Source organism: Diplodia seriata (genome assembly GCF_021436955.1).
Source record: "Diplodia seriata strain FDS-637 chromosome Unknown scaffold_10, whole genome shotgun sequence".
In the NCBI taxonomy this organism is placed as follows: domain Eukaryota; kingdom Fungi; phylum Ascomycota; class Dothideomycetes; order Botryosphaeriales; family Botryosphaeriaceae; genus Diplodia; species Diplodia seriata.
Genome location: NW_027117317.1, coordinates 1,553,191 through 1,769,990, shown reverse-complemented (window position 1 = coordinate 1,769,990; position 216,800 = coordinate 1,553,191). Strand labels below are relative to the sequence as shown.

Here is a 216,800-nt window from a genome sequence, read left to right as displayed (position 1 = left end):
TAACCCTAACCCTAACCCTAACCCTAACCCTAACCCTAACCCTAACCCTAACCCTAACCCTAATAACCCTAACCCTAACCCTAACCCTAACCCTAACCCTAACCCTAACCCTAACCCTAACCCTAACCCTAACCCTAACCCTAATAACCCTAAAACTAACCCCCTAAGAAAAGCCTCTAATGCTACCAGCCGGCTACTGGCGCGCGCATCGAATCCTTAGATGTAGCTAAGAGTGTAGTAAATGTAAGAACGCCTAACCCTAACTAAGATATTTTACGTAGATAATAATATATAATAAGAGAAACTAATCGCTAGATAAAAACTTTAAAGTTTATTAAACTAAGTTATTAATTTATCGGCTCTTTTTAATTAAAGTAATAGTTTAAACTATAAATAAAATATATATAAAGTATTTTATAGTACGTTACACGGTATAATAATTAAAGCTTAACGCTAAAATAGATTATCGCCGCTATTACTACTTATTACCGCCGCTTATTACTACTAAACTTTTAAATAGAGATTATATTATTATTTTTAATTAGTTTCGCGTAATTCTTAAACTATTTTATAGCGTTAGATAAGCTTTATAAACTTTATATATAAAGTTAATTTATTACTAGTAGTATTAGTAGTATATCGCGATATAAAAAAGTTTAACGACTAAAAAAGAATACTAATATAACTAGTATAACTACTACTAAGATTTTAAGTAAAGATTATACTATTATTCTTAATTAAATTCGCGCGATTCTTAGATCGTTTTATAATACTAGATGAGCTCTATAACTTTTATATATAAAGCTAGTTAGTATTTCCGTATGTTATAATTAAAGTATACGCGCGAAGATTTTACTAAAGTAATTTCGCTTTAGCGTACGAGCCTATTATAAAATTAATTAAAGTATATATCGCTTTAATTAATTCTATTGGTTAGAGGCCCCTTTAATAGATTTCGCCTAGCTAATATATTATTAGCACATGTTCGCCAGCAGCAGTAGCGCCAGCGGCGAGTATCACCACCAGCGGCGGCGAGCATCGCCAGTAGCAAGCGGTAAATACTACTAGTAGTAAGCACCGCCTACGCTTCGCTTCGCTAAGTGGCGGCCGGGGGATCTGCATAGATGACATCAGACCTGTTGGTTTCAATCCATGCGACGATATCATGAGGCGATATCGGCCTCTGTAGCGAAGCTTACTTACTCTCCGGGCTCCCCGCATTCCTTGTATTCACGCATCAACCCAATCAACCATCCATACTACATCGCATCATGACGCTCAAGGAAACTCTCAAATGTATCTTCAAAGGCCGCAACGACCAACCTCTCTTCGCCCACGGCCTCAGCCAGGCCGCCGTGACGACCGGATCCGGCGCCGCGCCGCCGACCCACAACGAGCGCGAGGACGTGCCGGCGTACGTCGCGAAGCATTCGTCTACTGCCGGCAGCGGCTCTGCAGCGGTTGCGGCAGACTCGAGCGGGACGCCCGAGATGAAGCGTCACGGGGCGTAGCGTGATTGGAATCTGTGGGATTGGACCGTAGTGGCTGTACAGGGAGGCTGCTGCGGTTTGCTTACGGGCGGGTCAAGCAGGAAAGCGTGGGGCGTGGAGGCTGGGCGGTGTTTCGCTTTTCACTACACTGAGGAAGCGTTTTGCGACCGAGAAACCCTGTTGACAGATACCCCAGCTTTGTTGAAACTATCAGTCCATCGTATCAATCACAAAACAAACACAGTATTGCTCCGACCAGCAACGGAAGACGACATCCGTGCAATGGCACGCCTCGCAACCACGGCGTTCATTGATGACCCCATCGAGGCGTACCTGTACTCCGGCCGCCACGATTACCCGGACAAGTTCGTCGACGCTTAAGAATCTCCATTGAGGCAGAGCTTCGACAGACCTTGTGTATCGGCCATCCTCGTCACCTTGGAAGCCAGTGACGAGGACTAGCAAGATGGCCTCAGAGCAATCTGGTTTGTCCGCGTTGTTAGGCATGTGTTCATGTTCGCGATAGAAAACGAAGGAGGTCCTATGAATGCGAGGAAGGCCGCCACCAAGTTCCATCCTGTGCCGTCGATCATAGACGTCGACCAGCCGATGGTGGATGCTGCCAACTCGAAGGCAATGATTGAGGCCTGCGAAAGGGCCGATTCATATGTCTGGATCGAAGAAGGCTTCAAGAAGCCAAGAGAGCGGTACGAACTCTGTGATCTGGGCGTCCATCCCGACTTCCGAAGGAGGGGGGTTGGCAAGATAATGGTGTACTTAGTTTGGGCCAAGGCCTTGCACGAAGGTGTGCCGTAGACAGCACGATGAGTCCCGCAGGCAGAGAGTTGTATCAGAGCATAGGTTCTCGTGTGGTCATGCGATGGAGATGTTGCCCGTTGCCGGGCAGCGAGTGCGACAGTATTCACTGGAATCCACCTGATGCTCAGAGACAAGAGTTGGTGAAGGATCGTGGGCAGAGTGATGGGCCGGAGCTCCACTCTGTCGTGAGAGGGCATTGTCTTTCAACAAAGAAAGAAACCCGTTTCTCCAAGAAAACCACCACCATGCGTTTCGACTTCATTGCCATTATCCTCGCCCTTGGAGCTGGTCTCGCCACCACGCCTGCCGAAGCTCGTTCGAAGAGAAGGATGTTGGCTTAAGTGGTCTTCCAGCAGAGAAACAGGCGCGAGCTGATCAGCATGCGAGGAACAGAAATGCAACGGTACCAGTTGCTACTGGAGGATGGAGAACCGGCCGTGCCAAGGGAACTTCTGTAAGTAGAATTGGCCTAATCATTTCCAGTGCGTCGGACCAGGTGGTGGAGACGGCGCAGCTTGCCACCGGCCCGATGACAAAGCTGGTAGCCCAAGTTACCTATGCCCGGTCATAGTTTAAGTCAGTGGTGAAGGTGGCTTGGGGTGAATGTATAGAGATAGGAAATATATGCCGTTGTCGGAACGGAACGATGTGCCATTTTAGGCAGACCAGTACACGAATCAGGTAGGCGTAACCATGAGTAAGGCAGCGCTTCAACCCCTGCTTTCTCCAGATCAACCATCTCCCTGAAATTTAGGCAGCGCTCGGGCCGCCGCCACTTGAGGAGTTCCGGGAATTAGAGATCCGAGCCCCATGCGGTAGCTGCTTCATCGACTAAGAAATTAAGGTTGCCGCTGGCTTCCGCCGCGCATCGGTAAACAAATAGACGGCTTGGCTGAGACTATGGTGAGAGGGCTATTTAATATATCGAGTGGCTACTTGTGCCTTTCGATAATTTAGACATAAAGTCGCCCAACCCCGCTGTTTAGTTGCATCCAACAACGCAGCCCGAAATCCAAAAATACCCCCACGCTCCTTTCCGCAGTGCGGCTTTTGTCATTCTTTCGCCTTGAGTACCCTTCCCTTTTGTTTGGGAGTGTCGTGGTTTTAAGCTTTGATCCTTCCAGAAACATGCGGACCACTTTGATTGCTTTACTTGCCGCTGCTGGCACAGCCGTGCAGGCTGTCGGTCCTCTTGTCACGCTCAAGAGTGCCACGTATAACGGTGTCGATCAGGGCGACGGCGTAACCAAGTGGCTTGGAATCCGCTACGGCGCCGCGCCTGTGGGCGACCTGCGCTTCCGCGCTCCTCAGGATCCCGAGCCCAGCTCAGATGTGGTCGAGGCCAACAAGGTGAGTCGACCGCAGTAACAACACCATGTCTGGCTGACAGTAGCAGTTTGGGCCCATCTGCCCCCCGCAGCAGCCGACAGACTACACTGTGAGCCCCGAAGCGCCGGACCGCTTCACCGTCGACGAAGACTGTCTTTTCCTCTCCATCTTCGCGCCCACCGATGCGACACCGGAGACAAAGGTGCCGGTGCTCTTCTGGATCCAGGGCGGTGGCTTCTCCTCGAACTCCAACTCCAACTACGATGCCACCGACCTGGTCAAGGACGGTGGCGTCATTGTGGTGCAGATTGTATGACCAGCACAGCCACCACGCACTCACCCATGCTAACCATGTAACCAGAACTACCGTGTCGGCATGTACGGCTTCCTCCAGAGCGAGGAGGTGGTGGCCAACGGAAGCCTGAACAACGGAATCAAGGACATGATCAAGGCTCTCGAATGGGTTCAGGCCAACATCGAGCAGGTATGCAGTTGATCGCACTCTCCCCGGCCCCCAGGCTAACAAAGCAACGTAGTTCGGCGGCGACAAGGACCAGGTTGTCATCGATGGCATCAGCGCCGGCGGCAGCGCGGTTGCCCTCCTGCTGGCAGCCAACAAGGGCCAGCTCAACCTCTTCGCCGGCGGCATCCTCGAGTCGGGCGGGTGGGCCACGATGCGCGACCTGCAGCAAGGCCAGAAGGAGTACGACTGCCTGGCCGCCGAAAAGGGCTGCGACGGCGGAGCTGACAGCCTCTCCTGCCTGCGCGCCCTCAACGCCTCGGCCATCCGCTCGTCCAAGTGCTGGTTCGGCCCGCACATTGACGACGACCTCTTCACCGGCTCCCTCCTCGACATGTACGCCTCGGGCGACGTCGCGGCCGTGCCCACCATCATGGGCGCCTGCGCCAACGAAGGCACCAAGTACTCGGCGCCCGAGGACACAAACTCCACGGCGGCCGCCAACGCCTACTTCCTCGGCCAGGACCCGACCCTCACCAACTCCTCCCTCGCCATCCTCGACGCCCTCTACATCGACCAGCCCGCCCCCGTCTTCCCCGGCAAGGGCGCCAAGTTCCGCCAGGCCGCCAACGCCATCGCCGACGTCGGCACCCACTGCATCATCCGGGCGCTCCAGAACGCCCTCGCCGCCAAGGGGCTCCCGACGTACACGTACAAGTACGCCGCGCGCGACCCCGAAGACGAGCAGGAAGGGTACGGCGCGTGGCACGTGGTCAACATGTACGCGGTCTGGGGCCCCAACCGCACCGACGGCGACGCGCCCGCCAGCTACGTCGGCGCCGACGCGCCCAACGCGCGTGCAATTGCCGTCACGCGCTCGTACTGGACCAGCTTCGTGAAGAGCCTCGATCCGAACACCGATCGGGCCGAGGGCGCACCCGAGTGGCAGCCGTGGACGGGAGCTGCGGGGCGCGAGAGGCTGCTGATCCAGACGAACGGCACCGCTATGGAGCGCATGACGGATGCTCAGAGCTTGCGGTGCGATGCCGTGCATGAGTTCAGCGTGGCGCTGGGAAGCCCGCGGTCCGGCACCGATAAGACGGAGCTGGATCGCGCGGCTGCGGTGAGTGCGCTGGCGGCGAAGGACTGTGGGTTTGACAACGGATGCACCGCGGCGCAGATCAAGATGCAGAGGAGGTTCAGCGCATGAGATGGGCATTTATATGGCTTGTCTCGTGTTGCAATATAGGGGATGTCTACCGCGCACTACAGTAAGTTCAGCGGCTGTGCTTTTTGCTTTGCAACATCTCGTCAAGGCATTTGGTCAATTGGCTACGTATAGTTCTTCGATGATGCACATGGACTGAAGGATTTTGGTGTGATTATTGTGGATTGATGGTGATTTGCATTGCTGGCGGTAGTAAGGGACTATGGGCGATGATGTGGTCCGATCGAGATGTCAGCATCCTCCACCGCCACCGCCACCTCCTCCTCCCCCGTCACAGCCCCCTCCGCCTCCGCCCCCGCCTCCGTCTCCACCTCCAAACACTCCAAAGCTATATCCTCCACCTGAATAGTGATTTCGAGAGCGCTTCTTCCGTTGCCGGGAGGTGTATTGCAAGCCGGTGTCTGCCGCGGGGTTCGACAGGTAATAGTCGTATTTCGATGATGTGTATTGGGGCGCGCCGTTGATGGGTCGAGGATGCTGCCCTGGCCGCGCCGAGGCTTGTCGAGATGATCCGCAGCCCATTTTGAAAAGAGTGTGATGTTGAACGATTAATATTTGGTGAGTTTGCTACGAAAAGTGGGACGTAGCAGAGGATGGAAAACCTTATACTTATAACAGATTGAGCTTCTCATTCCTACGATAGCGGCGCTGGCATCACCCTTGTTTGCATGGTATTCTGGCTGACGGCTGCCTGAAGGGAAGCCCCATCGCGTTGCTAAATATAGAGTTTTTCCCCATACACGTCATGATCATCCGCTTCGTCTACTTCTCCCGCCTTGGAATACACAGCACACAGTAAGAGAACGGCATCAGCCAAGCCTTGGAGGCTGGCTGCGGCATTGGGCATTGCCTCGAAGGAGCTGTCGCTCTTTGACTCCGCCCCCACGTCTCTCCTGCACTGCCTCATCGCTACCTTCACAGCCACAATCACTTGCCACAACAGATTCTTGCTGACAACTACGTTCCTTCGATTTCCAACGTCGACGTCGACTCTGCAGTTGTACGGTACGGACCTTTCGCGTGCCTTTGTGCAATCCGGGCGAGTTCCAGAATATAAGAACGCAGCATCCTAGCTTGTTCATAGCAGAGGGTACCGCGTCGTCGGCCAAGGCGGGTGGTGGGACAATGGCTGGCCCGAGATGCGAGTGAGGTGTCTACACGGGCTAGCAGGCCGAAAGACTGGATTTGACTGCCTTAGGCAATGCAGAAAGCGTTGCGACAGTAGGCGAAACAAATCTGCGGCCGAATGCAGAACTCTTCTGAGAGAGATTGCAATTTTCGGTGAACCAATCAGATATGTCTCCAACCTTCCCCGCAGGTAAGTATCACATGGCGGTTTTCCAGAGCCCCGCAACTCTTTCCTCACGTTTTCGCAACACTACTCTAACTCGATCGCCGAGCGAGCCTGCACTTCCCTCGCGAATTAACAAATCAAGGTTTTATATCAGTCATTTACACAGCAATGCTCGCCGTACTTGTTACCTTGCTCTATGCGGCGGTTCACAGCTACATAATAGCCCCACTGATACAATTCTTACGTCGTTCTCCTCCGTTGGACGCTTCGACGGACAGTCGCATGGTCCTATACAGGACTATCAGTGCAACAGAAAGGCTTGAGATTCGACTGATGCAATTAGAACCTGGTGGCGAAGAGGATGAGATCCGGATCGATTTGTTTACGGTGAGCCTTGCCGACGCCCCCGTTTACGAGGCTATATCGTACACATGGGCCACCTCAGAGGGGGACATGAGCTTGTCTGAATCCATCATATGCCGGTGCGACGGCCGCGACCTACGTATTCCAGTAACCGCCAACTGTAAGACAGCGCTACGCCACATCCGACGTCCCAACCAGCGTCGAACGGTCTGGATTGACACGATATGCATCAACCAAGAAGACGTCCTAGAACGGAATGCTCAAGTGGCACTGATGTCGCAAATCTATAGTCTTGCAACCGGCGTTGTCGCCTTTCTTGGGGAGAGCACGAACAACAGCGATATGTGCTTTGACTTCCTGAAAGCTTGCGCTGAGGATGAATTCGCCCACCAAAATCGATGCGTGACACTGCAACTACGAACAGCGCTACTAGAACTCCTCTCAAGAGCTTGGTTTCGACGGGTTTGGGTGCTGCAGGAGGTGGCGCTGGCTCGGCGGGTCACCGTGGTCTGCGGACGAAGGACAGTTCCGTATGAGTATTTGACTTCGAAAAGGCTGAGCCACCTGGGATTTGACCCGCACATGTATGATGGATCCATTCCTCCAGTCCTCAAGCTTTCGAGGATGGGCACTCTCCCAGTTGACATGTTCCACACATTACTTCACATGGCGCGCCCGTGCCACTCAACAGACAGCCGGGATAAGATATTTGCATTGTTTGGCATGCTCGCCATCAACTCATGGAAACATGATCTGAGGGCAGATTACTCGGTCTCCGTACAGAGGGTATACACGGAAATTGCTGTTTACTTCATCCGGCGCTACAACACGCTCGACATCTTGTCATTCGTCGAGCATCCTGTGACCGTCGATGGCCTCCCGTCGTGGGTACCCGACTGGAGCAAGAGCCCGCGCCTGTCGCCGCTGGACGCCCCTCAGAGATTTCCCAGGCTGAACCACCACGTCCCCGATGTCGTGGATCTCCCCCCTCCGCAGACCAAATGGGACCTGGCCAAACTAGCCGTCAAAGGTCGTGTCATCGACGTCGTGCGCATCATATTACCAGTTGATAGCCTGGCACTGGCCCAAGCAGCCGAACAAACCCGTTTGCTCGGGTCCCACTCAGACATGGGGTCGTTTTGCCATGTGTTCGGCCTTGGGCACGCCTACGGCCACCTCGAATTCGCCGTCTCCTACAACATCGCCGTGAGCACAACCGGCTGGGACCCGCTCCAGCTCGGCCAGTACCCGTTTGGCACCGAAGTCCACGGCGTCGGCTCTCTTTACCGCGGCTTTTCGTCCGACTCGCGCCTCTGCACACGCGAGCTCCGCAGCCTGTTGCGAGAAACCGAAGTCGTCGGCCGCAGACGTTCGTTCCTGTTCGGCACGACATCCATCGGCATTGGGCCGCCGCAGACACGGGCCCATGACTTGGTCGTCCTGCTCGAAGGCAGTCGCCGGCCCGTTGTCCTGCGGAGGCAGCAGTCCGGGCTCGAGCTAGTGGGCGAGTGCCACTTTCCGTCTGTCGCGCCGACGAAAAAGAAGCACCGCCACGACTGCTGCTGGCACTTGGTAGAGGGTCGTAAGAAGTGCCACAGGTGTGAGTTGTTGGCCTACCAGAGCCGGATTCCGGTGCAAGATATGACTCTGGTATGATGACCTTGTCGAGCTGTGATGGGTTCAACTATACCTTCGCCCAACAGATCAGCACAGCCGAAGCTGCGTAGTTGGGGCACTTTCGCAGAAGAGGTGAGAGGCACTAAGTTATATCTATAGCAGCCGAGTCTCGTGCGCCTATCAGCTGGCTGTGCTAAATTTGGCATGGACGGGAAGTGACGGCGCGGCAACTTTCATCAAGATTTCATTGATTCTCCATTTTGATGGATGGTTCCGGGTGCTTGGTGGAAAAGTTTTGCGTGTAGCATGCGGTGAGACAGGGTCCCTCTGGCGCCCTTCTAGAAGACGGTATCGGCCTTTGACGGATGAGACGACATAGCTGATTGGTCCAAGATAGCGCCAACGCTTGCCCGATGCCGTCAGCTTACCGGGGCTTTCTCTCCTACAGGGAACGGGGCATGCCCATTCAAGGCACAGTGGATGCTTTTTGCTGACGTGTACCCTGCGGGAGAGACTATCGAATTTGCTTCCCACGCCGTTCCGGCAGCCACACAGCAGCAGCATACACGGCCCCCAAAACCCGACGAGCAAGATCGCTTATCTCGAAAATATCTGCATCCGGGCCCACTTCCTCAATCCAGTTATGCCAGGCCCACATACAGCTTACCGTCCCTCGATTCAATTCTCCCGCATGAGAGCTGAAACCTCAGTTTAGGCTAACGCTCTCAGCCGCACTGCCGTTTGTGTCCACATGGAGGGGCCACGATAGTATTGTTTGAGCCGTTCCTGGCACGGTTAAAGGCATGGGAGGCCATAGCCAAGGGCTGTAGTCTTATGGTATCGCAGTTCCCTTTCAAACCTTAATGGCGCCTTTATTCGATTTCGCGGGGTGGAAGGACCGAGTGGGCGATAACGTGTTCGCTACTGCGTCTCCAAAACCCTTCGAATTCATCTCCAGTCTCGCTGACAAGATATCCCCACCTGCGGATGTCTCCAAGCCGAAGCCGGCGTTTCCAGAAAAAGCCAATCACGATGCACCCAACGCCTGCTCGGCCAAAGCCAGCTTTCCCCGGCTGGGCAGATCTGTCCATGTTATGCGGCAAGAGTACGATGTCGTTGTCATCGGATCTGGTTACGGCGGGGGTGTTGCAGCGAGTCGAATGGCAAGAGCAGGGAAGAGTGTTGCTGTGCTCGAGATGGGAAAAGAGAAGTGGCGTGCGTATTTTGGTCATAGAGTCTGTCTAGCAGCGCTAACCCCTTTCTGAACCGCAGCGGGGGAGTACCCAAATAGCCTGACGGAGGTTTTACCCGAGTTTCATGTTTCGGGAGACACGGGCAAGCCAACAGGAATGTTCAAGACTGTGGCCACGGGATCCTCCACGAGCATGTACAACTTGATATTGGGTCAAGGGCAGAACGCTTTTGTTGGAAAAGGTGAGAGCTGTACGCACCACTCGAAGCTGGTTTTGATGCTGATGTGCCAAGGGCTTGGTGGAACGTCCCTTATCAACGCAAATGTGTTCCTGGAGTGCGACAAACGCACATTGACACTCGGCGCATGGCCACCAGAGATCCGTAATAACCCCAGTGCTCTCAATCCATGTAAGTATACGTGATTCTCCGAGAGGACTCGCATTGAGCCGTAGCAGACTACGCCCGCGCCAAAGAAATGCTGCAACCAACGCCGTACCCAGAAGACTTCCCGCTTCCAAGAAAACTCTCGGTTCTTGAAAAGCAGGCCGAAGCTTTGGGACTAAAACAGAACTTCTATCGCGTACCACAAACCACCTTCTTCCGAGAAGGCTTGAATAATGCTGGGGTCCAGATGAAGGCCTCGACTGGCAGCGGGCAAGATTGCACCGGGGTAAATGACGGATCAAAAAACTCGGTCCTGATGAACTACATTCCCGATGCTTGGAATTGGGGAGCAGAGATATTCTGCGAGTGCGAGGCACGTTACACCCGTCGAGACCCAACGGGCCAGGGCTACATCATCCTCTTTGCCTGGCACGGAGTCGGGAGGGAGAAGTTTGGTGAAGCCTTTGATACGCACTTAATGTGGGTGCGAGCCGTAAGTGTGGATCACACATCAGTCTTGTTCAATCGGCTAATATCTGGGGTAGAAGGAGTTTTGCTTCCTTGCGGCTGGCTCTCTCGGTACCACGGAGATTCTCCTCCGCTCCCGCGCTCATGGCTTAGAGCTGTCTCCTACGGTTGGGCAGAGATTGTCAGGAAATGGGGATATCTTGTCATTTGGTGAGTGATTGAACCAAAGTAAACTCGGATGGATTCGAACTGATGCTCTGAAGGCTACAACTGTGATGAATTTGTTAACGGTATTGGCCGCGTGAAGCCCACAGCTGACCAACCCCCTGGCCCGACAATAACCGGCGTCATCGACAACCGTGACGCCGCCACCTCCCCCAATGTGCTGGATGCGTACGTCATACAGGAAGGCGCCATCCCGGAAGCACTTGCTCCGCTGATCCAATCCATTCTCGAGTTGATGCCAGGGAAGCAGGAGCCAAAGACATCGAGTGCCAAAGACCAGCTTCAACGGTTGATGTCTCAGGCTGATGCAAGATTTCTCGGCCCATATTCTAAGAACGGATCTGTGGGCAGGACCCAGACGTACCTGGTCATGTCGCATGACACCAACGAAGCCGTTCTTTCTCTCGAGAACGACAAGCCTCGTCTGCAATTCCGGGGTGTCGGCCGCACAGAACACGTTCAAAGACTCAACTCCGTTCTCGCAGAAGCAACTCATGCTATCGGGGGCACATTGATCAATTCACCTTTTCATGCCGGTATGAAACACAACGCTCCCCCAGAATGCCTGAGTTAATAGAGTCCAGCATTCAAGCAGCAGGAACAGATCACAGTCCATCCCCTGGGAGGTGCGGTGATGAGCTCAGACGGCACCGGCAAGTGTGGCGCCACCAACCACCTCGGTCAGCTTTTCAGCGGCGATGGGTCAGAAGTTCATGATGGCCTCGCTTGCGTTGACGGCGCCATGATCCCAACGTCCCTTGGTAAGAACTGCTCCTGATATTGCATGTTGCAAGCTGACACTTCAGGCGTCAATCCATTCGCCACAATCACTGCGCTCGCAGAGCGTGCGGTGCACCTTATCTCACAGCAGAGAGGTCTTCGCATTGACTGGAAACGTAACAATAGGCTTTATCTCTTTGGCCAGCCCGCCGTATCGCGTTTGCCTCATCATGATCTAGCTGAGGCTCACAAGGTCGTGCGAACGGCGGCAGCCATGGGCGGTGTGCAATTCACCGAGATCATGGAGGGCCACATACACGTTGGTAGTGATATCAACAATTTCGCCATTGCAGAAGAGACTGCCAAAGCCTCATCCAGCTCGGGCTTGCTGTATCTGAGTGTCTCAGCTCTCAGCATGAAGGGCGCCTCCATCGCTACCGGAACGTTTTCCTGTAGAGCGTTGTCGAAAGATCCGCTTCTTGCCAAAGGCAAAGTAGACTTCTTCTCTGCCGATGAAACCATTTCCGAAGGCAGCAATCTTGTGTACCGTCTCGCTCTCGAGAGCACCGATGGCACCACATACCACATGCACGGCAAAAAGGCCCTCACCATGAACATGGCTTTCTCCATCACGTCGACGTGGAAAGCCACAACGACGTTGCACACCACCCTCACCCATTCCGACGGCACCCTAGCCGGCCGAGGCGTCCTGCGTGTGTCGTGGCGAAACTTCACTTCCGAACTGAAGACACTGTCAGCGCTCCCCACCGGCAACATCCTCGACCGCGCCTCAACCCTCAGCAGCTTCGTCGGCAGCTTCGCCCAAAAGACGGCGCCCTTCTACCTCGGTCCGCTCGCCGCCCTCAAGACGTCGCAACCGCAACAGCACACGAGCAGCTCCGCCACGAGCTCCTCAACCCCCAGCCCCAAAGCCCCACCCACCAGCACGACCACGCTCACCGCGCGCGACGGCGTCACCAGCACGCTTCGGACCTGGTGTTCCACCGCCCCCGCCCCCGCCACCGCCACCGCCCATCCTCCCAACAAGCCCCCCATCCTCATGATCCCCGGCGCGTCCGTCTCCCACGCCATCTTCGCGCTGCCGACCGTCCGCACCAACGCAGTCGAGTACCTCACATCCTGCGGGCACACCGTGTCCGTGCTGTCTCACCGGTTCAGCGCGACGCCGGTATGCGCAGCCGGCGGGACGGCCTACGAAGCGCGGCTAGACGTGCTCGCGGCGCTGCAGCACCTACGCCATGACGGACAGGAGCAAAAAATCTACGTGGTCGCGCACTGCATGGGGGCAGTGGCGACGGCGATCGGGCTGCTGGACGGGACGGTGCCGAGCGCCTGGCTGGGCGGGCTGGCGTGCACGCAGGTGTTTGCGCACCTGGTCTTCGGGCGGTGGAACGCGCTGAAAGCCGGGAACGCGTGCCTGCCGGGGGCGTACGCCTCCATCGCGGGGAGTCCGTGGTTTCCGATGACAGCAGACGAGGAGAAAGAAGGCGGGAAAGGGGCGGCGGTCCAGCGCGCCATCGACCAGGCGCTGCGGTTCTATCCGGTCGAGGGCAGCGCCGAGGTGTGCCGGAGCGACGTGTGCCGCCGGTTCAGCCTGACGTACGGGCGGTGCTGGCAGCACGCGAACCTGAACCGGGCGACGCACGAGCGGCTGGGCGAGGACGGCGTGCTGGGGGGCGTGCACATGCGGATGCTGGCGGCGACGATGGGCATGGGGCGGGCGGGGAGGGTGTTGGACGGCGAGGGCGCGGACACGGTGGTGACGGACGAGGGGCTGGAGCGGTTGAGGGGCCTGCCGATTCTGTTTGTGAGTGGCGGCGCCAACGTGGTGTTTGATCCCGAGAGCACCTTCATCACGTATGATCTGCTGAGGCGCCGGTTCGGGCCGGATCTGTACCGCAGGAGGGTCGTTCAGGGCTATGGGCATTTGGATACGTGGATGGGGAAGGATTCGGCGAGAGATGTGTTTCCTATCATAGAGGAGCATATTCGTGGGCTGTGAAGTACGTCTTTTTATTGTGCTATCTAGTTTCAAGTCTATCTTGTTTGCCTCAGGTCCCCTTGATTAGGTCGTTAAAGAAATTCAACCGTAGTGCTATCCCAGTAGAAGACGTCTATTATCATACTTTCTCCGCAGTCCCTGCATCGGTTTTCTCTCTCCGATTCTCTTCCGCCTTCTTCAGAACGCTCCTCCACTCCAGCGCCGCAGTACCAAGGACAGTAAGACATGCCAGGATCAAGCCAATCCGAAAGACGTTCCGCAACGCCTCGTTGTATGCCACGAGACCCTCCTCTCTTAGGTGAGCGGGCAACCCGGCGAGGAGCGAGGTAGCGCCACCTTCCGTGACGAGCTTCGCATCAAAGCCGGGCAAGAGACCGGAAAGCCGGCTTACAAGCTGGTTGTCGAGGACGTTCTGGCCGACGGACACGAAGATGGCGGCGCCCAGCAGCTGGCTGAAGAACATCAGCGACGTCCCGACGGGCACGTCGGCGGTCGGGAGGACGGTCTGGGCAGCGAGGTTCGGCGCCTGGAAGCACAGGCCCATGCCGAAGCCATACAGGATCTGGTAGCCGATCCACTTGCCCTCGCTGGTGCCGACCTGAAGCGTGGTGAGGAGCCCGGCGCCGACGGCCATGATGCACGTGCCGACGATGGCGAGCGGGGTGTAGTAGCCGATCTTGGTGGTCGTGAGGCCGCCGAGGATGGATGCGAGCACCATTGACAGCAGGAGAGGCAGGAGTTGGATTCCCGATTCCACGGCGGAAGAGCCTTTGATGGACTGGAACCAGACCGGGAGGAAGTAGACTGTGGACAGGGTCAGCGGGGAGGTAATGCCGCGTGGGTGTGTGGTTGACATACCGCATATGTATTGTGAAGAGCCGATGCAGACAGTGGCCCAGCAGCCAGCGACGATGCTGCGTTGCTTGAAGATGCGCGGGGGAATCGTTGCTGTCTTGGGCAGGCACACCTGCACAGCAGCGAAAGCAACGAGCAAGATTACGCCGAGAGTCAACAATGCCACGATGCGTCCATTGCTCCACTAGAGACTATTAGTAAAGTTGAGACCTCATTTGTGGAAGCAAAACTCACCGCGTATGTATTACCGCCCCACTGAAGTGCTAGAAGTAGACAAACGACACCTGGGATTAGGACTGCGGTGCCAAGGACATCGAGCTGTGATAACTTTTGTGTCCAGGGGAGCTTGGTTGAGTCTCTGTCGGGGACCTTGAGGCAGAGGGCAATGACGACCATGGACACGGCGCCGAAGGGCAGGTTGATGTAAAAGCACCATCGCCATGTCGCACTGGAGGATGTGAAGGCGCCACCAATCAGCGGTCCTATGATTGAAGCGATGCCAAAGAGGGCGCCGAACATGCCTTGCAGTTTCGGCCGTTTCTCCAGCGGAACGGCATACACCATACTGACAATCTGCCATGTGTTAGAGGGTGGTGAGCGCGGAAGATGGAAACGGCCAACTTACGCATCCAGCAAAGATTCCGGCGGCGCCGACACCGGCTATTGCTCTTCCAACGATGAAGGCAGCCGACGACGGAGCGGCGCCGCAGACGACGGAGCCGAGCTCGAACAGCAGGACGCTCGTGAGCATGACGGCTTTGACGGAATAGAAGGTGTAGAGTTTTCCGAACAGCAGCTGGAACGAGCAGCACGTCAATGTGTACGCGCTTCCGTACCAGCCGACATCGGGGAGGGAGTGGAATTCGTCCGTGATCTGGGGGATGGCCTGGCCGGAATGGTCAGCACGTGGGTTTGCAGCTCGGTGGAAAGGGGCGTCATGCCGTTGAGATGATGAGTCTGTCCAGCGCAACGAGAAAGATGCTCAGGAAGACGGAGACGAGAAGTAGGAAAATCTTGATGGCAGACTGCTGCTGATACGTGTCGTCGTTGTGGGAGCTTCCTCCCGTGTGCGCTGCATCCGCATCTGATTTGGCGCTTTGTTGGGAGGTGGAATTCCGTCGAGACTCCATGTCGTTGCTCTTGCGAATGGAACAATGGCTTGTTCGAAAATGAGCCTGGTGAGATTGGTACCTTTGACAGCCAAACACAGACGAGGAAGCTCTTGCTTTTATGTGTATGGGGAGCAATTCGCGGACTGTTGTGTGTCGGGGTTTAGTAGAGCCCGAGGGGGTTGGTGGGGGCGGATTCCTGCCCCGGGCTTTTCAACCCCCCGAGCCACACTCAGCTCTCCCCGAGAGGCGCGGCCCAGCCATGAGGACCTTGGTTGAACGCAATATCTTGTTTTAATCGTACATTCTGTTGCTTTGCTAACCCGATCATACCTTGGACCATATGTAGCGGCATCTTGTCACTCCTGCGAGTCTTTAATCCTGCAGCTCGTCCCAGTACAGTCCGTCGGGATCCATACCTGGGTCAACGGCCCAGACAAAATCTGGAAGCGCCTCCAACCGTCGCGGTGCTAAAGGGACTACTTATCCCTTCAAAAATTTCGGCACCATCCCATCAAATACCGCTACATGATGGAAAGCCAGACACGAGATCATGATACGTGGACTGTGCGGAGGACAGTGTGCAGAGAGGCGACGAGCAGTTGAGATTAAGAAAGTAGATTACTTTTTGAACTAACTATGGGATATGTGATGATATAGAGACAGCAATGCCGCTCGAACACGCGATATAAACAGGAGGCTTCATTAAGAACCGCCCAGCATCAAGTAACGTCAGCAGCGATGATTGTAGCAAAAAAAACCAGCAGCTCAAACACTGTGGAATTTAAGATAGGAACTCAATACGTAAACCCATTAGTAAAGTTAAACAAGTTACTCGGGTCCCACGTGCTCTTGATCGACTCCAGCTTGGACAGCTTCTCCGCCGTGTACCACGCCTCGCGGCCCTCGTCGCCATGAGCGTAGTTGACGTAGACCTCCAGGCCCTTGGCACCATTCAGCTCCACGAACGCCGCACGCCTCTCCAGCGCAAAATCGGAGATGGCGGACACCTGCTCGTCCGTCGTGAAGCCGCTGAAACTCATAAAGCTGCGCCACGCAACCACTGTTAGCATCGCCACAGGAGGTCGTGGAAAATGGAGGCAAGTCCACTCACAGGTAAGCCAGCGTGTCTCTGTACGGATACGCGGCCGCGTCGTCGGCCGTCTGCAAGGTGACTTTGGTCGGAAACATCTCGGCCACCATGTACGACGTCGTCAGGCCGGTGGCGGCGTAGAAGCCGATGTACGCATCCAAGGCCGCCTGGTGGGTCGCGACGTCGTACTCGTACAGGTTCAGCCCGTACGCGGCTTGGTTGAGCCCGGCGATGCAGCCCAGCGCGTCCGCCCCGAAGCGGTTCTCGTGGATCAGCCGGTTCCACGGGATCGTGGTGACGTTGGACTGCAGCGATGTCGCGTCGAGCAGCGGCGCGAGGACTTGCCTGCCCTCGGCTTCCGCGCCGGCGTAGACGGTATTGACCATTATCACGGTCTGGAGAGTGCGTTAGCGGCGCGTGGGGGATGGGTTAGGGGATGATGGGCTGACTGAGTTGAAGGTGCTGGAGTATTGGATGGCGGTGGTGAGGGCCAGGGCGTCCGGCTGGTTGCCGGCAAAGTCAGCGAGGATCTGGAAGATGGTGGCGTTTTCGCTGGCGGCGAAGAGGAAGTCGCCGTTCAGGGCCGATCCGCCGTTGGTCTGGTCATGCAGCGTGTACGTGGCCGAGGTGATGATGCCAAAGTTCTGGCCGGCGCCCCTGATGCCCCAGAAGAGATCACTGTTCTCGGACGCAGAGGCGTTGACAATGTCGCCGGTTCCGGTGACGATGGTGACGGAGTCGAGGGCGTCGATGATTAAGCCGTGGACGCCTTGGTACGGGCCAATGCCGCCGCCCAAGGTAGCACCAACCATGCCCACACAGGAACACGAGCCCGTCTCTAGAGAACATGTTAGCCAATGCTCGGTCGTGGGGAATGTACAAGGGCTGCAGACGGATTTCCTTTCCAGCTGCGAAGACGGGATCGAGAATGTCACCAAACGTGACTGCGCCGCCGATGGTCATTGTGCTTGCCGACTCGTCAACAGAGACAGAATCGAAAGCACTAAGATCAACATTGATGCCATTCTGCAGAGCGCTGGTCGTTGTCGTGTAGCCATGCCCACCGCCGGTGCCCAGGAAAGGGATGCTATTATTCGACGCATACTTGATCTGTGCCACTGCAATCAGCGTTTTCCTCTCGTCGAAGAAACGGGAAGACGTACGATGATCGAGACATCCTCCGCAGTGGCAGGCTTTACGCCTACGACGTAACCTGGCGCGTCGTATGCATTCCATCTCTCGGTCAAATCACTAGCATAGGCCGCGTCACTGGGAAGGAGCACTTCGGAGCCAGAAGAAAGGTTGTCGGTGAGATAGGCTTGGATGGTGGCGGCGTCAATGGCCGAAGCCAAGTCGACGACGCAGAGTAAAGAGAGGATGAGTGCAGCAGCCATGTTCAAAAACGCCCAGCTTGTAGAGCCATCCGGGCGAGATGGCGCTTTATGAGCTTATTGTGACCATAAGCGAAATTGCTGCAGAAGGATGACGGCGGAACGCGAGCGGAGAGAGCCGAATGCTTGTCTCCAGATCCGAGTCAGCTCACGAGCCGTGCGAGGATTGCCGCGTGTTGGCCAGGATTGGGATCGGGCTAATACGCGATGTTCGGCGTCGAGATGCAGCCACGCCGAATCCGAACACAACATATGATGATCAGGCCGTGGCCCCCAGCTGAAACCTGGTACAAGCCACTTGGTCGCAAATTGGAAATGGGGAAAATTGACGTGCACCATCACATGCTGCCTCCCGGCTATGTGAAGAGTAAGCGCCTAAGCATCTGTCCGTTCCGGAGGCTGACCTGACGGTAGAATGGAACGAATCATCCGGCATCCCCAAAGGCTTGACACTCCCAGCATGGAGCACTGAGATAGACCTGGAGTTCATGGACCGGAACGGCATAGAGGCTTCCATCCTGTCGCTCAGCGCCCCCGGGCTGGCCTTTGTCAAGTCTCCCGACGAGGCCTTGCAGCTCTGTCGATGGGTCAACGAATACGCGGCAGAGATCAAAGCGGCGAACCCTTCCCGATTCGGCTTTTTCGCGACCCTACCGCCGCCCGAGCCGGTTGGACCTTGCATAGAGGAGCTGCGCCACGCCCTCGACGTGCTCGAAGCCGACGGCGTCACTCTGCTGTCCAGCTACAACGACAAGTACCTGGGCCACCCCGCCTTCCGTCCGCTCTGGCAGGAGCTGGACCGGCGCAACGCCGTAGTCTTCGTGCACCCAACCTTTGCCCAGACGTGGGGCGCGTCATCCGACCCGACCATCCCGCGGCCCATTGTCGACTTCCCCCACGAGACGACGCGCACGGCAGTCAACCTCGTCACGTCCAACACGGTCCGGGACTTCCCCAACTGCAAGATCATCCTGTCGCACGGCGGCGGCACGCTCCCGTACGTGGCTACAAGGATCGCGAACCAAACGGCCGATCTGGGGTTGAAGGAGAAATCGGCCGACGACTTTCTTCGGGACGCGAAACGCTTCTACTATGACCTCGCCTTGACCGGCTACGAGGGCCCTGTCGAGGCAGTCGTCAAGTTTGCTGACGAAGGCCATGTTCTGTATGGCAGCGACTTCCCCTTTGCTCGCGAACGGACGATTGTCCCGCAGATTGCGAACATCCAGGCGGCGTCCATGGATGAGGAGACGCGCCTGTCGATTGACCATGGCGCTGCAAGGCAACTGTTTCCTCGTTTTTCAAAGTAGTGTTTGAATTCATCTCATGCTTCAGCATACTGTATTCGTGATAGCAACACGAGCCACCGAGTGATGTATCAAAACCACCGACATACGGACCATCCCTTGGAAAGAAGACAAAAGGAAGAAATCCCGTGAAGCTCGTCGCACCATGCTGTACGCGCGCCGCGTCAATGTCACCATCGTGCTGCAGATCTCCCTCACGCGACGGTGGAAATAGCCAGTTGGTCCTAAAGCCAGTTAGCCAAGACAACAGCGCCGCGGGTGCCAGAACCCAACTCACCGGTCCGCCAAACGGCAGAACAAAGTCAGCCGTCTCCGTCACATACTTATAGCCCTCAGGCGACTCCTCCGCCCTGCCCCTCTGCACGTACGCCAGGTACTCAGGCGCGCCAGGAAACACAATGTTATCGGCCAAAACCACCGACCCGGGGCGGAGCAGCGACTCGCGCTCGCACACCTGCAGGTCCGCGATGTAGAAGTCCTTCCAGTGGTCCAGCAGCACGAAGTCGACGGACTTCGGCTCCACCGCGCCCGCCCGCACCAGCCGCAGGAGCGACTCCCCCGCGCTGCCCACGTGGATAGAGACTACGTCCCGCAGCCCCGCCAGGTCGCACAGGCTCGCCGCCACGGCTGCGATGATCGGGTTCTTCTCGAACGACACGTAGCGCACCCGCCCGCTGCCGGCGCGCTTCGCCATGGCGCTCGCCAGGCAGATGGCCGAGTAGCCGACGTAGGACCCGAACTCGAGGAACGTCGTCGGGACGGAGGAGGAGGAGGTGGTGGTCGTGGTGGTCGTGGTGGTGTCCAGCAGGCGGGTGATGAAGGCGCGCTTCTCGGCGCCGATGGTCATCAGCCCGCGCGGGATCGTGGCCGCGAAGTCGTCGATGGCGTCGCACACGGCGTCCGGGTCGCCGCGGAGCTGGGCGAGGTCCGGCCGCGCGTAGATGTACTTGAGCAGCGCGAGCTCCTCGGCGCCTTCTTTCTGTGAAGAACGGGGGTGTGTCAGTGGCTTGTTTTTTTTTCTGCTCGGGGCTGGCGTGGCATAGGGGTAGGTACGTGGTTTGCGGCTACGGTGGCGTTGAAGAAGTTGGAGCTGTTGGCGACGGCGGGCGCTGAACCGTCGCCGACGGCGGCCGTGTCGAAGTATGTCGATGTGCCGCCAGCGGGCATTGCCGGGGCTTGGGTCGTTACGGCTGCCATTTCTTGTTTCTGTTGATATTCGTTTTGCAATTGATTATAATTGGATATATTGCAAGTGGTTACAATTGCATATAAAGCAAGTGTCGACCGGTCCATTTCGGGCAGATTCGGCAGCGAATCAGGCCCCTCACCTCCCCCACCACACGCTCTCCGCATCTTAACTCCACCACCGCGGCTGTTAGCCCCGGGCATAAGGCTATCCCCGATGTAAATATCGAGAGCAGCGTGCAAGTTCGTCAGTCCATTCTCGCCGCAGCCATGGGTTTCGCCACCACCATCCTCCACTCGCAATTCTTCGTCACCCCGCCGTTGCCTGACTCCGACTTCACCGGCCAGACCGCCATCGTCACCGGCGCCACCTCCGGCCTCGGCTTCGAGGCGGCAAAGCACCTCCTGCGCCTCGGCGCCTCGCGCGTCATCCTCGCCGTGCGGAATGTCGCCAAAGGGGAGCAGGCAGCGAAAGAGCTCGCGCCCGCGAAGGCCGCCCCATCCAGCACCGTCGACGTGTGGCAGCTGGACCTCGGCAGCTTTTCGTCCGTCAAAGACTTTGGAGCGCGCGTCGCGACGCTGGACCGTCTGGATGCCGTCGTGCAGAACGCCGGCATCATGACCAGCCAGTTTGCGCTGGTCGAAGGCTGCGAGAGCCAGATTGCCGTCAACGTCGTCAGCCCTGTGCTGCTCGGCTACCTGGCTCTGCCCAAGCTGCAGGAGTCCGCCGCCAAGCACGGTGCCAAAGGCAGGCTGGCGTTCGTGGGCAGCGATCTCCAGTTCATCGCGCCGCTGAAGGAGAAGTCGGTGCCCGGGAGCTTGCTCGACGCTCTCAACTCGGAGAAGACGGCCAGCATGGGCGACAGGTGGGTTTTATTGGAACTATCCTCGGTTTAGCTGCTGATTGAGCTCAGATACGGCGTTTCCAAGCTGCTGCTGCTGTGGGCTGTACGGGACATGGCGCAGCGATTCCCCTTCTCCTCCGGCCAGTCCGACGTCGTCATCGCCTGCCTGACGCCCGGCCTGTGCAAGAGCAACCTCGTCCGCGACGACGAGAGCTGGATCGCTGGCGTCATCAGGCGCATGCTGATCGGAATCGTTGCCCGCTCCACCGAAGTGGGCAGCCGCTGCCTCGTGAATGCGGTGAAACCGGAGCTCGGCGAAGAGTGCCACGGCGCATTTCTCATGGACTGCAAGCCTTGTGCAGAGTAAGCTTCTCTTAAAGCCGGCCAGGATGATTGTTTAAACTAACCGGTGCCTGACGCAGCCTGACGGGCAACTCGGAAAAGCCTGAGATGAAGGAAGCCCGGAGCAAGTTCTTGGACGAGTTGTCTACACGCCTGCAGGGCATCAGTCCAGGCATCTTCTAACTGGGATTGGTGTGGAGGGGTGCTGAGTATGGACACGGATAGATAGTCTACAAATTGACCGATTCCGACGTGCATACAAGAGTTATGTTCGCCCATTACCTACGTATCGTGGCCGCCATACCTTCCTACCATGAACTGGCCTTCTCAAGTTCCTTTAGGCGCGGCCGCCGCCCTCCTGGTATGCATCGACCCGCCGCTCTCACGCCAGCCTTCTAACGTCTCCAGCTCGTCCTCTTCCTCTCTCTCCGTGCATTCTATCGCCTCCTTCTCCACCCCCTTCGCCCATTCCCCGGCCCCGCCAGCCGAGCGGTATCTCACATCCCACACGCGCGCTCCATACTCCACGGCCACTTGCCACAAGACCTCACGTCCCTACACGCCAAATATGGAGACGTCGTGCGCATATCCCCAGACATGCTCTCCTTCACCGCTCCGGAGGCGTGGAACGACATCTACGGGCACGGCACGAAGCAGCGGTTCCAGAAATGGGGCATGACGCGGAGCCACGCAGGCGTCGACCACATCCTGTCGGCCAACGACGCCGACCACGCGCGGCAGCGGCGCAGCATCAACCACGCCTTCAGCGAAAAGGCGCTGCGGGCGCAGGAAGGGCTGGTCATGGCGTACATCAACGCGCTGACGCGGGCGCTGGAGACGCAGCCGGCGGGGGCCGTGGTCGACGTCAAGTCGTGGCTGGAGTGGACCGCGTTCGACATCATCGGCGAGCTGGCCTTCGGCGAGCCGTTCGGGTGCCTGGCCGACGCCCAGTACCACCCGTGGGTGGCGCTGCTGTTCCCCTTCATCAAGGCGCTGTCCTTCTTCGGCGTCGCCCGCCTGTACAAGCCGTTCACGCCGCTCCTCATCGCGCTCATGCCCAAGGCCGCCATCCGGCAGCGCGCGCAGCACATCGCCCTCTCCGCGGCCAAAGTGCACGCGCGGATCGCGGCGGGCGAGCGGCCGGACCGCTCCGACTTCTGGACGTACATCCTGCGGCACAACGGCGACGAGAAGAAGGGCATGAGCGTCGCCGAGATGGAGTCCAACGCCAGCATCTTCATCACCGGCGGCAGCGAGACCGTCGCCACCGCCCTGTGCGGCATCCTGTACCTGCTGGCGAAGAACCCCGGCGCGATGCGCGCGCTGCGGGACGAAGTGACAGCAGCCTTCGCCAGCAAGGACGACATCGACATGATCGGCGTGGCCGGGCTAAAGGTCCTGCACGCCAGCATCTGCGAGGGCATGCGCATCTACCCGCCCGTGCCCGCCGGCCTGCAGCGCGTCGCTCCCGCAGGCGGCGCCGTCGTGGCGGGACGTTTCGTCCCCGAAGGAGTGCGTCCATTGTCCCGTCCGTCTTTGCGATTATCACTCCCCCCGACTAACCACCTCCAAACAGACCATCGTCAACGTCTCCCAGCAGCCCGCCTACCACTCCGCCGCCAACTTCTTCCGCCCCGACGCCTTCCTGCCCGAGCGCTGGCTCCCCTCGCCCCCGCCCGCCTTCGCCAACGACCGCAGGGACGCCTTCCAGCCGTTCAGCACCGGCCCGCGCAACTGCGTCGGCAAGAACCTCGCCCTCGCCGAGATGAAGCTCGTCCTGGCGCGCCTCGTGTGGCAGTTCGGATGGGAGCTGGCCGACGACGGCTTCGCGCTCGCGAAGCAGAAGGTCTTCATCATGCGCGAGAAGCCAGCGCTGAATCTCAGGCTGTGGTCATTGGCGGAAAGAGCTGCTGTAGAATAGGAACGCCAGGAATATACCTCTATCTGCATACTAGCCTTTTTGTCGACGTGACGCCGCTGTCCATGACGTTTGATGCTCGATGCCACCACCGCAAATGAATACGTTCCGGCAGAAGATGGAAAGTTGGCTTCGCTTGATTGCAACACCATTGCTTCGAACTCGCTCGCTCGCTCCATGACCGTGGAAATGATCTGGCCCTCCCACCGACTCGCCGGGTATTCGGTGTGCGGAAAGCCCGAACCCGCCGAATTGGTCCGATGTAAAGACGCCGACCGAGCGCCCGATCATCCAATCATTTTTGGCGAAATTGACCGATGGCCGCCGTTCGGCTGCCGAACGATTCGGGCCGGCCGACCCCCGAAATTCCCGAACTGGACGACGTGCCATGGTGGGTAGTCGAAGGAGACATCCAAATGTTAGTCGAAGCGAAGATGCAGTGCATCCAGATGTAAGCTTCTACTACCTGCATGAGATGGATGTATGTGGGTTCATGGAAATGACCGGCGTCAAATCCTCGATGTTGATGCAAAATCCGGTAATCCCCACACTGAATCGATTGCCGAATGTCACATCATGCAGGGCACGGCAACGGCCGCCATTCACCTAGTGAGTTTCAGACTTCGATCGCTCCTCAAGGTTACTGATTCTGCAACGGGCCAATTGGTGTTCTATAGCGGGACATATAGCTACTTCTATAAGAGCATAGTAGAAATAGATTTAGTAGTTTATGAGAAGCTTATGATAATAGTGACAGTAACGAAAACAAGTTGTAAAAACACTCCACCAGCTCTAAACGCCTTAAAACAATATGGTATCCCCCAACCGTCACACCCCCAAATGCTCCAAAAGAAACTCATACCCCGGCGCAACCGTCTCCTCCCACCTCTCGCTACCCGGCCTCAACGCCACATCATGAATATGCCTCGCGCCCTGCACCGTCAACAGCCGGCCCTCGACCCCCTCCCTCCTCAACGCGTCGACAAACGCGCGCGCACTCGCATACGGCACGATCTCATCCCTCGTCCCATGAATAACGAACGTCGGCACGCGGTACCGGCTGCGCCGCACCTGCGCGAGCGGGCTGATGGCCGCAACGCGTTCCGCGTCGGGCCACCGCGTCCAGTCGTCGCCGTCTTCGCCGTCAGGCAGGCCGTTCAGCAGCAGCGGCAGCCCGTTGCCCTCCTTGAACAGCGACAAGACGAGTTCGGAGCGCGGGTCGCCGGGGCGCACCCAGCCGAGGCCGGTGGAGTCCGTAGTACCGTCGCCATCGTAGCCGGTGATCTACAGCAAGAAACGCGGTTCGTCAGCAAATTGTCTTCTGCACAGCAGCGAAGAAGTAGGTAGTCTTTCTCCCTTACCGGCGTCTTCGGCAGCGCCTTCACAATACCCCGCATCTCCATGCTCCGCTCCGGATACTCCTCCGCCCTTCGCCTGTCCAAGTCGCCCGACTCGAAGTCCGTCGGCGCGTAGAACGCCAGCACCGCGCGCGGCGGCGCCACGTCGCCCGTCATCCACGCCGTGGTCATGGCGAGGTGGCCGCCCGACGACCAGCCGACGACGACGACCCTTTCGCTATCGACGAGCACGCCGCGCCGGCGCGCGAGGAGGGGCAGGGCGGTCTTGACCCACTTGTACGCGTCGAGCGTGTCGGCGATGGGCCCCGCGACGAGGTCGACTTCGGGGCAGAGGCGGTAGTCGATGCTGACGGGCAGGATGCCGTGGGCGAGGAGGAAGGCGGTTTGGTGCGGGCGGACGGATTTGCGGGAGAGCGTCATGTGGCCGCCGCCGTGGATCATCAAGGCTGTGTGAGAGGAAGGGAATGTGTCAGTGCATGTGCGGTAGGGAGGGAGGCACCACGGCGGGTTCTGGGGGGCAATTTGAGTCTGGGTACCCGCACCTGCATGCCTCGCGGGAACACTGCACATACTTGTGTACGTGGGGGGCTGAATACGATAGCTGGACGTAGATGTGGATTTGAAATGCGGACGACTGCGTCCAGATATCGGATTCAGCTCCCTACGTGAGTATGTGCAGTGTCTCTGTGAGACAGGTGCGGGTAGACAGACCCATTACGCTTGGAACCCGCCATGGCAGGGCGAGAAAAACGGGGAGGATCACGCACCGACTCCCATGGCGCTGGCGGGAGGGTTCTGCGGCCAGAACACATCCGCCTCGATGTCCACGCCGTCGACGCTTTTGTATACTATTGTCTCGGCCACGGGCCGCGGGAGCGCGCGCTGCGGCACCGCGTCCGTCCCCATGCTGGCGATCAGCAGCCGCTGCGTGTTGAGCGCGGCCGTCGGGCCCTGCGAGTACGTGACTTGGGGGAAGCCGGCGCGCTTGAAGCACCGCACCCACGCCTCGGGCGGCTGCAGCGCGTACGCGCCGCCCGCGTCCAGCCACCAGCTGTCGAGCAGCCCGTACACGATGTCGTACCAGTCGACGACGTCGGTGACTTCGGACAGCACGACGAAGCCGGAGGACGGGTGCAAGAGCTGCTTGAGCCGGGCGAGCGTCGCGGTGCGGTCCGCCGTGGCGTGCACGCAGTTGGTGCCGATGACGATGTCGAAGGGCCCCGCGGCGGAGAGGGCGGGCGGCGGCGCGTGCTCCATGTTCCACGTCTGGAAGCGCAGCCATGGGTACTGGTCTGCGAATTTCTTGAGAGCGTGGTTGACGAGCGTGGGTGAGATATCGGTGAAGGTGTAGGATACGGGGCGACCCAGCTTCTGGAGCGTTTGGACGAGTTTTCTGGTGGTTCCGCCGACTGTGTAGCAGCGTTAGTGAGCGAACAAAGTTGTCTTCATGTACACTTACAGCCTGCTCCAACCTCGAGAATCCTGACCGTGCTGGTGGCCTTGCTACTAGAGACGGCATTGGCGACCGTGTCCACCAGCATACCGGTTGCGGTGGCCAACATGGGAGAATTGAGATAGAAGTCTTCCAAAATAGCCTGCGACTGCCGCGTCTTGAACAGCAGGCCTACCGGGTCCTGCTTCCCGGCCAAGCACCGTGCCAGCTGCGATCCCGTCAAGTCCATCAGCGTGAAGTCACAGCGGTACGCGGGGAAATCCCTCTGCAGCCGCGCCAGAAGCTCCGCCGAACCGCTCTTCGGACACTCGGCGTCTCCCCTCACGCGCTCCGCCTCGCCCTTCGTCTCCACCAATCCGTGCTTCTCCAGGATTATCCACACGCGCTGCATGAGCCGGTCGTACGCGTGCTTCGACTTGTACCGCACCGCCGGCAGCAGCTGGCCCTTCTCCATCGACCTCAAATCAACACCGAGCTCGGCGAGCGCCTCAACCATGTACGCCAGCATGAGTTCGTCCTGGGCGGGAGCGACGGCCGTTTCGAAAGCCTCGAAGCCACATTCTGCCGCCTTGGCGGGATAGGTCCTCTCGCTGGCCACTAGAGCGTCGAACGGGCTGCCCAAGTCAGCTGGAACGGCAACACTCTCGTATGGGACCGTGCTCGAAGTGGTAGACGTACTGACGGGGGCGGAGGAGGGAACGGAAGCGCTGACGGCGGCGCCTCCGCAGCTCGTAATTGTCTCCGCGATGGAAAGGTCGAGCAGGTTGTCGTCCAGGTCGGCTCCGAATGCGTCTTCCAGCTCGCCCTTGAGCTCTACCGCCGCCAGCGAATCGACGCCGAGGTCGCGAAGCGTCTCTTCATCGCGCATGGACGAGACGGCGGCACCGCACGCGTCCGATATAATCTGGAGGACGCGCGGGCGGATCGTGGCGTCCCCGCCGGAAACCTGCACTGCGGCCTGGACCGCAGGCGCGGCTGCCAATGACGATGAGGAGGGGGTCGCCGAGGACGAGGGTGCCGCCGCCGCCATGCCAGCGTTGTTGCCAATGCCCAAGTACGCAACAATCTCGGCGATGGTCGAGTCCAGATGCACCACGTTCTCATCCACCTCGACCGCAAAAGCCTCCTCGATCTCGCTCTTCAGCTCCACCGCCGCCAGCGAGTCCACTCCAAGATCACGCAGCGTTTCGCTATCTCTGATATCCGCAACGGGGGCGCCGCACGCATCCGCCACAATCTTCAGCAAGCGATCGCGCCCGGGCCCCGTGCCCACACTCTGCACAACATCCACAATTGGAAGCATCTCGGCCACGGGCGGCGGCGCCGGCCCAGCAGCCCTGGCCTTCGTCCTCGGTTTCGGCTCCAAGGTCAAGCACAACCTCGCCAGAGCGCCCAGATCGCAGCCCAGCAGATCCGGGGCCGCGATGTCCTTGCCGAACTGCTGACTCAAGTCCTCGGCGAACTCGACGGCGGCGAGGGAATCGACGCCCAGGTCGGCCATGGTGGAGTTGGCCGCGATGGCATCAGCCGCGGCGCCCGTGTACGTGGCGATGATCTTGCGGAGGCTGCTATCATCGAGCTCGCCGGGCGGGGTCGCGATGACGTCCTCGCCGCCGTCGTCTGAAGAGGCGGAAGAGGACACGAGCTGGGGCACGGCTTGGGCGCTGGGGACTGCGGGCTGCTGCGGCGCGGCAGGGCGGCGCGGGGGGGCAGCAGCGGGAGAAGGAGAGGAAGACGGGTTCGCCGAGTCGAGGAGCTTCTCCAGGGTCGCGATGGGCAGGCGGGTGAACTTGACGTCCATGATGGCCGCGGCGACGTCGCCCGCAGGCGTCAAGACGAAGACGTCACCGGAAGCAGTCGTATCCCCAGTCGACCGGAACGCAGCGTACACCGTCCACGCCGTGCCGCCCTGCAGGAAATCGCACGCCGCGGACAGCGCGGCGCTCTCGACGCCCGTGGCGACGAAGACGTGGTTGGCGATGCAGGCGTCGCTGCTGTTGATCAGCAGGCCGACGACCTGGATGAAGGTGTCGAGGGAGACGGTGTCGCAGGGCCCGACGGCCGAGCTCTCGTCGGGAGCCACGTGCGGGGAGGGCACCTGGATGCGGGCGATGGCGCGCGTGCCGTGCATGGTGATGGACTGGATGCCGCGCAGCAGCGGCGCATAGGTGACGACCTGCGAGAACAGGCCGTACGCCCGCTTCGACAGCAGCGTCTCGGCGTCGGGCGCGTTTGCTATATCGGCCACGCGCTCCGACACCAGGTGCTGGTAACCCTGCAGCCGGGGCGGCTTGCCCAGACGCACCTTTCCCCGGCCGTGGGTGGAGACGCGCTGCCTGGGATCGGCTTTGGCGACGCTGCGCAGCTGGAAGCTCCAGGCGCCGGCTTCGACGTCTTGCAGGACGACCGTCACGTCGCGGCTCGCGTCGACGCCCAGGGGCTGTTCGAAACTGAGGTCCTCGAAGGACAGGGCGCCGGCGAAGCGCGGGCCCAGGTGCTGCTGCAGCGCCATGACGGCGCACTCCATGTACATGGAAGCCGGGCACAGCGGGCGGCTGCGGACGGCATGGCCCGACACGATCTCGCGGAAGCGCGTCGAGCAGACGTTGACGGTGAAGTCCATCCCGGGCCCGCGCGGCGTCACGAGCAGCGGGGGTTTCTCGACCGCAGGAGCAGCAGCAGCGGGCACCAGGTCTTTCGATGCCTTTTGCGCCGTCTCCAGCGCCTCGACGGCCCTGTCGACGTTCTTGACCCACGCCGACGATCGCGCGAACTCGTACGGCGGCAGCCACACGGGCGCCACGGCGACGCCCGCCTCGACCGGCCCGCCCAGCCACGGCCAGAACGACACGTCCAGTCCCTCCCGCCAGAGCGCGTTTGTGACGTCCGGCAGAACGCTCTCCGGCGCCTTGGCACCCGCGAAGCGCATGCCGACGAAGAGGTGGTCGTCGGGCCGGGCAACCGCGCGCTTCGCCATGGAAACGATGGGGCTGTCGGTCCCCGCCTCGAGCCAGACACAGCGGGGCCCCAGGCGCGCCTCCACCCTACGGACGGCATCGGCGAAGTACACCGGCTCCCGCGCGTGCTGGGCGATGCGGGCCGGAGCGGGACGCTGCGATGCAGCACTGTCGGGAACACACATCTCCAGCGGGATGCGGGGCTCGACGAACGCCAGCGAGTCGGCCAGCGCCGCGAGCTCGGGCAGCAGCGGCTCCGTGAAGCGCGAGTGGAAGCCGTGGGTGACGTCGACGCGTTGGCAGCGCACGCCGGCGAAGTGATGGTCGGACGCGAGCACCTCCTCCGCCCTCGCGACCGCCGCAGCGGCGCCCACGACGACTTGGCTGGCGGGCGCGTTGTAGCAGGCCACTTCGAGCGACTCGCTCCCGACGGTGTCGATGAGGCGTTGGACGACGTCGCGCCCGGCGTGCACCGCCAGCATGCACCCGCGCTCCTCCCCCCACTTCGTCGCCATGAGCGCCGCGCGCGCCGCCACGACCTTCAGCCCGCTCTGCAGGCTCAGCGCGCCGGAAACCGCCAGCGCCGTCAGCTCGCCGAAGCTGTGCCCGACGACGGCGTCGACGCGCAGCCCGGCGTCCAGCCAGCAGCGCGCGCTGGCGTACTGCACCGCGAACGTGCCCGTCTGCAGCGCGATGATGCTGTCCAGCGGCTCCGTTTCGAACAGGGCGGGCAGGATGCTCGGGTAGCCCATGCCGACGAGGAGGCCGTCGCACTCGGCGATGTAGGCCTGGAGCCGCGGGCTGCTGTCGTACAGGGCGCGGGACAGCCCGATCGTTTGCTTGCTCTGCCCGCCGAACGCGAGGACGACCGGGCGCGGCGTGTCCTTTGTCGCTGCCGTGTCGACTACAGAGCGCGTGGTGCTCTGCAGAGCGGCACGGAAGCTGGGCAAGTCTGTTGCCGTTGCAGTGAACCGGTAGCGATGGCGCTGGCGCCGCTCGGCGAGGGTGAAGGCGACGTCGCCGAGGGACAGCTCCGGATGCTTGGCCAGATGGCGGTCCAGGGCGCCGCAGTACAGCTCCAGGGACTTCGTACTCGCCGCACTGACGACCACGGGCCAGACCTGCGTTGTCGTTGGTGTTGTTTTGTTTGCCGTGCTCCGCGGCAGCTCGACGCACAGCAGCGCCGCGTTGCTGCCCGCAGCGCCGTAGCTGTTAACACACGCAGCCCGCACGGGGGCGTCCCAGCGCTCGACCTGCCTGGCGACTGCCAGCCTGTCGGGCGCCAGGGCGGGGATCTTGGGGTTCAGTGTGCGGAAGCTGGCGAGCGGCGGGATGCGGCCCTGCTGCAACATGGCCAGCACCTTCAGCAAACTGGCCACGCCCGCCGCCGTCTCGCAGTGGCCGATGTTGCCCTTGAGCGAGCCGACGTGCAGGCCCACCGCCTGCCGATCGCCCGCCTGGCAGAAGACGTCGCGCACCGAGGCCATCTCCAGCGGGTCGCCCGCCTGCGTGCCGGTGCCGTGGCACTCGACGTACGACACGTGCTCGGCCTTCATGCCCGCCTGCTTGAGGATGCGGCGGTACAGCGCGACCTGCGCGGCCGAGTGCGGCACCGTGATGGACGGCGACAGCCCGCCCTGGTTGGTGGCGACGCCGGGGATGACGCCCAGCACGTCGTCGCCGTCGGCCAGCGCGTGCCGCAGCGACTTGAGCACCACGAGCCCGGCCCCGTCGGCGCGGCAGTAGCCGTCGGCGTTGGCGTCGAAGGGCTTGCACTGGCCCGTCGGCGAGAGGAAGCCGGCTTTCCCCAGGTCCAGGAAGTTGTGCACGCCGCTCATGACGTTGACGCCGCCGGCCAGCGCCATGCTGCACTCGCCGCCCGCGATGGCCCGGCACGCGCGGTGGATGGCCACCAGCGACGCCGAGCACGCCGTGTCGATGACCTCGGCCGGCCCGCTCCACCCGAAGTGGTAGCTGATGCGCCCGCACAGGAATGCGCGGATCGTGCCCGTTGATGTGTACGCCGTCGGTGCGTGTGCTGATGTGTTGTCCAGGTACTCGTTGAACGAGGCGCCGATGAAGCAGCCCACGTCGTCGCCCGCGGCTCGCCGGTGCGTGCGCAGGTAGCCGGCGCTGTCCATGGCCTGGTACGCCAGCTCGAGCAGGATGCGCTGCTGCGGGTCCATGTACGCCGCCTCCTTGGGGTTGGTGCGGAAGAAGGCGTGGTCGAAGCCGTCCACGTCGTCGACGAAGTTGCCGAAGAAGGTGCGCTTGCTCGTGAACTTGCGGTCTTGCGACGCCCGGAAGCTGGCCGCCAGCGGGATGCGGTCCGGCCGGATCTCCTCGGCCTTGGACGTGCCGGCTGCCATCAGCTCCCAGAGCTCTTCGAGACTGCTGGCCCCGGGCAGGCGGCAGGCGGCGCCCACGATGGCGATGGCGTCCTCAGGCAGCCGGTAGTCCTTGAGTTCGGCCTCGCGGATGGTGCGGTGCACGTCGATCTTGGAGATCTTGAGCGCCGCCTGGTGGAATGGCGTCAGCGGGACGCAGTCGCCGATGCCGAACATGGCGAAGGTGTGGGCCTGGACGCCCGTGGCCTTCAGTGCCTGGGCCAGCTCGTTGAGAAGCGTCCACCACTCGCAACGCGACGCCAGGATCGTCCGGACCGCCTCGTGCGTGAGCGAGCAGTCCCGGAGCGGCCGGCCGGTGATGTTGGAGTAGACGGGCGCCTGCAGCTGGCTGCACGCGGGCAGCGTGAGGCTCTCGAACTCGTCGCACAGTTCGCAAAGCTCCTTGGCCAGCTCCGCGTTCTCCGGATTGTGCACCTTTCCCCGCAGGTGCATGCCCTGAACCAGCAGCCCGCGCTCGCGGGCATGGGCCGACACCCTCTCGAGAGTCGGGACCGGCCCGACTATGCTGATGGTCTTGGGGTCCGTCACCGCAGACACATATGCCTGCCGAAGCCAAAGTCAGTCAGTCCAGTCCGCGGCCTGCGTGTGCGTGCTTTACTTACCCCCGGGAAGCCCCTCACGATATCCTCTCCTTGCCCTTCGTGGCGCAGCCGCACGACGATGGTGGTCGGGCCGGGCAGGTTCTCGTCGTCGCCGAGCTCTCCGTACGCGCCCACGACGAGAGCGATCCGCATCGCCACGGCAGCCATGGCGACGACCTCATCCTCGTCCTTGGCGCACGCCACCGCGATGGCCGGCAACAGGCCCCCGCAGTACCCCTGCGCCCCGCCAACCTTGAGCCCGTCGAGGAACTCGGCGTGCGTCAGGCCGGCGAGCCGCAGGTACTGGAAGTACTGGCACGTCTGGATGACCACCAGCAGCGGCAGCGACAGGATGCCCGACATGGCATTGGCGACCGGTGCCGACGCGCCCGTCTCGACCCAGTCGTGCAGCGCCCGCAGGTATCGAGGGCCTTGGGCGAGGCCGGCGATGTCCGCCCGGCGCGCGGCGATGATGTCCCATGTCTCGCGCAGACGCTTGACGTCTTCGCCCAGCCGCCGTAGCTGTTCGTGTTCGGTGAGGAACCGTTGTAGTTGGTCGAGATAGTCCTTCTCCGGGGCTTTGCTCTGCGGGCAGAAGATTGCCACCGAGGACTTTTGGCGGAATTTGGAAGAGGACATGTTGATGGAATGATGCGCACACCGGAATGTTGAATGGTCCGCTGGACTGCAGCCAACCTGGTCTCCTGCGGTTGCGGTTCGTTATAAGCCCGCGCATGAGTCGGGGCACGAGTCGTTGTCCCTACAGGCCGGGCAATATGGACCGTTCGGGCATTGTTTCGGGCCTGCTTGCGACCGATCCCTCGGGCTGGAGGCGCAGAGGACGTTCCCATGTGCTACGGGCGTGTGGCTCCCACGCTCAGCGACTCTTTGGGTGTTCGTACAGCTCCTTCGCGCAGCTGATGGCTAGCGTGGATCTCTTTTTTGGTCATGCCATGGGTAGTTGAAGCCATCGTCCGGACGAGAATGTCGAATACCTACGTATTGTTTTTTTTTCTCTAAGAATAAGCTAACGTATAGTTACGCCATGTTCTGCTATTCTTCGCGCTAGCCATTGGCTGCGAGAGGGGGCTGTAATGGTAGAGGTCTTGCCACATCACAATGCCGAGCCTACCATAGGTATCGACACGGGCCCGGGATGGAATTCGGGAATTTTGCACCGTGTGGCTTCGAACTGTAATCGGCTACTTAAATAAAACCGGTTGTGTTCTACCAGAGATCAATAAAGGGGACCCAAACGGCCAACCGATCTTTTTTCCCGCTACGACCGCGCAGCTACAATGGACATTTTATCGTTTTCGAGCTTGGGGCAGACACTTACCACTGCTGCAGTGTTGGCAGCGGCCGTAAGCATTCCTCGAGGCAAGTATGCTCCCAGGATCCCGGCTAACGTTGTCGGCGATAGTACTACGTCCTATCGGCCATCTACTGCCTCTACTTCCACCCGCTCTCCAAGTTCCCGGGGCCGCGGACGGCGGCCTTCTCGCGGCTCCCGTTCTCGATTTCGGCAGCACGGGGCACGCAGTACAAATGGCTTGACGGGCTGCACGAGCGGTACGGGCCGGTGGTGCGGGTGGCGCCCAACGAGCTGACGACCATCTCGTCGGGGGCGTGGAAGGACCTGTACCTGCAGCGGCCGCAGCTGGCCAAGGACCCGCACCCGCAGACGCCGCCGCTGAACGGGGCCGACTCGCTCTTCACGGCGGACGGGGCGACGCACCAGCGGATGCGCAAGACGCTGCTGGGGGCGTTCAACGACCGGGCGCTGCGGGCGCAGGCGGGCACGATCGAGATGTACGCGGACCTGTTCGTGCAGCGGCTGCGGCGCGAGGCTTCGAAGAGCGCCGACGGCGTCGTCGACGTGGCCAAGTTCTTCGGGTACGCGGCGCTGGACATCATCTCGGACCTGGCGTACGGCGAGAGCTTCCACGGGCTGGCGGGCGACAACGAGCACGGCTGGATCATGGGCTTCTTCCTGGGCGCCAAGTTCGGGGCGGTGCGCAACAACCTCAGCTACTTCTACCCGCTCGACCGCGTCTTCGGCGCCGTGTTCCTGCGGCTGACGGCGGGCGTGCGCGCGCGCAACTGGGCGTACACGGCCGGGCTGGTGACGAAGCGGCTGGAGATGGGCGACCTGGGCGTGGACCGCGCCGACTTCGTGTCGCCCGTCATCGGCAACATCATCGGCAAAAGCGACGCGCCGCGCAAGGGCGGCACCGGCATCACGCGCGACGAGCTCAACACGCACTCGCTGGCCGTCACCATCGCCGGGTCGCAGCTGCCGACGGTGGCGCTGGCCACGGCGACGTACCTGCTGCTGCGCCACCCGGAGAAGCTGCAGGCGCTGCGCGACGAGATGCGGCAAGCCTTCGCGACCGAAGCCGACATCAGCGTCGCGTCGACGGCCGGGCTGCCCTATCTGCAGGCCGTGCTGGACGAGACGCTGCGCATCCACCACCCGACGCCCATCGCCCTGCCGCGCCTGATCCCGCCCGCAGGGCTGCAGGTCGACGGCCAATGGATTCCCGGAAACGTAAGTTGCAGCCGAGCCGTGCTATGGAGCCGCGTGCTGACAGAGATGCAGACGGTCATGGGCATGGCCATGCAGACGGCCCAGACGTCGGGGCGCAACTGGGTGGCGCCGCTCGAGTTCCACCCGGAGCGGCACCTGCCGCCGGGCCACGCCCTGCGCGACTCGCGCTTCGACCAGGACGACCGCGAGGCCTTCAAGCCCTTCTCCATCGGCACGCGCAACTGCCTGGGCGGCAAGTAAGTGGCTTCCCTTCCTCCGCTGAGCACCCATGCTGACACGGCGCCAGAGTGTTCCTTGCCGAAGCCAGGGTACTCCTCGCGCGCACCTTCTGGAGCTTCGAGCTGGCGCTCGCGCCCGACACGCCGTGCGACTGGATGGACCAGAAAGCCTACCTGGTGTTCGAGCCGAAGCCGGTTCGGGTTAGGCTTTCCGAGAAGGCTTAAACGGCCCGCAAAGCTTGACTCGGGACGGTTTCACCGCGGGGTAAAGCAAGCCGGGAGTTGCGCCGTGGGCCTAGTAGTTTCGCCGCTCTCGTATCTAGATCTATATATTTACTGTTGCTGTTGTGTCTCTGCTGCCGCACCGCACGACTCGCCGCGCGAACCAAAAGCAGCCAACCAGAGCGGCCACGCAATCAACATGCAGCCCGCGAGCCCCAATCACAGCCCCCGGCCCTATAGCTAGCGCCTCAGCAGCCGCCTGACCCCCGCGATCCTATCTCTCGTCGCCCGCACATCCACGCCACCACTAGGCGCACCACCGCCGCCGCCGTAACGCTCGTCCAGCACCGTCCTCAGCAGCCGCGGCGAGACCGCCTGCGGCAACAATCCTCCCGCGCCGACGTCCTCCTCATCTCCCCTGGCGGCCCCACCACCACCACCACCATTGGGCCCCCAATAATCGCCCGCGCCCTCGACTATCCTCGCCTCCCCCGGCAGCCCCAACACGCTCTCGATCTCGCCCAGCACGCACAGGCACATCTGCAGCAGCAACCGAGCCCCGAACACGCCGCCTTGGCCGCCGCCTTGGCCATTGCTGTTGTCGGCTGCGACGACGCACACCCCGCCGACCCACACGTCGGGAAATCCGGACGACTCGCTGCACCTCCTGCTTATCGTTGAATCCGGAGGGGTCGTGGCCGACGAAGACGACGACGACAGCCGCAGCAGCATCGCCTCGAGCAGCACGTCGTGCAGCTGCACGAGCCGCACGTACGGGATCAGCAGCTGGAACGCCGTCGCCATGTCGAGGTGCCCGTGCCCGTGCCGATCCTGCTGGTGCTGCTGGTGCTGCGACGAGAAGAGCGAGATGGTCGCCAGGTAGTCGTTGGAGCTGCGTAGCACGTCGCCCGCGAGCGCCCCGACGTCCGGGTTGTCGGCGCAGGCACCGCCGTCCTGGTGCGCGGCCAGCTGCGTGTACAGACGCAGGCCCAGGTCGGATAGGTGCTGCATCGCGCGCCGCCGGTCGACTGCGGCGGTGTGGGGCCGGGTGGGCACGCTACTACTGCTGGTGCTGCTGCTGATGCTGCTCGTGTGCGAGGGGGTGGAGGATGCGGTCGCGAAGGGGGGGAAGCTTCTGCTGCTGCTTGAGGGTGGCGTCAGGAGGGGGTCGGGCTGGTGCTGTTGGTGGTCGGCTGCGACTGATGCTGATGTGGAGTCGCTTTGGTGGTGGTGGTGCTCGCCGGGAGAAGGCACCGGGTCGTGGTAGAACAGGTCGAAGCCGTGTGCGTCCAGCATCGCGGCGTCCGTCTCCGTCATCGCCGGCGTCTCGGCGGCCAGCAGTAGCGTGTTGAAGTAGTCGTCGTCGAGGTAAATCTGCGGCTGCGGCTGCGGCTGCGGCTGCGTGTCCGTCGTCGTCGTCGTCGTCGTCGTCGTCGTGGTGCTCGCGCGTCGCGATGCTGGTGCGGGCGGCGGGGATTTGGGACTACGTGATGATCTTCTCCCATGCGCCGCCTTCGGCCGCCCGACCGGCCGCGATGCTGCGTAGTTGCACTCGGCGTCGGCTTTGCGGCAGCGGTCGCACCGCTTCGAGTTCGAGCCCAAGCCAGAGGCCTGCGCTGATTTGAGACACTTGAGCTTCTGCGTGCGGCAACGGGTGCAAGCCACTCTCTTCACCGCTTCCTGCGCGGAAGGGCTTGGTTGAACGGAACTGACATCCATTGGTTGAACGGAATTGACATCCATAGGTTGAATATGGCGAGGCTTGGTTGAATATGGCGAAGCTTTGGAGCTGACATGTCAAGTTGTAATGCGTTTAATATGAGCTCGCGTGGCGGTCGTGGTGCTGACTAGCATGCCGTTGAGGCGGCCGTCCTTATCTTCCCACGATTCAAGAGTAAGGCACAAGTAATGTTAGCGTGGTGTTTTGCAACAGGAGGCGAATGGTCGTGCCAATGGGAGCCCGGCTAATTGGTCGGGGCATTTCGTCGCCAATCTGATCTTCGGTCCACTGTTTCAACCGGGGAATCGTCTTGTCTATCATCTGGCCCGTGGCATATTCCGTCTCCCATGCCGCGTAAAGCCGGGGGCCAGAGACTCCCTCGTATCTGCCTCGTCCTCAGTGAAATCAGTGTTACCGCCCGCAGTAGTAATTATACCCGAGCCCGCATCCGCATCCGCAGCTATGAGCGAACGTGCACCGAACCTGCGCCACCCCCGCACCCTAGTTCATACCTCGTATCCCAAGCTCTGAGGGTACTGCGCGGTTTGCATTTGCCTGTATCATACATGAGGGACGAGACCACGGCAAGTGACAAAAGAAATTGCACCGCCGTGTTTACCTTACACAAACACTTCATTACTAAGTTGGTGTAGGTAGTTGAATATAAGATCCGGACCTAAATTTACTTTTAAAATTTATATTGACGTCCGGATTTTAAATGTATATTTACGTCCGGATCTTATATGCAACTTCCCACCCGGTGAGATTTTTTTTTTGTAAGGTAGATATGGTAGGCAATTTCTTTTGTCACCGGCGTGAGACCAGTTCAAAGGCTATCTATAGATTCTTTAGATGCACACGGAACTTTTCGTGCGAGGAGATCGGGAAGTTGGGCGATGCCGTTAATGCTCATAAATCGGTGCTCATTCTACTCACGCAGGTTAAGAGGTAGTCAGCGACAAGTGCGAGAGATGCTACAGCTTTCTATCCTATAAGAACCTGGACAGAGAAGCTCTCCATTCCGACATTCTATATCTGAATTATGATTGATCCAGACTTGCCCTATCAGCTTCTTCAGTAGCGCAAAAACGAATGGCAAGACATAAGAGTTCGACTACAATTAGCATATCATTAGGACCTCCAGTTCGTAATAATTGGTATCTTAGCGCTAGCCATTGGCTGCAAAAGGTGGTGTACTTGCATTTGATAAACTGGCTGGAGATGGCTTGAATGAGAATACGTTACCGCTGGGACGAAAGATTATCTGCGTTGGCAGCAGTGGTAGGCAGCAGCAGCCAAGGATGCGCTTGACGTCACAGGAAGATAAGCAAGCTAGGCCAGGGATGGCTTGACCGAGGAATTAGTGGCCGGGGGTTGGTCGGGGACTACAAAACCCCGAGACAACGCACTCTCAAAGACCCTCTCGGACAACCACTCTATGCAACCATGTCGGCGGTGTGGCCCACGCCCGAGCAGGATAGCCCAGCCGCGTCTTCCCCGTCATCTCAACCGCGAAAGCCTGCACGGGTGCTTGCGTGCGTGCTCTGTCAGCAGCGCAAGATCAAGTGCAACCGCAAGTTTCCCTGCACCAACTGCGTCAGGTCCAAAGCATCGTGCGTCCCAGCAACTGTTAATCCTGGTCGGAGAAAGCGCAGGTTTCCCGAGCGAGAACTGTTGGATCGTCTCAGAGAATACGAAGACCTGCTTCGTCGAAACAATGTGGAATTCGAGCCGCTCCATCGAGAGGAGAATGTGTCTCCCAACACCATCCCTTCCGATGAGCAGATGGCCGAAGCTGCCGAGGTAGAGCAGCCGTCCGTTTCAAAGCCTGAAAAAGTATACGAGGCGAAGTACGTGCACGCAACAAAGCCAATCTCCACATGACTGATTCTTCCAGGAATTTCTGGCACGCCATGAGCCAAGGAGTATACTTCCCAGCGTCCATTCGAAGCTCCACGGCGCTGACAAGCTAACAACAGTTCCGAGACCCCGACAACGATAGTGACTCCTCGCAGGATGATGTGCGTGAGGGTGTGGTGAGGAGCGCGTGGGATCTGTTGTACACAAAGACGGACCACCTCTTGCTCGGCTCCCGCAAGACGCCAGTCGACATCTCCACTCTGCACCCCGAGCCGGTGCACATCTTCCGCCTCTGGCAGATATACTTGGACAATGTCAACCCGTTGCTCAAAGTCACGCACGCTCCCAGCCTGCAGGGACGCATCATAGAAGCAGCCGGCAATGTCTCGCGCACCAACGCCGCCTTGGAGGCGCTCATGTTCAGCATCTACTGCGTCTCCGTCCAGAGCCTTAGCGATGACGACTGCCAGGCCATCTTCAGCTCCCCAAAGCAAGATGTCCTGGCAGCACACCACTTCGGCTGCGAGCAAGCGCTGCTAAACTGTGGGTTTCTCCGCACCGGGAATCGCGACTGTCTCACCGCACTGTTTCTCTACCTTGTCTCGGTCGGCCCCAGGACTGACCCGCGATCGCTCTCCTCGATGCTTGGCGTGGCTATTCGCATTGCGCAACGCATGGGCATCGACAGCGAGTCGGCCAATGCCAGATGTTCCGCTCTCGAGGCGGAGATACGCCGCCGGCTTTGGTGGGCACTCGTCCTCTTCGACACGCGCATAGGCGAGCTGGCCAACTACAGATCCGTAACGCTGGGGCCGACCTGGGACTGTAACATCCCTCTCAACGTGAACGACTCGGACCTCTGGACGGAGATGAGAGAGCCGCCGACTCCTGCCCAAGCCAAGTGCACCGACACGCTCTTTGCCGCGGTGCGCAGTGAGATGGGCGAGTTCCTCCGCCACGCTGCTGTCCACCTTGACTTCACCACTCCGGCCTTGAAATCCGTCGCCAAAGACGTAGAAGAGGAGGGCGGGCTGGACGGCCTCGAGCGGCGACTCAACGAAAAGTATCTCCGCTTCTGCGATCCCGAGAACCCCCTTCACTTCATGGCCATCTGGACAGCACGAGTATTCCTCGCTCGATACCGTCTCGTCGAGCACAACTCGAAGGCTTCCATCCCCTCGACGCAGTTGACCGAGGCGCAGCGCAACGCCGCTCTCTCGCACGCGCTGGCCATGCTGGACGGCGACACCAAGATCATGACCTCGCCCCTGACCGCGGGCTACCGCTGGCTCTTCCAGTTCCACTTCCCCTTCCCCGCCTACGTCCACGTCGTGCAAGAGCTCAAGCGCCGGCCCGTCGGCTCGCACGCCGAGCGCGCGTGGCAAGTCATGTGCGCGCACTACGACTCCCGCTTCGCCTTCTCGCCACTCACGGCGGACGAGAATCCTTTGTTCGAAATCTTCGCCGGCATGGTGCTGCAGGCGTGGGAGCCTCGCGAGGCGGCGCTGCGGGAAGCGGGGACCCCGTTGACGCCGCCGAGGATCGTGGTCCGCTTCCGGCAGAAGATGGCCGAGATGGCGGCCGACGTGCAAGATGCGGAACAGCAGCAGCAGCAGCAGCGTCACCCGGCTTCGGCCGTGGACATGGTCGGCTTGATGCCGGTAGACTTTGGTGCCAACGGCCTGTTTTACGGCGTGGAAGGACAAGGCGGCGGTGCAGAAATGAGTCTGGGCGGATTTCCCAACCCTGGTCCGCCCGGACAGTTTCCGTTGGATATGGGTGTGAATCAGTGGAACTGGGCTGCTATGGATTGGAGTTTTGGCAGCCACCGCGGCGGGTGAGGCTGGCGAGGTGTTGAGTGCGCGAGCTGTTCATATTTGGTGTTACTGGTCAGGCTAGTGACACAAGATGCAGCCCCGGCTTGCAAGCACTGATAAATGCATCTGGCCGACAGATTCGAAGAGTAGGATTGGGCGAGCTCTGTCCCATTCGAGTACACGATAGCAGTCGATGAGGAGAAGAAATTCGATGTTACCAATCATTTGTGTGTACATATATACCATCGTGCAATTCTGCTATATTGCCCTATTATTCCCTACACAGCATACCATCACAGTTAGCCAGATAGGCGGTTTGGATATGCAGAGCGATGGCAACCTGTAAGAGTTCTTGCATTGATATTTGGGAAAGTAGAGTATGAAAGGAAGTAGCATTCCGCGCTGTTTGCTGAAGCGTTACAAACCAATCAAGCTCAACCAACAAGCAGACTACGCATCTTTTAAATATCTTGCTTCACAGTTTGCGGCAAGCTTGTCATTGTAGTAGACCCTGAAGTCCACCTTTGCCCCTCCCATTTTTAGCACCAGGTTGAAGATGGCGTCTCTGTATCTCTTCCCGTTGGCCTTGCCCGTGTAAATTTTTTCCATGGACAACTGGTTGCGGGGGATGGCGTAGGAAACGGAGCAGAATTTGATGACGGCTGTTTTGGAGGCGCAATGTTAACTGCTGAGTTTGTAGGAAGTAGGAAACACTTGGAAACTTACAGCTGTCTTGCCGCTTAGAGGGAATGTCTTTGCCACAGATGTAAAGACACCTTGTGAAGGTTAGACGTTCACAGTCCCGGCACCCTACATCAACTGTCTCATACAGAGACAGTTTCAGCACCTGACCATCCTTTATTTTCTGACCCTGTGAACGAAGTGAGTGGCGAGCGACAAAAGGCCAAGCTCATGTAAGTCTTACCCTTTTCAGAAGCCACCTCATTTGGTTTCTTGCGCGGTATACGCCTTCTGCTTGGTCAAAGTATCGATCATGCTCATCATGGATGGACGCGTCCCAAAGGCAGGACAAGGCCACCCCATAGCTGTAGCGCGACAAGCGCGAAACAACAGTCTTGTTGGTGCGGTCAGGACAGACGGCGACGGCATCGGCATTCTCGAGGCCCCATTCGGTTGCGCCACGGCATATTGCAGACCACCTGTGGCAATTAGCGATCGGTGAACCAGTTGCTTCACACGAGCGGGCTTACGCGTTCGTACTCTGCAGCACACGGATTTCAGACGCCTTCTGCGCGGCAGAGATGTGGTTGAAGAGATACTTGCTGCTGCCGAATCCTCCGACAAGCAGCACAGCCTGGCGACGCATGTCAGCATTTGAAACTCACGATACGCCGTCTGTGCTGTTACCTTGACCTTTGAGCCATGCTCGCCGACTGAGTCAATCTGCCTCTCTACCAGGGTCTGGACTTGGTTGCAAACGTGGTCGAAGATGGTCTTGAGCATCGACCTACGCCATCGGTCAACTGGTATTTCTCGAGCGAAAGAGGATGACTTACACCTTTAACGTTATGGTATCGTCGTCAATGCCGTTCATGGAGTCGTCTCCGGAACCTTTCAGGTCGACCGTGTAGAGGGCATTCTCACCCGTAAACACTCTCTTCACGCCGTATTCAAACTCTCTCATCATGTTCGTCTTGGCCTTTTGACTGAACTGCGTACGATACCGTTCGGGCCCAATGATGGTGGCAATGTACCTCTCAAACGCTCGGTCCAGGAACACAGACCCACAGAGGTCACCTGCAGCATGTCAACGCACGTCGGATTCGACAGAGCGGAACCACGATACCATCACCGATAGCGCTCTCCTCAATCTGCAAAGGACTGAGACTCTTGATTTTGTAGCTTATGAGGTCCTTGGATGCTGTCGATCAGCAACCTGCAGAGGTACTCAGGAGCGAGACTTACCACGGTGCCACCGCCTGCATCACAGACAACGAAAGAATCGCCAACCTGAGGGCTGTCACTAACTCGACACTGAAAAAGCGTCGACATTTGCTTACCTCGAGACCTTCTTCAGCTGCCTTATCCTTCAGCACGGCGATAGCTGCGGCTTCCGGCTCTGTGACGAGGGTGATGTCGGCGGGGAATCCCGCAGCCTTGGCTGCCCGCAGAGTCTTCTCCTTGGCCGCTGCAGACCAGATGGCCGGGACCGTCAACACCACCTTCAGCGCGTAGATGTCTTCCCAGTCTTGTCCTTGGTGCCGACGAAGATCATCCTTGGTGTACTTCCAGATCAAGCTTAAGTAATCGGCGGTCAGGTCTTCTGGAGGCTTTCCGATCGAGTTGAGGAGTTTCATCGAGGCTTGCACCTCCTCTACCGCATTCCTGTACTTGTTATCTGGCTCAAGCAGCACCTTGAACCACTTGAGGGTCGAGTCACCCGGAGTATTGGCGTAGCCCCACCGATCCAGCTTCCCGTCGCCGCCGTAGGATACGGTGGTTGGAACTTTGTCGGCCGTGGCATTTTGGGCGTGCGGATTGGGCCAGTCGTTGATGACCCGGACCTTGTGTCCTCCGGCTTTGGTCTTGACTGCCCACGAAACTCCGGAATGGCTGCAGAGAGCGTTAGTCTTGCTGGATCTCCGGTCTGCTTTCGAATGCTTACGTCGTTCCGAAGTCTATGCCTACTACGATCTGGGACAACATTTTGGATCCTAAAGTAGAGCAACGTTGAAGAAGTTTACAATACGTTACTGACAATACCTCCTACCAACATGGATATATATATATTTGCCACGTAGTAGTGCGGTTCCAGATCGTGACTACAAAGCCGCGAGGACGACGGAACCATGTAACAGTAGTTTTAATGGCCATGATCCGAAGCCGAACCAGACCCTAAACTGCTTCGACGATTTCAATCCTCGATGGAAGAGACAGCGGCACTGGGTGCCAACCAATCAGGGCTTATCTCCATGATAATCTTCGCTCTCTCCGTCAAGTTTGAGCCATCCCTTGCTTACCAGCAACGGCAGTGAAATCGTTAGCTGTCATCGAGCCCTTCAGCAAGCCTTGGAAACACGAAGCGTGGCGGCTTGGCGAAGCTTTTCTACTAGGTCATCAGCTACGCCTGGAGCTGGGGTCATGCGGACTATTTCCACTGAAACCACGAACCCTGGAAATTCTGCTGGACTACTTGAGATCATCGTGATCTTGACGACATGACTACTGTGTTGAATCACCGGGAAGTGACGCGACCCTTCTAGTCTCACGACTGCATTTGGTTAGAGCGTGTTGAAGCCGTCATTCAGCTGCACCCGAAAGCTGATGTCCCTCACTAGCCATAGCTGTCACGTGCTCTACCAAAGTCCTTGTATGGCAATGTTGATTTCCTAATTCTGATGATGCAAGTAGATGCGTACATCACATCCGTATCGCAGACAGGCAGCCCCAGAATACTTTTTTCCGTCCAAATCCTCTTTCATAGATCCATATCTCGAAACACCGCACCACTATTCCATCGACACGATGACGACTGCTCAACCCCCCAATGGAGCCGACGCCGCACCCATGATCATGGTCGTCGGCGTGACCGGCTCGGGAAAGAGCTACTTCATCAACCAACTGGCGGGACGAGAGGTAGTGCAAGAGGGCGACAGCATGAAGTCCTGTACGTCTTACACCACACACCGGAACGCACATCCTAACACCCCCCACCCTCCACAGGCACGCAGTCCTGCCACCTCATCCCCACCGAAGTCGGGCGCACCAAGGTCCTGCTGCTCGACACCCCCGGCTTCGACGACACCATCCGGCCGGACGCCGAGATCCTCGGCGAGATCGCGCGCATCCTCGCCGCCCAGCACGCCCTCGGCGTCCCCCTCAAGGGCGTCGTCTACCTGCACCGCATCACCGACATGCGCATGACGGGCTCGGCCGTCGCGACCCTGAACGTCTTCCGCTCCATCTGCGGCGACGCGGCGCTCGCCAGCGTCCTGCTCGTGACCACGCGCTGGGGCGAGCTGGACTCCGAGGCGACGGGGGCGCGAAGGGAGAAAGAGCTGCGCGATGGCTTCTGGGCGTACATGCTCGCTCGGGGTTCGAACATGGCCCGCTTCCACGGCGACGCGCCGTCGGCGGTTGCGCTCGCCAGCCAATTGTTGGTGCGGGACGGCGTGGTGCTGAGGCTGCAGGAAGAGCTTGTTGACGACGGCACGCCGTTGCACGAAACGGCGGCGGGCGCGCTCGTCGATGCCGGGCTGGAGGCGGCGAAGGCGCGGCACCGCGAGGAGCTGGCCGATGTGGAGGCGCTGAAGCGGGAGCTGGTCGAGGGCGATAGGGTGATGAAGAGTAAGATTCAGAAGGATTGCGTGAGGGGTCAGCAGCGGCTGAGGACTGCTGAAATGCAGCAGGCCAGTCTGAGAACGCCGGTGGGGGTGCACGTGCAGAAGTCGGTTCAGAGGGCGAGGTCTGGAGCGCCAGTGGGAGCGGGAGGGGGAGGTGGGCTGCTGGGTTGGGGCTTTCGGCTACTTCCTGCTGTGCTTGGTCTCCTCGGGCTCTCGTCGAGTGTCTTTGATCGACTGCTTGAGTTCAGCCGAGGTGACGTTGCTTAGTTAATTCTATGCCTATTCTTGTGTATCTCTGCGAGGGTTGATACTAGCATGCGACGCTAAGCCAAATGCGTCTATTTGATATTAACCATGGATTAAAAAGAGACCATGGCATTTAGAACTTGGTAGGCCTGGGCCGCCGCCATCGCCCATGATGGGATTCTCTGATAGCGCGAAGGGACGATCGTAGGACTACGTCAGCGTGACGCTTGTGGATGTTCACGTGAGCTCCTTCGATTTATAACACTGCTTAAATTGATATCAAATATGCTATCTCAACAACATGACATCCACCATCTTTCGTGCGGATAACACCTCAAAGCTTGCAGCAGGAATGTCCAATCAACAACCCGCGTCACAAATGTCTACCCCGAGACGTCAGAGGAGGGACTCTGCAAGTAAAAAAGCCTTCCCTTGAATATTTATCTGTCGTACATACTAAAGCGGAATCATTAGTGGACAAGGATGGAAATGAAAGACTCTCCGCAGAGAGCGGTTGTGAAAGTCACACCAGACGAAATGGTCTCCCAGACTGTACAGCTGCGGATGGTCGCAAACAGGAGTATCGTCGTCGGAAGCCGCCCAAGATCTTATCAAAGAAATCGACCTCACCACAGCAAAGCATCGGACACTGGCCGTTGCAGCACCCAACGTTTTGGGCCAGGAGCACGCACAAGCACGGTAATGAGTACACCGAACTCTTCTCGTACAACATGGCATTGCAGCAGCAGCTTCGAAAAGTCAAGGAGCAGTTGGATGCGCAGAGGGATGAGGTGAAGCGCTTGACCGACGAGAATATCAGCATGAAACGTGCGGCGGACAAACTTCACGTCTCTATGAGCAGGAAGGACGATCTCTTCGCCGAGCAACTACCCGACGACCACATCCTGGGGAGCATCTTTACCCTCCTTGGCCAGATCAAGGGGTGGTCCACGCACTTCCTGAAGGCCGGCGACGTTGGCCACGCCATGTTGAAAGAGGAAGACTTGGTCCACTATCGTGCCGTCTTCCCCGGAGTGAGAAGTCTTGAGTCTCTACAGGAACAGTTCCACGACAGGAAGCGCCGTCGGCTGTTTGTGCGAGCATGGACCGCGTACGTCATCTGCGATGCTGTCTTCTCCGTGTCTCGTCACAAACCACACGCCCGCGATGTCGAAGTGACAAATGCCTCTCTTGTCGAGAGAATTCTTGCATTGGAGAGCATGATGCGTTCAATGAGTAAGTGTCTGCCACGTCTTCGCCAATAGTCGGCTGGCTAAACAATCATCACAGGAATCCCCCCGGAAAAGCTCAACAATTGGAGAGCCCTCTCATTCCAGCTACTACCCAAGCCAGAGGATGGCAGCGGCATAAAAGAGACGGTGCCTCAGTGGCTGGTCGCGGAATGTACAAGAGTGCTTTCCGTCATTGCCCCGTGGATCAAAGTGGACCAGTCGCTTCCAGAAGTCGCGCAACAACTGCTTGCCATCTTTCAACATGCTTTGGGAATTTCTGCTTTATTCCGGCGGCAGCGCGCATGCTGGACCATTAGCTTCCCTGGAATCCAACAGACAGGCGCATCGGACCCTCTTTTCGACAGCACCTGCATGAAGACTGAGGATTGTGAGGTGTCAGACACGTCGGGGCAAGTTGGCCTCGTCGTCACACCTACGGTCTACAAGCAAGGGAATGCCGAAGGGGAATGCTTCGATGTCAAAACTTGTCTTCACAAAGCAACGGTGGTTCTGTCTCCCATTCCCACGACACAAATGTAGCTCGGCAAATGTACAACAATCATGTATCTGTAAATTCTTGAAAAAAAAAAAAATCATGAACCGAGCGTATTCTACACAAATAGCCAGCGCATACCGCTCCCCATCTACCCATCAAACTCCCGCAGCTCGCTTACAATGTCTGCGCAATACAACCACGCCAGCTCCCCATCCCCACCACTCCGCCACACCTCCCCATCCTTCAGCTGCGCCCTCTCCTCCGCCGGCAGCCTCGCATTATTCAACTGCAGCGTCAACGCCAACACCCTATCGACCCTTTGCTGCCGATACCTCTGCCACCTCGCCACCGCCTCCCTCCACCCCCCCTCCCCACCCGCACCATCCTCAAACCCCATCACCACCTCCGCAAACGTCACCGCATCCTCAAGCGCCTGACTCGCGCCCTGCCCCGCCGTCGGCGGAATCGCATGCGCCGCATCCCCCAACACAACAACCCTGCCCTCCGCCCCACCCCCCGCCCAGCTCTCCATCCTCGGCACGCTGTAATACGGCCACACCGCCAACGACTCCACGGGCATCCCCTCCAACACCCCCCTCACCGTCCCCGGCCACATCCCCTCGTCCCTTCTTAGCATCGCCGCCAGCCCCTCTTTATCCGCGCCCAGCGCCGCCCAGCCGTCGCGATCCAGCTGGGGATGAGCGACCTGCGTGCCCGCGAGCAATTCGGCGGCGCCGTCGGGCGTCTGCGGCGCGAGGACGAAGGCGCCGCGCGCGCCGTGGATGGCGACGGGGGACGGGTAGTCGGCTGGGAGTCCGGCTTGCGCGCGGGAGATGGCGAAGGTGATGGCGACGCGGCCTTCGTAGTGCGCGGGGGCGGTGGGGGCGACGTGTTGGGTGCGGACGCGGGAGTGGATGCCGTCGGCGCCGATGAGGAGGGAGGCGGTGGCGTGCGTCGTGGTGCCGTCGATGGCGTGTTGCACGGCGAAGGTGGTGTGACCGGTGGCGGGGGAGGTGGAGGTGGAGGTGATGGAGAGGAATTTGTGGGAGTAGTGGATGGCGATGCCGGCGCGGGCGGCGGCGGAGCGCAGGGCGAGGAGGAGGGTTTGGCGGTAGATGCGGAGGCAGGGGTAGGTGTATTGGGCGGCGCCGCCGAGGTGGTAGAGGTCGGTTGTTTCTTCGGCGGCGTTTTTGAAGGCGACGGTGGAGAAGTTGAAGCCGAGGTCGCGGATCTCGGAGTAGATGGAGAGGGAGTCCAGGATGCGGAGGGCGTTGGGGGAGAGCATCAGGGCGCCCGGGGTGGAGGCAGACTCGGGGCGTGCTTCGTAGATGGTGCAGGGGATGCCGCGTTGGTGGAGGGAGAGGGCGAGGGTGAGGCTTGCGAGGCCGCCGCCGATGATGGCGATGTTGGACGCGATGGGCGAAGACATTTTTAGAATGGCGAAGAAGTGCTGTGGAAGACGCAGTGCTTGCAAAGGCGCTTGATGATGGTTTGCTTCTCGCTCTCACTTGGGAGGGCAGCCGTTTATGTACTGCATGTCAGACATGCCCGAACGGGTTAGCGCGGTGCTCCGGATCCGACAGCCACTCGGATCCGAAGCTGTCGGATCCGGACTCGACCTACAAATGGACAGCAATTCTCACTGTCTGTAGCAACTGCATCAGCGCATTCCAATCCAAACAATCTCACTATACACACACGCCGTTCATCCACTGCCAATCATGCATTTCTACATCCTCGGAGGAAGCGGCCGCACCGGCCAGATGGTCATCGACAACGCGCTCCAGCGAGGTAAGCACCCTCAGAACCCCCCAACACCGCCAGCGTTAACCAACACATCACCAGGCCACACCGTCACCGCCATGGTCCGCAATCCCGCCTCCCTCACACCGCGAGCCGGCCTCACCGTCGTCAAAGGTAAGCAACCACCCTCCTCCAAGCCCAAGCCCTCCATCCAACAGCGGCGCTAACACACACATCCCAGGCACACCCCTCTCCCAACCCGACATCGCGGCCTCCTTCCTGCACCCATCCCGCCCCGACGCCGTCATCGTCACGCTCAACGCCGCCCGCGTCTCGGACAGCCCGTTCGCCGCCCCCGCCGCGCCGCCGCGCATGATGGCCGACGCGCACGCCCACGTCGCCGCCGCGATGCAGGCGCACGGGGTGCGCAAGATCGTCACCATGTCGGCCTTCGGCGTCGCCGAGTCCGCCCCCAACCTGCTCTGCGCCTTCCGGCTCGTGCTGCGCGGGACCAACATGAAGTACCAGTTCGAAGACCACGATCTTGTGGACAGCGAGATGAAGGAGAGGGAGGGGCTGAAGTATGTTCTGGTAAGGCCGGCGATGCTGGGCGAGGGCGAGGAGAAGCCGGTGAGGACGTTTGGGGATGAGGGCGTGGGGGCGCCGTGGTTGGCGAAGGTGACGAGGAGGAGTGTTGCGGCGTTTTTGGTCGATGCGTGTGAGACGGATGTGTGGGATTGTCGGACGCCGGTGATTGCGAATTAAGGACCGGTGCGGGGGGGAGGGGGAGGATAGGGGGGTGTTGGCATGCTTATGATACGATGATGCACAAGTTGTTTCCTGCGTTGACGCTCTCAGTAATGTCCCGGTAGAATTGAATGATTGGGTATAGTCTACATTAATATTACTTTTCTGTAACCGAAGATGCATCCTCTAAACCTCTAGCCACGAAACACCAATCCGTCTATCGTCATGAATTTTGCAACCAACGTTATACTAATGAGTCCAGGTCGACGGTATGGGCGATGATGTAGTATGCGTCTGGACATCAGGTTAGCAGAGGCATCTACTTCTGGCAGCAGCAGAACTTACGAACGACTCCTGGGATCCAGGCGAGGCAGCAGAGGCCTATGTTGATGACAGCGTCGGTACCGAAGTCACGCTTTAGTACGACCACGGCAGGCGGACAGAGGACGGCCATAACGTAATCATGGCATTCACCCTACGCGAGTGCTGGTTAGATGCGCGTTCTTGCCTTCTCTGGTATGAGTACCCACCATGGCGAGTGTAAGACTTGTTGGGAAATAGGAGGTTTGTTTTCTGATGGGGGCTAAACTATGGCCATGGTCAGCGACTGAAAGGGGTTGCCAAGGCTGTCCGGGAAAGGCGTACGTTTGCAAGGGACCTGGAGGGCAAGACGGTCGATTGGAATGTCTGGCGACTCGGGTGCGGCTCAGTGGACCCTTTAAGAAATGATATTAAATCGTCCGGATGGAAAAGTCAATCACACGTGGCGCAGGGTGGCGACGGCTGACAGGAGCGACAAAACTTCCTTTCCCGAGTCAACATCACATCCGTGCCATGCATGCAATCTGAGGTCCCATGTGGGCCGTACGGCTCCGCACATGCTCGGCCCGACAGGAACCAAACACCACACGCCCTCCAGACGCGTGCCGCCGGGGAAGTCGGCCACGGTGAGCTTGCGCTGTCAGCCTGTCTGTCTCGCACTTGCATGTTCCAGTCGCGTGTCGGTCGGTAGGAAGTCACAGGATATCTTCAGACCGTTGCAATCGCAGCGCACATTCGCACCTAAAACTTGCCCGAAACGGAATGATGCGCCGGCCCGGGCTGATCACGCTAGCCGTGTTTGGATGGCGCGGGCGCGGCGGTGCCGCACGTCTGACTACATTTTGTACACCACCCGTTTCCCTTGACCCGGCAGATAAGATCCCGTGTTCTTCCGCCACGTGGGTTCCGCAAGCCACGGTTGACACAGGCTGCCGCGCACCCAGTGCGCCCAACTCAATCCAAACACAAAATCTCGCGCCCGACCATGTGGAAATTGCAAGAGGCGTAGAATCCCGCTAGAAGGCCGCGGAGAAGCCCGGCCAAGACCAGATGTGGTACGACGGAACGGATTCGACACGTGGGAACGGTGACCACGTGGGCGCCACAAAGCCACTTCCTTAGCCCTCTCCCCTACGACGTATCCCCAAACACCCAAGACCCTTGGCGCCGTGGCAAAGCCCAAAGGACTCCCGCTAACCGGTGGGTCTATTAATGTGGCCTTTCCTTGACCGCCGTCCTCGTCCGTCTCCATTCTTACCCAGATAGCCGAGCCCTTCCACTACTCCGCTCACACTCTCCTCCACCGAGGTCCACCGTCCGACCTTGCCGGCCGGTCCATTTCTCTGCTCTCACTTCAACTCCAACCCTCGACGCCGCAGCTTCGAACACCAAAGCGATGGTACACTCCGCTTTTACAACGGCGGTGGGGTGGTGAGGACGTGGATCGGCGCTTTCAAAACCATGCCTCGTCAAGGTCTTTCAACCAGTCCGACGACGGCCAGTCGATAGAGCTCTGTTTGAGGGTGAGCATCGGACGATTGTGTCGGGAAGGGTCGAACTTACATCCACGTCAAAGGCACTCTCCGAATGCATGAGTTCGTCGAGTGACACGTCCGTCGTGACCGAGCCTGGCTGCCCCGCGGACTGAGGACCGCACCAGTGAGTGAAAGCATTGTATGAATGTGGCACGGTGCCCACGTACCTTTGTCGCCGCCGGAAACCTCCTTTGTAGAAGAGCAAGCGTTTCCATCAACCCTTCCCGCACGGCTTTCTTCTCCACTTCGCCGTTGCTTCTCGCTTTGGCTAGGGAAGCGGATACGCTTAGGGCGAACAGGCTTTTGAGACTCGTATGTTCAAGGGCGACGTTGTTGATGAATACTTGAAGGGATTCTCCAAGGAGCTGGAACAAACGAGGGGCTTGTAATGACGGATCGCTGGTCTCGGAAGCGTCTCGGCCACGGTCGAGGTGCTTGCTTAGGAGCGTCATGGCTTTGTATATATCTTGCGTGAACTCGACAATGAACTTGCTGAGGTAAGGCCCCGGCGCATTTGTCTCCTCGACTCCTGGCGCGAGAAGTATCAGAGAGGAAAGAATGTCGGCAGCTCCACGAACACTTTCCACGCCCGGAATGTCCTCCGGTGAAAGGCAGCGCTGCACAGAGATGGCCACGGTGCCGCGCAGCGCCCTGAGCGAGGCAACAGCCGCCTTCACACTCACGTCCGTCGGGTCAACGCCAGAATCAACCAGAGGCGGCAAGTCCCTCATGGCGATCTCCACTCCATCACACAGCTGCTTGAGCCCGACCCGCGACGCCTGGTCCGGCACGCTTCGACACACAACGCCAGCAACACCCAGCCTTCCGCGCAACGACCGCGCCAGGAAGTCCTGCAGCACGGCGCCCCTGCCCGTCGCCTCCCCCCCTTCGCCCAAGCACACTTGCAGATCCAACTTATCCGGCCTCGCGCCGGGCAAGGCATCCGTATCCTCCACACACAGCGCCGGCGGCATGCCGTAGTCCATCGACGCCGCCACATCCATCTCGACGACGCTCCACCACAGCCGCCTCCGCAGATCGCCCTGCACCGCAGAAAACGACGAACCAAACGCCATCGGGTCGCGGTGCAGCCCGGCCGCCATAGCCGCCCGCACAAGCGCATTGGTCGCCTGCCAGTGGTCCTCGACGTGCTGCCCGCCGCGCGCCTGCTGGGCGAGGACGAGCAGCGCGCGGGTCTGCAGCGTCGGGACGGAGCCCCGGGCGCCCCTTGGGAGATCGCTCAGCCACGCTTCGACGGCGGCGAAGGGGCCGAGACGCAGCCAGGCCTCGGCCGCGGACTGGTGGGGGTGGGAGGAGGCGCGGAGGTGGTGGGCTGCGAGGGCCATTGCGGCGTATATTTGGGGCTCGACGGGGCTGGTGGTGTGCGAGGGGCCGGGCGGGTTGGCGATGAAGGCGGAGAAGAGGGGCGTGAAGGTGGGGCGGTGGAGGATGGCGAGGCGGTCCTCGTATAGGGAGAAGTAGGTGCGGATTAGAGAGTGGCAGATGTCCGGTTCCGGTAGCTGGTCTCGCAGCTGGGTTAAAGTGTTTGGCTTGCTCGTTGATGGAGCAGCCGTGTCGGCGATCCGCCGCTTTATCAGGTTCTGAACCTCCTTTGCCAAGGACCAAAGCTCTGGATCTGTTGATGGTTGAAGGATCGAGGTGGCCATGCTGCGCACGCGGTCATACAGGCCGTCCTGGTATCCGTTTCCGTAGTATCGGCACCTGTCCCCTTTGACCGAAAGCGTCCCGGCCGGCTGCTGGGCGTGGCCAGAAGGCGTGTAGGAAAGTGCACGACTGGCAGAGATAACTGCTTCGAGCGATGTAACCCGCGCTTGAAGGTCTTCGACGACGCTGCTCCTTTCCTGCGAAGCTGAGTTACCTCGTGGCTGTACCTCCATGCGTTCATTCTCCGAGACACGGCCGCCGGTGCTGTGGCTTTCGAGATTCTCTGGCGTTTGAGATGCTGACGGGTGGGACGGCAGCCCTTGGTCAAAGACGCAAAGCGCCTCGCGCTGCCCTTTGAGGCATTGCTGGCACGGCTGGGCCCGGTCACATCGGAGCTTCTTTTGGCGACACTCGCGGCAGGAAAGTGTGGGTCTGGGTCTTTTCTTGGGTCTGTCCATTGGGTGTTCGACGGAAGGCTGGATCGCAGTGGCACATCGCAGGTGACCCCGCATTTTTGCGAATCCTGCTCGGTACGTAAGCGAGGCTAAACGTATTGGAGGCTCGCGCGGAAATGTAAAGCGGCCCCCAAAATGCTCGTACGCAGGAGGGATCACGGACGTTTAATTAACTACAGCGATGGAGACACTTGCTGGCATCGTCATCGGTGACAACCTTCTCCAGGGGCAATCCGAAAACGGGAGGGCTGGAAGACACTGTTCAAGTCACTCGTATATGACGTGATCGAGCCTTCTTGTTGTTCTGTATAAATATCTACCAGACATGGTGTATTCAGTTCTACAAACACTTTAACATTTTTTCACATTGGATTGCAGATCGATCCTCAATACCACCGATCACCCAACCTTCGCCTTTTCAGGATAACTCCCCAGGATTCGAGATTGCTCAGCCCGAGCGTGTCTGGAGGCAAGAAGCCATCTATCATCGGGTTCCAAGACTATGAGGAGCTACGTGCATACAGTGCAAGCAGAGCACTTGTTGCGATCCGGGTCGCACAAACGAATTCAGTAACGACTGTATTGAGAAGGCTGAAAGTTTCGCAGAGCCCAAATACTTGCTTGGTCTACAACAGATCCAGGGGGATGAAGCACTGGCCCACAGTTTGCAACTCAAGCCCACCGCAGCCGGCAAGGCTACGGTAAGCCGCAACTGATGAGAGAGGACTGCATTTGTCTCTACGACTGGCTTCAACCTCGTCGAGAAAACCCAAGAGGTGATTATTAGGGCACAGAGTTGACGTGCGCGTGCAGCCTCACGCAACGTGGTGAGCTTGATTGGCCACGCCAAGCTGTGTAACTTCAAGCCAATACCCCGCCCCGAGAAGCAATTGTGCTTACATAGCTCGTAGGCTGAGCATAAGAACCTCCGCCGACCCCGCACGAGGCTGAACTTCGCATCTCACTTGGAGTTCTCCGGTGACGTTTAACCTTCATCTGAAAAGTTCTTCGATCTTGTCGATTATCCTCCAGGATCACACCCAATAGCTATGGCGTCCCCTTCCACCTCTCGAGCGAGAAACGACCTACAGCTCGGAAACGAGATCGAGCGCCTAGAAATAGGCGCGGATACGGAGGGATCACATCACACGGACAAGAGCTTGGGCGATTCTCTCCACATGGATGATGGACCAGCCGACTCCACGCACTTGGATGGAGGTGTGGAAAGATCTCCACAAGCCTATCACGATGACACTAAAGACCCACCACCACTCGAGACCCTGTCTATCGAAGACGACTACCATGGTTCATACTGGAAAAAATATTATGCGGGACATGTCTGGAATGACAGCCGCGGCTGGCATGTGATCAACCCCGGATCTCCTCCAGAGCCCTGGTGGGTTGAAGACCCACCACCACGGTCGCCATCAGACCCAGACTACCTCTGCGACGTCTGCCGTCACATCAACTTCCGTTGGCTTTTCGAAAACAACCTTTCTAGACCGAGATCCTATGGAAAAAGGGCAATCGCTATTGGAACGGTGAGGCAAGTTCTGAAGCAAGCGAATTGTCCATTTTGCGTGCTTTTAGCATCGAGGTTCTCTTCAGACACACTAGACTATGAGTCCGGGCACGTCCTGATTGAGAGTAAATCCTTCTCAAAAGATCGCATATTCGACTACAATCACCCTGAAACCGTGGTGAAATATCTGTCTATCTTTGGGGGATACCAGAGCTTCGATATTCAGCTCCTCGACACGCAGCCAATGCGAGGAAGGCAGATCCGTCCCTACATAGCGGAACAAAGCATAGCCCGACAGTGGCTAGAGGACTGCGAGCACAAGCATTGTGATGGTGGGAATGAAGTGATGGTCTCCAACTTGGCTTTGATCGACTTGAAGCAGAGGTGCATAGTGCGTCCCCGTGCGCCCGTTCGTTATGCTGCCCTCAGCTATGTGTGGGGGGTGATTACCCAGAGAATGTACTCCACGAGAACACGGCAGGAGTTTGAGACCAAGGGGATGCTTCACCCGAGCAAAGGCTTTTTACCTCAGACAATCGCAGATGCAATGGACTTAGCGGCCCTCATCGGACTCAATTACCTGTGGGTGGACTCACTTTGCATTCTCCAGGATGATGAAGCGGATAAAGATCATTTCATCAGCAGAATGGGCACCATATATGGCTCCTCAGCCATTACCATCGTCGATGCCAACGGAAACGACGCGCGTAGTGGACTAGTAGGCATGAGCTCCCCAAGGATCGACTTTCAAAGGATTGCAGCCATACAGGGCATGCGGCTATGTATAGGAGCATGCCCACTTGAAGAGCCCCGTAACCAAAGATTTCTCGGATGCGCCTGGCTCAAACGAGGATGGACCTATCAAGAAATGCTTCTGTCGAAACGGCTGCTCCTGGTCACCGATCAACAACTTATATTCGTCTGTAATCACACAGTTTATGTTGAGGAGAGACATCCACACAGTCCACGAACGAACGACTGGACACTTCCAGCTGATGGACACATGCAAATCCGTCGTTCAGAAGCTGCTAAGATACCAATTTTGGATCTCTATCACTATGCGGCGGAACAATTCACAGATCGCTCTCTTACGTATGACATGGATGTTATACCAGCGTTTCAAGCTATCTTCAAGGCTGTATACAAGAGCACAGACGCGAGATCTTTATTCAATCTTCCAGATATCGATATCGAGGAGGCTCTTCTATGGGCAAGCGACATTGGCTTCTTTAAATTTGCAGACCCATGCGCTTTTTCAAGAGAGGCGAGGAGACGAAGCCCTGACCGACTGCCTACCTGGACCTGGGCTGGGTGGAAGGGGAAAGTACTGTATCGCGGAATGGGAGATAGACCACCAATTTCGGCTGTCTTCTGGCTTCGTGCTCCTTTGTCATCCATCAACGAGCGCTCTGGTTTCACGCTTCAAGATTACAGATGCAGAGAGTGGAAAGAAAAAGGGTGGAAGCACATATTCCTACCGGATTGGGAGTCTCACGCTTACACCCATCACTCAAGGCCAGACGTCTTCTTCCGCAATCCGGTTGCGCTGGAACCCCGTGATGGGCATCACAAACCATCGTTCGTGGATGATTCAGATTGTCTCTATTTTTTGGCATTCACTGTCGACATCTCCACCTCTACCATCATACATGGACTTCAGTTAGACGATCACGGAGAGCTCGGGAAGACCAACCAGAGACAGGTTCTCGATTCAAGTCAGTATCTAGCAGGGTCAATTACTTTAGACTGCTTACCCGCCGACCAAGCCGATCTACGCCTGGTAGCACTAGCAAGATGCAGCGAAGTTGACACGAAAGAATGCGAAAGACAGCTAGGAATCAACCTGAGAAACATTGCTCCGTTGGACTGGGATCCCGAGTACTTCAAGAACATTTCTCAGCCAAACGCCATCGACAAGCGCATGGAACCGTACAATTTTGGGAATCGTTTGGACCACAGGCGTTTTCGGGACAAGTTCTATCCTCTCTACCACACCCTACTTGTGGAAATGAGGGAGGGTGTTGCATATAGAGTCGGCATTGGGAGAGTCCACATCGATGCATTCCACGCTGCAAACCCTATTTGGGGGGAGGTCCGACTTGGTTAGGTCGTACCTCTTTGATCTCTGCTGGCTCGCCCTATCTTTAGAGTCTCAGCATTCCCGTTATGTTTTGCGATCATTGAGCCAAGCCTTCCAATAACGCCGGACTATGGCTGGAGGGACTTCGATTGTCTCTTTTTGTTTTTCAATTTCCTATTCTTACCGCTCAAAAGGTGTTACTTGTTTAATAGGGAAGCCTTGATAATCTTTTGTCAAATACTTCGTCCGCTTGCTTCAACAATTTAATCAAATCCAGAGCGCATGCGCAACCACCGTAAATCAAACATATGACACTCGCCATTCAGTATTGCGCCATCTTACTGCCTGCATGCTTTTCACGCTTACTGTGACCTACACAGTGTCCAAACACCAGACAATCTACCGTTGGCCTGCGCCCTCGTCCGGCGAGCTCTCCCTGCTTGATATTAACGAAATCCCCTCTGTTATCTAAGCATCGCTACGTTCTATGAAAAGACAAATACGTGCCTATGGTCGGAAAACCACTGTATGATCGTCGCTTCGTATCACGGCCACTACGAGGAAACTAGGGGCTAGAATGATATGGGAAGTATGACAGGGATCTCTCAGATACTCCGAGACTCCATTCCTTTTCGCGCGCGGCTCGCACAGACCGCGCGGCGCAGGCGTTATGGTACCATACCCCGCGTTGCCTTCGACAGTTGGCTTATTCAAGAGCCATCTATCCGGCTCATCGTCCACGGTAGCCATGACATGTCCGCCGAGGACGTCGAAGAGCTGGTCGGAAAGGCCTACATGGTCGAGGACGACATTCGAATCTCGGTCGGGTCCGTCGCCCCGCATCCAACAAGGCGAAGCGGTTGCAACACTGAGCTTCACTGAAGTTCCGGATCCTCTGGTCAAAATCCGGGGTGTGTCGCATCTCCGAGTCCGGTTGGTTGACCACTTCCATGGCCTTACGCCGTTGCACTCCCACGAAGGTACCGACTCGGACATTGTGTGAGTGAAATGCGGGATGATTAGCTGCGGCACGAGCGACATCTTTTCCTCAAATCTTAATATCCATAAGTGTCGTTGTCCGGGGCCTTTGCAGGATAGAAGGAGAGACAAGGCAAATGTTTACACATGAGTGTAAACAAATCACTCCCCTAGTGCGCAGCATACATTCCGAACTCCGCCGGACCTTCCACCAACCGCCTACAGCTCATCTTCGTCGCCCTGATTCTCTCCTTGGTTTCGATGTCATCCTTGCCAAAGTCTGGCAGATGCACCGTCCTGGAGCTGACAATGATCTGTGTGACATTCGCCGTACTCAAACACGGCACCTCCTCATTACAGTGCACCCAAACACTAAAAAGACTCAACACCAACAGCGTCGCCAGCAACGGCGCAGCAAGGCACAAAACCAGGTACAGGTTGGCCGGACTAACCCGCAAACCGCCATTTCTGAACTGTAAGATCGCGTGGCCCTGCGGAAAGGTGTGGCTGAACGTGATGCCCAACGCCCCCGAGCCGACGGAGATAAACTCTTCAACCTGTCGCAGCGTCCACGTGTCGAAGATTTCTGGCTGCGGGACATTGCTGGTCGTTAACGGACGCGGCAGCGACTGGTTGCTGGGCGCTTACAATGAGTTCATGTAGTGCGTGGAAGAGGTATACCTACAAGACGAACCTTGACCGCAACAGTAAAGAAAAATTCCGTCGAGCTGGCTATGTAAGGTACACCCAACACTATCGTAAGACTTCTCCAATGGACATCGCCAATCTCAGCTCAGTACTGCAAGGAAACTGTCGATCTATCTTATTAGCAACCCACTTTTCGTTCCACCTTACCCCGCATTCGGTAGAGCATGAAGCCGAGCCCCAGTAATCCGCCAAAATTGCCCAAAACGTCTCGATCCTTCTCCATCGCCCTACATATAGTCCAAAGCCTCGCAGCTCGCAGTCTGAAAAGCCAAGCCGACACCTTCAAGCAACCTCATCACAATGACAACCGAAACCCCATCCCAGCCAAACATCGGCGTCTACACCGACCCATCGCACAACCTCTACATCGCCGACGCCGCCCCATCGCTCGAAGACGTCAAAAGCGGCGCCAGCCTCCAACCCGGCGACGTCACCATCGCCATCAAAAGCAGCGGCATATGCGGGTGAGCACACCAACCCCCACTACCACCCCCATCCTCCCACCACCGCTCACCACCACCCCTCAGCTCCGACACGCACTTCCGCCGCCACGGCGGCATCGGGCCGTGGCGCATCACCTCCCCGCACATCCTCGGCCACGAATCCGCCGGCGTCGTCATCCGCACGCACCCATCCGTCACCACCCTGCAGCCGGGCGACCGCGTCGCCATCGAGCCGCACATAATCTGCGGGCATTGCGAGCCGTGCCTGACGGGGCGCTACAACGGATGCACAGCCCTCGTATTCCGCTCCACCCCGCCGTCGCACGGATTGCTGCGGCGCTACGTCGACCATCCGGCGCAGTGGTGCCACAAGCTCCCCGACGCGCTGTCGTTCGACGAGGGGGCGTTGCTGGAGCCGCTGAGCGTGGCGTTGACGGCGGTGCGCAGGGCGGGGGTGGGGATGGGGGATGCGGTGGTGGTGTGCGGGGCGGGGCCGATTGGGATCGTGGTGGCGATGTGTTGTCGGGCGGCGGGGGCGTGGCCGGTGGTGGTGACGGATGTGGATGGGGGGAGGTTGGGGTTCGCCGCGTCGCTGGTCGACGGGGTGCGGACGGTGGAGGTGGGGGAGGGGCAGGGCGCGGGAGATGTTGCGGCGGCGGTGGTGCGGGCGATGGGGGGAGGGGGGTTGGAGCCGGCGATTGCGTTGGAGTGTACGGGGGTGCAGGAGTCGGTGTGCGCGGCGGTGCAGAGCGTCAAGTTCGGGGGCAAGGTGTTCGTGGTGGGCGTGGGCAAGGACAGGATGGAGTTTCCGTTTATGAGGTTGAGCGAGCGCGAGATCGACTTGCAGTTCCAGCAGCGCTACGTCAACATGTGGCCGCGGGCGATCCGGGTTCTCGAGAGCGGCGCTGTCGATATCAAGAGGTTGATTACCCATGAGTTTGCCTTGGAGGACGCGGCGAAGGCCTTCGACGTGGCGTCCGATCCGCGGAACGGCGCTATCAAGGTTATCATTCGCGGCTCTGGATAGGATCGTTTCAATCGAGTTCCTGTTGATCTTCGCTGCTGGTGGTTGTCCTCGCTACCAGTATATTGCTACGGCAGGCGCGCCGCCACGTCGCCTTCCGCTTCGGACCGTCGGCGCTTCGCTCACGGCTGCCTGGCCTCTCTGAGCTTACAACATCTTCTTCATCATTACGCCATCCGCATTCATCATGGCTGCGTCGCGCCTCAGCCGTGCGTGGAGAACACTTTTCAGCGGCCCGTGGAAACCGCTTGCATTTCCCAACAAAGGCTTCACTCAGATTCCCGCAGACAGGAAGGTCGAGGAGGAAACCATCCCGGACTATGTCGCGACCCGATACTATCCTGTCCGGATAGGCGAAGTCCTCCGAGACCGCTACCAGATTGTGGGCAAGTTGGGATATGGAGTCACCTCGACTGTGTGGCTAGCACGCGATCTAAGGTGAGCCGCACTCACCCCCACCAAGACAATGTCGTAACATGTCTTCCAGCGGCCGTCAACACGTCGCCCTCAAGCTCTTCATCCATTCCGAGGCCATGGGGAGTTATCTGGACGACGAGCTCAATGTTTTCAAGCGCATCGAGAGCGCCTCCAAGCGCCACCCGGGCCGCCATGCCGTCCGCTCGCTGCTCGACTCGTTTGATGTCACCGGACCCAAAGGCCAGCATCGCTGTCTTGTGCACCCGCCGCTCTGGGAGAGCATACTTGACATTAGGCATCGTAATCCCGTGCGGAGACTGCCGGCCCCGGTCATTGCCTTCGTCCTCAAACGCCTCTTCCACGCCCTGGACTTCCTGCACAACGAGTGCCACGTCGCCCATACCGACATCAAAGAGGCCAACATCCTGCTCGGCGTAGATGACGCTGTGCTCAAAGCGTTCGAAGAGAGGGAGCTCAAGGAGCCTTGCCCAAGGAAGGAACTCGACGAGACAACCATCTACCTATCCCGCGAGCTCGATATGCCCAAGAAATTCGGCGCGCCCGTCCTGTGTGATCTCGGCTCGGCCGTGCCGCTCGACGATGGGGTCGAGCACCTCGAAGACATCCAGCCCGACGTCTACCGGTCGCCTGAAGTCATTCTGGACATTCCATGGACGTACAGCGTTGATATTTGGAACGTCGGGTGCATGGTGAGTGTCGAGTATCGACTGCTTTTATTGTCGCCGGGATATGGCTGACTCCTTCCGACCCACACTGGCAGATCTGGGACGCCTTCGAGGGAGGTCACCTGTTCACCGGCCACGATCCCGAACACGAGACGTACCGCAGCCGCGCCCATCTTGCCGAGATGATAGCCCTCCTCGGACCCCCGCCGCTGAGCCTTCTCGCCCGGGCGAACTTCAAGAGCAAGTTCTTCTCCGACGCCGGTGAGTTGGCGCATTTTCCCTCTTCACCCAACCAACGCCGGGCCTCTCTTCCTCCCTCTTTCCCTTGCTTTTACAGATTCATTTCCACTTACCACGCATTCCTCCAGGCGAATTCTCCGCGGGCATCACCCCTCCGGAAACGACGCCGCTCGAGGAGAGGGAGACGACTATTGAGGACGGGGAAGACAGAGAGATATTCCTCCGCTTCATGCGGAAGATGCTGCAGTGGGAGCCAGAAAAGCGCAGCTCTGCCGCGGAGCTCGCAGAGGACGAGTGGATCGTCAAAAACACTTAGCAAGCGATACAAATCAAGACTGTTTCTCCTCTCACATAGGAGCGTGTGACCTCGCCAATCAACTTGCGCGAATCTGCCGCGACAAACCCAAAACTCCGGAGGCGGTGAGCGTGGGTACACGAAGGGATACAGAACCATTCTACAAGGCCGATCCGTGCGGGGCAAAATTTCTTTCGTCACCCACAGCGGCACCAAGAAACGCCACGTTTTTTCCCCCGTGTTCCCTCAACAGCAAACGCCGCCGTCCCCATCCCCCTCCCCCTCACCCCCGCCTCCGCCTTCCCCGTCCCCATCCCTCCACCACCCCTCCACCAACTCTTCCACCCTTTCCCCTACCGCAACCCCCAACTCCCGCTCCACCCCCCGCATCAGCCCAACCGCCTCCTCCCTCTCCGCTCCATCCGTCAAGCACTGCGCCGCGACGAACAGCGGCAGCAGCAAGTGCATCCGCACCCGCCATTCGCCCTCCGCCGTGCCGAGCACCGCCGCGAACACGGCCCGCGCGTGGCGCCGCCGCCGCCGTTGGAGTGCGTGGTATGCGGTGATTAGGTCGAGGTTGGTGTGGAGCCCGCCAACCCCGCCGCCGCTCCAGCACGGTCCGCCCATCAAGACGACGCTTTGCGCCGTGTGGTACAGCGCCATGGCGAAGGCAGCGGTCGGGCTGGGGTACCACGTCTCTGTCGCGAAGAGGGCGGAGGTTGCGGCGGCGCGGGGGAGGGCGGAGGCGGGGTGGAAAACGGGAGGGCGGGATGCGTGCCAGGAGGCGAGGGCGCGGGTGATTTGCGTGTGCGAGGCGCGGTCGAGCCGGTCGGTGGCGGTGGCGTGGGCGTGGTTGACGGCTTTGCAGGAGAGGTGGAGGAGGGTGCGGAGGGCGGATTGGTCGTCGGCGTGCTGCTGCCGCAGCCCCATGCTGCGCCATAGTGGCATGTCCTCCGTGTCTATCCGCGTGCGGCGCTGGGAGATGACTGTGGTGGCACGGGTGTGAGCGTGGAGCGTGACGCGGGCGGCGGGAGGGGCTTACGGGACTCCTTGAAGTCGCTCAGGACGAACCACCAGAACACCGACTGGTGCGCCGGCGACTGGTACGGCCGCGGCTGCGACGGCCTGCTGCGGACTCCTCCCTCGACGACATCCCGCTTTCCGTCTATCTGGAGCAGCTTGCAGATGCCGTCGAGGTGCCCCGACCAGGCCCGCATCGTCGCGCTGAGCTCTTCGTACTGGCACAGTATGCAGGCGGCGACCAGCGGGAAAGCGGGCTGCTGCATCTCGCGGCCGGCATCGGCGACCACGGCGCCGTAGATGGCGGACGGGGAAGTAGTGAGACCGGCCGAGGGACTACTGCTGAGGCTTTCTTGCGAGATTTCCCTGGCGAGTGCCTGGATCGCCTTCTCGTAGTACTTGGCCCCGTACCACAGGTAGTCCAGCTTCGTTTCGCTGATGGCGTCCGCGACGCGGATCTGGCCGGCGGTGAGACGGGTGCGCGGCGGCTCGCGGGCGGCCGTTTGGCCTGTCTGCTTCGCTGCTGCGGCGCACGCGGAATACTTGATCAGCGGACAGTGGACCGCCAGATGCACGGCTTGACGGCTGAAATAGCTGTCGCATGTCACGAGATCCATCCTGCGTGTTGTTAGCGTGTGGCGGGCGGACTGAGGGGGTGTGTCTGACGCTTTGCCGACGCCTTCGGAGAACTGGCGGAGGAAGAAGGCCGTCTCGTCTGCATCTTCATCATCTTGGCTGGCGCCAGCGTTGTTTGGAGGAGGAGCGGGGGCGGCGATGTGGGCTTGGGCAGGAGGAACGGCTGCGGATACTTTAGTTCCGAGATATTGTGACGGAAACCTGCCGGGGAAGCTCACACTCGGGCAATACAGGCGTGTGGACGGTGTTTGCAAATTGACAGTTGGGATTTAGCTCGGGACTGAGGTTCTGGATGCTCGTTGCAGTCGCCGGGTAAGATTCGGGTGTTGCTCCTGTTGGTGGATGCTCGAGAGGGATCGGCAACGGCTCGTGGGGGCTTGGCTCGTTGGATGCGGGGTTCAAAGCAGCAGGACTGTCAGTTGTTTCACTTTCTGCTTGCTGAGCAACGCCGGAAGTCTCAATAGACTGGACTGAGAAGGTTAAAGCATGGGGCCGGAAGAGACTGTCAAGGATGGGACAGGCACGCTCAGCCCGTCTACACTGGCCACATTGAGGATGTGTTTCGTCGCACTTGATCTTGCGCTTGCGGCACTCGGCGCTTCACGAGACTTGTTCGTCAGCGGCAGAGAGCGAGCCGGATACGTCATGGGCTTACCATCCTTTGCGGGACCTCGCATGGCCTTGGTGCCGAGCAGTCGGCCCACGTCGGCGATTGGGCTTATCAACAGCTGCCCGGGGCATGTTCAGTTCGCGAAACTTGACAAAAGGAGTCGTCGCTGAGGGTGGGACGACCTGTGCTTGGAACCCCGCTCGCCAAAGCTGCCGGTTCGGGCCGAGTGACGTTGGCAGCATTCCATCGCGAGAATTTCCGCATCGGGCCTTAGGGGCAATCATCCATGTTCCTGGTGCTCGGCTCTCTTGCCTTCGGGTACGTCTTTTGACCGGGCCTTGTCTGGCCATGCCATCGACGGGCCGCCAAACTTTCCATGACCAGCCAAACGCGGGGCAGCCCCACCATGGGCTATTTACTGTGTATATGAAGGCCAGCGTGGTAACCCTAAGGGACAGCGAAACACGATTGAACATGCCTCTCTACCAGCCCCCCGACGTCAATGCGCCAGTGCTCTCGCAGTTCTCGCTCAAGGGCAAAATCGCCGCCGTCACGGGCGGAGCCAGAGGCATCGGGGTCGAGATCGTGCGCGGGCTGGCCGAAGCCGGGGCCGACGTCGCCCTCATCTACACGTCCAGCACCGACGCCCCGGACACGGCCGCCCAGATCGCGCAGGCGACCGGAGTGCGCGTGCAGGCCTTCCAGTCCGACGTCGCCAGCCGCGATGCCATCGCCGCCACCGTGAACAAGATCGCCGCCGGGTTCGGCAACGGCCGGCTGGACGTCATGGTCGCCAACGCCGGCGTGTGCGCCAACGTCCCCAGCCTGGAGTACACCGAGGAGACGTGGCGCCGGAACAACAGCGTCAATCTGGATGGCGTCATGTGGACCGCCCAGGCTGCCGGCAAGATCTTCAAGGCCCAGGGGAAGGGGAACTTGATCATTACCGCGTCGGTCAGCGCGACCTTGGTCAACATCCCGCAGACGCAGGCGGCGTACAATTCGTCCAAAGCGGCCGCGGTGCACCTGGCCAAGAGCTTGGCCGTCGAGTGGACGGAGTTTGCAAGAGTCAATTGTATCTCGCCCGGCTTCATCCTCACCGAGAGTAAGTCGCCTGGGTTTGGCATGAGGTGGTGTGCTCATGCTGACTGTTCGGTAGTGCTCACGAAACAACCACCCGAACTCATGAACCAGTGGCTGTCGATGATTCCGGGGCGCCGCATCTGCCACCCGGCTGAGCTGAAGAGCGTACGTAAATCACCGAAACGTTGCCCCCCACCAATGTCTGACTTGACTTCAACAGGCCTACGTTTTCCTTGCAAGTGACGCTTGCTGCTACATGACCGGCGCCGATATCATTATCGATGGAGGCTACACACTCCCATAGAGGTTTCCAGAGATTATAGATTTTTCAATACTTTCAAAAGTTCTTGCACAATCTACTGTCAAAGGGTGTGCCGTGTTGACGATGCGCACACTACATACTCTACGATAGTCCAGCCCCACCAGCTTACCGAGTGCCACAATGTCAGCTACCACCCCCATTTCCCCATGCTTTTGCGCTTCAACTGCACATCAACCAACAGACAAGCAGAATAAAAACCATATGGACTTTCTGCTAAACTAATTGATTCCGTCATCCATCACCAAGCCAGCGACCTCGACTCCACCACACAGCCTCGACTCCCCGCCCTCACAGATTCGAATAATGCTTCCCAACCGGATGCGACACAGGCACGACCTTAACCTCAAACTCCACCCCGCCCTGCTGGCCCGCAGGATTCTTATTCCCGGTATCCATCCACACGCGCCACGCCCCTTCCTCTCCGCCCGGCGTGGCGAGGAAACCCGTGCCCCGCAGCTGCAACTTGTCGCCATGGACCGCCCAGCCATTCTGCTCGATGCGATTGGGGTTCAGCGTGGCGGCCTGCGCGGCGTCGTGCGTGTACTGCAGCACGCCCTGGCCCATGCCCGAGCGGTCCGTGTACAGCTTCTGGCTGGGCGGGTCGGCGTAGAGGTAGATTTCGTCGTTGCGGAGCTGGAAGGTGGCGGGTTGCTCGTGTGGCGATTTGAGCCAGAGGCAGGACTGGGTGGCGGCGATGGGGCTGTGGTCGATGGGCGAGCCGGGCTTGACGGCGATGAGGGTGAAGTTTTGGGGCATGTTGGATGGTGGGGGTTGGTTGTTGTTGTGGTTGGTATGGGTGGGTGGCTTGGTTGTCTTTTCTGCAGCAGGCTGACTGTTGCGGAGGTCTGATGGAAGGTTCTTATATCGGCCGCTGCATGGCTGGCCTCCCTTTTTCATGTGCAGATGTATCTAAACCGGATACGGTGTTTAAGCTTTGGCACCCTGGGAGCTGAATATCAGGGAGTCTGGAGACTGATGCTCATAGGCCGATCCACGGATCTCTCCCAGATCCTACGGGTTTTCCCGCAACTAAGCCGCTGTGGCTTCCCGCGCCGGTCTCGATACCCCGCACCCCGCACCCCGCCCCCATGTTCCGACGCGTTCGAGATCTGCTGCACGCCAAGAGCACGTTGAGAGCAGGGAAGCCGTCAGCTTACGGCCGCCGCCGAAAACTCCCGAATGACAGGGTCGCCCGAATTACTCCTTTCAGTACAACATGCGTGGACTGATCTGCCCACCTTTTGCCTATCTTCATCTCTTCCCCAGACTTTCCCCGCACTATTCACCCGGCTCTGACATTTGCAACATGATATTTATATGCCGAGCTCATCTTGCCATGGTGCCGACAAAGAACTGTCGACGGCGCTTCATTTTACCATGACACTCGCAAACGCTTCTACGAAAAAGCCGTTCTTCGGCATGACTGGAGGATGGCTCACATTCTGGATTACGGTACGGCCGCTCAAGAAACAACCGCCCGGAACAGCTGCTCATCGTTCTACAGGTAGCGTGTGCAACAGACATGACCCTATTCGGCTACGATCAAGGTGTTTTCAGTATGCATCCCGTCTCGCAGCACTCGGAAGTAGTCTTACCTTCTATCCAGGCGGCGTTGTAGTCACCCAGGACTTTTTGGAGCTCCATGACCTGGTCAGACCCGGCAGGACCAAGGTTCTTTCCACAGTCACTGCCATCTACGATGTCGGATGCTTCTTCGGCGCCATAATCGCCTTCACCGTCGGTGAGCGTCTCGGCAGAAAGAAGTCAGTGCTTCTCGGCACGACCGTCATGGCCGTCGGCGCCCTCATCCAGACGAGTTCCTACAGCCTGGCGCAAATGTTCGTCGGACGGACCGTACTCGGGTGAGTCATCCAGCGTACCGCTTCGTACGCAGACGCCGAACTCATCATCGCAGCTTCGGAAACGGCATCAACACGGCCACAGCTCCGATCTGGCAAACGGAAACGTCGCAAGCGAAATGGCGCGGCAACCTCGTGATCCTGGAGATGGTGATGAACATCGCGGGCTTCGCCCTCGTCAACTGGATCAACTACGGCCTCTCCTTCCGCGGCGGCTCCGTCGCCTGGCGCTTCCCGCTCGCCTTCCAGTTCTTCTTCATCTTCATCCTCTGGGCCACCGTCCCCTGGCTGCCCGAGTCCCCACGGTAAAAAGCTACCCCTGCCATCACCCACATCCCGCTGCCACCGCAACAACACTGACATCCCCTTCTCCTCCACAAGCTGGCTCGTCGGCCAAGGCCGCCTGCACGAAGCGCAATCCATCATCGCCGCCCTCGAAGCCAAGCCCGCTGCCGACCCGTACGTCGTCGAGCAGCTGCACACGATCTCGTACAGCGTGCGCTACGAGATCTCGCACGCCGTGCGGTGGCGCGACCTTTTGCGGGGCCGCAACACAGGGTCGACGAAAACCGTGCGCCGCCTGCTGCTCGGCGCGGGGACGCAGTTCATGCAGCAGTTCGAAGGCATCAACATCATGAGCTACTACCTGCCGACGGTGCTGATCTCGTACGTGGGCGTGTCGAATGCCACGTCGCGCCTGCTGACGGCGTGCAACGCGACGTCGTATCTGGTGTTCTCGTGCGTCGCGGTGCCGTTGGTGGAAAGGTGGGGGAGGCGGACGCTGATGATGCTGTCGACGGGGGGGCAGGGGGTGGCGTTTCTTGTTATCACGGTGTTGCTGCGGTTCGCGGAGTCGAGTGCGGATGGGCACGCGTTCGCGTCGGCGTCGATTGCGTTCTTTTTCCTCTACTATATCGCGTTTGGCATCGGCATGCTGGGCGTTCCGTGTAAGTCGACTCCCTCCTAACAACGCCACGACGCAGACGGCGGGCTGATGGGAGCGGGAAGGGCTTTTTCCGGCTGAGATTAGCAGCTACCCCATGCGCACGAAGGGCGTGGCGGTGGCGACGGCGACGAATTGGTATGTTGTTGAGCAAGTGTCCGGATATTCGCATCGACGCGGCTGATTGCGGTGGGTGGGATGCAGGATCACCAACTTCGTCATCGTCGAGATCACGCCCATCGGCATCGAGAGCCTCGGGTGGCGCTTCTGGATCGTGTGGACCGTGTTCAACGCCGTCTTCTTGCCGACCATCTACCTCTTTTATCCTGAAACAGGTATGCGAGCTTGATAGTGTTCGTCGTCTTGGTGGAGAAGTGCTAACGCATTCGTGCAGCGAACCGCAGTCTCGAGGATCTGGATGAGTATTACCGTACCGATCCTTCTTTGATAGTTATCAGAGACCCAAATGCTATATCGACGAAGAGGCCGGGTGTGAGGGCACATGTGGAAAAGGTTGGGCTGAGCGATGAGGTTGCTCATGTCGAAGCGGGCGCACCGGAGAAGAGCTTTGCTGCAGGCCATCCGACGCTGTAGGTTGAGAACTTGAGCAACTCTCCAGATGATTGTAGAGGGACATTGTCTGCGCGGAGATCATGCATCAATACTTCCAGCTGTAACAATTGTCCAAGAATGTTTTATCAGAGCTGCATTCATTTCAGTCTCCCACCACCAATGATATGTAGCTTGATTGACAGAGTAACCATATTAGCAACTTGACCGTTGGGGCATGTGGGATGATCTTAGCCGGAATTGTGGCTGTGAAGTGGAGTTGGAGCAAGGGTGCCTCAAATTTTTCAGCTGCGCCTCGGAGTCAGCCTCGTGCATGCCACGTCAGTAAGCGATGTGATTACATATGGTAGGCCCTGTCTTTCTTCGTCACTGGCCTTGTTCTTCTTCGCAACACAGAAACCTTGGTCACGCAAATCACCTGACAAGGCTTTTCTCTACTCCATTATCCAGGGACCAGCCCCGTTGCTTGTCATGTCGTCTCTAACGCGACTCTCAAGCCCTCAGCAGTACACAGTCGGCTGGATTGTTGCTCTTCACATCGAGCAGGCTGCAGCACAAGGTGTACTTGACGAGAAACACGAGAAGCCGGAGGGCTTCAAGAAGCACTCAAGAGACACAAACAACTACACATGGGGTCGCATCAAGGAGCACAATATCGTCATCGCTTCGTTAGCAGCCGGGAGGCTGGGGACAGTATCCGCAGCAACGACCGCGATGAGTATGGTCAGCTCCCTTCCGCATCTCCGGTTCGGTCTCATGGTCGGCATCGGCGCCGGAGTGCCCAGACTGGACGAAAACATCGACATCCGCCTCGGCGACGTTGTCGTCAGCCTCCCCAATGGTACAAGTCCAGGCGTGGTCAAATACGACCTTGGGAAGCGAAAGAGCGCTGGCCGCTTTGAGCGCGTTGGCTGCTTGAGTGCTCCCCCGGAGGTTCTCCTGAAAGGCGTGACGACATTGCAGGCGAAACATGAGATGGAGGATTCACGTGTGCCTGAGATCTTGGAGGAGATGGTCCGGCGTTATCCGAAGATGGCGCAAGTACAACGGGGCGGAAACTCCAGCTTTCTTTATCCAGGAGCAGAACATGATCGGCTATACGAAACACCCTCACTTCGTCATGACACTGCCACCACTGGCAACCCAGCTGGCGACCAAGGCCCATCTTGTTCGGATCCCGGCCGCATCCGAGAGATCAAGCGAGCAGAGCGATCCACCGAGCCCGAGATCTACTACGGTGTCATCGCGTCGGGCGATTCGGTCGTGAAGGACGGAATTTCCCGGGACGAGATCTTGCAGCGACTGGAGGACAAGTGCATCTGTTTTGAGATGGAGGCAGCCGGCTTGATGAACAATTTCCCCTGTCTTGTTATCAGGGGGATTTGCGATTATGCCGACGAATTCAAAAATGATCGATGGCAGAGGTACGCGGCTGCAACGGCCGCTGCCGCCGCAAAGGAATTGCTTGAAGTAATGGATGGCGAAGACGTTGAAAGAGCTTTGTCGATTGAACAGACGATTAAAGAGCGTTAGTTACAGTGTTCCACTATTGTGTGTCAATTGATTACTGATTCGATCAGTCGGAGATCAAGTGTTGCAGATAAGAACTGGCCAACAGGAAACCTGCGAAAGGGTGCAAGCCCTGGACACGAGTCTACACTCCCAAGAAATTCGGCGATGGCTCTCTCCGGCTGATGTGTCAACCAACTACTATAAAGCCCGGGAGCGTTGTCACCAAGGCACCGGAAATTGGTTTCTCCAATCAGCGGAGTATTCGGCGTGGAAGTCACAGCGAAACTCCTTCTTGTGGCTCTATGGCATGGCCGGCTGTGGTAAGACCATCCTCAGTTCTACAATCATTCAAGATCTGGAGAAAACCGTCAATCTCTCGGTGGAAGAAGTACAGCCACTCTCAGTACGGGAAAATGGAAGTGCAGGTCAGAAACGCGTGAGAGATCATGATGAAGAAAAGGCGCCGAAGAAGAAAGTTAAGAGCAGAGAGTATGCTTGTGATGGTGAAGCGCTGTGTGAGCTGAAGGACATTCATCCGCGATCCGACAGTCAGTCGTGGCCCAAAGACCCCATTTACTTCTACTTCGATTTCAACGATACCAGCAAGCAATCGCTCGAGAATGCCATTCGCTCGCTTGTGTGCCAGTTGTACTGCAAAGCAAGGGGGGTCCAAAGAGAGTTGGACGCTCTTTATGAGTCCTGTCAAAAAGGATACTCACAACCAAGCATGGAAACTCTATGCACAACGCTCCAAAGCATGATTCGACAGGCAGGAGAAGTCTGGATTGTTCTCGACGCGCTTGATGAATGTCCGAACCGGACGCAAAAATCGAATGAAGGATTACTCTCGTGGTTAGAGCGTCTTATGGCCTCTCAACAGACAAACGTTCACCTACTTGTCACAAGTCGTCCCGAGCACGATATTGAATCAGCCATCGGGAAATGGGCTCGGAAGCAAGACACCATACCCATCCAGGGGCAATTGGTCACAGATGACATACGCTCATATGTCCACACATGGATCAAACAATTAACAAGATGGGAGTCCAAACGGGAGATTCAAGACGAGATCGAGACTACTCTGGTCGAGAAGGCTGACGGAATGTAAGCTCCCCCTGTTCATTCTCACTTATACTTTACTAAAAAGACAGGTTCCGCTGGGTCTCGTGTCAACTTGACGCGCTCGAGAACTGCCTCGACTATCCATCCTTGAGAAAAGCACTGCAATCTCTGCCGTCGACATTGGACGAGACATACGTCAGGATCCTGAAGAACATACCCCATGAATATAAACATCACGCACAACGACTTTTGCAAATTTTGGCTTTTTCCGAAAGACCACTGGAAATCGACGAAGCTGTTGATGCGTTGGCGGTTGACGTTGAGAAGAAACCGCACTTCGAGCCAAAGAACCGGATGCCCGTTCCGGACGAGATCTCCAAATGCTGTTCCAGCCTGGTGGTCGTTGTAACTATACAGAGCAACCCACGTCGATTGGCAAGAAAGGAGATTCAACTAGCACATTTCTCCGTCAAGGAATACCTGATTTCGGACAGAGTTGACAGAACTCTGCTGGACAGATTCAGTGAGGACAATGCTCGCTCTTCCATCGCCAAAGTCTGCCTAGCGTATCTGGACGCTTTGGACCAAGTGCTACCCCCGGGGGAGATTGCAAGACGTTTCCCGTTCGCCAAGTACTGTGCTCGTTATTGGATGAAACACGCTCGCGCTGGAGAGCAGGACGACAATTTGCGAAGTATGGCTGTGGACTTTCTTCTGAATCCGGGCCCGCCCTTTACAAATTCCTGCGCATTGTACCTTCCGGACGTACGGTATCGACGGACAATCTTTACAGGACACAAATTCAATGCTCCGCTATACAATGTATCGTTTGAGGGCTTGAGCTTTGTGGTACGGGATTTACTTGCAAAAGGTGCTGATGCCGACACTGAAGGTGTTATGTTCGGTACCGCTTTACAAGCTGCTTCTTGGAAAGGGCATGGAGAAGTGGTTCACACCTTGCTCGAAGGGGGGGCAACTATCGACATTGAGCAGGGGTTCCATCGCATTCCCCCTCTTCAGGCCGCTTCCGAACAAGGGCACGGGAACGTTGTTCAGATGCTGCTTGATAGGGGAGCCAACATCAACGCAGCTGGTAACAATAATTGCACTCCTCTCCTAGCCGCTTCCAAAAAAGGGCACGAGAATATTGTTCAGATGTTGCTTGATAGGGGAGCCAACGTCAACGCAGCTGGTAAAGATAATCTCACTCCTCTCATAGCCGCTTCCGAAGAAGGGCACGACGGCATTGTACATGCGCTACTTGAGAAAGGAGCCGACATTAATGCAACCTCCAAGAGACATACTGCTCTCATAGTTGCGTCTCGGAAAGGCCACGACGACATTGTGCATGCGCTACTTGACAAAGGAGCCGACGTTCACGCAACCGCCAGGGGAGAGACTGCTCTTCTGGTTGCTTCCGAACGGGGACATGAGAAGATTGTGCAAGCTCTGCTCGCAAAGGGCGCCCCTATCGATGACCAACAGATGCTAGAAGCTCCTATAGAAGCTGCTGCAAATAGGGGAAACGTGTCGATCTTTTGGATGCTACTCAACGCAGGTGCCAACGTTAACGCCATGTTAGGCTATTTGGTTACCGCTCTGCGGGTTGCCTCTTATCGGGGATGTGAAGAGTTTGTGCAGGTTCTCCTCGACAAGGGCGCCGACATCAATGCTCGAAGTAGGCGATTTGGAAGCGCTCTCGAAGCTGCATCTACAGGCGGACATGAAAGTATCTTCCAGATACTACTCGGCAATGGTGCCAACATCGTTAACGCTCGGAGTGGACCATACATGACCACCATCTTGGAGGCTGCTTCAAGCGGAGGCAACGAGAAGATTGTTCGGATACTACTCGAAAAGAGTACCGATGTCAACTTCTTGGCAGAAGGTTTTGGCAAGGCTCTTCAAACTGCTTCATTTAAAGGGCATACGAAGATTGTTCGGATATTACTCGATAAGAGCACCGATTTCAACCTCCGAGAAGAAGATCTTGGCGAGGCTCTTCAATATGCTTCATCGAAAGGGCATACGAAGACTGTTCGGATACTACTCGATAAGAGCACCGATGTCAACTTCCGGACAGAAGATCTTGGCGCGGCTCTCATATTTGCTTCAAGGAAAGGGCATACGAAGATCGTTCGGATTTTACTTGACAAAGGCGCTAACAGCCAAAGAGGGAGTATTGATTGCGCCCTCTTTGGTGCTTTAGAGAGAGGACACGAAGAGATTGTGAAGATACTGCTTGACGAGGGCGGTGCCAACGTAAATGCTGAAGGTGATGGATGTCGGACCGCTCTCATGATTGCTGCAGACTACGGATTTGCAAATGTCGCTCAAATACTCCTCGGTTATGGTGCAAAAGTCAACGCTCAAAATAGCTATGGGGAAACCGCACTTTATCGTGCTTCCTATAGAGACGACAAGAAGATGGTGCAGATGCTACTCGACCGAGGGGCCGACGTTAATATCCCGTGTGGGGACTTTGGCAGCGCTCTTTACGTTGCTTCGGAACGAGGGCACGAGGATATCGTTCAGCTTCTACTCGACAGGGGCGCTGACCCTAACGCTGACGGTGGAGACGCTTTGTATGCTGCTCGGGAGCGTAAAAATAGGAAAATCGTTCAGATTCTACTCGATAGAGGTGCTATTGATCCTCTCAGGTAGCGAAGCGTGAAATAGCAGGGTAGTGTCAAGCTGTTGGCAAATTTCTGGGTCGAAAGCCACACATGATTTTTGTCCTAGAGAACAGGGAATGGCATTGGGTTAAGCCTAGGAATAGAGTGACATGCAAAGAGCGAGTACGCGGAACAAGAGCCGACCGATTTTAATCTCAAGTTCCGATACGTGACATGCACAAGTGATGATTGGAAGAGGACAGCGGCTACGACTTTACTACGATGACACGCATGTGGAGCCGAGCGGAGCCGAGCGGAGCCGGGGGGAGGGTGTGGAGAAGGCGTCGCAGCACGAGCCTTTTCACTTTTCTCGGCCGTCTTTGTTTCGTCCTCTCATCACACTCTCATCACTTGGAACGTTCCGCCGTCGACAGCTACATGCTTCATTACAGAAAGGAAACTGACCTTGCGACTCATGTTATTTTGAGACGACGTTTGGAATCAGCGGTGAGTGACGAGCGCAAATGCTACTAGGGATGCGTCCCGAAGCCGACGGCGGCACCAGCCAGTACGAGTTCTCAGCCGATGTGGAATGGCTACGTACGAAAGCTTGGCGACAGCTGAGACCCATCGGATGTTCCGAAGGACAACAATTAGAGTCGCGAGATGATCGGCCTTTAACTCTCATGCAGAATTCCACGAGGCAAGTGTACGCGCAGGCTTATGCGTCTGACTCGACAATTCTGCAGTGGCATCAGCCCACCCTGAGCTTATACGTGTGCAGCCTACGTACTGCTGGACAGACGCGGACAGGAGAAGTATTGGCAGAATAATGGAGCAGCCACCACGAGGTGCGGAGCGGCTCCGGGGGCCAATAAATACCGCGTCTCTTCTCCACACGGTAAGGAGGTGTGTGCAGCAATGTGCCAGCCAGTCAGCGTCGCAGGCGAGCGCCCGGTCGATATAGGAGACTGCTAGCATGGCAATAGCACGGCCGATGGGGATAAAAGGCAAACCTTGGACGTATTTTTGGAAGATCGACAGGGCGACGGGTCGACGGGCAGCGCATGGTTTCAGACGATACGACGGATCGGCGGGTTGTTCAGGCATAGAGGCACGATGCTAAGCTCCCGGCTTGTGCCGCCAGGCACGCACATCACGAGCTGCAGGGCGGAGAGGTCGTGCGAGGCGCGGGGACGGCCATGGCAGCTATATTTGGGTGTGGCTGCCGAAATCCTCCATCCCACCGGAAGCGCCGAAAGCAGCCAGGATGGGCGCGCTGCCGGTCGCCCTCAGCGCTGCGCGTCTGTGGCAGCCAGCCGTGGGCGCTGGCTAAAGCCACGTTCCGGCGGCCTTCTCGAAGACGCGCGGGCTCCCTGATCAGCGGCTTGCAGGGCGCGTGGACGGTGCATATCTGATCGCGCCCTGGAGCCGGGGCCGGCACTTGGTGAGCTTGGCCCTGCGGGGAAGGCGTCTCCCACGAGTCATCCCCGCCCCTCTTATACATAGCTGCCATGAGAGCCGCCGGCCACGCTGCTGCCCACGCCTCCACCACGGCCTCCACCATGGCCTCCACGCCCCTCTCCACGCGCCGCTACTCGACCGAGAGCACGCAGTCGCAGCCCGCGCTGGGCATCCCGTCGCCGCCCACGTCGGAGCGCCACCAGTGCAGCCAGTGCGCCAGCAGCTTCCTGCGGCTCGAGCACCTCAAGCGCCACGAGCGCGACCACTGGGACAACAAGCCCTACACCTGCCACCTGTGCGGCAAGGGCTTCACGCGAAGGTAACGCTCCCTCCCCGCGCGCCGGCAGCCGCTCACCTCACAGCGACACCCTGAAGCGCCACGAGCACGTGCACGCCGCCGTGTCGTCGGACGGCGAGAATGGCGGCTCGTCCGTGTCGACCAGGTCGCACCGCGGCCGCCACTTCCGCGCCTGCCACAACTGCGCCCAGGCCCGCGCGCGCTGCTCGGGCGAGGACGTGTGCTCGCGCTGCCTGTCCAAGGCGCTGGAGTGCGAGTACCCCAAGAAGCGGCGGCGCAGCCTGCAGAGCTCGCCCGGCAGCTCCGCCCGCAACCACTTCGCCGCCCAGGACCCGGCCTGGAGCATCGGCGAGCTCTCGCTGAACACCAACACCAACTCGCCGCAGCACGTCATGGCCATGGACAACGACAACCTGTCGTGCTACTCGTCCAGCAGCGAGACCTTCCCCCACCACCACCCCATGTCCGCCTACGCCCTGTCCAACCACGACCTGCCCAACCTGTCGCCGCTCGAGATCAACTACGAGCAGCTGTCCCCGCTGGTTGGCCCGGACAACGGCGGCCTGATCTCGCCCGACATCGACACCTTCGACATGGGTCCGCCGTTTCCGCCGCCCCAGCAGCAGCAACAGCACCAGCAGCAGCAGCAGCAGATCAACATGGGCATGGGCCCCGTTTCGCCCGACGTGACGCAATCGATCAATTGGCTACCTACCGCCTTCAGCGAGGAGATCGACTACGCCGCGCTCTCGGGTATAGGAGTGCCGCTAAGGAACCCGAACGCCAGGATGGAGAACGGCTTCCAGGATCACGGCGGTGGGGCCCCGCGCGTCCCCACCCCCGCAGCAGGAGGCGGAGGAGCAAGAAGCATGGACTTTGCCGCCCCAGGCCATCCCCACAGCCCGTCGCCCAACGACGGCCGCCAGTCCCCCGCGCGATCGACAGGCGGCTCCAGCAACTCGAGCGCCGAAAGCGGGTCCAACACCAACCACAACGCCGGCCGCTACTACGCCACCAGCTTCGACGGGGCGCGAATACCCTTCGTGCGCGGCACCAAGCGGCGGCGCTCGTTCAACGTGTCCAACTCGGCCGAGCAGCCGGCCTCGCGCTCGTCGCTGTTCCGCGACTCGTCGGGCGTGTACCAGTTCCCCGAGATCTGCGTGCCCATCGACAGCCTGCCGCCCGTGCCCGTCACCGGCCCTGCCATGGACCTCAAGGCCTACGACCGCATCGCCGACGCCTTCAGGCAGGTGTGTCACGGCCTGGGGACCACGTTCGTGCCGTTCAAGACGCTGGCGGTGCCGGGCCCCGCGCACCTGAATTATTTCCTGCAGCTGTACTATGAGCATTTCCACCCCATCCTGCCGATCCTGCATCTGCCGACGCTGAAGCTGAATGAGGACGAGTGGGTGCTGGGGCTGGCGGCGGCGGCGATTGGGTGCCGCTATTCGGATTCGGAGGAGTTGCTGGGGTTTATACGGCCGATGACCGAGTTTCTGCGGCGGGTGGTTGTCATGTCGGTGCGTTTTGGACGTGTGTCCTGGGGCATCGCCGATGGGGATTGTTCAAACTAACGGAAACGGCTGCATATAGGTCGAACATCACCCGCCGCGCCAGATGCCGCTCGGCGTGCTGCAGGCCCTTCTGCTAAACTCGATAAACCTGCTGTACAGCGGCTCCAGCCGGTTCGCCGACAGCGCACTGAACGACTTCAGCCGGCTCGTCGAAGCGGTGCGCACGTGGAAGCTGCTCCCGCGGTCCGAGACGCCGCCGCAGTCGTGGTCGGAATGGGTGCGGGCTGAGGCGCGTCTGCGACTGGGCTATTCAATATGGGTGCGTCCGTTTTTCTCTCTCTGGAATAATCCTGTTCAGCTGACGACCGGGGCTTCTACCAGATGCTCGACTGCACACTGGCGTACCAGATGGACCAAAAGCCCTTCCTCGCGCTCGACGACCTGCACGCCGCGCTGCCCTGCAACGAGCCCCTGTGGGCAGCCCCGAACGAAGAGAGCTGGGCCCAGCTGCGGCGCAACACCGAGCGTACTGCATCCACAGAAGCCACCATCTTCTCCGGGGCTCGGCCGCTGACGCATTACTCTACCACAGGAAACCCCCCGATAGCCGAAGCCGTGCACACGCTCTTCGTACGCAAAGAAGTGAAAGCCGACGTCGGCGAATTCAGCCGCGTGCTCCTGCTGCACGGCATCTACCACGAGATGTGGACAGTAGCGCGGTACCAACGGCGCTCGCTGGCCTCCTGGGTGCCCGCCGCGGCCGACGACGCGGGGACGGACTGCTACTACCGCACGGCGCCCGAGTACCTGCAGGAGCGGCTGCCCAGCAGCAGCACGGCGGACCGCAACAGCGCGTACATGCCGGAAAACGCGCTGTACTCCAAATGGCGCAACGCGGCGTGCGACTCGCTCGACGTGCTGCACTGGGCCGCCAACGCCACCGTCGCCCAGCACAGCGGGTCGGAGCACAACACCATCTGCCACCTGCACCTGTCGCGCGTCATCCTGCTGACGCCGCTCTCGGAAATCGTGTCTCTCGCAAAATCCATCACCGCATCGTCCTCGCCATCATCGCACAACAACAACAACAACAACAGCACCGCCTCCGACCCCTACAGCAACCGCCAATCCCTCCCGCAGCTCACCAAGCTCGAAGCCAAGATCGCGCTGTGGGTGACGAAGGACCAGCACAAGGCGCGGCTCGCCATGATCCACGCCGGCGCCGTCTTCTGGCACGTCCGGCGCTTCTCCAAAGCCGCCTTCTACGAACCCGGCGCCGTCTTCATCGCGACGCTCGTCCTGTGGGCCTACGCCAGCCACACCCCCCTCGCGCACGCCTTCGCCCGCACCGATTCCCGCAGCGGCTCCGACTCGCCGTCCCCCGGCACCGTGTTTACGACGTCCAGCGACCTCGACGCCGGCGCTGCCGGATCCTTCATGAGCGACGACCACTACGCCTACGACGCCTTCGACCACCAGGGGAATCAGCACCCCACCTTCATCCGCCTCGACCGCCCCAACGACGACGAGATGGTCCAGCTCTTCGTCCGCAACGGCGATCCCGCCCGCATGAAGGCGCACGTCTCGGGCGTCGGCAACCTGCTCGCGCCGCAGGCGCCGGAGCGGGTGTTGAGGGAAGGCTGTCGGTTGCTGTCGCGCATGGCGCTGACGTGGGGCGTGGCGGGCGAGCATGTTAGGGTGTTGGCGAGTTTGGTGGAGAGCGCGGGTGGTGGGGCGAGGAGTCAGGGGAGTACGAATGGGACTAGTGGGGCTGGGGAGGGGGAGAGGGAGAGGGAGAGTGTGGGGGGGCCGCCGAGTTGATGACGGACGGGAGGGTTTTGGGTTCTTGGTTTTTTTGGTGGAGGGGGTGGTGGTGGAGAGGAAGGAGGGGAAGGAGAAAAGATGGATGGGGTTTTTATAGCGGCGTTGCCTGTCTAGATGCACGTTGTGACGATGGTGATGTGATGATGACAAGGGATATGATGTTTTTCAGTGTTCAATATCATGTATGAATATCTCAGGGGGTTTTTGCTGGCATCGGCGTGGTGGATTGGTTTGGTTGCGTGCTGTGTGTGTGTGGGATGTGAACTATCTACAGGGGGGGGGGGGGGGGGGGGGGGGGGGGATTGTCTGATGGATGGGTTTCGGTAAGTGTGGAGGATGAATGTTAGAGTTGAGTTTTTGCTTAAACTGTTATTCAGTCTTGAGCAAAAGTGTCCAGCCAGAAAAGAGCCGAGTACGTACGGTACTACCTACACAATAGTCGATTCTTCAAGCTCCCGGCGCTGTGGTAGTGACGAACGGACACTGACTCGAACGCGACCCTGCAGTGGTTCGACGGCGAATCAGACGGGCACACCCATGACCTCGCTTCTCGCGTATGCACGCTTCATCAACAAGACCCATGTGATGCAGCTTCCCATCATCTCCGCCACAATACCCGCAGCCAGCTCCCGATTATTCCCTTCCATCGATCGGTTCCTTTTTCGCCCGTCCGTCATATGTGGCGACGCTGACGTGACGTTGTACGCGAACCGAACCACCACTCGGCATCCGGCAACCCCACGTTTTTTTTTTTTTTTTTTTTTTGGTTTGATTTGAATGATGACTGCAGCATGGGCCCTCCCCCCCGGCCTGTGGCTTTTTTCTTTTTCCCCAACGGCTCGTGCCTGCATAGCCGCGCACGGGGAGCGGGGCTCGTTGTCGCCAGTAATCATCAGGCGAAGGCTTGATGTCCTTTCTGCAGCCGCCGACGTACGTACGTACCCTGAGTCGACACACACACACACACAGACACACTGCTGTGCCGCAATCTTACCTTCTTCGCCGCCACTATCACTGCCAATGTCCAAACCTGTTGAGCCGCAACCCTGGCTCGCACCATCTTCATGCCGGTCGCTGCCGTCGCTTTGGTAGTGTAGCCGCTGCCACCGCCACCAGCCATCGTTGACGTACGTACGCAACCTTCGACCTGATCTCTCTCGTGTGATCGTCCGACTCCAGCTCCCTCCCCCCTTTGAACGAAAAAGGCTCCGATATGCAGTGGTGCCGCCGTCCCGATTCCCCCTCGTCGTCGTCGCCTGGCAGCAGCAGCAATAGCAGCAGCCGCACCCTCGACTTCTCTCGCCCCCATGCGCCTGCACCGGCGGCAGCAGTAGCAGCAGCAGCAGCAGCAGCGCCCGCTCCCGATACCTCCTCGCCCAAGCCATCATCGCCCTCGAGCCATTATCCAGTTCCATCGACCGTCGTGACGGCGATAACACAACTCGACCAGCATCCACCGACCTGCTCCTCCTCCTCCTCCTCCTCCTATTCCCGGCCGCCGCCGCCGCCGCCGCCGACGACGACGACGATGACGATGACGATAATGATGCCACCCTTGCCACTACCCTCGTCCCCGCGAACAGTGCCAGCGCCCCCGGACGAGCATCGTTGCGATACCATGCCCGGCTGCGCGGCAGCACCTGCCGTCAGTGCCGCCGCTGCCGCCGCCGCTGCTGCTGGGAGACTCGCGCAGACGACGACGACGAATCCAACGACGATGGGAACGGCGACGACCGAGACCGAGACCGGGGCCTCGCACCACCGTTTCGATCCCTCACGCGACGGCTACGTCCTCACAAAAGCGGGGGTGTGGAAGAAGAAGGAGCGGGCGAGAAAAGTACATCACCCCCTCCCCGACACACAAAAAAAACAAAGCAGGGGCATCTCGTCTCACACAGACACTGAGCTAAACAACCAGGCCTTCTCCCCCCGCACCCGCACCGGCTGCGGCACCTGCCGCACGCGCAAGAAGAAATGCGACGAGGCGCGGCCGCGCTGCGCCAACTGCGCGCGCAACGGGTTCGTGTGTGTTTGGCCCGCGGCTGCTGCTGCTGCTGCTGCTGCTGCTGCTGCTGCTGCTGCTCGTCGGAGGCAGCGGCGTGGTCGGGGTGGTGGGCGTGATGGCGGAGGAGATGGAAACGGCACTGTTGGTGGTGGGGGTTTTGCGGGGGCTGTGGAGGTGGCGGGGAGGGGGAGGGGGGAATGCCAGAGGGCGGGGTGGAGGGGTGAGTGTGATGGAGAGGGGGAGGCAGCGGCGGCACAGAGGGAGGGGGATGGCGGGGAGGCGGGCGAGAGGGGGTCGGGGTCTCCGGAGCGCGAGGGTGGCGGGAGGGATTGGTTGAGTGTGTGTGTTGGTGCGACGTCGTCCGGATGATGTGCCCGTCGGTTGTGCGTTGCGCTGGTCGTGGGGGATGCGGATGATGGTGTCGCTTGCTGTCTGAAGGGGGAGCGGAGCGGGATGTTGCGGTGGCTGCGGGAGATGTGAAAGAGGAGGCCGGACGTTGTGTGTTTTGCCAGGTACTAACCAGCTCTTGTCTTTCCGAATCGCTCATGCGCTGTTACCGAGCTTCCCTCTCATGGTTGCTCGAGGACCTTTCTTGGCTGCGAAGACTATCTGTCGCCTATGAGTCATGGCAACGTTTATCCAAGTGGCACATTCCGGATGCTTGAAGCTAACTTTAAGCTTAAAGCATCTGCATTCGCATGAATTTAGGAGGGGGCAGCAGCATACAAGTCCACCTCAGTGCTGAACTTGACGCCACTGAGCAAACATCACACGAATTTACACCACCCCACTGGAACCAAGTCAGAGAAGGACGGAAACCGAATAAAACGATCAATAACATAAACGGGTATATTTTTTCTTGGAAACTTCTCATTTTCGATATTTACAGGAAGTCGAAAGGGGAAAAGAAAAAAACGCTTTTCAAAACGACAACAAACAAACGAGTCTACGACGAGCTGCCGAAGGTGAACTCGGGGATCTCGATGGTGGTGACGGTCCAGGTTTTGCCGCCGTCCGAGGTGCTCATCTCGCCGGTGACGCCCTCGCCCTTGGCCATGGTGTTGATGTAGTTGGGGTCGGCCGAGTCGAGGATGATCTTGGTGTCGGTCCAAGCTGAACGGCAATCGCGTCAGCACTCCGCTCTCCTTCCGGGGGAACACGACAAAAAACTTACAGTGAGCGCCCATGGTGCCGCAGTTGTCCTCGGCGCACTCGACGGAGCTACCCCAGCCCTGAGCGTGGCCATCGCTCGTCGACAGCTCGGCGACCGCCTGGCCGTTGACCGACACGATCTGCGTGTAGTTGCCGCTGTCGTCATCGAACTTGTAGTGCATGGTGATCTTGTCACCGCCAGTGGCGTCGGTGCCGTCGGTTTGGACGGGCATCTGCGTCGTGTCGCTGGTGCTGAGCAGCGTGTAGCCGTACACGCTCCACTTGTCCGAGTTCCAGTTGTCGGCGATCGACTGCACCAGGTCGCCGTTGGACGTGCCCATGCCCACCCAGAGAGAGGCGTCGCCCTGGTTGTTGGATGGCGCCTTGGGCAGCACCAGTGTTGAGGTGGCTTCGCGGATCCACGACCCGTCGGCCACCGGCCCCGTGCTGAAGGCAGGCCCCATGGCCGCTTCGGCGACGGAGCTGAGGGCCACGGCCGCGAAGGCCGAGATGATCTGGCGGGAGGAAGGCATTTTTGGTGGTCGTGGTGGTGTGGAAAGAGTGTAGTTGGTTGGTTGTTGGTTGCTGTTTCGAAGACTGGACGGGGCGGTTTGTTTATTATATTCGGAAAGCTGGTCGCCCGAAAGGCCTGACGGGTCCTGATCTCTTACTCACTGCCGACGAATCCATCGAGATGCTCGCTTAAAGTCGACATGTTTAGACGGTGTTTCGAGGAGTTGTTTCGATTGGTGCAAATCGCTTCCTAACAAGCATTGGGGCGGCTCGCTTAGCCGATGCGGAGATGAATGGGGCCAAGCACGGTTTGAAAACATGTCGCAGGTTGAGATCAACACGGTTTAAAGGCATCCCACTAGTTCGCTTTTACCTAAACGGCCGGCTTTATCCGCCATGTCTTGGGAATGCACCGAGTGTTGGACGGATAAATTTAGGGAGTCGACGCCGGCTCCAAGGTAAGCACCACATGCTAGGCCGGATGAGGCAACCATTGCCTGTACCGTGGACGACATATGGTATTTCTGCCATTGCCGAGGCTGTAAACGCCACCCCCGGCCGATCGAATGCTTGTCCGCCATGGCTCCTTTTTCCAGAACTCCGCTGGCAGACGTCACCGTGTGGCATGTGCTTCTACCGCCATCGTCAACAACCTTCTCATGTTTTCGCGCACCCCGCGGACCCCGCAAACACCTGACTCTTGAAGAGTACGCGATTCGCACCGCCAGAGAGACGGATTGAGGACCCGAAAAGGCGAAAGAGCAGAGCCAATGCTTGACAGCCGAACTCAACGCAGGTTTCCTCTAGATACTACAGCGCCTACTCTATTGTACACCATCGGAAAGACATTCCATAACCTGTCTCAGTCGGTATTCAATGCCGAATTCCCGTGAGACCCCCTGACCGGCAGTTGCGCGCCTCCGCCAGCCAGACCACACCACACCACACCACACCGCACCGCACAGCAGCAGCACGGCCCGGCGTTCCACGGGGCCGGCGGTCCACACGTAACAACACCGAGCATCGAACGGGCATCACCCGGTCAAGAAAATACGGGCCAGCCAGTCAATCCAACACAGGGGAACGAACGAACGAACTACCGAGATCGACTCGCACCCGGATACGCAAAAAGCAACACGATTTCATGCATGAGTAGCAGCGCCCCTGGCGCAAACAATACGCAAATTCATATGGACATGCACCCTCTCCCTCGCTCGCGCTCCTATCCACTGAATCCCTTCTTTCTGCCCCCAGCATCCCTTCAACCGGCCCCCTCTCCTGCCCCTCCGCCATGTTTGCCTGCCTGCCTGCCTGCCGAGCGCGGATCCCGGCGAGCTTTCCGGAACACACTCCACGAAGGCTTGTTGCCCGATCAGGGCGAAACCGCCACACGCTGGGTGGGGTGGTGCAGCGGGGCAGCACTTCTCATCATCCCCCCGTCGGCGCGCAGTGTAAGGTGAAACAATCTGCACGGGAGACGGGACGGACGGGGCGGGTGACGTTGTTTCGCATGTCTCACGTTGTTTTGTTTTACGGGGAACGGACGCGAAGCCCTGATCGAGTGTTGCCCCGCCACGGACTGATGACACGCGAATCGGACAAGGGCAAATTTCCGGGAATGGATGTTATTCGAGGCTACATACGGTGCTTGAGTACATAGGGCAAGCGGACTATATACGTAAATGCGTCACAACCCAGCACCCCCCGTCCGTCAGTCCGTCCAACGCGAATATGTACGTACCGCTGTCCCACCTCAGGTCCGAGCGGGAAGCGGAGGAGCCGACGTCGTATGCGTCGTCTGCGCCGTGCCGTTCGTCGCATACGAGCTGTTCGGCAGCACGCGCAGCTCACCCGTCGCGACATCGAAGCCGAACGACGTGCGGTTGAAGATCTGAAAAGCGGCGGCGGGCTGGAAAACTGCCCCTCCATCAACGCCCATCCATCCACACATCAGCAAAGCTCCCCGACCAAAAACGCATATCAACGTGGGAGAAACTCACACGGCACCTCATGCCCAGCATCCCACACACGGGTAAAGCTGAGTTTCCCATACTGCCTCGTCTCGCCATACGCCCTCCCACCCACCACGAGGGGCGTGTAACCGGCGTCGCGGAACCCTGTCTGCCCCGTCCAGTTCGCGGCGAGCGACAGCGCCTCGCCGCCCAGCCAGTTGCAGATGTAGTCGGCGTCGCCGTAGACCAGCGATACCTGGACGTCCCACTGCAGCAGCTGCTCCAAGTCTGGCAGGTACGGGGCGGCGAAGTCGCCGGAGAGGCTGAAGGCGTTGTAGATGGGGTTGCTGGAGGTGTAGTTGAGGTCGACGCCGAGGGCGGACTGGACGGGGGATGTGTTGAGCCAGGGCTGCTTGCAGCGTCAGCGGAGTCGCGGGGAGTGGGAGTGGCGTGGGGACGGGACGGGACGGGACGGGACGTACGCGCCAGAAGGCCGGGGGGACGTCGTCGCCGGAGCGGGCGCGCTGGACGGGGACGACGACACGACTACCTGTCAGCGCCATCGCTTCTTCTTTGGTGTGTTCGAAGTCGCGCTCCACTCACAATATCGTAGGTCCCGCGCCCCTCCAGCCCGAATTGGTAGTACAGCCCCTCGACGTCAGCCTGGCAGACGAACTGCGCCGCCGAGCAGGCCACGCGACGCGTCAGCGACTCGCGATCGAGTGAAGCGCAGTAGTCCAGCATCTCCTGGCAGCCGCCGGGCCGGCGGAGCGCGAAGTCGCCGTGGTCGTAGACGGTGTCGTTGATGAGCGTCAGGCCGTACGTGTTCTCGCGGGTGAAGCGCAGCAGGTACTCCGTCTGCGTCGGCTCGTCTACGATGCCGTTGACGATGCCGAGCGACTTCATGTGTAACTTCCGGCCGGTGGTGGTGGTGTTTTTCTGGTCGAGCGCCTCGTTCTGCTCGTGGAAGTACGTGAAGAAGGACGGGCCCCAGTGGCCGCCGAAAGACTCGGTCCTGGTGGCGCCTGTTGTGAGCAGTTTCACAGCACAAACGCGCGACAGATCGGGCAACGCACCAGAGGTGGAAGTCTGCCGAGTCGATCTCGGCGTCGAGCTGGGGCAGGGCGCTGTAGAAGCCTTGCACGAGCTCCCAAGCCGTGACGGCGGCGAGCCTGCTGTTGTCTTGCTTGGTCGGGTCGATGACGGCGAAGCGGCCTTCTTTCTCGTCCGCGCCGCCCGTGGCGTCGACGGTCAGGTACGTCGGGTCCAGGTAGCCCACTTCTTCGTCGCTGTACGAGAAGCCTGGCTCGCGTCAGCGATGGAGCGAGATGCTTGCTTACAGCAGAAGAACCGACCGGTGCCCACGGGCTGCGATAGGAAAAGTAGGTTCGAGATGTCCGACCACGAGTGCTCGCGGAGCACCGTCGTCATGTTCTCCAGCACCTCGCAGGGCCCAATCTCCTCGAACGCGCCGATCAACGAGTCGGAGCCCGGCCCGCCGTTCAGCCAGAGCGTCACCTCGGGGTGTTGTCAGTTATGCTGACTGTTTGTTCTTCAGCCGTGATCGCTTACTGGGTCCGTGGCCGGGTCACGCTTCGATTCGAAGAAGAAGAAGAATACGTGGACGTCGGGGGAGATGTCGATGTACCCGCTGTACGAGTTCACGCCGGGCGTCGTCTCGCAGATGCCATCCTTGCCGGGCTCTTTGTACCGGATCGTGACGCCGGACGGGCTCGTGATGGTGGTGACGTTCTGAGCGGCGTTGGGAGCCTGTCGGGGGGAGAACGAGCGGGCTGCGATGGCGGAGAAGGTGCCCGCGAAAGTCAACAGTGCCTGGAACTTCATCATGCAAGACGAATGGCTTGGTGACAATTGGACCAGTAGCGTCGAGGTGGAATTCTTATACCAGTAGGAGCACAGTCATAGCGCAAAACATCTCACGCATGCTGCAGGAGGGGTTGATTGCAGATCTGGCGGCGTTCAAGGGGCCCCAGCGCGGGGGACCGGGGGGCAGCGGTTCGGCTAGCCGTGCTCTGCAGTTCAGAAGCGGGAAGGTGGTATTGAGCTTATCTGCCCCCGCGGCGTCACATCGCCAAGCCGAGCATGAGCTGATTTGCGTCTTTCTCTCTTGGGGGGAAAAAGAAGCCCATTAGACGTGGTGTGACGCCACTGCCCTCCCCACGCACCTAAAGATCGACAACCGGGAACTGCGCCATATGCAACTTCGCCGTCCCAAACGGCGCCAGCCGGGCTCGGAAAGGCTTGCCCCGCCGACAACCCGCATCCACCGTCCCCGGCTCCGCCGCCGTCCCGTTGCTGACCGGCCAGTCGACTCTCACCGCGTCGACCTCGATATACACGGGCGACGCGCCGTCGTCCCAAACCGGATCCCTCAGCTCCCGCACCCTCTCCCTCCCGCCGTCCAGCCAGGGGTCTTGGTAAACGAGCGCCATCTTCTTGCCCGGGTCGACGGCGATGCCCCACGGCGCCGCAGGTTGCGGCAGCAGGTCGTGGTCGCGGACATTGCGCTTCCAGCCTTCAGCTCCCCGAGCAGTGGTTTCGACCTCGCGACAGTCGGAGGCTTGGTCTTTGTAGTTGCGGGGGCCCCTGGTGGTTGTCTCGTGCTTGACGGGGTACGCGTACAGCAGCGGCCCGTAGGAGATGCTGACGGACTTGTCGGCGGCGTGGTGCTCGACGCGGATGTCGGCGTGCAGCGTGACGGCGATGCTGTAGGCGCCGTCGCCGGCGGGGACGTGGATTCTGTGGAGGCCGGCGAGCGGCTTGTTGTTGTCGTCGACGCTGGCCGCGAAGGTCTTGCATAGGCGAGACGAGCCCGGCTGCGCGGCGCCCGTGTCGATGGTGGAGGATGGCGTGGCCCAGCGCGGGACGCGGATGAAGAAGTCGAAGGGCTGGGTCGTGGTGATGGTGTAGTGCACGGCGCAGGGTGCGAAGGGGTAGTTGCTGGAGCAGGAGATGGTGGTGCCGGGGATGTTGAGTTGGGAGGGGATCAGGTATGCGTGGAGGATTGCCGGGACTGGTTTTCCTTGGCGTGAGGATGTGAAGCGGAGGAAGGAGTTCATCAGCATCTTCGGGTAGGCTGTTGGATGGTTCACGGTGCAGCATGGCTTCAACGGATTTGGATCAGTCGCACGGTAGCCCGGCTGCTTGTGGGGCACTTACGAATTCAGGCTCCAGTCCAAAAACATTGGCGTACCGGCACACGTCGTAGAATGGCGTTCTCTCGCCCTCCTCAAGTTGCAACTCCCGGGCCCAAGGCTGGTTCGTCTGAGTGACATACTGGTGGCTCCACCAGTCCGACTGTACTGCGGCTGGAAGCGAGTTGTACGCAGCGAGCTCGGCGCGGTCTGCAAAGTCATTGTCGCCGAAGAGACGATGCAGGTAAGATAGAGAGAATATCAGCTCCACGGTGCAGCAGAGCTCGGCCCCGCGTTGGGGTGACAGGCCTCCGATGTATTCATCGCTGCTGAGCGATCCCGCTGGTGTTCCGTGGAACTCGAAGGCTCGCGCTACTGCCTGCTTGGAGAGATGGAGTAGGCGAGACGAGGGGTGCATACGGTAAAGCTGCGCGGGATATCGAAGACCTGACTGGGTTAAAGAGAAGACGAGGGCTACACCAGCAGGAGACAAATACCTTGTGCAAGGTTGACGCCGTGCTGGAAGTTTGGTGAGTGATGCTTCACGGACGGCTTTTGAGGGAAGTTTTCCTTGGTGAAGAACACGGTCCAGTCCCGCTTCGCAAGACGTGAGCCTTCCCAGAGCATTTCCATGACATTCCAGATGGAATCTCGGTGTTGGACAGCCTCAGCCTCGTCGTAAAGCCATTGCAGCGTTGTCGACAGCTCGTGTGCGCGTGCGACTCCAAACCATTGTTTGTCAAACTCGTCGCCGTCTTTGGGCAAGTAGCCCTCGTAGTCTCTCTCCAGCATGTTCTCCACGAGCTTTACAAACTTGAGCATTGCATCGATGATGGCATATCGCTTTGCAGCGTCAGCGACGGCGTGGTTCATCAGCCCTTGGAGCAACAGGCAGCGGGCCCAAATTCCTCGCGTCTGCTGCGTCGTCTCCGGACCCAGCCAGCCGTCGGCGCTTTGGTGGTCCAAAGTGTACTCGAGGAAATGCTCGGCTTGACCTCTCAGCTCCCGCGCGAGATCAGCATCGGCGGACTCGTCGAAGCAAAAAGCAAGCGGCACAATGTAATTGTACCAGTACGGCGCGGCTTCATTCAACGGCGAGTACTCCCACGTCCCACCCAGCCAGGTGCTGTCCTTGACGAATCTGTAGAAGTAGAAGAGTTTTCCCCCCAACCCTTGGCCGCAGAGCCGCAGCTGGTCGCGAAACCATCCCTGTGGCTTGATCGACCCGAGAGGGAACAGCTCGTACTTCATTGGCACAAGGGTCGCGGAAGCCATTGCGGAGGGCAGAGACGGGGCTGGTTGAATGATGAACTCAGTGGTTTTGTCAGGTGTACCCTTTCATGAAGTGCTTTCAGCTTCGAGCTTTCAAACAAGCGGCGGGGTAGCGGGGCATGCATGCTCGCTTGGTGTGCTTATCAGAAGAGACGGCTGCACATCCCAGCTCCCAGCACCGTACCTACCTAGTGTCGAAGCAGCGTTCCGCTCCCAGTACGGCAATCCCACCCGACTACCACCCTGTCAACGTTTCCGACCAAAGATCTGCATATCTGCAAGGTGCGCTTTGCATCTCTCCAGACACCAGTGGTGGACTTTTCTCGGCGCCCAACCTCGTTTCCTGCACCCCCACTTTCCGATACGAGGTAGCAGCAGCCAGCTATCAGAGCACGAAGTCAACCGCATGGCGCCAACTCGTACGCTTCTCGTCTTCCGCAGGCTCAGAATCCAAGTCCTCAATCCGTTAGCCTAGATCTAGGTTTACTTCGAACAACGTCCACCCCGGATCCCCAGTCACGCGTCCACACCTTCCAGAAGATGAACAGCGAGTGCGTGATGGGAGCGGCAAGGTAGCTTTTGAAAAAATGGCTCGGCACTGGGCGGTAATCTGATCGGCTGTAGATACACCGTATCCAGTCAGTCGTCCCGTCCTCCCATTCGAAGCCCCTGGCACAGCCGCGGTGCAAGTGATAGAGAAGTGATCTACTGACGCCTTGTTCAAACGATTGTAACAGTACGTTCTACCTTAAAATACTCGGCAGCAGTATTACCAAAGATCGACGAGAATTCGAACCTGCCCACACGCCAGTACTGATCGGGCTTTCCAGTTGGAATCAGCAGCAAGCCGTGCCGACGTACTACTGACCCAGTCATGTAGGTAGCCAACTGAAGAGCCAGCATGTCTTGGAAGACCGGACAGTGTGAATGCTCTTCGTCCATTCCGACTTCCCACCAGTCCAAGAAAAGTGTGAAGCCCGACGGCTCCCTAGATTCGCCCTCTGGCCAGAAATCTCGAATATGGCGGCCGTATCTATACTCGTACTGTGGAAAGCGAGAAACGCGAGAAACCTTCCCCGAGACTTTCAGGTATCCACCCGTAACTCGACCGAACGGACTGCGATGGGTCGAGGGGAATGTTTCAGCCTCTTTGATCTCGCATGCAGATTCAGGCCTAAATCTCATCCACAGGGTCCAATCTGACCCTTGCATGTGAGACGCCCAACTCCAGGATGGCGCGATGAAGTCCTGCGGCATGGCAAACTTCAACCTCTCTGCGAGTGGATGGATGTGGGAATATCCCACGCACTCCCAAAGAAGCCCCAAATACAAGTCATCGCTCCAGAGTCCTGCCAAGTACTTGCACTTTCGAGCTTCCGATAGCATGCCAGCCCATGAAGATACAGCGCTCAAGCGATCTTGAGCAACGCTAAGTGATCTTGTTGAGTACTTCTCCATGTGTCCGAACCAGGCATTGTAGTAAAGTTCGGACACACTTTGTTCCTCATCTTTCTTCAAGCATTTATGAGCCATTTCCAAGCCCAGCTGCACATTACCAAAGGGCTCGTTTGGATAAAAATCCTTTTCATTCGCCACAAGAAGTGATGGAGTGCCTGTACAACTGTAAGATATAAAGTGCGATGTGAAAAAAAGTCTCCTCGGGGAAAAGAAGTTCTCCTGGAGGGTCCAGCCCCGCTTGCTCCAGCTCGATACCTCAATTTCGGTCGAAGCCCCCCCAAAGCGGTTCTCTCGAAGGTAGTAGCCGTCAACTCTACTGTCAAAAGTCGACGTATCGAGCGGTATCCATGCAGTAGGGCGGGCGTTGAATTTGAGCATCCCATCATGACAGGAGCTTCCCTTGGCAGCAACAAGCGTGACATGCGCGTTTTGGTACACCTTGTGCATCTGAGCAGACTCTGTCTCCCAGTCTTCAAGTTGATCCTGGAGGATGCAAAGTGAGTCAATCCAGAGAAACTGCAATCCGAGCGCTCTCGTTATCGCAATTGCATCGGCGTAATTTCTCGGCAAGGATGCGTAAGGGATACAGTCAAGGTATCCACTCAGCGAATCGCTTGTCGTTTTCAAAGGGGGGTTGCTTGTGGAACCCCAGCAATGACTCAAGGCAGCGTATCTCCCATCGGCCGTATATGATGTATGACCGGTTTGCATCAGACGCACGACACCATCTTCGTTGCCATTATTTCCAACGTAGATCAGGCGGCTTGGTAGATATCCGCTAGTGTCTTCCAGGTGATGCTCGCATTTCTCTTGATTCTCACAGGCTGAAATCCAGCCTTTCATCATTGCTGCATCCTTCTCGGAAATGAGCGAACGAGCTTCTTCTCGTGGCTGGAGATGCATCCGTTGAGCATGCAATAATCCCAATTCCTCTTCAACCAGATAAGAGAGCTTGTAATGCATGTCGTTCACTGGGACTCCTAGGAGCGGTCCAAGGGTATTTTCAAAGCTTACGTCAAGCTCCAAGCTGGAAGTCCCTCTTGCCAAGCCAGATGAGGGGGGGATGGCGAAAAACGTCAAGGAGTGAGTTCTAACGGTCCAGTTGCCGTGGAATTCATATGATATCATGCAGATTTCCTTGAAGTCGGTGGCCAAAAGAAATTTGCAGAAACTGCAACCATCGTTCGCGGTTGCCGTGATGGAGGGCAAAGTTGGTAGCGCGTCCTCCCTTTCATAGGGGATTACAACTTCCTCTCTCGTAAACTGAGGTCCATCGGGGTCTTCCGAAGATTCATTTTCCCCGCGCGGAGCCCTGCGTGTATACTTCCGCTGCACGAATTCGGACGACCCAAGAACCTTGCAGTGTTTGCATAGGCTGCTGCCATCATTTCGCGGTGAGCTTCCGGTACACCAGTCACTCTGGACTTGATCTGGCGCATCCATGGAGACCGAGCGCTTTCCCTCTCCAGTAATCCCATGTTCGATTGGCGAGTCCATCGGTGTTCGATGTTTCCTTGGTGTCGAAGTCTTCCTCTCAGCTCAATGTTGATGGAAAGCGTGGATTCCTTGTTTAAGAGCTAAAAAACTGGTAAGTGCGAAGTTTTTCTGGAAGCCGTATGACTCAGCCAGCGTATGTGAGGGGTAAATGTGGGTCGGTCGATCGAGTCCCGGGTAAGTAGGTACGGGTTTGAAACAGACGCCGATGTTACTCTCCGGACCTGCATCCGTTTTGCTACTGGGCAGGGGCATTAGCAGTCGGCCTAAGAAGTAGCATTGAGCCTTTACTGTATTTGTTCTAGTGGATATCGTCTACTTCAACATAGGACCTTATACAGTGCTCCGAGGTCCGAGCGTCTGCGCATGGCCTTGTCCTGCTCAGAACTCACAACATGGAGCCTGAATTCGTCTCTATCAAGAGACTGAAGTCGTAATGCAAATAGCCTTGGTTAATTCAGCCAATTGCCAGTCCGTATAGCCTCCTGCCTGTTCGCCATCTTCCCGGGTGTGCAATACAGACTGATGAAAGGACGACATATCGGATCGCGGAAAACCAAGGTCCCGTTGAAAGATTGTCGGGCCCCACTGTCCAAAGACAGGTATATATAGTCTCACTGCAGTACATGTCTTTCTGTTGGCCTTCAAACCCGACCATAGTGTATCTCCGAGGCCACCTCGGACCCGAGCTCGGGTCAAGCGGTGTTAAGCTTCAGGCGACAAAACGGCACCATATCGAATCGTATTAATTACAGAACGCGTCACCGCATCCCTAGCTGCGCCTTGTACTCACTGAATCTCAATGTTTGCAAGGAAAAGCTTATTGTTAGTGTTTCCAGATAGCTTCCATGCCCCGAGCTCCGACAGCGGCACCGGCGAGACTCAGACCAGACGCGGGCCAGCTTGCCCATTACCCCATTCGCGGGCAAATATCTCCGTTCCTCAGAGCACTAACTGGCTCTGCCACATTGGACTCGTCACCACAGAGCGTTTCTTCGTGCCGTTAGCCGGCCGTTTGACGCGACCGTCATGTGTAACACATCAGCCATCACTTCGACTTGCACTACACAGTATAGCGCGCCCACAGCCCGCGGCCTGGCCCGCTGCCCTACGTCAATCACCGGCCTAAAACAAAATGCCAAGCTGGGAGACTACTACGCGGCCCTACTCCGCCTGGGCTGTCGTACGCGTCTCACCACCGCTCGTCTCTCCTTTTATTATATATAATCCAGCCCATGTTTCCCTCTCGATAGAATCATCCAGTCTTTCGTTCACTTCTTTGATCAGCTGAAATGCGTTCTCTTTCCACCCTCCTGCTGCCATTGGCGGCATCGGCCGTGTCGGCGCAGACGCCAGCGGCCAGCGGCACAAGCTCAGCTGCCATGCCCACCGTCACGCTCGACTACTCGACCATCGCTGCCGCGGCCGGAAACGAGTCTCTGGGCTACTACAAGTACCAGAACATCCGTTTCGCTGCCGTCCCCACAGGTGATCTGCGCTGGGCCAAGCCGCAATGGCCGCCGGTTGAGACCGACGTCAACGACGGCTCTCTCGCCGACGCCGACGTCGACTGCGCGTCCGAAGAGGACTGCCTCTACATGGACATCTGGGCGCCGGCAAACTCCGCCGGCAAGAAGCTGCCCGTCATGGTGTGGACGTACGGCGGCGGCTTCACCGGCGGCAGCAAGTCGGAGAACACGCCCGAGGGACTGTTCGACCTGAGCAAGGAGTTCGTCTTCGTTTCGTACAACTACCGTCTGGGCATGACCGGCCTCGGCAACGGCCCTACCTTCCTCCACGAGGGCGGCACCTCCAATACGGCCGTTTGGGACGTCGAGCATGCGTTCAAGTGGGTCAAGAAGTACATCCACAACTTCGGAGGCGACTCGGACGAGGTCACTGCTGTTGGCTTCTCTGCCGGCGGCTCCCAGGTGCTCTTCCAGATGACGGTACGGCGATCCCTCATCTCCCTTCGCGAACCGCATCACTAACGCGTATCACCACCAGCGCTTCGCCGGCCATGCCGAGCAGAACTTCGCCCGTGCCTACGTCATGTCCCCCGGATTCGTGCCCGGCGCCGGCCACCACCACGCCGAGGTAAGTCACACACATCCCCTTCCGCTCGCAACCGACGAATCTAACTGCATTCGGCAACACGCAGCACTTCTGGCAGAACGTCTCCTCGGCCGTCGGCTGCTCCGGCGGCGCCATGGACTGCATGCGCGGGGTCGACTTCGACACGCTCACGACCGCCGCCGACGACATCGTCTCGACCTACACCTACCAGATGCAGCCGCGCGTCGACGGCGACATCATCGCGGACACCTGTACGTGCGCCCTTCCCCTCTCCTCTCCACAACGCCCCGTCCTCGTCACGCTAACCCCTCCTCCAAACAGACGAAGCGCAGTTGTACCAAAAACGCGCCTCCTTCAGCGGGCCGGTCGTCATCAGCCACGAGCAGCACGAAGCCAACGGGCAGGCCTACACGGGCGTCAACACGACCGCAGACGTGTCGACGTACCTGCGCATCTTCTTCCCAGCGATAACCGACGACGTGGTGGACGAGTTGCTCGCGCTGTACGCGGAGGGCGACTACGCCTCGCCCGGGTTGCGCTTCGCCGACATGAAGCAGCACTTCGACCTGACGTGCAAGAACCTCGCGCTGACGCAGTACCTGCGCAACGACACGTGGAACGCCATGGTCGCGCTGGGCGAGGCGACGCACGGGACGGATCAGAGCTATTATTGGTATAGCACGTATTCGCTTTCCTCCTCCACCATCACCACCTCCTCCTCATCGTCTAACAGCACGGCTACCTCCTCCAACTCGACGTCGTCGGCGGGCGGGGCTCCCAGCGGCGGTGGAGGCATGGGCGGCGGCAGCTCGTCCGTGAACGCGACGGTCGCGGTGGCGATGCAGAAGTACCTGATGTCGTTTGTGCTGACGGGCGACCCGAACGCGCGGTGGGCGGACGACAAGCTGGCGTGGCCCAAGTACGGGAACGAGACGAATACGCTGGTGTTCAATACGACCATGTACCTCGAGGGCGATGATTTGGCGAATGAGAAGTGTTTGCACTGGAACAAGGCGCTGTGGTATTAGAGAGAGAGCGAGATGGGGTAAACGGGTTGTGGGATGAGTGATGGGAAGGTGTGTGCGGCGGCATTGATGATGGGATGATGTAAAGATGGTTCTTGTATATATGTGTGTTGGTACTACATGAGTCTATTCTGTTCGTATGTATGTATGTATGTACGATCCTCTCCGTCTCTTGTCTCGAGGCTTTCTGCCCAAAACACACCGTGTGCTTAAGCCCTTACTCAGACTGCTTTTGGTTTCTCCCTTCAAAACCAGTCTGGTAAGCGAAGAGCGAATGCTTGGTGTAAAAAAACAAAACGAATGGACGAAGTGGCTCACCACTTCGGACAAGACTCCACACACGTCGATAAACCAAGACCTCCCGCAACCAACCACTCTTGCCACGAACCACGCAGGCCCAAGCTCTAGACTCGAGTTTGCCGTAAGCACGTACGTCGGCATGGTTGGTACACACAGCCTCCCCCACTTACTCAGCCTCAGCCACATATCCCCGCCGGTTCCTTCGGCTCCATCCGAGGAAATCCGACACTCTGGGGAGAGAGCGGCAGGCGCCGCGTTCAGGACGTAAGTAGGGTTCCCGACGGCTATGGCGTCCCGGTTGCATACCAGCCTCGATCACGTATCTAGACGCAATCGAGCCCAGCGGGGGATCTGGAGCGCCTAGGTAGTGGTCAGAATTTGACGTTTTTGTTGCTTTCCGCATGTGAGACGCCCAGGCCGTCCTTCCATGGTACGGTTGCACCCGGGGTACGTTCGTCTGGGCAGGGCTAGTGCAATGACGTGATGCCGGTGGTGCTGCTACCGACTGCCCTGATGACGACGGACGGCGGTTCGTCGTGAGAAAGCTTTGGGGGTTTCCGTTCGCTGGAGATCCGGGGGTTGTTGGCGCTTGTGGCGCTCCTCCTCCGCGGAGGTGGGGAGATGCCGCTTGTGTGTGGATCCGGAGATTTCCAATCGGGTCGATTCCGGGACGAAGAAGGCGTTTTCCGGGGTGTTGTTCTTGCAGAGAGCAGAGCAAGAGCTCCAGAGAAAAGCGCGCGCGCGCGCGACGAGAGAAGCGCCAAAAACCCCGTTCCAGCGCCCGCCCGCCGTCCGCCAAACGGGCTGACGAACGGACGCATGACAAGCATCATCTCGCCCGCGGCCCACATTCTCCAGAGCCCCCACTCGCCCCCCATTCACCGATGATGCCCCTGCCCCTCCCGATCCACAATCCCATCCGTACTCCCCTCGCGCTGCCTCTCCGCACCCGCAGTACCCCCCGTCATCTCGCTCCGGCCATCGTCCTCCATCTCCTCGCTGCTAAACACCATCTTCCGCTCATGCGTCACCATGATGCGATTCATCGCGATACTGATCCTCCCCTCGTCCCCACTCCCCCGCCTGACGGGCTCGCACGACGCCTCGATGTCGGCTTTCATCGAGTTCGGCCAGTCCTTGCCCACCGCGGCCGCGATGGCGGCTTCCTGGTAGTGGCGCGAGATGATGGTTTCGGTGCCGACGAGGGGCCCGGCGTTGGCGAGGTTCTTGTGGGAGTTGGCGCTGCGCGAGTGGTGGCGGCCGGCGTGCGGGTTCGGGCCGCCGTTGTTCATGACGTCGTGGTCGGCGTTGGCGGAGGGGTAGCTGTGGTTGGTTGTTTGGCCGGTGCGGTCGCCGGATGTGACCCAGTGGAGGACGAGGACGGAGAAGAGGACTGGCTGGGCTGTTAGATGTATATCGTGGGTCCCTGCCTCGGTGGGGGAGGGGGTTTTCTTTTCCAAGGGGGTAAAAAAAAAAAAAAAGAAAGGTGTTTGCGGTGCGGCTACTTACTGTCGGCGTTGCAGCACAGCAGGCAGATCCACCCGGGCTCGCCGCGGAGCACCATCAGCACGGTGAGGTTGGCGACGCTGGACGTCAGCGTCGCGCAGCTGCCGATGAAGGTGCGGAACGCCATGGTGTGCAGCATCGTGTTCTGCCGGTTCTTGTACGAGTACAGCTGGCGCAGCGGCACGATGAAGAGCGCCGTCATGTACACGTTGACCGCCACGTCGAAGATGATGAGCGGCAGCATCGCCCGCTTTTGCATGCCGATGATGCACGTGCCGGTGGTGTTGATGTAGGCGATGCGCCTGGCGTTGTCAGTGCCCGGTCCTGGAATGGGGCGTGGTGCGGCTTACCAGACGAAGTTGAGGATGACGACGACCGTGTAGGGCAGCATCATGAAGAAGCAGTTGAACAGGTAGAGCTTGTCCTTCATCCGGGGCTCGTGTTTGCCGCGGACGATGTACTGCGTAAGTGTCAGTCGGTGATGGGGGAGAGAGCAGAGGATGGCGACTTGCCGCTTTCTCGACCAGGAAGCAGTAGATGAAGATCTTGGTGGACATGTAACAAATGAGACAGAGCAGGATGGCCCCTTCGCATATGGTTTGGTTGCTGTTGAGCCCGATGTCTTTGAACAACGCCGTGACGAAGACGAACAGAAACGAGTCGCTGTAGATGATGACGATGAGCCAGGCGGCGAGCGGCAGCGCCAGCCAGCTGTGGATACGTTGCACCCGGCGGACGATGCATACGGACAGGACGCAGAGCGTGACCAACGACATGAACATCTGCGGACGATGCGTTAGCCCCGACACCTAGCCGACCTTTCTTCGTTCTCTGCCTACCGAGATCATCCTCCCTGCGAACGGAATGTCCGCAGGGATGTAGTTGGCGGCAGCCTGCTCTGGAGCTCTCGCGACCATGGCCGGCCATTCGAGGGAGGGAGCCATTTGGGAGAGAGCGGACTGGAACGAAAAAGACAAAAGCACTTGGGGATGATCCCGGGAAATGGGGACTCAGGGTGGTGGCCCAGAGGTACCCCGGCTATATAGCGAAAAGAGCGATGAGGATGGCGATGAGCCGTGAAGGAATGTGATCCCCACTCGAGGGTGGAGGGGTTTTCGAGAGAGTTGCGGCTAGCGGGACGGGCGTCGCGGATATCAATAATATTCAGGGCGCTAGGGAGCGTGCCGGCCAGCAGCAACAGGCAGGGCTAGATTAACCTGTGCCGCCCCCAGCCACACAGCCCGCTGAACCCGGGGAGCAATAAGGTGACGGGGCCAGCCAGCCTCGTGGGCTTAGCGCGTGCCCTGCGGCGCCAGGGGCCCGGTTCCCCGCGCAGCTGGACGGCGCGAATAGCCGAGCAGGAGTCAGCAGAAACGCGGCTGATCTGCAATCTAGCAGCGACCGTCCTAGGGGCGGGCGGGGGCTTTCGCTATCTTCCGGGGCTTGTGAAAAGGGCTGCAGGTCTGCAGCGAGGCGCGGATAGACTCCAGGCTTTTCTGGCGCCGGACATCAGACTGTGATCGTAATGATCTCTGCCCGGATCGGCAATCTGTGCAGATGTAGAGATCCCCATGGCTCAAGGGATGCGAGATGGGCATGTTTTAGCCGCGGGCAGCGGTGTTAGGCGCATGAACGCTGACAGCCGCACTGACAGCGAGCCCTTGCGTTCGTATCAAGCTTGGCTGGAGCGGGTCCGGGGGGGCATCCACTGCGCAATGGGACCGAGAACAGTCCGCTGTGCTCAACGCTGTCGTCGCCTGTCACTTGCTATCGACGATGCCGTGTACTTGTGGGTGAGCTACCGCATTAGGGTTATTAGCTTGGCTCAGCCGAAGGTGTGCTTAGGTCCGTCTGCCGCAGAACCGCCGGGTTGCCTCTACGCGGACTACGCACGACACTTCGACGCTGAAGATACTTCGCTAGCCCACGCTCCCAGCGTCGCAGCCTTCAAAGATCGTCCTCTCTTGCAGTCACTCTCGCCGACGCCAGTGGGGCCCGGGCTACGCGCGTGACGGAGCAGCTGCACACCCTCAACGAGCAAGCAGAGGCGCGGGCTCCGGCAGGCTGTGGTACGTGGCTTCTCGCTTGCTGCATCATTGGTCCCGGGCTAGCCACGTTTGCGGCAGCTGTGTTCCTTGCCCGAGTCCAGGCCCTTCACGTCGACAATTCCACGGTTGGCTGCTGGATGCGGCGTCTCCCTGTGCTGCTCTTCCGGCATTCCAATTCAACTGACATCTGATTCGTGGGCCGACTCCGTGGTTCCTCCAGCCTTCCGGCGACCACCATTCTACATCTACACCTAGTCGAGGGGATGAGCCTGGGTTGTGAATTCTTTTTCCCAGGGTTTGCCTTCGAGAAGCTGTCGTCGGGGACTATCCTTGCCGAAACGGTCTGCTACAGACCCCTTTCAGGCAACGCATCGGAGGTACCTACGCCATGTACCGCCTTATCAGACCGGGCCTCCACTATTCGCAATATCAAAGCGGAACTACTCCACACTGCTCGCATAGCCACTCGGCACTCCGCCATTTCCATAGGACAAAACACGGCGCGTTGAAACCCCGAACGCCTAGCACTTTCAGCTTGCATGATATGCTTCACGCGGCGGGAGACCGGCTTGTGGATCTCGACGCGGACCCTTTTTCCTTGGTCAGCACGTCTGTTGTACATGCACCCGATTGCCGAAACGCGTCGAGCAGGGAACGGCGCGTCTCAGCTTTAGCGCCGTGATGCATTCCGGGCGATGATGGACCAGCAGATCATCTTCCACCCATCTCTTGCGCAATGGCTGACTCAAGCGCCCGAACACGCTCTCGATTCGGCAATCCCGCCCTCTCGAGGCATCTTGCATCTTCCCTGCTTCTATATCTGGCCTGTGTGCATACGTTCCCCGGCACGGGGAGCTAGCTGCGCACGGGTGCAGCCTTAGCTTCTCTCTTCTCTCGCTCCTGCGCAATCCCGTCGGAACCATGGCGATTTTCGTTGTAGTAGATAGGGCTGCACGACGACCGCCATCGTCATCGCCGATATGCATGAGCTTCCAAACGAGCCTCCACAGCGGTCCCATCGTCCCCAGCCCGGCCGCATCCAGCAGTCATGGTCGACACGTCTTATAGCAAGGGCACGCATCCTCCAAAAGCCGTCGTTGACCAAAGCATCGATGGCATATTCCCAGAACGCCGTGGTGCCCAATATTCCATGGCACACGTCAACGCCAGTGAGAATCATTGCCGCGTCCATCGCGATAGTTTGGAGACGGCCGGGATGCGATGCGATTGCGCGGTGGTGGTCCCCTGTTTTTTCGATGCCCGAGCCCTTTCGTGCGTACGACCGCCTCGCAGACCGCTCAGTCCGAGCTGTTTAATGCGAGTCAGATCCCGTTCCCCCGTTGGCGCCATGAGTCGCCATGGCGAAGTTGCCGCTGCCACCCGCACAATAGACGCGGCGGATGACTCGCGCAGACGCGACGTCAGTCAGCGCCCGGTCCAGCGAGGGAGGGAAGTATGAACGGACTCCTGTCAAACAGCAGAGTCCGGGGTTGTCAGATTCCAGATATGGGCGGCCGGGTACGCAGATGGTGATGGCGGTGTAGTGCTATAGTGGTGCTCAGGCGGCAAAAGTCAAAGTCGTTGAGAGTTTGGACGGGCATGTTGTTGTCGACGATGCAGATTCGGCGGAGCTCTCTCCGTTTCGGGAACCGTCTTCCTCGCGGCCCATATCGGATCTTCGATTGTGCAGCAGGCGGAACATCAACCCGCTTCCCCCTGACTGCGTCAGTGCAGTCAGGCAACAGTGTGCATGGACGTTGCTGAGCAACACCACCACCGCCGTAAGCACTAATCCCTGAACCCGAGGGCAATGTCTGAAGAACACAGCTGGCAGCGGCGCCGACTGGTAGCATCAAAGATTTCCAGGCGATACCGCTGCATCTCGGCCGTAAAGAAGACATTCCTGAAGAAAGCCAACTGGCGAACCGGAGCAGATCATCATTCCCGCAGAACGTCAGCAAAAGCAAATCCAGATCGCCGCATGCACCACGCTCTCTCTGCGGAGTAGACGAGATCTACACCAATAATACACAATATCACCACCTCCCCTTTAACAACTCCATCCCTCACCGGTACGTGCTGCCCAAAGGAATCCAATAAACCTGCCCTCCCTCATGTCGATGCCGCGCCTTCCGCCCGCCGCTGTGCCCCTCGTCTCGATGACAACGTCGACCGGTCGCGCCGACCCGACCCCCCCGGCACCCTTTCAGCTGCACTCGAAACTCACGTCCCACAATAGCCCCACTTCGTTTTTCGGCTGCGTCGCTTTGCCGATTACGAGCGCGAGCGCGAGCGCGCGCGTTCTCTGATATGAAAAACCTCCCGAAAAAATAGTCGCAGCCCCGAGACGGGATTGGTTTAAGTGATAGCGGCCGATCGATGTTTTCGGTGTGACGGAGGCGGAGATGGAGGGGGAAAAGGATGGCGGATTGGTGGAAGCGAGCAAGAGAGAGGGCTCGGAGGAGGCGGCCGCGCGCGCTTCCGGCGGCTATTTCGTGCTGTGAGATCGGATGGCGGGTGCTCAGTTGCCAGTGTGGTTTACCGATCGTTCTGTGTGATTGCAACAGCACACACGGGAAAGGGGATGGAGCTTCCAAGTGCAAATACTTGCCGCGCTTGTCGGCAGCCAGACCTTTAGATGTTTCTGAATACCATAGAAAGGGGGACGCATCCGCGAAACGAACGAACGAAGGAGCTCTTGTCGGGCACGAAAGCTGAAAATCACGCAAATCTAGGTTGACATGCAATGGGCCCAGGCGCGATGGCTCTTCGGAGTCACACTACAAGTGAAGCCAGGCCAGTGGCGGCATTGAGTCGGATGATTGGCACTGACGGTAGTGAATCTTCCGTGCTGCTGAAAATTTAGCATGTACATCAGCCGTACTGCTTCTCTTTTACGTGGGATGAATCTGGATTCTGGATGTCGAAGAGAAGCATACTAGCCTATGATTGATTATTTACAGTCGGCTTAGTTCTTTCCCCCAAACGCTTGGTCAGGGCTCGGATGTGAAATTTTTTGGTCTAGACCCCCGTCCGCATCATTCAAAACCTATTGCTAGATCTCGGCCTATCATATGGTGGCCAATTCCCAGGTCTTTTTTCTGTTTTTGGATGCTGATTCATATCCGAGCAAACACTGAACATGAGTGCAGAGCTTTACAGTAAACATAACGCACTGGAAAAAAGGAAACCACACTAAACCTTAAGTGTATTGCCCATGGGCTATGCGGGAGTAAGCTGTTTTGCGGAGTGATGCAAAAGATTATCAAGCCCGCCGAACTTCAACGGACATATCCGAGAGGGATAACTCGGACATGCCGAGCCGGGCTCCTCACACATCCCACTTCGCGTAGTACCAATCATTGGAAGTCTGAGCGAACCCCTGACTCTCCCAACGCAGCGCTATGCAGGCAGTCTCTGCTGCGGCCATAAAGGCGGTTGGGCCGGAGAACTAAACCCACGTCGGACCAGGGAGTTTCGCATCGGATTTGCTGTCGGCCTCGGACGCGTCGATGAACTGTTTGATAGTCGGGGAGAAATACAAACTCTGCCGGCCCGGACCTGTCAGGTGCTTACTGAAGAAGATCGGTATGTCCGCGGCCGTGGCTGGAGTGAGTATGGCTGCAGCACTAACGTCAGCCTCGTCCGTCTTTTTTATTTTTTTTTAAAAAAAAATGCCCGTAAAATCCTACCGTCCACATCGATACACTAGGTATCTTCGCTCTCTCTGATGCTCCATATGATACTGAAATGCCTTGTTACAAACCCGTCCTTGCCCTCAGTCGAGGATCCCGAAGCCTTAAGAGTAAGGAAGCTTTCGGCCAACGACAAGGCTCCCGTGATGCCAGTACCGCCGACGACGCAGAGAACGCTCGTATACGTCCCAAACGTCGAATGACGAGACACATGCGAGCCTTTCAACCGCATGGAAATCTCAACGCCCGGCAACCACGCAGCCGACGTTTCCAGCTCCCGCCACCGCCGACACGCAGCATCGCCGGGTAAGTCTGTCGCCGTACTGATCTCATCCCCACGAGCTGCTGCTGCTCTCTCGAATCCCGCCGTCCGCTGCGGCACCATCTCCATCGCACCCACATCTTCTTCCTCCCTCCCCTGCCCTCCCCCACCACCACCGTCCACTCCTCTGCCTCCTTGATCCCCTCCCCCTTCCCAACCCGCGGCACCCTCCACAAAAACACCAACCACCAGCTCTGGCCCAGCCCCCGCCATCCTCGCCGCCGTGAACGAGATGCACCTACTGTCAAGAGACGGACTGCTAGCCTCACTAACAGACACTGGGACCCATTGAAGCTCAATGCCAAGCATAGGGAAGCAAGGCTAGTTAATCACGCACATGACATAGAACTAGCTAGCTATAAGAATGCCAGAGGATTAGAAGATGGATCTCTAACGATTCGTCTCTGTTCTAACTCTAATACGATTCATATTGTCTATCTTGATCCCATATCCTTACACCTACCATTGACGAATCACGCACCCCACCCGCAAATACCACGTCAAACAACGGCCTCCCTTCGACCCTCGCCGCTGGCGTGCTCCTTCGCGTTTCAGAAGCTATGATAGTATAGCAAATAGGCTATCAGCACGTAGTGAAAGAATCCAATCACATCCTAAAGGCTGAATTGCAGGATATGATCTCGTGGTATTTATGTTGATCGTGGTGGGTTGGTGTGGCGGTTCTCTATCCGCACCAATAGCCCAACCCTTACAAATGGAAAGGAAAACCGAAGCGCTCGATACATTCTGAAGCCTTTGACGCATCATGAAGAAAACAGTGGAGATGAATCATTAAAGTATGAGAGAGCCGGGAAAACAGGTTAAACAAGATACACTTCTCGGATGTCCCCAGGGAACTGGAACTGGAACCTTCTCTCCAAGATCCGAAAAAATCCAACCCGCTCATATGTTGGAATTGTCTCTCGAAATTTTGTTTGGCGCACCAAAAGCCCAATCCAACAATCGTGCTTCAATGCAACAAGCAAGGCTTCCACGCGTTGCGGCTGCACAAAGCCTTCGGCATTACCACAGTCGATACATGCGAATACACTAATAATGTTCCTTTCGGCGTTATCCATGACTAGTGCCCTGACATCATTGCGTGAGGGACATTCGAGTACGGTCTTCACCGGCAACATTTTTGCGCGGATTCTGATGTATGCCTGGTCGCCATCTACGGCAGAGAGACGCCCATAGGTCGCACTCGGCTCTGCTAATTTCCAGTGTACGTCAAGAACGTCGAACTGGCTCGCATCAAAGCGGCGCCAGAAGGTTTTCTCATACTCCACTGCGCCATCGTATGCGCACCAGGACCATGTTGGACCTATATAGGTCGTTTGTCGCTTCAATGGGGGGTGCATTGGTCTTACTGGGTCCGAGATGTCCCCAGGCTTCCAGAGTAATCCTCGTGCAAGGTCCTTAGTCCACAGCCCGGCAACATAATCGCCTAGCTCATCACCTAGCTCTTGTCCCATTCGGCTGGCCAACGCTGAGATCGCAGGCAGTCTATCCTCCTGTCTTGAAAGGTTTCTGCGTGTGTAATGGCCAACCCAGGAGTACCAGTCATCTAGAGAGTTGGCGCATGGGCCTGGGATGTCTCTGTGCATATTGAAATTTTCCAACGGCCTGAAACTGACGGAGACGTCTTGCAGATGAGCAAACATCTTGCACGAGAAATGAATACGTCCCGTGCAAATGTAAAGTTTCCTGGTTGACAGGTAGCTCTCTTGGAATGTCCACCCTCGTTTGTTCCACTTCGACCGTTTGATGTACCTCTCAGTGTCATCAGCAGGAAAGCGCAGTGTGTCTTCGGCCGAGAGTGTTGCTTCGACAATGTACGTGACTTCGAGACGACTACTTTCTTTCGGGTGGTATGAAACATGGACTTGCGGGATACATTCGGTGGGTTTTTCCAGAAAGGGCTCGAGTGGTGAATCCGTCGAAGAGAGAACGATAGTAAGTAGGGCATTCATGTAGATGTCTTCCATCCGGACAGACTCTCGGTCCCAGTCTTCTTGATCGCCTTGAATTATGCATAAAGAGTCAATCCAGATAAAAGTGATTCCGATGGCCCAGCAAAGCTCTATTGCATCCTGAAAGCCTCGAGGCAACTCGGAAAAGGCAATCGTACTGTAGTGGTTGTTGATGTTCTCAGGAGTGCTCTTGGTGAACTCCTGATCACCCCAACAGTAGCTCAATGCTGCGTACGTGATTTCCGACGGCTGGGCTTCAGTAGAAGTAGTTTCCGGAATTCGTATCAAGCGAGTTGAAAATCCTGCTTGGTCTCTGTTGATCTCAAGGAGCCGGGCAGGAAGTATGTTGTCTTCCTCGTGGCTCTTTGATTTGAACTCCGTACACTCTGTGTGAGTTGTCGAGCATTGGGACAAGTATTGCTGTATTGACGCAATGTTTTGTGGGCAGAGGCGATTTGGATCAGGCGAATAATGTAGTGCTCCGAGGTAATTATCGGAAGGTGTGTCTAGAGAGCAATGAACTAGGATAACATACGAGCTGATAGAGTTAACACTCACCACGCTTCGCGGATAGTTTGAAGCAGATAGTATCGCCCAAAATCCGGTCGTTGTTGTCAGCATCATAAATGGAACAATTTACCCTTAAGTAAGCGATTTTAAGGTCTCCGTCTACGAGGCCCAGTCCTCTGGCGTGAACCTCGATACTGCGGACTAGCAGGGTATAATATGCTTTCGTGGCCTCCTCTAATTTCTCATTTTCAATGAAAGTCTGCGTAACAGCGTGCGAAAGCAGGTTGCAGAAACCGCACCCTTGCGAAGCCGATGACCTCAACTTTGGCATTGCAGGATATTCGTCCTCGAACGTGAATGGTATCACGACCGGCTCGAATGAATATTGCGGAAAGTTCAAGTGCAACGTTCCATCTTCGTCGGTGAATTCGTAAATTCCGTATTTGCCCGGCTTGAAGTGAAGGGCGGGGCGACAACGATCACAGAGCCGATCGGACCGCTCTGCCGAACAATCCATCTCGGATGCATCATGGCCGGATGGTTCGGAAGCGGGTGACCTGGGTTGAGGCGGCCGATCACCTTGCTCAGGCACAGCAAACTCTCCTGCAGGGTAGGCGTCATCCCCAGCATCGGCTGGAAGCATGCCGGAGCCACGAGTGCTGATTGCGTCCTCGCAATCGTCCACGTACTCCTCGTCGCCAGACTCATCCTTCGCAACAGTATCGTCCGGTTCAGACCGACTCCGGCTCTGGTTGTCCTCTGGCTCTTTGTCGAGATCCTGGATCCTGGTAGGCGAATTTGTAGAATGCGTAGAGGCCCTATCTCGCATCGACCGGTGGTTCGGCGGGGCTTGCGGCGAGCTGGGTCCCCGGGAGCCGGCGGCTGGGTGGGCGGAGGCGATGGATGGACGAGGAGACCCAGGAGGAGACATGGCTGCAACTTGGTAGGATATGATGAGCTTTGCGTGTAGTGAGAAGTGAGAATGGAACGAGGCTTCGTGCTTGAGTGAGTCGGCTGTCCTCTAGGCTCCAGCGTTTTGTCGGGCGGAAGGAAGAGCGGGGCTTGTGTAACCGGCAGGGGTACTCTGTACGAAGAGTGTGTGATAGGTTAAAGTCAGCATCGAGAGATTTGGCTGCAAGGCTGTGTAGGTGTCAGGCTGTTGTTTGCCGAGCTCAGCATGCATGCTGCACTTCAAAACGCCACCCAACAACACGCATCGAAAGGAAAGCATCTCAATTCGTACCTCTTCTATCGCCCGCTTTACAGCAAGATATAACAACAGCGAAACCCACAGCTATCGACGACGCGCTCGCTCATTTTACCCCTAAGAAACGCCAAACAACAACAACAACACAGAAAGAAAAGCCATAAACCCCTGCTCCGTCTCGTCCCATCATCTCACCCCATCCCATCCCCACCAGCAAGAAAGAAACATGAACAAAAAAGTCATCACAACGACTCAACCGCCCTCATCAACACATCCAGCCCCCTCTCCCCAAGCCCAAGGCCCACCCCCTCGCCATCGCCATCGCCCCCCTCGCCCTCCCTCAACAGCCACGCGACATCGCTCTGCAAGCCCAGCGGGACATAGCACGCCTCGCGCGCCTTCTCGAGGCTCTCCTTGAGGCGACTGGTGTGCTCCCACTCCTTCGCCGCGACCTCTGCGCGGGCGATGACGCGGGGGTTGATGCCGCACATGGCGGCGCAGTGCATGCCGAACGAGCCCTCGGCGACGCCGGGCTCCAGGCGGTACAGAAACGTGACGCGGCGCTCCGCGTCGTCGACGTCGATGGCCATGCGCTTGGCCGCGACCTCGGGGTGCGTCTCGAACTCGGTCGCGAGCGAGTGGTAGTGCGTGGCGAAGAAGCCGAGGCAGCCGACGTGCGTGGCCACGTGGTGCAGGACCGCCTGCGCGACCGCCACGCCGTCGTACGACGACGTGCCGCGCCCGAGCTCGTCGAGGATGACGAGCGAGCGTGGCGTCGCCTCGGACAGGATCTTCTTCGTCTCCGAGAGCTCGACGAAGAAGGTCGACTGCGCGGCGAAGATGTTGTCTTGGGCGCCGAGGCGCGACATGATGCGGTCGACGGGCGTGAGCGTTGCCGAGGTGCAGGGCAGGTAGACGCCGACCTGGGCGAGGATGACGGCGATGCACGTCTGGTGGTTGGTTAGCGAATGTACTGGGGGAGTAGGAGATGGTAGGTTCTTACCATGCGTAGGACTGTTGATTTACCGGCTGCGTTGGCACCGGTGAGAAGGTCGATGTTCCGGGATTGACCTCCAAGTTTGATATCATTCGGGATGAAGTCGGTGACGTTGGTCAGCATGCAGGGGTGACGGAGCTCCTCAAACTCGAGAATAGACCGTTCGCTGTCAACGAACTTGGGTCGGCAGCTCGGCTCACCCAGCGAAGCGGATGCTTTGGCCAAGCTGATGAGACAGTCGAGCTGGGCGATGATCTTGACAGCTGCAAGCCAGACTGCGTAATCCTCATCAAACCTAGCATGGAACCTGCCGGCGACCTCCTTTACAATCTGGCCGTGCGTTTCCTGAGCCTCCTGCAATCCGCGTACCAGCTTGCGGAGCTCCGGCGAGTAAAACCGCTTGACCTTGGCAGTAGCAGACATCTGGTCCCAGTTCTTGGGAACGGACTTGATCTTGATGGGGACTTCGAGCTGGTAGATCTCCTTGCCGTTGTCCCTATAGCAAATGGCGTTGGAGCCAAGGTCTCTCCTGTACTGCTTCAAGAGCTTCTCCAGCTCATCAAGCACTTCTTGCATGTCTTGTTGACTCTCGTCGAAGTCCTCTTCGACACCAGGTTCGGGAACAAGGATGCCGTCTTCCTTGGCCTTCTTGCGGTCGAAAGCATCTCTCCAGTGCTTCAGAGAGCCAGCGAGATCAGGCATCTGGGAGATAAGTTGACCAATGACGCCCTCACCTTCGCCAAATTCGCTGAGAAGGCTCATGGTATACTCGATTTGCTCGAAGCCTTCGAGAACCTTGACAAAGTCCTGCGCCTTGATTCTTCTGGCGTGAACTCTGGACAAAAGCCGCTCGAGGTCGGGCAGCTTGCTCAATGAAGCCGTGAAACGGTCCATGACGGTAGTGTCGGCATTCAAAGCGTCAACGGCATCGAGGCGCTGGTTGATCTTCCGAGCATCCGCGAGCGGGTGGCAAACCCACTGCTTGAGCATGCGCTTCCCAAAAGGAGTAATGCAACGGTTGAGCATGGAGAAAAGCGTACCTTCGGTACCACCATCAAAGCTGTTGGCAAATATTTCCAGGTTGATCAAACTCTGGCCGTCCAGGACGAGGCTGGTTGCCTTGCGAATCGGGTCGTACCAGGAGAAGTTGCCGAGAGTGACCAGGTCTCGCTCAATTTTGAGCATCCGCAGGTACTGAAGCAGAGCGCCGAAGGCAGACATGGCGAGCTCATGGTTCTCTTTGGCATCTCGCAGCACCTGAGGCCATGCCTCTATGTTGTCCTGATCAGGCGAAACGAAGTAATCACAGGTCTCCATCTCGCGAGAAGTGATGTCAGCAGACCAGAACTCCTTGCCCGGCTTCAAGTAGTTCCAGATGGTTGTAGGACTGGTGTTGTTCTTGAGGATACGAAGAGCCTTTGCGGATATGCAAGACTTCTCAAGAAGGAGCTCGCCGGGCCTGATCTGGGCGACAAATGTCTCAAACTTGGTCATATCGACATCATCGGCGAACTCGCAGAGCTGGAACTGAGCGGTGGCAGTGTCGACGAAGGCGATTCCAAAGACGGGATGGTTGTCTCTGTCAATCTCCTTGATGGCCACGCAGTAGGTGGACATGTCGTCTTGCAGCATGGAACCATCGACAAGGGTGCCCGAAGTGAGGACGGATGAAAGCTCGCGGCGGATGATCTTATCCTCCTTCTTGGCGGGACCGCCGCGCTCACGCATCTCCTTGCCCAGAGCGGACTCCATCTGGTCGACTTTGGCGATCTTGTAGCCCTTTGCCACGAACTGGGTGGCCCACATGTCGAGAGATGACTCGGGGACACCGACCATGCGCATGTTGACGCGATCGGTAAGCTTGAGATCGAACAATTGATGGCCAACGGTGGCATCGTTCTCGTATAGCTCGTAGAACTTGCCCTTCTTGAAGAAGACAATGGTGTCCCAGAACTTGCTCTTGATCTCCCAGTATTGCTTCTCAAATGGCGAGAAGTCCTTCCAGGCCATGGGCGGGATAAAAATGGTGCGAGGGTCATAGTCGGGATGACCCGGAGGGTTTCTGTCCGCATCCAGGACATGAGCCAGCCAAGTGTAGCGTTTCTCGGGCTCTGTCTTGTATGCCTTCTCCTTCTTTCCGTCCGCCTTCTTTACGAAGGTGGGCGGTGGGCGGACCATGTCGGTAGAGGTGACATTGTCCGGGTCAAAGCGCCACTGCTGAGCGGTCGAGGAAGAATTGCCTTCCATGACGACGTCTCCATCGGCAACGGGCGGCGAAGAGGGCATGGGAGGTGAGGATGGCTTCGATGCTTTCCGGGAGGAGGCAGCAGACGGACGCTTGCGCTTCTTGGAGGCGGGCTCCTCATCCGAGTCATCAGGAACCACGAAGTCATCCACATCTACCGACTGTCAGCTTCAAATGGGCATGATAAGTGGGGGAATGGCAAAGCACCCACCCTCATCATCGTCCTCGAACGCGTCCGGGCCATACTCGTCCTCATCCGAGTCATCCAAGACGGCAACCTTCCTCCGCTTCAAGGCGCGCTTGTTTGTGCCATTGGCCGAGACGGGCTGGAACACGTCGTCGTCGTCATCGCTCTCGGCGTCGGACTCGACGTAGCTGACCTGCTTCTTTGTCTTGGTACTGTGAGAGACGGCACCTAAGATTGGAGTGGGATTGCGGACCTTGCGCGACGGGCTGCTCGGCTGCTGAATGTCGAGGCCTTCTAGATTCGCATCAGCACCCGCACTGGCCGGAGAGGAGCGGGAAAAAGCCAGACTATTTTCCTTGTTTTTGCCGGTGTCGGGGAAGTCGCTGCGGATAGGGCTAGACGGGTCGACGGGGTCACTGCTCGGAGCGGGCGAGAGCTTCTTGGATTGAGGCTTGGAAGAAGCGGACTGTGGGTTCCTTGCAGCGGCGACGGGCAGCGGAGTGGGCGAAGACTTGGGCTGGACGGCAGGATTTGGAGAGGAGCGTTGGAAGAAGCCCAAGATGGATTTCTGACCAGCAGCGGGGGTCTGCTTCTTGGGCTTGGCAGATGGCTTCGGGGTCGACATTGTGGCCGTCAATTGGTCGCGCAACGGTCGATGGTGGTGTCGAGGCGACGCGAGCGACTGGTTATCTGAGTAGGTGACGCGACCGGGATACGCGCACGCGTTCGCGTCTGTGGCCCAAGCTCCTCATAATTAAAACCTGGCCGCTGCGCCACTACCCGGCAGCTAAACCTCCGACTTCTACTTTCTGCTTGTCACCTACAATCTCAAGCTCAATTGCTCGTCCACGTCACTAAGCTTGGCAACCTGAACCGCAGCTGTGAACCTCCTCAGCTCTCGCCCGATGGCGTTCGAACGCTTCCTGAGCCTCTCGTCCTCATTAACCTTGAGGTTGCCTTCCAGAAATCTGAGAACAACAACGGTCTCGCGGACGTAACCCGTGAGGTTACATCCGTTGTACCTCGTCGTACGTCCCGATTCTCATCATGGCTACCCTGAAACTTCTCCTAAACTCCGTCGGTTACCCGCTACTGACGATTCTCCCCGTACCATCGGCTCCGAGCGGCGGGTTCGTGCGGGCGGAGACTTTTTCACTGAGCACCGGAGCAAGCTCAACACTGCAATCATTATCGAGTCTTTCACGAAACTCCGAATTTAACCGCTCATTGTTGCGTTGTCAGTATCCCTTGCGCCGTTCTTGACCGTCGTTGTGAGTGGCCTTTACGCGGCTCCGCGGGTTGTAAATCAACGGCGTACTCGTCGACCCCCCGCGCGCTATCGTCTGCATCAGTCCGCCGTCTCCACTCGTATCCTGGACGCCCTAATCGGCGTGATTTGTCTGTGACCTGATCAAGACACAGATGGTTGCAAGCCTGGTAGGAACGCTACGTTTCTCTTGAGTGAGCAGCTGAAGGGAAGTATCTGGACGTGGACGTAAGATCATGCCTCCACTTTGCGTTTTTAGAAGAGAATCGTTGGACGTAATTTTGTTCTTTGATATTTTTTTTCTCGAAGCAGACACCCAGACGCAGGTGGCCGTACAGACACGTCCAGACATGCTATTCAAACGCCGGCCTCAACGGTTTTCTTGTCAACAACCTGAACTTTCACAACCTCCTCCACAGCCTGGCCTTCAATCGTCGCGGCATATGCCTCGCGCTTTGGCCTGTTGGTATAGTGCATTAGCAACAAGTTCCGCCAACACTCATTACCAGCCTGAAACTTACTTCAAGTACCGCACGTCTATAAAACGAAGTGTAGCAGCCATCGCTATGACGAACGTCCAGAGCGCAATTGATACTTGCCACCCCTTCCGGTCTGTAATCCATTGTCAGCAGAGCGGTGCAGATGATCGAAACCCTGCAACTCACAGTAGGGAGCCTCCGAGGCTGGCCAGAGTAAGATCTGACTCCACGACGATATCGCGTAGTACGAGGCAACAGAGACGCCGACAATCAAAGCGCGTCCACTCGGGTCTCGGGGTAACCTGTTTTTAGTTAGCATCTCGTCGGCCGTGGAGCCCGGGGGGAGTAGCGAACAGGTCGGATAGCCATGAGAAGATCAGGGGTGATGTTCCCATGCACGTGAATGTGATGAAGTATCCGGCATAAGCGCTGGCAAGCGGGGTCGACTCGGGGTGAGTCGTCCAGATCGAGAGCAGGATCGAAGGAACGAGTCCGATGACGCCTGTCAGGTGTTGGTAAATGACGCAGGGCAAGCTGGGGTCGACATCATACCTTGCGCAACGATCAGTGCCCACCGCGTTTGAAGTACGTCCGACAGTATCGCCCAGACCCACACTTGTTTTGGTGTCAGTTACTTGTGGCATGCCTTCTTTAGAACTCGAGAGTGTTACTTACCAAGTACCACGTTGATTGCGGACGCGCCGATGGGGATAGCGTTCACCTACACGTCGTTGTCAATCCGCATGCGTCAAGAAGCGCCGACTCCGCCGTATGGGAAGCATACCTGTACCGTCGACCAACGGGCTGTTCCGTCCGGTCTGCGGATCGCCTTGAGGAACAGTCCGATGTAAGAATTTCCGGAGGTTGCCAGTACAGTAGCGCAGTACAAGGCGGCGATGAAGTACACAATCCACGAACTGAACGTGCGCTTCGCCGCGGCCAACGTGAGCTTCTCCGGTTCCGCTCGTTTATGGCGAGCCAGACGTGCCATGGCCACCTCGCCGTGGCCCTTGCTGAACCAGAACGCGGCCGGGTTGGGCTTGTTCGGGAGATCGGGAAGCATGAATATGCCGAGGCAGCCCCAGACCACGGTGATGATTGCGTTGATGATGAACAGCCAGCGCCAGCCCGCCAGGCCGGCGTGGCCGTCCATGGTGCCCACGATGGCGGAAGCGAGCCCTCCAGACATCATGCTTCCGACAGCTTGGCACGAGTGGTAGAAACCCATGCGTTTGGCGAGTTCGGTTGGCGTGTACCTGTGGGGCCGATCAGCATGAAGGCTCGGCCGCGTGTGTTGTTCCCTTACCAGTGCGTGAGTAGAGTCATCATTCCCGGCCAAGCACTGCTTTCGAAGAGGCCCAGGATGACCCTTTGCTGAATTAGTTGGTTGCTTGCAAATGGTGTGGAGCTGGCTGACCTGATGATATAGACCTGATATGTCTTTGTGACCATGGCCATCAGACCGGTCATGACGCCCCAAGCAATTTCCAAGCCGCTGAGCCAAAAGCTTGGTCGGACAAAGGTTAAGATGATCTGGCTGGGTATCACCATGACGCAGTAGGCGACGTTGAAATACGTCTGGAAGTAGTTGAGCTCGTCTCCGTTGAGCTGGAGATCTTCCTGCATGCCGGAGACGTAGGCATTGTTAATCTATCGTGATTGGTCAGTGTGACTGGCGGGAGGAGGAACGGGTAAGGTATTGGCCAAGAGTACATTCATCTGGTCCAGGTACTTGATTATTTGGCTGACACATCCAAAGGCCATGAGCGCACAGTCAAGCCTGAACACAAGGTCTCTTTCGGCAGGTGACCTTGGCTCCGTAGCGGCCACAATGGCAGGCTTTGAAAAGAGTTTCATTGTCGTCGACTGAGAACAAGAGAGCGTTGGAGCAAAAGCAGGACCTCTGCGGGACGTGGAGAGGTCTGTTTGTTAATACGTTGTGGCCTCGGGTGGTACGTATCTAAGCCGAAAGTTGCATTGGCCTCCAACCATAGGCCAAGTCGAACCGGATGGTGCACAGCGATAATAGCGAATTATCTAGCAGCGTGGCACAGGACCTTCTGCGATGGACGGGCTCTATCCGAAAGTGGGGTAAGCGATAAATCAACGCGGGGATGTCTACTCCAAGCACTAGCCGAATGGTGAGCCAGGATGTCTACCACCTTGGGAAAAGCCGATAAGGCTATCGCAAATATGCATCCGAAACGGACGATCGGGCAGACCGCCAATGATCCAATAGGAAGCCCGATTTCGGGGGAAATACTGATGTCGATGCCAGTGAAAAAGAACACTCGTCTGCAGACCAGCTTTAAACCACAAACCGTGAACTCTCCCGACGCAAAACCATGAATCCATCACTGCCAGTTCCGTCACCAGGCCTTTCCTTCTGGCATCGAACAACACGTGCATTCCCCCACTTGAACGAAAACCAGCACGCCAATGTTCCCCGTACTACCAAATTCCTGATCATCGGCTCTGGGGTCTCAGGACTCATAACCGCCTACAAGCTGATCGAAAGCGGTATCCCAGGGTCAGACATCTTGATCCTCGAAGCCCGCGAAGCCATATCCGGCGCCAGCGGACGAAACGCCGGGCACATCCGCCCAGGTACCTACCTCCCACCTACCGCACCGCCCCCTTCCCCCCTCTCTAACTCCCCTCCCTCCCACCCACAGACGCCTTCCGCGGCTTCCCCGCCTACGCCGCCCTCCACGGGCCCACGCAAGCTCTCCAGATCCTCTCCAACGAGCGCGCCGTGCTCGAAAACGTCCGACACTTCATCACCGCCAACGCCATCGCCTGCGACTTCCACCCCACGACCACCTTCGACGTCCACCTCACGCGCGCCGCCGCCGCCCACGCATCCGCCAGCCACGCCGCCTACCGCGCCCTTGGCGGCGCCGTCTCGCACGTCACGTACCACGGCGACGCGGCGGCGGCGCGCGCCGCAACCCGCGTGCCTGCCGCCCTCGCCGCGCACGAGTGGCCCGCGGCGTCCGTCCACCCGGCCGAACTGTGCCAGTGGCTCCTGTCAGCGGTCGTCGGCGAGGGCGCGCGGCTGTGGACGCATTGCCCTGCGACGCAGATCACCAAATCGACGGCATGCGCAGCCACCGCCACCACCACCACCACCTGGGATGTCACCACGCCGCGCGGCACCGTCGCCGCCGAGCATGTCGTGCACTGCACCAACGCGTGGGCCGCGGCGCTGCTGCCGGAGCTGGCGGGGTTCGTGACGCCGCTTTTGTCGCAGGTGCAGGCGTTCGTGCCTCCGGCGGGGCTGGCGGGGGGGCGGGGGCTGGCGCACACGATGGCGCTGCGGTACGGGGGCGACGACGGCGACGAGCACTATTTCAGCGTGCATCAGCGGCAGCGGGGCGACGGGGCGGTGGTGGTGGGGGGGTCGGGGACGAGTGGCGAGGGGGATTTGAGTGAGGAGGAGCGCGCGGGGATGGTGACGTGGGATGATGGCGGGTGGAGTAGGCGGAAGGCGGAGAATAGCGAGAGGGAGTTTAAGGCGATTGCGGGGGGCGGGGAGATGAGGCATGGGGAGGGGTTGGAGCATGCGTGGACAGGCCTGCTGGGGATGACGGCTGATGCGGTGCCGTTGATTGGCGAGGTGGAGGGAAGGGAGGGCCAGTGGATTTGTGCTGGGTTTAATGGTCATGGTGAGTGTTTTTTGCGCTGGTTGTTGCTGCGGCGAGATGCGTTGTTGGCTGATTTTGGAGTGCGAGCGAAGGGATGGCGAGAATGTTCAATGCGGAGGGCTTGGTCAAGCTTATACTCGGTGAGCCGTGGGAAGCGACTGGCCTGCCGGAATGTTATCGGTATAGCAGGGAGCGGATCAGCAAGTTTTCGAAGAAGTAGGCGCAATGGCGCCGTGACGAAAGATGCGACACTTGAGAGCCCAATAAAGTTTTCATTGGGCGGGTTTGAGAAATTCAACTATCAGTCTCCGGGGTACATTTCCTCCATTCACGTGGGTAGTGGAGTCCTACGTCCGGATGTATTTGTCGAGTCTTTAAAGTCGTATCTACGTCCGGATAATTGCTTCGACTACCTATGTAGGAAGAGCGAGGCATATGACGTAAGTCGAGGGATTAAGCTCTATCAAACAGTTCTAATTCGTAGCGCCACGAAAAGTGTTTCGTCTCGTCCGAGCTATCGGGCCGCATGCGCTAATACTGCGACTTATACTCGAGTAGCTCCTCCTACTATATTCGTAGTACTATGAAAAGTAATCCGCGTTTACTTCTATCATTTTCGTGGCGCCACGAAAAGTGTTTCGCGTCCGAGCTGTGGGGCCGCATGCGCTGGTACTGCGGCTTGTACTCGAGCAGCTCCTCCTGCTATATTCGTAGTACTACGAAAAGTAATTCGCGATTACTTCTATCGTACTCGTGGCGCCACGAAAAGTGTTCTACACCCTGAGAATGGAGGGCAGAGCATATGGGTGTGTTCACGGCTACCACACCAATCTTCCAGAAAACAATCATTCTTTTTGATTACCCGTGAGCTTTTGATCGGCCCCCCATGGTGGCAGACGAAGTGAATCCCCCGAAGCGGAAACCCCCGAGCAAATCTCGCCGACGAGAGAGAGCGGGCGTAACGGTACTTCGGTGATGATCCCCAAGCTACCCATCACCCTCAACTCTCCACAGCCCCGGTGCTCATCTTCCCAACCACTCTCCCCATCTGCCTCGCAGCGAAAGATATGCCCAACCGCCAACCGGCAAGAAAAAGAAAAAAAGAGAAACCCCATATACCAACCCAACCCCCCCACCAGTCCCAGCATCCATCCATCCAAACCCGCCCGCCCGTCCCATCCCCCGCGCAATCAAACCTCCGCATCGAACCCACCCCCAAAGAACGACAGCTCCGCCCTCGCCACCGCATCTTCCTCATCATCCGCATCGTCCGCGCCCTCGCGCTCGACCTTGACCTTGATCCGCTTCTTCTCGTCCTCGTCCTCGCCGTGGCCCTCATCCAAGGCGTCGACATCGTCGAAGAAGATGCTTGCCTTGCCACGACCGGTCGACGATGACGACGACACGGCCGTCTTCTTCTTCGCCTTCTTGTTGGGGGTCGGCGACGGCATCTCCTCGTCGTCGTCGGCGGCGTCGGGGTCGATGTTGCTCAGGGCGGCAGTAGCCTTGCGCTTGTTGCTGCCGCGGCCGGAAGTGGGGGTGGCGGCGGCAGAAGGGACCGGCGTCGACGAGGCGGAGGCGGCCATCATGAGTTTCTTCTTGATCGGGTTCCAGCAGGCGGACGCGGACGCGGGGTTCTTGAAGCCGGCGACGGAGGCGAGCTTGGCGAAGTCGATCTGGAGGTGGGGTCAGTTTTTTTCTGTTTCTTTTCTTTGCTCCTCTTTTTTCGGCGTGTGCGTCTGAGTTGTGGAGGATGATGGGGCGGCGAGGTGAGGTCGAGGTCGAGGTCGAGATGAGGTTGAGGTGAGGTGAGGCGGAGGAGGGAAAAAACTCACCTGCGGCTCCGTCTTGAAGCACTGGAAGACTTTGCTGAGGATCTCGAGGTCACGCGGGGTGAGCGTGGTGCTCTTTGGGGCGCCCATGGTGGATTGGCTGCGGTGGAGCGAGTTTGCGATGGGTTCGATGGTTCTTGTTGGAGGAAGAGTGGTAGCTGGTCGCAGAAGCTGTCAGATGCGGTCTTGAAGAGGCTCGAGTTTGGCGGCCGGCTTGGGGCTGAAGTGAGGTAGGATGGAGTGAGGCAGTAAATGATGTGGGAATGGAAGAGCGAGGATGCAGCGGGTGATAGCTCGACTTACCCAGAAGAGCGTCGCAGGTCCAACGAGCTTGCGGCAACGGAGAGGATTTGCAAAGCGATGGTGTTGAGGTAAAGGTCAAGAGTGCGGATGAAGAGGGTGGGCTATTTAAGGTTGGCCGCGCAGGTACCTGGACCCTGACAACCGCGTACGTTTACTGAGACGGCAACCTCACCGCAGTGAAGCCATGGGAAAGGAGTAAGCACCATGATGCCCAGCCACTCGAGAGAATATCACTACGGCAAGCTGAAATCAACGGTCGCGCACTTCGCGCTATGACGCTCATCGGCCGCCTCCGCCACACGCTGCCCGTAATCGACGGCATAAGCACCAAATCAACAACCATTGGGGTATCGGCTTTGGTCCACACTCTATTAGCCAATCAATTGGCCGATCTATGAACGGAAATCATTGGACTTGGGGCTTCCATCCTCGCCGTTCTCAGGTTTTGACGTGTTTCTGGACGTGCCCGATGGTGTCGACGTGTATGGTGAGGGTTTTGCTCGAGGCTAGTAAAGCTCTAGATCTAATATTCCTACATAACAGTAATTCAAACAGCCAGATTAACCAAAAAGCTGTGGAGCGGGAGAAATCTGGAATCTAGATTTGCCGGACCTCCTTGCCTCTCATCTCCGGGCGTTCTGCTTCCCACTCATCGCGAAGCACAGCAAAAGTGACATCTGCAACGATCAAAGTCAAACCCAGGCTCCACACCAGCGTGATGGCGTAGAAGAAGTTGGCATTGCCGGAGCCGGCATAAATCCAGAGGTAATAGAACGCCGGGCCCAAGAAACTGGCGTACAACAACGTTGCGCATGCGAGGAAGACGTAGCGCGTGACTTGATTGCTGGTCAGTGACACGAGTCATCAGAAGAATGACAGTACTTACGAGGAAAGACGTGGATATAAAGTGGGAGCAAACTCAAAAACAGTCCGGTCTCCGCAATACTGGGGTATGGCATGAAGACGGCGAAAATGCCGAGCAATGCAACCACGACATAGAGCGGCTGCGTGCGAATGCGGAAACTCAGTCCACCAACGTATGCGGACATGTGCAGCCAGAAGACTCCCAGGAAAAACTCTCTGAACGAGTCGAACATTTCAACGAAAAAGTACCACCACAACCCCACGTTTGGCGTCAGGTCTGGAAGCAGAAGGTGGACGCCATACGTGGACGGAATAAATTCCCAGCTACCCATGAGGAGACGCGACAAGAGCAACAACGCTCCGACCGTAAAGGCAAGGTCTGTAGTATGGAAAAGCGTAAAGGCCAGCGGATTGGGCGCGTTGTTCGGCTTGGCGCGGCGGGCTTCGGCGTCGTAGCACAAGAGGAGCAGCGGCGGGAACAGGAGGAGCGGATAGAGAGACAGGTACGATGCGAGCGATATGGCGAGGACGAAGGTAAACGGCCGGCCGCGGGCTGCGCTCGCTATCGAAGTCAAGAGTAGCAGCGATGTGATGGCGGAGGTCGGGCGGCCAAGCATAGTCGCGATGATGAAGGGATTGAAAAGGTAGCTACTCAAGCCGTCAGTATCAGCCTTAACGAAGGATAGACATGCACGAACCCAGCTGCAACGGCCAGACCACCCCAATGGAGATCTTTCCGCGGCGATGTGAAGAGGCGCGACGACACATTCTCGCCCGTCTCGGCGATGCGCATCAGGGCATTGGCGCTGACCAAGTCCACAGCGATGTATATAAGGTTGGTCGCTAGTGGGAAGGCGTAGATGTCAGGCAGCAGCGAGAACAGTGGGAGCAGCAGCGGGGCCTGGCTATGTCAGCGGAGGGCGTAGGCGGCGGGCAGGCGGAGCGCAAGCGGACCTGGTGGAAGACGCCGCCATCGTAGGGAGACACATTGTGCTTGTAGAGAAAGAGACCCTCCTGCACTGCATCGAGTCAGCACAGCGATCAGCGGGGATCTTCGGCGGGACGTACGGCGCTTGAAGCTGGTAACGGGAGTGGAGATCTCGACGCGATCGGTGAGCAGGTTGGGGAGCGAGGGAAAGGCGACGAAGAGGAACAGGCGCAGGGCAGCGGCGACGCCGAACAGCAGGGCCTTTTGCTTGTCGAGAGCCATTGGGGGCCGTGGAGGAGGAGCGGGCGTCATGTCATGGTTGTTGCCGACCTAGCGCCGATGACGAGAGCTCCCCGTGGTGTTTTCCGCGAGCTGCAGGGAAGGTGCAGGGGTGCCCGGGCGGTGGCAGAAAAAGTTGCGGAGCGGTGTTTCTGGAGGCGCGCGACGACGCTTCCGCGACGCAACTTTCTCTCTCTCGCGCCCGCCGATCAGTTCTCTCCCCGGCTGCTCAATCCTGTAAGTTTTTCCCTCCCAGCTTTCGCAATGTCCTCCCCGTCATCGTCTGCATATTTTCTGCCAGTATCCGGCCATGGCCGCCGAGCCTATGCCAATGTTCGAGCTCGCCCTCGAAATCGTCGACGACACTCTCTACACCCTCCGCGCAGCTTTTTACGAACAGACCATAGCATTCTACTGCCTCATTTTCTTCCTCGTTGAATCTTTTGACCGCTTGGAAGCCCTCTGCTACATCGTCATTGGAGTCTGCAGCCTCGCTCACCTCATACTGACTCGCCGCGAAATGCAGAGACTCCGGTAAGCGCAGCCATGACGAAACGCAAGGAAAAGAAGGGCCAGTCCGGCGCCGCCAAGAACTACATCACCCGCACCCAGGCCGTCCGCAAGCTGCAAATCTCGCTGCCCGACTTCCGCCGCCTATGCATCTTCAAGGGCATCTACCCTCGCGAGCCGCGCAACAAGAAGAAGGCGAACAAGAGCGCCTCGCACTCCACCACCTTCTACTACACCAGGGACATCCAATACCTGCTCCATGAGCCGCTGCTCGCCAAGTTCCGCGACCACAAGGCCCTGGCCAAGAAGATCAGCCGCGCTCTCGGCCGTGGTGAGGTCGGCGATGCCGCCCGTCTGGAGAAGAACCTGACGCCGCGCATGACCCTGGACCACGTTATCAAGGAGCGCTACCCCACCTTCGTCGATGCCCTGCGTGATCTCGACGACTGCCTGTCCATGCTGTTCCTCTTCGCCAACCTGCCCTCCACCGTCGCCGTTCCCGCCAAGACCATCGCCCTTTGCAAGCGCCTGACGCTCGAATTCGAGCACTACCTCATCATCTCGCATTCGCTCAAGAAGTCTTTCCTCTCCATCAAGGGTATCTACTACCAAGCCACCATTCAGGGCCAGGACATTCTGTGGCTTGTTCCCTACAAGTTCGTCCAGCGCGTCACCAACGACGTCGATTTCCGCATCATGGGCACATTCGTCGAGTTCTACACCACCCTTCTCGGCTTCGTCAACTTCCGCCTGTACAACACTGTCGGCCTCAACTACCCGCCCAAGTTCAGCAAGGAGAGTGACGAACAGGGAGGAGAGCTGGGTGCCTTCACCCTCCAGGGCAAGGCCCTTGGAGAGCAACCCGCAATCGAGGCGGCTCCGGCTGCCAACGGCAACGCAAAGGTGTCCGAGGCTGCTCAGGCGGCTGCCGACAAGGTCGCTAAGCTTTCCGAGCCGGACGCGGAGATGCAGGATGCCGACGAGGTCGACGAGGCGGACAAGCCCACCGACGCCATCGACAAGTTCGAAGCCACCGGCGAGGATGCCGATGTGCTCCCTCAGCCTCAAGCTAGCAGCGACGAGGCCGCCACACTGTTCGACAAATTCACCGTCTATCTTTCTCGCGAGACGCCGCGCGAACCTCTCGAGTTCATCCTGAAGTCGTTCGGCTGCAAGCGCGTGGGCTGGGATGCTGTCCTTGGCGACGGAGCCTACACCACCAACGAGTCCGATCCCGCCATCACCCACCAGATCGTCGACCGCCCGAACATTCCCGTCCCCACCCTTCCCGAGTCTGAGATCAACGGCGCCGAGGCGAACGGCACGCAAAGACTAAGACCCGGCACCCGTGTCCCCGGCCGTACTTACGTCCAGCCGCAGTGGGTGTGGGACTGCATCAACCAGGGCAGGCTCCTGAGACCCGATCTCTACGCCCCTGGCGCAACACTGCCGCCCCATCTCAGCCCCTGGGTCAAGCCCAAGAAGGGCGAGTACGACCCCACCAAGCCCCTCGAGGAGCAGGAGCGCGAGGGCGAGGCCGAAGAAGCCGAGGAGGAGGACGATTCCGAAGCCGAGGAGGAAGAGGCGGCGCCCAAGAAGAAGTCCAGCAAGGAGAGCAAGCTCCTGGATCTGCCCGACGAGGTCGAGGCAGGCGAAGGTATGGACGTCGCCGGTTCCGAGGACGAATCCGATGAGGAGGATGAAGAAGACGAAGAGAATGAGGAGGACGCCGAGGAACTCGAGTCGGACATGGACGAGGAGGAAGCGGCGCGCATCCAGCACCAGCGCGAGCTCGAGGCCGAGGCCAAGGGCAAGCCGTACGCCGCGAACGAGGCGGACAAGAAGAAGGGCGACGCGCGGAAACGCAAGGCGAAGAAGGACAAGGCCGAGGACGAGGAGCTGGAGCGGCAGAAGATGATGATGTCGCGGAGCAAGAGGAAGCTGCTGGAGAAGATGACGTACAGCAACAAGAAGAAAGACGAGCAGGCCGAGAAGCTGCGGTCGAAGAGGAGAAGGCTCGAAAAGAACAAGGCATAAGCAACGTTGTTGTATATAGACGGCCGCTCGGGGGTTTTTGGGGGCATGAAAAAGTAAACCAGTCGTTAGGTATGTGTGTTGTTTACGTCGTTGCTGTCGTCGTGGATGGTGCGGCTGGCAGTGGTTTCTTCTTCCAAGACGCATCGTTCGGTAATGGAGTTATTAGGAGACTGTCACGGTGGTCAAAAAAGAATTTGTTTTCTTCTGAGAGAGATGATGTTTCGTCTTGCTCTTTCCGTGCTCAAGTGTGTTCGTCTGGGACCTTCTCAAGTTGATTGGTTTAGACCGAAGATCTCAACGGTCACGGGCTCGCTCCAAGTATCTGTCGTGAGAAGGGGGAAATGCGTGTTGAGTGGGCACCACCGTCTATCGAGACTCGACGCTGCTATCTATCTACAGAGCTTTCACCGGAGGAGCGAAAGCCACATCGAAACAAGGAACTGCAGAAGAGCGTCCCTACCCGAAGCATACCGGGACCTCCGTATCCAACCATGAGACTCCCACGGCCCCAACTCATCGACGGACCTCCCTGCCCTTCTTCTTCCATGGAGCCGACCCAGGTGCAAGTGGTGGAGCGGCGGTGGGTGAGATTGCCGGATGACAAGAGTATCGTGGCGGTACCTCAACGCTTCTCGTGGAGCCAGCGCTCCATCGGAGCGAGCTGTCCGGCACGCACGTGTTGCTGATGGTTGGTTTCGAGCGCGTGTTGGGTGAGTCCTCCGTCCCGAGCCGCTGCGTTGGGTTGCTGCTGCTGCTGCGCGGTGGAGCCTCCGTGGCCGTTGGTGGCGGAGGCGGGGGTCTGATCAGTTTTGCTTCGAGCGTGCGAGCAAGTCATGCTTGGAGGAGGGAGGAAGGAATTGTGTAGTTGATTTGGGGGGAGATGCCGGGTGCATTGTCTTGTCTATCGTTGTGTGCGCGGGCATTATTAAGTATCTCTATCGCGGCCGAACGACCATAGGCTCAGAAGAAGGGCCTCAATTGAAGAATCCTCCAGCCACTCAAGGCTCGATTTCCTGGAGTTGCCCGCTCGTCCCTCGAAACGGTTTCTGTGTACAACAACATGCTGGCCGAGTCGTGTCGATCTCCTGCTTAGGGTAGCGGCTGCAGACATTAGCTTTCCGAGCAGGTGTTGACGATTGGCTGAGCGACGTGGCCTCAACGTCTTGATTGCGTCGCTGTCGGCCTTAATTGTCGTCCTGGCTCATGTGGCTGACAATCAGTTTCATAATTGCATGGTGATACTGCAGCTACGCTTCACGTGACCGTTTTATCGAGGCCGCCAATCATCAGGTAGAGGCCACCAATTATCAGCATGCGGAGGCCGCCAATCATCAGCATGCAGAGGCCACCAATCATGAGATTGGAAGGCTGGGCAAGGGGTATGACGTGTAGGTATAAGGATTCCCGCGCATTCGAGCCTTGCTTTTCCGTCTCAGTACCTTCCCCGCGGAGTCGAACGACTCCACTTTCTTTCCGTTCCAAAAAGGTCCGCAGCCGCTTCTCGACGCTTCTGGTTCCGTAGGTTTCACCCTTCAATACGCAAATTTACAAACCGGTGTTCCGACTTACAAGCTAACGCGATTAGATCTCTTTCCCTAGCCAGGTTGTGGCTGCGCGAGGGGCCAACACCTTCGCGCCCCCGCAATCTCGGCGAGCCATGACGATCATCAACTAACGACATGGGAGCCCGAGCCGTACCGAAGATCGCCTTCACCTGAGCCAGGGTGGTCCTACTTGTTTTTGCTCCCTCCCCCTTTACAAAGAGACTCGCTCACTGTAGAGCCAAATCTATTTGCTATTGGGTTGCATGAGGAGACGGAGCTGACTTCAAGGTCGAGCACCGGAAACGGTGAAATAGACCTTCCTGCGAAGCATACCGTCTCTGTAAAACGGGATGAGGTTCAAGATGAGACCCCCTTGGAGAGTGAATGGAGCTTTTTTCCGACCAATTGTGATTCACGATCCGCTTCAAGTACCCCAGCCACGAAGATTTTCACACCCTCGCATGGTATTCCAGCAACATCTTCCGACAGGCTTCCACTATATCCTACTCCTATTTTACAACAGGAGCAGGTCCGCAAACCTCTTCCGCAGTTTCCTCGCGAATCGTGTCCTTTCCGCTGCGAGCCCTGTCAAGAACTTTTTCTGACGCAGCGGCTTCTTGGGTGAGATACCACGTTTCTGTTCCTGAGGAGTGGTACTAATGGAAACATAGCTATCACCAACACAAGCAGCACGGATTCCTCCCATGTGAAGTTGAGGAATGCGGAAAATCTTGTCGGGACAAGAAGACTTTACAACGCCACGTGGATACGATCCATGGGAACGTTAAGTTCGCCTGCCAAGCTGAGGGATGTGACTACACGACCAACCGAAAAGACAACCTTGATCGGCATGCCAAGCGACATGCACCAGCCAAAAAGGAAGATTTTCGTGAGCTGGCTTCTTGATGTCTCGATTGTTTTTGCACATTGTTAGGAGATTTGCGTTTCTCTTAGGTTTTGGCGCTTCGACACTGCTCGCTCCTACTCAAGTTCTGATGGTCTTTTGTAAGCTGTTACAAGGGTCGTTTCCAAGAGCATGATCTCCAGATTGTCCCGAGATCCCTCTTTCAATCGTCTAGCAAGATTCCCTTCCCCAGTATGAAATAATGAATCATTCTCTCCGTTTTCCTTTTTCCAGAGGTTTCAACTCCATAAGGCCCTAGGGTACTAAAAGCTGAATTCTCGCTAGTGTATAGCTGTCAAAGTCCAGTGACGTAAGACGAGTAGATGACGCTGTGTTGCGACTGTACATGAGAAGCATGGCGATGTTTTCGGCGCAGGTTGCGTGTTTTTTAGTCGGATTTCTCAATTTGGGCAAGGGAATATCAGGCATTATGAAAGGTAACAATGATGTCATGTTCAGCTTATCATACGAATGACTCAACGAGAGCGCCTCTAATCTTTTGATTGGCGGCCTCAACTTAGTTGTGCAACGGAATAGCCCCCCGCACGAGGGGTATTGAAATAACCCTGATTGGTGGCCTCAGTTATACGCTTATAAGACCAGGACCTCAGCCTTGCTCCCCTCATTACCACTATTCAACCGCAGCTCCACACCTTTCCTCATCTGTGCCAACCAAGGTATCCGAATTTGTCTGCGAAGTGTGCGATTGCTGAACATCAACAACCGCACGCATCATCAAGCCTACCATCAAGCCAACATTCTCTGCAAATGGAATGTACGTCCCTCGTCCCTGATGGAAATGATGAAATAACTAAGGCCTTATCAATGGTCATATGGATACTGAAAAGTTTGGTTAGCCTTTCGTATGTTCAAGTCTGAAACAGGGCCAGGTGGTCCTCCTGTCCTCAAAATACCTCTTCACCAGGCTCGTCGCAGGACTGCTAACCATACCCGCCACCTCTTCGGGCCGCGAAGTTCTTCCAAGGATGAGATACTTGACAACCATTTCCGCGACCTCTTCGAGGATGAGTTACTTGACAACCATTTCCGCCATCCCTTCGGGCCGCGAAGCTCTTCCGAGGATGAGTTACTTGACCTCTTCGTATCGGAAGAGCAACAGCAAAATTTGCGCGATCTCGCAGTGGCAAGAGTCCGTAAACTACCAGTGGCAAGAGTCCACAAACCACCAGTGGCAATAGTCCGTGAACCACAACACTTCCAAGGACAAGAGCATCCGCTTGCTGGAAAAGTGTATCGGCCAAATGCTCTTATGGAAGGAACTTCAACATCATCTGATAATGGAACCATCTTCGACGAGGATATGCGGAAGATAGGCCGTCACGACGTTTCATGCTGGAAAGAAGGTGCAGGGCGTAAGAAAGAATGGAGATCTCTGAAGACTTTGATCAGCGCCGAAAAAGTCTACAGGAAGGCAAAGACTACCAGAAAAAGTGTCCAATGCGTGGAAGTCACCATGGCATCTCGATCTATGCTGCCTCTTGCCCTTGTCAAGCATACTCTTCGCGTCCGACCCATGTATCAGCGGAGGCAGCGCGGAGAGACATCCTCCAATGAGTTCATTCTGCATGCCGAACACCTTGATGTGTACGAAGACGACGACAATCTCAAGGAGTGGGAAGAGTAAGTAGGCAGTATACGCAATATACGGAGATAGAAGATAGACTAAACCATACGTAGGGCTGCTGATATCAATACTGTCTTGTATCCGGACCCCGACTACAAAGCGGAACCATGTCTTGGCTACTTAATCATCCCTCCCTACGACAGCTTTTTCTGTTCGTTACCCAGGGCACGTTTGGATGTACCACTACCAGACACGTCAAGAGCTTGACGCATTGTGACGTCTACGAGATTAAGCACCTAATGCATCCTGGCATGGCCTGGGAAGCACGCGCATTCGAACTCCGCAACCTGGACAAGAAAACATACAGCGCGAGAAACGGCGACCTGAAGAAGTGGAAGAAAAGGAACATGCAAGGACAGACACCACCACTATCATTCAAGGCAGACGGCAAGATCTGGGTCATTACAAAGGTAAAGGATCGGCGGGCAAATGTGCCTCGTCCTTCAGAGGTGCGAACGAAAATCGTCGATCCGGACACGCTTGACCAGGAGTTTCCAGCTCTTAGCACAGCCTCATTAGCTCCTGAGCGCTCATTGGGACCATGGCCCCTCTCCAAAACGACCCTCGAGCTCCTTTACTTGGAGACCCAGTGGCATGCATTTTTGAAGGACTTGACTGAATGGCTCAAGGAACAAGACATTCCTAATCAGCGCATTGGTCTTATTATGAATGAAGTAATCAACGATGTCATACCCTAGGCGTCGTCTTCCGGCCGTTCTGCATTCAATTTGAACCTCTGCTTGAATTGCAAACCACTCAATGGTGACGCGTATAAATCACTGTGCAGTGTAGTCTCTCGACATGTGGCATCATCAGCACAACATTCCGCAACGGTGGTGTTCAATTTTTTCCTACCCGGAGAGAATTCCCCCCGGGGCAACTTAACATGATCATTTCTCCTCTTCTCTACTTCTTTCCCAAACCAAGCTCTAAACGCAAACCCAATCGTAACAGTCCGATTCCATCTCGTCAAAACAGGCAGAGACAGCCGAGAGGGCAAAACGAGGAGGGAAAAGAAAAAAAAAGCAAACCATATCAGAAAAACCCCTACCTACCCACCACAACAACCCAGGGCCACCTCTTCCCCTCCACCCTTCCAACCCATTCCGATATCTCCTCCCCTCCCCTCCCCTCCCCCCTTCCCCCGCTCAAACTACTCGAACCGCTTACGCACCATTATTAGCCAACACCAAATTCCCCCCCGACACATACGCCGAATTCCTCGTCAACACCCCCGAGATCGCTCCACTCTTCACGAAACTCTTCATCCCGCTCGGACTCTGCCTCAGACTCGTCTGGCCGACAGCAAAATACGCGACGAGGCCAGCAACATGCGGGGTCGCCATGCTCGTGCCACTCAGGCTCTGGTACGCGCTCGCACCGGTATTGCTGGCGGAGATGACGGCCTCGCCGGGCGCGAAGACGTCGACGCACGGCCCGGTGTTGGAGAACGACGACACGGCGTCGTTGATGTTGCTCGCGCCGATGCCGAGGACGGTGGACGAGCCGGTGCCGCCGAGGGCGGCGGGCGAGGAGTTGCAGGCGTTGGTGGCGGAGTTGCCGGCGGCGACCTGTGGTTGGGTTAGCGGGTTAGCGGGATCGTGGTGTGGTGGGGGGAGGGAGGGGGTGGTTGGAGGGAAGGGAGGGGATGATGCGTACGACGGTGTGCACGCCGGCGGCGGCGAGGTTGCGGACGGCGGTCTCGACGGCGGTCGAGCGGCTCTCGAAGCCGAGGGACATGGAGGCGACGGACGCGATGAAGTTGCTGGCGCTCTTGCGCGTGGCGTGGGTCGAGGCGACGTAGTCGAGGCCGGAGATGAGCTGGTGCGGTTGATGGGAAAGTCAGTACCGACGGTTTCTACCCTTCGGGGGCTGCCGCATCCTGCTGGGGGGGAGGAGGAGGGGGAGGAGAAGACTTACGCCGGTGGAGGTGCCGGAACCGGTGCTGTCGAGCACCTTGACGGCGATCAAGTTGGCCTTCGAGGCAACGCCGACGGTCGATCCGGCAATGGTTCCGGCGCAGTGAGTTCCTTGATGCAGTTAGCCCCGGCCCATTGCAGACCCAAAACGCGCCCCCGCAACAACGAAAGCAGAGAAAAACAGAGATCTCAGAAAAAAAAAAAAAAACATACCGTGCCCATTCCCATCCGTACTCGGGCTATAATAACTCCAGCCCGTCTTCGCCCTACCGCCAAACTCGCTATGCGCCGTATAAATCCCCGTATCAACAACATACACATCGACGCCGCTCCCAAGCGCCGCATCATCATACGTATACGTAAACGTCCTCGCGCTCGCGCTCCCCGACACCTTGGCCGTCTGCGAGATGCGCTGGAGGCCCCACGGGGCGCTGCCGCGGGTGGCCAGCGCGTGTATCTCGACGACCGGCTCGACGGATAGCACGTCGCTCTCGGCCGCCAAAAAGTCGGCTTCTGCCTGGGTGAGGGCGCCGGAGAAGCCGGCGAACTGCGTGTTGTTGTAGGTCGACTTGACGTCGTCCATGTCGGCGTGCAGGTCGATCGAGGCGAGCAGGGCCGCGACGTCGACGGAGGGCGCGGTCACGATGTCGAAGTCTTTGGTGTCGCGGCGCTGGTGCCGGTTCGGGGTGGTGGGAGCGGCGAGGACCACGGCGGCCAGGGCGGCCTGGAGGGTGAGGAGGAGGGAGGCTTTCATGGTGGTGAAAAGGAGGAGGGGGGGATTGAAGATTGGTGGGGGATGATGGGCTGGTCGCGGTCCGTTGGGTCGAGGAGATCCTGAGAGCTGGGTTTGCTGCTGGGAACTGATGCTTCTCTCTCTCGGTGGGCTTCTGTGCCGGCTTTTATACCTCCATCCGAGCGTTTTTTTTTTACTTCTTCCTCATCTCTCCCCATGTCGCGTAGATGGGGCACCTTGGTGTACGTCCCCCGTACTACGCTTGGCGCGCGCGATGGTCCTTCTGGGAAAGAGACAAAGTGTCGGACTGCATGACAGTATTGGCTTGGCCCGCGGTCCCTGCACGCGTGTCTGTCGTGATGGAACGGACGTCAGGAAAGTCAGGCGTTGAGGACACAAAGCCAAGGCCGTCCAAGCCGCGGTGGATCAAATGACATGACGGCTCAAGGAAAGCCAAGGGCAGATGCGCAGGTACTGCTCCTTGTAATGCGCCGATGGGTTGCCTTTTCCGTCCAGCGCAGGCCTGAGTAGCTGCGCCCGAGGCGTGCGCCACAATGGGAAGACCGCAGCGTCGACAGATGGCAAAACGCACTGCAGCGGCTAGCCGTGGCCGCTCGCTGCGTGCCTGGTTAGCTCGAACGGGAAGGCGGCAAGAGCGAGAGGGACTTTTTTCGATCCGGATGGGGGATAAGGCGGCAAGATTTGGGACGTTGTGACCTAAGTGGTTGAGGCGCCCAACGCGCGGGATCAGTCAGACGTCAGGACCTGCTCATGCGCGAGACAAGAGGAAGCATAGATATATATTCTCAGCGTGGAGATCGCAGATCTGACGGATGGAGCCAGATGACGCGTAATCTCCTTCTCAGCTCTGCCTCGGAGCATCCTGACGGATTGTGGTACAAGAGGCGGCCGATCCACCGTGGGACAAAGCAAGTCACTTTTCGACGAGCCCGCAGTGTTGAGATAATGCGCAGTATCGGCCATGTTCCGATACAAGCAGGCCGTGTCAGATTTGCTTTGCCAACAAGTCTCGGCCCAGAATGCTTATCGGGCAGGTGAGCAGGCCGAGTGATTCCAGCGCATCTAAGGCGTCATCCTTGGCATCCAGAGAGCCAAGCATTGCGGGACTGTCTTGCGCAGCGCTTGCGTCGGCTTGCACCTGACGGAAGACCTTGGCGGAAGCATCGTAGAAAGCATAGAAGACATTGTTGGGGTGAAGAAGGAAGTTGGGCTTACCATGTAGCTGTGGCGTGGTCCGTCACGCGACGCTTGGTAAGGCAGACCTGCCCTTTTGGGATGATAAGGCACCCTGTGCCAATAGTCCGATAACTAAGCACCGTCGGCTATCGCCTGCGGAATATTGGCATACTTCAACACTTGTGAGCCCCGTCTCTCTCGAGAATCCTGTCCAACCGCTGGCAATTTCGAAGTCCAGACGTGGCGGAATAGCCACGGCTGCTGAATTCGTCGGAAAAGTCCGCAGAGCGAAGGGTATATTGAGAAATTAACAATAGCTTCCATGTCTCCAGTCTGCCCTGTTTCCAGCAGACGAGTCCATGGGGCATTAGCGAGTGTCGCCGGTGCCGTGTTTTCCTCCAAAACTGTGAAATCACAACGCCTCCATCTTATCGTCCCGCGCAATCTCCATATCAGCTGCGCTCTCATAGTCCACCGTGTTTTCTTCTCGCCTCGTTTTCCGCATCCATCTCAATCGGGCTGCCTCCGATGACGCGCGCATCCTCCCTCCTCATCGCATCCGGACTGCCCACCTGGTGGATCTCGTGATCGCCAGGTAGCTCGGGGGTGAACTCGGGAGCGCCCGTCTGCCGATTGTACCCCACAAACGTCATGTGCTCTTGCGGGGGCGGCGAGCTGTATCGCGGCTGGTTGTTGTTCACATTCGTGAAAGCGGTGCTGTCGCTCCATCGCGCCTGGTTCGGGGGCTTCTCCGTCCCCAGCGGCGGGCTGCCTGGCATCGTGGGCGGTGGGCTGCCGTAGCGCGACGGCGTGTGGTCCGACCACGGTGGCACCGATCCACCAAGGCCGCCGGGTTGGCTGCCATGGTCGCCGATTTCCGAAACGGGCGGCTGAGACTGCGCGTGCTTGAAGAACTTGCCGTACGCCCTGCTGCGGCCGACGAAGAAGAACAGCGCAGCCGCCATGACGACGAATGCAACGGAGCCGACGACGATTCCGGCAATGGCGCCGCCCGAAAGGCTGCTGTGGCCCCCGGAACTGGACGATGACGATGACGAAGATCCTCCTCCTTCTGCGGGCCAAGACTGGCCAGGCGCCAACTGGTACACGGCGTCCATGGCTTCGGTGTGCTGGTGGCTGAAGGAAGATCCATTTTGCTGCATCATGTCAGAGAGTGGCACGAGAGGGATTGCTTTCAAGAAGACGTACTGGGTTTATGACGCCCACCATGCCGTTCGGCGAACATGAGTCTATCGCATCACAGTAGAACCAAATAGGGTCGGTGTTGTTGATTGTGAGATTCCACGTCTCCCTCTGTCGACGAATTAGTAATTTGTTGATGGTTTTCTCGTCTGAATGGCATCAGGAGGTTTTGGAAGGTAGCCGTGATGTCTCAACAGAGTCGAGGTCCGTGCGAATGTAAGAGGAGCTGATCGTCCGAAACATTTTCGACTGCTTGTAATTGCAGCCCCAGACAATGGCTTTATTCTCGAACGACAAGGCCCCCGGTCTCTTCAGCCGCACCGGTGGATGATGGGAGAAATGGCGCTTACATTTGTGAAAGAGCTGATCTTGTGGTTCCCGGAGAAGAAGCCTTGGTCAGCTTCATCGGTGTGGTAGAGTTCCCACGGCACGCACGGGTTGCAGCCGGCGGGACCGCATAACGAAGTGTTGTTGCTGTATTCGCCTCTGATCACCGAGTGGTTTGTCGGGTAGAAGTCGAAGATGACGATGTCGCCAACCTCGGCGATGGTGGTGTTGGGGGTGAAGTTGTGGCCACTGCCGGCGCCAACAGAGACGGTATGGGTGGCGGCGAGGCTGCGGGTTGCCAGGCCCAGGGCGGCGAGGGTCGCAACAAATCGTCTCATGGCTGCGCAGGGTGGAGGGCGCAAACCGGACGGGAAGGCGCGCGACGGGGAAAGAGGGAAACAGACGGCTACATGAATTGGCGGGTGACAGCTCAGAAGCGGGGGCAGGTGGGTGCAAACAACCCGGTAGTTGGGATATGGGTTTTCTTAACGAGCACATGGCACGCGGCTGCTCAGCCTTCTTGCAGTGCCGCGTCGGGGCTGCCGGGTCCCCCCATGCGGCGTGCCAGAACACAGGCGCAACCGCGTACCGAGCGTGTTGGACTGCATCGTAATGCTCACTGGAGGGCGGTGGTGGCGTGGCCGGTTTGCGCCTAGCCGACGCATGTCAGACGGCACGCTGCTGCAAGCGCATGCTCAGGCTTGACCGCCGGCGAATGCAAGTGCTGAGGCTGCGCAGGGGTGTGGGAACCTTCAATCCTTCGTGCGCGCAGCAGTGGGCCGCATCGTGGGGGCCGAGGGGGGTGCCACGTTGGGACAAAACGCCTGGCTCCATCCGCCGGAAAAGGTACAAGCGCGAGCTCGGCGGAGGGGGCGGGCGCGGTGTTGCAATTCGTGGAGGATTGCGATGTTGTGCGTGGGTGGTGGGCGGGAGCCTTGTCAAGCCGCAAGGGTCGACGTTGCTCGGTGCGGGGCTGCTGCAACCGCCCGCTGCGAGGGTTCCCGGCCTGCGTGAAGAAGCTTGACGTTGCCGGCGTCGCAAGGCTTCCACAGGAGAAAGTGCTGGCGACAGAGTCGGTGCCGGGCCGAGACTCGGGTGGTGGAGGTGAATGTGAGTGGAGGGCGGGCCTGGATCGGTGTTGGCGAGTGTGGCGCCATTGGTCGCTTCCGTTTTTGTCAGCTTAGTTGGCGCCTAAATTTAGCACGCCCGCCGCCGAACCCGCCTGCTAATCTGCACCTGAATGTTATAAGACCGTTACGTGGAAGCTTAGAATGGCCTGCGTCGACTGCCACTCGAGCGAACTTCACCCAAGACCCAGCATCAGTTGAGATGGAGATCGGTCCGCTGACGTAACCGTCTGCAAAACAGCTTCGTCTCGTGCAGCCTCCCATCCACATGCATTTCTTTTGACTCAATTCTCCTATCCATCCACTCCGTCATTACCACCTCCTGCGCCATTCATTTTGGCCGACATGCCGCCCATTTGCACAGCAACCACGGCAAAGTTAAAAATGGAACCGGTCTAAGCCTCATCTTGGCATTTGATAGTAAGCACCGGCAGTGGCTGGCTGGGCCCGCTCCTCGCTCGAACTCCGCCTCCAGATGGCCGTCGGCAAACCGACGCACCATCGGGCCCGTGGCCGCATGGTGACGGCATTGTATTCTCCGCACTCCCATCGTCACGTCCCACAGCATGCCCATCAGCGGACAAGGCTGTTCCCGCAGTAGCACACCTGATCAAGATCATGCACGTCACGTCAGCGCGACCCCTCACTCTCCATATCTATAAATGCCAAAATTCCAGCCTCGTCACATCCCACCTACTCACCCGTCCGCGAGGTGCTCTAACCCCGCATACGTGTAACCCGCCCGGGCCGCTACAGTGGCCGACGTATTTGGAATGCGTCATGCCGCCGCCACCCGCCAGCATCCGCCTACCATTCGTCGGGGAACGTGCCATCTTCTCCCCGGCTCGACATGTTGCAGCCGCCGATCGACGGCAGCGGCCGCTTCCAATTGCTTGGGTTGCAGATGGTCTTGTTCGCGCTGGTTTTGTTGCTATTCTTGACCACTTGTTGGCGGTCTGTCTGGCTCGTGGGGGAAGCAGCCGGGGGGCATGCAGCGACAGACGGTGGCAGCACGCCCTGCACTGCCTAGTTCGTGGTCGAGATCCGCGTAGCTTGCAGCGCTGCTGCTGCTCGGTCGCCGCTCAGTAGTGGAGGTCTTGGTGTTGCTGTCCCACCAGGCGAAGGCTTTGGCATAGGAAGTAGATGACTATGCCCTCTTTTTGTTGCCCTAATCACTGTAGTTCCTTTCCCTCTGTGCGCAAACATCCTCGCCAAGACGAACATCAAACCCGTCAGTCACCTTGAGACCCACTACCTCCCGACATCGAAATCGAGAATTTATGCATCTTCAAAAGCGGTAGTCTACTTCACCTGAGGCGACAAGTCTTCGTTCTCCGCCATAGCCAAGCCCCGAGTGACGAATGCCTATCCAAGGTGAGCCAGGTAAAAACAGGCCATGATATCATTCTTCCGAAGCTCGAATGTAAAACCTCCGGTGCGGGATATAATCGCATTTACAAGTGCCAAATTGCAGCCGAATTCTATGCGCTTTTGTCTCACGCCTATCGTACACCAGCGAGCCGAGATTTCATACCACATCCACAGCGCATTTCTCATATTTCATCTTCCTTGGAACCTTTGCCTTCTTTCTCCGGTCGGCCTTCTTCAGCATTCCAACCTGGGCAAGTGAGACCCTTGGCAGCGAACTCCTCGTCCGGAATGATGGTGATGATTTTGATCTTCCACTTGCCAATCCTGAGCATCAGTTGGTTCTCGTCGAAGATGAACTTCTCCGGAATGCCGGATTCGTGGTACTTGATCGGAGTCCACTTCAGCGAGTCGCCCATGGCGGCGACCTGGGAGGGCTTTCCAGCAACATAGGCACCCTGGTTCGAGACGAGACGCCAACCCTCGCTTTTAGATGCAACAAGACCAGCGGCATAAAGGATCTTGGGGAAGCTACAGTCGTAGACCAGCGATCTAGGCAGGAACGTGCCGAGGAAGGGAGCGTTCTCGGCGGTTACCTTAGAAGCGAACTTGTTGCCGCTGGCTGCATTGGCGAAATATCTCGGGTCGCTAGCACGCAGGGGCTTGCCCCGGCTGTCTTCCAGATCAAACGCATCCGAGGTTTCGTTGGACGCATCTGTGGGTTGAGACGGCCTGCCTAACAGAGACTGGTGCTGCGCTGCTGTTCTCTCGGCCACTTCAGAACCGTGGACCAAGTCGAGGAACTCGCGGGCAAGGAGATGCTGGGCGATGCGCTTGCTCGGATCAAGCTTGTGTTCCTCGACAACTTTGCTGATGGTAGGTAGGGGCAGGAAGGTGAACAGTTTCAGGTAGCGTTCGACGTCAGCATCGGAAGTTCCGACCCAGAACTAGATTGTGCTCATCAGCCTTCAGGATCGTGTTGGGGGTCGAAGTAGTGAGCACTCACGCCATACAAGTCAAAGCTGGAAGTCATTTCCGGGCTAAGCCAGACAGCGTTGCCTGCGCTCTTGCCGAACTTTTCCCCGGACGAGGTTGTCAGAAGGGGGACGGTGAGGCCGTAAGGGGCTTTTAGGTAATCCTGGGCGGGTTTCTTCGGGTCGTAAATTTTTGGACCGATCACAGGGTCATTGTTGTTGTGTCTGATGTGGTTTATGGCGTCAATGCCGGCGACGATGTTGCCGAACTGATCCTGTCCGCCAATCTGCAGCTGGACGCCATTTGGGCTGCTGAAGAGATGCCACCAATCCCAGGCCTGTAGGACGGGGTAGGAGAACTCGGCAAAGGACATGCCGTCACCGGATTCCTGGCGCTTCTTGACGGTATCACGGCTCAGCATGGGGCCAAGCCTCATAGCGGGGCCCATGACCCTGAGAAACTCGACAACATCTAGCTTGTTCAACCACTCGTTGTTGTTCATCAGGGCCCGCCGCCACGCCCACTCGCGCACGTAGCCGTGCTTGCGGCCCATGCGCTCGACACTGTTCCACAGTTTCTTCAGCTGGATGTGCATCTGGGCCATGTTTGCCTTGCGGGTGGCGGATGCTTGATGTTCGCGGGCGGTAGTGCGGCCACTCGGGTCTCCGATCTTTGCGGTAGCGCCACCCAGGAGCGTGACGGCGTAGAAGCCATGGAGATACATCCAGAAGGTGACCATGAACGGCAGCAGGTGGCCGACGTGTAACGAGGCAGCAGTGGGATCGACGCCGCAGTAAGCGGCAATGCGTTTGTCGGTCATGACATTGTTGAGGACTTTGCGGGTGCTGGGGAGAGTCAGCGCGGGTCGATGTTAGTGGCGGTGGAGACCAGGCATACCCGGCGATCTGGTGGACGAAGCCGCGCTCTTCAAGCATGGACAAGAAGCTTTGCTTGTGGCCGGCCTTGATCTCTTTGGCCTGTTCCTTCCACTGCCATTCGGCCTCGATGGTCTTGCGGAGGTGGCCCTGGGTGATGGGGCGGACCGGGACGCGCGGGCCAGCCTGGCGCAGCAGGCATTGGCGGCAGACCCAGGCGCGCGGCCGGGCGGCGTGGTGGAGGAGAGCAGATGCAGCCATTGACGCGTGGGACACAAACTTTTGGAGTCGCGGCGGCGTGCGATGGAGATCAGCGGGCCCTGCGGGCGGTGGCAGGCGGCAGAACCGGAGTGGCCCCTGCGGAGGTTGCGCCTTCCTTCTCCGCAATCGATGTCATTGCCGCCAAGCCCGGGCCCCACCGCTGCAGCTCCCACCTCACCACCACCTCTCGCCAACTCACCGCCATCCATCAATTCGTCTACAAAACCGCCATCTACCTCGTCCAAAAGCACTCCCTCGATTTGCGCGTCTCTTGACCTCTACACTGCGTGTCGTTCTCGTGCCCGGCTCTTCCCCGCATTGCAGCTCCGCCATTAAGCCTAATCCAATTCCATTGACAACCCATTGATTTCTCTCCTGCCGCTTTGTCTGCTGTGCCTGCTGCCTCGTCCAAAATGTACGCCAGTCTCGTCTGTTCGCCGCCGCTGGGTCAGACCACGGTGGTCCCCGCCAACCAAAGCTCCGTAAGCTCCCGGGCCCGTAGACCATGCTTCATCCCGTAACCCGCCTAGGTCCGCTTCACCGCCCTCATCGAAACAGATCCTTCCTCGCAAAAGACGTGGGAAGTCGCCTTGTGGCACAACCATGCCGCCCATGACCAATGGGAGAGGCTTGCCCTGCCTGAAGAAGAGCCTGACCCGTCTCTGGTATGCTTGCGTGACTCGTCCAGTCGAACTTAGCTGAATCCACGTCAGCTGCTCGTCACTCGCGACGACTCGGTGCCCCGCCGGCGGACCTGGTTCTCTGCCGAGCTGCCCGGACGACCCAACCGCCCCGTCTCCTTCACCGTCACATTCCGCGCTGGCCAAGATGAGCCTTGGAAATGGGCCAACGAGCAGTTCTCCTATTCTGACGGCCACCTGCATTACCAACCGGATGAGCTCGCCAAGGCCCCCCTCTCTGACTATCTCACCAACATTAGCCCGCATCTGCACATCGACCACGAAGCAAGCCAGACTTCTGACACGCTGCTTTGGACCGCAACTGGAAAGGTTGCAGCTGCCTTTGGCAGTGAGTCCGGAAAGGCCAACCACACTCTTGGCCTGCCCACAGAACAGACCAAGTGGTTCGCTCTTGTCCGCCTTTGGAGCCCTTGGTTGGCCCCTCGTCAAGGCCGCCATGTTTTCAATCCAGACAAGGAAGCTGTTCTGGCTTCTTTCCTTCGGACCGACGGTTCTCACCTAGTCGTCCTTGCAGTAAGCGGTATCAACGACGTTCTGTCCGAGCTTGTGCACGACGGCAACGGCAATGTCGTGATTCGTGCCCGCAATGATGGGACCGACGAGCAGGACTCCACCGTCATTGTTGCCGTTGGCAAGTCTTTTGAACTCGCCAATGCTGCAGCCATGTACCACGCTCGAAGACTCGTCATGAAGTGGGAAGCTGCCGCGGGCGAAATCGAGGCCGAGATCAAAGCTATGGAAAAGAACGAACTGCACGCTCAGTGGTTGGAAGAGTGGTATGATGGCCTGACGTATTGCACGTGGAATGGTTTGGGGCAGCACCTCACCGAGCAGGCCATCTTTGACGCGCTAGAGTCTCTCCAAAAGAACGATATCAACATCACCACCCTCATCATCGACGACAACTGGCAGTCGCTAGATCATGAAGGCCAAGATCAGTTCAAACGTGGCTGGCTGGAATTTGAGGCGAACAAGGAAGGCTTCCCAAATGGCCTTGCCCATACCACAGCCGAGATACGCCAACGCCACAAACATGTGTCGCACATCGCCGTCTGGCACGCAATCCTTGGCTACTGGGGCGGCATCTCGCCGGAAGGGACGATTGCCCAGAACTACAAGACTGCCGAAGTGCTCAAGAAAGACGGCGTGTCAGGAGGCAAGTTCCTTGTGGTCGATGAGGAAGACGTACCTAGGCTATACCAGGACTTCTACTCATTCCTTTCTTCCTCCGGCATCGATTCAGTCAAGACTGACGCTCAATTCTTCCTTGATGAGCTTGATGAGGCGGACGTCAGGAAGCGTCTCATCAGAACCTACCAAGATGCCTGGAGCATTAGCATTCTGCGGTACTTCTCCGCAAAGGCCATTTCCTGCATGTCGCAGACGCCTCAAATTCTATTCCACTCACAGCTCCCATCCAACAAACCGCGGCTAATGGTGCGCAACTCGGACGACTTCTTCCCCGAAGTGCCAGCGTCACACCCATGGCACATCTTCTGCAACGCCCACAACTCCCTGCTAACGCAACACCTCAACGTTCTCCCTGACTGGGACATGTTCCAAACTTCTCATCCATGGGCCTCGTTCCATGCGGCGGCACGCTGCATCTCGGGCGGGCCCATCTACATCACCGACGTCCCCGGCCAGCACGACATCTCACTCATCAACCAGATGACGGCCAAGACGCCGCGCGGCTCCACCGTCATCCTCCGGCCGCACAACATCGGCAAGACCATCGACGCCTACACCAGCTACGACGACCCGGCCCTGCTCAAGGTCAGCACGTACGTCGGCCGCGCCGCCACCGGCTCCGCCATCCTCGGCGTCTTCAACACGACGCAGCGCCGCCTCGCGGAGCTGCTCTCGCTCGACCACTTCCCCGGCACCGAGCACGGCGAATACATCGTCCGCGCCCACTCGACCGGCCAGACGTCCAAGACGCCCATCAAGCGCGGCAGCAACACCAACAACGCACCCATCCACCTCGACCTCCCCGTCCAGGCGTGGGAGATCCTCACCGCCAGCCCCGTCCACACGCTCTCGACGCCCCACCACGCCGACGTCGCCGTCAGCGTGCTCGGCCTCGTCGGCAAGATGACGGGCGCCGCCGCCATCGTCAACTACGACGCGTACGTCGAGCGCGAGGGGTCGCGCCGGCTCCGCGTCTGGACCAGCCTGAAGGCCTTGGGCACGTTCGGCCTGTGGGTGAGGGATTTAGGGAAGGAATTCGATGTCGATGAGGATTTCTTGGCGCTCGTGTTTGGCCAGCCCGTCCCGCGGCACTGTGTTGAGGTCAGGGGGGATGTGTTGGAGATTGATGTCGCGAGGGCGTGGGAAGAGGGCGGGCAGAAGGCGGGGTGGAGTAATGAGGTTGCTGTTGAGGTGTTTGTAAGGTAGGTGGCTGGGTGGTGGGTGTTGGTGGGGTGGGAGTGGTTGCGGTGGCTGGAGAGTGAGTGAGTGGAAGATGGAGAGTGGCTGCGGCGGCTGGAGAGTGAGTGGAAGATGGAAGGTGGAGGCTGTGCTGCGGGAGGGTGTCGTGGCAGGCATCTTGAGGTCTTTTGCTCGTTCGTTGGCTGCCGTCTGTTCGGGAGGCAGGCAGCACAGAGAAGTGATTCGCTCGCAATTCAGCAAGGCTTCACCTCACTGCGCCGCCGCGCTTCCTGAGGCTTTACCCCTGTAAGATCTGCTTGCAGTGAGCACAAAGCCTTGCGTCAGCCCCAATGGACATGGTTCCGAATTAACTGATGCTGCATTTGCCGGCAGGCAGCAGTTCCACGTTGCATTGCATCGATCTGCATTTCTTCCACGTGAAGCGGGATTCGCCAACGCGCAGCCTCGCTTCGGTGCTGGCCTGCGATAGGTGGATGCTTTTCGCGGTGCCAGCACATGTCAGCCTTGTCGTACTTAACGTAGGGTTCTAGCCCCCGGAAGACGCGCCCACTTCCTGTTGCCTAATGCCAGCCGCTGATATCTTAAATCCTCGCATCCCTTTCCGAGCTTCTTCATCCAGTTCGTCAACTCTGCACTCACGCTTCCACGAGCATTACGATCCTCTTTGGCTCCACACTGCTCTTGCTGGTTCTACGTTTGAACAACCACTCCATGTTCGTGACCGATTCCCCCGTTTTTGGCTAGGTTTACTAAACATATGCAGTTGCCACTTTGCGTTCAGTTTCGGTTACCGCCAGCTTGTCCCAACGACCGCATCATGGCCAGCGAAGAAGACGACGTCCTGTGTGAGGCCTGCTCACGGATCGACCTCGAGCAGCTGTTCCAACCCTACGATTGGAATGATCCGGAAAAACGCGACATGGGATCTTTCTGGCGATGGGGAAGACACGTGGAAGCCAAAATCAGCGACCACGTCAACTCATCATGTCGATTGTGCCAGATGGTTCTCAACATACGATTCAGAGGTGGGAATGAAAATCTTTTTTCCCTATGGGCATTTCCTCGCGATTGGGTCTACCAGCCAATGCACAGTCACCACAAAGACGAGCCAGGCGAGAGGGAATCCGAAACAATAATGCCCGTTGTTGTGGGTATGTTACCCGCCGTTGTGGGTGTGTTATCCGCCGATTTAATCCCAAAATATGTTTCTACCTGTGAATTCGCAATTGGCTACCTCAAACACAATAGTCAATTACTGGGTTCCAGTGGCGGATCTATCGATGGAACTGATTTCGCGCAAGTTGTTGAGCCCAACGGCGTCAATCTCTGCCTCATCGCCGAGTGTTTGGATATTTGCAAAGCTTTCCATTGCCATCAGCCACAGTCCCAACGTCTAGTCCCGTCTCTGGAACTCATCGATTGTGACTCTCGGAGACTAGTTGAGGGGACTCCAGATAAGGAGTACGTAGCGCTATCCTATGTCTGGGGTAAAACAGAAGGAGAAGAAGATAAAGAAGAAGAGGAGGAGGAGGAGGAGGAGGAAGAGGGGGAGGGCAAGGAGAAGGAAGAGGGGGTGTGCAAGAGAAAGAACAAGGCAGACACAGCCACTCACTTGGACAAGAAGCTACCACCCGTGATTGACGATGCAATCAGAATAGTCCTCGCTCTGGGACGAAAATATCTTTGGGTTGATCGATGTTGCATCCGTCACAAGGATCACAGCCACAAGGCGGATCAAATCAGGAACATGGACATCATCTATAACAGAGCCGAGCTGACCATTTTCGCCATGGCCGGAAATGGTCCACAAGACGGTCTTTGTGGCGTGGGCCGGAACCATCGGGCTAAACAACCCCAATTGAGAATCAACGGAAAATTATATGTAATGATTGAAGGAGACCCAAAACCAGACCTGTCTTCTGTGTGGAGGAGTCGTGGGTGGACATTACAGGAGGCATATCTTTCACGGTACGTGGCTAAACTTGTCATGACTTCTGGTCTTGTAGATTTCTACTATCTATGGTCTATTGGCATATTGACTTTGTTAACAGGCGGCAACTGGTGTTTTCCGACAGACAGGCCTACTTTGAATGCTCCGACATGCTAGGCCTTGAGTCAATCACCGTCCCACTGAAACATGCATTCTGCTGGGAGAATAGAACGGTCGAAGGGCCTTCGTATCCCTTAGCAGATATCCATTCTCCAGATGGAATTGGGGAGATCATAGAGCAGTACAGCAAGAGGGAATTGAGCTATGATAGCGACAAGCTGAACGCGATCAGTGGTCTGCTAAGAGCATGGAGTCAAGCCAACGAAAACTGCTGGAGCTATTGGGGCCTCCCTCTTGTCATCCAGAAGGATATCAATCCTCGAGACACCCTCGACAACCAATTTGGGCGGGCTCTGAGGTGGTGTGTGCATGAAAGGTCGAGCCCTAAGCCAAGGATGGCCTTCCCGAGCTGGTCGTGGCTTAGCTCTCCAAACTACGTCCAGTACTTCGGCTCCCTGTGGCTTCCAAACACCACAACAACCCTGCGAGAGAAAGTACACGACATGAAAGTCTGGATAGAAAGAAAAGATGGAAGCCTTGTGAAGCTTATGGAGTTCCACGTTGAAGGAGGTTTTAATCTTAGTGAGGAAGAATGGACACCTCACGTTCACCTAGACTGCTGGGCAGCTAAGGTTGGACCCTTTCGCCAACGATCCTTTGGCGAGTTCAACGAAAAAGGGTGGAAATATGTTCCCACTTCCCAGGATGCGGACCACAAAATCAACAAAACCAGAGGAGTTTCGTACGGCAATTATAATACCTATTGGTTGCCAATTCGAAATTCAAAGACGGGCGAAGAGTGGGAAGGCCGCTTTTACGTGGATGATCGTCATGATGGCATTGAAGTTGAGCTGCTGAACACCAAATTCGACTGCATTATCCTGGAGGATTGGATGGGTCCTCGAGTTGGGCTGGTACTTGAGCACCGCGATGGTCTCAACCGGAGAATTGGAGTTGTATTCCTCGATCCGCCACCCAGATACGATGGCCAGGGAAGGCTGGACGTCAACAGTGCGGCTTTGAGTTTTGCTGAGAACGTTGAGAATTTCCTACAACTAGAGCGCAAGACAATCCGATTGAGCTAGCCGAAGGGAACTGTACATATCTACAATCAAGCATCACTTTCCAAAACATCACCACACCAGACAAGAGAAGAAACCTCCCACTCCAAACCTCCACCACCACCACTCCCTTCACCCCTCCAACCAAGCCATCAACGCCTTACGATACCCCCCCCCCCCCCCCCCCCCCCCCCCCCCCCTAGCACCTGCACCTACGGCGCATGCCCCCACGCCCTCAAACCCGACCATCATCGCCCTTGGTATCCTCCCCTTCGCCTCCCTCCCCACCACATCCCACCCGCGCAACCTCTCACGCACCTCCACCGAACCCCACTGCTTCCCAACCACCGCGCCCTCGCCCGACCCAACCAACAACAGCGCCGTTGATGCGCGGGTCCGTGGTGAGATGATGAGGTAAGGAGGTCGTATCGCCCAGCCAAATAAGTAGTAGAACCCCTAGTCGATCGCACCTGCCAACACCGTCGACACGCTCACGCGCCCCAAGTTCCAACTCACCCATGACCAGCTGCGCCACCAGCACCATAACCGTCGCCACCGCCCCATCGAACGCACAACATCCCGCCGCCCAGCTCATCATCAGGAACCGCAACGCGACGCCAGCATCACCACCGGCAGCCACTCGTCGCAGGCGGCGCAGCGGTCCCACGGCGCGGCCGGGTAAGGTGGTTCACGTCGCCCGCGCGGATGCTGCCGCCGGTGGTGTAGTTCGTCGACGGCTCGCTCGCTCGCTCGCGGACAAAACGCATCGACGTCGCGCGCGCCAGGGAGACGCCGAGGGCGAGCAAGTCAGCGAGTATTCTTCGAGACCGAGCGGGATGGTCGGGGCGAGGGCGGCTGTCTCGGTTCGGTCGGGTATGTATGTCAGGGCGTAGCGTAGCGCGTCGAACGAGCATGGAGTGGCCCGGGGATGGAGAGGGAGGCGAGGAGGGGAGTGCGTGGTGTGCGCCGGATGGTGGAGGGAGAATTGGTAGGTGGGAGGTTTGGAGGATTTGCGGAAGCCGATTTTTTTGGGCCCAGGTGGCGCCGCAGAAGTTTTTGCCCGCGGTGGACGGTGGTTTTGCTGTTACCTGTTGGTGGCGTGAGGGGAAGGTGCGAGGTCCATGTATGCCGTGGAGAGATGCTGTTGTTGGGTCGTGATGTTGTGGTAGTGGATCGGTCACGGGCAGGGGTAGTCCTATTTGCTGGGTGGGACGGTGGTGGTGCTGAGGGCGGCGTTGGCGATAGCCAGGACGGAGGCGAAGGTCGTGTGGAGGCGCATCCTGAGGTTTTTTTCGCGAGAAGAAAGATAATGTAACTGTAGGTTTTGCGGGAGATGTCACGATGCGGGGTTGTAATTGTGCGGGTCACACAAGCCCCTGCCGTGTTCCTGGCGCATCCTGTACGATGGCGTCTGCTATGCCAGGATCACGCTTGGCACCTTCCCGATGTTTACGATTGATATTTACAGTAGATCCTCCGAATTTATGAGCATACCGGGCTTGCCGTAGGTTTCGACACAGCGTTGGATGGATTTGTCTGCCCGCATCCTGAAGTGACGCCGAAAAGAGTGTCGTCCACCGCATCATTGTATGCATCCCCGCAGTTCGGATCACTGAGTTCTTGTCAGCATTGCTGAACGCCCATGTTCCGTCTCGCTTAGTCGGCAATCCTACCTTGCTCCACCGCTGGCGTTCTCAAAATACGAGCAGATATCGTGAGAGAAACAATCCTGCGTATAAGCATCCCCCACTGCGGTGCCGGTGCATCCCGCTCCGCAGCGCCCGTTACAACTATAACTACGGTTGGGAAAGTCTTCATTAGCTCTGTCCTTGAGTTTCAGCTTAGCGGTGCAGTGCACTTACTCGCCGGATCCGGCGGAATTGCTGCCGTAGTTGCTCCCAACGACACCTGTAAACGAGCAAGTCTGGCCTTCGCTGTTTGTCCAGGTCGCAATCGCACTTGCACCGACCTTGAGACAGGTGATTGACGCTTCCACGCAGAAGAAAAAGCTCAGCAGAGCCGGAAAGATCACGGTCCTCATGTTGAAGAATGAAGCCGGGAGATGTGGTTGGATTTGAGTTTTGTAGGATTCGGTAGTGGTCGACACAGGGCCTGCTATTTGGCATCCTCCTCGTTTGGGGGCCCGAGGGATCGACTATTTATGCGAGGAGATCCAATACGATCTGCGGAGTTAAGGGAACTTTCCATCCAGTGCACGGTCGTCGGATCTCCGGAGCACGTCATATTCGGAGTCGATTTGCGCGAGTGGTGAAGCGATGCGCGTAGCTGAACTTGGTGCAAAATCCGCAATGCATGCAAGGTATGTCTCTGGCGGAGATGAGATGTGCTTCGGGACGGACCGAGGAGTTTGCTCGGTAGTCTAGAAAAAAGGGCAGGTGAGCAAGGACACTGAAGTGTTCTAAGGACATGGCATGGCCTCGGAAGGCTGGGCTCGAAAAGAACCATGAGCAGAACTCAGGACAATTTGGACGGGTCCTCGGTTTCTTTTCTAGCTTTGTACGCTACACGGGGAAAGACAGACATCGGCAAACATTGATGCACCCATCCTTCGTAACATCTTCAAGCCAAAGTCAGCTACGCCGTCGCCTCCGCGTGCTTTAACTGAGCTTCAGACGTCCTGAAGTTGAATCTCACCATCTGAACTGGAAGGAACCTCCTCAACCGGAGGCGGCGGAGCCTTGAGCTTCGGATGAGTCAAATCCTCCAGGTCAATCACGGCAAGTCGATCCATGCTCCCGGCAACCGGAACGCCCTTATCGCAACCACTCCACGAGCCGATCTCGAGACCCTCATGCGCCTGACGCTGCAGCTGGAGCGTCTCGTTCATCGTCCACTCGAAGCGGGCATAGACGTCTAGCTTGCGTCTGCCCTGGACCCACTGGACGAGAGACTCGAGCGCCCACGACAACGAGACAAAAAAGCTCCCAACGACGTAGACAAGCGCCAGTCCGAACACCGAGAAGTTCGCGTGCGCGTTGCTGCGGATCATCTAGGCACACCGCGGTATTCTCAGCATCCATCCATCCATCCATCCCTTCCCCGCCCCACCCACAGCACGCAAAAGAAACACACATCACATACCTGATTCCTACAAAGCCACTCGGCACCACCACCACCTGGCCGGGGCGGCCGCCGCAGAAACGCACGCATGGCCGGATCCGCCGGTCCCGTCGCGGTCTCGACGAAGCGGCGCTGGACGCCGGCCATGGAGATGTTGTGGAAGCGCTGGACGTCTTGCTGCCACTGGTCGGGGGCGATCGGGCTCTGCACGCCGACGGCGCGCGTGGCGGTCGACGCCAGCGCCGCCGCCGCCAGCTTGCCGACGACCCCGACGACCGAGTTCTCCAGCCGCAGCGCCAGCTCGTACGCCCACGCGACGGCGGCGGCGTCGGCGGGCGCCGGCCACAGATGCGGGATGTGGCGGAGGCTGTCGTGCCAGGATGCGAAGAGGGGGGTGCATGAGGCGTGGTCGTGGGGGACGTTGGGGTTGCAGAGCTGGTGCTGCTCGACGCAGCCGAGCGGAGACGCGGGCTGCGAGCCGCGGTACATGGGGTCGAAGACCTTGGTCGCGTCCGAGATGCGGGTGTTTGTCGAGTACCACGCGTCGCCCGAGTCGCCCATGAAGTCGACTTGGTTGGTCGAGAGGAAGAAGAGGATGACGGTCGAGTCTTTGCGGTCCAGTTCGCGGATCGGCGTGTATGTCGGATCGGGGCCCCAGGAGCCGTTGGTGGATGCGGCGTAGACGATGCTGTTGTGGGTTGTTGTGTCAGCGAGCGGACTCGTGGTGGGAAATCTGTGGACTCACTAGAGTGTGAAATCTAGGATGGCGTCCTCGGGGTTGATTGATAAGGGGCGAATGGGGTATTGGTACGTATAGTTGGACGGGATGCCATTATATCGGGCAGACAGTTCTCCGTAGAAATACTGCAGAACACTTTCTTCGTTGCTTCCCGTCGTGTTCCTCCGGGGTTTCCTGACAGCTGAATAGCCTTCGGTGACCAAAGGGGCACAATGTAGCAAGCGTCTGTAGCGGAACCGTCCGCTCTGGTCTGTGTTGATGCCTAAATCGCTTCGACTATCGATGAATCCGGTATCGACGAGAAGGTTGGAATCTTGACTCTTGCAGATCTTGGGGTCAAACGGACAGGTTGCATTTCGATCCACCTTTGCGGGCATGTTTCTCTTCATGAATCTCTCGCATCCGACCCCGTCGAGGCCGTTCAGGTAGCACTCTTGCGAGTAACCTGCACTGGTAGTAATGGCCTGGAACATGTACGGTAAGTATGCGCGGTAGAGATCGGTCGAGTTTGTGTCCCAAATGTCAACCTTGCCGCAGCCACCACCTGAAAGCAGCACTTGGTTCCCGGCGGCAGTCGAGATGCGCGACGAGTATATACTGGCCAGCGCGAAGACCACCAGCGTTATCGACGTGGATGCTATCAGCGGTAAAACACGGCGGTAGGGATTCCTCGCGGTTGTACGCCATGCATGGAAGACTTGGAGGAGGCTCCATAAGCCAGTAGCGCCGTTGGCTGCATTTCGCAAAATTGCTTGCCGCTGATGGTACAGGCCGTCCTGTGGTGTCTTTGTCGAGTAGATGTAATGGATGGCGAAACAGCCGACTCTCCAGAAACTCGTGCCGGCGATTGTTACGAAGAGGGAGACGAGTGCGATGAGTAAGTTCCCATGAGCGCGCGTCACGGTTAACGTGACGCCAAGTGTTTTGCCGCGCTCCCAGTTTGTCCAGAATCCGAGGTAGATGCTGTCATCGTAGTCGGGAGAAGACGCCATGGTACATGTCGTGTCCAGGGAGTAAAGAATTTGTTGATCGCGCCAACGTTGGTGGAGTCCACGCACTTTCTAAAAACGCGGGATTGACCCCATCGCGAAGGATATACTCCCCAAAAATAGCTCCTTGTGGCCCGCCGTGCGGCCTCGTCGCGCGACAAAATGCATTCGCAGCCTCGTTGCCTGCTTTATCTCCTTGTCAGCTCGATCTGGCCCGATTTGCGGAAAACCTTGCTTCTGTGTGAGATCGCATAATTCTGCTGGTCACATCGTACTGGTGTAGCAACAGATATCACTGGAAGCTGGTCGTTGGTGGGGTTGATGTAATGCTTTTTGTTTTTTTCTCGTCATAAAGGCCACAGATCGCAATACTTGCGTTACACTGAACACCGGTAGAGATTGTTTGTTTGGCATAGAAAGTTGCTATCTACGAGGGATCCGGCGAAACAGTGGCTTTACTTCTTCGGAAGGATGCCAGCTGAGAGAGTTGGTGGCGTTCAAAGTGTTCCGGCCAAGGAAACTTTAGGCGAACCGCGTCCCGGGGCGATTGAAGTACATGTTTGCTATCGTGATAGTGAGTTTAGATAAATTGATCCATGACCCTCGTGGAGGATCGTCTCGAAAGAAGCAACCACGACTGGCGATATCCGATCAACCAATTGATTGTATTCCCCCTGGGAGCTCAACTATTCTCTTAATTCTCGACAATCTTCTACAAATCTGACACGGTAACAAATATAGCCACTGCGGAGTGGAGTATATCCAGCGATAGATCCATGAGCTGAGGGCTATCAATATCCGTCGAGTATCACCGCAGGTCCCGACGACCACGTTGTAGATCCCACGCGTCAGCAGCAAGGGCCCAAGGGCGCCAATCACGCAGCGGCATTGATACAAGAGAGAAACGCATATATTAAGACCACCTGAATGTCTTACCTCTGACCGAAAAAGCCCCCCAGCCGCCGTCGTCCACGCTCGCTTCTCACCCCACGCACGCCAACGGCTCCGACACCTCTCCGATCCACAAGGCTGACGGCAAAGGGGGAAGAAAAAGAAACATTCAGTTGCAACACATCAACGGCTCGCACACATCCCCGCAGGCCAACCGGCACCCCGCCAGACCCCCGACCTGCGACCTCTGCCTCAGCCTCAGCCCCGCCGCCGCCGCCCTCACGCCTCCATGATCACCCGCGGCACTTCCCGCCGTGTCTCCTCCCCCTCCTCCTCCTCCTCCTCCTCCATCAACCACAGCCTCTTCTTCTCCACCGGCGCCCACCACGCCTCCTCCCTTTCCCCCACCACCGACCCCTCTCCCTCCTCCTCCCCCACCCTCCGCCCCCAAAACCCCCATCCCCTCCGCCCGCTGCCCCGGCCCCACCGCCGCCGCCGCCATCGCCATCGGCATAACCACCAACTCCGGCTGCAACGTCGCCGAGTGTATGCCGTACGCATGCAGGCACTCCGCCACCGTCTGGGCCTTGAGCATGAAGGTGGCGAGGGACGTGTCCTCGGCGACGACGACGTGGGCGGAGGCGATGGCTTTTTTCTGGTCGAGGCGCCAGATGTGGAGTTCGTGGATGGAGTGGATGTCTGGGATCTGCGATGTTTGGGGTTTTGTTAGTGGGCGAGGGGGAGGGGGGAGGAAGGATGCTGGGGGAGGATGTTGGGGAGGGAGACGCACCATTTCGAGATCGTGCTTGACGTCGTCGAGACGCACGCCCGGGGGCGCGGATTGCAGGAGGATGGTGCCGCTGCGTTTCGCTGTTTGTTTTTTTCGCGTCAACAACCGCAATAAGACAGACTTGCCCGAGCGACCAGGAGATCACTCTGGAGGGGAGAGAGGGAGAAGGGAGGGAGGGCATAGAGGGCAGCGCATCAACCACTTACTCAACGGCACGCTCGACGCGAGAATCATAACCGCGATGACGGTGCTCAGCGCGGGATCGGCGTAGAAGCGCGCGTCCGACTCGACCAGCCAGATGACCAGGGCGGCGACGATGACGGCCACGTTGTTGCACGCGTCGCCCAGCACGTGCACGATGACGCCGATCATGCCCAGGTCGTACCCGGGCGGTTTGAGTTGGGTTGTGCGGTGGATGTGCTGCGTGTGGTCGGCGCGGCCGGTCTGTTGCTGTTAGTGTTGGGCTGCAGGCTGTGTTTGGGGTTTGGGTGGGCGGGCTTACCGGGAGCTCCATGCTGTCGGCATGTTCTTCGGAGGGGTCGTGGCTGTGGGCGTGGTCGCCCTGGTCGTGGCCGGAGCCGTGGTCGTGGTCGTGTTCTTGGGTGGGTGTCAGTCTTGGCTGTGCGTGAGGTGATGTGGTGGAGCTGGGTGTACGTACCGTGGAGGAAGGCGGCAGTGATGATGTTGAGCGTCAGGCCAACGCAGCCGACTATCAGAACGATCAAGGGGTTGTTGATGTCTGGAGAAGTGTCAGTAAATGGGATAGTGCTAGTGGTGGAGACGTCACTCACGCTCCAGTGATATGAACCGCTCAATCGACTGCAGGAAGATGCTCACGCCAAGTGCCAGCAAGAACACGCCGTTGAAGAAAGCTCCCAGCAGCTGCGCTCGAGCCCAGCCGAATGAGAAGCCTTGCGGAGAGCTGCCGCGCTCGGTAGCCTGCCAATAATGGTTAGATTGGCGGGGGAACGAAAGGTGGGGTTGAGTCTGGCTGTGCAGCTTACTTGGACGGCGACGAGCGCAACGATGAAGCCAATCAGGTCATTCATCTGTTTCCTTTGTTAACCTCGCGAACCCGAGGACTTAAAGGAGTGCCGGATACTCACATAGTGGAAGGCATCGGCTACAAGTGCTAATGATCTGGTGTAAAACCCGGCTACGTGCGAAAAGAAAGACAATCAGCGCGCGAAATGCGAGGGCACAAGATGGGACAGACCAGAAATCTCGGCGACGAAAAAAGTAAAGGAGATTGCTATGGTGAGCGACAGCCGTTGCTTGCGGGTCAAAGACTTGAACATTGTGAAGAAAGCGAGCGACTTCAGATGCCAAGCAGGAGAAGGAGCAAGGTGGTCGGGTGCCTGCAGCGAAAGGGCGGAAAGTCTCCGACGTCTGTATTTGTGCCGGTCGTTGCAACTTTATCGCAAATGCAGGAAAAGCGAGTGCCGTGCACAAGAGTCGGGTGTCGTGTTCTTACAGGTGCGATTACAGCCCGCTGAGACAAGTCATGTTGCATCGACCCCGGATTCGGGATTGCAAGGTGCTTGAACTCCGTCTCCGAACTCCGACGTTGATACTTACCCCGTCCGCTTTCTCCAGGAATTCGTTCCGCATATCGCGCTGTAATTGAGATGAGCGGAATTTCCAGCTCGAGTGAAGTCATGCGTGTTGATCATGTACCCATGGAGCCATCATTTCCAGGACACTCCGAATCTACCTTCAGTTCGGTACTACCCTACAATCTGTAAAAATGTTTGAGAACGGAGTTCAGAAACGATTTCTATGAAGAAATCTCCGGAAACCAGGTCAAGTAGGCTTCCTGCTGTGTTCCTGTCAGCCGTCGAAGTCTTGATTGGCCAGGCTAAATCCATGGTGCATTCAGTGCCACCACACCCGACATACCCTTGACCGCATCCCTACGTCACTTTCGATGCCCCAAAGCCAATTCGAGGGGAGAGTTACTACATCTTAACAAATGCCATGTACAAGTCAGCCTCAATCACAGAATACGTCCCCGTAGCCCGCGATGCCGACAACTCACCACCACCACCACCTCTACCACCCCTTCCACGGCACCCACACATCCCTTACCACATCCTCCTCATCGACCACGAAATAATAATGATGCGCCGCCGCCGTAATACACGCATGCTGAATCCACAACCACACCTTCTCGCCGACCTCAAAGCACTCTTCCACCCCCACCTTCCCCTCCCCCTCCCTAACCAAAATCCCATGCTCCTGACTCAACCTGCCCACATTCCACTCGGGCCTGCCCACCACCCTCCCAAACCCACTCAACGGGCCCGGCTCACGCGCCAACGCCACCACCCCCGCATTCACCAGCGCCTCGTCGCGCTCCGCATACACCGAACACACCTCGGCCAGCACGCGGACCGCCTGGTCGCCTTCGGCCACGCACCCCGTCCCCAGCTGCTGCAGGTCGTTGGCGGGGAAGTTGCCGGCGTGCAGTTCGAGCGCCAGCGCGGGATGCGTCGATGCGAGGGAGGAGCGCAGCGACGCGACGACGTGTGCGGTGGGCGTCGAGCCGAAGGATACGACGATTTTCCTTCGCCCTTCTGCCTCGCCGTTGCCCGATGAGGCAGATGTGGTGCTGGTAGACAGCATCCCCGCCGCCTCCACCGCCGCCCCCACCTCCTCCCGCAGCACCGCCGCCGCGGCTTCCGCGTCGCGCGCGCCGTACGAGTGGCCCGCGTGGCAGTAGAAGCCGTGGATGGAAACGTTCGGGGATGCCTCGGCGGCGGCGATGAGGGCGCGGAGGGTGGGCGACGTCAGCGGGATGCCGGCCCGGCGCGTGCCCATGTCGATCTTGATGAAGCAGGACCATGGGGGCGTGTCGGGGTGCGCGGAGGCGTGGGCGTCGAGGTGGGGGATTTGGGAGGGGTGGTCGAGCATGAGGAGGATTTTGAACGAGGGCGTGGAGAGGGAAGATAGGGTCGGGAGGGCGGAGGGGCGGATGGGGAGGCCGTAGAGGACCTGGTGGTGGTGTTAGTGGGAGGGAGGGGGGAGGGGAAGGGCGTACGTACGTCGTCGAGCAGGCCTTCCGCGGCGAGGGGCAGCAGGCCGCGGATCTCGCGGATGGTGGAGGCGACGGCGCTGCGGGAGACGCCGCCGAGCATCAGGCGGGTGACTTCTTCGGACTGGGGTTTTGTTCTCGTCAGCATGGCGGTGGTGGTGGTGGTGGGAGGAGGGTTGGGGCACCTTGAGGGTCTTGACGTGCGGCCGGAAGCCGATTCCCAAGCTCTTGACATCGTCGTGTAGTCTCTTGCAGTTCTTCTCGATGACGGGCTTGCTCAGGACGAGCGAGGGCGTGGGCAGCTCGAGGGCGGGCCGGCCGATGAAGCTCTTGAGGTAGTCCTGGGAGACGTCGACCATGGCTGCTGTTTGTTTTCTTTCTCTTCTTCTGCTGGCTGCGGTGGTGGTGCGTGGTCCGCAGTCCGGGGTGGTTGTTCGTATTTAACAGCGGCGATGAGGGCACTAAGATAGTCGTGGCCGCGTGGGGTTGGCAGCGCTCTCGGCTGCGGCCATGTCGTCCGTCGCTCATCGGCCCGGCGGAGGGCGTGTCGTGCCCGTCAGCCTGTCAGCATTCCAAACTGCTGCCTGGCCGGCTCATTTTTGTAGCGGCGGGGGTCGTGCGATTGGCAGCGCTGGGTACGTCAAAGCGCTTTGTTTGCCCCAGAAAAAGGATCTGTCCTGCTGCGGGTGATTTCTGTGCCTCGCGATGTGTCGTGATGGTGTTGGTCCTCGAATCGGCTTCTGTGCTCGGAGCCGATCGCTGCCGCCGAGTGCGGGGCCGTGACTAATTCTGCCCTCGAACTCCCCTTGACTCATGCTGCGCTTGAACTTTTAGTCTGGACGATCGATGGGTTGTCTTCTCATGTGGATGCAGGAAGTGTCTGTTTCGTATCACTGCTTCTCGTAGTGAAAACACTAGTCAAAGTGAAAGGATCATCATTCATTGATTTCAAAACAAGGAGATATCACGCAAAGCATTGTGTCCAGTTGAGCAAACGCGCAAATCCCAACAAACATTCCAAAGGGTGCCAAAGAAGTTAGCTGAAACCTCCATGTATGTATCCATCCCAGTGCAATTTGTTCCGGCCATCGAAATGAGATTCATGACGTCGAGGTGGAACCAACATCAAACCGAATATCACTGACGCCCAGAGCTACCCGACGATTACACCACCACCTCAAGATCCCTTGACTCCCTCCGCTTCAGACTGCGATCCAGAGCCCCCTGAGTCCGGTGCAGGATTCCCATCTCCCTTCGGCTCAACCACGTGCACTTCGGTCGCAACAAGCTGTTCAAGAGTAACCGGCGGAGCCTTCAAGCGCGGATGTTCGGGGTCATCAACGTCCAGCAAGGCCAAGCATTCGCCGGCGCGCTCGGTGACAGGGACGCCGCCATCGCACCTTCTCCACGGCCCTCGCCCGAGCTCCTCATGTGCGAGGCGCTGCAACTGCAGCACCTCGTTCGCGTTCCACTCGAGCCGGGAGTACTGATCCAGCACGCGCCGTCGCTGAACCCACGCCGCGCACGGCTCGAGCGCGTACGAGAGCACGACGACTCCACCGCCCACGCCGAAGACGATGCCCAGCCCAAACGTCGGGGAATTGGCGAAGGCGGTGCTGCGGATCTTCTGCGCCTGGCAGAAGCCGTCGCCGATGCCGTTGCGGTGCGTCGTACTGTCGATCGGTATGCGCGGATCCGACGGGCCCGTACGTCGCCACCTCGACGTAGTCCTGTTGGTATGCCGCCATGAGCGTGGCGAACCAGCTCTCGACCTCCAGCTGCCATTGGTTACTTCCGATGGGCCCTTGGATGCCGTTGGCTAGTTTCTGTCGGCCGATCAAGGCGGCGCTGCCGAGGATGTTGACGACGTCGTTCAGCCCGCGGAACTTGGTGTTTTGGATGTCCACCATCCAGCGCAGTAGGTCGTACTCTCTGCCGTTCCGTATGATGGTGGGGTGCGGTTGGAAGAAGTCTCGCCATGATTCGAGAGGAGTGCATCTTGTGTCGGGAGGGAGGTTTGGATTGCACCATTGCACTTGCGACGTGCACCCCATGATGGATGCTGCCTTGTCCGGATAGTAGACCCCGGAGTTGTTGAAGCCGGCCACGTTATAGTATGGAGTGGTAAGGAAGCTGCGTGCCGAGTACCAGGCATCAGTTGTTTCTTCTTGGAAGATGACCGTGTTGGTGCCGAGGCTAAAGAGTAAAATATCTGCGTGAGGGACTTGAAGCTCGGGGATGGGGTAGAACTCGGAGTCTCCGATTTCGTATGAACCGTTCATGTAGTACGCTGCGCGCGTCCTGTTTCACCGTCAGCTTGCCTTACGTGACTTCTTCCCTTGACACCTACTTTAGATCGTAATCGGCGAAGATGCCTCCTTCGCGCCAGGCTTTTTTTGACAATTTCGGATGTTTGAATGCGTAATTACTGCCGGGTCTTCGTCCAAGAGAGTAACCACCGTACGAATAGTGGCCCAGGTCGTCGGAGTGGTTGTATGAAGATTCATAATTTGTCGTGTCCAGCGGGGCGCAGTGGTAAACGGATCTGGATTGCATTCTTTCGCTCGGAGGGGTGTTCAAACCAAAATCGTCATTTGAATCGAGGAAGCCTGAATCAATGCGCAGATTTCCATGGCTGCTTTGGCAGATGCTGTCGTGGAATGGGCAGCTTGCATTCCTATCCACCGTAGCCGACAGTCCCTTCTTGGTATAGGTGTGGCAATCTTCCGTGTTGGCTCTGTTGGAATAGCACTGTTGCTGGTAGAGTGACGCCACGGCTGCTGCTTGCGATAGCCACGGGGCGAGATAATCGAGCACAACCGAGACGTTCGTCCCTTCGTAGCCCAGTATTCCGCAACGAGAACCCGAAAGCAGAACATCGCTTCCAATCGCCGTCGAGACCCTGGATGATAGACCACCAGCCGCGGCAAAGGCTAGGAGGATCAGCAAGGTGAGAGCAACAAGCGGACATATGCGGGTGTAGTTCCTTGCCGTCTTATCCACCTTTGCCCATGCCCAAATGATTGCCAAGAAGTTGCTCAAACCACTGGTGCCGTTCGCAGAGTTACGGAGCACTGCTTGACGCTGGTGGTGAAGCGCGTCTCTAGCAGCTTCCGTCGAGTATATGCGATGTAGGAGATAGCAAACGATTCTCCAGAAAGACGTTCCTACGATAGAAACAAAGAAGGCGACGAAAGCAATCAGTAGCGTGCCTTCCGTGCGCCTCAGCGTTATTGTATATCCGAGAATCTTGCCCCGAGACCAGTTCGTCCAGACTCCAAGATATACGTCGTAATTCTTGGCGATTTCGTGTGTGACTGGAAGGGAAGTCATGATGTCTGAATTGTTGAGGTGAAGGGGATTCTGTGGGGAGAAGGGAGACCTCTGCACTGCCAAAAACCTTTGTCAAGCGCCCTTTATAAGGCCCTTTCTGGCTGTTTAGTGTCCAGCCTGATCAAGTATGCAGGGAGAGCACTCAGTTACACCAGATATATGTCACGCATGGAATGGGGCTGCTGCCTCATCCATGGAGGCTTTGTACATCAGGCTGATGCCTTTTGTATGACAGCAAAAGCTTCAAACCCCTTTGTCTATGGTCTGTAGATATTGGATGATTTATGCCGCAGTCAGCAGAGCTGAACTCCCGTACGACCACACATTCCCAAGTAAGACTGATGGGATCTGGCCCAGACACTACGGCACTTGACCTAGAATCAATAGGGTAATATATGCGAATATCTGTGCAACCTATCACCTTGCTGTAGCTAATGTGGACGTCTACGCTGATATTTTTAACTTCACCATTTTGCGAGGTGCCCGTTGTGACACCTGTGACTACAGTTACAATGGGGTAAAGTAGGGAAGAAGACTTGCACACGAAGAATTCAATACACCAGCGGATGGCCGCAAATTCTCTCAATCAAACACCCCGTCCCCATCACTCGAACAGCCCTCCCCACCCCCAGCCTCAGGCAAAAATCGACTTCGGCCTCTCCAGCCTCTCCCCATCAAGCTCCACATCCACCTTCTCATTATAAAAGCACAGCGCCCCGACAATCAACCCGCTCTCCAGGGTCGGATTCCGATACCACCACACCCCATCCTTCACCGTCTCCCCACCCTCAACCACAACATCATAATACTCCGCCTCGCCCTTATACGGGCACTTCGTCCTTGTCTCGCTGGGCCTCAACACCCCCGGATCCACGCTCGTCGGGGGGAGGTAAAACCGCGTCGGCAGCCCCGTCTCGTACAAATGATACGCCGACACGGCATGCGCGACCAGCACGCCCCCAACAAACACCTTGACGGGGCGGGTGGAGTGCACGATGTCGATGCGCTTGAACGGGTCTTTCGGATGCACGTCGATGCGCGTGTCCTCCTCGAACCACGCGTCCGCGGCGGCGAACTCGATGCGCACCATCCCCCTTAGGTCGCTTACTTTCCCCTCTCCCTCTCCCTCGTCCTCCGCGCCGACGTCCTCGCCAAACGCCAGCACCCGATCCGTCTCCGTCCCGCTGGAGGTCAGCCGCAGCACGCGCGCTTTCCCTTTTTCGACGTCCTTGACGACGCTCCATGACCCGGCGGCGAGCGAGGCGAGGGGCACGTAGTAGTACGGGTAGTACGGGTGCTCCCAGACGTAGATGCCGCGCGTGGTGTCGGCGACGAAGCGGTTGCCGACTTGCACGCGGATGCGCTTGGGCGTCGCGAGGGTGCGGACGGGGCCGGTGGTGAGGAGGGTGTGGGCGAGGGTGGCGAGGTCGGCGGGGGGTTTGGGTGGCATTTTTGGCGCGGTCGTGCCTGGGGTTGGGTGGTGTTGTTCTTTTTATGTGGGGGGCTGGTTGGGGGATTGGTGGGGTTGTTGAAGGAGGGCGGATTGGGGGTGGAGGTGGGTGGTGGCCGATCGGATTTTATATGTAAGAGGCTCGCTCGGAGCAGGCGGATGTGGTTTGTAAGAATGTCTCAGCGGAAGGAGGGGAGAGGCGGACTGGAATGCAGGGGACTTGGATTGACGTCAGCGACTGATGACGAATCGCGGGGCAGCAGCGCGGGGTTGTCGGACGGACTTTGTGTTCGACACCGCGACTCACTGCACTTCCTGGTCGAATGCGGGCTGCTCTGAAGCTTGCGCGGCGGCTCAGGCACCCGAAGGCATTATTGGAGAGACATGGTAGGCGGAATTAAGATCATATATGAGTATGTGACCGCTGGTCTTCTGAAGGAGGAGAAGAGAAAGAAACTCTCAGTCTATATCTGGAGGAAAATGGTAGCCAAAATCCCAGTCAGTCGTGTCAGTGAACTGCATGTCGTCGAAGTTGCCGGCGGTGAAGGAGAAGTCTTCCGCAGAGTGTGACCCCACGTCCGGTAGGTTCAACGGATCGTACTCCACCTGTCTAGACTGTTGAAGCTCAGTATCTCGCTCATTAGAGGAGGGGCCAGCTTCAGTTCCTTCAAGTGGACGATGGGGTTGTGTTGCCGATGTGGAAAACTCATGTGACTGGAGTCCCGGCGTTCCCGCCCTGAGCTCACCCGGCGCACCTCCCCCTGCATGCACCGTGTCCGCATTCTCCTTCACCCAAGCCCAAACATGCGTTCCTTCGTCGTTGCTTGGTCGTACCCGTGAGTCCTCAGGCTCCAATGTTTCTGTGACTGCTTGCTGAACAGAAACTTTGGAGGCCTCAAGGCTCCGGAACTCTGCAATGAGGCCTTGCTGGACCCCTTGCAGGATTTGGACAAGTTGACTCCGCAAGTTCTCTTCAATCCCCTGTATATCCATACTCACTGCTTCGGTTAGAGTCTCCCGCACTCGAGTCTCTAATCGCTCCTTGCTGAACTGCTGATATCGTGAAAGCACATCAGCTGATGCCAATTCCGGAAATTGTGTGAGATCGTCGAAGGTACAGTCTAACGTTTGTCAGATAAGGTTGAAGCTTGGATGATTGAAAGTAGCTTACATGGTGTCGGGATGTCAGTTTTATCCACATCGGGAAACAGGATCCGGAACACGTGTGTCCAGCGCTGCTCCTCCGTCGATTCACCTCTTACTCTCTTCTTCGAGCGGAGCTTCTGCTCTTGCGTAGGCGAAATCCCTTCCGCTTTCTCCACAACAGGTAGCTTAATGCATCTTTCCTCCGCCTGAAGGTGCGCAATCAAGCCTTCCTGCTCTCTGAAATCGGCGGCGCATCGGTCGCATCGGCTTGGTAAGAGATGATGTCTGTACAGATGCTCTCTGGATTTCTGCCGTTAGTCTAAGATGAACTTATGGGAGGCTGGCTTTCTTACTTTAAGCGCGCAACAGAACTGAAGCCAGGATAATAGCATGAAGTGAATTGCGGTTTTCTCGGAAAGTGCCGTTTGAAAAACGGGCAAGCCAATCTCTGCATGGGTGTTGCTTTTCCCTTGCCTTTTTTCGCAGGCCGTTGATTGCTCTCGTCGTCATCTTCTTCGCCTCCGTTGTTTCCGGTGCCACCGACTCCTTTGCCCTTCCTCTTCTTTCTTGGGACCATTGAGCTTTGCTCCACGTTGTTCAGTCCCCCAGCTTGATGATTTCCTGTTGAGCCGTTGGAGCCGCTGTAGCTCGTGCGATACCCCATGCTTGTAGTTTCCATACTTTCTTCGGGGGAAGAAGATTCTGGAGTAAGCATCTCGGAATCGGACTCGCTTTCAAACTCGGAATCGGATTCAGACTCTAACAGCTGGCTGTGGAAAACCTCCATCAAGCGCTCCACAATCTGTTGCTTCATGGGGTTCAAGGTTGTTCTCACAACATCAGACTCCGAGCTCCCTCCTGAAAGTTCGGAATCATCATCAGTGCTCGTACTGAGAGCTCCGTCGGAGGATACTGCTGGTGGGACGTTCTTGACCCAATATTATATACGTTAGCCAGGCACTCATGATCAACGGATTCCGTAGGCAATTCTCACCGGCAACTGCGTCTTCCGCACTCCAGTAAGGGCATCACCAAATTCATCTCTCGCGGCCGGACCACACTCGCCAACAAGCCTTTGTTCACTGCTCAGAGACGGGGACTGGATGGCAGTAACGGCGACAGTACTGGCTGTTTCAGCTGCAGCTGCCCTCCGCCTAGGGGCCTCGAGTTTCTCCAAGAAATGCTGTAACTCCATGATCGTGACGTCAGGACTGGGTATCTCAGCGATCGCTTTCTCGAGCGATTTATACGGCGCGCGAGGCGCGTTGATCAGCGAAGCATTACTAGCCCGGGTTGCGTGCGAAGGATTACTCAAATCGATTTTTTTTTTCAAGACCATGCTCTTGCGACTCTTGATGCCCCTACTCACGGAAGGGTCTGTCTCCTGGGCCTCTTCACGTTTCGACTTTCCTGGGGCAATATCAGCATACAACGTTCTTTTTCTACGAAAAAAAAAAAAGAAAAAGCCTGGAACAAGCTTGGAATATACGTACGGGGTGGGAGACTTAAAGTTCCGGGGTGTCCGACCTCCAACGGTGGCCGGAGGACTGATTTCACCTCCGGTCTTATACTGCCGATGTTTGTCGTCCTCCTATTTATGATGCGCTTAAACGGTGCAGAGTCTTGAGCCTCTTTCGAGGGAGCAGTGGGACTGCTGTTGGCTTTGGATAACGTTGACCCAGCACGGGTGTCCGGATATTTTCGTATATGTTTACTATATTGAGATGATAGTAGAGGACGACTTGAATCTACTACATGATTCGTAGGAGGGGAAGCGGGGATCTGTTGCGAAGGATGAACGTCCGACTCCGCCTCGTTACTTGCGCCCCGCAAGTTTTCAAAGGAAGAAGACATGGTAGGCGAGCGCATTGGATATATCCTGGATGAGGAACTCGAAAGGTGGAAACGACCTGGATCAGCTCGAGGAAAAGATGCTTGGCTGAGACCTGCGACCGAAGAGAAGTATATATCCGGCAGACGGCAGATGATAAGAGGAAGGGTACTGATGACAGAAAAGAGGATGATGCAGAAGTAAAGGAGAAGCGGGCCCTTATTTCGAGGGAACTCTTAAATCGTGGCTAAGCCGCGTGATGGGGCGATAGAGCGGTGCGCAGTTGCGCACATCTCAACTGCGATCGGCGACGTGCAGGGATGCGAAGCTGAAGAGGGTGGGGGCGAATACCCCATCAATAGAGGCAAGCGAAGACGTGTCACAGACTGCAACAATCCGGCATGCTTTCCATGTGTTCGTGCGACGGACGAGGTGTCGGTGGTACGGAAGTGGAATGCAGCAAGAAGCAATCGACGCGCTTTGGTCGGGTAGCATATGTTGTTTTGCATCAAGGCCAGCATGGAGCAATGTCTCTCGTCTGGTGCTGTATGCAAGTCTTGTGACAAGAATCTTAGATACTTGCAAGACAATGAGCATAACCGATCAGTACTGCTGACAAGCGTAAGCGAATGGGCTGGGTCATTTAGATGCTGTTCAACGTATGGCGGGACAATGTCACGTCGGGTAGCACAGCAGTGTGTTTTGTTCTGCTTTGACAGTAGCGCTGAGACATAAGAGGAACGTGAAATCGCGCGCTTTATGTACTTAGAAGCATGTCACTTGATCGGGCGGCGACTTCTCTGTGAAGGCGCTTTTGAATCGGATATTTATCCGCGGCGAGTCCAGCTTCCCCAAAGGTGGGTGCGGGGTGTGTGGGTCATTTTCTCCGCGCAACTGAACCCCGCAGAAGGACAACCATTGTCACATTCAATGCTCTTCGATTCCATACGTCTTCCACACACGACCAATCAACAACACAGTCAACATGCCATTCACCGACGCAACCCTGCCCAAAATGCCCGAATTCGATGCCCTCACGCTGGACCCTCAAGGTCCTCCGGGCAACACGTGGGGTCTCTTCGGCGAGAAGGACGAGCTGGGCATGCTGAACCTTCTCACGCCCGAGACCGTCGCCGCCGCAGCAAAAGAAATCAAGACCGGAGTGCGCTACTCACTGGACCTGCCGTTGAACCAGCCCGCGTTTCCCAGCTTTGACCGCCAGCCCTTTCATCACGAGATCCGCCAACGAGGCGCAGGTCGGAACGTCAATGACGATATTGTTACTTTCAATACCCAATCGAGCTCGCAATGGGACGGCTTCCGGCACTACGGTCTGTCTTGACAGCGCTTATCTTCCCCTTCTCCTCTCTCCTCTCCAACGTTTACTTCCCGATCGGTTCCCGGCTCACCCATCCCAACCAGGCAACCAAGAACACAAATGCTACTACATGGGCCACACCCAAGACGACATCCTCAAATCCGACATCATCGGCACCAACGGTACCTCCCCCCTTTCCCCTCCTCCTCCTCTTCCTCCTCCTCCCCACCCATCCCCAAACACACCCAACTAACCCATCCCCCCAGCCTGGCTCCGCGCCGGCGGCATCCAAGGCCGCGCCATCCTCCTCGACTACCCCAGCTGGGCATCCACGCACTCCATCCCGATCTCGCCCTTCACCTCTCAGCCGATCCCACTCACCCACATCCGCGCCCTCCTCGCCACCCGCAACATCACGCCACGCCTTGGCGACATCCTCCTCCTCCGCACGGGCCTCGACAGCGCGCTCAAAGCGCTCCCTCCCACCTCGCAGCGCGCCCTCGCCTCCCGGCCCTCTCCCGACTTCATCGGGCTGGAGGCGGGCCGGGAGACGCTGGCGTGGCTGTGGGAGAGCGGGTTCAGCTGCGTGGCGAGCGACGCGCCGAGTTTCGAGCGCGGGCCGGTGATGGGGCCGCACGCGGATGCGCGGCATACGCTGCATCAGTGGTTGCTGTGCGGCTGGGGGATGCCGATTGGGGAGTTGTTCGATCTGGAGGGCGTGGCGGAGGCGTGTGGGAGGGAGGGGAGGTGGAGCTTCTTTTTTAGTAGTGTGCCGTTGAAGGTGAGTGGGGTCCGATCTCCCCCCCCCCCCCCCCCCCCCCCCCCCCCCTTCCTCCACCCCCACCACACACACACACACACACACTCTCTCTCTCTCTCTTTTCGGTGGTGGTGGGGCCGACGGGGAATGTGTGAGTGATTGGTTGGCTGATGGTGATGGTTGTAGGTTCCTGGCGGGGTTGCGAGCCCTCCGAATGCGGTTGCGATTCTGTAGAGGGAGGGTGGGATGAACGGGCCGGGCTGGCGGCGCGGATGCTGCCGTATGTCTCGTGTGAAGCGGATGAGGGCTTGGTGGGGTAGTACTCCATGTGGTATGCCATTCACGTACACACCTGGTGCTGCTGAGGGTCGGTTTCGCTGACTACGGCTGGGAACGCAACTTACTGGAAAACCTCCGGAGCCATGACCGATTTTGTCTTCTTGAGAAAGACTTTTGCATTGGTAGTGGGACGGGGACGTTCGAGAGACAACTTATCCGTATGGCTTCTGATCGATTAGGGCTCTGGGGATCTATTGAAGCCTTATTGCGTGGTAATAGAGGCCGCCGGCCACTCAACAATACGCTTCATCGAGATGAGCAGAGGTGGCGCTTGAGAAGAGCCAGTGCAACTCGGACCGAGGAAGTCGTGGCTGGGCTACTCTACTATTGGAATGGACTAGCGGAGATGTTACTCGGCCTTTGCCATTCAGCGTTCCCAATTGCCGCTGTTCACTGTCATTAGTATTTGCTTTCTCAAGTCACCTTTTCAACCAGGGGTCGCAGCTTGAACCGCTTGCAAGCTCAAGCAAAGGGGGGTGGGTCCTTGAGGCGATCAAACAAGCGGCCCTGCTTGCGCTCGAGCTTGGTTGATCGCTTGACAAGCGCTTGTCAGCGCGATTCTTGGCATATAAATGCTATAATCAGTAGTAAACGGCCCGTGCATACGCCACGATGCTTGGCATGGTGTTGAGGCCCTTACCATCCTTCTCCCCCCTCTTCCTCTCTTTCTTTTGCCAAGCCCGACGCACACGGTCAGCTTAGTCGCTATGGTTTGAAGCGGGCGGGCGGGGTAAGCAAAGCAAGGCAAGCGAGCGAGCTGGTTCGCCCCACCCGTCCTCGGCCACAAGTATGGGTATCTGCAGAAAAAAAAAAACCCCCGTGCGCGGTCCGGGCCCGGATCGAGGGATTTTATGAAAAGCGAAGGTTAAGGTCGGTATCAGGGATGGAACCTGCATCAGCATAGCGACGAAGTCCAACAAGCATCCACAAAGGCTCTCTCGCCCGAGCATACATAGCATTGACGTTGGCGTCGGCGTCGGCGTCGGGCGTTGGTAGCAGCATTGTCGTCGAATGGGAAGTCGGTCGTTCGGTCGGTCGAAGTAGCCGGCCTTTGTCGCCATCGTCATGCATACTGGGCGTCAAGCCCCGCGCCAGCAAGATAGGTTTGTTATTGAGAGCGCGAAATGGGTGAATGAAAAGTCACATATAACACACTCGAGCGAAAAGCATACATCAGTGCAAAAGGGAAAAAAAAAAAAAAATTATCGCGCTTCAATTCATGCATAATATACACACTACTACCCTGCCGTCTGCCTGCGTACCCGCCTCGCGGGAAGACTTGGATGAACCCCCCGCCCTTCGTGAAGCCTTTCTGAGAGAGATGGAAGAGATGCGGAAAAGGAAGAAGCAAAATCAAGAACAACAACAACAAACAGAGCGCCCAAGTCTATCACAAAAAAAGCTGTAATTTCTCTTCGGTCGTCCGTTCGTTCTTTCCCAGCCAAGTTTGGTTTGTTTGCGCCAGTCCAGTTCCGGAGGAGGGCATGGCTACCAACCCCCTCTCTCTTGAACCATAATCCCATCCATCCCGTTTCCCGCATTTTCCACTTTCCCGCGTACTGTAATTACCGCCCCTGTCTGTCCCGTCTGTCAGGAGGATTCTGAGCCGACCCCCCAGTCGGGGGGCAAGGGCTCGTCGTCAAAACTAAGCTAGTAATCCACTTCCATGCGAAAAGAGAAAGACCGCTTCCTAACACAGCACCCCGATCGTGATGATGTACAAGGAGAAGGGATCGAGCTTCGGCTCTTACTCGTCACCGCCGTCCGAGTAGTATTCGAAGTCGTGAGGTGCCTCTGCCTCCTCGCCGTCCTCGTCTTCGTCGACGGCGGTGAGAACGCCGGCGGCCTCTGCGGCGCCGCTGGTGGAACCAGCAGCGACGTCGCGCGAGCTGTACGAGTCCTCGACGCGGTCTGAAAGAGTGTGACCGGGTGCGCCGGGCGCAGGAGTGGTAGCCGCCTTCTTGACCTTCAGCTCGAGAAGTTCCTTGGGCTCCGAGGGCTTCGTGTCTGTCACAAGGATGACACCTCCAGTGGCCTGTGAACAGGTTAGCATTGCAAAGAAGTGAAGTGCGCGTGAAACTCACCTTCTTGACAGGCACGTAGCGCTCGCCGGGGAAGCTGATGTACTTCAGCTGCGCCGGCAGCACCCTCGACATGTTCTCGAGCTCGTAGCCGACCTTCTCCTTCTCAACCTTCTTCTTCGCACCCTCCGCAGACGGAGTACCCTCCTTCTCGCCCTCCTTCTTCTCGTCCTTCTTGGTGTCCTCATCAGTCTCCATCTTGTCGTCATCGTTCGAAGCCTTGGGCGTGGCCGGCGTCGGGTCCACATCCATGCTCTCCCGACGCTGTTGCCTCTCCTTGACCATCTTGCGACGCTTGGCTTGGGCAGTGGTAGACAGCACCGCCGTCTTGATCTTCTCCGGAGCCTCCTCTGTCTTGACTTCTACCTCGGGCGGGTAATCGAACATGCTTGGCCTGGTTGCGCTGTGGAACTTGAAGCTAGGGATTTCAAGTTCTTGGTCGACACCAATGATTGCCGTGGGGGTGAAGCTGAGGGAGAGGAAGTGGGTCAACGGGAACCAGTACCAGTACTGAGTGAAGACAGCCATGCCGACGATGGCCGTCATGTTCAAGTTGCCCGTCTGAGTCTGCAGACCAATGGTGCAGTTGCGACCACCGGCGTCAATGATACCGAGGGCGATAGCAGCGCCGAACTTGGCCATAGCATCCTCGTGGCGGTCGCCCACAACCTTCTGGAGCGTTTTACGGATCGTTGCAACCTTGGGGTTCATCGACTCGTTCTGCTGGACCATGATCATTGCGAGGGAGATGAGAGCACCCTGGCGGACAAAGTCGGTGGAATCCTTCATCATGGGTTCGAGGAGGTCGATAGCCTCGTGGAGACCGGTGCCAGCGCAGGCAATACCAAGGGCCATGGTTGCGCCGTACCGCACGTGAGGGTTGTAGGACTCAGCGAGAAGCTCGACCATACGAGGCACAGCGCCCGGCTTTCTGAAGAGAACGAACCCAAGACTCATGACGGCGACTCTGCGGACATCATCACTGACGTCACTGACGGCAACGTGAAGCAACTTGCGGACAGCCTTGTTGCTGCTGGTACCGCAGTAGGCGAGGGCGATGGTCATAATACCACCGTACCTCAGGGTCGGGTCGGGATCCTCAAGAAGACCGTTGATGAGCTCATCGGCAGCCTCCTGTCGGCCGTACATGATGAGAGCCATGCCCATGGCCAGACCGCGTACGATCTTCTCGTGCTGAGTGTCGTGGGCATACTGGATCATGTCCTCCAGAGCCTTGATGTTGCCAGTGCCAAGCATGACAAGACCCATGGCGAGACCGACGGCCTCACCGTTGATGGCAGAGTCGGTGTACAGGACGGTCTTGAGGGAATCATAGATGTCCTCGTTACCAGTAGCCATGCCCGCAACACCCAAACCAAGGGCACCGCCATGCTGCACGACTTCCTCCGAGGCCTTCCTGAATTGGGTCGACAGGTACTCAAGCACATCGGTGCCGTGGTTGCTGTAGATCAGGCCCAGGGCGAAGAGAGAACCACCCTGGCTGTACGACGAACCAGAGACGTTGTTGTCCTTGGGGAGGTAGGGGTCAAGCAGCCTCTGGCCCTGAGTGATGTTTCCACGATGGATGACACCCAAGGCTGCGGTGGCGGTGAATTTGGACCAGTTGACAGCCTTCTGGAGCCAGTCCAGATTGTCCCGGAAGAAGCCATCATTGGTAGTACCCGAGTTCATGAAGGCGTTGGCGAAAGTGACAGCTGTGTGGAAGATGGAGTTCCGAGCCTCAAGGCTGTCACGGATCTTGTTCAAAACCGCGCGATCAGCATGGTTGTTCCTGTAGAGGAACTCCAGGTTGAGCTCGATCGTCTTGGTGCCCTTCAGAATGTTGCGAATAGACGAGAAAGCTTTCTTCGACTCGTCTGTGGCCGGGTTCGATTTTGTCCTGGATGGAATGGTCGCGGTATGGGTGCTCTCCGCGTTCGCCAGCAATCCGTCCGTTTCCCTGGTTCCTTCGCCAGACTCGGTCTGCATGGCATCCCCGTTGGAAGACGATTGTCCACCAGCCTCATCCTTCTTCTCCTCCTCCTCAACCTCGGGGAGCTCCTCCATCACCTTCGAGAGGAACTCCTGTGAGCTGTTGTCGTAGAGATCGAAAGAAATTTGGTAGGCAACGGCCAAGGAATGAGCATCTCCACGCTCGACGAGGTGGCGAAGCATGTTCGATGCCATCGAGTGTTGGTTAAGGTACACCACACACTTTGCGATGGAGAAGTAGTCAGGGTTCGGGAGCTCGTTGAGAAGATCGAGGATCATTCTCAGAATCTAGGTGGCAATTAGTGCACGCCCAGAGACATTGCTTGATTTTCACGTACCTCGTTCCTAAGACCGCGTTCCTGAACAACGTTCATGCAGATGTCCAGGATGTACTCCATGAGCTCCTCGCTCTTGCCAGGAGCGCCACTGGCAGACTTCTTACCCTGCTTCTTCTCATCCTGACTCGCCCTCAGGATCGTCTCGCGCAGGACATCGAGATTCCGGGCCTCGATGGCAATGCCGACGACCTGCTGGTATGCGCTAGCCTGGTAGCAGCTCTCGAACAACCTCCGAATGACCGTCTGCAGGTTCTTCTGCACTGGCCTCGGCAAGGCCAGAGGCGACGGGTGTGCGCCGGGGGTTCCGGCATTGCCACCGCCGGGGACCGAGGGGTCAAAGGTCGTCGCTTCGTCGCGGGAGAGCAGGGACTTGGAGGGAAGGGTGGTTTGGGAGAAAGGCGTGGTCGGAGAGGTCAGGCTTGCGGCCGTGTTTGCGCTGCCGTTTGCATTCGCGGGGAAAGCGGTCGTAAGCTGGGGCGGAGGCTGGTTTGCTGTGCTTGCGGGCGCCGGAGGGTTGTGCAGGGCGGACAGGGCGATGTAGGTGTCGACACACTTGGCTGTGCGCATCGTCTGGTCAGCAAAGCTCGTGCGATGCAGATTGCCCAAGTGGAAACTTACTAACTATCGTGTCCTCGAACTCTCCGGGGTTATCTAAGCTGAACAGCTTTCCTGCCCCCAGCGCGAACACCATGCTCTCGTTGTACTCTTGTAGCTGATAGTAGACCTTCGCCGCCACCAGAGCAGCAAGCTCTCTCTCCGGGAACGACTCATCTTCGTACAAAGCTTCTCTGATCGGACGGACATGTTAGCATGACGATGCATGGTGTAGCAGCGCGCGAGGCGGGCGGCGTGGTGGCGGCCGGCTGAGCTCGAAGATGCAGCACAGCTGAGCTCCATCGGCCGGGGGTGTGGGGGTGAAACAGCAAGACGATGGTTGACTCACATCTGGCCGACGGAACCAGCAACCTCAGGCCACAGCAGATCGATGTCCTCGTTTAACCGGTGCAGGGCAAACGACCTGAGGTCGTTGTCTGGCTCGGTCAGGAAGCCGACGAGGCCGGCAGCGGAGGTCAAGCCTCCCATGATGGACTGCTCAGATGGTTTGGTCGGGGTCGGCTTGGCAGGATGGGAGACGGTGGTCATGGTGGGTTCGATGGGGGGTGGTGAGGTTGGGGGTTGACGTTGTTGATGATGATGGGAGCTACGACGCGGAAGGCGGCCAGCAGCTCTGGGCCAAGACTCGGTCATCGGGCAGTGGCCACCCAGCCTTAGAGGTTGCCGCTTACCTACGCAACGCCGTGGGATCCACTGGCCGCCGCATCGCAGGTCGCATTTGCGCTCGCCGGCATTGCGCGCCTTCGCCTCACACGAGCAGCTCGCCCGTTCTGCGCATTTCGCCATCCGCTCCACATCGTGCGCGGCCGGCGCCCGCCAGAGATCCCCAGCCTCATCCGGCCGCGACTTGGCGGCGACGCGCGCAAGGGCATGTGAGCCGCCTGCATTCTACACCACCACCTGTGCAAGCCCTCGGAGACACATCTGCAGCATCTGCGCACGCGCCGCGGCCGAGCAGCTGTGTGTTGCGTCCGCAGGCCCGCACCGGAGCCGGCGCTTTGTCTGGGGAGCCAGGCAGAGGTGCCGCGTTCAGAGCCGTCCGACTCAGCACCACCTCCCACGCGAGCATCGCCGCATCTCCACCGACTCAGCCGCATATCCCACAGCCGACACGAAGCGCCGACGCGCATCTGGACACCCACCACCATGGACCTCCGCGGCATGCTTAACGACGATGGAAACCTCCCGCCCGCGACGCCGAAGACCGGCCGACAAGCTTCAGTCGCATCCATTCTCTCGCCTACGCCACCATCAACTGCTGCCTCGTACGCGTCCAAAACATCGCCCGCTCCGCAGACCTCTCCCGCACCACCCCCCAGGGCCATGTCGATCGCCACTCAGCAACTCCGAGAGATACCCCCGTGGGCTCGCCGTTTCGATTGGGACGCGCTGCAGCGTGGAGAGATCAGACAGGCCCACATCCCCGAACGCCCGCCGCCCCCGCCGCAACAGCAGCAACAGCAGCCGCTTCATCAGCCCGCCCCTGCCCAGCCTGCGCCCCGACAGCCGCCCGCGCCTCCTCCCGCCGAGGGCTCTAGTGATGGTCTAGAGCCAAGCCTCACCAACGTCCAGCCCTACGATGAGATTGTACGCAGAGTCTGCGACTTCTTGTGGCAGTCTGTCGTTGACCGGGAGGATCTCCATGGCGGCGTGCCAGAGGGCGCCCATCCTGGCATCAAGCTTGAGATCGAAGGAAAGCTGGGCACGCTGGTGGACAAGAACACCAACGAACGTTTCGCGCTACCCATCGTCACTCAGGCCATCTCCGCTCTTCCCTCCCAAAAGCTTGCATTTGAGAGTTTCATGAACGAGGTATGTCTGCCACCCCTCTCCTGGCTATATTCATCTAACGCTCCTTTCTACAGCCACAACACAAGATGTTGAACGACTTCCTCAACAAGTCCGTCGGGGAATCCCTCCGAGGCGGTCGCCCGAAGATCCACTACAAGCATCTACGCGAGACGGACCAATTCTACCTGGCCGACGAAAGCGTGCTTCAATCCCTACCGCCCGCCGTGCGCCCATACCTCTACGGCCAAGGCCGCATGCGCAAACCACGCGTACGAGTCACGCGAGACACGAACACGAAAGAAGTCAAGGCGCAGATCGTCAAGGTGCGCGTCGCCGATCTCGACATCCTATCGCCCAGCGAGGCCTTCGACTGCCGGATCAGCGTGAACATTGAAATCCAGCTGGACGAGGACCTTTCGGCCTTCGAGGTGGCGGACGAGCCCGGCCGCATGAAGGATCGCGTGAGCTACCAGCATCTGCACACGCAGGTCGACCTGACCCAGGTCAGGAAGCAAAACAACCCGCACGAAAAAGTGCACGAGCTGGAGGTCGAATTGATGGCCGACAAGCTCATCGAACAGGGCATAGCGACCAAGCAAGGCCGCTCCGACGCGTGCTACGAGGAGATGGTCAAGACGTTCGTCAACAACATCAGGGTTCTCTCGAGGGAAGCCACCCTTATGTAAGACGATTTAAGACATTTATCTATTTTCGTTAAGAAATCTACACTGATTAGCTTCAAGGACGCAATCATTATCTCTGAGGGGCAGGATCTTGTCAGAAGAGTAGCTTTGAGTGGATTGTGGAAGGCAGGGAAGGGATACAGGAAGCATAAAGGATTCGACAGGCGTTCTGGGATTACTAAAATCGTATCGAGATACCCCCCGTGGCTGCATTCAGGGAACTTTTCCCCCAAGCTCATCAGGGAGCTACAATGTATAATAGATCTGTAGCAACAACAGAGTCGTTGCACAAGCGTATGGCAAGCGTTACCATGATTCGTGATCGGGTATCATTGTTCTCTGTAGGTCGTCTAATCGTACAGCAGTTCTACTCAACAGCTCCTCCAGGCATACTCTAATCAACCCTAACGAACGCGAGCCACGTTGTTAGTCCGGCGTGTCCTAGCGCCCTTCAACGGCTTCCTCGGCCGCTTGGTCACCCTGGTCGACTTCGACACCGCCGTCCTCTTCTGCTTCGTCCTCGGTTTCCTCGTCGTCACCACACCCTTGGCAGCAGCAGCCGTGGCCGTCTTCCCACCCCGCTTCTTCGCCGCATCACTCGCAGCAGCAACAGCAACCTCCCCACCACCACCACCACCAGCCCCCGGCCGCCTCCCCCTCAACGACGCCCTTCTCCCTTCCCCCTCCACCCCACCACCACCGCCCCCCCGATCCCCATCCCCCCTCCACCGCCCCACCACCTCCTCCACCACCCCGGCAACCCTCCTCCTCGCCTCCTCCCTCCCCACACCCCCCTCCTTCATCAACCCCTCATAATCCGTCCACCGATGCCGCACATGCGCCCTCACCCCCAACGTCACCTTCTCCTCGAGCCCGACATCGCCAGCCCTGCCGACCCTCCCGCTGCGCTTGCGGAAGGCGTGGTCGACAATCGCGTCGGCGGCGGCGGGGGGCGTGCGCGGGAAGAGGCGTGTTAGGGTGGAATGCGCGGCGGCGAGCAGCTTGGCGTCGCGGGCGGCGGTGGCGGCGGCGCGGGAGGCTTTTGTGGCGGCGTCGGCGGCGAGGACGGTGGTGTGGATGTGGGTCGGGACGCGGAGGCCGAGGGGGCGGCGGGTGTGGGGGTCCTGTTGTGTGGTGTTGGTGTTGGTGGTGGGTTTTGCGTATGGGGGTGGTGGGGGGAGGAAGAGGTGGTGGATGGAGGCAGGCAGGCTTACGACGACGACGTAGACGTCTTTGCCCGTCTCTTTGGTCAGTTGGCGGCAGTGCCGCGTTATGTAGGGGTCGCCCTTTTTGACGAAGACGTAGGAGGCGGGGATGGGGTCGTGCGGGTGCACTTCGCGTTCTTGGCCGGGCCGCGGTGCCATGAGGTAGAAGAAGGGCTGCCGCCAGTGGAATGTGAAGGGTGGGCGGGCGCTGCTGATGTGCTTGAAGGGGTTGCCGGGGAGGTATCTGAGAGCCATGGTAAGAATATGTAGGGTTTGGGAGTATCGCTCCGCTGGTAAAAGCTCGGAGCTGTTCGTAAATGCTCTACTTACGTTCGTGGGCGGGGAAGGCTTGAACGGGTGGTGTTGTGTTTTCTGGATATGAGGAAGGCGCTGTTCGCGGTGGCAGTTTAGGTGTCTTTGTTAACGACAACAAAGCTTGCAGGTACAAGATTGAGTCTGGCTACGTTTGCGGGAATCGCGATGGGAGGAGTCTTTGGAAGGAATAGAGAAAAAAAGGGTATGCCATTAACAGTGCAAGGCCGCATCACTGATGAGAGCCTTTCAGTGCACGTCTTGGTTGGTTGCAGTCATCCCACGTTTTCTTTCATTCAACCAAGCTCTTTCTAGGAACAGCTGAGCTGGCTAACTCTGACAGAGTGCGCCCGGCCTCTTGTTGCGGTTATGTTGGTTGGACTGAGCTGGCAGGTTGCGACACGTGTGTTGTTTTGGCAGAGAGATTGGAAGGCGCGTTGGAAGAGCAACTGCGTGCCTGTAAAGTCGTTGCCGCTAAGTATTGTCCCCCAGAAGGCCGAGGTTTTACCACCCCTACCCTAACACCGACTCCTCAACACCACAACCCCATCACAACCGAAACCCACTCCAGCTGCTTCAGGTCGCATTCGGCCGATGGGACGCAACCAGCGGCGCGTGACGGCGTCGCTTGCGAGCTCTTATACAAATCAATAGTGCCGGCAACGACAGCCGACATGCCGGGCGGCACGACGGCACTGATGTCACACATCCCTGTCGTTGAAACGGTTCATCTATCCCCGTCCAGACTCCTGCCCCATGTCCCCTGAATAAAGCTTCGCCTGCTTTTCTCTCCAATCACGTGTCTCTGTTTCTCGTCGCGAGCGCTTTTGTTGATACAGCATTGAAACCGCGGCAAGGGCCACGCCCCACAATTCCCTGCGAAGTTTCATTTCCATTCAAAGATCTACGTTCCAAAACTTATGCGTACCAACTGCTCTCGTTTCACTCGATCGGCTACCCGAGGACTGTTCACTAGTGGGCGTGTTCTCGATCGCGAACGGCCGCCATGAAAGCTTGGCCCAGGGTATAGCGACCAGGGCTATGTCTCCTTCTCGGCCGACCCAGCAATGAAGTGCCACTTTTAGCCGCCGGAACGTCTGGCCGTGAAGCAGAAACGCCCAAAGAGGGAAATGACAGCGGGGAAAAGGATACGACTCGATAATGCCGACAATATCACGTTTCCAGAGCCTGGCACTTAAAAGGCGAGCCCCATCCGCACCATGTTCTGCTCTTCAGTGCTGGACACATACTCAGATTCGATCATTACCATTCACAAGCCATCTTTACATTCGTTCAGTCAACATGAAGTTCTCCACCACCCTCGCTACCCTCGCTGTTGCGACCCTGAGCAGTGCTCACTACACCTTCCCTGCCCTTGTCAACGAGGGCGATGTCACCGAGGACTGGAAGTACGTCCGCATGACTTCCAACCACTACTCGCACGGCCCCGTCACCGACGTTACCTCGGACGACATCCGCTGCTACGAGGACTCGTCCAACCCTACCACCGAGACTCTGTCCGTCAAGGCCGGCAACAACCTCGGCTTCACCGTCGACCCCAATGTCTCCCACCCGGGTACCCTCCAGTTCTACATGGCCAAGGCTCCCGACGGAACCTCTGCCGCCGACTTCAAGGGTGACGGCGACGTCTGGTTCAAGATCTACGGCCAGGGCCCCACCTTCAACAACGGCGAGCTCGCTTGGCCCTCGCAAGGTTAGTCTCAGCAATACCCACTGAGCCATCCACAAGATACTAACATCAATCTCAATGCAGGTCTGAGCCAGGTCAACGTCACCATCCCCGAGTCCGTTCCTTCCGGCGACTACCTCTTCCGCGTCGAGCACATCGCTCTGCACAGCGCCGGCTCCGCGAACGGCGCCCAGTTCTACATCTCCTGCGGCCAGATCACCGTCACCGACGGCGGCAACGGCAGCCCCAGCCCCAAGGTTGCCCTGCCCGGCGCCTACAAGGCCACCGACCCTGGTCTCCTCATCAACATCTACTACCCCGTCCCTACCAACTACACCCTTCCCGGCCCTGCTGTCTGGTCTGGTTAAGATGTCTGCATGACCTGATGCGTTGAAAAAGATTCAAAGGGGGTTTCGTCGACGGGGGGAAGGTACTCGCCGGCTCTCTCTGCTTCTAAGTAAATACTTGATATTTTTTGTGCTGTAAATGGATGATCTTTCTGATGCATTGGCCCAATTGATTGCTTGATTTGCATAGTGAATTGACGTTGAACTATTTCGAGATCTTGCATGCCATAGAAGCGAAAGTGCGAAAAGTAACACGGCGACTTCTGTCCAGGAAGCTTATGAAGTCAACTACTAGCAACGATTTTGGGGTTTGGGGTTTAGTATTCCACTTTACGAGAATTGAGCGACGTCTAAAATCAGGCACGAACTCAAGAACGTCCCTCATCTCCTATCACTACAGAGATCCCGATGAAGTGTCGAGCGTGCCGGTCGAACTTCCTTTCAAGTAAGCCGATATCCAATTCCGGTATGAGCGCCCACCTTCGGCAAGCCGGCACCAAGTGAGGCACAGCAGCCATACTTGTTCGGCAAAGATTTTCATCAGCCTCGTTGCATCACATGTAGCTTCATGAAGATTTTTTTTTTCTCCCAACCTTTTTGGCCAATCATTTGGCTTTGATCCGCATTCTATCATCGCCACACCCAACACAAAGATGATCTGTGAGGTGCCCCGCAGGTGGCCCATCCTATCGTACCCTGTGTAACTCACGAAGCGAACCCTTCGATCTGGAGACTATGTAGCCAGCTTCTCGTCGATACGCTCAGATTCCAAAAGACCACCCTTCGCAATTCTCCTTCCACTTTCATCCCGAATCTGTCGAAGGATACACGCAAGTTCCCCGTAACGCACCGTGAACCGGGGCTTGGTGTTCTGCGGAAACGCCACGGTAGTGACTACCGCCTACATACGACTACAGTCCCTCCAGAACACCTTCTACAAGCGGCCAGAACAACTTCCACAAGCAGCAACCCGAGCACGATCGTAGCACTTTGGCTTGTCAATCGCCCCGAGCCATCCATTGAGCGTACAGCCTGTCTGCCTCCAGGCAGAAGCTGGGGGAACTTCCTATCAGACCAACACCAAGCCGACCAACACGGACGCCTCCATGATCATTCAGCAACCCGCTCGCATGACGATGCAAAGTCACCAACCCTCAAACGCCCGGGCTTCGGCTTCTTCCCTCTCGCAAATCACACGCATGCTGAAATCACCAGAAGCAGACCGCACCCATCCATCAGCATTGCCCCAAGTTGGACAATCCGTCCTGACATCAAGCCAAGCCAACCGACCGCTACACAAACCTCCGTGCCCCCCGCCGCCAAACATGCACTCCACTCCACTCCACTCCATACCACGACCCCACACATTCCCCTCGCCCGGCCAGCTCCCTTCCCTCCGCCGAAATCCCCGTCAAAAGTCTTCGCAAAGGTATGGCGGTTACTCTTCTGGGTGTGCTTGCTGCCCACTGCGAATGCTGCCCGCACGATTGGAACAGCCACCGCGCCGACTGGATCGAATGCGGACACCACGCGAGCCCGAACGGCGCGGCGGCGGCGGCGGCGGCCCGAGGCCATCGGTCAAAGCTGAGGAGACGGGAGGGAGTACGTGCCAGGGGATTGGGGGGAATGATGCAGGCTAGGGCGTTTTTTGCTCGGCGGCAGAGGTGTGTGTGTGTGTTTACGGGTATCTTGGCGTTGTCCGAAACGGAGTGTGACAGAGAGGGCGTTGGTTGCGGGAACCGTACTCTCTCTCTCTCTCTCTCTCTCTCTTTTTTTTTTTTTTCCCCTTCTCTCCTTTTTGTGAAAGGAAGGAAGGAGGGAGGGAAACGCCCAACCACCATTTTCTCCCCCTTCATGGACACAGTTTCCCCCAATCAAGCAAGAGTCGAACTATCCCCCTAGGAGTCAGGCGAACGGCCAAAATAGCAAAATAGCAAAAAATAGGAAAGGAAAGGGCAGGAAAAAGGGGGGCAGAAACGGAACGACGAACGCCATGCCATCCCGTCCCCCTCATCTTCATAACGACGACGAAAACAACAACAACAACAACAACAACAACAACAACGAACAACATAGCCACAAACTCCCATAACGTACAAGTCCCGTCACCCCCCGCACCCGTAAGCCGTCGGGCAAACAAACCTCAATTAAAAGCTCACACCAAATCACCACCACCCCCACGCCACCTCCCCCCTCGCCGTCCCTGTTGTCCGCATTTTCACGAAATTCGCCGGAAAAAGCGTGCGGTTTGTTTGTTGGTGGTGATGGTGATGGTGCTGGGGGGCTGGGGCGTTGTTGTAGGCCAAAGTGTGTATGTGGGTGGGATGGGACGGGACGGGGACGTTTCCATGGAGGGAGAAAAAAGAAGAAAAGAAGACGGGTGTCGATTGGCGGGCGGACATGATCAGAGAGGGGCCAAGGAGGAGAACCCATACGCTCCCATCGATACTTATATAGCAAAACGAAGATTAGACGTAAAGCAATAGCAACAATCAAAAAAAAAGCGTTCGTATTAGTTTTTTCCTCTTCTGGCAATTGCGCTGTGCAACCAGTCCGTCAGTCAGTCAGTCAGTCAATCACACAGGACATCCCGAAACCCACACATCCATCTCGGACACTTCCTCCGCCGCTTCATCACGCCTTTCCTTGCGGCCTCCCACCAACCTTACGCTTGCGAACTTTGTCGAGCTTCAATCTCCCCGCCCACTTCCTCCTCCACTTCACATGCGCTCTCTTTATCCTGCTCCTCGGGTAATTGATCGGACTCTCGCCGCCGACGAAAATGGCGATATCGTACAACGCACCGCCTACAACGGCACCCGAGATGGCAGCCGCCCACGGGCCGTACGCCCAGTACCCGCTCGTGAAGCCGGCGTTGCCGTAGCCGAGGGCGAGCAGCGCGAGCCGCGGGCCGAAGTCGCGAGACGGGTTCATCGCGCAGCCCGTGTTGTTGCTGAAGGCGTTGCTTTCGACGGTGACGATGAGACCCATGATGAAGGCACTCATGCCAGCGCCGGGAGGGGCGTTGGTATCGTCACCAAGGGCGAGGACCGCGACGGCCAGAATACTGGTGGCGACAAACTCGGTGAAGAAGGCGGTGCCGACCCCCACATCACTGTTTCGCGGTCCCGTCAAGAAGGCATTGGCGGTGCCGCTGACGGCCAGGTCGGCGCCGCCGAACTTGATGATCTGGGTTTTGTAGACGCCGAAGGCGATCAGAGCGGCGATGAAGGCGCCGAGGACCTGGACGAAAACGTAGGGTGGGACTTTTCGGAGAGGAAAGCCGCGGTAGATCCAGAGCATTATGGAGATTGCTGGGTTGAGATGAGCACCGGAAATGCCACCAGCTATATAGATGCCGATCATGGTTGCGAAACCCCAGGACAGGTTAGCAGCTAGAGCATCTCCACTGGCACCACCGGATGTTGTTGAAGCAAGATCAGCGCAAAAGCCAAGCGTGAGCTGTACGATTACCTGGAGAAGTCAGTAAGCGGTTTCAACGACCGACATGTACGGGTTATGCATACTGCCAGCAATTCAGCAAGCTCCTCCCGATATCTGGTCCTGACCACGCTCCAATGAGTGTGATGATTATGGATCTCTTCTCCCGTATGTACGGGCATCAAAGCCAAGTCTTCGTCTACCCAGTCCCCTCCCTCGTCAATCTCCGTCGCTGCGCTTGAGGCATCATCGGGGAATCTACTGTCATGCGGTACAAAATCGTCCTCATCTTTTGAAACCAGGCTTGGCCGATCGGCGACGGGAACCTGCAAAGACGGCGACTCCTCCGGCCGAGGAGAAGTTGGGTGTTCAGGTAGTGGGGTCAGCGGAGGCTGCGGTGGATCAGCTACCGAACTCTCCCTCCTCCGTGAGCTGGTCCGGGACTCCGTTCTCGTGATAGGAATCGGCGCACCCGACATCCTCGAGCCCATTCTCTCCAGAAAGTTGGTTTCCCTCTGCTCGCGTGCATCTCTGAGATGGGATGAGATCCTGCCCAGGTTGAGGGTCTGATCCACTCTACCTTTTTCTATGTCTGGGTCAACTGTTGGTTTTTCGGGCTCAATGGGCGTGGTATCCCCAGGAGTGGGGACCATTCCGGGGCGCACCACGCGGGGTAGGGGTTTAGCAAGACCCCAGACCGGACGAGCATTGGTCGGCTGTTCGTAGGCTGGATTGAGTTCGGCATAGCCTGGATCGACATATGGCTGGTGAGTTTGGGGGGCGGGCTCTGCTGGTCCGGCCAGCGTGAATCCAGACGGGGGTGTATTTCCAAGCATGGTCGGCCTGCGTGCCACAGTAGATGCGCGAGGTCGGCTCGCGCTTTCATTCTTCCTCCTTCCCTGGGAGCTACGAGAAGAGGTGTCGTCCCTCTGCCTCGCGGTAGGTCGCGCCCCCTCTTCTGGGATATCCGGGATCCTTCCATCTTTTGACATCGAAGAGCGAAGCGCGAACGGGGATCTGTCCAGCTCGCGATAGGACACGGACTGACCTCTCCGGCGGGAAGGGCTACTAGGACCGGCATCGCCGTCGAATCGGTGATGCTGGGTTGGGAGGGTCGAGCTTCTGTGGATTGGCCTTGGTCGTGATCTTTCGGAGGCGGTCGTTGGGACGGTGGCTACGCTCTCGGGGTGGCTTGCATTGTCGTCCGCCGCCGGTGAAAGTGCATCCTGCTGGTGAGGTTCGCTTTCCCCTTCATTCGGGGTGCTTGCTTGATCTGGCTCCATCTCTTATCGATGGTATGGGAGGGTGGAAAATGGCAGACTTCAAGGGACGCAGTGAATTGGCAAAGGCATGGCATTGACGGTAAGTACGGTACTACAGGAAGCAGAGAAACGAGGGGGAAATAATCGTTGAGATGGCATGGTGGGAGCCGAAGATTCGGAGAAGACGCGAGAATATACATCGAAAGGGTGACAATGACGTCCACTCCTCACCGCTCAGGCTGCATGACGCGGCGGAAGAATCGGAAGAGCTGAGAGGCCGTTTTTGAGTGGGCCTTTGCGAGATTTTGAGGTTATCTGCAATGTTGATCCATGCACACGGTCCACCCGCCGGATACGAGTGGAAACGAAAGCCAGTGGTTCAGCAAACGGCGCCGCAACGTGGCCGTTGACGCGGCCGCACCGAGAAAGCGCAGGCTTGTTGATCGGCGTGGACGAGGAAAAGCTTGGCGGAAAGCTTAACGGGCTGGCAGACAAGATCGTCAGTGGTTTTGGAGTTGATGTTTTGCGGGCTGCCCGGGCAGCAAAACACATGCGGGATTCACATGCTGGCGCGGTGGGCCGTTCTCGGAGGATCGGGCAACACCAGGCGCAACAAGGCAGCACGAGCGAGGCAGAGAGACGAAGATGCGTGTTGCGATACACGGAGCGAGGCCACCGACCGAGCGACGGTGGTGGAGAGAAGCAGAATCGGGGATCGAGTTTGGCGCGTGGAAGGTTGAGGAAGGAACGCAGGAGGCGGCTTCCACTCCGACCCAGCGCTGCTCAACCGGCCCGGCGAAACCCCGACTGCGCTTTCCCTCCCTGCTTTCTTCCTTCAGTGCCCGCGACCTAAGGAGACCCCAGATCGTCTTTCCTTCTTGCTGTCCACGAGAGGCCGTGTCGAGGCGCTGCTCCCGCGCTCTGCTGCTGCGACCCGGGTGCCGGCCGTGTCAACTCTTTGCCCCCCATCAGCAGCACCCTCCGCCGGCAAAGTCTGCAGGACACGGTCACGAGCCCTGCATCTCACTCTGTTCCGACCACCTAGCCCTTGCCGTGTTTGCTCCTGGCCGAGGCCCCCTCGGCAATGCATTGGGCGAGCGACTGGCTGAGTTACGCTGCGATTGGCGATCGGTCCCGCCCTTGACCGCTACCATGCGCTCTTTTCAGCGTCATTTCCCCTCCTCGGGCTAGCAGGTTTCGCCCAACGACGCCCTCCATTTCTAAGCAGCCATCGGTTGATCATGCCCGCGAGACACTGTTTCTTACCGTGCAAATGCGGAATGACGCTGAGGACGTCGGGCTCCCGCTGGAAATGACGCTGAAGATACGTTGGAGCTGACGCGGGGTACTTACACGCCTGGCGCCTCAGCTCAGCGTGGCGGGCATAGAAATGGACAGAGGCTGGCTGGCGAGGGAGCCTCGAAAACAAACGCCTGATTCTGTCAACCTCGCACCCAGGTAAAATGGAAGAGCAAAGCCAGCCCTGGACTGAACGCATCGCCCACATCGACGGCACCGGCGTGCGGATCCACTACCTTGATGTACCCTCCCCACTGCCGGAAAAGGGAGTCATCCTCTTGATCCATGGCTTCCCCCAGACTTCTTACCAGTTCCGCCATGTCTTGCTGCCCCTCGCTGGCGCTGGATATCGTTTGATTGTGCCTGATTACCGCGGTTGCGGAAAGTCTTCTCGTCCGGACGGCGCCTTCACCAAGTCGGTCATGGCTGCAGACCTGTCCTACCTCGTCCATAGCCACCTCGGGATCCGGAAAAGTATCCACGTTGTCGGGCACGACATTGGCGGCATGGTGGCACACGCCTACGCGTCCCGCTACCCCGACTACGTTGCCTCCGTTATCTGGGGGGAGTGTCCCTTGCCGGGCACCGAGGCCTACGAACAGCACAAGGCCATGATGCCCCAACAGTTCCATTTCATCTTCCACCGTGTCGCCGACCTGCCCGAGGCGCTGGTGGCCGGCCGCGAGCGCCTCTATCTCCGTCACTTCTTCGACAAAATCTCCTTCAACGCCGGAGCCATCACCGGGGACGACCTCGACCGTTACGTTGCCGACTATTCGCAGCCGGGGGCCATGAGATGTGCGTTCGGCGTGTACAGGGCCTTCGAGACGGATGCGCTGGAGAACCGCGCGTGGCTGGCGGCGAATGGCAAGTGTCGAGTTCCGGCGCTGGGCTTGAGCGGCGAGCACAGTTTGCATGCGAAGGAGGCGGCAGGGATGCTCGACGAAATGTACGAGAACGTTGAGACGGCGCTCGTCTGCGACTCGGCGCATTACATCGCCGAGGAGAATCCGGAAGACTTCACCCGTCAGGTGTTGGCGTTTGTCGGGCGACACTCGTGAAGACGTCAGCGGGGGGGAGCGGCCGGGCGGCCATGTTTCTGCTGCCTTGGCCGGGCATGCCGCTACCGTCGGGTGCCCACCGTCAGTCGTGTGATAGTCGTTCCTTCAACTCAGCGAAGCCATCCATGTGTTTCTCTCTCTGCCTGAAGCCGGGGCGGATGCGGCCTACGGTGACACGATCCTCCGTGAGACGTGGTTTCACAGGCCTGGCGGCCGCTTGACGAGTGGGCTGGGGCCACGCAGCAGCAGGAGCCAAAGACAGACACAGCGGGTCGACCCAGAACGGCTATCCGCCGCAGAGGACAAGCGGCAGACCGGCAAAGGCTCGAACGCCACGGGCCGCTCACCCTTTAGACCGAAACCCTGTCGCCTTCGCTAGCCGCAGATACGAGCATAATGCTAGCTGGGCAAATGATGGCGGCGTAACCTGAACGGGGCTCCCTCCGGCGCCGGGCCTACTGCGCTAATTGGCCGCACTCTTCGAGAACATCATCGCCCAGACGGTGATCGAGCGCGTCAAAGCGGCAGCCCTACATATGATACAGACGCGGGCGCCTCGAACGGAGCCCTTCCAGTGGCCTGCTCATTGGCCGCTGGCCGGGCCGCCTAGTGCTGTTGGACCGCTTGTGCAGAGGCCGTCTATCTCTTTCTCTGCTTCAAGTTCCCCGCGTCCCTTGTCTGCCACTTAGCCCTGCTTTGCTTCTTGCTGCGCCTTCCGCAATTTTGTTCCTCCACCCCTCCGTTTGTTTGCCTGCTTTTGCCTGCGGTTGCCTGCTGTCCACACACCCTCCCCCCTTCCAGGAACCCAAGCTCCTGTTGCGTTCACTTCTCAGAGTCTCTCCGCGGCTCCAGCCCTCTCAGCACGCGCGCCAGACCACCCTCTTGCATGAAGATTACCATTATGCCGCAAAGTCCTCGACCGATCCTCCCCGCCGCCGCCTCGAACATCAGTCCCAGCAGTTCCACAAACGCCGCACCGGCAACATCCTCGGGTACAAAGCCAAACACGAGTCCACTTGACCCTGCGTCCGGTGCTGGTGCCGACTTGTCACCGGGTGCTGCTGCTGCACAGCAAGCACGAGCACGTGGCAGGAGAACCGTCACCCTGGTAGCTTGCTTCGAGTGCCAGAAAAAGAAAACCAAGGTCCATAAACACTGATAATAAGTGCACATGTTCTATTTCCTCCTTCCTCGCACACCCCGCCCCCATGCTTTCCAAGAATCCAGTTGCTCCATCTCATCCTTCACTCCCACCTCAGAGGTGTTGCCACGCCCATCAACCTCCAATCATTTCTTGTAGCCCCTCATTTGTGTAACCATCAGCGAAGCCAGCCCGCAAAAACCGTCTAAACCTTCCTGATCTGGCGGCACATCTCCCGAGCATGGCCGACATCCACGGCCCAGAGTTCAAGTGCCAAAGCACCCGAATTCACGCAACAACGACCATTTTCAAAGACCATTCCCAAAAGCACCAACTATAAACTTCCTGCATCTGGATTCTAGAGCAAACAGAAAAGAAGCTCTCTCTTCCCCCACCACCAGCATAGAAAAAGCAAGAGAAAAGAGCCTACACCACCGTTACCATTTCCTCCCGTTTCTCCCCTTTGACCAAAAAACCCCCCGCGCTTGGAGGAGGAGAGAAGAGAAAGAAGAAAAAAAAGGTCGTTGTTTCGCTGACTCGGAACTCCACTCTCTTTGTGGAGAAGGGAGGGTATACAGTGCGACGGACTGCGCCCCAACTGCTCGCGATGCCGGGCCAAAGGCTGCAAGTGCATGTGGGAGACGGACACGCGCGACCAGACGCGGCAACAAGCGACGTACAACAAGCTGGAGGAGGCGGTGCTCAAGCTGGAAGAGGCCAACGCGCGCATCGCCGGCTACGAGCGCCTCATGCACGAGCTGCGCACGCTGCCCGACGACGAGGCGGTGAGGCTGTTTTGGCGGATCCGGGGGGGAAGCAGCGACCACAGGAGTGAGGCCGGCGGGGGCGGCGGTAATGACAGCGAGGGGTACGACTGGTTGGTGGGGGGTGCGGGCGGCATGAGCATCGGGGAAGACGAGTTCGGGGTCGCGACGCATACGCATCAGCAGCAGTTGGCGGGCGAGCTGCCGCCGCCGCCGCCGCCCCCGCTGCCGCCGCCGTCGCAGCAGCAGCAGTTCGCCGCGTCCGCCATGGCCATGGGCGTCGGGATGGGCGTCGGCGTCGGCGAGCATCACCATGCTGCTGCTCATCATCACCAGCAACAATCACAACAGCAGCAGCAGCAACAGCAACAACAACATCAACACCACCACCAGGCATACGGAGAAGGCTCGTATCAAGAAGGGCATATGTACGGGGAGCGGCACAGACACCATTGATGACGGAGGGGGGCCTGAGGATTGCACAATGAGGAGGAGGAGGAGGAGGATTCCGGCAACGCACATCTAGGACTCGGGCGGCTTGCCGACGGAACCGGAGGAGGGGCCGAGTGCGTTGATGCGGTGCGCGAGCTGCATGGCATTATTGTCCTGGAGATGGGGTGGAGACGGCGTGCGTCTGAGACGATGGCCTGATCGGAGTTGGCACCAAAAAAGGGCAAAAACGGGGGGGAGGGCTGCCGTCGATTGTTGGGTGTGCATTGCACGATGACGCTGTTTGGTACCTGGGGGAAAAAGGGGGGAGGGGGAGCGGTAAGGGTTCCCCCCTGTTCGTGAGGTGGTTCATTCATCACGATCCTTGGCGACGCTTTTCGGGTTGTGTTGGAGCATAAGTTCTTGGAAGTGGAGTCTTTTTTTTTCTCCTCTAAACCATTATTTCCCTCTATCCCCTTTCTTTCCAAGCTTGCTACTGAGAGGCGACCCTGACATCATTTTTCCTTGTTTGGGGAGGGGAAGGCGGGCCCCGAGACGTTATGCGCCGCGGCTATCTTTTTTTCGGCTGTCGTTGTCCACACGATTACTTATTCTCCCTCGAGGCTTTCTTTTCCACCTGAGCACCATCCGGTCTTTTGCATCAACGTGCCTATTTCTCTCCTCCGTTACTGGGCATAGTCGCACGGCGTTTACTTTATTACGCGGGTTTCTTTCTGCGAGGGGGTGGACGTCCTTCGGTTGGGGGAAGACAAGGGTCTCGTTTACCACATGGACGGGTTTCCTTTTCTATCGGCATGGTTGCTTACTCGATGCGGACAAAGGCTCCGACTTGGCTAATGGGGTGGGCCAGTTGGGGTTTGCAGACAGGATTGCGAATAGCGAGGGCTTCGTCTATTTGCTCTGCATGATTGGACCAACCTGATGGACTTGCCGAAGCCACCAACATGGCGAAAATGGGCAATGATCAGGCGGTCGCCGGCCTCCGTCGTTGGACAGTGGTGGGTGGGAGGTTCTTGGGAGAGCACCCGAGACGAGGGCCGGCTGCTCTCGACGCTGACGTCACTTTTCGGGGGTGGGTGGGAGGAAAGGTTCTGGACCCACAACCTGTTTGCGCACGCTGGCCGGCGATCAGCAGTCTGGTGAGGGCGCGGCCAGGGCAGAGGATGTCGGCAAAAAGCATTTCACGAGTCTCACGAATTCTCGGGTTCCGGATATTCGAATAAGCGGGTACGAAACGAAAGCTTTCTTCAACAGAAAAAAAAAAAAAAAGGGCCCCGACTCAAGCGAGAGTTTCAGATGGGACAGGCGCTGAGTTGTCGCTTTGCTTTTTTGCTACTACTAGATCCCCGACAACGGCGGGTACGCATGCGGCTCGTCGGCTGTTTGTACTAGTTACCGGTTTCCCGGCACTTTGGGCCCATCCTAAGAGCGCTCGAGCACTACAGGCAGACCTGTTTGCCGTTTTGCAGACTTTTGGTAGCATCGTATTCAAGGCCAGACGGGGAGGGGTAAGATCCAGACTCGATCTATGCTTCCTCGAGCCGAGATCCGGGTCCCGCCAAATCATTGCCAAAGGAGATGAGATGTTCGGGCGCTCCCGCTTAGACGCGGGCTGCTTGCCGGCCGTTTAGCATGTCTGATATGTATCCACCCCACGATGGGGTGAGCGTTCGTACTCGACGGCGGGGGGGCGGTGGTGGTTCTCGACTATTGCTCTCCCATCATCGTCCGCGCGGCACGGGGAGGTGCTCCTATTGGGTGGATGACGATGGGCTGCGGAAGAAAAGCCCTATGTACTATTGCCTTTTCCCCAGACGCAAGGGCATGGACGATCCCTTGGTGGTCAAAACACTGCCGTGTGACGGACGGTTCTGGCAAGTGTTCTCGGCCCACCACGCCGCGATTACCGGGGACGGTTTTCCGGCCCTCGTCTGCACCGCTTTAACACAGAGCCGCATGACCGGCGACCTCCGACGGGGGACCGCAATGGTCCCCGGGAACCCGTCGTCTGCGCTGGCGAAGCTGGATTGGAGAGGAAGGCGGTTTGCCCGCCCGCGCTCTGGAGCGGGGGTCTGTCGAGCATGGCCCGGGCGAGCAGATGATCTCGATTGCGCGGCGAGTAGTCCATCTGGGAAGTTTGTCAGCTGATGATAGGAGCGATTTGTGATTACTCACGCGGGATTTCTCGGGGTCGACGCGCATCTCGCTCGAGAAGGGCATCGGTCTGGTCGGCAAAAGCCTGGACGTAGGGCCGGGAGTGGTGAGAGAGCTGTGCCAAAGCTTGGCGCTAATGTTTTATTGCTAATTAGTCTGCATTTAGGCGGCTGGAAGAACCTCTGGTAAACCCGTCGACGTCCACTGGGGTCGTGGCTAGAGAGCGATCAAAGGTGTTTTGGGCGGAGCATCCTGGGCGGCGAGGGTTGTGCTAGCGTAGGGGCGCCTAGGACCCAGTCAAGCGGAGCATCTAGCTGCATGTACACGTATTCTAGCTCGGTGCAGGACGAGGTGAAGATGGGCATTCTGGTCAGTCGTCCTGGCGGCCGCCATGCTTCGAAGTCTGCAATGACGGTGGACTGAAGTGGGACAGCGCAACGCTAGGGGCCATGGTGCGGACAGGAGACGCTCCGGTGCGTGTCATTGGGTCCTCAGCTTCGTCCAAGGGTCCAGCCATGTTCCTCGATCGAGGCGCTAACACGGCCTTTCCCGCGATCACGAATGCATCACGACCCGACGACTCGCGCGGCCATCACCACTGACTCTCGTCGACGGCAACGCTGAGGTGTCTGCCGGCCCTGGGTGCCGGGGCCCATTGGCCAGGGTTTCACTGATGACATGGCCTGAGGCAGCCGATATCCACAACTATGTTGGCCAGTGCGCAGAGCGGTAGGGCTCCAAGGCGAGGAGTTGGACGTGAGGCCGCATATATGGCCCGGAGCCGGCACAAAACCAGTGTTTTCACACAATGGGCGGGTTTTTGCACGCCAGAGATGCGTTGCTAGGTGGCCGATCTAGGACGCACGTGGGATTTACGTATGCAGCAAGCAGCAGCAGATCTCCCGGCAAGATCAGCACAAGGGAACAGTAAGAGGAGTACGGGATACGGGATACGGCAGCAGTCCACGGCGGGCAGAGGATAGCAGCTGGGCACCAGCACAGCAACACGGAATGGTGGCACAGAGGAGATTCGAGCCTGGCGCGGCAGGCGCGGGCGCGGAACAGCAAACAAATTTTGAGTTTGCAAAGCGGCAGGAGCACGTTGTGTCACGTCGAGGTGACGGTGTTGAGTGAGGTTCAGGCGATACAACGCCCCAGCGGCCCGAAGAGAGCGGCAGTCGCAGCCGGAAAACCCGACAGGCCATGCATTCCCAACCGGGCATTCGCACAGCCTATGTGCAAGGATCCGGAAGGCACAGCTGACCGCCTCCGCGGACCCTCCCAAGCCGAAGTTGGCCCGCGCGGCGGCTGCTCCTCGGCCCCGCGGCTCCCAAGCTCGTCGTTTCCTGTGCGACAGCTCCAGCTCCCGTCTCCAGAACGCGTGTCCTGCCAGCCTTCACCACGCGACGTGACATGGCCGACCGAGCTCCTAGCCCCCCGCCGCCCGAGAAGGCTGCTGGCAGCCCTGGCGAGCCCGTCCCCGCCATTGCTCCACCCCCGCCCGAGTCTGCCCAGAGCATCACCACCCGCCGCCTGGTCATCCTGTCGTTCTGGGCCGTCGCCGTGCTGCTTGGCCTGCCGCTATGGTTCAAGACCACCACCATCTACCGCGCCAGTCTGCCTCTGCAGCAGATGCTCGACTGGGCTGACGGAAAGGTCTGCTCCCGTCTCTCCCCGCCGCGTCCGCTGCTTGCTGACAAACCCCAGACCTGCCGCCCCGTCTTTCCGCTGCGCATTGCCATTGACGCCCCCATCCTGCCCGAGCAAGATGCCCACCACCTTCTGCGTACCACTCAGCACGCGCTCGATGACCTCAATGACTTTTCCGCCCACCATCTCCGTCTTGTCCTCGCCGATCCTCCCACCCACCAGCAAGACGCGCAACCAGAAAGCCCCAGCGACACCGATATTGCCTTGACCTTGAACCTGATCCCGTCCCCGAACGGCCCCACTCCGAGAGCCGAGCTGCGATCCTACGAGCCTATTTTAGACGTCTACTATGCCCAGAACCAGATTCCCTCGCCTTCCTCGACCTCGTCGCCACTGGCCACCTTTCTCGCCAATGAGCTACAATCCATATTCTCCGAAGAGCAGGCTGCTTTGGCATACTTGCTGTCCGGCACCGGCATGGGCAACATGGCCAGGATGAAGACGCTGAGCCCCGAGACGACGGCTGCTCTGGAGAGGCAAAAGACGCGCTCCTTCAAGTACGCCCCGACCTACCATCTGACCTTCTCTCTCTTCACCCCGGGCTCTGCCCCTTCGGACTGGGAGATCGAGGCTGCATTGGACGAGTACATTGCCCCTTTGCTGCACTCGCTGTCTTCCATCAGCAACTTCACCATTGATACCCAGGTCCAGCTCTACGCAACCTTTGCTCCTTCCATTCGTGAGCCTGAGTTTGATCCCGAGAGAAATGCGTGGACGCTACACAAGGAAGACCTCACAGGCTTCATAAACGCTGCCGAGTGGCCCCTCAGCCCGTCGATTGGCACGGGCCCTACGGTCAACTTCGTCCTTTACGTCCCGGCGGAAAACCAGAGCCCAATGGTGGTCAAGGAGAATGGTGGGAGCAGCTGGCTTGTACCACAATGGGGTGGCGTGCTGATTCTGAATCCTGCCAAAGCCTTGGCCAAGACAACAACTAATCCGGCTTCTTTGAACAAGGAAGCTCTGCGCCCCGCCATGCTCACCTTCTCCAACCAGCTTCTCTCCTTGCTCGGTGTGCCGCAGTCGCCAGACTCGCTCCCTTTGCGCATCACCACCCTCACCCGAATTCGCGCAGCATCGCTCCTCTTCTCCGCTTCGTCCACGCTAGGATCACTGGCGCGACTCAGTCTAGCCTTGCCATCGATTGCCATACCTGACAACGTGGCCTTCTCAGTGGAGCAAACGATCGCCCACCTGCATGCGGCATGTGATGAACTCCGCGAGGGTAAATTTGGCAGCGCTTTAAAGCATGCCCGTGTCGCAGAGGCCGGGGCCGAGAAGGCGTTCTTCGAAAGATCCATGGTTGGTCAGGTGTATTTCCCTGACGAACACAAGGTCGCTGTCTACCTTCCCCTGCTTGGCCCAGTTGCCGTTCCATTGATCATGGCCGCTTTGAAAGAGTTGAAGAAGTTATCGGCCAGACGGAAGAGCGGCAGTTCTTGAGCAATGCTAGAGTGGAGCTTTCTTGGCTACCGCGCATTCCGAGGTCATAACGAAAGCTGATCCGAAGGCGCGGCGCTGCTTTCACTCGATTCATTACAACAATGCGGAGTCGCGGCACGTGCTCATGTGGACACAGCGGATCCGCATAGCCTCCGAGTCCACTGACGATTCGTCTACACAACCGATTCCGGTATTCCGAGCATGGATCAGCCTGGCTTCAGCAGGGGGGGAGGCTGGTTGGACAGGGAATCGGTGTCAGGCCCAGCCCTAGAGCTGGGACCCTTCAAACCCCGCGTGCCCGATTGCGGGGTGCAGAGGGCGGGGTAGAACAACACAGCTCAGCTACGTCAAGCCTGCCACCAGTGTTCAAAAGCATGGGTCTTCCAAGTCTATGAGATACCCACTCGTGTAATTTTACTGTTCCGACATCAACACTTGTCAACATGTCTTTCAATGCAGAGGCGCAAGCCACCATCAAGTCGACCCTCGACGCCGTGACGTCTACCGGCTCGGTTCCGGGAATTGTGTTCGTTGCTGTCGACAAGAATGGAGACCTGGTCACTTCGCATTGCTCCGGGACGACGGGTGCAACGGGCTCCACGCCCATGTCGCTCGACTCGGTTTTCTGGATTGCCAGCTGTACCAAGATCATCACAGGCATCGCATGCATGCAGTTGGTCGAGCAGGGCAAACTCAGCCTCGACGATTCGGATGCGCTATACAAGATCATTCCGGAGCTGAAAGACAAGAAAGTGCTCCAAGATGACGGCTCCTTGGTCCCCAAGAAGAAGGAGATCACGCTGCGTATGCTGCTCGACCACACCGCCGGGTTCGGGTACACGTTTTTCAACCCAAAGCTCAGGGACTGGGGCAGGCCGCTGGGCTTCGATGAGTTTTCGGGCGACGCAAGAGACATCCTGGACGCGCCGTTGGTCAACCAACCCGGCTCGACCTGGGAATACGGGGTAAGGGCAGACCACACACCTACTCGCCGATGTTCGCGTTCCGCACTGACAATCCGGTCTTGTAGACGAACATCGACTGGGCCGGCCTCGCGGTCGAGCGCGTCTCCGGCCTGACGCTCAACGACTACTTCCACAAGCACATCTTCGAGCCGCTCGGCATCGAGAACGTTAGCATGTTCCCCACCGACGACATGCTAAAGCGCCTCGTCTACCTCCACCAGAAGCACCCGGACGGTTCCGTCACGGAGCAGGACCACCTGCTGCGCCGGAGCCTGATGGCGAAGACGCCCGAGGAGCGCGCCCGCATCGTGAACTCGGGCGGCGCGGGCTGCTTCGCCAAGCCCGTCGAGTACTGCCGTACGTATACATGTACCATTCCTTGATCTCAATTTCTTTTGCTCACGCGGGGTGAAATGCAGAGATCCTCGCCGCCCTCCTCAACAACGGCACCTCGCCAAGAACCGGCGCCGCCCTCCTCTCCCCCGCCAGCGTCGCCGCCATGTTCGCCAACAGCCTGCCCGCCGCATGGCCCGACTTCGCGCGCGCCGGCATCCCCGCCGCGAAACCCCACCAGACCAACCCCATCCCCGAGCTGTACGCCCAGCCCGGCAACCCGCCGCAGGGCTGGGGCTTGACTTTCTTGCTGACCAACTTGGACGGCGAGGCCGGGAAGAAGAAGGAGGAAGAAGAGCAGGCGGCTACGTGGCGCGGCAGGAATACAGGGCATTGGGCCGGCATCGCGAATCTGTATTATTGGGTCGATCGCGAGAAGGGCCTGGCTGGCATGATTGCGAGCCAGGTGTTGCCGTTTGCGGATGTGGATGTCGTGCTGCCGTGGGTGGTGTGTGAGAAGGCGGTTTATGATGGGTTGGGGAAGTAGCGTACGTGGGGGGCGTGGGGGGCGTGGGGGCGTGGGGCGTGGTGGTGGTTGTGGTGAGTATGTAGTGGGGGGTTGGGGACGCCGCGCGCCGCGCGCTATTTGGTGTAATTGGATAGAAACTTGTGGGGACGGGATGTGTTACCTATGTATCGGGAGATGGGCATCTCTTGTTGATTGAATACGTGGTTGTTGTTGATATCTTTTTTCTCTTTCCTCCCCGGCCTCTTGCTCTCTCGCGTTGCTACTGACTACCCACACGTTCGCTTTTTTTTCCCAACTTTTTTTTTTTTTTGCTGGAACGTACCGTTGCGCCCCCTCCTCGTCTGTGCCGTCGTGCCACGGTCTCGTCGTACTGCTTCACGTCGCACGTCGTCAGGTGGCATGTGTTTCCGCGGCCACCCCATCCATCGTTTCCGTCCGTCAGACAAAGCTGACGGCAACGGGACGCATCCTTCCGCGGTTCCACAGGGAACAGCAAACGAGCCTCGAGCGGCCTGCACGTGTGTACCGAGGGGGAAATATAATAGGGCAGGTGCGGAGATTTATGCTCGTTTAGGCGGTATGACAAGGTCAGGATCATGGATTTCTAGGGAGAAAAAAGCAAATCTCTCCTACCTGACCTGTCATGCAGCCCAAACGAGCATAAGTCTCCGCACCCCGACCAATTATATCTCCAGAGCAATCTCTGGCTCCCCTTGTAACGATCTTCTGCAGTAAATCGCTCCGCTGCGGGGGAAAGATGGTAGTACAAGATGCTGGCAAATTGTGCGCCGGGCGCGAAATGTATTCCGCCGTGATAGAATGGAGCGGTGGTGGTGGTGGTGATGGGGCTGTGGCGTTCCCCTCTCTCGTTGTGTTGTTATTGTCGGCGTTCATTCGCTTTCGCTTTCTTGTTGTTCTCGTTGCCCATATTGCATGCCCTGCAACTACCCACCTTCGTGGGCCATACGGCAGCGTGTTTGGGCAGCATACGTACATACATTGTACGAGGAAGAAGAGCCCTCGCCTGCTGCTGCTACCGCTGCTAGTTACTACTGCTCGAGTAACACCACGCAACGCAGGATAAAGCAGAAAAAAAAGTTTATTTCCGTTCCATGCAGCGGTTGGTGCGGCTGCGGCTGCGGCTGCGACGCGCGCGCTCCCCCCTGCACCCGCATCGCGCAGAAAACGCACGCCATTACTATCATGCTTTTTGCCTTTTTATTGCTGCTGCTGCTGCCTGCTAATTCGTTTCCAGACGCGGATGTATGTACATACAAGAAGGCCGAGGCCTCTTTCTGGACTGCCCTGAGGAGATTGACCAGCTCTCCAAAGGGCCTGCCTACCTCTAACGACTAGAACAAGCGCCTCAACGACGACGACGACGACGACGACGAGCGCTTCTTCTTCTTCTTCATCATCTCCCTACGTCCCCCCCGCCTTCTTCGCCGCGGACAACGCGCTTTCCTCCGCCCCTCCTCCTTTTCCGCTTCCGCGTCCGCTAATTCCGCGTCCGCTTCCGCCACCCGCTCCCGTCTCTTTCCCACTTTTCCACTTCTCCGCAGGCATCATTGGTGGTATGTATGTAGCGGTAGCTCCACTGCCGGGGTTGGAGTGGTTGTTTAGAAGAGTGGGGGTGCGTGCGCCCTGCATGCATGCATGCAATATGCAGCTCCGGTCGGTTCGGCACCAGTTGCCCCCACCCACTCCCCACTGTCGAACCGGTATGTACTGTTGTACAGCTCCAACCGCCAAACGGATGCTTAATGATGACCATGCCATGCGCGAGCTCCCTTTTCTTCGCAGCCGGCCGTATCAAACGCGCGCTGCAGCAACTGATTCTCCTCATACGTCCGCCTCGCCTCGTCATCCGCACATACATGGGGCAACACCGGCTCGCAACAGGGCAGGGCGGGGCGGGGCTCCGCTTCGCTCATGTATAAGACCCTCATCCTGGGGTTTATACGTAGGATAGTTTTACTTTGTACGGTAGTGTGCGGCGGAGGTCGTCGGGTGATCTCCGGGGACATGCGTTGGTGTGGTGTCGCTTTTTGTGGACGTTGTTGTTTGTTATTGTTGTTGTTGTGAATGGTTGAGCTTGATGGGGGGGGAGGCGATGATGCGGGGCTCGCGACTGGTTGATGGGGAAGGATTGGGGACACGAGATGGCATGGCGGGGGTTTTATGTGTGCTATGTGGAGGGCTGATCAGTGTCGGCCTTCTCGATTGACTTCGGGATTATTGTTGGTGTGCTTGACGATCGAGGTGGGCTACCGGGGAAGGAGCCGTCGATCGGGGTCTGTCTGCCTATTGGCATTGTGCCGTTGTCGCCATGTGCCGCTGAAGTGTCTTTCGGAGACTTCTTAACCATGCCGAGCTGCGGGCTCGGTGATAAGCGAGTACAGACGAACTTTCGTCCGAGACTCCACTCTACAACTCGAGGTTCAATCTCTTGTGTATATGTGCAGTGGTGTGGTTGCTTTAGTCTTCTCTTCTTGGCGTATACATTAAAAGTGGTGAAAGCTCTCCCTTCAACAAAAACAGCGAAACTGAATTAATCCATACCGAGGGTGAAAGCTTCCGGAAAGCTACCATTATGACGTGCTGCAACATGTCATTGAGCTTAACTCCACCAAGCAATCTAGTAATACTCGATTCCTTCCAAAGAAAGATTCTAACAGGATCAGTTGTAGCTGGACCCGCGCTTGCTCTCTGTACCTACCTCTACAACCGGTCAGTAGACCCACCTTGAGCCAAGACTCCCCTGACCCCTAAAAGAACAGAAAAAAGAAAAGAAAAGGAAGGGAGATCGAATCCTAATGGACAGAGGCTAAGAATCCTGCGGCGGCTCGGCCACTGGTCTATTCCACTCCGTTGGTACATGTGCCCCACACAGTTCCCGTAAAAGTCTTTACCGAAAAAGAACATCAGGAGCAAGCTAAAGACACCATGGAACAGGAGGATAGCGGTAGCCGGCCGCCGCACGGGACCCGTGTTGCGGGACGGGCGTGCACCGAGCACCTCTAGGTAGATTTTTTGGAGCTCCACCGCTGCTGTGCTCTTACCAACACGGGTCGGATAAGACTAATAGGAAGAGAAAAAGGGCTGTGTTTCCTCACGTAAAAATTCCCCGTGGCGAACGCCACAATGCGGAGTCAGTCTAGGTGGTGGGATCAGTCGCTGTTCCGGATGCCTTGGCCTCCGATGCCCTTCATATACGAAACGGCAATCGACATAAGACAGTAGAGACAAACGTCGTAGCCATGTCAAGATTAATATAGTTAACTACACAACAAAAGAAAGAGTAGTAGTAGTAGTAGTAGTAGCAACAACAAAGTGTCAAAAAAGGGGGGGTATCACCACCACGCACAACCGGGTCGCCGACTGATATCGACCAACCCCCAAAAACCAGCACCTCCTCCTGCACCTCACCACACCACCCTACCTCCCCCACCCCCTCACCGCCGTAATCCTTGTATCGCACCCAACCTCCCCCGTCGCGGCGCCGCCGTCGACATCCGCGCTCCTCCTCCCCTCCCTGCGAATCTCATACGTCGTCTCAACAAACACCATATTGTTCGCTCCGGCGCCGGCGACCTGGCCCTGCGGGCTGGTCGCGCCGCCGCCGCCGCCGCTGATGGTGCGCTGGTACTGCTGGCGATGCACATCCCTGCGGGCGGCCCTCTCGACGAAGCCATCCTCGCTGCCGTCGTCGCCACTGCTCACGCTCTCGCCGCGCTGCACCTGCGCGCCGACGACGACGCCAGGCCCGCCCTTCTCCCTCTCGCGCTCCCTCTCGCTCCACTCCACGATCGCGTGTTCCTTGCCGCTGTACGTGCTCGCGCGCTCCAGATCCGCGACGTCGCTGCCGGCCTGGCTGTGGAGCTCGATGGCGCCGACGCCGCCGTCGCCGTACCCTTTCTTACTAAGCGGCGTGCGGTGCTGGCTACCAAGCGTAACAGTGCCATGGGTGCCGGTGCGCACATCATTCGTACTCCCGGCATTCCCACCGCTCCCGCTCCCGCCGGCGCCGCTGGACACGTAGCGGCCGCGGCGCCAGAAATCGCGGACGAACAGCGGGCGCAGGAGTGGCAGCTGGACGGCGACGATGCCGACGATGGTCTCGCGCACGCCCCAGCGGTTGATGTTGAGGGCGGACGGGGCCTCGCCGAGGGTCAGCGCGGCGCGGGTGATGGCGGCGCCGATGACGAAGACGCCCGAGGAGAGGAGGGCGGCGATGGCGAGCTTGCGCGACAGGGCGACCTTGAGGCGCCAGAGCATGGGGATGGGGATGACGAGGATGGCGGCGTCGGTGATGACGTTGAGGGTGACGGTGACGAGGAGGTTTTGCGTCTTGAAGGTGCATTTGCGCGCGGGGAGGGTGGGGGCGACGGCCCAGTTGTCGGAGAAGCTGTTGGAGGGAGTCGTTAGTGGTGGTTGTGCGTTGGGGATGGATTGGGGACGTACGGGAAGCAGCCGAAGGTGATGGTTAGCACGACGGCGAGGTAGGTGATGCCGCAGAGCCAGAAGAGGTATTTGATCATGCGGTTTTGGAGCGTGCCGAAGGTGAGGCGTTTGCTGCGCGGAAGGAGAGTGGGCGTTAGTGTGTGTTTTTCAATGGTCACGGGAGGGGAAGCAGGCTTACTAGAAGAAGAGCATGGTGAACTTCATGCACCAGATGAGGGCTGCGGTGATGAAAGGCGTCAGCATTGTCCGTTGAGGATGCGAGATTGTACGGATGGGGGGATCGCCTACCGGTGTAACTGTACCACGCAGCCGTCTGGCACGCCGAACCCAGGACGAACTGATCAATCTCCGACTCGGAAAGTTGGTCCACGATCTCCTGCGTCAGACCTGCGTTGGCGCCGGTGTGGTCTGTAGCATTATTGTCAGCTCCTGCTCCCAAAGTGTACGTTCTGGGAGACGTTGTTTACTTACAAACTATATGCACAAGCACAGCGTCTGTTCTCACGTTAGCGACACGGATTCTTATTGTGCCTTTGCTCCGTGGCTTTATCCAAGAGACTCACCCATCGTGTAGAACCCAAGTGTCTGGTACCCATTAGCCGCACGTCCTGATCCGTCCGAGCGAGGTATAGACTTACAAGAAACGTAAGGTAATCATCTGCAGCGAGGCCCCGGAGGCCCACCGTCCTGATGCGAACAATCCATCGTAGTGTGATAGTGATGAGACCGATGACGAACCAAGCCTACGCCAAGGAGTGTCAGTAACTTGGCTTGTGGATTCTCTCCGTGTCCACCTACCCAGATCTCTCTCAAGAAGCTCGGGTCTTTCTCCAGATGGACCTGGTAGCCGGTTTTTTCCATGACCATGTCTGGCTACGAACAACGTGCTGCGATATCCGAAGCTTCGTCCAGTTGCTATACCCCAGCAAGGATAGAGACGGACGCGGTGCGGTGCACCGAGGAAAGACAAGACGACAAGAGGCGAGACAAGGCGCGGCACCCCACGTTCAGGGTTCAAGGCCAGCAGTGCTCTCAGAAAAAGAAAGGTTGCGAGATGCGGGGGTCCGGATCAGGAAAAAAATGAATCATGGGCAAAGGCAAGCGGGGGAGCCATATATCACACTTGGAGATAACGGTCCATCAGTCACCCTGACAGACAGACAACAGACCAGCAAGCCGCCGCGCCATGTACCAATTGCACATCGGTGACGATCAATCCCAGCCAGCCCCAACTGGCCCCAGCCCAGCCAAACGACAACCCTGCGCCGATCTAGAGCAGTCGCCGGACTCTGACCTGTGTGTGTTGTGACGAATTCTCCCTCGTCAAGCCACCGATCGACGGCCTTCCTCGCGGACCCCGTGCACACCAGGAAGTGCCTGGATTGGCGTCAAGGATAGCTAGCGGCCGCCAGCACTGAGCCTGGGAGAGCGGCTCGTTTGTCCCGGCTTGCTCGCTCGGCCAATCAGAGAGTCGGCGGTGCATAATGGTGGCGGTGTGGCGACGCGAAAAGTAGGCCCTTCTCCGGCCGGTGTGGAGGGAAGGAGAAAAGCGCCATCGGGGTGCAGTAGTAGCGGCGCTATGGTGGCAGAGCCGCGATGGCGTTGGAGGACTGGCCATGGAAGCGTCGGCTGCAGTAGCCGGCCGATCGAATTGTCATTTGGCATCACTGGCATCGCGCTAGGTGCGCAAGCCATCTGGCGGGGACCTGCTGCCGGCGATCCGCCCGCGCTTTGTTCCTCCGCCATTAATGGAGAGAGAGAGGGCGGAAAAGGAAGGTGTTGGGAGGTGTTTTGCGGTCGTAGTGGGCTGGCGTACCTGGCACCCCGGATGTTTGGGTGAAGGAAAACGCTTTCGTATCACCTGCCGGACTAGCAGAACCTAAAAAGGCTCAGTTCACGTGCAAGACGGGCGGTACGTCAACAAGTGCAGTAGGTTTGTCCGCAAAGGTAGAATGGTACCTACCGCGGCCGGACAGTTTGGCTAGTTCTCGGCGGAGGGACCGAAAACTGGGGCTGGTGATGGGCGGCGCCACCAAGTGCAAGCCCCATCCCACCTGAGAGGCTCGGCTGCTCCCGACGATCAGCACAACATCAGGATCGAGGCCGGGTTCCCTGTCCATCGGGGCCTTGCAACCTCTCAGGATCCGCAACGTAAACTCGCAGCCGTCGAAGCTAAAAGGGTAAATCCAGGGGGGGTCATCAGACAAGTAGCGCTCCAGGGGACGCGAGGTCACGATTTTAGAGCGTTTGATCTGGGCCCGGTTTGCGTACCGGTGCCTCCAACAAGGTGTAGCTTCACCGTTCATTACCGAGCCGCGCGGAGCCTCACTTGGCCAACCAGGGACGCGAATCTTATTTCAAGGTTGGAGCTACTGGCGAACTTCGAGAAAACCGCAGGGAACGTCTCATGAGCGGCAGCTGAAGCCAAACTCTACATGCGAGGTACGAGTTCCACTGCCTAAGCGGATAAAAGCCCCGAGAAGGAAGCAGCGGGGCCGTCGTCGCCCTTGATCCCGTTGGAATCACTTCATCGACTTCGAGAAGGATTGCTGTGTCCAATGGTTCGTCGCCGCCGCTTGCGATTCCCTCGGCGCCACCACGATCCTATTCCTCCTTCGACGAACAACCGTCTGCGCTGGATATGCAGAGTGAGGTATCCCCGGCGGATTGTCCCCAGACGCTAGCCGCTCAGCTGCGGCCGGCCCGTCGGTAACCGTGCACCCGCCGACGGAATGGCCGTAGCCCGCCGCCACAGGAGATCCAGAACTCGAGCCGTTCTCAGCTCCGTGAGGCTACACTCAGCCTGCTCATCGTTGTGGCATGATTTTGGTTGTTTGAGGTAGCGAATGTTGGCTATGGTGCGGGAGCGAAGCGTAGTGCCAGGCACCGTCCACACTTTCATACATTCATCGCGAAACCGGGGCGTCACAGCTGTGCCTGGCGTACGAGCTTTGTACGTAAGCTGCCTTACTATCGCCGGCAGAGCCGGTACGTGTCACTGCGGGGCCGAGGGGGATGTGCTGCAACTATTGAGACGGCGTGAGTGCACTGGTACGCAATCTCTGCCGCACTTCAAAGGGTCCAGTTCAGCCTGGCATCATCCGGCCCAATCTAACCAGTCCATCCAGTCAAGGTTGTTCGCATACGCCACAGGGAGGTTTAGATCAAAGGGTTGCAGCGCGTTTTGATCGTTTTGGATAGCCTGGTCGATCTCCATGTCGGACATTGTCGAGAACAGGAGGGGCTGCGGCGGAATTGTGGGCTCTCCTGCCCAAGGCGCGGCGGCAGGGAACTGCGCTCCGGCAATAGCGCCTGTTGTGACCGGTAGCGCAGCTTCAGAGATCGAGGTGCGATGGTTCTGCTTCTGGGGCGGCATTGCCGAAATGCTGCGTCCAAGCATCGCCCTCAGATACCTCCCGAGGATCGCAGATACACCCTCTCGGTGGCGTGGCGTGGTCCCGATTCGCTCCAGCGCCCCGGCAGTCTCTTCGATCAGTTGGCGAACGCTAGGGGCTAGACTGGCACTGAAGCCCGCTCCAAGGCTGTGCAGCCGGAGTGTGAAACAGGCGGCAAAGGCGACCATGATGGCAGTGTTGTTGGGCATGGACGCCAGCTCCTTCTCGCCGTGCAGAGCAGCGCGCATGACATGCAGTGCCGAGGACAGACCAGCAGCTCGGAAGAATCTCCTCACTTCAGCCGGCGCGGTGGGGTGGTTGACGACGCTGCTGTAAAGGGATAGCCTGGTGTGGCTGACAAGAATCTGGACGTATGGTGGGAGGCGATAGCCCGCTGCCTTGGTCAATATCCGGTCATTGTCTAGAATGGCCGAGACTTACGTTGCTGGGCATATGCCCAGATTCGATGCCACTGCTCGAAGAAGCCATCAATCATGGCTTTGATTCTGTGCCCCCGTAAGCAGGGGGTCATATGCAAACCAGACCGGCACTTACCGCTGGACGGTCTCAGAAGACGACGTGACTTCCGGCACGAATATGTCACAGCAGTCACGGATGTTTTTGATGAGAACGTCCAAGTCCCTCCGCATGACAGCTACGGAGATGATGGAGCTGTCCCAGATGTCGGCGATATCCGAGATATGCCATGCATCACATCGTTCCACAAGCGAAGTTTTCGGCACTACCGGTACACGCCCTCTTGCAAGGCAGACACTGCGCAGCATTCATCAGCACTGAAACCAAACAACACGGCAGAGCATGTACCCTCGGTCAAGCACAAACAGTGAGAGCCAACTTCTCTCTCTCCGTCTGAGCAAGCGTCTTCCGAGCATAGAAGCAGGATCAACATTCTCGAAGCCGTCTAGGTAAAGAGCCTTTTTCGCATCGATGGTGTCAGATCCGGTGTATCCTTGCAAGCTAGCATCGGGCACATTATTGGGAGAGGGGGTGATGATTTTGTGCAAGGCAAGGTCCATGGCGACGGTTAAAGCGGCGGAGAGATACGAGCAGGTCTCGTCGTCTGCCCAGTGTTCTCCAAAAGACAGCCACGGCACGTTGACCATGAAAGCCAGCACAACCTCGACGGATCTGTAGCGTTCCACCATGGCTGTGTGAGCGAGCTTTCTGCTGTGAGCAGACAGTCTTTTCGAGAGCGCTTCTGCAGACGGGATGAACAGGGCGGAAGCGGCCAGGATAGAAGTGAGCAGAAAGGACGAGCGCCCACGAACGAAGGGCAGAGAGTGCACGAATCGATCCATGCCCCATCTTGTGTGGGTCAGGTGCTCGAAGAAGTACTGAAAGAGTTCATCGGCTTCGGTTTGGGTGACGAGGCCGAGCTCAATAGGATCCATGCTGGGGCTGGCATCTAACTTGGGACGCAACGGGCTGAAAAAAGCCAAGACGGTCTCGCTGCTTTGATCGACCTCCTGGTAGGGCCCAGCATTAAGACGTAGCCTGGAGAGGTCGGAAGCGTGGGCCAGCAGCTGAAGAGGGTTCTCGGCATCATTCAAGGGATAGTCGGCAACAGCGGCGGCTGGAGCTGGGGATTCGGGGCTGGAGGTGTTGGAAGGGGAGTAGCCCTCGGACGGCTCATTCGGGAGGCCGGCAGACTGAGCATAGTCGTCGAGGCTTGCGTCGTTGCGGTCGGCTTGAGGCAGGTGGCGGACGGCGTTCAGCAAGTGCTCGAGATGCAGAGCGGCCTCGTTGGTCTTTGGGTCGGAGCGGCCAGACTGCAGCTGGCTGACGGCCTGCTCGACCTGGAAGATGGCTTTTGCTAAGCCGGTGCGCTTGCTGTCGACGGGTCAGGTCAGAGGTGGGCAGGGCCCCGGTGGAGACATACTTCTTGGTGCCCTTCTGGCGGCCGACATGGTGCGAGGGAATGACGCAATCAGAGCCTTTCTGGCGGCACTTTTTGCATACGGCGGCCCCGGGGTCTCGGAGGCATTTCGTCTTGGTGCGGCGGCAGGCGATGCAGGCGGCCTGCTTGTTGCCTTTTGCCCGGCTCTCGCGCGTCGGGTCGTCCATGGCCGGCGGCATCTGTTGGAGCCGTCTCGTCTCGCGACGGGGTGTTTTACGCGTGCATGCTGTGAGGATGATTGTGCAGCGGAGACGGGCCCGCGGTTCGATGCGGGCTGGGCCGGCCAAGCTTCCTCGGATCAGCGCCGTCATACCGTTTGACCGTTGTGTTATCGCTGACTCGCCGGGTAGCACCAACGTCAAGCGCAATCCTGGGCTTAGCCTTCCCCTCCCGCCACCCTTCTAGGTCCAATTTGCGCTGGCGGTACGAGTCAGAGGGTGTACCGGAATTTACGCATATCCAGCAGAACTCGATGATGTTTCTCATGCACAATCAACCGGTTACCTGGTCCGTATCGCTATACCTAGCTGATCGTATTGCGCTAGCGAGGTCTGACGCTGCTTCCGCCCACGTTCCCCGCATCCTCACCACCACCACATAATTCTCATAATTCTCTTTGCCCAGAGCGGAATCCATCGCCGTTCACTCTGCAGCCATGTGGCCGGGTCGCGTCAGCACACACTCGGCTTCCTCGCCCCGCAATGGAATGAGGCGCTTCTCGGCTGTACGGCTGCCGTGACGCCGCCCGTCCCGCCGGAGCTATTTTTGCACCCGAGTCGCGCCCCAGCTCTTGGAGCTCCGTCCTGACACCCGACGACTCCTCACACCTCACCACCACCCATTGGCGCCATGTCGAAGCTGTCGGAGCCGCTGAAAGCCCTCATCAACGCCGGCTTCGCCCGGCCAGGCCCCGCGCCCGCGCCCAGCGGCATCCGCTCGCTGTTCGAGCGCATCGCGAAGGACTCGGCCTCGAAGGACGTCGCGACGCCGTGCTGGCTGACCATCGCGACGGCCACATCCATGACCATGAACTCGCCCGACTCCATGAAGGAGCTCTACGACGTCGCCACAACCCTCGACGACGGCAACCAGGCGACGGGCGCCGTCGAGACGGCCGAGCTGATGCGCGAAGTCGGCCTCAAGTGCATCGGCTTCAACGGCATCCCGCGCTCCATCAACTGCCTGGGCGCCTTCCGCAGCAGCCTGCCCGAAGACGTCGTCAGCAGGCTATCCACCGAGCCGACGAGGTACATACACGCATACAACCACCACCCTCCCCGCTACAAGCGAAACAGAGACTGACAAGAGAGCAATGACAACCCGCAGGACACCCTCCCCCTCCAACATCAAGGCCATGCGCAAGCGCGGCTTCGCGCTGTGGACCGACATCTACCGGCCGTTCGACGACAAGCTGCTCGACAAGCTGGCCGCCTCGCACCCGGACCTGCCCGTCCACATCATCAACAGCCACTACTCGGCGCTCTTCACCGACCCGCCCGCGAAGCAGACGCCGCGCGTCGGCCGCACGCTGACGTCGCTCGTCGGCATCTCGTGCCTGCGCGCGCAGACGGGCGTCGGGCCGCAGGTGCTGTCGCACGTCTTTGGCCTGCGCAAGGCCTTCGACGAGGTTGGCGTCAAGACAAACGCCGAGGCGGACGTGCCCGGGGCGCGCTGGCTGGCGGGCGAGGAGGGCAATTTCTGGATATTGGAGACGGTGGATGCGATTGTGAAGGAGATTGGGGAGGGGGAGGGGACGACGTATGCGCCGGGGTTGAGGGCGAAGTTGTAGGTGCGGGATGGACCTCTTAGACGGATGGTACGTTGGGCGATGATACACCGGGTTGGATATGTATATTCATTCAGAAGAGAACGTGCTTTGTTCGTGCACGGAAAAGAACTAATTTACTTCTATATCTACTCCATGGGCTTCAGGTCCTCGGCCACCTTGAACTTCGCATCCGTTTTGCTCTGCACGTCTTCGACAGTAACGCCGGGAGCGATCTCGGTGAGCGTCAACCCACCATTCGCCCTGTCGACTTGGAACACGCACTATTCAATGTTAGCATTCACAACTTCCCACCGATTCAAGAAACTCACCATATCCGTTATGATCGTGCTGACCACCTTCGCACCAGTCAACGGCAGCTTGCATTCCTGCACAATCTTCGACGAGCCGTCCTTGGCAACATGCTCCGTCGCAACGATGATCTTGGTGACGTCCGGGTTCGACACGAGGTCGATGGCGCCGCCCATTCCCTTGAACGTCTTGCCGGGGATCATGTAGTTGGCGAGATCTCCCGACGCGCTGACTTGGAGAGCCTAAGGCAAGGAAATCAGTATGGAAGCATTGTGTTTCTGTCGGCATCGAACTTACTCCGAGAACAGAGACGTCGACATGGCCGCCGCGGATCATGCCGAAGGACTCGGCGCTGTCGAAGGTCGAGGCGCCGGGGATGAGCGTGACGGTCTCCTTCCCGGCGTTGATGAGATCAGGGTCGACCTCATCTTCCGTGGGATACGGTCCCTAGCATTCACATCAGCAACCACTCTGCGAGGAAAGTCCCTCAGCTCCCGAATTGGGGCTGGAAAAAGGAAACAAAGACAAAGATCCACATACCATCCCCAACAAGCCATTCTCACTCTGAATCCACACCCTCACATCGGGATCCAAGTAGCTCGGCGCCAGCGTCGGGATGCCCACGCCCAGATTGACATAGTACCCCTCCTTCAGCTCCCTCGCCGTCCTGCGCGCAATCCGCTCCCTCCTCTCATCCACCTTCCCCGCCCCTCCGTCCCTTACCTTCCTCACCTCGACCCCCTTCCCCGCCGTCGCCGGGACGATGCGATCGACAAAGATCCCCGGCAAATGGACCTGATCAGCCTCAATCGCACCGACGGGCACGACCTCCTCCGCCTCCACAATCGTCAACTTCGCCGCCTTCGCCATCAGCGGCGCAAACGTACGCGTCGTGTACCTAAACTGGCAATTCCCCGCCTCATCGACCCTTGCCGCCCGCAGGATCGCCACATCGCCATACAGCGCCTCCTCGAGGACATACTCCCTGCCCCCAAACACCCTGGCCTCCTTCCTCCTCCCGTGCTCCGCCACCTCTTTCCCCCCACCGCCCAACCGCACCGGGATCCCGCCCGACTGCACCAACGTCCCGACGCCCGTCGCCGTGTAAAACGCGGGGATGCCCGCGCCCGCGGCGCGCAGGCGCTCCGCGATGGTCCCTTGCGGCGTCAACTCGACGGCGACGGCGCCGGCCAGATAGGCCTTTTCGAGGGCTTTGTTGGCGCCCAGGTACGACAGGACGAGGCGCGCGACCATGCCGGATTGCGCGAGCAGAGCAAGGCCGAGGTGCCCGGCGCCCGCGTTGTTGGAGACGGCGGTGAGGGAGTGCAGGGAGGAGGCGCCGCGGCGGGCGAGGGCTTCGATGAGGGTTTCTGTGGGCGTGCGGGCCGGGGGTTAGTGGTGGCCACCGTGGGAGGGGAGGGGATGGGGGGACGTACGCGCGATGCCGCATACGCCGAAGCCTGCGCTGAGGAGGGTCGAGCCGCTCTGGATGTCGGCGACGGCGGCGTCGGCGGTGGGGTAGAGTTTGGAGGCGCTGCGGTTTTTGGGTGGGGCTTTTGTCGCGGCGGTGGTGGTGGTGGTGGTCGAGGTGGCGTCTTTTTGGAAGGTGCGGCACTGTTGCTGCTGAGGCGAGTTGCGCAGGGCGTGGCGGATGGTGGGTGGGAGGAGCGCTGTTGATCGTGGTGTGGATAAGGCGGTGCAGAATCCGGCGCGTTGGAGGGCTGGAAGCCTGCGGGCAGCCAGTCTGAAGGAGCGCTGGGGGAGCGCCATGGCTGTTGATGGTGGGGAGTGCAGGAGATATGGACTGGTAGAAACGACAGAAAGAAGGGTGTGTGAAGGAAGACGGCGTGGCTCGAAAACACCCCTTGGAGGTCTATGCAGCAGGTGAGATGCGGCTCTTCAGGGCGGGAATGGTTGTTGGTGGGCAGAGGTACTTGGTATAAAATTGGCGGTACCAAAGTTCGCGACGGATGTGGGATCCAATTCTGGCTCCGCGGTTGCCTCTTTCTTCTTCTCTTCTCCTCGGCTCTGGCTGAAAAGGATTGGATGTTGCTGGGCGTTGGAGTCGCAAAAGTACGAGCGTGATGGTTCCTGGCGCGAGTGGATGACGCGCTCTCGGCCTCTACATCTGGCGCCGGAAACCCGCCCCGCAGTTTCGGCTAATGGCTCAAGACTTCTCCGCTCCATCTCCGAACACACCTCATTGCGGTATTCAAGGCCGAATCTCGGCGAAGGATGAGAGCAATGGACTCTGACATTTCTTTGACCCCTCTTGGTCGTCTATTCTTTGCTGGTATTTCACGCAGCTCTTTGCTTGTCAACACGATTCACTGACCTTGAAAGGTCGAGGTGCGTCACTGGTCTGCTTTTGCACGAAAGTATCTGCAGCTTTTGCAGCCTGTAGCAATTCTTCCAGTATCGACGGTACAATGGGTTATGAATGACAAAATTTCTCGAGAAACCACCCAAAGACAAATACTTGCTTTCACTACATGACCCCTTGCCGAAGCTTATCATCGACCACACCATGGACATTTTTTTTTTCTTCAGGCCCCTCCAATGTGGCCAAGATCATTGATCTTTCCATGCATTGGCGTCAGTCTGTACATTCCGACTGTAACGAAGTAATTCCGTACGTCTATATGTAAGAAGCCACTGGACTAGCTCTAGTGGGGCGGTGTGCCTTGGGAAATCCCAGTGTCTCGGGATTATCGGGATATTGGTCGTCGTCCCTCACACCCTTCACCAACGTAACGAGTGTCCTGGATAGTGATCGTAGATGATCCAGTCGTCACTCACAACGCCTTCGTCGGGGCCGAGAAACACGACGATGGATCCGGTATCCGCCCGGCGATCACCAGCACCGTACAAGGCCTCCAGTATGCCAGGTTGACGGAAGCAGAGGTTGGAAGGAGATTCGCCAGCCACACCTGTCATCTCGCCACTGTTGACGCCGCCGCCGCCGGCGATATTGCTGCTGGAGGAGGAAGCTGCAGAAAAGACCGGCTGGTCAACTTGATTGGGGTGATGAAGGTGAGAATGCTGGGCGGCACCAGAGCGGGGATCCAACACCTTCGGGAGTAGTGGATCGCAGCGCGAAGGAGATTCGAGGATCAAGCGATAAGGGATGTCCCGGGAGTCGCTGCCGAGCTGCCTGATGGGTCAGGCATTGCGAAGGGTCATGGTGTTGAGATCGGCCTCGGTGAGATTGGCGACGGTCATCCTGTAACGAGGTCGACGAATTTCTGCTTTGTAGCAGTAGAATTCTCGAGCGCCCGGCGAGCGGCAGCCTTTGCATCGCACCACACATTGTAAGCATCCTAAAGCTTCGTGATGAGTCCCTCCTGTTCCAGCTCTCTTTTTGTCAGCTCGTAATTCGTGCAATTCGGGTCATTGCAGATTGCAGCAAGCCGATTGCTTCGGGGCTTCGGACCGTCACGCTTCCCCGCAGTGCTGGCATATGCATCCGAATAGTTGCTTCAATTGCCTGCGTAGTATTTGGCGTACTGGCCAATAGAGTAACGGGTATAGCCGTTTTCGTGAAACCATCATAATACGAGAGAGAAGCGAAGCGCTTGACTCCCTAGCCACCCTCGCGCGTAGGCGACCAACGAAGGTGCTGTTTCGTGGGGGGCGATTTGAAAAATTGTCATCCACTTCCGCAAATATGAGCACCCTCATTGTCGGCGAGTCCGCCGCTGGTGCACGTCTTGGGATCAGGGACGGGGGTTAAGATCTGATTGAGCTCATTTTTGGTGAGACAGCTGGTCGGTCGACGCTTCGCCCGCGACGCTGTAGCAACAACTCTCATTTAGAGTAACGGAGCAGGCAGTTGAACGAGCTCCGAATTCCTGAGCGGAAGGCTTGAGCGAGAGAGGCAGCGGTGATTCGGAAGGGAATGACGTCCAAGTAGTCCTCGAAGGTTTCAAAGTCGCGAGTGAAAAGGTGTGTCGGCAGTAGTGTAGCAGCACTTCCAAAGAGAATGGCGCAGGAGGAGGGAAGAGGAATGAAAAGGTCGCATGCGCGCATTGGCGCTTGGTATCAGCCCTCCAAGCCGCATTCTTTTCCTCTTTATATTTTTTCTTCTTACTCATACCATCGTCGTCGTCGCAGCAGACAATGGCGCTACCGGCGCGGGCGCCCACTGACTCTCCTCACACTCGATCTTGGTGATGTAACGGCCGGGTACAACGACCAGGCCGACGTAGCGGCTCGACAGCGGCAGCTGGACGGAGGGGTCGCCGGAAGACTCGATGGCGGCGCGGATGGCGGCGTCACTGGGGGGTCGGTATTCGTGGGTGAGGGCGAGGATGATGTTGCGGTCCTGTGTTTGAGCGAGGTGTATTAGTTTCTATTTTGTGCGACGGCTTTGAGTTGTTAGGCGGGGGGAAGGGTGGGTTTTACTTTGTCGGTGCATTTCATTTGCCCAATGAACATGCGCTTGTCAGTGACATGGACGCGGAGGTTGCGGCCAATGAATTGGGTGAGGTAGGTGATTGCTTGTGTGGCGAAGACGGTGGGTGATGGCGGTACAGCGGATGCAGATGCTGGCGCAGCGGGCGGGGCTGCTGCAGCTGCAGCTTCGGCGGACATTGCCATGAGTGTTTGTTGTGTCGAGGAAGCTTGGGTGTGTGTTAAACTTCGGTGTTTGGAGCATGGCGGTTGAGGTGAAGCTACCTACGGAAAGCTCGGACGGCGCGATGCGAGATGCGGCAACGATTTTCACGGAATCTTACTACACGTCTTGAATGCGAACGACTACAAATCACTTAGCATACCGTACTAATACTTAAAGCAGCAATCCCTGCCGCGAGTGAACCATTATTTTTCGTTCAATCAGAACCTTACCGTTACTTATTTCTGACTGGCTTTCTCCTGAAAGGCAGCAAGCAATTTGTCGATGCATGGGTGATGAAGTTTGTCATACACTAATAGTTCCCTTCACTGATGTTGAAGACGTTTAACTCCCGAAGTAAAGCATTTTTGGTGCTCTTATGCTAGCGGGTGGTTGAAGTGATAGTAGTTAAGTGCATGAGATTAGAGCCCCTCCGCGAACGATTGGAACAGACTTGAGCAGAACTCCAGAAACCGTATGAAGATGTATATACCCTAAAAACAAGTTGTTTCCCATATCTCGGTTGCTGGAGGTTAAAACTGTTGTGGCTTGGTTTTCAGGTTGAAGCCATGCACGATGGTGGACCGTTGGAAGAACACCATCACTGCGTTGGCCGAGGTGAATTCCCTAGTCTGGCATGGCAGCAAACAGTGACTGCCCAGTGGGCAAGACCCTCTTGACGTGACGTCACAAGATTTGTCGTGTTAAGCTCGTTCGTGCCTTCCCCAGAAGGAAGTCACCCCCGCACGAGCCACATCGGGGCATACAAAAGTCAAGGACCATCGCGCAGTTTGGCTCTTCTCCTCCGACACCACACATCTTCCGCCTCAACCTTACCGACAGCAACCTAGAAAAACCTTGAACATCTCGCATCGAGCACCATGGCGAAAACGGCCTACATCTTGCCGGCCACCGACGAGCGCTTGATCATCTCGACTGGCCCTCGCAACTCCACCGCCGCTGATGCGCCCAGCTCGCTCACTCTGCTGGCCAACCGCACCAACAAGCTCCTTGCCAAGTCCAACCTGCTCTTCTACAAGAAGGAACTTGTCATCACTGGAGGCTGGACTTTCTCCACCGATACCATGGAGACGTTGCAGTCCATGTACAGCGACTTGGACCTTGAGGATGCCGTCGAAACCGAGGAGGATGAGCCGATGCGCTCTGGAGATCTCACCCGCGCCCGCTCCCAGAGCAGCGCCGCCCAGAAGGCCACTCCCGAGAAGCACGACATCGAGTGGTCCCTCGGCGTCAACTTGGTCAAGTCGATCCTTGGCAAGATTGAGGGTCTGAGCTCCCTTGTGTAAGTAGATCCTTGCTGACTTTCTTGTGGCTAGTTGACTACATTAGGTGGGAGACTGACCTTCCGTTCTCCAAGGAGATCTGGACTGTCATCCCGGACAACATCCAGAGGCTGAGCCTCAACGTCTTCGTCCCGGACCCTGAAGACCGCCACGAACATGCTCCGCACCCCGAGTACTTCACCAAGGACGACTTGACATACCTAAAGAACTTCAAGAACCTGACGCGTCTTCGCGTCTACAACATGCCCGACTCCTTCCAGTCCGTCATCTGGGAGACTGTCTGGAACAACCCAAGCCTCGACACGCTGGAGCTTGGCATGCGCTACAACCCCATCACTCGCGACGTTGACAACGACAACAAGCGAATGCCGGCTATCGATGGCGCTTGGAAGTACGACCCCGAGCGCGTTGCGGCCAACAAGTACCGGTGAGTGCGAACATGCTTTGAATTTTGTTAGCGACTGATAGCATGTAGCGGCTGTGAGGGATCCGGCTATCTTCACCATACTCATGGGTATGGCGAGTACCTCGATCGCGTGGCTATCAGCAAGGCTCGCAACAGGGTCATGGACAGCATGGGATACTCGATGGATGAGCTGAAGGCCATGCCCTTGACGACGCTTCGTCTGGATGGCTTTGTGGTTGACGACACGTCCTTCGCCAACTACTTCGATAGGCTGCACAAGATTGTCTTCACCCACAAGTGTGTCGACGCTGGCTTCGTCCTGCCGGCGACGCTCAAGAACAAGACCAACATCTACACGCGTGCCGGCGATGTTGGCGAGCTCATTGAGGGAAGTGAGGTCGAGACCAAGGTTGAGATGATGGGCTAGGCTCCTGTCTGAACCGGTTGTGCTTGTTGAGGGGGATCTTGTGCGGGATCATGTACGCATGATCTGGCATAGGCGCGAAGGCGGATTCCCTGGATAGTATGTGCGAGACTTGGGAACGGTCCTCACCTGGCAATAGCAAACGGGTCAATGCAATAGTATTAACTTGTGTGAGCGGTGCAATCTCGCGTGAAGTGGTCCTGAACCATGAGTAAAGTGCGCGATATATCGCCAAGGGCAGTGAAGTGAGGTGTCAGTATACCACTGTTACTCCGTACCGACATTCAGCCAATCGGCTTCGAGAATTCACTTGGTAGCTCGTTAACATGAAGGCACGCCACGGTCGCTTGTAGCATGAGCGTCGGCATGGTATAGTGCGGCGAAGGCGGCGCGAGACGTCAGTTACCCATATTTTGAGGCTGCGAAGGTCTCGGTCAAGCCGGTGGTTCGGCGTGGCATGATCTGAGACAGACGCAGCGCTTTTGTGCAATTCTACCAGCAGGAAAAGCAGTGAGTCGAGGAACTTTTTTATTGGAGGCGTGCAAAATGAAATGTTGTAGTGTTGCAGAGCTGAAGCTGAGCTGGGCGCCGAGCGCGGTTACCCGCGGAGGCAGCGTCATCGATCTGTGGCCGGGGTGTCGCCTTTCTCATCTCCGTCACAACCTTAATTCTAGCCAAACTTCACCTACGAAATGGCCGACAAGGGGCCTGAAACGTTCTCGTCCAAGCACCGGTACCAGCTTCTCTTCGGCGCATGGCTACTGCTCACAGGCGCCGCCTTTCTGCGCGTTTCCCGGCAGCCCTACCACCCGCGCCTCAAGACGGAGCAGTACGAGACCATTTTCAAGGGCACCTCTCTCGCCGCAGTGCTCGCCGCGATCGGGCTCAGCGGAGGATTGAACAGACGGCGAAGCGAGACAGTGGCCGGTGGTACGCGGTGAGGGAGACGCAGGCCGGATGTCACCCTGCAACCCCGCAGAGCCCCAAGCCGGTGAGGGCGTCGTGATTCCGCGCCAGTTCCAGCCAACGCCGCCCACGAGCCTCACCACATCGAATAAGACAGAAGTGGAGGCGATCCTACGAGCCGTCATCTCGGTCCGCGACCTGCCCAATTGGCCCTCTCAGTGCAGGGCCAAGACGAAGCGTTAGGATGACAAGGACGGTGCGGGGAAACGGCGCGCGCTTGACACCCCAGTCAATCCACAAGTCACCGGGACCTCGCCCGACGGGGCAAGGTATGCAAGACACGCCGAGCCGTTACAGGTGTATATAAGTCAATGGCAGAGGCCGTTTCGTTTCCCTCGCCATCCACGCCGGGTCATTAGTCCTCTTCAGGCTACCGCCTCGAATTCTATCTTGTTTCCCACAGCCCGACAGCCATGCTGCTCAACCGGCTGCTGCTGGCTGCTGCTTGGGGCACCGCTTGCGCCGCAGGCACCATCTCACTCCGTCAGAGCTCGGCCGGCGCCGACAGCTGCCCCGGGTACACGGCCTCGAATGTTGTCGACTCGGGCTCCACCCTCACTGCTGATTTGAGCCTGGCCGGCGCACCATGCAATGCTTACGGCGATGACCTCACCGATCTTAAGCTTAGTGTCGACTACCAGACCGGTAAGTGATGCCTTCCCTGCATTCCCTTACGTGTCTTCCGCACTTTTAGCTGGTCTTTGGATCCGGCAAAAGCATGCTGTAAGAATTTAATCGGGCGTCGAGTGCTTCCATGCCCGTGATTGGCTGGAGTGGAAGCATCGTCACACACGCAGACGTGACGGGAGGCTTGCCACTGCATTCGGGCGTTTCAAACCTACGTCTCTCCCCAGCACCTACAGCCTTGCAAGATTTCAGCAAAAGCCTCGCTCCCGTCCACACCTCTGCATCATCAAGCATAGACTCGCGGCTTTATCCGAGACATTCACTGACGCGCGAAACGCCAACACAGCCAATCGCCTCCATGTGCAAATCTACGACGCGGCAGAGAGCGTGTACCAGGTGCCGGAATCCGTTCTCCCAAGACCTACCGCCAGCAACGGATCTCTTCCAGCTTCCAGTGCCGCAGTCCAGTTCAAGTGGGTGGAGGAGCCGTTTTCGTTCTCGGTCGTCCGCACGGCGACTAATGAAACGCTCTTCGATACTGCTGACTCACCCCTGATCTTCGAGTCTCAGTACCTGAGGCTGCGTACCAAGTTGCCCAGTGAGCCCAATATATACGGATGGGGTGAGCATAGTGACTCGTTCCGCTTGAACACCACAAACTACACCCGCACAATTTGGAATCGCGACTCATACGGCGTTCCGCCGGGGGGTAATTTGTACGGCGCCCATCCGGTCTACTACGACCACAGGGGATCTTCCGGCACCCATGGCGTCTTTTTGCTGAACTCTGATGGACTCGAAATCAAGATCAACAACACGGCCGCAGATGGCCAATACCTGGAGATCAACACGCTGGGTGGGATTTTCGACTTCTATTTCCTCGCGGGACCTTCTCCGAAAGATGTCAGCAAGCAGTACGCCGAGGTCGTAGGGTTGCCGGCGATGCAAGCGTATTGGGCTTTCGGCTTTCATCAGTGCAGATATGGATACCGGGATGTGTATGAAGTTGCGGAAGTGGTTGCCAACTACTCGCTGGCGGGCATTCCTTTGGAGACCATGTGGACTGACATCGACTACATGGATCTCCGCAAAGTCTTTACGCTCGATCCAGCGCGCTACCCACTGCCCAAGGTCCGCGAGCTGGTCGACCATCTTCACGCGCATCAGCAGCACTACATTGTCATGGTTGATCCGGCCGTTGCTTACCGCAACAACACAGCATACGAGAACGGAGCTTCGCAAGACATTTTCCTCAAGGCTTCCAATGGCTCCTACTTCCTTGGCGTGGTCTGGCCTGGTCCTGCAGTATTCCCAGACTGGTTCCATCCCAGCACTCAGCCGTATTGGAACAGCGAGTTTGCAAACTTCTTCAGTGCCGAAAGTGGTGTAGACATCGACGCTCTGTGGATAGACATGAACGAAGCGGCCAACTTTTGTAACTTCCCGTGTTCAGACCCCTATGGATACGCGGAGGCAAACGACCAGCCGCCGGACCCACCACCAGTTCGATCTGACAGCGGTCGGCCTATTCCTGGTTTCCCTGACGACTTCCAACCTAACGGAGTCACCCCTCCCGATCGGATGATGTTCAGACGCCAAACTGCCGGGACAAAGACTGGACTTCCGGGACGGGAGCTGTTGGACCCGGCATATCAGATCAACAACCTTGCTGGCTCGCTCTCCAACAAGACGGTCTCCACAAACGTGATCCACTACAATGGCCTGGCAGAGTACGACACGCACAATCTGTACGGTACCATGATGTCTACTGCCAGCAGGATTGCCATGGAGAATCGCCGACCTGGCCGACGGCCTCTGATCATCACGCGCAGCACTTTCGCCGGTGCTGGTAAGGACGTAGGCCACTGGCTGGGCGACAACTTGTCCGAATGGGAGCAATACAGGTGAGGTTACCGCCATTGGAAACAAGAAATCTGGACTGACAGTGCGTAGGTTCTCCATTGGCCAGCTGCTCCAGTTCGCGGCACTTTACCAGGTGCCGATGGTTGGATCCGATGTTTGCGGCTTCGGCTCCAACACGACGGAGACTTTGTGCGCTCGGTGGGCGTTGTTGGGGGCGTTCTCGACGTTCTACAGGAACCACAACGAGCTGGGCGCGATCCCCCAAGAGTTCTACCGCTGGCCGCTTGTGGCTGAGGCAGCAAAGACGGCCATCAACACACGCTACCAGCTGCTCGACTACCTTTACACGGCATTCCACCAGCAGACGCAGACGGGCGAGCCTGCGCTCAACCCGCTGTTCTTCTTATACCCGGAAGACAAGAACACGTTCGGCATCGACCTGCAGTATTTCTACGGCGACTCGATTCTGGTGAGCCCGGTGACGGAAGAGAACGTCACGACAGTGGACATGTACCTGCCCGACGACGTGTTCTACGACTTCTGGACGGGCGAGACGGTGCGAGGCAACGGCTCGTACATCACGCTGCCCGACGTGCCGTACACGACGATGCCGCTGCACGTCAGAGGGGGCAGCATCGTGCCGTTGCGGGCGGCGTCGGCCAACACGACGACGGAGCTGCGCAAGCAGAACTTCACGCTGCTGATCGCGCCGGGGCTCGACGGGACGGCCAGCGGGCGGCTGTACCTGGACGACGGCGACGCGATCGAGCAGGCGGCGACGTCGGAGATCGAGTTCACGTACGACGGGCAGACGCTGGGGCTGGGCGGGACGTTTGGGTACAACTCGGGGGCGGTGATTAGCGGGGTACGCGTGCTGGGGGCGGCGGCGGGGGCTGGGAACAGCAGCGCGAGGGTCATGGCGGCACAAAGAGAGCTGGCGCTGGGGCTGGATGCGCCGGCGGAGGTGGGATTGTAAGGGCATCAGGCATCAGGCAGAAAACAGGGAATGCAGCGTGGTGTCGGCTGAAGGGTCGGCGGCGGCCCTTGATACGCTTCGCCCTAGCGGTGCGTGGATTGCTGCCCGTGACTTGCATTGCGCTTCAGCCGGCCAATGGGGCGGCGCTCGACGTGGCTGAGATGCTTGCAGCTGCGGCACGGCTGGTCGCTAGCCTGTTCATTGTGCTGCCCGTTCGGGCCATGGCGCGTCGGCGCGTGTCTGGCGCGGAGGCTTCCAGCTCCTCGATCATCACGATCGCGGAAGGCTGAGGCCAAGGCCCGCGTCCCTTTGAAGCGGCCTGCAAGCATGCGAAACAGCTGCGTTGTGTCACGCTCGCGCTGCGCGGCTTAGGGGTGCGCTGCTCGCTCTGCTCGGTCGCCCAGAAGGGCGCAGGCCCCGGTCCTTAGCTGCTGCTCACAAACACCTGAGCACTTGCTACTTACTACACCTCCCGCGCCCTCGTCCGCCCATCCCGCAACGCCTCCTTGCTTCCCACCAAGCCGACCTCAGCGCGGCCCCCAGCCCTGCATTGACGACCACGCGCCACCGCTGCTGCTCCTCACCACCGTGATCCCACCAAGCCGCGGCTCCGGCTGCCCCCTCGGCCACCATGAAGGCTGCTCCATTGCTCGTCGCCTGGCACGACGACAACGCCGCCATCTACTCCGCCCACTTCGAGCCCAGCGGAAAGGGCCGCCTGGCCACGGCCGGCGGCGACAACAACGTCCGGGTAAGCTCCTCGCCGCGCCGTGTTTGCCGCCGCAATGCTGACACCAAACCTAGCTCTGGAAGATTGAAGCTTCCGGCGAGGACCGCAAGGTCTCGTACCTCTCCACCCTCGTCAAGCACACGCAGGCCGTCAACGTCGTCCGATGGTCCCCGCGAGGTACGCCAGACCCTCCTCCATCTCCCTTCATCCGCTGATAACAATCGTCTCGCAGGCGAGCTCCTTGCCAGCGCCGGTGACGACGGCAATGTCCTGCTGTGGGTGCCATCCGAGACGCAGGCCCATCGCCCCTTCGGCGAAGATGGTCTGGACGACAAGGAGACCTGGCGGGTGAAGCACATGTGCCGGTCGTTGGGCTCGGAGATTTACGACCTGGCGTGGTCGCCGGACGGCGCGTTTTTCATAACTGGCAGCATGGACAACATCGCCCGGATCTACAACGCCCAGAACGGTAGGCACGCATCGTCTGCAGCTCCGGGGAAGCTTGCTGACCTCGACCAGGCCAAATTGTGCGCCAGATTGCGGAGCACAGCCACTACGTCCAGGGCGTTGCCTGGGATCCGCTGAACGAGTTTGTCGCGACGCAATCTTCCGATCGCTCGGTGCACATCTACACGCTGAAGACAAAGGACGGCCAATTCTCCCTGGCACAGCACAGCAAGGTGACGAAAATGGACCTGCCCGCTCGCCGCGTGTCGAACAGCAGCCCGGCTCCGCCAGATCTGGGTTTGGGGAGCAGCCGCGCTTCCTTTGTAGGAGAAGGCTCCGCTCCGGCAATTGGATCGCCGACCCCTTCTGCGCCGGGCACCCCCGCATCGTTGGCGTTGCCAATGAATCCTCCCACGTCACACAGCCGCCGCTCGTCCTTTGGCTCGCAATCCCGCCGCTCCGTTTCTCCCGCTCCGTCGTCAATGCCGCTTCCGGCGGTGATGCCGTCAACGTCACCCAACATCCATGCTGGATTGGCGGTTCGCAACGCAAACATATACGCCAACGAGACCCTCACCTCGTTCTTCAGGCGCCTCACTTTCGCCCCCGATGGCAGTCTTCTTTTCACCCCGGCTGGTCAATACAAGACGCTGAATCCTGGAAACCCCGACGGAGCCAAGACATCAGATGACAGCATAAACACGGTGTACATCTACACACGAGCCGGTCTCAACAAGCCTCCGATTGCCTACCTTCCAGGCCACAAGAAGCCTTCTATCGCGGTACGATGCTCGCCAGTCTATTACCAGCTACGGGAGTCCCCTCCTCCCACGAAGCAAATCACAATCGACACGTCCTCTGCCGAGGAGGAAATCCCCGCTTTGCCTGAACCAGCAATGCCTTCGAAACCACCGCGGTCATCTTCTTCAATGGATCCTCCGCCCATTACGAGCGCTCCCTCGCCGTCTCCTAGTGCGGCGGCAGCATCGCCAAGACCCGAATCTGAGAATGGTGCAGCAGCGTCGCCAGTACCTTCTGGCCCTCCAACGGCATTCAGCCTTCCGTATCGCATGGTCTATGCAGTTGCTACGCAAGATGCCGTGCACATTTACGACACGCAACAACAAAAGCCCCTGTGCATTGTCAGCAATCTTCACTTCGCCACATTTACGGATCTTTCCTGGTACGTACAGCTTGGAACATTAGGAAGTTTCAGCTAACTTTTGAAACAGGTCTACGGACGGCAGCACGCTCCTGATGACATCCTCTGATGGTTTCTGCTCCTGCCTGACATTTACGCCGGGCGAACTAGGACAAGTGCATCCGGGACCGGCGAAGCACCATCCGACTTCGATCAACACCACCGCCACTACGACGTCAAATCAGTCCACGCCAACCCCCACGCCCACTCAGGCTTCTGCCCCGACAGTCCCGAAACCCTCAAGCTCCGGCTCCGGATTCCCGGCCTCGCCCTCTTCATTCGCCCCTGCTCGACCGGCCAGCCCGGCCCGTTCAATGTCGGCTTCGTCGGTTGCGACACAGGGATCGTTCGCGCCTGGCCCCGATCCAACCGTCACCCTCAACCAGCAGACGCCGTCGATGGGTGCGGTCCCCGGGGTAGCCGCGACAAACTCGGGACCCATCGGACAGGTGCCCATGTGGACGCCTCCGCACACGCCGATGCCCGGCACGCAGGGCGGCGGCGGAACGCACAGCGCGGCCAGCTCCGTCAGCGGCATCAACAACCCCCCGGCCGGCGGCGGCGGTGGACGGCGCGAGAGCGAGTCGGAGAAGGAGGAAAGCACATCATCGTCCAAGGAGCGGCCGTCGTCGTCGTCGAGGAAGAAGAGGGAAAGCGAAAAGGACTCCGAGGGCGCGGAGAAAGGACCGGAGCCGAAGAAGAGGAGGATCGCGCCGACGTTGGTCAGTGGCGCTACTGCGGATGATGGCGACGCGCAGCCGCCGCCTCCGCCGCCGCCGTCGTCGTCTGCTGCTGGTGAGTGATTGTGGTGGATGGATGGATTGATGGAATGTTCCCGGGGTAGATCGTTGACGCTGATGTTTACGAACCGAACCGAACCGAACGGTTTTATCTCTTCGCCCTCGATCGTCTCTTTTTTTTTCCCCTGTGTTTTGCCTCGATTTTTTCTTCTCTCTCCCCCTCTCTCCCTGCTTTTTATTCTCTTTTGCAGCATTTTCGAAACGGGGAGAAATGGAATGGTATGGGGGGAAATGATGGTGTCATGGGAGTTTCTTCTTTTTTTTTTTTTACATATGGGGCACGGGATATTTCATGATGGATGAGAACCCCCCTCTCGTTTTTTTTTTCTCTTTTTCTTTTTCTAAGAGCTGCTGGATACGGGCAGGCAGGCAGGCAGGCAGGCAGGCAGGTTCAAAAGGGCTGGATCCTTGTGTGTGTGTGTGTGTGTGTGTGTGTGTGTGTGTGTGCGTGTGTTTTCTCCCTCTTTTTTTTTTTTCTTCCTTCTCCT

At 58.1% G+C, this 216,800-nt stretch overlaps 64 protein-coding genes across 64 annotated transcripts; 31 read left to right on the top strand and 33 right to left on the bottom strand.

Moving 5' to 3' along the window:
* Window positions 1–3,650: 3,650 nt before the first annotated feature.
* On the top strand, window positions 3,651–5,308 carry SLS55_009735 (uncharacterized protein; the record flags this gene model as incomplete). Its single annotated transcript, XM_066781130.1, has 3 exons — window positions 3,651–3,659; window positions 4,000–4,006; window positions 4,175–5,308. Coding segments are annotated over 3 exons (1,150 nt in total), but the record flags the coding sequence as incomplete, so codon positions are not given.
* A 2,257-nt stretch (window positions 5,309–7,565) lies between these two features.
* SLS55_009734 (uncharacterized protein) lies at window positions 7,566–8,639 on the top strand (the record flags this gene model as incomplete). The annotated part of the gene is made up of 1 exon (XM_066781129.1): window positions 7,566–8,639. One exon carries the CDS (start codon window positions 7,566–7,568, stop codon window positions 8,637–8,639), a length of 1,074 nt encoding a protein of 357 aa, XP_066629075.1.
* Window positions 8,640–11,569: 2,930 nt separating this feature from the next.
* On the top strand, window positions 11,570–13,614 carry SLS55_009733 (uncharacterized protein; the record flags this gene model as incomplete). The annotated part of the gene is made up of 2 exons (XM_066781128.1): window positions 11,570–11,573; window positions 11,714–13,614. The coding sequence occupies 2 exons, from the start codon at window positions 11,570–11,572 to the stop codon at window positions 13,612–13,614; spliced, it is 1,905 nt and encodes a 634-aa protein (XP_066629074.1).
* Window positions 13,615–13,732: 118 nt separating this feature from the next.
* SLS55_009732 (uncharacterized protein) lies at window positions 13,733–15,098 on the bottom strand (the record flags this gene model as incomplete). Its single annotated transcript, XM_066781127.1, has 2 exons — window positions 13,733–14,418; window positions 15,095–15,098. The coding sequence occupies 2 exons, from the start codon at window positions 15,096–15,098 to the stop codon at window positions 13,733–13,735; spliced, it is 690 nt and encodes a 229-aa protein (XP_066629073.1).
* A 1,277-nt stretch (window positions 15,099–16,375) lies between these two features.
* On the bottom strand, window positions 16,376–16,651 carry SLS55_009731 (uncharacterized protein; the record flags this gene model as incomplete). The annotated part of the gene is made up of 2 exons (XM_066781126.1): window positions 16,376–16,588; window positions 16,643–16,651. 2 exons carry the CDS (start codon window positions 16,649–16,651, stop codon window positions 16,376–16,378), a joined length of 222 nt encoding a protein of 73 aa, XP_066629072.1.
* A 427-nt stretch (window positions 16,652–17,078) lies between these two features.
* On the bottom strand, window positions 17,079–17,483 carry SLS55_009730 (uncharacterized protein; the record flags this gene model as incomplete). The annotated part of the gene is made up of 2 exons (XM_066781125.1): window positions 17,079–17,440; window positions 17,477–17,483. The coding sequence occupies 2 exons, from the start codon at window positions 17,481–17,483 to the stop codon at window positions 17,079–17,081; spliced, it is 369 nt and encodes a 122-aa protein (XP_066629071.1).
* A 921-nt stretch (window positions 17,484–18,404) lies between these two features.
* On the top strand, window positions 18,405–19,372 carry SLS55_009729 (uncharacterized protein; the record flags this gene model as incomplete). The annotated part of the gene is made up of 2 exons (XM_066781124.1): window positions 18,405–18,429; window positions 18,477–19,372. The coding sequence occupies 2 exons, from the start codon at window positions 18,405–18,407 to the stop codon at window positions 19,370–19,372; spliced, it is 921 nt and encodes a 306-aa protein (XP_066629070.1).
* A 1,139-nt stretch (window positions 19,373–20,511) lies between these two features.
* SLS55_009728 (putative secondary metabolism biosynthetic enzyme) lies at window positions 20,512–21,451 on the top strand (the record flags this gene model as incomplete). Its single annotated transcript, XM_066781123.1, has 2 exons — window positions 20,512–20,519; window positions 20,749–21,451. 2 exons carry the CDS (start codon window positions 20,512–20,514, stop codon window positions 21,449–21,451), a joined length of 711 nt encoding a protein of 236 aa, XP_066629069.1.
* Window positions 21,452–23,112: 1,661 nt separating this feature from the next.
* Window positions 23,113–23,662, top strand: SLS55_009727 (uncharacterized protein; the record flags this gene model as incomplete). Its single annotated transcript, XM_066781122.1, has 2 exons — window positions 23,113–23,121; window positions 23,318–23,662. 2 exons carry the CDS (start codon window positions 23,113–23,115, stop codon window positions 23,660–23,662), a joined length of 354 nt encoding a protein of 117 aa, XP_066629068.1.
* Window positions 23,663–24,816: 1,154 nt separating this feature from the next.
* On the bottom strand, window positions 24,817–25,732 carry SLS55_009726 (uncharacterized protein; the record flags this gene model as incomplete). The annotated part of the gene is made up of 2 exons (XM_066781121.1): window positions 24,817–25,463; window positions 25,729–25,732. 2 exons carry the CDS (start codon window positions 25,730–25,732, stop codon window positions 24,817–24,819), a joined length of 651 nt encoding a protein of 216 aa, XP_066629067.1.
* A 730-nt stretch (window positions 25,733–26,462) lies between these two features.
* Window positions 26,463–32,584, bottom strand: SLS55_009725 (Type I Iterative PKS; the record flags this gene model as incomplete). Its single annotated transcript, XM_066781120.1, has 2 exons — window positions 26,463–32,378; window positions 32,576–32,584. The coding sequence occupies 2 exons, from the start codon at window positions 32,582–32,584 to the stop codon at window positions 26,463–26,465; spliced, it is 5,925 nt and encodes a 1,974-aa protein (XP_066629066.1).
* Window positions 32,585–33,714: 1,130 nt separating this feature from the next.
* On the top strand, window positions 33,715–35,207 carry SLS55_009724 (uncharacterized protein; the record flags this gene model as incomplete). Its single annotated transcript, XM_066781119.1, has 2 exons — window positions 33,715–33,780; window positions 33,840–35,207. The coding sequence occupies 2 exons, from the start codon at window positions 33,715–33,717 to the stop codon at window positions 35,205–35,207; spliced, it is 1,434 nt and encodes a 477-aa protein (XP_066629065.1).
* Window positions 35,208–35,647: 440 nt separating this feature from the next.
* Window positions 35,648–37,126, bottom strand: SLS55_009723 (uncharacterized protein; the record flags this gene model as incomplete). Its single annotated transcript, XM_066781118.1, has 2 exons — window positions 35,648–37,018; window positions 37,121–37,126. 2 exons carry the CDS (start codon window positions 37,124–37,126, stop codon window positions 35,648–35,650), a joined length of 1,377 nt encoding a protein of 458 aa, XP_066629064.1.
* Window positions 37,127–38,573: 1,447 nt separating this feature from the next.
* SLS55_009722 (uncharacterized protein) lies at window positions 38,574–40,828 on the top strand (the record flags this gene model as incomplete). Its single annotated transcript, XM_066781117.1, has 2 exons — window positions 38,574–38,930; window positions 39,107–40,828. The coding sequence occupies 2 exons, from the start codon at window positions 38,574–38,576 to the stop codon at window positions 40,826–40,828; spliced, it is 2,079 nt and encodes a 692-aa protein (XP_066629063.1).
* A 1,898-nt stretch (window positions 40,829–42,726) lies between these two features.
* Window positions 42,727–43,471, bottom strand: SLS55_009721 (uncharacterized protein; the record flags this gene model as incomplete). The annotated part of the gene is made up of 2 exons (XM_066781116.1): window positions 42,727–43,378; window positions 43,467–43,471. 2 exons carry the CDS (start codon window positions 43,469–43,471, stop codon window positions 42,727–42,729), a joined length of 657 nt encoding a protein of 218 aa, XP_066629062.1.
* Window positions 43,472–44,338: 867 nt separating this feature from the next.
* Window positions 44,339–45,375, top strand: SLS55_009720 (uncharacterized protein; the record flags this gene model as incomplete). Its single annotated transcript, XM_066781115.1, has 2 exons — window positions 44,339–44,344; window positions 44,497–45,375. The coding sequence occupies 2 exons, from the start codon at window positions 44,339–44,341 to the stop codon at window positions 45,373–45,375; spliced, it is 885 nt and encodes a 294-aa protein (XP_066629061.1).
* A 681-nt stretch (window positions 45,376–46,056) lies between these two features.
* Window positions 46,057–46,619, top strand: SLS55_009719 (uncharacterized protein; the record flags this gene model as incomplete). Its single annotated transcript, XM_066781114.1, has 2 exons — window positions 46,057–46,060; window positions 46,114–46,619. The coding sequence occupies 2 exons, from the start codon at window positions 46,057–46,059 to the stop codon at window positions 46,617–46,619; spliced, it is 510 nt and encodes a 169-aa protein (XP_066629060.1).
* A 611-nt stretch (window positions 46,620–47,230) lies between these two features.
* SLS55_009718 (uncharacterized protein) lies at window positions 47,231–48,511 on the bottom strand (the record flags this gene model as incomplete). Its single annotated transcript, XM_066781113.1, has 1 exon — window positions 47,231–48,511. One exon carries the CDS (start codon window positions 48,509–48,511, stop codon window positions 47,231–47,233), a length of 1,281 nt encoding a protein of 426 aa, XP_066629059.1.
* A 2,952-nt stretch (window positions 48,512–51,463) lies between these two features.
* On the bottom strand, window positions 51,464–53,326 carry SLS55_009717 (uncharacterized protein; the record flags this gene model as incomplete). The annotated part of the gene is made up of 2 exons (XM_066781112.1): window positions 51,464–53,290; window positions 53,321–53,326. The coding sequence occupies 2 exons, from the start codon at window positions 53,324–53,326 to the stop codon at window positions 51,464–51,466; spliced, it is 1,833 nt and encodes a 610-aa protein (XP_066629058.1).
* A 7,443-nt stretch (window positions 53,327–60,769) lies between these two features.
* SLS55_009716 (uncharacterized protein) lies at window positions 60,770–61,478 on the top strand (the record flags this gene model as incomplete). Its single annotated transcript, XM_066781111.1, is given in 2 exon segments — window positions 60,770–60,774; window positions 60,791–61,478. 2 exon segments carry the CDS (start codon window positions 60,770–60,772, stop codon window positions 61,476–61,478), a joined length of 693 nt encoding a protein of 230 aa, XP_066629057.1.
* A 1,089-nt stretch (window positions 61,479–62,567) lies between these two features.
* Window positions 62,568–63,578, bottom strand: SLS55_009715 (uncharacterized protein; the record flags this gene model as incomplete). Its single annotated transcript, XM_066781110.1, has 2 exons — window positions 62,568–62,578; window positions 62,984–63,578. 2 exons carry the CDS (start codon window positions 63,576–63,578, stop codon window positions 62,568–62,570), a joined length of 606 nt encoding a protein of 201 aa, XP_066629056.1.
* A 1,103-nt stretch (window positions 63,579–64,681) lies between these two features.
* SLS55_009714 (uncharacterized protein) lies at window positions 64,682–65,594 on the top strand (the record flags this gene model as incomplete). Its single annotated transcript, XM_066781109.1, has 3 exons — window positions 64,682–65,312; window positions 65,367–65,455; window positions 65,511–65,594. 3 exons carry the CDS (start codon window positions 64,682–64,684, stop codon window positions 65,592–65,594), a joined length of 804 nt encoding a protein of 267 aa, XP_066629055.1.
* A 306-nt stretch (window positions 65,595–65,900) lies between these two features.
* Window positions 65,901–66,368, bottom strand: SLS55_009713 (uncharacterized protein; the record flags this gene model as incomplete). Its single annotated transcript, XM_066781108.1, has 1 exon — window positions 65,901–66,368. The coding sequence occupies one exon, from the start codon at window positions 66,366–66,368 to the stop codon at window positions 65,901–65,903; it is 468 nt and encodes a 155-aa protein (XP_066629054.1).
* A 1,032-nt stretch (window positions 66,369–67,400) lies between these two features.
* Window positions 67,401–67,780, top strand: SLS55_009712 (uncharacterized protein; the record flags this gene model as incomplete). The annotated part of the gene is made up of 2 exons (XM_066781107.1): window positions 67,401–67,406; window positions 67,439–67,780. The coding sequence occupies 2 exons, from the start codon at window positions 67,401–67,403 to the stop codon at window positions 67,778–67,780; spliced, it is 348 nt and encodes a 115-aa protein (XP_066629053.1).
* A 1,675-nt stretch (window positions 67,781–69,455) lies between these two features.
* Window positions 69,456–70,517, top strand: SLS55_009711 (uncharacterized protein; the record flags this gene model as incomplete). Its single annotated transcript, XM_066781106.1, has 1 exon — window positions 69,456–70,517. One exon carries the CDS (start codon window positions 69,456–69,458, stop codon window positions 70,515–70,517), a length of 1,062 nt encoding a protein of 353 aa, XP_066629052.1.
* Window positions 70,518–73,281: 2,764 nt separating this feature from the next.
* Window positions 73,282–74,222, top strand: SLS55_009710 (uncharacterized protein; the record flags this gene model as incomplete). Its single annotated transcript, XM_066781105.1, is given in 2 exon segments — window positions 73,282–73,287; window positions 73,299–74,222. 2 exon segments carry the CDS (start codon window positions 73,282–73,284, stop codon window positions 74,220–74,222), a joined length of 930 nt encoding a protein of 309 aa, XP_066629051.1.
* Window positions 74,223–75,738: 1,516 nt separating this feature from the next.
* SLS55_009709 (uncharacterized protein) lies at window positions 75,739–77,509 on the top strand (the record flags this gene model as incomplete). Its single annotated transcript, XM_066781104.1, has 2 exons — window positions 75,739–75,956; window positions 76,000–77,509. The coding sequence occupies 2 exons, from the start codon at window positions 75,739–75,741 to the stop codon at window positions 77,507–77,509; spliced, it is 1,728 nt and encodes a 575-aa protein (XP_066629050.1).
* A 255-nt stretch (window positions 77,510–77,764) lies between these two features.
* On the top strand, window positions 77,765–79,270 carry SLS55_009708 (uncharacterized protein; the record flags this gene model as incomplete). Its single annotated transcript, XM_066781103.1, has 2 exons — window positions 77,765–77,768; window positions 77,808–79,270. 2 exons carry the CDS (start codon window positions 77,765–77,767, stop codon window positions 79,268–79,270), a joined length of 1,467 nt encoding a protein of 488 aa, XP_066629049.1.
* A 2,954-nt stretch (window positions 79,271–82,224) lies between these two features.
* Window positions 82,225–82,663, bottom strand: SLS55_009707 (uncharacterized protein; the record flags this gene model as incomplete). Its single annotated transcript, XM_066781102.1, has 3 exons — window positions 82,225–82,391; window positions 82,504–82,510; window positions 82,658–82,663. The coding sequence occupies 3 exons, from the start codon at window positions 82,661–82,663 to the stop codon at window positions 82,225–82,227; spliced, it is 180 nt and encodes a 59-aa protein (XP_066629048.1).
* Window positions 82,664–85,441: 2,778 nt separating this feature from the next.
* SLS55_009706 (uncharacterized protein) lies at window positions 85,442–86,326 on the bottom strand (the record flags this gene model as incomplete). Its single annotated transcript, XM_066781101.1, has 2 exons — window positions 85,442–85,984; window positions 86,318–86,326. 2 exons carry the CDS (start codon window positions 86,324–86,326, stop codon window positions 85,442–85,444), a joined length of 552 nt encoding a protein of 183 aa, XP_066629047.1.
* Window positions 86,327–86,449: 123 nt separating this feature from the next.
* On the bottom strand, window positions 86,450–86,840 carry SLS55_009705 (uncharacterized protein; the record flags this gene model as incomplete). Its single annotated transcript, XM_066781100.1, has 2 exons — window positions 86,450–86,688; window positions 86,837–86,840. 2 exons carry the CDS (start codon window positions 86,838–86,840, stop codon window positions 86,450–86,452), a joined length of 243 nt encoding a protein of 80 aa, XP_066629046.1.
* A 1,684-nt stretch (window positions 86,841–88,524) lies between these two features.
* SLS55_009704 (uncharacterized protein) lies at window positions 88,525–89,301 on the bottom strand (the record flags this gene model as incomplete). Its single annotated transcript, XM_066781099.1, has 2 exons — window positions 88,525–89,191; window positions 89,297–89,301. 2 exons carry the CDS (start codon window positions 89,299–89,301, stop codon window positions 88,525–88,527), a joined length of 672 nt encoding a protein of 223 aa, XP_066629045.1.
* A 4,265-nt stretch (window positions 89,302–93,566) lies between these two features.
* On the top strand, window positions 93,567–94,265 carry SLS55_009703 (uncharacterized protein; the record flags this gene model as incomplete). The annotated part of the gene is made up of 2 exons (XM_066781098.1): window positions 93,567–93,570; window positions 93,631–94,265. 2 exons carry the CDS (start codon window positions 93,567–93,569, stop codon window positions 94,263–94,265), a joined length of 639 nt encoding a protein of 212 aa, XP_066629044.1.
* Window positions 94,266–94,492: 227 nt separating this feature from the next.
* On the top strand, window positions 94,493–95,378 carry SLS55_009702 (uncharacterized protein; the record flags this gene model as incomplete). The annotated part of the gene is made up of 2 exons (XM_066781097.1): window positions 94,493–94,501; window positions 94,683–95,378. 2 exons carry the CDS (start codon window positions 94,493–94,495, stop codon window positions 95,376–95,378), a joined length of 705 nt encoding a protein of 234 aa, XP_066629043.1.
* A 1,175-nt stretch (window positions 95,379–96,553) lies between these two features.
* On the bottom strand, window positions 96,554–97,308 carry SLS55_009701 (uncharacterized protein; the record flags this gene model as incomplete). Its single annotated transcript, XM_066781096.1, has 2 exons — window positions 96,554–96,998; window positions 97,304–97,308. 2 exons carry the CDS (start codon window positions 97,306–97,308, stop codon window positions 96,554–96,556), a joined length of 450 nt encoding a protein of 149 aa, XP_066629042.1.
* Window positions 97,309–107,897: 10,589 nt separating this feature from the next.
* On the bottom strand, window positions 107,898–110,395 carry MSH6 (DNA mismatch repair protein msh6; the record flags this gene model as incomplete). The annotated part of the gene is made up of 2 exons (XM_066781095.1): window positions 107,898–110,339; window positions 110,390–110,395. The coding sequence occupies 2 exons, from the start codon at window positions 110,393–110,395 to the stop codon at window positions 107,898–107,900; spliced, it is 2,448 nt and encodes an 815-aa protein (XP_066629041.1).
* A 3,018-nt stretch (window positions 110,396–113,413) lies between these two features.
* SLS55_009699 (uncharacterized protein) lies at window positions 113,414–113,830 on the bottom strand (the record flags this gene model as incomplete). Its single annotated transcript, XM_066781094.1, has 2 exons — window positions 113,414–113,761; window positions 113,825–113,830. 2 exons carry the CDS (start codon window positions 113,828–113,830, stop codon window positions 113,414–113,416), a joined length of 354 nt encoding a protein of 117 aa, XP_066629040.1.
* Window positions 113,831–116,948: 3,118 nt separating this feature from the next.
* On the bottom strand, window positions 116,949–117,680 carry SLS55_009698 (uncharacterized protein; the record flags this gene model as incomplete). Its single annotated transcript, XM_066781093.1, has 2 exons — window positions 116,949–117,434; window positions 117,594–117,680. The coding sequence occupies 2 exons, from the start codon at window positions 117,678–117,680 to the stop codon at window positions 116,949–116,951; spliced, it is 573 nt and encodes a 190-aa protein (XP_066629039.1).
* Window positions 117,681–120,510: 2,830 nt separating this feature from the next.
* NOP7 (mRNA-binding ribosome synthesis protein nop7) lies at window positions 120,511–122,511 on the top strand (the record flags this gene model as incomplete). Its single annotated transcript, XM_066781092.1, has 1 exon — window positions 120,511–122,511. The coding sequence occupies one exon, from the start codon at window positions 120,511–120,513 to the stop codon at window positions 122,509–122,511; it is 2,001 nt and encodes a 666-aa protein (XP_066629038.1).
* A 5,259-nt stretch (window positions 122,512–127,770) lies between these two features.
* SUB8 (serine protease) lies at window positions 127,771–128,745 on the bottom strand (the record flags this gene model as incomplete). The annotated part of the gene is made up of 2 exons (XM_066781091.1): window positions 127,771–128,175; window positions 128,737–128,745. 2 exons carry the CDS (start codon window positions 128,743–128,745, stop codon window positions 127,771–127,773), a joined length of 414 nt encoding a protein of 137 aa, XP_066629037.1.
* A 2,172-nt stretch (window positions 128,746–130,917) lies between these two features.
* Window positions 130,918–132,321, bottom strand: SLS55_009695 (uncharacterized protein; the record flags this gene model as incomplete). The annotated part of the gene is made up of 2 exons (XM_066781090.1): window positions 130,918–131,610; window positions 132,007–132,321. The coding sequence occupies 2 exons, from the start codon at window positions 132,319–132,321 to the stop codon at window positions 130,918–130,920; spliced, it is 1,008 nt and encodes a 335-aa protein (XP_066629036.1).
* Window positions 132,322–134,663: 2,342 nt separating this feature from the next.
* On the bottom strand, window positions 134,664–135,406 carry MSY1_2 (tyrosyl-tRNA synthetase; the record flags this gene model as incomplete). The annotated part of the gene is made up of 2 exons (XM_066781089.1): window positions 134,664–135,348; window positions 135,399–135,406. The coding sequence occupies 2 exons, from the start codon at window positions 135,404–135,406 to the stop codon at window positions 134,664–134,666; spliced, it is 693 nt and encodes a 230-aa protein (XP_066629035.1).
* Window positions 135,407–135,439: 33 nt separating this feature from the next.
* MSY1_1 (tyrosyl-tRNA synthetase) lies at window positions 135,440–136,348 on the bottom strand (the record flags this gene model as incomplete). Its single annotated transcript, XM_066781088.1, has 2 exons — window positions 135,440–136,287; window positions 136,342–136,348. The coding sequence occupies 2 exons, from the start codon at window positions 136,346–136,348 to the stop codon at window positions 135,440–135,442; spliced, it is 855 nt and encodes a 284-aa protein (XP_066629034.1).
* Window positions 136,349–137,256: 908 nt separating this feature from the next.
* Window positions 137,257–139,687, top strand: SLS55_009692 (uncharacterized protein; the record flags this gene model as incomplete). Its single annotated transcript, XM_066781087.1, has 2 exons — window positions 137,257–137,264; window positions 137,530–139,687. The coding sequence occupies 2 exons, from the start codon at window positions 137,257–137,259 to the stop codon at window positions 139,685–139,687; spliced, it is 2,166 nt and encodes a 721-aa protein (XP_066629033.1).
* Window positions 139,688–145,421: 5,734 nt separating this feature from the next.
* SLS55_009691 (uncharacterized protein) lies at window positions 145,422–145,963 on the bottom strand (the record flags this gene model as incomplete). Its single annotated transcript, XM_066781086.1, has 3 exons — window positions 145,422–145,791; window positions 145,895–145,901; window positions 145,960–145,963. 3 exons carry the CDS (start codon window positions 145,961–145,963, stop codon window positions 145,422–145,424), a joined length of 381 nt encoding a protein of 126 aa, XP_066629032.1.
* A 654-nt stretch (window positions 145,964–146,617) lies between these two features.
* Window positions 146,618–147,299, bottom strand: SLS55_009690 (uncharacterized protein; the record flags this gene model as incomplete). Its single annotated transcript, XM_066781085.1, has 2 exons — window positions 146,618–147,209; window positions 147,295–147,299. 2 exons carry the CDS (start codon window positions 147,297–147,299, stop codon window positions 146,618–146,620), a joined length of 597 nt encoding a protein of 198 aa, XP_066629031.1.
* A 4,035-nt stretch (window positions 147,300–151,334) lies between these two features.
* SLS55_009689 (uncharacterized protein) lies at window positions 151,335–152,675 on the bottom strand (the record flags this gene model as incomplete). Its single annotated transcript, XM_066781084.1, has 3 exons — window positions 151,335–152,276; window positions 152,327–152,440; window positions 152,502–152,675. 3 exons carry the CDS (start codon window positions 152,673–152,675, stop codon window positions 151,335–151,337), a joined length of 1,230 nt encoding a protein of 409 aa, XP_066629030.1.
* A 3,608-nt stretch (window positions 152,676–156,283) lies between these two features.
* SLS55_009688 (uncharacterized protein) lies at window positions 156,284–157,099 on the bottom strand (the record flags this gene model as incomplete). Its single annotated transcript, XM_066781083.1, has 1 exon — window positions 156,284–157,099. The coding sequence occupies one exon, from the start codon at window positions 157,097–157,099 to the stop codon at window positions 156,284–156,286; it is 816 nt and encodes a 271-aa protein (XP_066629029.1).
* Window positions 157,100–164,247: 7,148 nt separating this feature from the next.
* RPN2_2 (proteasome regulatory particle base subunit) lies at window positions 164,248–166,601 on the bottom strand (the record flags this gene model as incomplete). Its single annotated transcript, XM_066781082.1, has 2 exons — window positions 164,248–166,557; window positions 166,593–166,601. The coding sequence occupies 2 exons, from the start codon at window positions 166,599–166,601 to the stop codon at window positions 164,248–164,250; spliced, it is 2,319 nt and encodes a 772-aa protein (XP_066629028.1).
* Window positions 166,602–166,865: 264 nt separating this feature from the next.
* RPN2_1 (proteasome regulatory particle base subunit) lies at window positions 166,866–167,726 on the bottom strand (the record flags this gene model as incomplete). Its single annotated transcript, XM_066781081.1, has 2 exons — window positions 166,866–167,461; window positions 167,720–167,726. 2 exons carry the CDS (start codon window positions 167,724–167,726, stop codon window positions 166,866–166,868), a joined length of 603 nt encoding a protein of 200 aa, XP_066629027.1.
* A 1,596-nt stretch (window positions 167,727–169,322) lies between these two features.
* SLS55_009685 (uncharacterized protein) lies at window positions 169,323–169,996 on the top strand (the record flags this gene model as incomplete). The annotated part of the gene is made up of 2 exons (XM_066781080.1): window positions 169,323–169,331; window positions 169,385–169,996. The coding sequence occupies 2 exons, from the start codon at window positions 169,323–169,325 to the stop codon at window positions 169,994–169,996; spliced, it is 621 nt and encodes a 206-aa protein (XP_066629026.1).
* Window positions 169,997–172,812: 2,816 nt separating this feature from the next.
* On the top strand, window positions 172,813–173,229 carry SLS55_009684 (uncharacterized protein; the record flags this gene model as incomplete). The annotated part of the gene is made up of 2 exons (XM_066781079.1): window positions 172,813–172,817; window positions 172,863–173,229. The coding sequence occupies 2 exons, from the start codon at window positions 172,813–172,815 to the stop codon at window positions 173,227–173,229; spliced, it is 372 nt and encodes a 123-aa protein (XP_066629025.1).
* A 49-nt stretch (window positions 173,230–173,278) lies between these two features.
* Window positions 173,279–173,568, top strand: SLS55_009683 (uncharacterized protein; the record flags this gene model as incomplete). The annotated part of the gene is given in 2 exon segments (XM_066781078.1): window positions 173,279–173,284; window positions 173,296–173,568. The coding sequence occupies 2 exon segments, from the start codon at window positions 173,279–173,281 to the stop codon at window positions 173,566–173,568; spliced, it is 279 nt and encodes a 92-aa protein (XP_066629024.1).
* Window positions 173,569–176,181: 2,613 nt separating this feature from the next.
* On the bottom strand, window positions 176,182–177,057 carry AQP4 (Aquaporin-4; the record flags this gene model as incomplete). Its single annotated transcript, XM_066781077.1, has 2 exons — window positions 176,182–177,021; window positions 177,052–177,057. The coding sequence occupies 2 exons, from the start codon at window positions 177,055–177,057 to the stop codon at window positions 176,182–176,184; spliced, it is 846 nt and encodes a 281-aa protein (XP_066629023.1).
* A 2,656-nt stretch (window positions 177,058–179,713) lies between these two features.
* On the top strand, window positions 179,714–180,610 carry SLS55_009681 (uncharacterized protein; the record flags this gene model as incomplete). The annotated part of the gene is made up of 1 exon (XM_066781076.1): window positions 179,714–180,610. The coding sequence occupies one exon, from the start codon at window positions 179,714–179,716 to the stop codon at window positions 180,608–180,610; it is 897 nt and encodes a 298-aa protein (XP_066629022.1).
* Window positions 180,611–186,532: 5,922 nt separating this feature from the next.
* On the top strand, window positions 186,533–188,272 carry GPI17 (GPI transamidase component; the record flags this gene model as incomplete). Its single annotated transcript, XM_066781075.1, has 2 exons — window positions 186,533–186,775; window positions 186,827–188,272. The coding sequence occupies 2 exons, from the start codon at window positions 186,533–186,535 to the stop codon at window positions 188,270–188,272; spliced, it is 1,689 nt and encodes a 562-aa protein (XP_066629021.1).
* A 374-nt stretch (window positions 188,273–188,646) lies between these two features.
* Window positions 188,647–189,351, top strand: SLS55_009679 (uncharacterized protein; the record flags this gene model as incomplete). Its single annotated transcript, XM_066781074.1, has 2 exons — window positions 188,647–188,650; window positions 188,732–189,351. 2 exons carry the CDS (start codon window positions 188,647–188,649, stop codon window positions 189,349–189,351), a joined length of 624 nt encoding a protein of 207 aa, XP_066629020.1.
* Window positions 189,352–193,537: 4,186 nt separating this feature from the next.
* Window positions 193,538–194,640, bottom strand: SLS55_009678 (uncharacterized protein; the record flags this gene model as incomplete). Its single annotated transcript, XM_066781073.1, has 2 exons — window positions 193,538–194,507; window positions 194,564–194,640. The coding sequence occupies 2 exons, from the start codon at window positions 194,638–194,640 to the stop codon at window positions 193,538–193,540; spliced, it is 1,047 nt and encodes a 348-aa protein (XP_066629019.1).
* Window positions 194,641–198,746: 4,106 nt separating this feature from the next.
* Window positions 198,747–200,043, bottom strand: SLS55_009677 (uncharacterized protein; the record flags this gene model as incomplete). The annotated part of the gene is made up of 2 exons (XM_066781072.1): window positions 198,747–199,809; window positions 199,859–200,043. 2 exons carry the CDS (start codon window positions 200,041–200,043, stop codon window positions 198,747–198,749), a joined length of 1,248 nt encoding a protein of 415 aa, XP_066629018.1.
* Window positions 200,044–200,725: 682 nt separating this feature from the next.
* On the top strand, window positions 200,726–201,665 carry SLS55_009676 (uncharacterized protein; the record flags this gene model as incomplete). The annotated part of the gene is made up of 2 exons (XM_066781071.1): window positions 200,726–201,123; window positions 201,203–201,665. 2 exons carry the CDS (start codon window positions 200,726–200,728, stop codon window positions 201,663–201,665), a joined length of 861 nt encoding a protein of 286 aa, XP_066629017.1.
* Window positions 201,666–201,790: 125 nt separating this feature from the next.
* On the bottom strand, window positions 201,791–202,876 carry SLS55_009675 (uncharacterized protein; the record flags this gene model as incomplete). The annotated part of the gene is made up of 4 exons (XM_066781070.1): window positions 201,791–201,925; window positions 201,974–202,195; window positions 202,251–202,400; window positions 202,841–202,876. 4 exons carry the CDS (start codon window positions 202,874–202,876, stop codon window positions 201,791–201,793), a joined length of 543 nt encoding a protein of 180 aa, XP_066629016.1.
* A 4,573-nt stretch (window positions 202,877–207,449) lies between these two features.
* On the top strand, window positions 207,450–208,705 carry SLS55_009674 (uncharacterized protein; the record flags this gene model as incomplete). Its single annotated transcript, XM_066781069.1, has 3 exons — window positions 207,450–207,871; window positions 207,919–208,299; window positions 208,348–208,705. The coding sequence occupies 3 exons, from the start codon at window positions 207,450–207,452 to the stop codon at window positions 208,703–208,705; spliced, it is 1,161 nt and encodes a 386-aa protein (XP_066629015.1).
* Window positions 208,706–209,394: 689 nt separating this feature from the next.
* Window positions 209,395–213,134, top strand: SLS55_009673 (uncharacterized protein; the record flags this gene model as incomplete). Its single annotated transcript, XM_066781068.1, has 4 exons — window positions 209,395–209,632; window positions 210,038–210,313; window positions 210,642–212,199; window positions 212,249–213,134. 4 exons carry the CDS (start codon window positions 209,395–209,397, stop codon window positions 213,132–213,134), a joined length of 2,958 nt encoding a protein of 985 aa, XP_066629014.1.
* Window positions 213,135–213,765: 631 nt separating this feature from the next.
* CAC2 (Chromatin assembly factor 1 subunit) lies at window positions 213,766–216,315 on the top strand (the record flags this gene model as incomplete). Its single annotated transcript, XM_066781067.1, has 5 exons — window positions 213,766–213,885; window positions 213,939–214,041; window positions 214,097–214,333; window positions 214,384–215,498; window positions 215,698–216,315. 5 exons carry the CDS (start codon window positions 213,766–213,768, stop codon window positions 216,313–216,315), a joined length of 2,193 nt encoding a protein of 730 aa, XP_066629013.1.
* Between the last annotated feature and the right edge of the window lie 485 nt (window positions 216,316–216,800).